Consider the following 288,358-nt stretch of genomic DNA (forward strand, 5'->3'; position numbering starts at 1 on the left):
GTGAGGGTCCCTCTAATCTGCAAAGGATGAAAGCTCCCACTTCTCCAGCATTCCAGATTTCTGTGCGTTGTTCAGTTCCAGTTTTTAATCTGCAATGCTTTTTGGATAAGAAAGCAAATCAGTCTCCACTGTGAGGACCCTTATCTATTAATTAATTTTGCCCTGTCTGCTCCTAGGAGAAGACATTTCTCATGCCAAGCCAAGGGAAGCTGATGCAGAATTGCAGCACCACGAGCAGCAGGAGCAGGATAAACACAAAGTGCCTGCTCAGACAGCAGAGAGCGAGAGCTGCCACAGTCCCAGAGCAGGGTCACCAGCTGGAAAAACACCCAGCAAAGTTTCTTATTGTAATATTTTAGCTGATACAAGGACTGTTCCTTTGGAAGTTGTTTTATATTCTATTCATTCCTCTGAGAGCTGAGCAAACATGGACTGAAAAAATGACTGACTGAAGAGAAGGATTTTTTCATCCTGATCAGCTTGGGCTCTGATTTTGTCTGGCTTTACAGACTTAGGGATAAGATAGTTGCTGCTTGTAGATGCATTTGATCTCTCAGTGCCAGGAGGACATGCTGCCATTCTGATAAGGAAAAGTAACACTGAGTTGTTTCTCCATTCTCAGAACACAAATCTGGTTCTGCAAGCAGTTTGCCAGATGTGATATCAATCAGCACAGCCTCTTCACTAATCCCCAGTCAAGGGCCAGGACAAGGGTAATGGAAGAGATCCTTTGTGAGAGGCTCAATATTTCCTTGTGCACCGAGTCAGGGAAAATCTCTGTGGTTCAGAAGCAGCATTGGCTGACCAGAACCATGAGGCAGCCTTTTGGGTTGAAGGCCTCAAGAACTGGGACTTCCCAAACCTTTTTAGATCTGACTGAATTAGAAACTTGGCCTGAAAAAAAAATATTTTGTGCTGGTTGACTTAAAAACCCCCAACAAACAAAAAACCCCACACAAGAAAAGAAATTATTCCCATCATTACAGAAAGTTAAACTCTGCACATCCCACAACTCTTCACAGCCCAAAACTCAGTGCAAGTTCTGATATTAGGCTTCCTCCACATCCCCAACTGGCAGGCAGCACCATATTTAAAAAGGAAAATGTGGAAGGTTGGCTGTGCTTCTCAGAGCCTGTCCTTGCACAAAGGCTCTTGTGAGCTCAATGTGGCTGCACAGGGGTGACATCTGTCCTGCAGCTGGCACAGCTGGCACAAACCCAGTGCCAACCTGATCTGTTTCAGACCTGTGTTGCCAGTGTGTGACTCAGAGTCAGAGCTCCACAGAGCAAAACAGCTTTTTTTGGTGTCCTGCCTCGTTGGGAACTGGCCGAGAGAAGCTGCTCCTGTGGCAAAATCCTGGCTTGTTGAAAGAAAAGCACATTATGAAAGTGCCTGTTTTGAAGAAATAAGATAACTTTCAGTTCTGAGCTTCTTGGAAATTAACACAACATTTTTTTCTTCAGGAAAAAAACAAGTATTTTCTTGGGGTTTAATACTTGCACTTTGTATGAATGTGTATGCAGTGCACAATGTACAAAAATGTTGTCCAATTTCAAGGACAGGTTTCTTTCTTGATTGAAACACAATGTTTCAATGGCCTGAAAATCAATCTCAAGTATTTTAACTTACAGCAAAAGAAAAAATCTGAACACAAAAAGTCATGTGACAGTTTCATGGAAAACAGAAATTCTGATTTCAGTTTAGACAGCTCTGCATTGGCTACTTTGAGTTTCAGAGCTAATGGATAAAGGCATAGCAAGAATTTTCCTGGAAATCCTCGCAATTTCAGTGTGTTGGGGGAAAATTCTTATTCTTTATGTTCAGCCCTTTTTTTGCCTGTGTCTGGGCTTGGGGAGTGAAGCAGAGCTACTTTAAGGATGCCACTGAAAATCAGGGGAGGGAAGAAATGCTGCAAGGCTTGTAGTGGGCGTGTGGAGGGAGGGGGGATTTTAAACAGGATTTAATGGAGCTGGGAGCTGGGTTATTTAAAACTGATGCAAAGATCCTTTGTATTGACAATTCACTGTATGAGCCATAAACTCTTCACTCTGTGCCTATAAAAGATGAAAGGACCAATTACTTATTGAGGCATTAAACACCCAGGGGACAAAGATGCCTGTCTAGCAATAGTAAACATATTGACTGAAACCCATTTGAATTTCAAATTGCCAAATGTCCCGATTTTTTAAAAGCTTCCTATGATAACCAAGGTCTGGGAAGTCAATTGAAACTTAATTTTCCTGGATATCTCATGGGGAGAAAGTACATGAATCTGGACAGATTCAATTATTTAATTTTAATGAAAAAATAGATAGCTGCTTTATAATTTTCTTATAGAGCCGTAGATGGGAACTCAGCTCCTTTTTCTAAGATGTTATCCTAGGATAAATTACAACAGTGGTTTGGCAAACACAGCTTGCCAAGAGGTTTGTGTACAAGGGTTTTCTGCTTCTTCTTGTCCTTAGATTTTCTTTTTCCCCTCCACCTGGGACCAGGACTCTCTGATATGCCAACCCAGTCCCGAGGAGCATTTCCTCCCTGCCCAGGGACAGCACAGGTGGAATTTATGAAGCATTGACCTGTTGGAGGATGCTGAACATCCCCACCCTGCACAAGGACACATTTCCTGTCTCCTCTATTGGAAAGACTCTCACGAAACCAATCATCCCAGGTCAGTGCTGCTGGTGAGATATCCTGTGGCTGCCGCAGGACAAAGTCAGCCCTGACAGCAAATGTGGGAAAACATCTCCTGGAATCCCCCCACCCTCTGATGCCCCTGGGACCGGCCATGATCATCAGCTTGATGGACTTGCCATCAGCCACTTGCCAGGAGGCAGCTGGGCAGAGCTCATCCAATTAAAAGTTACAGCTAACTCCCCCTGCCTTGCGCTGCTCTCACCACATTCATTAGCAGAACAGCTCATTGTATTTAATTGCCATTACTCTGAATACCAGTGGAGTTAATTACTTGCTCTGTATGGGCAGCACTGCCTGAAACGTTGACTCCACATAAACCCATTAAAACAATTAGTGCAGTGTAATTGTGGGTATTTACTGGTGGATTCATTTTCCTTTTGTTTTTACTGTAATGTCATACACAGAGCAAAGGTCCACAGCAGCAGCAGGGCTATTATCAAAAACTCAGAGGAGTTTATCCTCCTCTTTAAATGCTCTGCACACATGGAGGGAGCATCCCTAATCACAGCAGCTGTGTGTGTGTAGTGCTGGGCAGCAGAGACACCACTGCACCCCTGTCCTTGACCCTGGCATAAAAAGGCTTTTATCAGATGCAGCCAACAGGAGCACACTCAGTACTCCTGCCTGAGCAAAACTCGTGTTTGTTGTTGCTTTTCTTGCAGCAGAACCTCATTACAGGAGGATGAGTGGCTGCATCCTCTTGTAGGAAGAGATTCCATCTCCCCTCCTTTGTTTGGGGTGGTTTCTGTTGGGATTCCCATCATGCAGTCATTTTTATGTATTCCATTTTCTCCCTGTCTTGGTGTACAATCATAAATGAAGGCAAGCATTTATCACCAGAGCAGCTTTAAATAACAAATGCTTGATGAATTTACTCTCAGCTGGCCGGAAGCAATACTGTGATTGCAGCATTTTATAATCATCAAGACTTGTTTCTCTAAGCTGAATTAATTTGCATGGACAATGTGTTATTAACAAAGTTGCTGGTAACTGGTGTGTACAAGCAAACTGTGGGAGAGGATTCTTCCTGCCTGTGCTTTCCTTGGGCAAACTTCACATTGTGAGGTGTTTTAGATGGATGGGTGGAGAATTGTACCCAAGGCAAAGGTTTGAAGTGAGAGCAAGGATTCTGACTCCATGTGGATCCTGCAGAGCCAGGCCCTGTCTGTGGCCATACAGGACATTCCCATGTTACCGTCACACTTCTCTCCAGCCAAGGTCTTACAGGACAATAAATCCAGCACTAGGGCTTGTAATGCCAAGTCAAAAATACAGAGAGAAACATTTTTCTTGCAAGACTGTTCAAAAATTCTTGGTGTACCAACACATCAGGTATCACCTGCCCTTCTTCATGCAGCCAGAATAAACCAATTGATGCTCTAGGTGATGTCTGGGGATAAATTGACTGGAGTAAACTCCCTGTTTACACTTCTCTAAACCTAGTATTTACACTTAGGTGGGCTGGTAGTTCATGGATCTGGAAGGATGTTCCAGATAATTGCTTCAGTGATATGTGATATGTGGCCAGCATTTGGCTTCTTCTTATGATGGTGGAAGGTTTCTCCATCATGTCTGGGGGTGGATTTTTGTGCCTCCAGCAGAAGCTTCAGCTGCTCCTTCCCATGAAGGTTCTTAAATGCTTCTCACAATTATTTTAAGTGGAGGGCACTGTTTACACTTCCCAGCCTCAATGAGGTTTCTGTGGCTCATTGTGGTATTTATTGCTGTATTAATCGCTCCTGCACTAAAGCTGGTGGTGGTGTGCAAAATGCTAATGATGGATCCTAATGACTGTGCACCTCCCTCTCCTCCTCTGGTCTGTGCTTTATTGATGTATTCATTAAACTGTCTGAGCAGCAAGGCTGGATGCACATACCAAAATATTTCCTTTTCATCAGAGAAAAAGACAGACCCTGAGAGAAATTGGTGGTTGGAAGATGCCAGACAGTTCCCTCTGAAGGATGAATAAAGGCACTGTGAATAATCATGTGAAAACTGCCAGTCACAGTGAGAGGCTGTGCGTCACAGAGGGAGGGACGTGGTGCTAGGATGTTAAAGGGCAATTTTTGCATTTTTGAGAAACTTGACTGGAAATGGGTCCTGATCTTTTAGGGATGCTGAGAGATAATTATATGGACATGGATCATGCTGTGTTTGAGGGAAGATGCATAAGAAAAAATCTAGTGGTTAGGTGTTTCTGTGTGATTGTGAAGGACTGAACACACATTGAATTGAGCTTATGATCCTGGAGTGTCCCTTAAGAGAGTCCCCACTTTGCTTCAGGATGGAGATAACTGGCAATATCAGCTTTTATTATTTATTTTTATTTATTTCCTTGAGTATGTTGAGAGGGAGGTGATGAGGAGAGGCTGTGGGCAGCTTTGGGTGCATCCCTGTCATTTGGTGGAGTTTTCCATCAAGAGGCATTTCAGAGCTCCTTACAATGGAAATACCATAACCTCCACATGCCAAAGGAGAAACCAAGGCACAGAGGTGTTCAGGAGATGAGAAAAGGGCTAGGTGTCCCAAAACTTCAGTATTTTGTCAACTACCTTCAGTGTTGACTTTAAACTGTGTCTTGCTGTTATTTGTCCTGCTGTTATTCCATTTTTCTTTCTTCATTCCAGGGAGCACAGGGAGAAGGCAGGGATGCCACACCATCTTTGTCAGTGTCATAAAACACACACTTATAGAACAACATCTCTAACATTATAAAATAATATCAAATATTATATAAAATACTGTTACAAAATAACAGCATTTTTTCAATTCCTAATCTGAGTTTATGCCAGAGCTCCGTAGCAATAATTGATTAGGTTTCAATTTATGCTCAGAATGGTAACTGACATGGTTGCAAATGTGTTCATTGATATCTAATTTGGTGTGGCTAATTTCCTCAATGCCAGCTAAATGCCTGGGTATTTCTTATCACATTAAGGTATTATCTGAATCTTGTTGCACATTTGTTCAGTGCTTCTGTAGCCACAACTTAATTACATGGTAACTGAGTTTACACCCTGGCATGGCAGGATTGCTCCTCAGATGGTTTCCTCTGATAAACAATAGATAATTGCCATACTCCTACTTTAATTAATGTGAATTATAAGATTATTTGAATGGTCTTGGGTCCAGCCTTGGTAGGACACAGATCACATCTCCAGTCATGCTGAGCTCCCACAGCACCCACTGAATTTTTCAGAGCAGGTTTTCACCCAGCTCCACAGAAATTAGGACTTTTGCATAGGAAAATGCTGTCCCTCAGTGTGAGGGAATGACACACACACAACAATATTTAAAATTTTGCTCCTTTGGCAAGAATTGCAAACCCCCACCCCTCAGAGGCCGTGCAATGCAATCTTGCACTGTGTGACCTACTTGAAACAAGTGGGAGTCAATATCTATTAACTTGCCTCTGTTCTGTAAGTCAATACCTTGTCTTTAAAGCAGTTGTTTCCCTCTCCCTGCTGCACAGAGGGAAAAGGGAATTTTCTCACCTCTATCCCTCAATGCTTTTTCCCATTAATGCACCAAGGGAGTGGTGGCTCCCAAAACCACCCAGGAAAGGCAGAGAAGCAGGAAGGGATGTGGAGGATCCCCTGTGGGTGAGAAAATCTGGTTTTCTGTGCCAGGATTCAGCTCTAGGTGTGTGGCACACCTTTGTGAGCAGAGTGGAGGGAATGCTCATGGAGTGGGAAATGCTGGGGAAAAAACAGGAGTGATCCTTCAGGAAACCTAAATAACAATTTGTGACTCAAGTGAAATGCTCTCATTAGACCCTCTGGAGGAAAATTTGGCATTTTCTGTGCCACCTGCAATATTAAAAGAAAATGCTGCTGACTTCTGCATTGTCTCCTGAAAGGCACAGGGCTGACAGAAATGTAATTAAATTACCTGCTGCATTCATCTGTTGTCATAGCAGCCCTCACAATGAATATAACAATAATTTCATCTGTAGCTTAGCTTGATGCAGTTTTGCCTACAGCAGCCAGAAGACACTTTGCTATTCCACATCTGACAGAGTTCAAGGGTTTCCATTTAAGTTCCACCAACAAAGGTCTGCAGTGGGGTAAAATCACAGATGGAGCCTTTGCTGCACTGCTCCATCATCAGCCAGCACCCACAACCTGTGGGTGATCTCATGGGACCCAGGAGCTCAGATTAGATGTTTTTATTTTCTTTTAGCCTTAAAAATCTCAGAATCACTGCCTCAATTTATAGGCACATAACAGAAGCACAGTGAAGTGTTCTTCCCATTGATTAAGCCCACCAGAAGCTCTGGCTGTGCTCTAAACACACACACATCCATAATTTCCCTGGGGCTGTGTTGCAGGCTGGATATGTGGAGCCCAGAGAGGACACAGCAGTTTTGGCACTGATGTAGGGCACAGCAGACAGGGTAGAATTAATCTTTTCCTTATTTTTAACTTGCCAAGGAGGATGTTTTCAACTGAGGCATTATTGATGGACCCAGGTGGCTCCAGGCACCTCCTGGCTCTCCTCTGCTGAATGTGGGCTGAGCTCCTGGCTCAGCTCAGTGCCCTGCAGGGCAGTGATCCTGATCCCCATCCTGTGCTGAGGCTGAGGGACAGCAAACTGTCCAAAGGCTAAAGGACTGAATTATCCCAAACACCTGGAGAATGTCTAATACATAAAGGTAGATCATCCATTACGTCCAAGAAAAGGTAACAGGATACTCCTAATTTCCATGGCTTATCCTTCTTTGGATATGGAGGAGCTTGTCATTGATTTATCACTCTAAGAAATTTCAGAAAACCTTGCTTTACTTGCTGATATTCAATTTTCTTTCATTTTTGCTTCTATTTGTCTACTACTTTCTTCTAGGAATGCCTGCCATTTACTACCTTTCTCAATTAAGCAGTCCCACAATTCAGTTATGTAGCAATAATATTTCAAGAGAACAATTAAAAACAAGCCAAGAGTAGAAGAATATGATAAATGAGACACACAGCATCTGCAACAAATATGTGGCTCCACCCAATATACCTGGGAAATATCTGCTTCTTTTTGCTTCTATCCATTCCATTCCTGTTTGGGGAGGTTTAGGCAGCCAGGGTTCATCCTGCAATGACTTGTTTTTATCTCTCATATTCAGGAAGGTACAAGTTGAGGGGTTTTAAATGCCAGGTGAAGAAAGGGTGACTTGTGCATGGCCAAGATAAGCTGATGTGTGAGCTGAGGCTTGCCTGGTGTGTGGAATATTCCTCCTTCAGGCAAGCTCTGCTCAGAGCTGGGGAGTTTCCTCTCTCTCCAGCAACCTTGCCAGGCTGAGCAGTGCTAAAAGGAGTTGTTGCAAATTGCTTCTGTGTTGGCATTTTACTTTTCCCTGTGTGAATAGCACAGCCACATGCACAGTGCCTCATCTCTGATGCTCCCACATGCTTTAGCCAGGTGCATAAATGACATTTATTCCTCTTTTCCAGATGAGGTAAGAGGGATGGCAGCAGCAGGAGAGCAAAGTGTCACTCAGCAAGAGGGAGATGTGCCTTTGCCATGCTGGATGATGCCAAGCAGAACTGTCTGAGATTTTGGTAAGGATCAAATAAATATCAAAGGCAGGTCTTGCTGAGGGGCCAGCAGTCAGTGCCTGCAGTGCAGGGCTGTGAAACTCAGCCCCTGGTACTTGGCTCCAAGCTCTGGAGTGAAAGGATTTGCTCTGAGTTGCAATGCAGGGCTGGAAACTCTGAAAAAATATCAATGGGCTCAGCCACCATGGCCAGGCTCACCTCCAGATGACTGAATTTCCTGTGATCCACATGTTCTTTTGGAAAAGTTCCAGTTTATCCTTTGGAGAATATTACAGCTTGAAATCAATTAAATCTGCCTGAAATCACCCCCCTGAGAGGCAGCAGCAGCAGGTTTGTCCCACAGCTCTCAGCTTTGTTCTCCCTGGGCTACAACCACGGTGCCTTTGAGCATCACCCTGCTACAGGAACGTGGGGAAAGGATGGAACCAGCTTCCCACATCTCCTCCCCAGTCCCAGGAATCCTTGGCTGATGGGTTTGTAACCTGTTTGGGAGCACTGGAAATGCTCCATGTTTCAGGATTCCACGAGGGATGCTGCTGCGGAAAATCAAGAGCTGAGGAAGGATTGAATGGCACCAGTATTTCTGATCTGACACAAAAACGAGGTCAGCTGTGAAGGAGTAAATTAAAGACGGTTTGAAAGATCCAGCAGTAAATATGCTGAAGGTCATGGGACATCACAAGTTAATAAACTCAACTGGATAATTTAATTCAGCACAGAGAAGCCGTCTGTGTGCACTGAATAGAAGGTAAGAGTTTGACACGACGAGATGGAAAAGCTTTGTTATCCTCTTGTCTTGCCAGGATTTGCTTCAATTACACCAAAGAATGTTACTTCATTCTTGCCCTAATAACACTGTAGAGGAAATTAAATTACTCATATATAACAAAAGTGAACTGATTTTGACATCTCTTCTAGGCAAACCTCCTGCTGTATTAGCTCCCAAGCACATTCTCCCTCACTTAAGGTCTCATGCATATTTATGATTATCACTCATAGTAAATATAAGCACTTTGTGAGAACACAAATTAACTGCAGGATGTAATGGAGGTTGCCAAGGGTGGTTTTTATTGTTGACTGTGACATGAAGTCTGCAATATGGGCACTGTAATGGATGGATTGTGAGGCATGGAGAAATAATCCCATCACAGAGGGCTCTGAAATCAGAAACCACAACAGCAAAACCAGTGCCACTCCAACCTCAGGCTGGTTTTACTGTGTTTTATTTAATTTTATTTTAAAAGGAGCTCTGGTTTAGCTTGAAATCTTTTCTTTTTCTTTTTATAACTCATCAATTAGTGAAAATAATTAAAGGTTGTAGAGCTAAGAATGAATTCATTTCATTTTTAAGGCTGACAGACCTTAGCCTTTGGTTTTAGCTGGATTAATAATGGTGGGTTGTCTCTGTTGCAATGGCTCTTTCTTAGCGTTTGATTGCTTTTTCATTACATTAGCTAGCTAGCTTTTGGAAAGATTTTATACAGTAAATTTAGCCTCTAGAAATAAACCTCACAACCTTTTAACTAAGGTTGAACCCTGCAAGGCAGAGCCCATTGCATCAGTGATGGCTCTTGCAGGCCTTCATTAGGAGGAAGCTGGCACATCCTGAAAAATACAGCATTTAAAAAACAATGGAGGCTTATTTTAAAATAACATTATTTCTCCCAGCCCATTCCAACATTATTTCTCCCATTCTCTCATTCCAAATGTGGCTCTCAGCCTTTGCTCCCCTCAGAAAAGCAGCCTCTGTCTGACCTTTAACTGGAACCTGCCAAGGGCTCTGCCAGGAGTGGGTTCAGTCTGGAGGTGAATGCAAGTATCATTATAGACATGGTTTATATTTATATAAATAAATATTATATATAATATATCTCATATATATATATAATATATAATATATAATATATAATATATAATATATAATATATAATATATAATATATAATATATAATATATAATATATAACATATTATATATTATATATTATAAATTATATATACATGTTGTATACATGTTATACATATGTGTGTGAATATAATATAATATAATAGTGTATTATATATATAATTATTATTATATATTATATATCTTGTATACATGTTATACATATATGTGTGTATATATATTATATATATAATATTATATATTATGTATATTATATATATTATATATATTATTATTTTATATATATTGTATGTGTTGTATACATGTTATACTTTTTTTTTTTTTAATATATATATATCTATCTCCCATAATCTGATATCCTGACAGTGAGAGCCTTTTTTAAGGTGGACACTCCTGCAGTTTTTTCCATAACTTCTGTCTGGAGACTCAGGTTCTTCCTGTGAAGTGGAGGTGGAGTTTTAAGGGGCATTCCTGGCTTTTTGTTTTAAGCTCATCGCACAGGTCAGGGCAAGGATCCCCAGGGGCAGCAGAGCCTGCAGCTGGGTGCTCATCCCAGGGAGAAACCCTCCTCATGCTGCCTCCAAATAAAAATTCCAAATGCCCACAGTTATATTAGGCAGATACAAAAAAAAAAAAAAAATTAAATACAGGGACTAATAGAGAGTGGAATTTCTTCTTAATTTACCCACCATCACTTTTGTTTCTGAAGCAAAATGAGGCTGGCACGGAGACGATGGGAAACACAGCACTGAAATGACACTTACAGCATCCCAAAGGACCATTGAAAGCAACAAAAAAAAATGTGATGTCCTTAAAGACTGCAGATGGTTTCTTCAAGGTGAATAATTTTATTGTTTATTGCCTGCTCTGTGTACTGCAAGGAATGACATTTAAGAAACTGCTCAAAGATGTTGTTTCAAGGCACAAAGCAAACATTTAGGAGCCAAATTATCCATACCAGTGACTGTGTCATCTCCAGAGCTTGGGGCTTGGCTCAGAGGCACATAATGGATTTGGGACAGTGAACTCTTAGAAAGCATGGAATGCAGGTCAGATTTGTGTTTCTGCAAAAATATAAACATTTGGAACTGGAGTGCTTTTACATGGCATGTGAAAATACACCCTGTGAGGGGAAAAGTGCTCTTATAAAAGCAGGTGATATTAGGAAGCTTTTATTATACAACTTTTTCAATTTTCAGGAGAATTAAATACCATTCACAAGCTCTCCTTTTCCAAGATATTTCAAAGCTTCCAGATCTGACCAAAAAGGAGATTATATAGTTCAGTCATATTTGGAAAGTGTCCTTAAACCCTTTGTAAGCTTGTGTTCAAAATTTCATCAGCAGTAAAAATTTAAATACATTCTATTTGGCCAAAAATTCCACTTCATTTTCAGGCTTGGATTGTTTGGGATTTTTTTCATTTTTCCTCTTCATATTCATATTCTCCCTTCAACTCCTGTCCCAACAGATATCTGTCACTTTTCCAGGGGATATTAACACCAAATAGAAATTCAGGTGTGACCTTTTCCACAGGTAAAAAATGAATTGCTCATTAGTGCAAACTGGTTGGAGACTGCACCTCTCTGGTGCTCACTCCAAAGCTTTCTGCTGCCATGGCTCTGACCATTTGTTCTGATTCCTTCAGATTTGAAGCCTCTAAAGCAAGAATATGTTTTGTGAGGGAAAAAAAGAAAAACACACTCTCTGAAGGCAGAAGAAAGAAAATATCTGTTTATAACCCTTTGGTTTGGCTTAGGGGGTTTTTTCTTCTTTTTTGTTTTTTTTTTTTTTTTTATTTTTTCAGTTACTTGTGGAAGGATGGTGAAAAGGTCACAGCAGAATTACAGGAGAAAGGTGTCCATAGATCAGCTGTGCAAGCTGCTTTCAAAGCAACTTTTTGGGACAAAAGGATAAAACATAATCAAAGCAACAACTTTCCTTTTCTTTTACCTGAAAGGCCATGTAAAATTTGATATTTTAGAAGGATTGAGGGAGAGGCAGGCCCCTGGAGCAAGCAGAGCATCACTGGTCAGCCTCCTGTGAGAGCTCCAGACTCCTCACCCATGGGGAAGGAGAGCTGCACCTTGGGACACACAGTGTGGTCTTTGTTACATTTGGGTTTTTTTATTAATTTCTATCTGTCTTTTTTGTTTTTCCAACACAAAAAGAGAGCTTCTCTTGCAGCTGAAAGCCTGGGCAAATAAATATCCACGTGCTCAGAGAAATCTGTGAGTTGTTAAATGAAGCGGCAGCAGCAGGAAGGCAGAGAAGGCAGCAAGGCAAAGTGGATTTGGGGGTGTTACTTTGATTTTTATTCTCAGTGCAGGCCTGGGGTAGGGGATTGGCAGCTGGGAATGACTCAAGCAGAAGCCAGCTCTGTTCAGCTTGCTGGTGAAAATTAGTTGGGGAAACACTGTTAAATCCAATAAGCAGACACATGAAACTAAACCAGAAGCATCTCACCACAAGAGTTATGTGCAAATTAAAAGACAGTGAAGAGAGGGAACTTCAGGCTCAAAGTCAAGAGCATCATCAGGAATGGGTGGATTTCCAGAGCCAGGAGCACTGGGTTCCTGATGTCAGAGGAGGCTTGGAACTCCCTTCAGATCAAATATTATCCTGCCCTGGAACTCAGCAGAGTGTAGAGAGTGTCAACAAACCTGCCAGGACACATCTGATTACAGAGTTTTTGGGTTGTTTTTACTTTAATGTAAATTTCATGGCTTTAGCAGTGAGCAAGAAAGGAGCTGGGATCAGTGGTTGGAAATATTAAAATGTCAGAGAGAAAACTCCTTTCACACAATAAGGAGCTGTTCCAAGTAGGACTTGTAGGATAATGAAGGATAAGAAGATTTTGGGTTGTGAGTCTGGCTGCTGTGATTTAACAGGCTGCAGAAAAGGTAGCCATGGAAAACAGAGAAATCCCACTGGATTATTGTGGAATAATGTGATGTTCTCCCTTCTCCCATCTCTCTCCTGCACTTGAAATCCCAAGGGGAAGGAGGGCAGCAGCTTTCCTTCATGGAAATCTTTCAGATTTAGGTGCTGGTCCTTAGCAGAGCTGTAAGGCAGAACTGCCTTCACCTGAGCATGGGCAGCATGGAAAAGCACACCTTGCCTTTACCTTCTTTGAACCATTAAAGCCATTTCCCTAATTGATTTACAGCTGTTGTAATGTGGTAGCTTTAGCACTGTGAATGAAGATTCCATATGATTAGATAAGCAGTTTAGAAGCTCAGAGAGCTGAATTAATTGTGAGCATTTATTAATTGTGCTCACTCATTTATCTTTGTGCTTTACTTGTGATACAGTCTCTGAAACCTTAATAAAACTGAGTCACAAAGAAAAGCTCATTAGTTGAGGGAAAAAAAAGGTTTTTTGCTGTTAATGAGTTCAGTTTGTGTGGCCCTGCACAAAGGGGTCTTGCTGTCCCCTGGTGTGGGGCAAGGACCTGACTGCAGGGCTGAGGAGCATTGTCCCCTCGCTGGATCACCTCAGAGAGAATCACAGGCACACCTGGATGGTTTGAACTGGCAGTTTGAATCATTAAAACTGATAAATTTCTTTCATAAAGTCTCAAAACTCTAAAAACCACCAGTCTAAGTAGAATCATGGTGATCTGCTTTCAAATCCAAGGCTAAATCTTCATGTCTTCCCTCTGTTTGAAGGAAAGGGTGAAGGTTTGTGCTTTGGTCTCTTCCCCTGGCTGATAAGAGATCACACTGAACTGCAGAGAAGGTTTCAGCCTTGTGTATACATATTTTTAAAGAAGTGGCAAATTAAAAGTAATGACTCAGGCATTTTGTGTTTGCTCTTTCTCCTGGCCATGATAAATCTTTACACAGAACTGCTGAAAGTATTAAATCACTCCAGAGCAGCTTGTCCTTGTTCCTCACTGCGGAGACAATAGGATTTTAATAAACAATATCTTTGATTAGGTTCAGCAGGAAAGCCAAGGATAACCAGGTATTTGTATCTGTCAGGGATTCAGCAAGAATCCTTGTAATTCACCTTGACTGCAAAAGCTCTTGCAGCCACATGCAGGATTTGATAATAGGTGTTGGGTGTTGGGGAGAGGAGGATTCTCAAATCCAGGGATACACCAAGTACAGCAGCACCATCCCCTTTGGAGGAAAAAATTCTCTCTTAAATACAATGCTTGTGCCTGGGTAGAGAATATGATGATAATAAATGCTTATTGTGATAAATGGAGTCGTGTTCCTCAAAGAAGCAGCAAATCACAAAAAAAAAAAAAAAAAATAGCCAAGGAAAATGAGGCTGAACTGGCTTGATGAACAGTAATGATATATAGCCACCAACACAGATTTGCAAAATACACTTTGACTTAATTTTAGAGTTGCCTAATATTCTTGTGATAGCTGTAATAGGCTCCAAGACAGACTTTACACTGCTTTAAACATGTTGTTATTTATGTTCCAGCCCCAGTGAAAAGGGATGCAATATGTGGCCAGTACTTAAAATGAAAGAAATGCCCAAAATGAAAGTGGGCAAAGAAAACTGAGAGCTTTTGCTTCAGAATAATGACAGTCCCAATGGGATCATTAATTTCCCTTAGAGCAGCTTGTTATTTTTCAAAGATATTATACTTATGCAGATTTAACTGTAGGAACATCATATTGTTGTAATTTCTCCAGTGTGATGCAGCTCTAATTACTCACAGCTCAGAGCATGAAAAGGAAATGAAAGATGAGCAGCAAGTTAATTTTTATTTTAAAAACAAAGATAAGTTTTAAAGAGTAAAATTAGACCATTGTGTATCAGACTGGGAGCATGGATACATTTAATGGAAAGAGGAGCTGCAGTAATTGTGGATTTTCCCAGGAGGGTTTTGCCAGAGGTGAGCCTGGAAGGAGCTCGAGGTTATTTCCAGCAGGATGGAGGCAGCACACCCTGAAGAACACCCAGCAGGGGCAGGAGCTGCAGCTCTGTGCTCTGTCACCTGTTTCTCTGGATTCGCCCTTCATCTGCTGCACACATGAGCTCTGACAAACCTTCCCCACAGCTGAGGATGCCGTGGTGCCCTTGGGGTGTCTGGCTGCTGCATCACAGGTGCTCCCAGGGCACATCTCCCAGCAGCAGCCCCAGGGGCACAGGCTGCTCCTTCTCTCTCCTGCCTCTGCTTTGTGGCTGGGGCTCATGCTCTGCCCTTTCAGCCACCCAGTCGTGTTCCCAGGCTAGGAAAGACATTTTCTGCCTCATCCTTCCTTGCCTTTCCAAGGCTGCATGCAGTGTTGGTCCCTGCAGACGTTCAAAGCTCCTGATCCCTCTGAGGGTTGGAGCAAAATGCTCAGAGCAAACAAACTCTGAGAGCTTCAACACACCTGGAGAACAAAAGCTCCTGATGTAGCAGCAAGGAGCAGAGATCTGAGCAGCTGCAAACACCTCCTGCTCCTGAATTCTGAATTCTGAGTTTGTGGGGATTCACTACTATGTCCACCTTATTTTTTGCTTCTGTAAGCGAAGTCCCTTTCTGTAAATGACCCTTTGTTATTGCACAGTGAGGTTCAGGCAGGCAGCTCAGTGCCATGCAGGGCTGGCAGTGCAGCTGGCACAGCAGATGCTCTGGTGGTTGCTGTGGTCACTGGGATGCTGTGAGCCAAAAACAGCCCCAGCACACGTCAGCAAAACCCCAGGGGAGCAAAGGATGCCCTGCCCTGCCAGCTGAGCAGGATCAAGCCTCAGATTAAACTGAAATAAACAAATAAGCAAACACTTTTAAAAGGAGCTAGAGCACAAACACTTTTAGAAGGAGCTAGAGTACACAGGGTGCCTGTGGGCAAGGATGATGCAGCAGAGTGATCACACAGGGGCACGCTGGCACAAATAAAAGCTGTGGCTTTGCCCTTCCCTTCCCTCCCAGCTTTCAAATCAGCCTGGACATCTCCTTTCCAGCTAGAGGGGTACTCAGCACAGGGGCCAGGGTGCTTCAGTGGCCCTGGAGGGATGGGCAGGCTCTGGTTTGTCCCTGGCTCCTGCAGAGCCCCTGACAATGTGACCTGGTCCCTCAGCACCCTCAGCACAACCCTGCCCATCCACAGCTGTGCCAGGACACCTCTGTGAGGAGGGAAAAAACCCATCAAAAATCAAACAACAACAGGCAAGCTGATTGTTCCCTCCAAACTGTTTGGAGGAACGTGCTCAGGCACAGGGAGGTGCCAGGTGCTCACGCTGGCAGCACCTGGACCAAGTGCAGGGCGTGAAATGGGGCACATCCCCAGCAGGGACAGGAATTGAACAGAAACTGAGCGCCACGGTTCCATTCTCACCCAACAACGGCCAGAACAAAGGCAGGGAAAGGAATTCCTTGGCTCAGTTGTCATGACAATGCTCTCGGAAAATCTCTGCCACAGGAGCAGCCCTCGCTGCCTGTGTGGCTGCTGCTCTCCCCTTTAGTGCAGCTCTGGCTCCCAGAGCAGCTCCAGGATGGAGCAATCACATCATGGGCTGCATGTGCAGCCAGCAGACACCAACAGTGCAGCTCACAATGCATTGCTGTAATTAGCTTGTGAAATGAGCACTGCATGGGGAGCTCCTCAGGCCATGGCATTACTGAGAGAATGGGATAATTGCAGTAGTGGTTGCATTGTATTTCTTTTTTATTCACGATTTTCATGGCTTATAATCTTGTTAAATAGTGGCAAGTACAAATGTTCGTAGCAGAAAAATTAAGTGCAGATGCTACTGCCGTGTTAAAAATAAAAAAAAGAAAGAAAAAAGCAACAACAAAACCCAAATATGCTATTTTTTTTTCTGTTAGTTCTACTTCTATGGCGGTCTTTGGACTCACACTCCTAGGATAAAAATGCAGCATTTCAATGGAAAATGATCTTTGATCAGAATAAGATGACAATTTTGCTCTTATTCTTAATATATATTATGCTATTATATTAATATTTATATATTATTTGCTGCTTAGCTCTAATCACAGTTCTGCTATCTCTGAAGTTTGCCTTTTGCAGCTTTCCCAAAACCTCCTGATTTTGTAGATTCCCACACACATCCTGGGCACTGACTGGGAGCTCAGGAGGGCACAGCTGCATTAAATGTTCCTGTTTTAGCCCAAGCATGAGCTGGCCCAGGGCAGCACCACTGACATTGAAAGGACAAAATTCATTAAATGAGCCTCTTGCCATCCTCCAGTCCTTGCTGAGGTGACCCAAGGCCACCTGTGCCAGCTCATTTGTCCCCAGAGTGGTGCAATGTGACCCACAAGGGGTGGTGGGGAGAGCAGATTCCTGCAAGGCTGCAATTTGCTGGCCATCAAATAGGTGTGGACGGCTTGGCAGGTCCAAAATTACAGTGCAAGTAGGAGTACAGGGGAAATTATTATTGTCAGGATTTTATGGAGAAAATAACCATGTAGAATGTATTTTAAGGTGGTAGTTTAGACAGGAGCATGATAGCATCATAAAGCATAAGAGGAAAACTTGAGGCATTTAAAAAATCAGAGGAAAAACGAGAGTGAATTACTACTGCCTCTTCTTTCCTAGTTATTTGTTGTCTTAAATGATATGTGTGTGCCTGAGAGTGCATTTTTAAATATATTTCCTTTTTTTCTCTTCAGGTAGGTTTTACAAATGGAAGAGCTCACAGTGCTGCTGTATTAAGGAGTAAAAATAAAAATCTGTGAGTCTTTACAAGTGCCAGCCAGAGAGAACAGGTAAGTGACTGCATCCCTCCAGAAGATGAAGGATGCCATCAGACCATGTGCAGCCACCAGAGCCAGCAAACTCCCTCTGAAAGCTCCCACCCTTCCTCTGAGAGCCCTGCCAGAGCAGGCACACACCCTTATAAGTAGCTTTGATTTATGATGGGACCTTCTCAGTGCTCCTTTGTGCCTCAGCTCTGCCTCTGGAGTGAGGGGCAGGTCCAGGTTAGAGATGCAGGGAGGTCAGGATGCACCAAGATGGTTCTGGTGCTTCTGTGGAGCAGCCCAGATCCTGAGGGATTTATGGAGCCAGAGCCTGAAGTTCACCTTAAATTGCACTGCACAAGGAGTTCCTACACAGCGGGACAGGCAGGGCTGTGAGATGTTCACCCACCAGCATTGCAGTGTGTGCTCCCCAGAGCCAGCATGGGTGACACTCCACGCGTCCTCCATTTGTCACAAATGAATGTCACAAACAAATGTCCTTCAGGGAGGAACTGAATGTCAGCATTTCCTGAGCCTTGTTAGCCAGACCCACACCGTGCTATGGATCTCTAGAGGGAAGCAGGAGGTCTGAGTGCATGGAGAGAGGCAGTGGGATGGGAAACACCTCATCTTCCCCAGGTGGAAGAACAGCTTTTTTGGGAGCTGTTTGTTAGCTGAGCTCTCAGCTCTGCCTACTGGCCTATCACTGAAAGCTTGTGCCTGATAAAAGAAGGCATGGATGAAAGGCTAAAATGTATTTAGGCAACTTTCTAGGAAGGATTTTCTCTCTTTTTCAAAAGTACAGTCAGGATCTGCTCTGTTTTGAGACTACCCCAACATTTTCACTGCAAATCACCAAGTGGGAAGCCAATGGATGAAGTGTGTGGTTGACACAGAGAGGCACAAAGTGATCTCACCCTCGGGGGAACTCCCACAGCTTCCCAAGTTATCATTCCCAAATTCCAACTTTGTAACTTTTGGAAGTTTTGGATGACAAAACACTGCCTCCCAGTGCAGGATAGGGGGACAAGGCAGAGCTGGGCATCTCCCAGGGCTGAGATCTGTCCCTTGTGGATGAGCTGGCTGTGCAGAATGCTCTGCTTGCACCCATGTCCCAGCAGGCTGTGGCTGAATGAGTGGCTGTGTCAGGGTGTGGGCAGCCAAAGCCTCAGAGGGTGAAGCTGGAAAGGCTGGGAAGCCCCCAAATCCAGCTCACCATCCTCTTCCTCTGCCTCCTGGAACATCCACTGCCCATGGGCTCTATCAAACCCTGAGCAGCTTTCACCACCCAGTCCCTTTCAGACCCACAAACTGCACTGACACTCTGTGGGCTGGCTGTGGCACGTGTCACACATCAATAAATACAGCAGAGCTCACTGCAGGCACAGTCTGAGAGCATTTCAAAATCTAGGCATTTCTAGGTGTACGTGAAAAACAGTTCCTCCCCAGTGAACAGTGTCGCAGGTGGTGCAAACCAGCCTGGATGCTGATTGCAGTGGGGCAATGCAGGTTTCTGCAATTTAAAGCTCTGTCCCAGAGCATTTAGAAGGTGGGACTCCCTTCATGCCACTCCCAAGGTGTCTTCATGTCCCAGCTAGGAAATTGTCAGCCAGGAGTGTGAGTTACTTCAACAGCTACATCACTTCAGACAAAACCCAGCCATCTGCTCTACCCTCTAATTACAAATGCAGAAAACATAATTCACAACCAAATCACATATAAAAAGGCAAGAAAATGAGCAATTAAAATGCACATTCTGCCAGGCAAATCAAGCTTCCCTTCCCAGCCAGGCTGTACCACTGCTGCTCTGGCCTGTCGCAGGCAGGGTCAGGATTAGTCCTGGATCACTGGAGAGCCTGGTCCTGCTGCTCTGTCTGATAGCAGCCCCCAGCATCCTCCCAGCATCCTCCCAGCAGCCTCCCAGCAGCCTCCCAGCCTTCATCCCCTCTTCTACCAGGGACTCTCTCCAGCCCCAGCCTGCTGCTCTGCTCACCAGTGTCTTGCCCACCCTCAGGATCACTTTTTCCAAGGGAGCAATTTATCTTTCCAATATGCAGACAGATCTTTGTTGTTCCCCACTCCCTGCCTCTCTTCTGGAGTGCTCCTGGCTCACAGGTGGACACAAACTGGAGGGAATAAGCAGGGATGGATGGTGCTGTGTTTGCCAGCAAGCACCCCAGGCTGAATCCATCAGTGGCTGCACTCAGTGAAGTTATCATCCCCTCTGGAGTGTGCATTAACATTCCAGCATCATTTATACTCTACAAGTAATTCAAGCCCACAGGGGCAATCTCTTGCATGTTCAAAATTCAAAGTGTCCTTCTGTAACACCAGCTGGCTCAGAAGGACTGAAATGCATCTCTGAGGGTCCTTGGGGAGGGATGTTCCACTGGGGAGGAGGATTTGACCTGGCCCCCACATGCCTGACTGGGAGGCTGGATGACAAATAGGTCTGTCTGTCAGTCTGTCCATCACTGATGGACATCACTGCCAGCTCTGTGTGTGGGAGATGGGGCAGAAGGGACTCAGCAGCCTCAGATTCAGCACCAGCAGAGCCCTGTGACCTCCCTCTGCTTCACAGCTACACTGAAATCAGGATTGCAGGGGTCCCACACTGAATCAAGACAACCAAAGAGCTCCTAGCAGGGTTGAGGATTTTGTCCTTCCCCTTTGCTTAGCAGCCCCTGTGCTGAGTCAGTACCAATCCCCTATAACTTCTTATTTTCAAATATTTGGATATTTAAAAGTCAAACAAAAGACATGCAACAAGTTATAAATTCAACGGAGATTTTTTTAGGTGCCAAACTGCAGCTGAACTGTAGTTATGGTTATTATACCTAAACAGACATAAAGCTATAATGTGAATCAACACATTTTATCACAGTCATTCACTGAACACTGAGTCCATGCAGCTCAGCTATTGCCTTTCTACAGCCCTGGAAGATTTACCCTAGTTTCAGATTAATCTGGAACTTTATTATGTAGTTATTTTAATCTCACTTCATTTCATCACTGCTTGGAGTCCTATTATCAGAGTAAGATCCTGTTAAGATACAGCAATGATGAATGGTGTTAGAACCAGCTGAAACAGAAACAGAATCCAAATCTGTTTTGCTATATGCAGTTAAAAAAAATATCAAGAGAGCCTTCATGATGCATTATAGAGGGATAAAGGGGTTCCTACACAACCAGCAGCTCTGGGGACAGAGGTTTCCTGCGTGATTGCACCGAGTCCTTTGTCTTGCCATGAGGTTTTTGGAGCACACCCTTTTTGGGATGAAGATACTGCTGTTGAAGGGAGCTCTGAGAACAAGCCTGGTGCTTGGGGCTGCAGCCTTTGCCCTGTCAGGGTGCTGCTCAGACATTCCCTGGCGGGTGCTTTGCAGCCCCGTTCCTCAGGAAGGAAACCAGGGGAGTGTTAAAGACAGTCAAGTGCTCTAAAGCACAAATTTACATTTTATCTGCCAAGATACTTAAAGCATATAAATAGCTAAATGCTACCCTGAAACAGAATATTTTCCTAAACTGGGACTGAACGTTTTTAGGACATGGTTAAAGGATGAAAGGCCACATGAGGATATTTGGGAAGAGGCAGGGAATGCTGTTCCCCCAGCAGAGCAGTGCCAGCCAGTACTGAACATTGCCAGGTATGCTCATCCCAAAAAGGGTGTGCTCATCCCAAAAAGGGTGTGCTCATTCCAAAAAGGGTGTGCTCATCCCAAAAGGGTGCGTTCATCCCAAAAATGGTGCGCTTATCCCAAAAGCATGTGCTCATCCCAAAGAGGGTATGCCCATCTCCTCCCCGCACTCCGCAGCACCTGCTGGGACACCCTGAGCCGGCCCCAGCGAGGGGTCACAGTCACACACCCAGCCCCGAGGGCGATGCCCGGCCCGGGAGCTGCAGAAGGGACCGGTTCGGGTGCGGGGGAGCAGCCTCAGCACGGGCAGAGCCCCGCGCAGCGCAGCGGGCACCGCCGCCCGGTCTGCACCGTCCTCTAGCGGCCACCGGGCAGGGGGAGCCCTTCCCTTCCCTTCCCTTCCCTTCCCTTCCCTTCCCTTCCCTTCCCTTCCCTTCCCTTCCCTTCCCTTCCCTTCCCTTCCCTTCCCTTCCCTTCCCTCCCCTCCCCGGTGAGGTGGCACTGCCACCCCTGCGGGGACACTGCTGCTGTCACACTGGGCTGTCTCCCTCTTGGAAACTGCAGCTCCCGGCCATCAAACCTCAGTTTCCAGCACCACACCACCTGGGATCTCCCACCTCCAGCCGAAATGACTGAAATGTAAATCCTGACACTGCCAGCGTGCAGGAAACTGATGTAGGAAAAGGGATGTGATGATTCATTTGTTTTGTATCTACGAGCCCAACGCTCTTCCCCCAAGAGCAGCCCGAGAATGCACCTTGCCACCCACCTCAGTATTTGATAAAAGTTACAGGAGCAGCTGTGATGGATGCTCCTCCTCACACAGCGCTCCAGCCGCTCTCTGGATAACGTGTGGTGTTATTGAGGCATCAATTATCTTCAGCACGAACACAGCTCCATTAGCAGGCCTGCAGCCTGCTCCTTTTGATAAGGTTCACTCTGTGCATTTATCAACAAAATGGGGATAACCAGCAGGACACGGAATCTGCAGCTTTTAACTCTGTTAGGACAGAGATGACGTTCACATCCCTGCATGCACCATCAAGCAGAGCATCCTGTCTGCTGGGGTTTATTCCTCTGCAAGAGGAAGGCAGTTTCACTCTGATTTTATCTCTTTTGGCTCTACTCACATGCTCCAGAACTCTCTTTTTAGAGGTGCAAGTATGGCCCAGGGACAGGGCAAAGAAACTGCAGAAAAGCAATTCTTTTTAGTAATAGATCTCAAACTTTCTTCATAAACTACACAAAGATAGACTCTTGGCTTATTAATAGCAGTAAATCTCCAAGTCCAATAGGCTTCAGTTAATGAATATTGATTATGATAGTGCTGGAAAAAGCCAGTGTCAGTGGAACTGAGATCCTGTAGCCCTTTTTGCCTGAGCAGGGCTGTAAATTAATTGAGAGCTTGTTTTTCAAAATTAGGTAGAGGAAAACACAGGGGTTACGGCTGCACTGTAGCTCTCACTATCTCAGGGATATGAAACCACCTTAATGCTAATAGCAGCACTCATTTACAGATGTAAATTTGCACTTCCCTCTATCTCCCAATTAATATCTTAAAAGTAAGAATCTAAGCTGATTAACACAAACATTGTGGCCACCTCAACCTTTGACTCCCCAGATAAATCACATCATGCTCTTGCTGAGCAGCTCTATTTTGCAGCCAGGCTGGGATGCTTTTGAATGGAAGCTCAGGAAAATAAACCAAGGGCAGTCCATTGAGTCAGAGACCTTATTGTTACCCTCTGGTGGGGGACCAGGGCAGTGATGGGTGGGGAGGCTGCAGGGTTATGTCAATGTTTTCATAAAACTATGTTTTATGCTCATTGAAATAGCCCAACAATAACAAAAACCCCCAGAACAGCCCTCTCCCCCCTCCCCACATCTGATAAAAACCAAATAATAACAGGAGTGACTTATGCACTCGCTGCCTGGTACTTCAATCTGGCCTTCCAGTTAATACACCCCATGATTAAAGCATCTATAATCTACAGTCTGTGGAGACCTGGAGAGCAGGAGCAGCAGCAGGTGTGCAGCCTGATAAGGCTTGCTCACTCTGTGCAGATGAAACTTTCAATATTTATAACTGCTGATTTTTTTCCTAGATGCCTCCTATTTGAGGGGAAAGGGGTGAAAGTTGAAAGATAAAACCTTGATGAAAGACCAGGTGGAATGTTTTTCCAAGTACAGGGAGGGGCTTAAAGGTATCTGCACCTAAGAGGTGGTTTAAAAATGCAGCTCAGGTAAGAGCAGCATCAGAGCTGGGGAAGTTTGAGGAAGACCTTCAAGGCTTGTCTCAAGTGCACCCAGGCTTTCAGCTGTAAGCTCCTCTGAGCTGTCTGTGGTTTGATTGCCTGCACCAAGCACAGTGGGACTGTGCTGGTGCTGCCGGGCATCATCACAAAATAATTAAGTCACCCCAGGTCAGCTGCAGATACTTCAAGTACAGCACTAACAGCATTTCCAGCTCAGCACTGAATGTGCTGAGGAATCTGGAAACACCCTGTGTCAGCCTGAGCCTCTGCCAGCAGGAGCTGCCACGGGCACCACACACTCCCAGCACACTGGGAATGCCCTGGAAAACATGAACTGCATCCTGCTCCAATGCAGGCACTGCTCACTGCAGGGTGGCATCCACAGCTGGTGGAACACTGGACATGCTGGTGCCTTTGCAGTCCTCCTCCTGGAAAACACAGGGATTTCCATTTCCTTTTTTCCATTTCCTTTCCATGGCATCCTTTTTCCTGGTGCTTGGAAAATGCTTTAGGCTGTGGCCATTTGGTCTCAGACACAAGGCAGCAGAGGGCCACCCCACAAGGCAGGAGCTGCTGCTTTCCAACATCCCCCACCAAATCCATCTGCCTCTCGAGCAGGGTGTCCCTGTTGGTGCCAGGAGAACCCAGAAGGACAGACAGGCACACAGGTCACACAGCCCTGAGGACAATGCTTACCCTCTGTCCATGCAGAAGAACACAAGCAAACTCCCTCATTTTCAGCACTTTGAGATGAGGGTTTGCCCCATGCCCATGTGGTTTAATATTTGTGCTTTCAAAAAGAGCCCAACACTCCTGAGTGTCAATATAATCACAGAAGTGAATGACACTGCTCACCAGCAATTACACACAGACATAATTCAGCTATAACCTGAATAAAATAAAACCATCAGAGAAAGCCATTTTACACAGACATTCATCCTTTCAAATATGGTCATTAATTCCATCTGAGATGATACACTGCCCTCTTTCAAAGTGAGCCATGTGGTTCTCATTGCTACAGCCGAGCACCTCAAGGTGTTTACCAAACACAGACAGACAAAAAAACCCCATGACAAAGGGAGATACATCTTAGAGATGAAATGCAAGGCTTGGGTGAACCTGAACTGAGGTCCCTCAAGTTGAAAGTTCCATCTCAACCATTCTGCCTTCCTACCTCAGATACCACAAGTCAAAGAAAGAAGAAAAGCAGGCTGGCCAGGGAGGAGGCATTGCCCTTTCACCAGAGAACAAAGAAGGAGACTTCCAAAGAAAAAGAGGAGAAATACCAATCCTCAGAAACACCCCATCTGAATTCAAAAGCATCAGAAAGGAAAAAAAAAAAAAAAGATGTAGAGCTCTACACTGTGAGGACACGTCCACTGTTTGGAAAGCATGAAAAAACTGGATGAAGAAAATGTAACACTTCAGTGTCTCCAAGACAGCTGCAGTTTTCCTTGACTTAACCAGACTTGGCTGCCAGAAATTGGATTTTTTGGCCTCTGCTTTCTTGATTGTAATTTACTCTTCCACAAAATATGATTTCAAATTATGCAAGCAGAGTTTAAATCTAAGGAGGTAACATTAAGTTGTTGAAAGTGAGTTTTAAAAAAGTCCTGAGTTCATTTGTGAAGTTAATAATGAGTTTATCTCAAAACCTTGGGGGGAAACCCCATCAAATGGAATTTGTGCATGACTTCTGCAAGTATATGAAAAATTACCAAAAGCATCCAGTAGCGGTGGAATTAAAAAGTTATTAGCCCCTGGATACACTCTGGCCAGAGCTCCTAAAACACATGCTGCAAGCAAAACCACAGCAAGCTGCTTATCATTCCGAAGCAAAACTCAAGGATTAGCCTCCCACTGCACATCAGCTGGCCTCCCTGCTACAGCAGGCACCAGGATTATGCTCACTTCCAAAGCTCATGAGCATTTGGAATCCAGCAACCTCAGTGCATGAGATGGGTGTAGAGGAAGGAACACCAGCAACATTTCCTAGATGGATTTACTGAGCACCTTCTGAGCTGTCAGACAAACCAGTTTCAATGCCTTGAACGTGGGAGTGATGAGTACAGGAATATAAACATCCCTCTCAAGATGAGCTTAAAAATGCATATAAAAATATAATTATAATACATCAGGTGTTTACACTTATGTATTGAAGACATTTATTACAAACAGGCTGTCAGCTCTCATATAAAAGTAAAACATGTGAAAAATAAGAGCAGTCAGAGAATGCAATTCCCCTCAGTCCCATGGAACAGCAGTGAGGTGTCTGTTGATGCAGCCCCTGGTCACAGCCAGCCCCAGCAGCTCTGGGGGAAGGACTGGGATCCCAGCCATGAACAAGCCCAGAAATCCTTGCTCTGAGGAGAAATCCCTTCCAAATACCAGGTGGCAGTCTGCAAGTGTGAGAAACACAGCAAAGTCCATCCAGGAGCAGGAAGAAGGCTGCAGCTCTCCTCACAGAGAAGGGCTGCAGAGCACAGGGGAGCTTTCTGTGTGTCCCTAAGATCCAGCTGCTGACAGATGTGTTTTGGTAAGAGATGGCATCAGTCTAAACTGAAGTGCTCTGCAAAAATATCATTCTTCTTCCCAAACAAACCTCGTACAGGCTCAAACTCCAGGGGCACATCAACAGCCTTTTTCTTTACTTCTTTATCAAAAAGCTACAAAATAAAAACCAGAAAATATTGTCAAAATTCAGCACAGGCTCTTCACCCCAATAACACTGCACACTCTAAAGTCTTAAAACATCCAGCAAATAAACACTTCAAAGAAAAAAGCCAACCCTGTCAGCACTGTTGCTCATGCTGTTATTCAACAGACCATTTTCCTGGTTTGCCCTGGTAACCAAGTCAGTGTAGCTCCCTCCCCAGCAGCAAGGCAGATAACAGGACATGGCTGCTGCATGCAGAACCTCCTTTCCTCTGGTTCCAGTCATTCACAAAGGCACAGCAGCATTACCTCAGCAGCTGAGAGCTCCAGGAGCCCTGATATGTCATCCTCCATTTCAGACAGGGACTGGTTCAGGACAGCAGCTGCCTTGGCCACATCTGGGTGATAATGGCTCTGGAGAGACTGGAAAAGCAAAATAAATGGGACATTATCTAAAAGTACAGGGTAACACACATCCATCTGCACTGCCCATTTGTGGGTCAGATCTCCAGTGACCACCAAATTCCATGAGATCCAAGTTTGCTGCACCATGCTACTACAAAGTTTCGAGAAATCCTCATTTCAGGCATCTTTCAAAAATGTCAAAGGCTCCTCTCACATGGTCACATCCAGCTCAAGATAAATTCATCTATAGGCCATGCTTGCACTGCATGACCCAATTCTGCCACCTCACAGTGCCCTCATGCCACACCAAAGCTCCAGCTCTCCAAGATTCCAGCTCCTGCACATCACTCCTGCTACAGCCCCCTACACAAACCCCTCATCCATTTCTAGAGGATAACCTGGCTCGACTCAATTCACTTCCATCATGCTCACCAAGTTCCTCTCTCCCCTCCAGAGCCTGGTCCATTTGCAGTTATTTAGTCTGTTTCAGCAAGTTCAAATGTGAGCTCACAAAGCCACCCACTAATTAGCACATACATCTCTCCAGTGTATGGAATCCTTTGCTAGGATAGAAAATTATGCAGAGTAAAAGAATTCATCTCATTTGCAAGATAAACGTCAAGCAGGTTCTTGTGAGAGGGGCTGTCCACTGCCAACACATGTCAAGGAAGCAGCAAGGGTGGAAGAGACCCATACCAGAGCAGATGCTCATTTTGGGATGACATACCTGAATCTCCCACACAGAGCTCTGCAAAGCCCTGCTTTCAGATGGCTCCTCCTCCTCCATAACATATGGATCTTCTGACATATCTAAGGAAACAGGAGATACACAGCTAACACCCCCTGTGTGATGCACATAAACCCAAAGGGAACACAACCCCAGAGCGGTGCTGCAGCCAGAGTTGCTCCTTCCCAAGTCATTTATGGTTCCAGGGACCATAAATCCCAGCATGACCCAAGAGTCACTGCTGGCAGCACTACAGAACCATATTACTTTTAAAGAGCAGAGCAAGTAGAGCACTTGCAACAGCTTTGAGTTTAACAGCAGGAGCCTGCTGACCTTCCACAAACCCAAGGGACAGGACAAAGGCATCCTTCCAAACATCAGAACTGCCATCTCCCCTTTTCCTCCACAGGTATGCTCCTCTTTATGCTGCCTTAAAGGCATAAAACAAGCCCCCCCTTACCTGCTGGCCCTGCTGGCCTGTGCAGCAGCACCTTGCAGGCGGGGTGCCTGCGGAACAGGTTGCAGATGAAGGGCAGGATCATGAGCAGAGCCTCGGGAGGAGCCGTGAGCGCCAGCCGCGCCAGCCGCTTGATGAACGCTGCCACCAGGTAGGCTGGCAGGTGCCTGGGGACAGGGGACAGCAGGGGACAGCCTGTCAGAGCCCTGGCAGGACAGCCAGCAGCCTCAGCCACCCCAACAGCACGGCATGGGGCTCGTCAGGCTGCTCTGGCTGTGGAGTAAAGAGAAGCTTTAGGAATTGGGGTGTTTGTGAGGGTCCCCAGGATGAGGTGAGAGATGAGAATGTGACTCCAAGTTCTCAGAAGGCTGATTTATTAATACACCATATTCTACCATACTATATGATATTCTACCATATATATTATATTATATTATATTATATTATATTATATTATATTATATTATATTATATTATATTATATTATATTATATTATATTATATTATATTATATTATATTATATTATATCACACTATACTATATTATATCATATTATATTATATCATAACATGTTATATTACATTACACTATACTACATAATATCATGTTTTATTACATTACACTATACTACATTATATCATATTATATTACATTACACTATACTACATAATATCATATTATATTACATTACACTATACTACATTATATCATATTATATTACATTACACTATACTACATAATATCATATTATATTACATTACACTATACTACATTATATCATATTATATTACATTACACTATACTACATAATACCATATTATATTACATTACACTATACTACATAATATCATATTACATTACACTATACTACATTATACCATATTATATTACATTACACTATACTACATAGTATTATATTATATTATATTATATTATATTATATTATATTATATTATATTATATTATATTATATTATATTATATTATATTATATTATATTATATTATATTATATTATATTATACTATACTAAAACTACACTAAAGAAAGAGAAAGGATCCTCAGGAGGCTTAACAAGAATGAACAATTAAAACTCGTGACTGACTCAGAGAGTGACACAGCTGGCTGTGATTAGTCATTAATTAAAACAATTCACATGTTTGGATAAACAATCTCCAGGCTACATTCCAGAGCAGCACAACATGGAGAAGCTGAGGGTTCTCATCTCCCCAGGAGAAGAATCTGGGGCAAAGGGGATTTTTCAGAGAATATCACAGTGACAAGGAATCTCAAGTTTAAGCAGCAATGTGTTGTGTGCTGGCTGGAACAAATTTTGGGGGAATTTACATTCAGGGCATGAAATATCTCAGATCACTGTGAGAGTCAATCCTGACACGTGGCACCACTGCCAAGCACAGCCCCTGTACACCGACACTGTCATGGCAAACTTTATTCAGTCCTTTCATAAACTGAGTGCTTGGCCAGGGAACCTTAATTATATTCTTCTTATGTCATTTTGTGGGTTTAATTAATACACAGGCCATGATGTTAAATTTACATAACATTTCCAAGCACTGCAGCTGTTAATGGGAACATAAAGCTCCCATGTAGTGCAAATGTGCAGCATAATGCTTTTTTTTAAATGGTAAAAATGCAAATTTCTAACAGCAACCACAACATTTAAGCCCCTTCTTCACATCAGAAGATGAAAATGACAATTTTCAGTCACTCAGGCCTCACTACACCTGCAAGGCTCAACAAAGTTACCCACAGGTCTTGTCACTCTGTCCAAAGTACACCAGGACTACAAGGGGGTTGGATATGAAGTGCCTGGTGCTGTGCTGCTCTTGGTTTATTTTATAACATATGACAGCAACTATATGACCAGCTGCCTATCCAGCTTCTTTCCTGTGTACAATGAACTGACAACATCAAGACAGGCTGTCAAACACTTCACATTTCAGTGCTTTATGTCTGCAAAAAGCCATCCATTTATCAACAGCTTTGTAATCTATAAAAACCCAGCAAATTTTACTTTTCCATTTTCACAAAGACAAGACAGAAAATTCATCACTTTCACCCAAAGTGGAACAGAGATCAAAAACACATCCATAAGCACTTGCAGCTCAAACTCTGATAACTAACTGCAATTCTTCCTTTCTGAAAATCTATGGCTGTGAGGCAAATCTTCAAAAATAGCACAGGAAATGTTACACAAGACTACAATAATAGTCTCAGATTCAGTTTTCTCCATACAAAATGTATCTAATCCAGCAGGAACACTGAATACATTAAAATCCAGACATGTGGGAGACTGCTCAGGAACAGAAAAGCAGGGGGAAAATATGTGAGCACACATAATAAAGATGCTACTTACAATGAAGACAAAAAGAGATCAGTCAGGTGGAAAAAGCGAGCTCGGTACTTCACGTGATAGATGGAAGGGTCTAACAGGCTGTACAGCTTCTTGTAAAAGTCAGGGTACTCCCTGTTGAAAAAAAGGAAAAATACAACATCCATTAGAGGTGTACAGTGGGGCTGTGTCTAAATGTCTTTGTGCTTTCATTAAGAGCATCCCAGCCCACTGCTGGGCTCTGTTTAGCTCTCCTAGGCTTCCCTCTACAGTCACCACCTGAAAACAAACTGCAAGGTGAATTTATGGCTCTTGCAGTGCTCAGCCACCTTCAGGGTGTGAAGCCATGACCAGTGACTGCAAATGGTAGAGGATGCAGTGAAAGGGACACCAAAGACCATGGCTTCACTCTGTAATCAGATCAATGGAAATTGATTTTTAAGTGCTGAGCAACCACAGCCTAGAGAACAGACTATTTAGGTTCAGTTGTAAAAGAAATCAGACAGCCAAAAAAGCTCAGCATCCAAACAGCCTGAACCTCTTGTGCAGTTTGGCTTTCTCATGGGGAATTTCAAAGCCTGAAGGTGTGGTGAATCCATTTCAGTTCCTCTTACATAAAGACATAAATGCAAAAACCTATGTTCCTTTAAACAATATACTCTTTTTACTTACAGATTATGCTGATGAATCAAAATAAACAACCCATTTAGGGCTAGAAGACTGATTGCTCCACCTGTAAGAAAACAGGCAGATATCAACACAATAAAAATAACTAGGAAAAAAAAATCTTTACCTTTTTTCTATAATACAATCTTCCCAGAAGGAAAGCAAAACTGAATAGCTGAAATCAGCGCCAGTGTGATGGCTGAAAGGTGGAACAATTTCTTCTGCACCCCTCCAGACTCCCAAGTTTCTTACAAAGATTAAGCTGTAGTTTAGTTGAACAAATGTTCAACAACTGAGACACAAAAATGTGCTGCTTTAATTCCTCAACAAAGTCACACTGGGGAGGCAAAGGTCTGCTCAGAAAGGACATTTCTGCAGCAATCTGTGGATCCTGTGTTTGGATCAGCAGCACTGGCTGAACTCTGTATTTAAAACAAATCACTCCAGTATTCTACGCTTCCCCAAAGCCTTAAAAATTATTTTCCTTACACACAAGGAGCAATGACATTGACAAACACAGGGTAAAATCATCTCACTTTCAGGGACAATGGAGTTGACCCTAGTTCCTTAGCTCCATCCAAGCCAAAAGTACATCTCTTCCATCACCCAGGGTGTGGTGCTGCATCCAGCAGAGCTTCCAAGTCCATCTGTGCCATGCTGGAGGTGCCACAGAGGATAAAATGCTGTTCTCACTCACCTATGCCATAGGCCACTGTCAAGAAATCCATCATGAGAGTGGGCTCGTTCATGTAAGGCAGGACAGAGTCGTGCAGAATGACAAGAACCTTTTTGTAAAGGCCAGGGGGCAGCTGTGAAGGACAAAACAACACAGAGAAATAAACGCTGCAGGGAGAACTCAGTCAGCAGCAGCAACCTGTGGCTCAAAAAGGCAATGCACAAGCAGAAGGGAATGTGACAGGAAAATAGAGAACAGCAGGAAAATACAGCTTGCAGCAGCAGTTCCCAAATGGGAGAGTTTACAGGTGACACCAAGGAAGTTCATTCAAGAAGCAGGTGCTCATAGCTAAGTGTCATCACTCACGTGGGGAAAACCACCAGGAAAAAGGCTGGGAAAGTTTCAGCTTGTGAGCAGAGATTGTTATGCTGCAGATCACCCTTATGGGCAGAGATGTTTAAGGTAGGGAAAAAAGGCTGAGGGTAAGGAGAAAAGCAGACAATATATGAGGTCACGTTTCTTGGCTGAGTGATCCCACAGAAATGGTCACTGGGCTGTTCCCACCCAACACCCAAAACATCCTGGGGTCCCACCAGCAGCTTCCTGCAAGGCTGGACACAGCTGCTAAGGATCAGCAATCCTTAAATTAAAGAGCAATGACGATCAGAGGCAGAAATAACACTCACCTTGTGCTTCAAAAAAGTCAGCCACATTTTTTGAAACACCTGCCTGTGTGCCTTAAAACAGAATTGCAAACAGTGAGTTAAACACGCTGGTACAGATAATGCTCTATTTTAAGCAGACAAAATTTCAATTCTAATGCACCAAATGAACAGTTACCTGCAGCTTTGAAAATTTCAACTCCTCACGGTTATCTAAGAAGAAAGAGAAACCAGATGTTGAACTTTAAATGGCTATTTAAAAAATTAAGATGAACCTTTTTAACTTAGCTCTCCGATGCTCTAAAAACTTGGGCTGAAGTACCTAATTTGATACAAGGCCATAACAGACCTCCCTGTAGACTGAGGAATGTGGATTTTTAAGACTGTTTAGAATCACAGTGATCAAAGACGCAGAAATTCTTCATCAGCAAACAATAATAAAGTCTTTACACACTAGAAATCTTAACCTGATTTTCCTTTTCACACACAGTTTATCATGCAGAGTTCACTAACCTTGCTTGACCATAAATTTCACCATCTCAGACTCTTTGTTGGGCATGTTAATGGGTGAGATGAGGGAAAACACATTCTGCTGGTAAAAAGGCAGTGGCCTCTGAGGAAAAAAGGAAAAAACAAATATGAAGCAAGTTCCACATCAGAGAGCAAGATGCTGGGCTTCAATAGTGCCCTGTTTCCAAGTACTGAATATATTTAGGAAAGAGAAAGAGAAAAGGATGACTAAAAACTACATCAATAAACTACACACTGGTATATTCTCTGTTGCAGGTCAGAAAACTATCTCTGCACTAATTCTGGCTTAACAAAACTGGTGGAGCCAATGAAGGAAACAGGTTCTTCCTCTGCAGCAGAGCACACAGAATTAAAAGTTCTCTGTGTCACCCAAGCTGTGAAGATTTGGGTAAAACAGAAGCTAGAGCTTCGACCAGAAAGAACAGTATGTGTCTTGAGTAAAGCCAGTCTTGGCATACTGATGTATATAAGAAAAAAAAATCAATGCCTCAGTGGGCACACTCATTTCTCTGCCTTCCAAATATTTCCATATATTACTAACTCCTCCCTGCTTCACACACAAGATTCACAACCCAGAGCAGCTCATCCAGAGCCACCTGAGCAGTAACAATTTGTTACCTCCTTTGTCTTTTGCATGACCTGCCCGATGCTGGCAGTGACAGCCTTCATGACAAAGTAGCGAACATCATCGTACTCCAGGTACTCCTGGAAGCGGGAGATCAGCAGGGAGGCATCCTCGGTGGTGGGGAGCAAACCATCAACAACCACCTAACAAGGGGTTTGGAAAGGAAAGCAACAAGTCAGACACTCACAGCACTGGAGCACAGAGTGGGAGGCTGAGGGCACATGAGTTTGTGTGCCATCAGGTCACTGTCAGGAGGGACTTTTCAGGTCTGCAGCTTACCTTGAGAAGGTCACATGGAAAAGTTAAAGTTCCTTTCCACTCTATTTTGATCAGTGGATACTGTGCCTCCAATTCTACAAACTTCATGAGTGTGCAGAGTGCCTGCTCCTTAAACAAAAAAAAAGAAAGCAACGTCACAAAAAAAACCCCACAAAACACTTAAACAAGAACAGGGGTCAAACCCAAAGGAGGTACCTTCAAGAGGAGGAAGAATGAAATGAGATATTATTTCCTGAGAAAGCTGCACACTTGCTGCTGGTGAGCAGAGGTGAAGCAGAGCATCAGTGCTGTTTTACAGCCCTGCCTGCCCTCCCACACTGAAACACCGGGCAAGAGCCTCAAGGGATCCCCTGAACCCCCCGTGGGTCCGCAGCGAGCTCAGGACCCACCTTGACCTGGAAGGCTTCGTGCCCCATGAGCTCTCCCAGGCAGCCCACGCAGTCCCTGTAGCGGTGTCGCATCCATATCCTGTACTTGTCCTGGGCGCTGTAGCTCTCTGTGAGGGACAGACAGACACACAGACACAGGCTGGGCTGTAGCTCTCTGTGAGGGACAGACAGACACACAGACACAGGCTGGGCTGTAGCTCGCTGTGAGGGACAGACAGACACACAGACACAGGCTGGGCTGTAGCTCGCTGTGAGGGACAGACAGACACACAGACACAGGCTGGGCTGTAGCTCTCTGTGAGGGACAGACAGACACAGGCTGGGCTGTAGCTCTCTGTGAGGGACAGACAGACACACAGACACAGGCTCGGCTGTAGCTCTCTGTGAGGGACAGACAGACACACAGACACAGGCTGGGCTGTAGCTCTCTGTGAGGGACAGACAGACACAGGCTGGGCTGTAGCTCTCTGTGAGGGACAGACAGACACACAGACACAGGCTCGGCTGTAGCTCTCTGTGAGGGACAGACAGACACACAGACACAGGCTGGGCTGTAGCTCGCTGTGAGGGACAGACACACAGACACAGGCTGGGCTCGAGCCGGGCCGCGCCTGTCCCGGGCAGCGCCGCGGGCCCCGCTCCTTGCTCACCGCCCAGAGGCGCGTCCTGCTCGGGCAGCGGCCCCACGAACAGCTCCCCTCGCTCCAGCAGCGCCCCGAAGAGCCGGCCGCAGATCCTGGCGGCGCTCACGATGTCCTCCGGCTCCTCCTGGCCCTGGGGAACAGCGTGTTAGAGCGGCGGCCCGGCAGCCCGCTCCCCTGGCCCGGCATAGCCCGGCCCGGCCCGGCCACGCTGCCCTCCCTCTCCCTCAGCCCGTTCCCCCGGCCCGGCTCGACCCGGCCCGCACCGCCAGCGGCTCCAGGAGCTCGAAGACGCGGTTGGCGCTGGAGCGGCTGCCCAGCACGGCCTCCAGGCAGGCGGCGAGCGCGGCCTCCCGCGCCATGCTCGCAGCGGAGGAGGGAGGAGGAGCCGCGGCCGCTCCGCCTGCAGGCGGGGCCGGTATCGGGATGGGGATCGGTCCCTCCCGCCACCCACACCGCCCCTCCCGGTACAGAAGGCAGGGCGAGGCGGCGGTATAAAAATGTACACTTTATTACACCTTCAGGTAGGATACAGCACTATTCCTTATCATCCTACTGGGGCGAGTACAAATGTTCATCACTTATGTACAGGCTGACTTCCTAACACACTCCTGGGAGAAAGACACACCGAAAGGAAGAAAAAAATAATTAGAAGGAAAAAAAAGTAATGGTGACTTTTTATCTTCATCAACTGACCTAAACAAGAAACAATCGCCTCTTTAGACACCAAATCAGACCAGCACAACGACGTAGCCAACAGCTCTCCCACTGCTGGAACTGTTCCCCCCCACCCCGACCTTCATGCACATCATAAAAGCTAAACACTTAAAAGTAAAACTGGGGCTACCTAAGCAATATTTCTGGATGAGCAAGGCTATACTGTACACAGTGTCACTATCCATCACGACTGCATCTGCTTTGCAATTTAACCTACTCTGCTGTCAGCAGTGCCAGCTCCCTGGCTGGCAGGGAAGTTTAGGGGATGGCACACGCCAGGGGTTAGCAGGGTCAGGGGAATACTACTGCATGCAAAAACAGCTTTAAAAAAACCCTAAATGCCCTTGTATTTGTACACCTGAGGGTCCAAGAAAAAAAGTATGCAGGACAAAAGAGGTATAAATTAAAAAAATCAGGAACGCTGCCTGAACCAATGTTAACTTTGTGATCTGAACAGAATTGACTGTACCTATCCCAACTAACACAGAGGAGCTGGCTGAGAATTCTTTCTTGTTTAAGCCACGTGGATTGCCAGGTACCAACAAGTGTGGACATACAGAGGTAAAAACAAAATATATGCTTTCCTTGCCATTAAATAGGCTCCTTTCCTAAAAGAGTAAAAAGATCACAGAATGAAAAAATAATTTTAAAACCATCTCAGAAAAGGAATGTTGTAATTTTGTCTGGATTTTACACATTGCGCAGTTTTATGGCCAAAGTAAAATAAATCCCTTCAAGCCACCATGGGCTTTTTGATTCCTCACTCAGTGCTGTTTGCAAATTCTGTTATTCATTGTATGCAAGAAAAGTAAAGAAACCCCCCACAGTTCTATGCAGCTTTTTGCTTTTTTTTTTTTCTCCATAACAATAAGGCAAACTGATTCGGAGGAAGAGGCCACGCTCTAGTCACATCCAAAATACCCACCTGAAGATACATTCATTGTTAGCTTTAGTAAAAGAATAGTACAAAAGTTAGATCTTACTCTTTACACAGTTGAAGAATTAAGTCTTAGATTTAATTTCACTATTCTCCCCTTCCCCCAGCCCTCCCCACCCCCTAAGCTGAAAGCCGTGTAAAAAGTACTGAACATTTAAACATGTTGCAAGAGCAGAATGAAACTGAGAGATTCGATTTTATCAGCTGGAGATTTTTTGTGACAGAAGTCCCATGAGAAACAGCTATGGATCATCTGTTTAGCTGCATCTACTGAACAATTCTTTTACAAAAAAAGAAAATGGGCTACACTTTAATACACATTTACTATCAACACAGTATTTACGCAGCTCATGCCTAAAATATCCATTATTTTAAAGTGAAATACGAGAATGAGCACACAGGTTGGGTGATTCAGTAAACTGTACACAAAAACTACTAACAAACATTTTAAAAGACTTACAAAAATGGAGAATGAAACCTTTTTTTTTTCCTTTTTAATTACATATACTTACAGGTTTTCACATTTATTGGCTAAACTTTGCAGGGAGCACTTCAAGCCTGTGTTAGATCTTCCAGGGGTGTTTACCACAGGGAAGAACACCACAGAGCTTTTGTACAGATGAGTAATACTGTGCAGTATCAGGTACACCTGGTTTTTGTGTGGCTTCACTGTGGGTACTGAGCACACACTGAACTACAGCAAGGAGCTGCACATGCCCACAGGCAGGTGTGGTATTTTAACACAGATGGATTTTACTGACATTCATGGCAGATCACCATTTCACTTTTGAGAAGCTGGGCAGAATTTCAACCTAAGTAATGCTTGCTTTATGTGGTTTAAATGAGCACAGAGAACACAGAGGCAGAATGCATCTTGTACAGAGTTTGAGTGCTAAACAGTTGCTAATACACTGAAGTTACACGTGAGTTTTCATGTTTAAATGTTCACCAGCAAGAAACCTTCTGCTACAAAAAAAAAAAAAAATAGAGGTGTTTTATCTTCATTTGGATGTTTGGAGTAGCTTCTCACTTGTCTCAGCAAACACAAAATCCTGTGTTTCTCTGTTATTGCAATAGTTCAGCTTGGTTTAGTAGGTGCCTTTAATCTGACAGTCGGTGTCCTCATCTGTACTTTTGCTTGCTGACTCTGGGCTTCAGGTGTTGCTGGTGTCTGGGCTGGGTTCTGTACACCTGGAGCCTGAACCTGGGGAGAGGCTGTGGTCACAACCTGCTGCTGGATCAGCTTCTGCTGCACCACCTGAGCAGTGGCAGTGGTGGCAGGGATCACCTGAACCTGCTGCTGTCCTGCTGTCGTCTGAGAAAGGGTCACGGTTTGGGGCTGAGCTTGTACCTGCACAGCAGGAGGAAAAGACAATTACAAAATGGTTCAGCATTAAACTGAGAAGCCCTTACATTTCTGCTCTACAGAAGGAGTCCTGCTTCCTTAGGTATTTGCTCTCTTAACTGACAAACATCTCAGACAATGATTCTGGGAACAGAGGCTCTGTGGTTTCACTGACAAACCACCACTCTGTCACATTTTCTAGAGCCTTATAAATCAGAACTAGGAGCCAAAGTGCCTGTAACTCTGGTCTCCGCAGTGCAAATCCAAGGACATGCCCTCAGAGACATTCAGAAGGCAGATGAAAGGTATAGAAACCCTACTAGATATGTAGGAAAATTCCTGTACTGCAGAAGTGAAGGAGCAGGGAAAAGAACAGAGGGACAGCCAGAGGACCCAAGAGGTTCAAATGCTGACTCTGCACCCATATTGTGACAATAAATACAGCCACTGAGGCTGCCCAGCAGTCTCTCCCATTTCCCTTTCAGACTACAGCTGCCAGTCTCTATTGCCAATTTATGGCAGAATAGTTTGAACTCCATCCAGATATCTAATTTTCATAGCTCTACCCAGAGCAAGGGAGAAAAAAAAAATCAACATCTCCTTGTTGAGAGGACAAGGTAATGAAAACTGAGCAGCTTCAGCTGCCTTTGTCAGGTGCAGAAGCCAAACAAAGCTACAAGGACTTCTGCAGAGGAAAAATTAACTCTTGAATGATCCAAAAGGATTTCAGTGGGAAGCACTAAAAATGCAGATAAAAAGAATGCCACATACACATAAAGACCATAGTTTAAAAAATACTTATCATGGCCTAAGCCTACTGCCACTGAAGTCACTGGTGTACATGGGAGGGAAATTATTTCTCTTTTTGCCACAGACACCAAGTCACAGAGTTATGCCACCATTGATGACTTCTGAAAATGATTTAGGAGCTCTTCCTGACTACAGAGGGCAACTCAAGTTGTGTTGACTGATGAGGTTTCCACCTCCTGCTGTCCACTTTGCCCTTGAAGCATTCACATCTGAGGTGGTTATCAGACAGCTCACACCATTTGGAGATAAACAGTCACAGATTTAATTCTGCACTGAAACACTGCACTGTGAACTGTGGCAGATTAAGAACTGACTGGCCCAGATTTTTGTGCACCAAAGGCAAGAACTCCATCCACCCTCCAAAGCTCAATCATTCCTGCCAATCAACTGCCTAAGTTAGGCCTGTTGCTAATGATCTGGATGACATTGTTCTGAACAGTGATAATTAAACTGCCTGGTCCTTAGGGGAGGGGAACCAAACCACCTGAGCTTCTCCTGCCCAAGCCCTGTCTGTTACCAGCACAGATTTGAAACAGCCACCACACCATTCTGCCTTCTACAGAGCACTTGGCACAGCTCTGTGAGCTGAAACAAAACAACCTGTAACCTTCAATTTGTCCTAATTTTTGTGAAAAAAGCTCAGATGGTGCTCATTAGTTCAATTATTTGCTATACTGACTATACATCACCAGAAGCCAATTTTTAAACATCTTTTCAGCTCTAGAAAACACTTTTAAAAATCTGTTTTTCAGTTTATCTACAGTGATGAACAAACATTGCTACATCTATGAAAGTTTTAGACCAGAGAATAAACCTCAGCTGATTCACTATTCAAGATTTATTTTTATAGAAAGGCACTTGCTATATCCTTCAAAAATACTACCTATGCCACACATAAGGTGAAAAACACACACATTCCAAAAAAATGAGCTTTTGTAAAGATCACATTTCTAGTGCTATATTTGAAAGAGCAAAACCTACCTGTTGGGAAACTGAAACCATCTGCTGAATGTTGGCAACAGTAGCCTGTTGCTGGACCACTTGTGGGAGTTTTGCAACCTGTAGTGATATGAGATAAAAAAAGATTGGATCAAAATAAAAAGCTGCTGATAGCAGCAAAACACCCAGGCCTGTTCACACTAAGTTGCAGCTTGGCATTTTCAGTGAGGTTGAATGTTTATGAAACAGTTTAGATCTGTGAAAATAACTTAGCTAGGGGAGGAAGACAAATATTTTCATTTTTAACTACAACAGAGTAATTTCATCCCAACTACCTATAAAACTGAAGGAAGCACATGAGTTCTAACAGGTTCATTATCTGGGAGATACTTTTGAAAGAGTAAGGCTTCCCATTCCTAACCTCCTTCTTTTTTCCTTGGTAAGGCTGATCCAGTTATGCAGAAAAGAGAGTATGTGAGTTGTCACATACTCTTGGCTGCCAGAGATTAGGCTGTGATGCAACACCAGAAACAGGAAAACCTCTGGCTGAATTTTCCTTAGTAAACACAGTATGGAATCCCTTGCCTAATAAAAAGGAGTGACTAAATTATTTTATTTCAAAGACAAACTTGCAGCTCACAGTTGCTCTGACTCGCTGTAAGGCCACACATGCAGCACCACTGAAATTTATTAAAAAGTCAATTTAAATGAACATGTGACTAGAATTAAAATGAGTGAGTGCTGAATTCTACCTCACCTGTTGTCTTTACAATTCTCCAGTCCCAGTACAGTTTAAAGGTGTAAACCTGTGTTACCTGTACCTGAATCTGGGCCTGCACTTGCTGGGTTCCACCTGGTTTCTGGCTTTGGGAAATTGGAGTTGTTAAGAACTGGGTTTTAATGGCAGGCTGTGTAGCATAAGTTACTTTTTGCTGCTGTGAAGTCTGCTGTTGGGTCTGGACCGTGACCTGCTGAGCATTTATCTGCACAAGAGAAAAAAAGGCATCAATGACTACAAAAGGCAAGTGTATTTTAAAGAACAGCTATGTGGGGGAAAAGAGACTAATTACATTTAATTATTGAAAAAAAAGCAATTCAAAAAATGAGCACTAGATGAATGCCTTCATGCATTTACACAAGTATTCAGAATTAAAGTATTTAAAGAAAAGTTTCTCTCTTATACACAACACTCACACAACAATACAATTACTAAAAACTACCAATCAACCACTTTACAGAAAAAATTAAGCACCTGAGAACCTGTTCTCTCTACATACACCTAAGATTCACCCCTAGAAATCCTGACTGACTCTCTAGGGGTGTCCTGGTCACCCAGAACCACTGCACTAGTTAATAGAGAACAGACAATGGTACCTTTTGCTGCACAGTAGCTTGTCCCTGTGCAACCTGGGGCTGGATGGCTTTCTGCTGCTGTGCTGCTTGGTGGTGCTTGAGTTTCAGCAGCTGCTGGACATGCAGTGGCTGTGCAACTACTGTCTGGCCTCCTGAAAATTACAGAAATAATTAGAACTGTAAGAGTCTTCAGTTTATTGCTTTGTACCAGTAATCACAGTCTGCACACACAGATTCTGCTTTTACAGACTTGTACATTTGCACAGGTTTGAGCAGTAACAACCCACTGATTTTAGTGGAAATAAAACATGATTTTAATAGTGGAGAAAATTTCTTCTCCAAGGGCATGAGTAAGCTAATTTATTGTTCCAACAACAATTTTCCTATAAGAAAAAAAACTGTCTATACTATAGGAGACTGGTATATAATTATATACATATATATGCTTGGTATATAATTGTATTATATATAATTTAAATACAATTCTTCCTATATCCAACTTGCTTCACATACCTGCTGCTTTCTGTGGCTGCCCAATGGCAACACTAATGCCTGCCACAGTCACAGGGAGTGTGGTGACTCCTGCAGATGACACAACAGCAGCTGGAACAGACACCACTGGAGGCTTTGCCAGAGCAACCTGGGCTGCTTGTGGAGTCTGGGCCTGGATCTGTCCTTGTGCTTGGAGCTGGGAAGCAGGAACACGAGTCTAAGCAGTAAGGAATGAAGATTATTGTACCAGCACAGAAAGATTTGCTGCATATAACAGGTGATTATAAAGTGATAGCTGTAAATGTAATGGCTCCTGTACAGTGACACAATTCAGAAATGGTATCAATGGGTAAATAAATACAATGTAAAGGTACTTATGGTACATCTGTTCCTTCTGCAGTGCCAGAGCAATGCAAAGGGCACTTGTGAGTGAATGAGCAGTGCCCAGCTCATTTAAACCAGCCAAGAGTGAGATGTTTGGGACAGTTTTTGCCAAGTCAAAGGCAACTCACCAGGCGTGCCACTTGCAGGTTGGTGACCGTGGTGCCCGTGAGGACAGCGCCAGGACGAGGGGCTGTCACAGCAGTGAGCTGCTGGGTTTGCTGCTGCTGCTGCACTTGCACTTGTGCTGTTTGCTGCTGTGCCCCTTGCTGGGTCTGCTGGGCTGCCTGCTGCTGGGGGAGCTGCAGCTTCTGCTTCTGCAACTTGAGCAGCTGCTCCTGCAAAATTCAAACACCTCCATCATTTCCAATAGTTTACATCACAGGAGAAAAATGGAGATGAATCCAAAGCTTAAAAGGAGAAACATTCTGTACCAGACTAGAGCTAAGATCAAGTATCTAAAATGTAACTCTTTTACACAATGGCTTCCACTGAGCAGCACTAAGTGCTTTCCATCCTGCCCTACTCTACTATTGCAAGTGCTGTCAAGACTCATTGCCTGCATGAAATTTTAGTAGGATGAAATTTAAGAGGCAAATACATGTCACTGTAGCCCAAGAAAACAGAACACAACACACACTGCTAAGGAAGCTTACAGTAATGAGAGAAATGTGCTACATTACTTCATGAGTAGTTCCTCACCTGTGACAGCTTCCCTACAGTTTTTATTTGAGCTGGAGACTGGGCTTGTGCCTGAGCCTGGATCTGTGGGACCTGCACCTGAGCAGCCTGCTGCTGCTGCTGCCTCAGCAGCTGGAAGTGAGCAGGGGTGATGGTTTTGCCTGATAGCTGGACTGTTGGTGTAGCTGTGAATAAAGAAAAAACAAAACATTATGACAAATACGTTTTAACATTCAGTTTCACTCATGAATTTCACCTGAGAAGTCAAGCTGTTAAATGCTTATTTTTCTGTTCCTGCACACTTTGTGGATTTACTACATGTAAGAAGACATTATCAGGAGCATGATGTAAAAGCAGAGTACATCATAAAATAGAAGGGCCTTTCTTCACAATGGTTTTTAGTCAAGACAGTCAATTCTAGTATTTTACTGCTAGATTTTTAATAATATTTTTAAATCACAATGCCTAGGGGCCAAGCTCTCTATTACCATACTTTATCCAGAAATACTGGAGATAAATGTCATCTGAGCACCAACAATAAAGGAAGTTAAAAATCACAGCCCTGTTTCATTGTGTCCCAGACTTCCAATATTGTGGGGCTGTGGTGGTGGATCTACAGGGATTCTGGGAGCCTTTGTGCACTACTGGAAGAAGTCCCTGAACACAGGATTGCTGCCACATTTCTCTTCACAGAGAAAAGCACAATTCTTCCCAAGAATATTTCTGTGTTTCTCTGAGGTTCAGAGAACGATCAAAACAATTCTTATCTCATTTGCTGTGCCTGTGTTGTGCCAAAGTAGAATGCAATGTGGAGATTGTTCACCCAGAGTGATGGTGTTTTGTTTCCTTGGCCTATCGGGTGTGTGTGTTGGGACTGTAGGCTCACAGTCACGAGATGTTGTGCAGTGGAGTGCAGCTGAGTGCTGGGCAGATTCAGTTTAGATGTAATGTAATATAGAATAAAGTAGTACAATAGTACAATACAAAATAGTACAATAAAGTCATTAATTAGCCTTCTGATAAGGAGGAGTCAGATGCATCATTCTCTCCCCCTCGTCAGGGGCAAAACTATCCGCTATACAGGATCATTATATCCGCTATACAGGATCCTTACCTGGTGTCACCTGGGTCACCAAGGACCTTGTCTGGGTCTGCACAGGGGTGAGGTTGGTGGTGACCACGGCTGAGGCTGTCACCGACGTGACGGCGCGCACGCCCTGCGTGGAGGCGATGGTCACCAGCTCGGTGGAGGCTGCGGGCGCCGCGGCCGCGCGGGGCTGGCTGTGAACCACCTGGGCAGTGGCCGTGCCTCCCGAGGTCTGCAAGGGAACACAGCTTTACTGCTCCCCTCCCAGCCTCACGTCCCCCTTCTGCAATGGAATATCCTTCCAGGCAATTTTAAAAGCAAAAGCTCCAAATCTGTCTAACACATCTGTTTGGATGAATCTTAAAATCAGCATGTGGTTAAATCTTTTTCCAACAGGCTGATCACCTGTTGGAAAAAGACTTAACCAAACCCTGATCACCAAACCCTTCACTCCATTACAGACACTTGATTTTAGTACCTTTCAATATTTTGCTTTATCTTCCATAGTCTTAAACCATTAACCTAATAGTAAAGATCATAATTAATAAAGCACAAAACAATTACAGGCTGAAAATGTTAATGACATAATACATTGCTTTTAGCAGCATTTTCCTATAAATTATTTTTAACAGTATTAAACATTCTTTTCTGATACGCCATTCCAGTGTGTTCTGATGTTTGGTAAGAGAGAGAGGTTTGATAAAGAACCCCAAGATGCACATGACATTTGCAAGAAGCAGAAATTCCGGAAACATGGGAAACTAAAGCAATGCTGATAAAACATGGAACCCAGTGTGTCCAGGGACACAACTAGTGACAGGATCTACTCACAGTCAGGGTCCCAGGTATAACAGGTGAGGCCAGACGTTTATTGATGGGCTGGAAGGTGGCAGCAGGGACCCCAGCAACAGTGTTCACAATCACATTTCCACTCACTGTAGCTGAAAGCAAGCCAGGATTAAATGTGAGATTCTGAGAGTGAAAATCCCAATGTCCATCACTTCCTAGGCCCAGTTATAAAGTCTCCTTACCAGTCTGGATGCTCGTCCCCGTCACTGCTGTTTTGATGGTGCCTGCCTAATTAGAAAACAATTAAGGTAACATTTAAAAAAAACAATAGAAGAAAACTGAGCATTGCTTAACACAGTGCTGTATTCCAGAAGTGACAAAATAACAAAAAATAAATGGAACGCACAGATTTCTGCACTTGTTCATAGACACTACAGATCACAGCAACTAACGCATACATAAATCAGGATTCTGCCTCACAATGAGCAGCTGTAGACCAGCCATGTGTGTGGTAAACCCTGGTCACTGGACATCCCTGTTAGCAGAGGAAGGGAGCAATACCTTGGACAGCCACTCACACAGGAACATCACTGAGCACTTCATACACAGCAATGCTTGTGGGTCAAAACACATCCTCTGTGTCTTTCTGCAAAAGCTGTGGTACTCCTGCTCTGCAGCAAGCAAAATAAATCCACCATAGCCAGCACACATTACTAGGTAAACTGAACTGGCTCTAAATACAAAAGCCACAGACCAGTCATCAGACTCATTCAGACTCTAGATTTTGGGAAGACATGAAAACTTTGCACAAATTTGCAGTAAAAACACCATGGTATTTCCTGTAGGATGCATCATTTCATTTGTCTTGCAAAGGTTAATGAATCTTTGGATTTTAAGCTCTAACTGAATCATTCTTACAGCTACATTCTCTTTTATTCTCTGTATTCTGCAAGCTCTCTGTACAAATACATCTCGTTGACCATGAGCATCTATTCACTCAGACTTCATTAAATAGAAGTCTAAAGTGAAAAAGGAAAAACCATCTTTTCATGGTGTTTTTCCATCTCAGAATGCCAAGATCTGTTGCTACAACAGTACAAATAGTCATAATAAATAGGGAACCAGAAGACACCCAGAATAAACAGGAAAAACAAACAAGAAAAAATATCTTTGATCTCACTATACTGACCTAAAATTCTCTTCCCAGAGAAAACAGGACACAAATACAGCACACACAGAAGAACTGAAGTTACGACACCAGAGGCACCGAGCTCTCCCTTTCTTACCAATACTGCTGTGTTGGCCACAGTAGTGACTGCAGTCTGCACCACTGCCTGTGGCTGCTGAACTACCTGTGCTTGTGCCTGTGCCTGTGCCTGTGGCTGGGCCTGCTGCACGGGGGGCTGCTGGGGGGGCTGCTGGCCCGCCTGGGGCTGCTGGGGCTGGGGGCCCGTCTGCTGCTGGGCCCTCTGCTGCTCCGCCAGCGCCTGCAAGGAAAGGGGCACCTTCAGTCGTCAAGCATGGAACAAGCAAGATGTGGTTTTTTGAAACAAAACAAAACAAACAAGACAAAACATCGTTATTTCTATCCACAAAACTCCTTTAATTCCAGCCAGAGACAGCTCACAAAGCTGCCCTCACTTTTTAAGTCCAAGTTACACAACATGACTCATTTCAAACTACAAGGTGTACTCATGGTTTTGTGGCTTAGAACACAGCACAACAAGCAACTTATCATCCACAAGCAAGGACAAGTAGTTCTTTCTGAATAATAAAAGAAATGAGGCTACAGAATGGTCAAGAATTAAATAACATTTTTAAATGTTTTAGCATCTTTTGCAAAAATATGCTCCTCATTGTTTAAGGGGTCTGAGAATGACAAGAAGGACAAGGAAAGGCCCCGCTTTGGGCCTTGGTTATCTAAACCCCTGTACATGAACAGTGTGCAGCTGCTCATAACATCCACTGTAGTGCCAAACTTCCCCCAGGAGGTAGCTTTGCTTGTACCTCATCTGCTGCCTAATTTTTTAGTTACTGCAGCCATTTGTGCACAGAGATGGGTCCATACCTTTTTCTCTTTGGCAATGCGCTCTGCTCGGAGGGACGCGACTTGAATCGGAGGGAGGGGCTTATCATAGTTGATTCCACTAGAAACAACAATTAGACAAAACACACAATATTTAGAAATAACTGAAACCTTTAAAAAAGAAAGAAAAAGGAGCATTTTTATGCAATTTATTACTCCTTCAAGATAGGCAGTGCTCACCTTTCAGCAAGCACTGATGCATGCTTTGGATTCTTCTGGAAAGGATTCATGCCAAGTCTGAAATGGAGAAAAACTGTATCACTGGACAGAAAAACTTTAAAAACAATATTTCATTTCATGTATTTTAGCATGGAACACTGCACTTTTGGTGAAGTTTCCATGATATTCCAGCCAGCACTGGAGCCTGCATACAGACAGATATTTAACAAAGACTCAGAGTAAATACTAAATAAATAAAGAAAAACTGCAGGAAGATACATATGAAAAAATGTACTACTGAACAGTATAGTCAGTAAATTGTCTATAGTTCAAGCAAATTGATAGATATAAAGTAGATTTAAAAAATTCCAACTGAATGCAGCTCTGCTCTTGATGACAAAGAGCAAATCCCTGCAGTGAGACCCAAACACATGAAATATGGAAGTGTTTCCATTAACACAGAACACATAGAGAGAGATCAAGAACAGAGAAACAGAGTGCAGAATAACTCTGGGCTTTGAGAGCCATTCAAAACACATTTTCCAGGAGATCTGTGGTGACAGGAGATCAAATGATCCCAGGTAAACTTACAGAGGTTTGATAGGTGGACTTCTTTTCCCTGCAATCATTTTCATCATCTCAAAATGATTAGTATAAAGCTGTGTGTGGGTTGCACCCTCATCTTGAGCATAGATCTGATTGGTACGAAGTGGGCGACTGTTTTTAGTCTAAAAAAAAGAAAACAAACCAACTTTCAATTGCAAACTCACTCAACAGGGCATTTTTGTCTATGTTTAAACACAAGGCGCGCTCGTAGATTATTTAAAAACACTCTCCAACAAATCTATCACAGACTGGTTCCTGCCTCGTGTCACTGATAACTTACTGTCACACAAAACTCTATGGGAAATGTATAAAGAAAGAGCAAAATAAGGAGCAGTTCTCACGGTCACACTGGCATCAGCACTTGGGGACATACAAAATGGCAAACTCTAATTTGAGAAAGAATCTTTGCTTTAGTTTAGATTTTGCAAGTTTAATTCATTACCCAAACCAAGAGCCCATTAGTTTATAGTTATGCATAGCGCACACGTAAGGAAATAAAACAAAACCATCACTGCACTGCTCTCCCAACAAAGCTAGGTTAACATCCACACACCATGCCAGTCTAACATTTGGCTTCTCCTAAGCAGAAACTGCCAGTCAGGGACAAACCTCCTTAGCAGTCAGAGAATGGGACTACAGCCAGAAGTTCTGGATTCTCCACCCAACTCTGTCACTAAATTGCTGTGTGGTTTGGAAGAAGGTGTTCACAGTCATGGAATTTGTTTTTGTTTCTGTAGCATCCTATCATCCTCATTTACTAAAACGTGTTTCAGGCATCAAATTCACTACGTATTTGTAATCCACTTAGACTCTAGCATGAAGTTCATTCTTACAGATCTTAAATACCATCAGGATAAGATACATGGTGGAAAAATGCCAACTACAGTTTAAGTGAAATCACAAACTTCTTGCATGATCTAAAATTTATCTATCAAATCCAAAAGCTGAAGTCTGGTGTCAATCCACTGTATCAACAAAGAAAAGAAAAATAAATTTGGAATTTTAATTGATGTTTCAGAACTCAAGTAACACTCAACATGGATCTCAATGAATTATCTGCCCACCTCCATTGCTGCTAAATACCACAGTGTCTAGATTTGATTTTGAAAGAATACCAATGCACACCTTATAAATACTTTTTGTCTTCTTTTTAGGATTAGCTTCGTACATTAGCTGTAAAATAAGAAGGAAAGTTAGATGATCTTTTGTGGAAGATTTTGTTCAGGTGCTTTTTCTTTTCAAAGAAATCACATAAAATAAGTGGAAATCCTGATGAGAATAATTTAAAAAAGATCTTTTAAAAGTTATTTATTTACACTGTTGAAACGTTTAACAAAAAACAAGTGTTTATGGAGTTAAGGAAAAAAAACTCTACAACTTAAGGTAAAAAAAGGACGCATCGTTGCAGGTGCGCTCACCTTTCCTTCCTCCCTCGGGATTATGACATTCTCGTAGCGGTTGCGGCACTGCTTGGGCGAGCGATAGACTCTGCTGCAGGAGTTAACAACATCACTGACCAGGTCCCAGTTGGGAGTGTGTGCTGGTGACACAACAGCAAGGTTTAAAGGAAGCTCCAGCAGCTGCTTCACTGCCTGCAACACAGAAAGGCACAAATGCATAAGGTGACAAATCATTGCCATCTTCCAAACCTTCCCTTACCTCCCTGTGCTCACACACAGTTACCACAGTGGGACAGCTCAGGGCTAAGGCTCTGTGTTCAGCTACAGTCACAGAGAATAAACAGGCATAAGGTGCCTTAATGCTGACTGATGTGCAGGGAAACAGTTGGAGATTGGTATGAGAGGGAAAAGGTGTCATCATCATATTTTCTTAAAAGTCTTTGCCCAGGATTCTTCTCCTGGGAAGCTGAGAAGCCTCAGAGAAAAAGGAAAACAATATCATCTCATTTGCTTCTCCTATGTTTTGCTGCTTTGGAATTCAGTTGGAGATTGTTTATCCAACATGTGAATTGGTTTGACTTAATGAAAAACCACAGTCAAGTTGTGTCAGGACTCTGGAAGGAGTCACAAGTTTTTCTCTATTCTTTAGTATAGTTTAGTATAGTACTCTTTTATACAATATAGTAACATAAAATAATAAATTAGCCTTCTAAGAACATGGAGTCAGATTGATCATTCCTCCCTTTGACAGGGGTCTCTGAAAATACCACAACAGGGAGCTGTTATTCAAATGCTGCTCCCCCCTCAAAGGTGGGAAGAACCTTAGCTTCATTATCCAGTGTCCAGCCAGCACAACTAATCTGAATAATAGTAAGTGCTTTCTAAAACAACAATAGAGCTTAATCATACATTTTGTACTTTAGCCTTTAATTTCTCCTTAGAGGAGCACAAATGACAGGCAAGCTGTTCCAAGTTATGACAGCAAATTGCCACTAAGAATTAGAAATAACCTTGAAGAGATAAGTGCAGAAATAAAAACATAATGACAGCAGAAGCTGCAGGTATCATCTGACCTGCAGAAGGGCCCAGTCTTCACTGATCAACCACTCTGGATTATCCTGTCCAGCCTCAGTAGCTGGTTTGACAAGAGTTGGCAAAGGCTTTGCAAACTGTGTCTGTTGTTTCAACAAGATGTTCTTCTTTTGCTCTTTGCCCTCCCGGCGCATTTTCAACATTCCTGGAGTCGCTCGATCAAAGAGTGAACGAGGTGGGATAACTGTCTCCCCATGACGCTGCTTCTTCTTTCTACCTGCTGCTAAGACAAAACATAAAACATTATTGGCAGATACTGTCAGTCTTGGATTCCTCTGCCTACAGCTGCAAAATGCTCATACATGTACAGAGTATTCCCCACTGCATCTGAAAAGCACAGCCAGGAACTAAACAGAGCCTGTTATAAAGTAAGACCAGCCCTGTTCTAACTGACAAAGTAGACTATCTGCTGTCTAAAACTGTCCTTTAAAGAATATCTTTATGTCTAAAGAGAAGACACACCATAAGAACTGGGACTGGGCCTTCCAGTCATTCCACTGCTTCAAGGCCATGGTGGGACAAGAATTTTCATCCCTTCAAACATGCAGATTTGATCTTTACAGGACCAGACTCCAACACAGATGCTTGAATTCATTAAACATAGAAACATGGGTGTTTCAATGCATTCTGAACATACAGGAGGCATGAAAACCCCACTGATTTTTTGAACTTTCAGCAATAAATCCCAGAACAGTTTGCACTCACCAGAGGGATCTGTTTTGTGTCGTTTACGCTCCTTCCTGACATAAACTGGAGGCAATTTTGACTCTGGAATAGGGGTGGTATCATACATCAGGCACATAACAGAATCTATGTAGATATCATTGTCATCCTGAGGTGGAGTAGGAGGAGTCCAGAGCTGCACAGAATAAAGTCTGTAATTACTGCAATGTTAACTCTCCACTGACCTTATTGTTTCATAAAATAAAAAAGCTGTTTAGGCTGCCTGGTGTTACTTTTACTTACTGGCATAATTTCAGTTTGTCCATCTGGACCTTCATAGACATATTCCTAGACACAAAAAGAGAACATAATTCAAATGATCCAACTGAAACCTGAAGGGTAAAGGTATTTTTAGACTAACTGTTAAGAAATAACTTTTTAGAAAAAACAAGACTAATCAGCAATTACTTTGTTGTATGCATCCTCCCGAGTGTAGGTGAGAAGCTCCTCTTCATCCTCCCAAAGCATTTTTTGCTCTCTTTCCTTTAACTCCTTCATATGCTGGACTTCCCAGGCTCTCTTTGCAGTTTTCAGTTCCATCTAGATTAAAGTCAGACTGCTTAGAAACTTTATACAGTAAAACACCAGATTAGAAATCATCAATTTGTAATTTTATGGATAAATGCCTTGAACTTTGACATTTTCAGATACAAGAATTTTATAGGAATTTCTGAACAGATACTTTCCCAGCCATTTTTAAGATATTTATTGGTCTTTGTGGAGGGTTTTAAAATCATCAATATAAAGCAATCAAAGAAATTCAGTTAAACAATGAAGACAATCAGAACACAGGCTCACTAAAACTAATGAAACTTTTTCCCCTGCTATCAATGGAGTACAACAAATATTTGCTGAGCCTGGCTGAAAGCAATTCCCATTTTATAAAAAAGAAATTAAGAACTGACACCTGCTTAAACCACAGAATCCCAAAATAATGAGGTCTCCGTAAGACATTACGCTGTTCATAAGGTATAGCAAGAAAAGATCACAGAAGTGCCTACAATATATTTCACATCATTGGAGAAACTTCCATTTCATAATGAAAATATAATAAGTGTTGTTCTGTGACAGAATAACATGGCAAAGAAAGATTTGTTTTACCTCACTCAACCGTGGCTCATTGTCATCAACTGAACCGTGGAAGAGCTCCAGATAATTCAAAGCATACTTCTCAATTGGAGTCAGCTGAGGGAAGTATCAAAGGGAAAAAATGTTACTTTGAGGATAATAAAAGAAACATTACATGAAGTATCAAAGCTTTCCTTCAAACTCATCTTATCACTCTAAAGCAGTGGGAGATCTCCCTTCCTTTTAATGGGAGAAACAACAAAGTTGCTTTAAGGTCAGACTGCAAAGAAATTGAAACATTTGAACTAAACATTACATTCAAGGGAAGTCACGGTACCTGATCCACAACAGCAACTAACTCCTGCAGCTGTGAGGGCTCTTCATTGTATTTTGTCTCACAGAGCTCTGAGATTAAAGGTTCAATGCTTGACTCAGATCCTGTTTCTTGTATGTGATCATTTGACTCCTCATCCTCCCGTTCAATGCTGTTGAGGGCCTTTCAGAGAGATATATTTTAAAAATAATTAAGACTTCAAAAATATGGAAAGGAACTCCATAAGGAGTCACTGAAATGCAACACAAATTTCTGGAGTCTCTGCTGCAGCAACAGAAAGAGTCCCATAAATTATAAAACTCAGCTTTGGGCTTTTGGAAGTTTTGTCACAAGGCAAATTACAAAAGAGCATAAAACTATGAGAAAAAGAGACTGACAGAATTTACCCCCAAAAAATGGGGTTAGTCTAAGCTGTTTAATACTAATGCTGCACAGCTGTATTTTTAATGTGTGTGGTAATCATTACCTCTATGAATGGTCTTGCAACTTTAGGTGAAATATTTTCTGCTGGAGACGGCTCTTGAGAAAGTACTACAAATTCTTCTGCTTTCACTCTAAATCCAGAATCCTCCATAGGAGAATGAACCTCAAACAATTCCTGAATTGTTTGCTAGGTAAATAGAAAGAAAAAAGAGAAATACATTCAGTTTTTGGGAGCATACTATTTTTTTTCTATATCAGGAGTGGCAGCCAGGATAGCCTGGCTTCACCAGTGCAGTCACTGTCTCATCTGTTTTCAGAGCAGCAATTCAGAGACTATCTCTCTAAATAGCCACATTTATTAAACTTATTTCACATTTTTAAAGCTGTTGAGACCTTCACCCTTACAAGCTCTGCAAAATTTTGCAGCAGGGTGAAGAAACCACAATATATTAAGTCATGGGTGATGTCTGTGCATCACTATGCAAATAACAGAACAAAACAGATGGACAATATTTGAAAGAATGTGGCCCCAACACACAGTTCAAGCAATAATGAAATCCAATATGCCTTCTTATTAATTCTAGTCCAGACAGATTTCTACTAAACTGCCATTAAACACTCCAACACGGCTGCTTGAATTTATTAAACACTGCAACATGGGTGTTTCAATGCATTCTGAATATTAACTTACCTGTGTTAAAAAGGCCATTGAATAGTCATTTCCCTGAGCAGCCACTTCTCTGATCAAGTCTTTTGTGCCATTTTTCAAAAGTTTCTCTTCCACAGAATTACCACTGACAAGCCTAAAAAAATGGAAAAAACAATAGAAATCTGGTAAGTCATTTCCAAACCAGCTTTCAGAAATAAAAAGACAAACTGTCCTTAGAGAATACCACTAAATGTTTAAAATGTGGTAGTATCTGGGAGTTCTTTTAATTATGTTCCAGGCCCAGAAAAAAACACAATACCACCTTTACTTTAGAGTTTTCTTTTAATAATTTATGTAATTAAAAAAAAAAAGAAAATCAATAATGAAAAGGATCTCTTCAAATATTCCATGTAGACTAACACACAAAACTCATGCAGGTATGATTAATTTACTACATTTGGTGTTAAACCCCCCCCACTTTTTCATAGAATACTCTGGCATTTTTTTATTGAAGGGAAGTGGTTTTCAGCACTGTTTCCACTTTATTCCAGATCATCCAGGGCAGCACCCTCTGAACTAACCTCACATTAAAACATGTTAAAGAGCAGATGTTGACTGTCACCATCACCTGTATATATGGATATCTTTACATCTCCCAATTCTGTCACACCACTCCTGAGCTTTTGCATCCATCACTGGGTTCAGATCATTGTCATAGAACACAACAGTGTCTGCCTCGACAAGATTGACTCCTGTGGAACGGCTGTGAGAGGAGAGGATGGCACAGAAAATGCGCTTGTCTCTGTTGAAAATCTTCATCAGCTCCTACATAAACAGAATAAAAGCAAGGACTAAATAAACATCAAAATAAAATATCAAACCAAATTCACTATAGCTTAATAAATAATGGGATAAAAAGGTTTCAAGTGCTTCAAACTGAATACAAAACAAGGAAAATTTCCTTTCTCTGCTGTAGTGTATAAAAGCCTGGGCAGCACTTATTGCTGTACCAGTGGGCAGCTGGTAGGGCACACTTACCTGACGTTGTTCCTGGTTGGCATATTCATCAATCCTCACAAAGGTGAGGAAATGGAAATTCAGGAACAACTCCAGTATGTCCAGCATCAGAATCATCTGTGACAAAATCAGCACACGACGCCCTTCAGATTTCAACTTCTGAAGCAACACAGCAAGAGCTTCTAATTTTCCTATAATTCAAACAGAAAAACCAATAATGGTTTTATATACAAATTCCATTCATGTCATAGAGGAAATGACTGAAATCTTGTCAGCAAATGTCCTTTACCTGAGTCGTACTGCACCAGCCGGAGGTCAGGGAACTGCAGCAAGTGAGGAGTCGTCAGCTGCTGCAACTGATGCAAGTGTGGAGCTGCCTTCTGCCTCAGGCTGTGCTTAAGGAGTTTCAGTCTGTGACTGTATGAAGGGGGAGGATTTGCTACATAGAAACATGGGGGAGCAGCAACTGCAGCTGGCAACACGAAGAGAGCCCTGTGAAAAGCATCAAAACAAGGCAATATTGATTTAAAAAGCTACACACAAAATGATCAGCAATAATCATAGACACAGCAATGAAAGTCAGGCTTGGCTAAACCAGCTTCTGCCTGCATCTCTGGGTCTTAATTCTTGTTAGTTGGGTCTAAGTGGTACCTATTCAAATAAATCCAAAAGCATAAGAATTAAAGTCTAAGTGAGCTGAACTTGGGCTTGAAATTAGGAAAGGGGCACTGAAAACATTTATAAAGATCCAAAGGAAACAGGAAGTGACTTATTTTTACTTCCATGCTGCACATCATCTACTGCTAAATAAACCAGTCTAAACCAAATAAGCTCATCAACAGAAACAAGGTTTTAATCCTTTTTGAAAAGTGTTTTAGAAACTAGATGTGTGTAGAGGCTTGTTAGGCAGGGTCACACATTACCTGTCAACAAGATCCCTTAGAGATTCCTGTTGCTGAACCAACCCCAGGATCATTTCCCTCAAGGGGTTACTTGGGCCTCCGCAGGCACTTGAGGAAAGGCAGCAGTTGACAAAGCCAGCCCACCTCCAGCTGTTGGCCTGACTGGAAGGCAGCTGGGAGGCCTTGGTGTCCCCAGCCAGGGAGCAAGCCCTCAGCACGTCCCGGCCGTACACCGGCGCCCGCGAGCAGCGGCGCTCGTTGCCCGAGAAGATCCGGTCCAGGCGCTCCTTCAAGAGCCGGTTCTTCTCCTCAAACGTCTCCTTGGCCAAGAGAAGGGGAATGAAAACCACATCTGCTGCTCATCACAGTAATAATACATGAGGGATTTGAGGTTCTTTAGAATCTATTTGAGTTTCTTTAGAAACTATCAGGATCAGAGTACAGATCCTAGAGTAGAATTACTACTTAGACCAAAATACCTTCCAGATAAAATCTGAAGACTACAGCTGAATTCAGTTCCTATTAAAGAGTCAATTCTACCTTAGCTTAGTATCTTCTTGCTTTTTAAAGGTGTATTTTCATAGCTTTTGATATATTCTTGATGTTTCCCTGCACTTGGTAAGTTGCTTGAGTATCTTATCCAAAATCCTGTCAAGATTAGAAATCTATAAAAATTTTCCCAGTTGCGTTCAAAACACAAAAAACTCACATTTCTTTATTTATGCATTACTACATATTAAAATCCATTACAGTTACAAGAATCTGTATATCACAGCACAAGAAAGCTGTCAACTGCCTCTGATTATTTTATCTACATCTGATTATTTTATCTATGGATTACAAATGTGTCAGATCTGTCAACCTGAAAGATGGACAGAAGTTGGGATATTTACCTACTCTATAATCAAAGCCCCTAATTAATTCCAGCTCTGCAAATTATAGCTTTCAACTATTACACAGACTTACTGATTCTGAAAAGTGGTGTTTCCAAAAGAAAATAAAAATTGAGTACCTGTGACTGTCCATGCAAAGGTGCTGGTTTTAACACTGCTCCCATGTCACCAGATGGCAAGTTAGTAACTGCAGCTCTACCTGGAATACAAACTGAGGATAAACCTTGTGTTTATATATTTATTAATCTGAAAATTGGTCTCTTTATTATTTTCAGTAAGTAGAAATTTCATAGCTGTAACACATCATTGCTGCAGACAAATTTTTAGTCTAAATGTCCATTGAGTATTGCAAATTTGTACTTTGTTATACATCAAATCTCTGACAGATATTCACATGAACTGTTTGCACAAAAATCCAAGATAGATCAATGGAATTTTATTTTGCTTTGTACAAAGCAAAGTGCTGTGCTCCATTCGTACTTTATTCAAAATGTCATGCATAGTGCAACACACATTGACATTCAGAAAATGTTAATATGAACACAATAGAAAATAGAAAATGTTCTAATTCAGAAAAAGATTGTTTTAACTTATCTTGAGCAAATCATCTAAGATTTTTCAGAAAACACATTTGAGTGTATCTACAAATTGGTGAAAACATATGATGGAATCTCAGTAGCATTCTTGTGATTTCAATTATTAGCAGATGTTTACCCAGACAGTTAACTACACTGTAAGAGCATCACACCATTTTGAAGGAATGGTTTTTTATATCCCAAGAAAATTACAGCAGATGGCCATTTTCAGGGAATGAACTCCCAGTGTTGTATTATCTTCATTTAATAATCTGTTTTGTTGTAAATGCATAAATTTCTCCATTATTTCTGTCAACATCTTGGTTGTGTTTTTAAGCAAGGAACTGATCACATTTACAGCAAGGCACCAAATACCTAAGCAACATTTGCAGAGAAAAATGGAAAACTGTGGCTTGATCAGCTAGAAAAGTGAAAGAAATTAGATAAAAGCAAAATCAATGTGGAAAAATGGAGACAATTACTGGACATTTTCTGCCAGTATAAAAAATTTTGTCCCTTGATTTTTCCTTGCAAAAATTAACAAAGTATTTCAAATTTACTTCTTCCCAAAAAAAATTTGACCACAGGTGAAACTGGTAAAAAAAAATCTATAATTAAGTTACATGCTCTCCTAAGTTTGTACTAAAAGTTTTCTTAAAACTTCAGCACACATGAAATACAAACTGCAAAGATTTCCCTCATAGTTTACCCACTTCTGAGCTCAACTTAGAGAATTACAATTTGCAACAATTTGGAGTTATATATGAATGTGATTTTAGCAATTAAATATTTAGACAGAGACATTTCTTCAGGCTGGAGAACCCACCTTGCTGTGTGACTGCAGTGGAAGCTGGGCCACCTGCCTGGTGCTGGTTTCCTAAAGCATTCAGGGCATTCTGCACAGTTCCTGCTTGGGAAACTGTCTGCATGACCACAGGGCCCTGAGGCCTCAGGTACTGCTGCCCAGGGGCTGACACAATCTGAAGGACACTTCCTGCAGGGGAGGATTTTAACACACATTAGGGTGGAAAAGAATTTGTGTTCTCTAGCAAAATCTATTAGTGTTACAAGCTGATAATTACTGTTTCAAATTCTACCAGACACGTTCATTACACCAATCTGCCAAAAAGGAGGGAAACACCCAAGTATTCATAGCTGAAGAGGAATTTCATGTCATAGGGGTATCATTCTAATCTAGGTATTTATATAGAATTTGGACAAAATCCAGTCAAACAGAAAGTCTTCATTTAACATTCCCTCTACTTAGTTGGCCACGGAGAATGAAGATATGCCAGTTCTCCTACATTTGGCAATACACATCACCAGCAAGGGAGATTTGAGAACAAAACACAGTGTAGGTAGAGCACTCAGACAAGGGCAAAAAATTCAGAAGAATGCCAATCTTGAAGGATTATTTACACAATTTCAGAATACACCAAGAATGTTCTCAGTTTTTCTGCTTCTGCTCAGCAGGGAGTTTTTATGAAATAATGCCTCACCTTACTTTAGCTGCACTGCTTGGGTGTGGAAACAAAGGAAATAACATTTTTCACATACAATACAGAAAAAGAAACTAACCATGTCTTTCATTTGACAGGCATCTACTTTTCAAACCAGAGCTACCTTGGCTCACAGAAAATAGGAAGAGCAAGACAATACAAGCACTGGGGATGGAAAAACCTCCAGCAACAAGGAACATGGTGCCCATATCAAAACATGAGCATTGTGAATAATGGAAAATTTCCTTTGTTGAAGTAAGTACCTTGTAGCTGCAGGGGCTGCCCTGCAGTGAGCTGGCGGAGTTGGCTGTGTGACAAGGTGAACTTGTTCCCTTGGAACTGCAGAGTCACTGGGGTCTCTGGCTGAGCAATCCTGCCTTGTGCTCCTGCTATAGAAGCCAGCTGGGCTATTTTTACTACCTCACCACCTGTTAAGGAGGGAAACAGGCATTAAAAAATCAAAGTGGGAGGCGAGCTGTTCAATATTCACAATTCTATATTTTGGTTAGTAAACTGGTGCTGAAGCGCCTTCCATGCATAATTATACTTAGTGCATCAAAAGTGTCATATAAAAGTTAAGCAGGTATTGCTTTCTATATTTGTTGGACAAACTGGAAAGAAGCTGATTGTTTAAAGGGTAAGAACATCAACATTTTAGAAATTACCACTTTCATTAGCAAAAAAGTTAAGAGCTACCTGAAAACTCATGTGACACTTTGTAACAGAACAAGTATAGACATTAAAGTCATTTTCACTGCCTTTTCAAGAGCATGAAGGAAAGTTTAAGGAAGAAATGAAAATATTCCTATGTGTGGCACATTAAATACACATTCGAAATTTGCTGATGAAACATGATTTATTTTAAGCAATCTGCATTTAGACAAACCAAAAAGCTTTGACGTGGCAAGGACCAAGCTTTTTGTGATTTAAATGCAGAAAGGTTAGAGGAATTTCAGCATTAAGTTTTAGGACATTGAGAAAATATTGGTGTGAAAATTCAGCTTTTGTAAAGGCAGTGCATTACCCCAGAGATAAAATTAATACATCAGTGCTCAGTACTCTCTACACATGCTAATAGGCAGTGCACATACAACCTTAAAGCAAAGCCTCATCACTTTTCTCTGCCTAACAGTGGCGACGCTCCTCTCCGCCAGAGAGGCCTTTAGCAGATGGATTAGTGTTTAACATGAAAGGAATAATTAGGAGAGAGCTAAAACATTTGGTCTGAAGGAAGTCTTGCCAGCAGAAGAAACATGCAGAAATAGGAGATTAAGTTGACACCGCTAATGTATGTCCACAGCAATTCTATTGTTTCTTATCCAATTTTCGATTTTCCTTGGTCATAAGCAACGTACTGAGCAAGGCTAATCAGAAGAGTGAAAAAAAAACAACGATTCTGTACACATCTTAGGGTGCCTAGTAACTTAACCTCATTGTAGTACAAAGGTGGGAGAAACCTTGAAAGGGGAGGCCACTTACTAGGCAACCGTGCCTGGGCCTGAGAGGTCAGTACGAGCCTCTGAGGCAGCACACTCTGTTGGATGGTGTGCGGGGGGGGCTGTGGCTGTGGCTGTGCCTGCGGCTGGCCCGGCTGCGGGGCCGGCGCCGCGCTCTGGCCCCGCGGTTTCACAGGGTTGGCTGCGCTAGTTGCTGTGGTGAAGGTCGCTGCGGGCTGGTGTCTTGGAGCACTGGTGGAAGCCTGAGTTGTCTGAAACTGTGCTGCTGCAGCTGCAATCAATAAGGGTTGTTTGTGCAAGCTGTTAGAGGTTTTAACTCCGCTCTTTTAAACAACCTGCATTAAAAAGAAACCTTCCGACAGGATAATCAAACGGCTACAAGAACGGCTTTGTCCTTACACACCGGGATTTCTAGCCACACCTCTTACTCCATCCTAGTTTTACAACATTATCTATTTGGAAAGCATTGTTTAAAGGCTAAATAAATACAGAGAAGCACTGTACATTCCCATATTTGACAGAACATTACATGTCTTCGGGGTTTAAATATCAACTGTGGCATATTTACTCCATAAGCTAACAGGTTACACAAAGCTTAGTTTTGCATTATACTGGCAGATCATACTGGAGAAACTAGTGGGGAATTTTACTGGCAATTAGTCTCTTGGTATATTTAAGCCATTAGTATTCTAGACCAATAAGCTTGAGGGAAAAGGAGCTCTATTAAACACACTAACTTGTATCTGTCTACACTGAGGTGCAGGTGACCAGGGTGGCACTGAGTGCCTTACCTTGATTTGAAGACACCGTGGCTATGGGGGATCTGCCTCGAACCTGTCCCTGCTGAGTCACTGTTGCCGTGGTCACCGTGCGCTGCACTTGAGTGCTTGGGAAAACCACTGTCCTGCCCTCGGGCTTCTGACCATACTGCACGGGCTGGAACAACCTGGCAAGAGCAGGAAAAGTCAAACTCCACAGGAAGATCATAGTTTGGCCTTTAGAGGTAAACTCTGTCACCCCAGGAACACAGAAACTGATCATGTCAGATGCTGATCTTCCTGCAGGTGGCTGAAGCTGGCAAGACTCATCACTTCACAAGCTTCCTAAGTGAACACTGTAGAAAGTGATTTTGCCAAATCCAAGGAAAAAAACTTTCATTGCCATATACCCAGTTTAAAGCAGGATGCTTCAGAATTACAGGAAACATCTTAAAGAGGCTAGGTCAATACCTGGGAAAAGATATATCTGAAGATATCTGAAAAAAAAGGCTCCCATATAATGTACAAAGAGACATCAGCATGCTGCAGGTCATCAGGCAGCTCTCTTGTGTTAGTTCTACATTACTTTGAGAACACTACTTCACTAGAAGAAAAATACTTTAGAAAAATGTACTGCTATAGAACTTCATATGTCTCTGCCATAACAGTGAGAGCACAGCTGACACTGCAGGCCCAAATTAGACTTGAATTATCCTCATGCTAATTCAGCAAAACAACATTCAATTGCCATAAACAATGTCCAAGAACAAAGTTCATCTGCTGCTGAAGTAAGGACTATGGGAAATCCATCAACAAACTTCAAATGGAATTGCATGCCTCAAAGAACAGCATTCTTATTTTCAAAGGTAAACACAAAAGATAAGAATTAAATGCAAAGGTAAGCCTGAGGTTTTGTGTGAATCCCATTAACAGAGATGCAGAGAGAGCTCAGTGAAGACTGCAGCAGAAGCACCTTTTGCTGCTGTGATTCTAGCTTAGGAGGAGTGTAGGTGTACACACCTGCTTGGTTTGAGCTTCACTGGGTTGGGCCTCGCTGGTGGTGGAGGGGAGCTGTAGATTTCTTCAATCAACTTTCTAGTAACCTTCTGTTTTGGCAACATTTGTGCTTCATAATGAGTCATTTTGTCTTCCATTCCAATGAGATCAAAAAGTGACAGGTCCGATTCCTAGGGATTTCAGAAAATGAATTGTTTTATGTGATGACCTGAACAGTTAAGTCTTCATAACATTCAATGCTGAATTCAATTTCTATATATTTACTTTTTAACTTGAAATAAATGGTGTAAATTTAAGAAATAAACTATTAATTATTAGCCAAAACTGTCCAGAAACCTTGGAAATAAATCTTAAACTGACAGTCCCATTTTAAGTATTAGAAGAAAAAGAATTGAAATCATTAGCCAGTTAAGGAAATTAAAACAAAACACATTTAACAATTCTTCACATATCATAGTTTCCAAAGAATTAAATAGAACTCTTTGAAGGTTAACTCTCAAGCTTAAATGCCGAACTATAATTCAGGAGTAGAAAAATATGAAGGATGGAAATAAAATTAAACAAAAAAAGTCAGCTGTTCCATTACTCATACTTCTTTTGTATTTTCAGGTCAGGGAGTGGGATCACTTGTTTAACAATGACATAAATAGTGGTACTTCAAATGGATTGACAGGAGGGTACTAATTTAGTCATAGTAAGAGAATGTTTACTGTTTTGTGAAAAAGAATGTCTTGCTTTCCTTCAGTGAGTAAAAGCAAAAAGAAAATTGCAGAATGCCATAAATAAACACAGGGCTACCCAGAGTGACTTCAGTGTTGGAAAATTCCTGCAAACATGAGCATGATAAAAGCAAGGGTAATTTCTCTTTGACCCAGTAGTTCGTGAAAAATTACTGTTTACACACCACTTGAAAAGTTCATACCACTACAACAAAAAAAGAGATGCAGCAAGAACTCACTTAGTAGCCACAGTTATGGAAGAGTGAATTCCTTCTATTTACAAACTTCTTTTGTTATCACATATAACAAAACAACAGTAAGTACTAAAATTCTGCCAGGGTGCTAGGAGAGGGAAAAAACCTTCACTTTTCTACTGACCTTCCAAATATCCCTTTCCAGGGCTCGCAGCACCAGAGAGGCTGTTCTGTACTCCAGGGTTTCTGATACATAAGAGGAGCTGGAGAGCCGGGGGTTTATCAGATCAGGGTGGTTACAGATCCTCTGCAGCTGCATCAGGACATGCAGGACACTGATGAAGTGCCCACTTTTGAGGGCTTCCTGGGTTCTACCAAATAAATTATACAGAAAGACATTGATTTATGTGCAGCTTTCGTGGAGGTGTCCCTAAATCAGCAAGGTGAGAATGGGCAATGCAGTATGTTATACAGAAGTCTTAAAACAAGTTTAGATTTCACCAAGGTCTTCTGCAGTATTCTAAGCAGCACTGTACCAAAAGTAAATTTGGAAAAGTGAAACTTAAAGACCCAGGGCTGCCTTACAATCAAATAGAACCTATCCAGCCCCCCATCCTCTCCCTGTTTTGTTTCTGTTTCATCCCTGCACCTATCAATTACCACTGGCAGGGAGGCAGTGAGGAAAAACTCTGGGCTTTAAAAAAATGAAGAACCATTCATTAGAGATAAATGTTATAACAACACAGCAGAAGACCTGACCATCATAACTGGATTCTTAGGTTCCAGAGATAAATGCACATTTATCACATCAGCATAAAATATCACAAAATTACACCACCTGCTGTAACTCTAGTCTATAATGCAATCACATTTTATTCACAGGTCATAATGCAAAATTTCAGAGAAGCACTAAAACACTTCCCCACATGACAATCATTTCTTTCCTTGCTTAAGCACTAAAAGTGACAGCATTTTTTTTTTCTGTCCCAAGCCCTTACCCTGGTTGCAGTATGACATCCTCATACATGGCTTTTTGTCGACTGGACAGACGGCACTTGAGCACGTGCTCGTACTTCTTTGTGAGCTGCTTCTCAACATCCCTCTTTGATCTCCTCAAAATAAATGGCTGAATCATCTGAAACATTGCAGAATTGACAGGAAAAAAATTCTCACTTCAAAGACTTTACAACAGGAAGCTAAACTTATTCACACCTAACAGATTTGATGTGATAAATTGCATATGCTATATATAATCATTCTGCTATGCACACAGTTGTATAGACATTAATTTGCTCTTTAATTTCTGCACACCATGCTTCAAAATCTGAGCTTTGTATTATTTTTAAAAGAAATCTCCACATTCTCCTGGTAGCAGAACCCTCTGCTTTCAGCAGGATTCTCTGTTTCAACTAAACTAAATGTTAAGAAAAGACACAAATTCTGATCTGGGCCACATATTTTTATTCCCCCTCTCCTTAACAGCATTACTCCTTTAGTAAGACATATGAGGAAAAATTCCAACATACTCTGTGCAACCTGATGACCAGTTTATGGCAGTAATCCTGGTTTTCCTCATTAGGTGCTTTTACTGGAAAATCCAGGTAAGGTCTGGAAATTCCCGGAATCAAAAAATGCACCATGGTCCACAGCTCCATCAGTGTGTTATGCAAAGGAGTGTCTATCAGAAGTAAACGATGCTGGCTGTGAATAAAAGAAGATTTTTAATTGACTGATTATTGTGCCTTTATGTTTGTCAGATATACAGAAGAATTATGTAGATATAACAAAATTAAACCCAAGATAAAGTATCTTTTCAATCTTGAATATATCACCAAATAGCTTCTTCATTGCAGAGTATCAGAACATACAAGGGAATCTGCTTGGGAGCACAGAATGCCAGCAAAGAAGAATTACAGGGATATGATAGTGGAAACAAAAAGATCTCAAGCATTTCTCTGAATCCTGACTGTTTCAAATAAAAGCACTTCTCTATAGGAAGTGCTCAGGAATTCAGGTAGACTAAGTCAAGAGGGTTTTTTTAATCAAGTTTTCTGTTAAGAAGAGAACTGTGTGACATGAAAAGAGAAAAACTCACTGCCAGCAGGAAATCAATTCTCTGCTCTGTACCTGCGGAGATTGAAAAGTGCCTCCCAGTGTTTCTCAGTCATATTCTTGATTTGCTGCATCTCATCTACTATTAAATATTTCCATCTCATTTTCATGAATGCTGTGTGGCCTTTGAACAGCTGCTTGTAGGAAGTGATGCACACATTGAAGCTGTTGGGTTCTGTCCATTCCTATGGAAAAGGAAAGAAAGGATGAGACAGAAAAGTTAAGGCAGAACTCTCAAATATCTTACAACCAGCTACTTCTTCATTAGAAAAGACATATAAGACAGATATACACAGGCTAAATGTACAGGCAACAGTGTAAGAGTTGCAAAATACAGCACCTGTCTTTTTGCCCTAAGTTCTCTTTGGCTCCCAAAGTAGAGAAGTATTTTCAAGCCTGGGCACCAGCGTTTCAATTCCAGCTCCCACTTCAGTATGTTACAGCTCCGGACAACAACAAGGTGAGGACCCCAGTTCCCTACAGAAGGGGAAACACAGCAGTTAACACTGGAAAGAGACTCCTTACAAGGCATGTGGCTCATATTCTCCCTTGATTTTTTAAGTGCATTGCATTAAATTAATCATTAAAAGTGAGATCAAATAACAACAAACAGAGGCATTTTAATTACTAATCTACCCCTAGTCATTAAACCATTTGTAAGGTTTTTCTCTACTAGTATGAATTTAAAAGAATTCAGAAGAATCTCTAGAGGGTAACAGATTGATCAGACACTATACTTGACTAGATAACACTATGTTTTATCTAGTCAAGTATAGTGTCTTACTTATGTCACAAAATATCAGAAAGTTATTCTGACACAATCTTACTCCTATCATTAACTAAAGCCTGGTATGGTTCAGTAGGGAAAAAAAAGTGACCCTCGTCTACAATTCACAAAGATAACGTGGCCTAGTACCTGTCTAAAACTGTTAGCCAAAAGAACTTACCTTCATTACAAGCCAAATGGGCAAAAAAGGCAATAATTTGCACTGTTTTTCCAAGCCCTGCCTCATCTGCCAGGATGCCATTGAGATTCTTCCTGTACAGCTTTGCCAGCCAATCCAGCCCAATCTTCTGATATTCTCTGAGAGACCCATACAGCAGTGATGGAGTGTTGTATTTTACCTGTAATGTGAATAATTTGATATTCTTTCCTGAGTTAAATTTGCAGAGCATGGCATAAAGCATAAACATTCAAAAAAGTTAACTCAAAAAAAAAAAAAGGAATTTCTTGCTAAAAGCTACAAAAAAATGAAGAAAAAAGCATTCTTTATGTAAACATCAGCACATAGAAAATAGGGATTCTTACTGCTGTTGTTATCCTGGAGCTGCCTTTAGGTAACAACATCTCTGCTGCAGCAGCCACTTCTGCTATGTCTCTCATGTTCTTCTTGGGAGGACTTGACCTGTCCATGACCTTGTACTGATCAATGGTGAGAAGGGAGTCTATGAGGACAATTTCTTTCTGGGGACTTTCCCTATCAGACATGTGGTCTTCCATTTCTAGGAGAGAGAGAAAAATTACAGTGGTATCTAAAATATACTTCAGTAGCAGTTACACAAAGGAATTGAGATAACCAGGATTCAGACACAGGTCTAAAGGAGGCAGCCAACTTTTAAAAGTATTTCTGTGATTTTCAAGCTAGTTCAGGTAAAATGCAAATAGCCTAAGCTCAGGTTCATGTACATGTTGTGGATATTCACACTAGCTAGGCTAACATGGTATAATTATAGCTACCTATGAAGCCTGCTCTTTAATTCAGTGCAGAGAGGTTTTTCTATGGCTCAGTACTGTACTTGAAAATCTCACACATCTTCACTTTAGGACAGGCAAATACTGCCCTCTTTTCACAAACTGAGAAATTTTAAATGTGATTCACTCAAGATGTGCTTTCTCCTAGAACAAAATGTCTTTTCACAGAGTCCTGAAGAGTCAAGAAACTTATTTCACCTTGTAAATCAGCACAACTACTTCTAAAGATAGAGTAATTTACCTTCCTCACTGCTCTCCTCTTCACTGTCAGGCTTTGGCTGGGGCCAGTGAAAATTTTCTGCAAAGGCACCTTCATACATCTTTACCAAATCTTCCAGAGGCAATTCAGCTGAAGGTTATTAAAGGATGGAAGTTTTAAAAATACCAAAACTTGGAACAATAGATACTATTAATTATAATCTCATTACATTCTTCACAATTGCATAAAGCCAGTTTTCTAATCAGAAGTTAACTTCAGAGGTAATTATTAAGTGAATGATGGCAGTATTTATTTAATAACCTTGATTACAGAGAATATTTGGCACTACACCAAGCAGTTTGCTCTCATACTCTGCTTTTTACTGCATTACAAACAAACCCTACAACCTTCAGTAAATCCCCAGCTGGGAAGGTAGGGACATCAAATGCAGTTTGACAATGCAACACTTCAGAAGTTTCAAATCTGAGCTGTAACTCCAGGATCCCTTGTCTGAGCTGCTAAAGCAGGATGTACATACTGGCAGTGGCCAATCAATCAGCAAATATTCTCATTAGGAACCTGGCTGACTGGCCAAGGGTTATAATCCCTCCAACTGGCCAGTTCAGTGCAGCCACTAAGCTGCCAAACAGAGCAAACACACAGACCTGGAAATGGCATTTTCATCACCAGGCACGCTCAGCCTCATGGGCAGCCTGCCTCTGAAAATCTGCTTTTACCAGGCTAAGTGACACATCTCTGTGGGCTACTTTGCACACATCAAGCTCAGCACAGCAATCACATTGCTAATGAGAGAGAGCTGCTAGCCAGGGCACTGTCCCTAAAAGCACCTTATATTCAAATATTTATAACCTCCCTTCAAGATCAGCACTTAAGTGCCACTTTGGAGCTACCAAGTCAGTCAAAAACCCTTCTGGGATACTCAAGCCAGTTGATAAAGTGTCCATGTTCAATCTGATCCAGCCCTGGTGTTAAGTGTTCATCATGCACTCCTAGAACTTGGGCTGAGAGTCTTGGTGTAAGGTTTTAATGCAGTGCTTCACTAGAGAACTGCTTTTGCTCCAGCCACCCTGTGTGATAACCAGGACTGCTTTATAAAGTGCAGATCATCACTCCATAAACTGCTGCAGCTTTCCAAACAGAAAAAACTAAACACAGACTACACAGGACTGAACATCTGAATGCAGTCTCCCTCCTCTAATCCTCTTTACAAATATAACAAGTGCTGTGTGTTTCCAGCTGTTGTTTCAGAGCCCAGCCCAGAGAAGAACCAAGCCACGTGCCTACCTTCTTTGGCTAGATTAGACAACTCAGTTTGATGGTTTATGTTTCCCTCTTTAGCTTCTTGCTCTTCAATTGTTTCTTCTTCATCTTCAACTGCAAGAAAACAAATGCAAATCTTGGGTAAATAATGCAATAATTCAGGAGGCTTGTAATTCTAGTCCCCTGAAGTGAATGAGCACAGAATATTCTAAGTCTGCAGAATAATTTAAGCCTGCAGGATTTAAAAAGAATTAAATATGTATGGAAAACAAGATAATCTGAAAGCAACTATATGCAGTATTTGAAAGGTAAATGAACAGGAGAGAAGCACTTCTGCCTCAGGACAGAAAGCATTTAAGTGTTGATTGACATTGTTCCCCACAGGTTCTTCTGAGGCTTTGAACAGGAGAGTTCCTTTGTCAGGGACATGACAGAGTGGTCACCAACAAGAAAGGACCCAAAGCAGATGGGTATTTCAGTCTAAAATCCTCAAAAGAGCTTCAAGACCATTAGTAAGGCCTGACAAATGAAGTAATGAGGACAGAAAGAATTAAAATCCATCAATAATGACAGCAGTATCATTTCAAGGAAAATGTTGTTTTCAGATTTTCACTAGAGCTCTTTTAGGGATAATTTACTATTTAACTGACTGTCTAATGTCTCTAAGAAAAAGATGAAGGTTGATATTTGGTTCATGAAGAGCACTGCACCCACACAGTAACAGACTGAAAACCTGTGGGTTTAATATTCAACTTATGTACTATGCTATGAATGCAAATTTTTGGGAAATTACTTACCCTCCTCATCAGTCAAAGATGTGCTTGCCTTTCTTTTCCTTCCAGATGATGAACCCCCCTAGCATTAAATAATTGTAATATTTTAAATCAGAGAAAACAAAAGATAAGCAGAGGGCTTTGTTTTTTAAAAATAACAAAACATGCCTTGCAGTCCCAAAAGCATTTGCTGATAGACATTTAACACCTATTAGCACTTCCCTGGTCATGCCAAACCAGAAATTCTAATTCTGAATTGATGGGAGTGTGCAGTCTGCCACTTGCACTGCTCATGGGTCAAATTATTCAGGTCCAGCTGTGGTACAAAACTTTTAGCCAGACTGGCTCAAGGACTAAATGTTTTCACTCGTCAATAAAAAAGAGATATGCACAGGCCTGTAATTGTCTCAGCTGTCCAGTGCACTCTGTAGAATTGTTTAGCCTGTGCCAATTAACTCTCACAGCCAGTGCTGGGCCTCAGTTTGGCTGATAACACATGCTAAGGCTTGTTCCTAGCAGGAAATTCAGATGCAGGCACTCTGCTTGGTAGAGGGGGAGTATTCCAGCACACGGGCATCAGCTGTGCCTCAACAGATGGCTCAGGGCCTCAGATCCCTCGTCCATTTTTTTCCAATTGCACAGACACAGCCAAGGAGTCCTTAGCACACATTTTATCCAGGGAAAAAGATATCCAAGTTTCATTCAGTTTGATCCATTCTGTACCATACACCTTCATCTCTCAGCAGATAAATCTCTGCTGAACATCTGAAAATACATTTCATGCCCCACCAAGTCTACCCCTGGCTACTGTAAATGAACCTCCTGCCCAAGTCTGGCAATTAATTTGTAGTTTTTTGGTCTTCCATCTCAGAATGAATGATTCACAGCCACTAAGGATATGTGCCAACCACAATCCCCTTCCTAACCAGAAAAGCAAAATTATACTTGTGTTTGTGACTGAATGTTCATTTGTAAGTAACTATAGTGAAATCTTCTTATCATCACCATATATTTTTAAAAAATCACCTTTATCAAAACTCTTTCACATATGTAGTCACATTTAAACCAATTTGATGGCTTTTTCAAAAAACAAAAACTTACCATTTCACTTTCTTTTTCCAAATAAAGGTCTTCCTTTGCATCCTTACCTGGAAAATTATTACACTTGATGTATGTATTCATCATCTAGCAATTTTACACTTCTCACATGAACTTTTAAATGTATTCAAAGGAAAACACAAGAAGTATTAACAAAATCTAACACAAAACCATAAAAACCCATAAATCATTATTCAGATCTATTCACAACCCATTATTAGCAACTCACAATTTTACCACTGAGATTAACCTGCACTGAGTGAAATTATATAAAACAGTATCATCAGAATTCAGACTATATTTCTTATGAAATGGAATGCAATTACCTTTCCTTGAAAATCTCTTTAAATTCAAAGCTTTTTTCCTTTTCTCTTGAAATTCAATTTGCAGTTTAATTTCAACAACCTGAAATGTAAAGCAAGTCTAATAAATCACTTTTATTTTACAAATAAACTCCTGAAGATGAAAAAACCACCACAAATTGCACAAGTCTAAGTGAGTGGGTACTTTACCTGCTCAATGTTAGACCAGAAATACTCTATTTCTCTAGCAATGGATGCTGCAATCCTCCTCAGTTTGTTCTGTTCCTCCCTTTTAGCTCGCTCTTCGTTAAGTTTCTTTTCTTCATGGTAACGAGCCACAGTTCTTACCATCTAAAATACCATGAAATACTGAATTAGGTTACCTCAAAATACATTTCATTGCATTTCTTAAGATTATAGTGGTTATCAGCAGCCAGATGTTGACCATAGCTTTACACACATAGCACTTACCTCCAGTATTTCTAATTCTTACCATGCCAATAAAGCAACAGACATGAAATTCAAAGGAAAAAAAATGCAACTATAACTAAGCAATCAGGTAAGAAACTCTTAATTCACTCTCTGAATACGAAAATTAGAAAAAAATTCCACTGAAATTAGCAGCAAACACACAAAAGAAAAGTTTTTTTTTCAGACAGCACATATGAAGTCACAGAAATCACACCACAAAATGTCAGAGACCAAAGCTAAAATGAGTTCAAAAAGAGTGTACATACATGAGTGAAAGATCAGTCAATGGCTGCTAAGACTGACTTGATTGCAACCTTTAGCTCAGGAGGTCCCTAAAACATTGACTTCCAGAAGTTTGAAGCAAAGTGCCAGGGGAAGGATCATTTCACATTTGCCCTTCCTGTTTCTCCTATTCTTAAAAACCTACCATTGGCCACAAATGGAAATCCAGATTTAAATTATATTCAAAATGCAGATATTTATTGTACAAAACAATACACTTATTTCAATACTTTGCTTCTGAGTTTCCATCATTTCAGAATATACAATAGAAAACAACATGGCAATTTAAACTAATGACCTTCAGTTGCTCTGTTCATTACCCTAAACTGGCCATAAATGTATCAAAAAAAAAAAAGATGCAACACTGCTGGTATCCATAGAAAACCTTTGCTTATTGTAAATTAACAGATTTTAAATATTTCATCTCACACCACAGAAATTTTCATTGCACTACTGCATTCCTGCTCTGCTGCTCTCTCCTCCTGTGGAAACACTTCTCTACCATGTTTCCACTATTGTCTTTACTCTTATTTTTCTGGGAGATTGAGAAAAAATAACTAGACAGACAACCACATCCAGTGGAAGCTATTTACAAAATTCTGTATTTACTCTTTATTGGCTGGAAATAACTCATTTGTGAGACAGGCATGACAGCTCCAGTTTTTATTTAACTATAACCCAGTAGGCTCCTAAAAAAGCTATTTGATCTCCAGAGGAATAAAATCCACAAACTGTTATTTGCATCCACAATGTGTACAATTATCTTGTCTGTCTCAGGTGCCATATGCAAAACTGACAACAAAACTTCTCATTTGAGGTAAAAGTTAGTGCCTCATCTTTCTTTTGCTTCTACCTGTAGCAAAAAATACCTCAATAGCTTTGCTACCAAACTGAGTGATGTAAACACTTATTGCTCTGAGTTATAAAATGGTTCTAATGTACCTTCTTAGCAGTTGCCATCTTCCACTTTCTCTCCTGGGCAAAATCAGTTGCCATCCACTGCATTTCTTCCAGCAAATAATCCCAGTGGGATTTTGGTCTTGGAGCCTCTTGGAGTTTAGGCAGTCGCCTGGGGGACCATAAACCTTCCTTTCTCAGTTCTGCTATCCGCTGGTGGATTTGATTTTCCTTAAAAAGAAGTACACAGACTTACAATGAAGCTGCAGAATGCACCTGAAGTCATAGAATCAGAGAAAAATAGTAATTCTCCCACTATATGAAATTAATTGACAGGAAAATAAAAGTGTAAAAGCATCACACAGAATATATCTTACCAGCTTGACTTGCTCAGCCAGCTTGTCTTGAGAGTTTTCCTGTGGCAACACCGCTGCATTCTGAGCTGGACTTTGTGTTTTAGGTGCTGCTGCTGCTACTGCTAAGCCAGGAGGCTTGGATGCAATAGGAGACAGGGACTTGGTGGTGGCTGGAGAGGTCCTGTTTGTTTGCACTGGGTATGGAGAAGGTGGTGCTGTGCCTGGGATCGCTGCTGGGGCGATGGATGAGGTAGGTGGCAGTGGATTTGCTGCAAGACGCTGAGAACTCTGAGCAGGATCTGCAGATGGCCGTGTCAGAGTCACAGTCTGCCCAAGAAACACACTGGTTACTGATGAGTGAGGATTCAATACTTAATCTACACTAGAGCAGAACATAATGGAGACTTTAACTTAGTAACAAATGTGCACCTGCGTCGCAAAACAACGCAAAACAAACGACACAAGGCAAAAAAGGAGCATTTATTTCTGGACTTTGATATTTATAGAATTCTAAAAGTGACCATGGATTGGAGGATGAAATTGCTACTTCTCCAACCACACTGGCCAAACTAACAGTTTATCAATTTTCTCTTCCTCCAGAAAGGAATGCAAATCAATCATTATTTACATGAAAAGTGCGTGAGAAACTGTATTACAAAAATGTAAACATCAGAAGGCTTAGAAGAACTTTGGAAGAACAAAGCGACACACCTGCATTTCTACAAGAAAAGGATTTAATTGTCCAGTGGAATTAAGAGATGAAGATAGCATTCTAAGGTTTTACTGGCCATGGAAACAAACCCATCCATGTTCACCCCCATACCTGCTGCTGTATGGCAGCTTGTGGCTGTGACACTTGGCCAGGCGCCTGTCCCTGCACGTGGATGGCCGGTGGCACCTGCTGCTGCAGCGGCGCTGGAAGCGGGGCGGCCGTCAGGGGCACGCTCTGGGGCTGGATCTTCACCTGGATCTGGGGCTGGGCTGGAGGCTCCACCAGCTGGGGCTGCTGCTGCTGCTGCTGCGGGAGCTGCAGGGCGGCGGGCAGTGACGCCACGGGGACGCTGGCGGGCTGCAGGCGCGCGGGCAGCTGCGGCGGCGGCGTGTGCAGGCTGGCCGCGTTCTGCACCGGGGGGCCCTTGGAGGGGTCGTACTGCTGCTGGCTCTGCTTCTGCCCCGTCAGCTGCACCGTCTGCGGCGTGGGAGGCATCCCTCCTGCAGGGCAACAGGAAACACGTGCAGGTGAGGTTAAAACATTCAAATGCCCGATGGTCTCTGTGGATTTAAGGAGGAAATCGACTGCGAATAGAGTGGTTTTGTTACTTACTTTGCCACAAGACACCATCACTTGAAAATACCACATCACAATCACAAAATAAATCACCATTACAATAAACAACGAAGTACTTCATGCACAGGACTGTAACTAAAATTTGGAGCACAGCAACTAAAAAAGAGCATGTCATTATAGGTCTTCTAAATTTCGTATACTCAAAAAAAAAAAGGAGTGGTGAACTAATGGAGTTTAACCTAAAATACCAGCATGAAGTCTAAACACTACTTAGTCTTTCTAAGAACACATTCACTCTAACACATATTCTAAAGCTTGGCATGACTAATGAATAAAAATTTGTCGTGATGTTCCAATTAGATGGTTTCCTTGTCATAAATCATTGGTTCAGTTCCAGAATTCTCAGACTGGCCATTTTGCATCAGCACCTGTGACGTATTTCCATGCCCACATGCACCTTTGGAGCCCGTCACTCAGCTCCTTAAACGAACCAGGCATTGCATACCAAGTATTAATTTACATGGAGAAGTGTGTGGTGGGACTAGGATCTTGGCAGGCCAGAAGCCAAAGTTTCTAGTTCCATCACCAACATCTCCTTGTGAAATTAATGTGCAGCTGGCATGTGGTGACACAGTACCTTGTGCCGTTGGCATTAGCTGTTGAAGAGGAACTCCTGAAGCCACACCCGGGTGCTGAAAAACCATCCCATGACGGCCCACTTCAATTCGTGGTCTCTTAGACGAATCTGTGATATTCAAATTCCATTTATGGCATGGTATAATGGAATGGGTTCAGTTTTACAAAGCAAACTACTACACATGACTCCACCGTCAGCTCCGAAAGCTACAACTACTGTACATGTGTAGCATTGATGAAGAACATGCTCCAGGGCCAGAGTCCCTCTGACTTCAAGTTGGCCATCTCCAATCTTCTCAGCCAGAATAATCAACCTAACCATGTCTCCATGCCTGCCAAATCCAGGCCTATCTACTGGGAGTGGAGTGCACTCTTCCCACAGCACCAGTCACACAGTAGATAGTCCTAAGGATCTGATGATTCCCAAGGTGAGGCAAAAATGTGTTTTTGAACAGTGGGCTCCGATCACTGTGTGGAAAAAAAAAGAGGATGGAAGTGGAATTGTGCCTGTGGAACATACCTGCTGGTGCAAGGGCCTGCTGCTGTCTCTTAAAAGCTTCAATCTCTATGGTGCTCACAGTCCCCGTCACCGGAGTCCCTGTATGCGTTTGCTACACGGAAAAGAAAACAAATCACAGAGGTTCAATCTGCAGATGGTCTGACACCAGGAGAGAATTTATAAGCAGATCTAAGGAGGCCAGCACAGAAAAAGTCCTTCAGAACAGCTGTACAACAAAGGAAACAAGACTCATTCATTATCTGCTATGACGTTTTAGTTATCCACAATGCACAAACATTCTTTGTTGAGTTTTAATTTTACAGTGATTAGGTTGTTTATATATAATGACACCTACATTTTGTTAAGTGATACCAAATTCAGGAAAATGGGATATGTTAAAAAACAAACTTGCCCAGTATTTTTTAGTTTGTTTGGTTTTTTTTAATTAATGGAAATTTTCTTTAGTGTATCATATCCGTGTAAAACATCAGTAACACAAATTCATCCTTGTCCTGAAAATAGTTAATTTGAGTCTCCAGCTCTCTCAGGATAGAGCTTTGTGAGAGTTGCCATTGAAATATTTCAGGAAAAAGCTAGGAAGATGGAATAATGAACTCAGCCAAGGTACACAAGTTCCAGTTCCAGTTTTCCAGATGCTGGACTTGTACCTGTTTGCACAGCTGGCAAAATGGGTCTCATGAATAAACTCAGTGAGGAGAAACAATATTGCCCTAAGGCTAAGGTGACATCAGAGCTCACCAGAAATTACTATCCATTTTGTCTGAGGATAAACAGCACACAAACTATGAATTAACAGGCCTGGAAGAGTTCTGTTGATATTGAGATGCAAAAGGAATCACTGGGCTCTGATTCAGCAAGCTGGAATTTAGCTTCAGTAAGATTACACAGTGCATTCAAACTTTATTTTTAAATCACTACATTTAATATCAACAATGATGGCAAGAACCTGTCCCAGAGAATCCTTTCAGCATCAAGCACAGGTGACAGGCTCACATACAGGATTACTGAAGCAAACAAATTTGGGTATATGACAATTTTAATGCTCTTTGGGCCCTCAGTATACTGCAAGTATTTATTAATGTCCATCAGTGTCTGTGCAAGTCCAATTCCTTTCAGTGAGTTTCCAAGTAATTTTTAAATTCTCCTCGGTATTTGGTTATGCTGTACCAAATATTTTACTGTGAAACTTAATATGAGAAAAATAAGGGCTATCCCAAAAACTGTCATAAGAGATTCCATCAGAAAATACAAAGACAGACTATGTATGGCAGTCTCTGCATCCTGGGAAATGAATTAATTTAGCACTCTAGTTCTCAAAGTGTACTTTTCTAAGGGTGAGAGCCTTAAACATGTTGAGGTGTAGTAAGGGTTTGCAAATGTTGTGAAATTTTTTGATGACAACACAAAAGGCAGTAATTTCCCTTTTTTTTTTTTTTTTACTTTATTCACATGTATTTTCTCCTCTGATTTTTACCAAAATTTTACCAATTTAAATTAAACCCACAGAGGTAAACACCAATCTGTATTGAAATAAATCCCAGCAGTGACATCCTGCATCTCCAGTGCTTCACTGCATGCTGTTAATAATCACAGCCAACATCACCTACAATGACTGGGCTTCAAATACTCCTTTTTGAGCTGAATATATCTCATGCCCCTCAGGCTCAATCAATAGCTGTGAATTAATAATACTTTATCTCCTTGCTGCTCTGAGGGCACTTGCAGCCACTTCATACAGATACAGCCTTAAGATGTAAATTCTGGTTTTAAATGTCTCTGACTCATATTCACAGTTCACTGCCATTTCACACCCAATAGCGATTAAGTTTTCAAATATTTGTGTTGTCACAAGGTAGACATGCAGCATATTTCAGGTCCAACAGCCAGTGTCTGGCAGAGCATCACAGACCTGGGCATTCACAGAATTTTCAAAATAAGCAACAAGAATTGATTATTTAAATGCTACTAAATTGACTAACAAATTCAGTTTATGTCCCATTTGTCTCAGATGCTGCTAGGACATCAGTTTGAGAAATTTTATTCTTCAAACTCCACATTAAATGCCATTTATTTCACCTGCTCTCTCCCTCTGGATGACTGCATACTCACAGTTTCAGGCTGTATCTCCACTTTAGGATTTTTGACTGACATTTTCTTAAGAAGAATATGCCTCCCAGCTGTCTGCATTATCACCATGTAATTTAGGCCAGACTCTTCAGAGAGCAGACATGTTATGTTTTCATAAATTGCAGTCACATACCAATAATATTAGACTAAAACTGTCCCAACTTTAATTAAAATAATGTAGCTGTCCCGAGGTCATGATTATGCAGCATGCACACAATAATCACTCTGAGCACTGCCCTTCTGCACTGGGATTTGAATGGTGATGCTGATTGGGACACATTATTTCTCCATAAATAGTTGCAAAGAGCAAGACTGATGGAAAGAAATGCAACTTTCTGTTAGCAGTTTGTGCTGAAAGGTCAGTACCACACAGAGTTTTGTGCATTTTTAGCATGAACCAGTTTCCCTGAAACTGCATGGTACAATACCTTCAGAAGCATCACCACTGCTGCAGCTACAGCTTGGTGGTAACCCTAATCACACCATAAATAACCTGATATAATATTAGGCATTTTAAACAGCTTAAATGAAGCCTGACCACCTAAGGAGGCTTCCAGGACATATCAGTACTGGCCCTAAGAGCTCTCAGTGCAATCCCCTTTGCTGCACAACTCCTTTGTACAATATCACAGGAACATCCCGTTTGTTCCACACAGGAACACAACCCATCCTGTATTTCATTTCACTTTCCATTTCCACAGGCCACATAAAGGCAGCGCAGCTGCTGTGGTACAGCAGAGTCATTCACCCTGCCACACCTGCCAAGCATATCATTGAGCTAAAAGGTAAATATTTTAGTTGCAGATGGAATTAGGGCATATTACTTCTCAGGGTATATATGTAGTGATGTCTGGGTAACAGAGTTGAAGGCCGCTGCATAAAACCACACTGAACTGAAAAGCTGTATCATCAGTATGCCACAAACATTTTAACTGATTATCACATTTATTTCTTGGCTTTCTCCAGCATTCCTCATGAAATAAGAAAAAAAAATTTGTTAAAAATTACTTTTATAATAAAAATTAGCACTTCTGTTTCTTCTTTCCAACATTTATGGCAGAGCTAATGGAAAGCAGTTAATTATTTAAAACAAATTGTGCCAGAGGATTAGTACTGTTGTTTAACACATTTCAAGGAAGGCAAATCCAAAACCTTCTGTAGCCACACTCAAAACCTTTAATACATAAGGGGAAGAAAAAAAAAGAAAAGAATTTTAGAAGAAATCCACAATTACAATGCCACAGACAAAGAATCCATATCATCACTACGCAGAATGCACAAATGAACCAAATGCATTAGGGATACAAAGACAAACAAACCAAAGTGAAAACATTCAAGCTGAAAGTTAATGCAATAAGCCAGCAACCTGGAGACAAAGCTTTAACTTCCTCAAGGCTTCAGTTATACTGATGCATTTGAAGACTGCAGAGGTTTTTTGGTTTTGTTTAGATGATAAGGGATGGGCTCTTGGGAAAATTCTAATTCATCTAAGAAATATCAAATCTGAATGAAGAAAAAAAATCTGGGATGAAACTACATTTTAGAACCATTGAAAAGTACCTGAAATGGTTGCTGCTGGGATGAAAAAGCAGCAGAAACATTTGGAGGAAGCTGGGTTGCTATAGCGACAGGAGTACCAGTCTGCCCATCCTTTCCTGTCACAACCTTTACCTGAGAGAAATATTTTGGGAAAAAAAAAAAGAAGGGAGAATCATTTTCTTTTTAGAAGTTTTTCTTTTTTTAAAATGTTTCAACACACTCCTTTGGTACTGATGGCACCTCACTGAAGAGGGGATAATAACTAAACCACCACCAGTACAGCTTGTTTTGAGCACAGCCCATTTTTAGAGTTCTGTCTTACTTTTAATAGCAGAACAGAGCACAGCCTTGACTGTTTATTGTGACTCTTTATTGTGACTTCTGTCACTGGAAACGTTTTCTTAAATCCAGTTAACATAAAAGTGTGCTTTAAACTGAATGATTGCTGCTGCTAACAGACAACAAATTAGCATGACAGACAGTTTGAACGTAAGAGAGCTTCAACATTTATTTAAGCAATGAGCACAGCCACCATTCACTCTCCCCTCCAATTCCCAAAGAAATCAACCTTCCAGGCAGGGGATGAAGCGCGTTGCTTTAGCAGAAAGTGATAGAGGGGAGGGGGAAATAAAACAGAACACGACAACAAAATACAAAGAAAGAACATACTCAAAAGGTGTCCTAATCTTTCAGAAGGATTCATCGCTTGAAAACACATAAAGACTTCAGCTGTTGCACTTGGCAAAATTCTCCAGCAGTTACAGGGACAAGAAGCTTCCACAAACAAAAGAGGATCCACCACGAGAAGGCAGCGAAGTACAGCAAATTCTCAACCCAAAACACCACGGGGCAGAGACTGAACTCTAAATTTAAAGTGTACAGCACCACTGACTTGAAGGAACCTGTACCATTTACACCCACTAAAGATCCCTCAAAGTGTGCAGATGGTAGTTAAAAATACCTGGTTATTTCAGCTGACAAACACGCAACCCAACAAGAACACCTAAACAATTTGACAAAACACAAACCAGGTGAAAAAAAAATACTGAATATCCATTGTCAATAAATTACAGTAACAGGCTAGCTTTTATGTTACTATATAAAGTAATGATTCCTTCAAAATTGTCTGTAACTGTCACAAGCAGAAATATATTCTACCTAATTAAGAAGCTTATACAACAAAGTGCTGAACAAATTAAACTTCAGCCATTATTCTGTTAAAATTTCCTACTAATTCCAACTGAAGGTATGATTGCTAATGATTCATACCTAAGAGCCATTAAATTTGAGAGAAGGCACTCATTTCCAAAGGGTATACAAAGCAACACAAGGTTCTTTACATAATATTAGTTCCTCTACAACTGGCAGCTACATAATTCACAAATTTTAGAAGATATTTATGAGTGCCAAGTGGTGCAGGGGCATCAGTTCTATCTACCCTGCTGCAACCACTTGCCAAGTTGGCTTGTGGGCAGGCTCTGCACCAGACCAGTGCTCCAGCACCCACAGATGGGTACAAAAGCGCAGGAAAAGCTGCACAGCACCTGTTTGTGGCAAGCTTCTTTCAAGTTCTTTGCCATCAATAAGCAGTGAATTCAAGTTAGTGATTTAAACCTTTGCATAAGTAACAAAGTGAACTTGTCAATGTCCAGTCTGTAAGGGCTGGTTGTAAATCCTTTAAACAGCAGCTCACACACAGAGCTCCAGGACACTCTGAATAATGCAATATATGACTGTGGACCCTTACACATGTTCTCCCTCACTAATTAGATTAATTCACATTTTTTGTTGGCTGCAGCAACACTGAACTTCAATAACATCTATGATTAGAACTCACATGAGTCAGGTTAACCTCTTGTAATGCTTTTGCTCATTCTTTTTTGGTTTGTCCAAGTCTAGCTAAGTGAAATTCAAACTATGATTACTAGTCATAACCATTCCGAGAGCTTAAAACCATTTCCACACTTCTACCATCTTTATTTGTGTGCAGCTAGGACAGTTAAAGCTCCCTCTCTATGCTTTTATTTTCAATCCAAAAATCTAACAGCACACTCAAACCAACCCATTGAATCACACTACCCAGCAGAATTGCATTCTTTCAGGCCAACTATTTTATTAAAAACTGCCAGACTTCACCAAGCAAAAATGACTTTTCGTGTCCTGTCCCATTCTTTAATATTTCACAATCCCAGTGCTACAACTTCATCTATGATTTTATTCCAACGAAGTTTCTTACCTCATCATTGATGACTTCAGATTGTTCTTCCTCTTCTTCCTCCTCCAGATCCAAGTCATTTTGCCTCAGGTATGCTTGCAGAGGAACACAATGCTTCTTCTTAAAAGCTAAAAAGTCCATCATATTCCCTTGAAGATGTTGCAGGAAAAACAGTTCAATCAAACACTCCTTAAAAGTTTCCTTAAGAATTTCCATCTGCTTGTGGTGATGATCCAAACATAGCTTTCTCATTTGAGCAGTTTCTTGGTTGGCAGGAGGAATCTCCTCCAACTTTTTGGGCTGTTTTTTCACTGCTGTGCTAGCTGTAGGAGTGAGAGGAAGACTCGACAGCCCCTGTGGCACGGTGGCCCGTGAAGGACTCGTGGGAGGAGGAGGTGATGTCATTCCAAACGCGCTCGGTCCTCCAACTCCTGCTATCAACCCACCAGAAGTCCTGTCAAATCCAATGGGTCTACTCAGCTGCTGCCCTTGAAGCACTTGCTGCTGCTGCTGCATTAGCTGCCCCTGGATAATATTGCTGATTTGGGGTGGCAAGCTGGTTGTCGTGATGTGGCCTGGGCTGGTCAAGGATTGCATGTTTGCCCCGCTGGCCACGGGGCTCTGAGGGCCGAGGTGGTGGATGGTGCCCCCGGACTGCGAGTGCGGCTGCGAGAGCCGGCGCTCCCTCACGGTGCCGGGCGGGCCGGACGATGGCAGCTGCACTTGGGCAGCAGCTCCTTGAGCAATCTGTGCTATCCCCGGTCCTTCCTGGTACACAAAGTGGCCGCCGTTGGAAGGGCTCAGGCTGATCTGCCTCACCAGCACGCTGGCATCAACAAAGCCTCTGGTGGGGCTCTGGCTGCACATGCCCAGGCCGGGCCCGGGGGTGCCCGCGCGGACGTTGGGCAGCGCCTGCACCGGCACCGGGTTGGGCTGGGTGGGGCTCTGCGACTGCACCTGCTGGGGCAGCGGAGAGGTGACCTGGATGTACGAGGGGGAGCCATGCTCGAAGCGCCTCTGCTGGGGGCTGAACTGAAAGCTGGGGGACGTGGGGTTTGGCAGCGGCAGCGGGGTGAGCGTGATCTGCTGGTTGCCCGAGGCCACCGGGCCCACGTTCTGCAGGGTGATGTTCACGTTCTGCCCGGCCACGGGGCTCCGGCTCATGATGAACTGCTGGATCTGGTAACTGGGCGACTGCGGCGCCGAGGGGCTCGCGGAGGGAGCGAAGGAGGCAGCGGGGGACTGGGGTAGATTCGCCTGTTGCTCTTCTCCCTCGCTGCCCGTGAAGGACCTGGATCTCTGCAGCTGGCGCTGGGCATTCTGAGGGCCATTGCCATGGTGCATTCTCACTGATCTAAGGTTTTACAGTGTCGTCTAAAGAAATACACAAAAACAGACATTCAGGGAATGTAAAAACTCTTCTGCAACTGAAACTATATAGTTACAACTAGAAAGATTAGTTACAGTAAGAACTCTGTTATCCTGGTTTTGCAGTTACTTAAAATGTTTCAAATTATCCAAAACCCTCAGCACAACCAAATCTCAATTAAATGCCTCATTAATTTCTCTAGCTAATACTACTATTGAATAGTCTTACAAATGTTGTGTTCCCTTGGCTAGGCAGAATGACTTCAAATAATAACAAAAAGAAAAAGAACGAACAGGACTTTTTCTCTTGCTGTGGAACTTCAAGAAACAATAGTCTCCAGCATCAAAGGCATCTACTCTTTTTTCATCTTCATTATTACCAATGTTTCAGTGTTTTAAACTCTTAATGCGAAGTTATCGTAAATTTAATTGCTAAAATGTATAGTCCATTGTTTCAACAGCAACTAAAACTAAGAAAATGGACAGACTATTCAACTTTATTGTTCTAGCTACTGAAGCCAAGTCATCTAAATGTATGTAAAACTACTGTACTTGATCCTTAACGTTGCTTTTTTGTCCTTCAGAACACAACAAGAGATGAAAATTAACCAAATCTGCATTTCATTTCAAATGCTGTTTATTGGGTCAAGCTACCCAGAAATACCAAAATGTCTGTAATTGAAATACAAAACCAGAACGAACAAAAATTCCAATGACTTGCACTGACAGGTAGATTCAGGACTGGGAGTCACACAGAAATAGCATCAAGAGAAAACGAAACCTGATGGGTTTTTTTTTCCCTTTCAAAATCTCTCCCCTCTTTTGAAAGCAACACTTTCACTTTTAGCACTTCAGGCCAAACACACACAAACATGCTGCCACTCCTTTGTGCTCCTAACTCCAAGTCGGTCGCAGGCGGCAGCAGGCAGCAGCACCCCGGCACGGCAGCGCTGCTGGGATGCAGCCGCCGGCTCTCCCGCCGCCCAGGCACGGAGCACATCACAGCCAGCGCTGCCCTGCCCTGCGCTGCCTGCAGCCATCCGCCCAAGCCCTGCGGATGGAGATTCCCTTCCTTGCCCCGGGAGAGAGGCGGCTGTCCGGGAAGGTGGAGCAAAGCAGCGCTGTCACAGGCGTGCCAGCAGCGACAGAGGACCGAGAGCCCGGGACCTCCCGTGCCGGGGGTACCGCGGAGCGCAGCGGGCACAGCGGCTCCTCCGGCCGCGTTCGCCTCTCCCGCACCGGGGCTCGACTGCCCCGCACCGGGGTTCACCCGCCGGGTCTCGATAGCCCTGCACCGGGGTTCACCCGCCGGGTCTCAGCTTTCCGCACCGGGGTTCACCCGGCGGGTCTCGACCGTCCCGCACCGCGGCTCACCCGGCGAGTCTCAGCTTTCCGCACCGGGTCTCGGCTCTCCCACTCTCCGGAGCTCCAACCTGAGCGAACGAGCTCCGTAGAGCGGGAAGAGGAAAAAGCCGCACTCCTTACAGGCCGCTTTTCTAAAAGATTTAACAATACTGCAATTCTTCGAGGTATTGTGGTTATTTCACAGCGCCCATACGAAATCATTAAGATTCAAAAGATATCACCAGTAACAAGGTCTTATTATTTTAATTACCCGCACCTCACTAACACTTACGGCCGCAGTGAAAACACTTAATTAATTACAGGCCGATAAGGGAGGTCCCGAAGCAGGGATCGCCTTTTGTGCGCGAGCAGCGCGCCGGGCCCGCCCGACCGGGGGCGAAGCCCGGCCCCGCCGCCGCCGCTCCGCGGGAGCTCCCCCCGCCCGGGGCTCCTCCGCCGGGGCCGCGCTCCCCCGGCCCGGCCCGGCCCGGCCCTGCCCGCCCCGCGTCCCCCGCCCCGCGCCGGGCGGGCCCGTCTCTCCGCGGCCTCCCCCGGTGCGGCGGCGGGGCCGGCGGGGGCCGTTCGGGGCGGAGCGGGGCGCGCAGCCGGGCCCGGGCGGGCCCCGCGGGCCGCACTTACCGCGGGCGCCGCGGGTTCCATTCGCTGCGGGCAGGAAGCGCGGGCGGGGGCGCCGCTACCAGCGCCGGCAGGAGACAAACCGCGTCCCGCCGCGCCTGCGCCGCCACCCGCGGGCCGCGCCGCGCCTGCGCCAGCCCCGCGCCTGCGCGCTCCGCGGAGCGGGCCCTGTCGCGATAGGAACGGGCTCGGCGACAGCGCTGATAAATGATATTTATTGTAGCACCGAGCAAAGGGCAGTTTCTGTCCGCGCACGGAGCGGGGCTGTCGCTACTCTTCAATACACAGTGTGAAAAGGCGCACTTGCAGCTGGCGGGGCTTGAGTCCCCAGGGCAGGAGAGGCTGGGAGCGCCCGGAGCGGGGCCGGCCGGGGAACGACGGAGATGAAGCGGCTGGAGCATCTCCGACGGGAAAAGGCTGAGGGAGCTGGAGCTGCTCAGCCTCGAGCTGACAGGGAACCCCATCCATCCCCGTCTGTCAGGGTATGCAGAGAGCTCGGAGCACGGCCGGCTCTGCTCGGTGGTGCCAGGTGACACAACGCGCACTCACTGATGCTCAGGAGGGTCCGCCCGGACATGAGGAAGGACGTGGGTACATCAGATGGAGCCGCACTTCAGGCTTTTCTTTACATCAAAACAAGCACAGATTTGATTCTTGGACAGTAAACGCTATTTTACCTTAAGGCTAAAGATTATCACAGAGCCTTTGATAAGAAAAGATCCCCGTGAAATACGTTCATGTTTAAGAGAAAAAACAAATTCACCAATCAGGCCACCAGTGATTTACTATTAAATCTGAGGAAAATATTGACAGTAAAAGTAAACTTAGAGAAATCTAGTTGAGGAACTTTTTTTTCTAGTCATTGTCATCAACTCAAAGCGATTTATACAGATTTGAATACACTCAGAATTCTGGTGGTTTGCACAGGCTTGTCTAACACAAAGAGGATGACCACCTACATTCTGGAATAAATACAAAGTGAAGGCTTAGGTACCAAAAATACCTAATCAAAAGTGCCCACTCTCAAAATTCATAGTTATCAATAGTCTTGAGTGAAGACAATTCATATCCTACCACTTAAAATAAACGTCTCCTCTCCCTTATTTTTAACATTCTGGTAGTGCAAAATGATACATCCAAGGTCATATTATCATAACATTGGGGAAATTCATATTCCTAAGTGCATGGAAATGTAATAAATATAACCTATATTAGTCATACTGTTAGGAAAAGGTATTTACTAGCATTTGTTTGTATACCAAGCTATACAAAATTCTAAAATCTAGTTATGGTTTTGCTTAGTCAAAACTCTCATAGTACTCTTAACAGCAATAAGGAATTAAAAGGAAAAAAAAATCAACAAAAAGACCCCAAAACCCCCCAAGTCCTCACAATGCAAAGCGAGTTTCAACTTAAACTCTCCTTTCCCTCTGGACCTGCAATGGTTTTTATGTAACAATTTTGGTGTTGCTTTGGGGAGTGATAAACATTGTTGCAAGAGTTAACCACACCACTGATAGGATCCAAGACCTTTAAGAAAAAATGCAAAAATTCTTTAGTCATCCTAAAATCAAGTTTAGAAAAGTCAGACTACAGATGTATTTGACACATTTTGCTGCAGATGTTGCTTTTGATTGATTAAAACAATGTCAATAAAAGGGTAACATTATCATTGGAACAAGCAAATCTTTATTACAATGTATCAATATCAATATTATCAATATTTATTAGATATTGTTACCTTCTGATTTTCTATATGAGCTGACAGTTCTGGATTTCTACTCAATTTAACTGTGAACACACATCACTGGTTCCCAATCAAGCCTAGAAATAAAGAAACCACTACCTTTTTAAAATTCTGTCTCAGATCTAGTAAAACACTTATTTTTTTATGTATCATCAAATAACTGCTCACATTCTTAATGTTACAGTACCTGGGATAAAAAGTGAACAATCCCCTCCCTGAGCAGCCAGTTGTTGAATCATGTTTAATAGTTTTTGCAACAGCCTCTCTTCAATAGAATTACCTGCAAACCTGTAAAACAAAGAACCCATTACACCCCTTGTGCTCTCAGCACATCCTTCCAAGGCAAGAAACATTTGAGAGAAGCTTTCAAATCCATCTACACACACAGCATCTCATCACTGCATCTGAAACTCAATGATAATCAAGAATGGCATTTTTTGTTTATCAAGGGCTGAAAACACCCACATTTATTTTAGCTGTCCCAACACAGAAGTCCAGATGGTTTGTTAGATGAAAGTGGGAGAGAAAGGCAGGAGCAGCAGTGTGGGAAGGTCAGGATTTTCATTTTCCCCCTAGTCTGAAGGGAAGGGGTATGATAAAAATTTTGAAGGCACCTTGAAAGATCAAGTTACTTAAACTACAAGGGTGACCTCAACCAAAAAATCCTAGTTTCTTCCCAAATAATCTTCTCTTTACTTTTGATTTTAAAACACTGATTTCTTAGCATGAAACTCACCTGTATGTGTGGGTATCTCTGCCTCTTGCTGTTTTGTCACACCATACCATCTCTGTGTCCATCAGCGTCACAGAAGACAAGAGGAATCACATCTGTGTGACTGACACCTGTGCAGGGAGTGTGGGAAGACAGGACAGCACAGAAGGATCACTTGTCTTGGTTGAAGCTTTTTATGAATTCCTAAAATGGGGAAACAAGCAATTTAATTACAAATTGACATTAATATAGGATAAATCTCTAAACAAACTTTTTTTAAGAGAATGAGAAGATTGGAAAAATTGCTTTCTTATTACTTCCCCAACCTACATTAAGTGTGCAAACATTTCAAGTTATCTGACTGCCATATTACAGATCTACACAGCTCATAATTAATCTATCATTAAAACTATTAATTTATGGTGCAGTCAGCCATATAAAACCTAAAGATCTATTACAAGTAATCACATCATGGCCTATGACTAAGCACACCTGACTGAGTTGTTATTCCTGCACATACTCCATCATTTTTCTTGTCTGTGACTAAATCAAATCCTTTCTGTTGTGCTCCCTTGTGTTGCTTTAAGGCAAAGTATTCTTTTATGTTTTATACTGCATCTAACAGAAAGCATAATGATGCAGTTTGGAATAAAAAGTAAGAAAAAACTTCAATATATTGGTAATGTTTGCTCAAATTGTAGGCCCCAGAGGATACAGAGAATCTTACTGGGGAGGGAAAGGAGCATACTTTCAATTTATCCTCAGGCAATGCCAGGGCACTCTACAAAATAAAAGCCCCTGGAGTAAGGCTGAGGAACTGCAAACATAAAAACACCAACTACACTTAAAGTACTAACAATGTAAATAGCTACAGATAATGAAAGCAAAAGCAAATTAATCAAATGGCTATTGTGCAAAAAACCATCTGCATTTGAAGCACAAATTGCTCATAAAGGTAGGATAACTAGTGGCATACTCCTTGGCAACACCCTAGATGCCTCATCAAATGACATACTTCATGTATAATTACATATTTGAGCTACAGCTACATACATAATTTGCTTCAATAAATAAGGAAATTATGTAAATGAATCTTGCAAATGTCTTAGACTTCCCTTTAGCACTCTCCCTCCCACCATGAGCATCAACTCACTATGAGCTTGAGGAAGAGATCCTCTTACCAGATAATGCCAGCTGTGAGCACCACTCTCACTCACATGGGGAAATGGAAATTCAGGGAAAGCTCCAGGATGTTGAGCATTGCAATGATCTGTGTCAAAACCAGCACCTTCTGTCCCTTCTGCTTTCAGCTGCCAAAGCAGGACAGAGCTCCCAGCTTGCCTGGTTATGAGTGAGAAGCTGAGGGTTCTGCAGGTGACACTCATAGTCAGAGACAGCCCCTGCACACAGGTGTGAGCAGTGGTGGGTGTTCAACACCTGAATCACCAACACCTGAATCACCAACACCTGAATCACCAACACCTGAATCACCAACACCTGAATCACCAACACCTGAATCACCAACACCTGAATCATCAACACCTGAATCACCAACACCTGAATCACCAATACCTGCATCACCAATTCCTGCACCACCTCTGCTCCTCCAGACTGAACTGCAGGGGTTGCATTCCATGGGTCCATATGTAAGGAGGATTTGCTCCATACAAACAAGGAGGAGCAACAGCTCCAGCTGGGAACACACATAGGTCTCTATAAAACAAATCAAAACTTTGTTATACTCATTTTTAACTGCTTGGGATATTAATTACTCAAACCAGTAATATTTGCAAAGAAGCACAAAGCACCTGGATAAGGGTAATACAAAGTAAATCAGGACATGTAGGTAAAAGCTGACATCAAGTAAGTGAAAAAAAAAAGGGAAGAGGAAATTACCACTATCCATAAAATTACAAAGAGAAGCTAATTACAACTCCCACTTCTTTTTTCTTTTTTTTTTTTTTTTGTCAGCATTAACACAACAAGTACAAGATATGTCAAAATAAAGCAGAATTGTTATATAACTAATAACAGTTGCCATGGAACTATGGAGAGTTTCAGATCCTAGAATGATCCAAAATTTTACATCTGAGATGCAAATAGGTTCAGCATAGAGGAATGCAGCCTGCAAAAAGGATAAAACAAGGCAGTCTATTTATCATTTTATAGTTATTCACATAAATACCCTGTTCTGGAGGGTAGCACACACCCAAATCTGTGCAAGGACTGCACATGGACTTGTATCAATTACCTGGTGGTGGTGGTGGTAGTAGTAGTAGTAATAATAATAGTAATAATAGTAGTAGCAGTAGTAGTAGTAGTAGTAATAATAATAATAATAATAATAATAATAATAATAATAATAATAATAATAATAATAATAGTAAATAATCCTTCAGGGCAATCTGCTGCTGTTTCAGTGTCAGAATGAGTTCCTGCAATGGATCCTTTCAGCCTCTGAGGTGCTGGAGCATGGAAGGCAATTTGCAAAGCCAGCCCAGCACCACTTGTTAATCCTGGCACAACAATGCTGAGAGATTTTTCTTTCCCTGATCCAAGGGCAAGTTTCCAACAGGTCTCTGCCATACAGGGGGGTTCTGGAACAATGACACTCATTCCAGAAGTATATTTTGTCCAGGTATTCCTTCAGTTGTCTCTTTCTTCTGGAATACCTTTTAAATTCAAAATTCTTCTCTGAATCTATTGTGACCAGATAAAGCTTATGCAAAAAACAAACTTGAAAATAAGGATAATTCAGCTCATGCAAGAGTTCTATGAATGGAGAACAGAGCAGGAGAAAAGCTGACACTTGTGATACATGGACAAATGTTAGCTTTGGTATTGCAATGAAAAATAAATCTGCTTTTCTAGTTTATGCCTACTGGCAAAAATATTATTTTTAGTCAGTAATCTGAGCTGAAAGAGGTACCCAGCTGAAGAGCATATGGCAGGAGGGATTCTGCTTCTCTCAACACACAGAAGAAACACACTGTACTGTAAAATTCAGGTACACCAAATGCTCTGGTCTCTGAAGGATTACAGGAAGGGGCATGACAGAATTCCCATATTCCTTAGCCATCTTTGGAGTCTGGAGACAGGAAGAGAACCCCCAAAAGATGCTAATTAGGGTCAAACTTCTTAATGGAGCAGAGCTTTAACTATGGGTATGGTTTCAAAAGCACTGCAGTTTTAAGAGCTGATTTCACAATAACTGGTCTGTGTATGCTATTTCCAGGGAAGCAAAGATGTCTAACCAGAAAAAGAATGAGTTCTTCTTCTGTTTTACATACATACTTCAGCTGTCACTCCCAAGTCCTTACCTTCATTAACTGCCAATGCTCTCCTCTGGCAGAGCAGCCTCAGAACACGAGGGACACCCTCCTTGTCACCTGTCACAGCCACGTGTCACACAGGCTGTCTTGGGCTTCACTGACCATTCTCATACCAGGCTAATTTACTGTAAGATTTAACCCTACATTGCTCTACAGCAAAATTACATTTGCTCCAAGACTCAAAACTGAACCCTCCTAACTTTCTTCTGAGGGAAGACTCAGATACACAACTCAAATAAGCTCAAAATTTAACTGAGCATTTTTTTTCTCCCTCTGTCCTTCCCTCCCTCTCTCCCCCCTCCATAAAAAAATCTTTAAGTGTTTTGAAAGTACATCTGAAAATTAACTAGAAGGAGATTTAATTATTCTGCTTAGGAAACTACTCCATAAGTAATTTTCAGTGTTTGATCAACACCACAAGTGACTTCAACTCTGGCCAGAAAGACCAAAACTGAGCTTTCATAAATGAAAACAACTATTAAACAGTAAAATCACTCTGCTTTCCTTCAGAAGACTTTAAAGGCATAAAGTCTTTAGTAGTGATCAGTTTGGAAACAGAAGATAAAAAAAATAAACAAATAATTCTGAATGAACCCTCTCAGCCCTCACAAATATTACTCTTTTTCATCTGTTACTTTAAAAAAATCAATAAAAAATAAATCAATCATTTGAACACTGCATACCTGTTTGGTTGGAGCTTCACTGGCTCAAGTCTGGGTGCTGAAGGGGAGCAGGAGATCTCTTCCATAAACTTTCCAGTTACCTTCAGTTTTGGCAGCATTTGTGCTTCATAGCAAGTGATTTGGTTTTCCATTCCAATCACATCAAATAGAGACCAGTCTGTGTGCTTAAATTACAGTAAAAGAAAAAAACCTCACAAAATAAAGAAATATTTTATTACTCTTCAGCTGCAGTTTAAGAAAATAATAGTAATAGAGTGCAGTATGTGAGAATGATGAAAAAGCTCCCAGCTGATGGCAGAATTAAAGTGGAACTGAAGAGCCACGTGTCATGTGACACTGCAGAGCAGCTGCTGTTACTTTAAAAGGTTCCAAAAGCCCACACCATGGAAATAGAGCATTGTGCTCATGTTACCAGGAGTCACAAACAGGGCAGCACCCTCTAATGACAAACTCTGCAGTTCATTCACTGCTTGTAATTAAAACATTTGTCTTTATAGAACGGGCATTCCAGACCCCCTTGACACATTAATCCTAAAATAAAACCATAAAATATTTTAACTTTTTACTCAATTCTATCTAAAAAGTACATTTCTAAAGAAAGAAAATAATTACAACCCCTTAAGGAGTACTGTTTAAAGTTTACAAAAGTGGAGAGGCAACCCCAAACTATCTATCCCAGATCCCCAGTGATCACATCCTAACCATGTAAATGCTGCCTATTATTTATTTAAAATATCATATTCACATTATTCTCTTGGTTGTTATCATCTTTTATCTTCTTTCTTGAAAAAAATCTGTTGCCATCCACTGCACTTCCTCCAAAAGAGAAATCATGGTGTGATTTGTGCTGTGGGGCCTCATGGAGTTTGGGCAGAGGTTTCAGAGATCAAAAACTTTCTTTCCTCAGTGCTGCTGTCCGCTGCAGAATTTCATTTTCCTTCAAGTAAACATAAGTAAAGTAAATAAAATAAAGTTAAAAAAAAATAGTAAAAAAAATAAATTAAACTTATGTATCCTACTGCACAACACAAAACCAAGACAGACACGGTGAAAAATGTTAAAATGTTACATGGATAATCAATAGAAATAATTATTCACTCCTTGGAAACATTCCATGGTGTTTGAAGTTGCACTTTATTAAAATATAATGAAAAATGCATTTTGTGCAGCTTTTTGTAAAGTTTCTGAGGGACTTTGTGAGGCAGAGGTTAGATGAGAAGTCAGTAGAGAATCTTGGGATGCAGAGCTACTCAATCTTGAGAACTTTTGGTTTTCCTCCTAAAATATGGTACCCCTAGATCTCCTCAGAAGTGCTGGCTGATTCAGTGAGAACTTTCACAGAATTTAAATATTCTGCCAGATGGCAGATGGACAAAATTCCCTAAAAAATTCATATAAAAACACATTTAGTTCCTGGCATTTTTATTAACACATGTAAGTATCCTGCAACTGCTGGCAAGTCAGCACAAGCAGCACGAATTGTCATTGTCATCCCCCCTCCCCCCTTATTTTAAAATTATGCATAAAAATTTAAAATAATGGATTCTGTTTAATTAAAACTCCTTCTAAGGCTTCATTACAGGAATAAATGCTACTTCCCTAGAGAATGTGTCTGATTCCTTCTCACCCCTTTCCTTTATTCAAGAACAATCATGTATATCTGCAGCACTAATTAAAACCAAATGAGAGGCACAGGTATCCACTGAGCATTCTAAATTTAAATGAATACAAAATCTTTTTGTAAAGATTCATACCCAGCTTAAATATACCACAGCTGTCTGAAGAAAATTATCAGGCCTGGCAAAGTTATCTGCAAAAAATACTGGAATTATTTACTCCTTACTCCCTGGAGTGATAAATTCTGCCATCCACAAAGTCTCCACACAAAACACCAAGTCAGCACTCCCCATACAAGATAATACACAAATGTTGTATTTATAAATGTTGTATAATATACAAATATACCTTTTGCTGTGAGAGAACTGGAGCTGGGAACACAAGCACACGGTTCTTATCCCATCCTGCTGGTTGTACCTGCTGGGGCAGAGCTGGGTTCCTGCTGTGTAAGGAATTGAGCAGATTTGACAAATTTGGTCCATTTTGCTGTTGGTTTTCCTCCTGGATGATCTGCTGAGCCACTTGAGGGACAGGAGGCACTCCACCTGCAGAGCGACTGTTAAAAATTGCAATTTCAGTCAAGAAAATAGTGAAATGACAAAGAGAACCAAATAAAGTGGCAACACAACCTGTTACAAAGCTGGGGAAATCAGCTTTCCACCACACCCCAACAGACCTGCCTGCCTGGAAGCTCTGAGGTGTGACTCAAGCAGCAAGTCAGTCTAGGATGCACTTACCCACTGCTGAAGCTGACAAGATCTGTGCTAACAACACCCTGCAGAGAGATGACAGCTACACAACCAATCTCTACCAGGGTATCAAATGACCAAAAGGGAAAAATTTCATGCAACAACAGTAATTAAGGAAAGCAACAAATTGGGCTCAGAGGGTACAAATTTAAACCCAATGCATGGAAAATGAGACGTGCAGCACTTGCTAGGATCTCTAAGATTTTCTCCAGAGGGTTTTTAAAATGTGTAACAATTGGTATTGGATATAATGTTACAATTACAGAAAATCTCATTAAAGCAGTTATCTTTAATTACAAAACTTAAAACTTACACTTAATCTTCAATCATTAATAAAAGCACTAGATGTAACAGCATTATTTTAAAGTTCATGACTTTTTTTTAATTGCTGTCAGAACTAATTAAGAGTCTCTCTGTGAACTACTATTTTGGAACTGAAATAAAGTTAGCCTAATAAAGTATGTCCTTATCAATAAAATGGTGCATTGGACTACCACTTCCAAAGCTCTATCCATTTCTATATCTTTATTTAAATTTTACAATCACTTTATTTTGCTACAAAATGGGGGTTATGGTTGCAGAATTGCTTCCTGCTCATCTGTAAAGGGAGTTGATCTCAATGGACACTGACCTTCTAACCCAAATTAACCATTTGAATTCTTCATGGTCCCAGTAGATTTATCCAGTTGCTGCAGCTCATTCTGAGTCTGGACTGGGTATGTTTGTACTCTGAAGGTGCAGGATGGCCAAATTTCAGCTGTCTCCAGCCCAGGGACACACGGGCTGCAGTCAGGGAGAGAGGTCGGTGCTGTGACACGCACGGGAGGCGACGGCAGCTGTGACAGGAGTAAGCTGCCTGGTGTCACCGCTGCCAGTTCCAGAGCAGCGGGGCGGGATGGGCCGGGCTGTAAAGGCCGTTCCAGCCCGGTGCGCGGGGTGCCGGCGCTGCTCCGGAACGGAGTCGGCGCTGACACAGGGCTCGGCAGTGCCCCGCTCCCCCGCACCGGCACCAGCCTCCGCCAGCGACGGCTGTGCCCTGTCCCCGCACTGCCCTGTGCCACCCCCGCACAGCCTGAGCCGCTCCACACGCCATGTACTACCCCGTATACCCTGTGACATCCCGCACACCCTGCACCGGCCCCGCTCCGCACGCCATGGATTACCCCCGTTATCCCTGTGACATCCCGCACACCCTGCACCGGCCCCGCACATTCTGAGCCGCTCCGCACGCCATGTACTACCCCCGTATACCCCTGTGACATCCCGCACACCCCGTACAGCCTGACCCGCTCTGCACACCCCGCACCGCTCCGCACGCCATGTAGTACCCCCTACCAGCCCCGTGACATCCCGCGGCTTCCCCCACGCCCCGCACCGCCCTCGCACAGCCTGACCCGCTCCGCACGCCATGTACTACCCCGTATATCTCCGTGACACCCCGCACAGCCTGACCCGCTCCGCACGCCATGTACTACCCCGTATATCTCCGTGACATCCCGCACAGCCTGACCCGCTCCGCACGCCATGTACCACCCCCGTATATCTCCGTGACATCCCGCACCGCTCCCGCACAGCCTGACCCGCACCGCGCTCCCCTCACGCCCCGAGCCAGCCGCGCTCTCCCGCAGCGCCCCCTCACTGCCGCCCCTCGCCCCGCCCACAGCTGGCCCCGCCCCTCGAGGCGATACCATCGGCCTCCCATCGCGGGGGGATCCAGGCGCTCCCACCCGCACAGAGGGGGAGCCACGACCCTGAAGTATTTTTTATTTTTATTATTATTATTATTGTAATTCATGTTTTTTTTTCTCTCTCCAAATAGATTTTCTCTTTGATTTCAACTGTGGTACACATCACAGCTTTGGAGCCTTTATTATAAGCAGATAAAGGTAATTTTTTTTTTCAGATAGAAAGGTATGGAGAAATGAAGCTCTGGATGGAGGATAATGCACAGTAGGTCAATATTAGGGAGCAGCAAGGGTTGTAATGAAAATCCAGGCAAAAACTCTCTCCAGGGCACTTCTACACAGTTGGTCTTATAAAATCAAGCAAGGCCTTCATGATGAAATAAAAAGTTCTAAAGAAAATCCAGAAAATGAACATGGGAATCCTTTTTTAAAGGATAGCTGTGCCACAAAAAAATTCCCCAAAGTTCCTACCAACCCAAAAAAATCCGTGGAAAACCAAAAGAGTATTTCCAGAAGGAACCATAAAAATAAAGACTTCAGCAAAACACCACTAAATGTGGGGACAAAGAGTTGACTCCTCATTTTCAGTAAGTCCCATATTAAAAAGCAAGTCTCCATAGAGACTCAGCAAGAGAAATGTATCAAGTACTTGTACCAATATCCAAATTCTGGGAGTCTTGTTCCAGCCCTTCAATGGTGTTCTGCAGGTTAGTAAGGCAGGAGGGTGTCATTTCTTCTGCTACCTCCACAGAGCTGGAAACAAGAACCAGAAGTTAAACCACTGATGGGGAAAAGGAGCAGGAACTCCAGGGTAGGCAATTCTGAAAACACAGAAAAATGAACTTGATTCCCAGAGGACGGCAGTGCTCTGACATGTGCCTCCCACATCACTGCAGACATTCCCTGTTCTGAGGAGCTTGATGGGATTGAAGAGTTCACAAAACCAGGCCTGAATAAAGCCCAGGGAATTCAGCACCATTTCTGTCCCACAAGCCAAGTCAATTCAACTCTGCATCCTGCAGATGGCTCAAGAGGATTTTGGGGTTACACCTCAGCCAGCAAAGGCCCAACCACACCTGGAGCTGTGGATTTATACCCTAGAACCTACCCAAGCACCAGGGCAATGCTGGGAGGATGGCAGTCCCACAGAACAGGTCTCATCTTGGAATATATGGCTCAGTTCACATTCCAAACTGAAGCCCTCCCACTGAGTAAGGAATCATTTCTTTTAGACCTACAAAGCTCTCAAAAACACAGAAATTTGTTTCAAAACCAAAACAGTTCACAGCAGTCAGCATGATGAGTTTCTAATCCATATTCTGAGTTGGAAGGGACCCACTAGGATCACCAAATCCAACTCTTAAGTGAATGGCCCAAAAAGGGATTGAATCCACAACCCTGGCATCTTTAGCACCACACTGTAACTGAGTTAATCTCAGGGTCATGATGTTATTCCATAGGAAAACCATGGATGACATGAAAAATAAAAGCTTAGAGATTCAGTTTAAGTAAAGGTAAATTATTTTTAAAAAATCAAAAGCTCATGAAGTCGTAACTTCATAGTAAAAAAGAGTATATTAAAATGATTTGCCCCATCTTTACGTAGAGATTATACATATTTAAAATACTATTTTCCAGGTAAACATAATAAAAACGTTATTCAAATAGCAATTAAGATATCCTGCATTTCAAGATTATTTTTAGAAAGCTGATTTCCCACTACACTGTTTTCAAGTATATCAGTCAGGTGAACCAGTCAGTGGTATAAAAAGCTTCTGGTTTTTCTGCTGCACTGTCTTCCCCAGCCAGTTTCTCCTGGGCATCCAGTTCTCATTCTGCAAGCACACCAGCTCCTGTTTCACTGGATTCTTGGATTTGGAAAGGCCACTTTTTTGTAGACAAAGGGAACTGCAAGCAGCAAGGGTCCCAGGTGCTGCTGGCTCAGTCAGAATCATCACCACAACCATCGCTGCCTTCGGCATCGCTGCTCTTCTGCAAAGCAAAACACAAAATGCTTTGTCAGGGCTGCACTCACACCACAACTGACCTGAGGCACAGATACTGACTTCAAACTTCTCCATAAGTGTAAAAAAACAGTCCTGGGTCTCAACTTCATACTGTAATAAACACCTCTGGTGGTAAAGAGGCTTCTTGGAGTGAAAAACGTACTTGGGATTACAATTAGCAGAGAGGAAATTTCTTCTTTTTACAACATTTACAACTCCTTAATTATTCCTGCAGTATGTGGGAAATTTAAAGGTGGGGTAGTAACATGAAATGGTGATATTTAAAATAAATGCAGGTGAGACAAGTTAAATGCTTTTTTATGCAAGTCCCTCAAAAGCTGAGTTTGTTACATGGTCTAAAGCCAGATTTGAGAATTCTGTCTGCTGCAGAGAATTTATATCCAACCTGTATTGCAGAATAAGCCAGGGCTCACTAATACTTCTTTGAAAGTGAAGTCAATTACACAGAGTAGTACCAAGGAAAAACTACAAATATTAGAAACTTACAAGCAGACTGAAGTCAGAGTTCTTCTCTTACTCCATCAGGAGTAAGGCAATATGGTGCAATTAATTTGGGGGGTTTATGTATTTTTTTGAAGCAAGTATTTTAACTGATATCAAAGTATTTTTATAAAGAGAAGCTACCATAGTATACATCTATAGTTCTATACATCTATAATATTTGTCTGTCTGTAGTTACCCTTTTTTACCCCTCACCACCACTTGCTGAAAGCACCAAATCCCACAAATTTAACACTGGCTATTTAATATCCTACTACAAAACAAATTCCAAGTCACTCACACAGTTGACTTCATACCAGCAAGCACAGCTCACTGAAGTGCAAACAGCCTGCACAATCTCAGCAGAGTCTGTCACATCATGCCTTATTTATCCTTCCCAGACAGCTTGTGCTCACTGTGATGCCAAACCCAAACTTGGTTGGGTCTATCAGCAGGGAGCAGAGCCTGCCTCCCTCCAGGAATACATCTGGGATTGGGAACCTCACCAGGTAAAGGACTCTGAGCCACACAGTCTCTGTGGGTCCCATTTAAACAAACCAAAGTGGCTTTTGCTGTGCCCTCCTGTGACAAACATCCCTCTCATATACCCAGAATTCAGAAAAAAATTACCACAAGTACAAAAATAACCCTGAGAAATGCATGGTGTCTTGCTTGTGCTATTCAACAAGGCTGTAAGTTTTATATCATCCCTAAAATGGCAGAGACATAATTTTTCTCCATGTCTCCATCTCCAACATTTTCCATTTGCTACACAAAATAAAGCTGATTTTAAGGACTCTGTTAAATGAAAAAAGGCCATTATTTTCTTCTGAGTTGCACTACACAGAAGTTTTAGCCCTGCCCATCATTCATTCTTCAAGGACTTGCCAGCCTTTAACTGAAATTTCCTTTTTGGCAAAAATGCATTCTCACAGCTCACAGGAGTTCCTGTTGGCACAAATGTATTCTCACCTCACAGCTCACAGGAGTTCCTGTTGGCACAAATCCAATTTCACAATATCCCAGTTACTTAGAAGTTGTTCTGACAGCCTATTTTGAGCTCATAGCAGATTAATTTAAAAGAGTTGGCCCTAAATTTCCCTGATCCCAAACCTTATCTGGTAACAAAATGAGAATTAGTCCAAAATCAGAGAATACAAAAAGCCAGCAGGTTTTTAAAGCAAAATTGTCAACCTGAAACCTAGATTCTCAAACACTTCCACAACAGCAAAGGCTGGCAATGTGTCCACAATTTCTGTTGCCAGTTTATGATGATGCAAATTTCTTGTGCTTAAAGCTTTCCTTCCTCCCTCCTCAACTACTGCCTGTAAAACCCTGCAAAAACAATGCTCTGTACAGTTCATACAGTTCATTCACTATCATCAAGTGCACAAAGACAGAAAAGATTATTGACATTTCACACTCCAGATGACTGTCATTTCCACAGCATTTCATGGAAAACAAAATTGGTACAAAGGGAAGAGATGTTTCAGCTTGACAGCTTCCATTTGTAAAATAATGGCTTCAGTCATTACCTTTGGATTTTTGTTGTTAGTTTGCACCTCAACAGCAGAGGAGTTGAAGTCGTGAATGGGGAGGGTTTTTAGCCAGTTTGCCATGGATTTCTCCTCCTTTTCTGTGTTGATAATGGTAGGGTAGATGTGCTGCTCCTTGAAAACAGCAATCTTCTCCTCCTCCTCTGTCCACTCCAGCGGCTCATGCAGCCCATCATTCCCAAAACGCCTGTTGTATTTCTCAAAGTGTACTTTCTCCAAAACCAGCCCAAGTCCTGGGGCTTTGGGGACATCAACCTTCTCCTCTCCCCAGCTTCTCTCCATGATGGACTCAGCAGCATAACCCTTCACAATTGCTATCACCAGCCCAATCATCTTCCTGATCTGGTGCATCATGAAACTCTGACCCTTCACTTGGATCACTGCAAACTCCATGTTTTCCCTGACAAAGGGCTCTCCACAGTACATCTCCATGATGTACCTCTTGGCACTGGGGTCCCTGGGGCCCTTCTGTGATGTGAAGTTGTGGAAGTTGTGTGTCCCTTTGTAGCAGCCCAGCAGCTGATTGACCCTTTCCAGGGTCTCTCTGTCCAGCCTATAAAGCTCCTCCTGCACTTCATGGTCCTTATGGGCAAAGGCAAACGTGGGCAGCATGTAAGAGTAGGTTCTGGCATCACATTTGTTCTTGGAGTTGAATCCCCCAGTGACTCTCTTCAGGCCTGGAATTAAAAGTGACATTAGGTTTTTGAAGCAGCAGGTTACAGATTGATTGTGATCTCACTCCTACCAACAAGAATAATTGTAAGCAAAAAATTTTTAAGCAAGATTTGTTCAAAATGAACCCCGATTTCAAGCTAATAGAAGCATGTTAAAACTAAACCGATATAAGTAAAATTACAGAGACCTTCTGCAGGAGAAGGTTTTTCTTGAAAACATTTTCTCTGCCCAAGCTTTTCTTGAAAACATTTTCTCTGCCCATTTCAGTGTTCTTACCCAGAATCCTGATGTGAGAAGGAAGATGATTATTGATCTTTTCTAAGATGTCATCTATTAGCCTGACCTTCAGTGACACAATCTGTCCAGCTGCAGACACACCCTGTAAAAGCCACAAAACCCCACATAACTATGTACTTTGGAAGCTCTAACACTCGCAGAATTGAAATAACTGAATAACAAGTTTATTTGCTTGTACTTTAATTTAATAGAGGAGGACAAAAGGAGAAGTTTCAAGGAAGATTCACTTGCTGCTGGACAATGCCTGAGCAGTCCATCCCAGCAGCAGAGCTGTGCAAACCCCAGGGCTCAGGAGAGCCCAGCCCTGCCCAACCTGCCTTATCTGTGCGAGCACAGCGCTGGAAGGACATCTTCTTCATGTCCTCCCCGTGGTTCTCTGGGATGCATCCTGACTGGACAAGGGCACAGACCAGGTCATCTTCTATTGTCTTGAACTGTGAAGATCCCACGTTTCTCTGAGAGGTTAGATGCAGTAAAAATAAGAAATAGAACAATACCGGGATAAATGAAGACGGGAATTTTGTTAATCAAACGTTGTGAAATTATTTAAAAGTCTTCCCTTTGCAGCCTTAAGAGCCTTTCTCTAACAAACCTAACTGTATTTGGCCAGTTTTAATAATAACACCATTCTGATTTAGGTGTTACTCATGCAAATAAGGACTCATTTCTAATTTCACTGTGCAACACTCCTGGAGGTTCTTGGTGATTCCTGAATACTGTCCCAGTGCCTGCAAGCCAACAGCTGCTGCTCCAAACCCAGCCTCTACATATTTTTCTTGCAGAAATTAGATTGGGTTCTTTTGCTCACTTCACCTGATGTGCCTGCAAGCATGATATTTACTGCTGGTGAAAAGAACCTCCCTTGTTGTGTAAGCATGAAAGGCTCCCTTCCCTGTCTGTGTGCAAGATTGTCAGTTATCCCCTGGAGCCTCTGAAGTATTCTTTAAGCGTATGGAGCTTGCAGTACGTGGAGAGGAGCAGCAGATGGAGCAGCCAGCTCAGTGCCTCAGACCACCCTGCACAGGCACGTCTGGTGCTATGACAAAGCACTGTCCCTACAATCATCAGAGATGCATCACTGACCTTGTAAAATTAAGTTATTACTAAACCATTTGAAGCCATTCACACACTGTTCCCGTCCAGGTTTTTAACACTGCAAATGCTCAACTGTTTCCCTACCCAGGCACTCTGACTAAACCTAACAGACTCCAAAACAAAAAATAAGCTGGAGATGCTGCTTCGCCAAACCACATACTTGCATGCCATGGTAGCCTTTCCCTGAATATGCCATCAACAGCACAATCTTCCTTTTGGGTAACTTCTTATTCTGATCCTCTGTATCTTCCTCATCCGCATCACTCTTCAACTTTTTGCTCGGATGCCCATTTTCTTCCACTCTTTGAACCACCTCGCTGCTGCTGTTGAGTCTCTTTGTCTGGCTGGCAACAGCTGTTATCAAATCCTCAGCCATCGTAAGAACCTGCAGGGGAAACAACCGCAGATGGGACGAGCGTGAGCGGCACGGAACTCGGGCAGAAAGCGACAGCACACGAACAAGCCTGAGGCAGGAAGGGCGAGCACCCCTGTTCCCCCCTGGGCCGTGCCACCATTCCCCGGAGGAGGCAGGCAGGGCCTGCGCTGCCCGGACACCCGGCCGACCCCGGCGATGGCCCCGCCCGGTCTGACCCGTTCCCACAGCGGGGCAGGGCAGGGCCCGGCAGTACCCACGCTGCGCTGCTGCCGCCACCACGGCCCGGCGCACGGCGCGCTCCCCGGGGCGGAGAAGCCGCAGCTCACGACCCGGAGCCCCCACCGCAGCATGGCCCCGGAGCCGCCGGGCGGGAGAGGCCGCGCCCGCCGCCCTCAGCCCCGCGCCCGCCGCCGCCGCCACTTACGCGGGCGCTGCGCAGCGACGGCGCCGCGCCGGGCGCGCACGTGCGCGGTACGGCGGCCGCGCGGGGACACGGCGGGGCGGGCTGAGGGGAAGCGCCGTGAGGGCAGCGGGGCGGGCTGAGGGAGGCGCCATCCGTAAAGCGAACTGAGCCCTTCCCGGAGCTCCCTCTCCGTGTAAAGCCAGCCCTGCTCCCGGGTTCCCAGCCTGAGAGCCCGCCGTGCTCCAGTGCTGGCGGTGACCAGGGTCTGGGTATTGCCCTGCTCAGCCCCACCTCCTGCACGCCTCAAAATTGTAATATTGTTAAATAAATAAAAAGTAGGGGAAAAGGCAAACTAACATTCCAGTGGTACGTGGTGGCTTTGTAAGAAAAGCAGCCCATTTTTCCTTATCCATGGGGAAACGGGCGCTGGCAGCGCTGCAGTCCCGGTGAGGCGAGGACAAGGGGAGGGAATGGCTCACAAGGCACACAGGAGTGCAGTAACAGCTCACGGTTCCTTTCCCAGAGCAATGGCACATTGATGACATCCCTCTTTCCACACACCTCCTCTGTTAAACATGAGTACCTCTGGCTCCACTTCCCCTCAGGTGCCCCTCCATGGGCACCTCTGGCTCCATTTCCCCTCAGGTTTTCCTCCAGGCAGTTTGCTCAGGCAATCCTTGTGCTCATGTTTTGTGCAGCAAGTTTTATCTGCAGTGATGCACTTCATGGGGGAGCTGAGCTCAACAGGTGCCCTTACCAGGCCACAGCATGGCCCTCCCAAAAAGCCAAATGCACCTGGAATAGTTTTTTGTTCCAGTGCTCTGTAGGACAGAGCTACCCATGGGTTCCCTGGCATGTTGTGAGATTGTTGTATTTCCATTTATCCAATCAGACGGAACATGGAAATGTTGACACTTCCAAGCAGGTCAGATTATCACAGGCCTGTTGTTTCAGCTAATAAGGGGAAGAAATGCAGCACATCCTTTTCCGAACTCACACTTCTGAGTTATTTCAGGAGCGGGATGGAGCAAAGGGAAGATTTATCACAGGGTCCCAGCTGCACTTTGCTTAGAGAAGTGATAAAAGATGGCCTGTCACAGTGCAGTGCTGCTGCCAAGGGAAACAGGAATACAAATTCCTCTATCACTGCAATCAGAGTGTCTGAATCTCTTTTTGCCTCATTTCCTTAGGAAGTGGATCTTATGCAATTGTCTGTCCACCGCATCCCTTCCTCCTCCTTCCCTGCCCTGATTTCTGAGTTTGGCTCATTTAGGTAAATGTGTGAGGGACAAGGCGCCAGTCAATATGGAAAACAGTGATGGGATAGGAGAAAGACTTGCATGGATACCCCATGAGGGAAAAAGCTTTGGTATCCCAGCTCCTTACCCCTTCTAAGAGCAGCCAAGAAGCTTCAAAACAGGCAGCACAAGCTGTGCTCTTGACCTCTCATAGCACACACTACCTCTTCCTTTTTTAAACTTATCTACTTTATCTTGAAACACGCATGTATAATTTATCTATTTTATTTTGCTATAGGGGAAATCGAGGTCACTCGACAGAGCTGGAAGAGTCAGAGCCTCAGGAGCCCCGAGTTCGCTCGGCACTGAAATCAGCACTGCCAGAGCTCTCCAGGTGCCAACCACCTGAGGCCTCATAGACACCTGGCCTTTGTCGAGCAGGCTGCAGAATGGCTGCAGAATGGCTGCAGAACGGGGTTTTAGCCTGCTTTTTGAGGTAGATCATTTCATTCTCCCAACCTCGTCAGCGCCGCTCCTCGCCCCACACTGCGCGGGGAGCCGCCTGCAGATGGGGCTCTGGCAACGCGCACCGCCACCTCCCCGTGTCCCTTGTCCTGGGGACAGCCACAGCCCTGGACACACAGGGACCCCTGCCAGGCAGCCACCTCTGGCACTGCTCCCCCTGCTCCCGCCCAGGGACACTGCGGGCTGTGCCCTCCGGCTGGCAGAGCACAGCCCATGGCCCCACTGCAGCTGCTGTCCCCTCCCTGAGCAGCTTGTTCTGCTCTGCTGTGCCAATGGCACCTTCCATTGCCAGGACAGAGCATCCTCCTCATCTTCCTCCCCAAGCCCTGCTTTGAAAAAGGAGTATTTATTTCAAGAGGATTTGCTTTCAATTCACAAAGAAATAAAATTTCTTTTAAATCAATAAAAAAATTCTCCAGAGAAACCTTGTGTTATGAAAGATGCTTCATTCCAATTCTTTTCTGTTAAAGGAAAGGAAGAACCTGCTAAACTGATGTTAACTTTAAGGGCTTTGCTGCACAGCACTGGAAGTTCAGGAGATAGCAAATGTTGTAGTTAAAAGCCATTTACATCCATGCTGGGAACTGATGACATGCTGAACTCAAAGAGCACCTTATTCTGCTCCTCCCCAGCAGTTTTATATTGGGCATTTGCTGGAAACATGAAGAAAAATTGTGCACATTTGGGAATTCAGTTACTCTCTACCCATGGTAAGAGGAAACCTGTGTTTGACATGTGCTTCAGCCCCTTCTTAGAAATACACTATTTAACATGTTTTGTAAAAGCATTCAAATCCCTTGCCAGGTTTCATCTCCCAGGAGAGGGGGTGGTTCTGACTCTATTGTCCCTAAAAAGGCTGTTTTTAGAAAGAAATATCCCAGGGAAGTTTACATCTCTGCACTACGTGCCGTTCCTCACCCAGGGAATGGCACCCATGCTTAGTGCTACATTTATGGAAATAAATCTAAATAAATCCAACTGCTAGCATTTCTCTCGAGAGCACGAGGTCCTGCCCTGCAGAGCTATGCCAGGGTATTGTATCCCTGCACAGAACCCTTCCCCTCCTGGAGTGTGAGGTGACCAGGCACAGGGGGCCACTGCAGAGAAGCCAACATCAAGTTAAACACCAGAGAGCTCAAACATGCTGTGAAGGAGTTAACTCCTGGTGAAATAAAGCTTTAAAAGAGCTGGAAGCAGAATAATTGATCTTTGTATGGCCTTGGTTCAACACCCACCCACCCACCCGTTTCTGCTTCCTTGATGTCACTGTCACTTCTGATCTTTCAGAGTTGAATGAGTGTGTTTTTGCTGACGTACTTACCAACAACTAAATATAAAATACAGGAACAAAGCCAAATGCCCTGGAAGAATTGCTGGGGTTTGTTTTCCCCTAGAATCAACAGCAGCATGACGTCACAGTCAACATCCAGAAAGTTGTGCAATTTCCACTGGTGCTTTTGAACTGTCCAGGTCCCATGGTTCAGTGCTTTTAGAAGAGAGTGTGTATTTCTGTTGTTGAAGTTTTCCCAGCTAGCACTTTCCCCCTCTGCTCTGCTGCCTGTGAAAGAGTGCAATGGATTCAGCAGAGTTCTCTATCTGCACAGGCATGTGACACACAGTGGTCCATCTTTCATTTGGCTACAGTGTTTTCACCTTTGAAATTCTTAATGGGCAGCTTCAAAAGAAACCCCCCTCCCTTACCCTCAGCATCAGAAACTTTTTCATGTATGTATTATGTACTACTATCCCATGCTGCAGGGAACAAACATACACAAGGGTTTTCTGCAAAAGGGAAAAAATGTTAAAAAAAAAAAAAAAACAAAAAAAAAACCACTGCAAATTCTCAAAACACAAAGACCCAAGTGTGCTGAGCAGAAAAAAGAAACAGCAGCATTTGTAATTACTCAGTTCTGAGCAGCTTTCCAAGGGCTGCCGTGGGGTCTTGCCCAGGTTGTGCCAGCACATTTTCAGCACACAAATGCAGTTTCTCAGAGTTGTCCCCAGCACTGACGGTGCTGCAGCCCTGCAGGGAGAAAGGATCCACTGTCCCTGCATGTGAGCCAGCATCAACAAGAGCCCAGCATTTCTAGGCAGAGCTGTTCTCACAGAGCAATTCCCTGGGGTGGGAAAAGCAGGGACCAGAAACAGAGGTTATAAACAGGACAGAGCAAGAAAAAAACCAATTCCAGCTCATGATGATGATTTTGAAATAAGATTTTTTTCTTACAAAACCACAACATTGTGGGCTGATGCTGCATCACACAGGGCCTGGTGGGCAGGACTTTCCCCATGATGCTCGTGGGCAACAAAAACACATGGAGTTCAGCAAGTGGAGTTTTGGGAAATGTTTGGTGCAATTATGGTATTTGGCTTCTGAAAGTTTACAGCTGTGTGGCTGAAATTTCTGCAAGAATGGAAGGACTGGACTAATTAATTCAGCACCTCTCCCACATCCCAGATGCAGGGCTTAGCTTTTCCTCCTAGAGTGTTCCAATCCAGACAGAATAGGGAAGTTCTGCACTGAAGTCAGGACCAACACTCAGCATCTTCACTGTCCCTTTTGCCATGTTCAGTGACCTGTGGCAAAGCTATGTGGGCAAGAGAATTCTAAGCCATGTGCCTGCTCTGTTCAAAAACCAAATTGCAATGCATACAAACACAGCAGAGATATATTTAATGTAAATTTAAAATACCCAAATGTTATCATGATATCACACTTCAAGTCTCTTTTTTGTTCAGCAACAAGCTTGCTGATTCTGACAGTATAATCCTACAAATACTGAAATATGGATGGAATTTAAGCATCCAACTGGCTGGGAAGGGCTGGGGCTCTGCTATCAACTTGTGACAGTTCCTAAGCACTGCAGGAGGAGAGGACAGGTAACATGGAAGAGAAACCAGGAACTGCAGCTCCCACTCAGCAACTGGCTTCAACTTTCTCAAATTCACAGGCTTCATGGGAATTCAGGCAAGGTGGCTTTTCTGCCCCAAGCTTCACCTGCTGTGATAAGGGGACAGAAAACACCCCTTTTTTACCCAAAAGTTGAGGCAGGTAGAACCACACACATTATAAATGCTTTCACTCAGATACCACATGAACAGGATCATAAATGACTGAAAACAGGTCACTAACAATTTCAAATCAATTTTATTGTCTTAAATCGGTGTTGTACAATTTAAAGCCAAAAAAAAAAAAAGTCACACAAAACACAAATAAAAAATGTTGACAAAGTATCAAGCATTACCTTATAAAGAACATCATCATACGCTCTCACAAACCTGAAGGTACGTGTAATCAGACTGAGGTTTCTTGAAATCTATTAAAGACGCCTGACACAAACGCTGCAACAGCAACAAAGCCATGACAATAGCAGGTGGACTACACTAGCAACTTCAGCAATGGTTGGGGGTTGGTTTTTGGGGTGCTTTCTTTCTTTTTTTTTTTTCTTCTTTTTTTGCATACCTTATTGTCTACAAAGCAATAAATATTTTTCACCAAAAAAGTTGGTTTCACGCTACATGCAGTTAGATAAAAAAGAAAGTCACCAAAGTGATGGCAAAATAAATCACCTTTATTTTTTTTTCCTCCCCTACTTTTGGGGTTATTTTGTGTGGATTTTTTGTTGGTTTTTTGTTGGTTTTTTTTTTCTTTTTTTTTTTTTAATTCAAGCACAGTGGCTAAGTTTCAAGTATTGAGAGAAAAAAAAACATATATATACACGTTTGTGTTTGTGTGTGTATCTCTACCCATGCACACACATACACACACACACAGCCTTGCATGTATATACACAAACACATACATATATATCAGTTGTAGGTCTGTAAACCACAATTTTTAATTTTTTTTTTTTTGGAGCAATATATACTTGTATACATTGAATGTGGACAATTTTGATACATTCAAGTAATGAAGTACAGCTGGAAGGTTAGTGCTGAGCTTGCCACACACACAGCTCACTGGGGCAGCAGATGTGGGTCCGGGCTGGGCCTCTCCTGGGGGCTGTGCCCGAGCTCTGGGGTGCAGGGCTGGGTATTGCAGAGTCAGTCCTGGCTGGTACTCCTGTGCTGCAGTGTAGCCCTTTGCACAGCTGGCCAAAGCCTTTCTGCAGTCTGGGGCTCCTCGGCATTGCTGTCCACAACAGGCTGGGGAGGTTGGTTGTTTCTGTCTTTTTGTTTCTCCTTTGTTTCCCAGGCACAAGCACAAATGGCCACAGAAGCAGCAAACTGTGAGCCAAATACTGAAGCATTTGTGAAAGCTACACTTAAGCTTCCCTGGTTGGGGCAGTTGGAAATATTTTTAAATTTCTTTATTGGCACTTCTGCTCTGTGAACAGAAACACCCATGTTGCCAAATGCAGTGCCAGCTCCAAAGCCCATGGAGTTGCTCCTGAAACTCTTGTAAAGAATCACACTGAATGTGCCAATCTTGAGAGGAAAAAAAAGCAATGAGGACTTAACCACCATGTGCAAAACATTTTTAGATCCCCAAAAACTAAGCCTGAGGTTTCGAGTTGCTTTCAAAGATGCTTTTCTGCCCAGCTCTACCACAACACTGCCACGACTCTGGAACTCACACTCATCTCTCACAGACAGATGGAAGGCAGGCAGCTCCCCTCTCACACACATGCTCACAGCACCCCAAGCCTCACCCAGAACTCCAGCCACACACACCCACAGTCGCATTAGGCTGCAGAGTCTCCTTGAAAGAAATGCTGAACATAAAACTGAACGGGATTTCTTTATAAAAAAAAAAAAAAACAAACAAAAAAACCCAAAAACCCAACAAACAAAAACAAAGCAGCAAGTAACACTTCTTTAAAAATGCGTTTCCAAGTGTGTGGGATCCTAACGCCTGTTCTTCAGCTCTTAAAAAGCATGGAGCTTTGTAATGACTGTCCTTAAAAGAACATTTAAATAAAAAACAAACCTTGGTACTGCCAGACTGCAAGTCAGCTTTGCCTGGTGTGGAGGAGGAACAGCACAGACTCTGCAGTGCTCTTTGCCTCACACTCACGAGATACAGTACAGTTAAATACGTACAGTTACACACAAACCATATCAATATCAATATATATTCACTCTCAGGAATACATATTAATATACGCACACACGTAGTGCAATAAAACAACCAGGAAGCAAGGAAAGGAATAAAAAGAACAGCATTCCTAACAGTCGTGATGTTCCTGGGTTGTTGTGTGATGCAAAGTCAACTTCTCAAAGTTCCCATAGTGTGTAAAGTGCTCCTTTGATTCACAAAGCTAGTGTTTTCAGTTTGGGGGGCTCCAGGGAAGGGGTTATTGAGCCAACAGCTGAAAGCAGGACAGTGCCAGTGCTTCCTCAGGTAGGAACGTGCTGACAGGAGAGCTCAACAGCCACGAGTCTTTCACATTGATCCCTCTGAGCCGGGGGACCAAGGGAGGAACGGATTCATTTTGGCTTCTTACAAACACAGGAGTGTGACCCTTTCTGCTGCCCTCCTGTTTCCTGCACAGCCCCTTTCCCTGTGTTGTTTGCCCATCCAGGCAGGCAGACAGGGAGCCCACACAGCAGCCATGAGATTTCCAAGCTTCCCAGCAGCCACACATCCTCTGCCTCACTCAGCGAGTCTGTTGAGGTGGGAGCTACTTCACAACGCCAACTCCCTCCTCTCCAAGCACTCCAAGGCATAAACACAAGGAGAAAGGACAAAGGAGAGAGTGGAGGGGAGCCTTTGTTGTTGCCAGGGAGCTTGAAGATGCCTGGCTCTCAGCTGGGAAGGGGAAAGTACACAGACTGGCCTTTATGTCTGAATGACACACTCGGACATCAACTGAAGCCAGCAGTTTCAGCACATCCATTGCCTGCAATGGACACAGCACTGGAATACCCTGTTCTTAAGCAAGAGGGATAGGCAGCAGTCTTATCCTTCAAAGTGCTGGGAAGAAGCAGATTTCTTTCCTTCACCCCCTCTGACAACGAGGGAGACCTTTCCACATCAGCTATGTCTTCACCAGGCCTTTGGGCAGGGAAATATTTGTGCTTGCTGCAGTCACACGTCCCCACAAAGGAATCTGAGTCTGTGGAACAACTTCCCAAAATGTCCAAAACCAGAACAGTGAGCAGTCCATCCTCCAGGTGTCCTACTGCCAGAGTGGTTTCCCACCACAGCACAGGCTGCTGGGGACAAAGCAATCAGCTGGGGTGAGGCGTGTGAAGGACAACACCACTGGAGTCAGGCACAGAACCCCGACAGCAGAGCTGACAGCCTGCGCTCGATGCACAGCTTACCTGGGGAAAGAACAGCACAAGCAATCAGCTTCTCATTTTCCTGCCAATGTAAAGACCACCACTGGAGACTGAACAAAAAAGGGAAAACAGCAGAATTTCAACAAATCTAAGCAGAACTTTGAGAATCATCACCAGGTACTGATGAGGCCAGTGAAGACCTGACCAGAAACACCCTGGGAAGGGACAGCCAAGCTCCAACAGATGATGGTTATCCCCAATCCCCTCTTCCCACCACCTGCAGTGGGAGGTGACAGAGGTGATTAAACCCCAGCATAAGGGCAGGGAAAGTGTGCTCAGAGCAGTGAGTCAGTCCCTTCCCCTCCAGATGGAGTAACAGCCCTCAGGGGACAAGGACAGCACTGGAGAGGGGACAGCCTGGAGCAGCAGACTGCCTGGGAGAGGAGGCCCAAGGACAGCACAAAGGTCAGAGCTCAGCTTTCACTGCTACAGCAAGCACCTGCTGATGAGGAGAGTTTGTGTCTCAGGGCTGGGGAACCAGGCAGGTGGGCAGTCCTGGTTCAGAGATGTGCTGGAAGGAGCCCCTGCTGTGCTGAGCAGCCACCTCTGCCTTGCAGCCACTGCAGGCTCACGTTCACAAGTGCTCTGTGCAGAGGGATGGTTCTGGCTGGAGACCAACCCCAGGCCCCTGCTGCTGCCAAACCACTTCCTTCAGAGAGTTCTTTCACACATCCAAAGTTCCAACAAAGTGCTGGCTACTGCTCTGCATGGGAAGCTCTCAAAATGTGGCTCAGAACAGGGACCTGCATTTCTATCAGCTTCTCTGTTGGAAAAGCAGGAGGCCAGGCTGTGAGGAGCTGTAACAAGCCAAGAGATCTCTGCTATGTCCACCAAGATGTGGCCAAAGGAAAAAAAAATGGTGCTGGAAGCTGAAATTTCCGATCCATGCACCTAAATCCATGCACCTAAAAAGTCCACATGTTCTAGTTGAGGAAACAGCAAAAAGTCGCCTAATACTCACATTTACTGATGTTTTCTATGTCTCCCTGTTCAGTGATGATGTTCAGGAGCCCCTCCATTAGCAGCAGAGCCTTGTGGTACCTCTGTGCACAGTCCTCTCTGTGGTGGAACATCTCATCCAGGGCTGCAGACTGCACCTAAGGGCAACAACCCAGTGCCAAGAGCTCATTCCCAGAGCAGACCCAGCTTTCCCAGTCCCTCAGCTGCATGGACAACCCCCTTGCCCAGCCTCCAGATGGAGCATCATGAGAGGAACCAGCTGCTAAGGCCACCAGCAGGAACCACAAATGCCCAACACTGCTCTGTGCTATCCCCAGTCTCTGGAAATGTGGGTTTTTACCATTTGCACAGCATAGCTGAAGATGAGCTTCTCTGCAGTGATGCTGTTGATCCGATCCATGAGCTTCTGTTTGTCCAAGAAGAACCTCTGCAGTCTCATGTTGAGGCAGTGACAGGAGGATACACTGGATTTGTAAAGCTCATTTAGCTTCTTCACAACTACAGTAAAAGAAAGAAATACTTTAGAAAGAAATGGTTTTTACTCACAATTCTCCCTGTGCCTCCCAATTCCCACGTGCAGGACCCCAAAGGATTAACCTGCAGACAACAGGGTTCTGTTAAAGCCAAGAGACTGGCAGGAAATCCCTGCACCAAGAGGGCTTTTTCCCTTTCCACTGTCACCTTCACCACTTATAAACCTGCACATGGCAACTCCTACACAAGTGTGGTTCACCTGAGGCTGGGTGTATTTTTGTTTCCCCCAGCAGCCACAGGCAGGAGCACTTTGCTCTGCACAGGATGTGTCACACACCAGCAGCAGAGCCAGAGCTTCTGCTGCTCCATGGGTGCTGTGAGGGGTGCATGGCTCACACGTGGGAGCTCCTGGAGTGTGGATCAGCAGCACTGGCTAAGCAAGGGAATCTCTGCTGTCCCACTGAGGAAGGACACAGGTGGCTGTGAAGGGCCACCTCCTCTCCTGAAGCACAGCAGCTCATGCAGGCAGGTTAAGGAATAGGGAATCAGGAATCAGATATGGCTCTGAGTGATTAAATAACAATCCACAACTGCAAGGGATGCCACAGGCTGAGTCTCCCTAGCTACATGGCTGGATCTACACAGAGTACTGAACACAAACTCCCACCAACATCTGATGAGTACTAACTCCTACACACACATTTGAAAATCCCCATGCTGTATGAAACAAAGACAAGCCAGCCTTGCCCAATTCCCACACACTGAAGGAGAAACAACACTACAAATCTAGAAGCTGCAATCTGCTCTGAAAAGAAGTGATTTATTTGGGTTATGACAACTTTTCTGTTAGCCTGAACTTGTGGAAGATGTGTAGCTAAATCTGGTGTGTATTGCTCCACACTGCCTGCTACAACATATGTGTGCAATTCATATTTAACTTCCATTTTTTACAGCCCATCCCAAGGCAGCACTTTGCAAAGGCAAAGCTCTCAGGGTAGGTGGCTGGTGGGTCAAGTATTTCAAGTACTTCCAAAAGTTCCCTCAGTAATATTACAATGGGAGTTCAAAAATTATTTTTTTCTTATCACTGACTCACAGCCAGCTCTCACCACAGCCAATCAGATGCAAATGTAAAGCTGCAACACCAGTGAAGAAGTGACTCTGGCATTACCAGTACTCCACTTCCTGTGTTTTTGTTTCACTTGAAAAATCATCACTGCCAGGACAAGTCCCTATTTGCTGAGTAAGCACTTCCTAGGACATGCACTGTGTAATTAAGCTGGGCTTACATCAAGTACACATCAGCACCTAAGACAGAGATATTCAAGGAATCAGATAAGATGCATCCCCCCTTACAATTAGTGCTGAAGAGTCTCACAGGAGCATGACAATAGCTCTGAGCCATAAGGTCAGTGTGAAGAGAGGAACATTCTCATGTGAATAAAGATCCAGCTGCACAAGGGGACAATCACAAATGAGCTCCCACCACCCTGGTAGGGTTCACACTCACTTCACCCCCTCCATACTGTCTGTGACACTTTTATAAGTGCCATTCCAGGTGAGTCTTTTGCCCCATGAGAGCAGCAGCCCCTTACCTTGCTTGACGGTGGAGGAGAGGCAGAGCTTGCCAGCTTTGATCTGCTCTATGGCCATCTGCAGCCCCGAGGACAGAAGTTCTGCCACTTTCAGGTACAGCACGAGCTGCTCTGCATAGCTGCAAGGAAAGCAGACAGAGCAGTGTGACAGCAGCTCTGTGTCCCCAAGGACTGCGGGCACATGAGGATGTGTGGGGCGGGAGGCAGAACCCCTGGGAGAGGAGCAGCTCTGCCAGTCCTTACCTCCACTCCCGGCTCAGGAGGCTGATCTGGTCGGCCACCACGCTCTCCTGGAGCTGGTACTCAGATGCCACCGAGCTGCCCATGTCACTGGAGCTGCCCTTGAGAGCAGCGATCTCCATCACGTAGTGCACGAAGGCCAGCGTGAAGCGCAGGCTGCGCAGGATGTCCGTGTGCTCCTGCTGTTGGAGGGATGCCAGGGGGGTTACAGGCAACCTGAGCTCACCTGAGCTGTGCCAGCAACCCACTCCAGCTACAGAAACAACACCTCACCCCCAGAGCCCCTTGCAGCTCTGCTCTGGGCCAAGCTCAGCCTGGAGCCTGCACCGGTTCCTCTTGCACAGTAGCAGCAGCAAACAACTGTCCCAGGCTAGAAACTTCTAGACAGCTCCCTGGAGAAGCTGGTGAGGCTTACTCTAAAATTACAAGCTCCCATCCCAAGGAGCATCCCAGCTCTGTGGGATTTTCAGAAGTCAGCCAGGAAGGGGGAGAGACCATCTGCACCATAAGCCTGGCTCTTGTTCCCACTACAGCAATGCCAATGTGGATTTCATGGGAGTGAAAACCTCCTACACCATATAAAACTGCCAGTGAAGTGTCTCCAACCCTACATCCCAGCCTTCATCCCTTCCCAGCTCAGTGCAGCGAGCCTTGGGTGAGGTTCTTTGAGGAGACAGCAAGGACAACCTTCTATCTGCAACTCCTGCCCAGCTGGTGAGGGAAGTGCTCACACCAAGAGCTGTGGTCATTTCAGAGCAGTTTTTCCTCTGCTGTTACAGATCAAAGGGGATTATCCCATTTCTGGGAAGCTGCATGCTTAAGTCACTGCAACCAGTTCTGGGAAGTTAGTATTTGTGGAAAATCTGAATGCCTGTGGGTCTGCAAAGTGAATTGCTGCCTGGGTCAGATGCCAACTTCATTGTTTACTCTCTGTTGAGAAGTGGGTAACCTGGTCTTCAAAGAGTAACTGGCTCAGTTCTCTCAAAGGGGGTAAGGATGTTTCCTACATGAATTTACCAGGAAGTCGTCATGTTCAAGATCTGAGAGCTGCTTTCTTTCCTTCACTGGCTCAGGCACTGGGCTGCTCAGGCAGCTCTGACTATCTGGAACATGAATCTTTCCCTCCCACCACCTTGCTACCTGGACAGTCCAGTATGGTGAGGAAGTGTTATCTCCATCTTCCTCAATTTTCTTTAAAAGCACAGGAGGAACTTGAAGATTAAGAAATTATCAAGTCACACAAGAAGTTTGTGGCAGAGCAGGAAACTGCTGAGATCTTGCAGGTTCACACTCTTATCTCTAAACCACAGGCAGTCCTTCCTCTGCCTACAGTCAGCTTCTGTTAACTGTGCTGGCATTTATGGCCTCATTTGCCATCAGAAGTCTTCTGTAGCCATCTCTGTATTGTGTTTTAGAGCACTGCAAAAGAAACTAAGCCCCAGCCTCCAGTATGCCTTGTCTGCACCTAAAGACACTTTCACAAAAGACAGAAGAACCACCCATCCAAATGCAACAGTGCTGCTCAAGATAAACAAGGGCACTAAACAGTGAGACTTCAGTGCCCTGAAAGATGAGCAGAAAGCAGAAAATCCGCCAGGTATGCATTCTAGCCAACTCTACAGAGCACAAAAGGGTCTTGAAATCTGTTGCAAAGGTTTTGTGACATGCAAACAGATTACTGTGCTCAGCAGAAACAACAACTGAAGCCAAATGAGTCATTACAGGCAGAGAAGCTGAGTGCTATTCCAAGATCAACTGATACTTCCTTAGGACACTTCTCTTCAGACCAGCATCTGAAGTAGTGGCAGCTGGCAGGGCCCCAAACTTCTGTCACCTCACCCAGGTAGGATGCTCAGTTCAACTGACTGCCATTGTGATCACATCATGGCTGGAAGCCTTTGCCCTGTGGCTTCACAGGTAATGAAGCCAACAAATGCAATCCAATGCAGAACTGACAGAAAAAATGAGCTCAACAAAATCTGAAGCAGAAGAGCAAACCCACATCCTTAAAACAATGTGTGCATATCTCTCTTGGTATCTTGGGGTTTTCAGCAACACCAGCAAGTGTCAGACACAAAGAGCCTTCTCCAGTCCCAGACAGCCCAAGGAGGTATCACAAGCAGAGCCAAAAGCGTGACTGAATCTGCCTCCCACCTCCAGTGCAAATGGGCAGCCTGACCTACATTTCAAATATATCCCAGCTATAACAGCATTTGCTCTGCCTCAGCCTGCAGAGAAGGGGAGCCTGGCAGCCTTTCAGCTCCACAATCTGGTTCAGCTCTTCTGGTGCAGAACACAGTGTACCCCCCTCCCCCAGCAGGAACAGAAGTGTCAGGTTTACTTTGTTTGCAGATCCTTTCAGCAGAGACCAGATCACTGCTGACTCCCCAGGTGCAGCAGGCAGGCACCTGACACACCGAGCTACTCATGTTCTCAGTCAGCCAGGACTAATGCTGAGCCTTGGAAAACAGGAGAGCCCCAGAGCAGGCAGGTTGGCTTCAGAGGCCCTTAATACAAAACTGGATAACTGATCTTCCAAGCTGCAATTTCAGCTTTGGGGAACGGGGAATTTTAACCCCACTCACAGGCTGTTACATGGACTAAAGGGCTTGGTGCTAAATATACCCTGAGCTTTCTGAACATTTCACTGGCCTTGCTCTCTTGGAACTTGCTGTATTGTTTGCTCCACCTCTGGAAGCAATGCATGGATTTAATAAAAGCTTTACTTTTATTCCCCTGTCCTTTGCCCCTGGGATATACCACACCCACCTCCATGAGGGTCTCTTCAGGCAGCTCTGGTGCCTCAAATGTGACAGCACCTTCCAGGTTGGCAGTGATGGGATCAGCAAAAGTGTACCGGAGACTCGAGGGGCCCTCCAGGGCCTCCCCAGCAGCTCCCACTGCCAAGTGCCTCCCACTGAAGGAGCCTCCAGAACTGAGAGAGCTGGAAGAGCCCACTGTGAAGAAAAACAGACAAAGGAATTAACTGGAGGTATTAACAGCAGGTCAGGCAGACATTCCTCATGCAGAAGAGAGAATTCTGTAGGATTCAGGATCGTGGATCTGACAGGAGCCAGCAAGAGGTTCTTGTGAGGAAGATGCAAGGACTCTGGATGCAGAACAACCACTCCCCACTCAGTGACTCAGACCAGCTGACAAGCTCAGGCAGATTTAAGAATGATGATCATTTACAGAGACAATTCAGAAGAAATTCTTTACCCTTTTTTTGGCTAAACCCTTTTTTTGAATCCTGCCACAATATCTTGGGCTGATCTTTATCATACACAGTCAAAGCCAACTTCCCCACCATGGAGCAGCACAGTTTGAACCCTGGCTCCCTGCCTTTTTGCTATTACTGTCACTGAATGAGCACTCTGATAAGTGATGGCTCTAGAACATTCTGTATGCAAGCCAGGAGAGTTTTCCATTAATGCCCTGCACTTTTGTTTTCCCCTCTTTATAAATAAGAGGCTGGGCAGAGAATGAGTGACCAGCTGAGTCAAGACCCTAACCCCAGGGTTCTGGAGACCCTATAGATGTGGTGTCCATCAGACAATTCCTCACCATCAGCTTTTCCCCTTCTTGACCACTGAATTCACCCTAGGAGCACAAAGGATATTTTGTCTCACAATGCTTTCATCACTTCCAGAGGCTTTCCCACCCCTGGCACACTGCCACAGAGGAAAACCCTCTGTCTGATGGGGGATGCCAATGCCAGCTCCAACAATCTGCTAATTCTACCCAGGTGGTATTCTCCATTCTCACTGGTCCTTTGGAGGAAGATGTTTCTCTTCTAACTACAGGTTTAATTCACTGCCCTACCCTGCCTTCTAAGGGTTCAGCAATATAATAATGCAGAACTGATCTGCAGAGAGACACAGCCTCTTTTCCTCCCAAAAGCTCTTTCCATGTTGGCAGCAATGCTTCAAAGCCAAGAGGATCATCAAAGACAGTCAGAGTATTTCCAGGTCCCTCAGAGACAAGAGAAGAAAGGACCTACAACATCACATTCTGGGTGCCCTGTAATTCCAAGAGGCTGTTTGCAGAAATTGTTGGGATGATTCACAAAAAGGCTCTGCCTTTAGTACTGTCCTTACTCATGGCTTGTGCAAGCACTTGGGGTGAAAAGTTTCAGCTTTCAAGTCTCCCCTTTCCACCATTAACTGTGTGCATTAACTATAACATGAGGAGTTCCTGCACAGGTCTAATAAACAAAGCTTGTCCTGCAGCATTGCTTTGGTCACCCTGACCTGACACTCTGTGTGTGCTGCAGGTTCACTTTCAAACTCCTATTCCAGCCCTCCCATCTGACACCCCTGAGCACCTGAGGATCAACCTGCTAAAATCTGGTGCTTGGATCTGCTTCCAGATTGCTATTATCCCTGAAAAGCAACACAGGAACTCTGAATCCTCCATCACATTGCAACAGGAACTGGAGGCTGTAGCCAGGACAGTAACCCCACTGTGCTACAGGCCCCTCACACAGTTTTTAAGAGTCCTAAAGCTCACTCTCCAAAGAAATAAGACAAAGAAAGAATTGTGGTTCCAATCTGCCAGGCAATCAAAGACATGAGTGGTTTTAGTTAGGATGGAAATGCAAGCTATACACAGGAACCAAGCCCACATGTACCCCATCCCAGTCAAGCAGCTTGTTCATGGTCACATCCAAACTTTCCCTGCAGTAATTGAGGACAACAGAGTCAAGTACATTCAGATGAGGAACAGGCAATACAAAAAACCAGACAAGCCAAATATGCAAATCAAAATGTGCCCAAACATTTTCTTAAACTGAACAGAGACTCCAGCTCCCAGACACTATCCCAAAAGGGCCAATCCCCACAGCCTCAGCTGCTGGCTGGTGAGGCAATAGCACTGGTGCCTTCCAAGGAGCATCTGCCAAGCAGGAGTGCATCTCCCCATCTTGTCCTAAGCAGCTCAGAGCATAAATAACACCTTTGAACAGTTTTGCACACAGAACCCTCCTGGCCCTTTCCCAACAGTCCTTGTGCACTGAAATTTCTGGGCACAGATAGTCACACTCATCTTTTATAGCTCATCCAAAACCCACAGAGAGAACAGTCAGAACACAACACAATCTTTACATTTGTTCACCTCTCAGCAACAGTGGTTCTGTGAACAGCTGCAGCATTACTCCTGAAGCAGAGAGCAATGAAGTAAAAGTTTGCCTGTCTCTTACAATACTGGAAAACCACTCTGGCACTAATGCCAGTGCAAACAGCAGCAACAACTGGGGTTGGCAGGAGCCAGCACTAGAACCTCAAAGGTGCTGGGACCAGCTGAGCTCTTACAGATTGCTCTGAGCAGCCTTCTGCCATCACCAGTGCCCTGCAGCAAGGAGCACAGCACATCTCTCTGCCCGCAGGCATTCCCACTGGAACAGGCAGGTAGGTATCGGCCCTTTACCTGAAAACATCCTGGTCCTCGTGGTCTGTGGGGGGGTTGTTCCACTGGGAGGGGATCCGACAGTAAAAATCACTGGGGATGGGCTGGCAGAGCCCCCAGCCCGGGCACCAGAGTGCAGGGTCCCTCCGTAAGCACCTGAGGGAGCTGGGGAGACAGTTGAAAGGTGCAGACCGGCATTACAGGAAGGTTACTCAGAGCACCGTGCGTTCCTGTTCGGGTGCGTTCCTGCCGACTCTCCTGGCACACAGCGGGCACCAGCACGGGCACTGGGGCACCCCCAGCACCACGGGGCAGTGCCAGCCGCGGCTGCAGCTGCTCTCCCTCCTCGCTGCCTGCCTGCACGCCCAGAACACCCACCCTGCAGAGCCATTCACACCGAGCCGCCTGGCACCGAGCCACCGCTGCCACAGGTTATCACACTCACAAGGGGCCACAAGAGGAAGCCCTGCCTACAAAAATCACACCACTAGGCAGCAGATACACAGCACACACAGCCCACAGAGCAGGGGAAAGCAAACACCACTGCACTGCTCACACACGGCGCGTCCCCAGCCAAGAGCCACCGGCAGAGCAGCCTCCCAAAGCAGGAGGGGTGCAGGCAAACCCAGCCCAGGACATCCTGCCAGACCTGCCCGGCCTCCCCACCTACCTGCAATCTCCATTGGCTTCTCGTTGTTCAGGCTGTCGCTGCTGCCAGCTTCTGAGATCTGTGCCCCAAAGGCTGCCTTGAGGAGCAGGTCAGTGAGCCTGCCCGTGCTCAGAGATCTAAAAAGAGTACAGACAATGTGATGCTGGAAGTCAACAGGTGCAAGGTGCCAGCTAACTTCACTTCTTTGTGCTATTCCTGCTCCACAGCCACTTAACACTACACAGCAAACAGTCTGGAGTTGAAAAAACCACTCTTTCAACAGAGCCTCTGAAGCACCTCCTGCTACTTGTAGAAAGCACAAAACTATCAAGACTAAGTGCAGTAATGCAAGTCCTTACTATGTTAATACAGCACAATTTGTTTTTGTTGAAAAGAATGAAAATTAGTATCAGAGGACTCTTCCAGAACACTGGGGAAAGCTGCAGTGTGTGCAGAGAGGGATGTAAGAAAAACTTCACAGCAGCACCTGAGTGACTTTCTATCCTGCAATGCTCATGACAGCCAGCACGTGGCTTTCCAACAGATCTCTCTTCTGAAGATCTGTGCCACTGTTTGATGGAGGAGACACCCAGAACAGCTTCTCCTCCATGACAGGCCCCACAGAGAGCAATTGCTTGTCTGGAAACAAAGTCCTGCATCCTCACTTGATCAAACTCTGCACACTAAACATGGTGCGAAGCTGAAGACAATCTTTAATTTTAAAAAATACAGGCCATGGTCTGTCCCTTTAGAAGAAGACTTAAAATCTGCACCATACCTGTTTTCAATCCAAAGGGGCTAGCAAATAACTACACAATGTTTACAGATGCCTCATTACAACTTCAGCATCAGCTGGGGTTGGAAATTTGCCCCATCTGTCGCGCACTGAGGAGTGAAGCACCACTGTATGAAGCAGAGAGCAGCTCACCTGCCCTTGATCTCTTCCACAGGCCTCAACCCCAGCCCAGTTTGCTGGCAGTGGAAATGACCCATCTCCTTCAGATCTGGCAAGGTCTTGTTCCGGGTTGGAGTCATCATGACCCCCTGGTGGGCCAGCAGGGTGAGGAGATTCTGGGAACTTGGGGTTTTGGGAAACTCAAATGGGGACACAGCCTAAGAAGAATAAAAAGAACAGAGATAAATGATATATAAAATGAAGGAGGAAGGCTCCTCTTGGTCCCCATTTGTTTATCAAAATTAAAATTTTTAACAACTTGCCTGAAATAAGAGTAGAAATCCCACCCTGAACAGTTACTTGTCCCTAATCCCAGAAAGGCTAAAATGAAAGGACGACAAACTGCTGAGAATTTTGCAAGCAGAGGAAATGCTGTCGCAGTGCCTGCTCCCCATGTGGCACAGGGCTGTCACTGCTGGGGATTCCTGCTGGACACACACTTGTGTCACAGCTGGGTCACTGTGTCCCCACCAGCCATTCACTCTGGCCATTGGGGCAGCTCCTTCCCCTGCCTGCTCCAAGCCTGGCTCTGCTGAGCTGCTGAGTGCTGCTGCCCAGGGGAAGCAGGGCACCACCCCATTTCACACAGATCACTGCACAGCCCTCACAAGTGCTGATAAATCCAGGTCAGAGTTATCTGCTCCTGCAGCAGCTCATCCCCAGATCACCCAGAAGACCAAGCTGTGAGAGGCTCAAGAGCAGACTGCTGGCACACCTTTGTAGGGGAGCCCATGATTGTTGGCAAAGGGCTTCTCTGCATGAACTCGGAGAGCTTGGGTGAGGAGCGGAGCTGCCGGCAGTGCTGCAGGCCGTGGATCTGCAGAGGCTGGCTGACCGGGGTGTGCCCAAAGTGAGCAACAAGAGGGTCAGAGTGCTGCTTGGTTATCTTCTGCCTGCAGGAATGCAAATCTGACAGGTTGGGAGCACTGTGGAGCCGGGAGCCCATCCCTCGAGGAGACTGTTCGGGTGCCAAGGAACCTGGAGGGCACAGAGTGACAAACTACATCACTGCCTGCTCCTAACACAGACACAGCCTGGTCTCAGGATCTACACTCAAACAGATCAAAACCTTCTAGGGCTAAGCATGGTACTGAGCAGAGCCACAGCTCTGCCAGGCCTGGTCATTTTTGAGTCTGTGGGAAGATGAAATATGAACAACAGGGAAATAAAAGTGCAGCTTCTTTCTTTCATTGCCATTCAGAGACACAAACTTTGACTGTCAGAGCTCAGCAGCAAGGAAACTACACATTAAACAGGCCTCTTGGCAGAGGAGGCGTTAGAGGTTTTGAGATGTTTTCCCTTCACTCAATCCATTGGCTTCCAAGTCCCAAATTTGAGCTTTTGTGACCCTCAGTCTGTCAGCGCTGGAAGATGCTGGCTGACAGGATGTGAATGGAACAACCCCAGGTCCCACCAGCACACAGAGATCCTGGCTGGCCTAACATCCAGAGAAGCTGCTGAAGCACCCAACCCAACCTAGAATGCCCTGAGAATACAGTTCTGGGTTATCCATGGCAATAAGGAAGGAAGGCAAGGACCGACGCACCGGCAGCAGGAACTCGGCTTCTCACTTCTGCTCCAAGAGAAGATGGGATAACAGTCTGGCTGGGCTGCTCTGGGATTGTTCCAACTGTGAGGGAATTAAATAGAAAAGAAATTAATTCAGTATTAAGTTTTTATAGGCAAGAACAGCACTATGCACCACCTGTTCATAGAAAGATGCCAGTTATCTCTTTCATCTTCTCAGTCCTAGCTGTGTGGTGAAAAGATCATCAACTCCTGTAAAAGGAGGTTAAAAAAAACTCTGCCTGGTATTAGTTCAGCAAGTTTTAGCCTAGCTTTGCAGTGCTATTAGTTCAGAGGAATGGAATATGAATATTCCGTATTTCCCCATAAGCAGAGACTAATAAATAGAGGATCAAAGACACCAGGGATATAGAACAGCTCATTAAATCAGCCTGTTCTTTTACAGAAAATAGGAAATTGCATCCATTGCACATTGGGGTTTCTCTTGTCCCTTTCCACTCGAATTGCTTGTCAGCATCTAGATCAGGCTACCAGATATTCAGCCAAAACTTTTCAGTCTGGAAGTTCAAGCCCTTTCAAAGCTGGTCAGAAGTTTGCTTTGACAATAATTGGCTTACATTTGTTCTCACCCCAACCCGAGCCAGTAAAAAGATACTTTGCACTTACAGATGCCCTCTTTTGAGGGCAGCAAAATGTTTGATGCAGGCACCAAAGCAAAGCTTGCCTCTCCTGGGGCTAACAGGTATTTTTCTCTCCATTTTATTGAGGTCAAAACACTTGTCAAATCATCTGTGGAGAAGAACCACAGGGGAACACAACAATCTGAACTCTCCACTACCTGGCAGCTACAGGTGGTCAAAACCCCCCTCTTTACAGGAAAGAGGCAAATGATTTTATTGGGACAGCATTGTGCCAGCTGCCATCTTACCTTGTGGTGATGGCATAAAGGGCTTGGCACCACCAAAGGAGAGCTTTTTGGTGCTGGGCATGGATCCATGCTCTCCAGGATAAGGAGGGGAAGCACCAGTTTTGGGAAAGCCAAGAGGACTCGTACTGCTGGACCTCCGCACCGTACCAGACCTTAGAGGAGACAAGAGCAGCACATGGGTCACTCCAGAGGCCAGGCAGAGGAGGAAGGAGAACAGCATCACACAACACACACACAGTTACTCCCACAAAAGCAGAGCTTCATGACTGTTTATCCTGGATCAAAATCCCACTGCTCTAGGACTACACCAAAATAGATTAAGGTGATAATCCTTGTTCAAAAGACTGTCAATTCAAATAAATTAAAAGAACAATCCAGGTTAGCTTAGCTGTAAATAGGACAGTAATTTTTCAGAGACATCTCAGATGCTTGCAGTATCTACATCAATCCTGAACAAGACAGTTCCTATCTTGCCACGTCCAAGATGTTGATTGTAGGCAGTGTCTCCACAATGCCCTGAGAGGGCTTTATTCAAGTGTCTCCTGTGCTGAGCCCCTTGCCCTTCAGTCAGAGCAGCCTTCAGGCTGAAAGCTCTGTGCTCAGTGCTGAGGTAAAGTGTGCCAAGGCACTGCTCTCCAGCAGAGCCTGGACTCCAGTCACGGGCTACAGAGCAAAACACAACACAAGTGTGCGCTGTCAGATCTGAAACACTTCACAGCTACCCAGAGGAATTTGGGGTTTTGGGCTGGACAGTCAGTACTGCCTGCCTAAACACCTTCAACTCGTTGTAAAGGCCCAACTTAGGGAGTTAAAATTAATTTGTAAAGCCCACACATGCAGGAACCTTGAGTATTAGCCAGTGCTAAAATGAAACAGAAGAGGAAACTAGTGGGAAAGTGAGTACATCCACACAATCAGTCTGGAGAGAGACAGGATTACTGCATATCAATTAATTATTTCTCAATATGTTAATCTTTTCACCATCACTAAGAACACACAACCTAAATTGCAATGCCATTCTGTCTCTGCAGGCTCCTTCACCAAGATTCCCATTTCACTTCTCTGTATGAGAACAGTCTTTTCATCAAGTCCTTCATTCTATTCTCAATTTTAAAACATTTTTTCTCTTGTTACAAGAACATTAGTCTCAACCAGTAGGTGTTTTCTGGACAGGAATCAATGCTGAAAAAAACCCTCCTTGCTTGAGCCCCTGAAAGATGCTGTCAGTGAGGTATCCTGCCTCCTCTGCCAGGGATGCTGCATTTAACTGCCCTCATGTATCTGAACAGAAGGAACAAAGGATGTGGGTTTCAGCAGTGCCAGGACTGGCAGAACCATCCTGATGAACTGTCAGTCAATCTAATCAACAACACTTCTAGGTGTATATTTCACTTCATGCCACAATTCAGAAAATAAATACATTTTGAAAAATACATCTATTTCAGTAGTTGAGATAGCTGAGTAGCTGATCTGCCAACCCCCCTGCCCCTACTCAATGTGTTACCACATTCTGCACCCAAGTAAATCCATGCTATAATCACATGCTTGGAAAAAAGGAAATACTTGAAAATTTTAACCTAAAAATCACTTCTCTTCAGGTTGCTCCAGATTCAGAGGCTAATGTTCATCAAGTGCCTGGCCCTGAAGCAAAATGAATTTCCAAAGAGAAAGGTAAGAAGATACCTGGATATTCAGTGGCAGAAAGCATTGCCCTGCCATGTTTTTAATTTTCCAGACCATAAGCCATGCAGAAGGCTGAAATTTATCTATCAGGAGCTTGTAGAAGAAAACCACCAGGTGATGTGGCCAGAGGCACACACACCTCACCAGCACCTCAGCAAGCCACACATCTGTGCACAACCACAGCTGTCACACAGCAGCCAGCCAGGTGACAGGGGGACATTTCTCAGCCACCAGAGTGCACGTCAAGGTTCGCCATCAAATGACACAGCAAACACTACTCAGCACTCAGCACCAATGGCCTGTTTGATCCACCTGATGGAAAAGTGGCATCACAAAATGCCTGGTGGAGTTTTCTCCTGCCATTCCTGAAGGGTGTCTCCTGAACCTGCTGATTAGAGGAAGTGATGGCCAGAGATAAGTATGGCTTCCTGGGGCAGAAAAACATGACGCCAGAGCTGCTGAGAAGATGCTAAAAGCAGCCTGTGAGTCACCCTGATGGGGCCATTCCTCGAGTTCCTGTGCAGGGACATGCCACTCTCAGCATTGCACAGAGCTGACTAAAAGGAGCAGAACATGGCACTTTGCTCCCTGGCTGTGGGCTGTGAGCCTCAGCTCTGGGGCTGGCACAGCACCTTCTCCAGAGCTCTCTCTTGATACCTCACAGGGATAATCAAGACTCTTGTGAGGTTCAAAACCAAGTGTCCACAAGTTTTGCTGTCAAAAACATAAGGCACCTAGGAAACAGGACAGTTTACCACAAAACCTGCCACACACTTAAAAAAGTTAACATAAAGCAGTATTAAAGTTACAGTGGCACAGACCAAGCCTTCTGCTAATCCCTATCCTTGATCAGTATCAGCATTTCGTGTCTCTGCTTCTGGGTCCCCCTCAAATAAGCCTCATCCTGAATTAGGCTGGCTGAAGCCAAACTTAGGCTGATGTAGGTATTACCCTACTTTCGAAATCTAAACTTTAACTAATCCAGACACCAACACAACTCATCCTAGAAAGGACATGACACCTCCTAGACACTTCTATTTGAGTGCCCCTGTTGCACAAGCTCCTTAAGATCCTGTGTTGGTCTCTTTCCCATTAGTCCATGACCTGGGCTGCTGCTGCCAGCCAACAATCACATGTGAGAAGAGACAGAAGCCCTGCATGTCTTGGATGTACCAGGCATGACCTCTGCACTCAGGTCAGCTGTCTGCTGCAGACTTGGCAGCAGGGTCTTCCTGACAGCCTTCAGAAAACATGCTCTGCCTCACGGGCTTAAATTGCTCATGATTTACTCAGTCCTGGCTGCACAACCACATTAAAATGCAACTCGTGCACAACACATCATCTATGGCATGACTGGCTACAGGAACCAATTAAGGTGAAGTCAGGTAGGTTCTGTAGCCCCATCCATTTTAGTTGTTTATCTCAAATTTTCCTTTTATAAAGGCATCTGCCAGATGGATGGGTCTCACTGCCTGGACACTTGGACACCCAATCCATAGCTGGCATGGGAAAAGCTGTCAGACTCAAAGTGGCTCAGCCTTCACTCTGAGCTGACAGGAGCTTTCTTATATAAAAGTACACAGGCAAAATTGACAGTGCTAACAAATCAACACCACCACAAAAAACACCCCAAAACACCCCTATGGTGAGGAATGTTTGAAGGAGCTGGGGTTGTTTAGCCTGGAGAAGAGGAGGCTTAGAGGTGACCTTATTGCTCTCTACAATTCCTGAAGGGAGGCTGCAGACAGGTGGGGGTCGGTCTCTGACAGAACCAGAGGAGACAGTCTCAAGGTACATCAGGGAAGGTACAGGTTGGATATTAGGAAGAAATTTTTCACCAAAAGAATAATAAAGTACTGGAATGCTCTTCCCAGGGAGGTGGCAGAATCACCATCTCCGGATGTGTTTAAAAAAAGACTGGACAAGGCACTTGGTGCTATAATCTAGTTGAGGTGTTAGGGCATGATCTTAGAGGTCTCTTCCAACCTCATCATTCTGTGACTCTGTGAGGGGGAGAGCCCAGCATACAGGGATATTCACAGAGGTACAGAAAGCACAGTGCAAAGCAGTTTGTGTCCAGAGCCCCTGGTCCCAGCCCCAGCACTTACCGGGGAGAGGAGTAAGGGTTGGGGGACTGCAGGTTCTGCTCGATGCGCCGGTAGTTGTGGATCTGCGTGGGGACAGGGATGGGCACAGAGTGGCCGTACTTGCTGCTGGAGAACTGCCCAGGCCGCCTGTGGGAAGGAGACACACAGAGACAACCTCCTGTAAGGGCTGGGCCTTCCACCAGCTAATTGGAGATTTTATCTTGGTGAAGCAACTGCAGGCAGGGAGCGTCCCCCGGGCTGCTCTGGGGCTGTGGGTTTGCAGCAGGAGGTGGTTCAAAGTCATATCAAAGGGAAATGGCACCACACACCTCCTGAAAACAGGCACCTTTCCTCCAGCACCATTCCCACCCACAGCCTGATGTTCAAGCCTCACCCAAGCACACCACTCCCTCCAGGAAAACCAGAGCCCTGCTATTTCAGGCCATGGCTGGCCCAGTTTCCAAGAGCTCAAATCCACAGCCAAGCAGACAGGGCTGAGCAGGGGCTAAACATCCCTGGCTCCCAAAGGACACCAGCACAGCCTGTGCTGACAAGAGCTGCCTGTGCCTGACTCATGCACAGGCAGTGCTGCAGCCCCGTGGAAGCCTCACACCACGAGGGGAATGCAGAGCTGTAGATCAGAATATTGGCAAGTTAAATGCAGGGTGGAGAAGGCACCTCAGGAGAAAATAAATCTGAGGGACAGGAGCTGGTATCTCTATACCCATCAAGGGCAAGATGGAATACCACACACACAACATGGGACAAGTCCATTCTGCAAGTTTCAGGCTCATTCCATCCAAGCAGGTGAATTGGCTCATGTCTGATTCCTGTACCCCCAGGTTACTCTTGGCCTGTCCACCAGGTCACACACAAACCATGCTGTACAAAACCCATGCAAATACCACATTTAACTAAGTAGCTGCCTAAAGTCTTTTCCCAAAGGCCCCAGAATTCCAGGATTAATTGCCATGGCAAAGCTATTTACAACTGCCAACACCAATTGCAGGGATGTTGGACAATTACAGAAAGATCTTATTGGTAATGAAGGTAAGGTAATTCTGCAGTCTCCCTCGTTGTCAAGCAAGGAACACACCTGGGTCTGCCCCTGACAAGATGGAAGCATCACTCCTTGAGGTCTAGCACTTGGAATGGAAATATTTTACATTACATGAAAGGATATACTTAATTCAGCAAGAACACACGTGTATTCAGGGGAAGAAAAAAGGGTTTGTGACTTATTTGGTAGTTCAAAGTATCCCATTATTAGAATTTCTGTTTTGAGGAAGGTCATAGCATTCTGTGGTTTATGGTGACAGCACTGAACAAAGGTGAACTGCAGTAAAGTGTCTGCAGATCTCTACACAGTGCATGTGAAGACACTTCTCAATCACAGGAGAGCCAAATAACTGGAAGAGATCTTTCCTCAAGGTTGAATGATCAAATTATTCTGATCTTTTCATTCCTCTCTCAACTTTTTAAAGGCAGCATGGATGCCTTGATTCTTCACTGACACACACACAAAAAAAGGCATTCAAGGTTTCCAGTAGCTCAGCAAAAAGGTGAGGCTTTGATGTGTCTGCCTTCCATGAGTATAAAACATGGTATTGTGACAGACATAAAACAAAGCTTTAGCAAGAAATCTGAAGGTTCATGTAAAACCTTGTGCTCACTTTGAACATGCATTTCAAATGCTATCTTTTCTATCTGGTCAAAATTTTTTATCAGAAAAATTCTTGGGTAAAAGGATTCTCCCTCTCCCCAAGAGTTATATCAAATCCTTATTTCCTTCACATGGTGCAAGTTGCAAAGGAAATTATCCAGATGAGGTGACATACATTAAACCTGCTAAATGGCCTCAAGCCCTAAAGAATGCAATTGACCATAAACCTGCAAAGCCCAAGAGATAAAGCTGGGACAGGGACTTTAACTACTAGGCAGTAATTAAAAGCTCTTTGAAAATGGTATTAAATCTAGTGCTGTGGGGTACATGCAAGGAATTACCTTTCATTAGACTTACTAAGCATCTTCAAGGAAGTGTTAAAAAAAAATAATTTAAAAAAAAAGGGATCAATTATTGGCATGTTTTAATTCTGCCCAGTTCTTAATCTCTTAATTAAGAGAAGGAGAGTTGTCAGTGTACCATGACATCCTGTGGAAAACCCACTGCTGGCCGCTCTGAGACAGCCCTTGCTTTCTGTCCCAGATGGACTGCAGCCAGCACTGCTTGCTAGCCTGGAGCCACACAGGGAAGGGAGAATGCTGCTTCCAAGTGAGCAGGCAGAGGGACAACCAGGAGTGCTCTGCACCAGTGGAGCCAAGTGCTGAACCAACGGGTCTGGTGCCATCTGCAGGGAAGGGCACTGAAACCCAGCGAGGGCACAGCTGGGTGGCACCAGCCCTGAGCACTTCCAGGGGACAGAGCAAAGAGCAAGCTTTGTCCTCTGGACTCAGAGTGCTCCAATCTTTCGTTACTGATGCCTTACCCCCATCCCAACCAGCACAGAAAGGAGCTTTTCAGTTACTTCAAGGCAGACAGAAAAGTGGGAAGTAGCACTAGAGAGTTTGGCATCTGCTCCACAGAAGCTGCTGGGAAGGAGCAGGAAAGACAGTGAGAGTGGAAACATGTTTAGATCAAAGCCTCTGGCACTGACTGGCACCCTGGGGTCCACTAGAAAACAAAGAGGCCAGTCTGGTGAACAGTGAGAAGTGGGCAGCATTTGTGGTCAACTTCCCTGAATTTCTCCTCACTGGTGCCCAGAAGCAAGGCCAAATCCTTTAATAGAGACTGATCCCCAGAATGCAAAGGAATCAGTTGAGGAGTAAGCTGTTAAAAAGCTTAGCAGGCCATGGCATAAGAAGCCTCATGCAATTAAACTCCACACTGTGGTACACGCTTGCCAATTAATCTGATCACGTCAGCCAGGCTCTGAGCTATATTATTCTCTGTTAAATTTGTATGCTTTGAGGCTATGTTTTGTCATTTTCTGGGCTCTGTTCATGACAAATGTGTTCAACACAAAGCCTGGAACTGTATTTTCTTCTTAGAAAAGATTTTAGGGTCATCCATCTCCCAGTGTGAAATCCCCTTAAGCCATCCTCCCCCGACAGGTGCCATATTGACAGAACAGAAGATGAAAGCTGTCCTGCTTCCCCAGCAGGCAAGAACAAGATGGGAAGCAACACAAACAGTTCCCTGCAAGCTAAGCACATACCCTAAAGCTTCAGGGCCCAGAGTCAAGGGGATCACCTTCCAAAGACCATTAACACCTTCAGAACACAAAAGTGTCTGGCCCCTCTGGGCAGCTGGTACTGTTACGTGTGGGCAGCTGTCACCTACAACACTTCTAAAGGCCAAAACTGAGTTTAGAGCAACTGGTTTAGTTGGAATGAACCCCATGACCATGCCTGTTTGCACATGCTCCTCCTACTCCTGCATCCCCCATTAGTAAACAAGGTCCAGTATCAGCATTACTTTTTTCTAGAGCCACAGCACAAGGAGCTTTTCAACAAGCCAAAACCAACTAAGCAGGCCCTCATCTGTTCTTCAAGAGCAAGGGGAGATGAGCAACACTCCCCCACATTTGTCCAGTAAATTAGAATTAGAAACAAGGGTCTTTAGCTGGAATTCTGCCCACCTCTGAGGGCTGGGCACTGGGGGAACGTGCCAGCAGAGAACATTTACCTTCTGCTGAGAACAATCGCTGCCCCTCAGGGAACAGAGGTAATTCCAGCTCTCCTGTGCTCCCTCCTAGCCCCTCCTGAGAGCCAGAAGAGGGAGAGACAGGCTCAGTAGTTGGGACTGATCATTGCCCAAGTTTCTCCTGGGTGTTTCTTGTTACCCATTAATTAAGAGGAGAGATGTGGATCTTGCCCAGCACACCAACAGCAATAAAATCCCCCCTGGAAGTCAATGGGAGTTGGATTATTCAGTGTTGCACAGACACCACCAAACAGTTTTTCTTACCCAGATGGGCTTGGAGAACTGCTGTAAGGGGGTGATGGAGATGGTGTCCTCCCCTGGCTTTCCAAGCCTGCTGAAGTCACCAGGGAACTCCTGAGGGAAACAGAAAGAACTCAGCTGCCAGAGCCTGGGAACCAGCCCTGTTTACCTCCCACAAAGCACAGCAGCAGAGCTGAGTCTGCCCAGCACCTCCTCAGTGGGAGCTCTGGGCACTGTCACCCTGCTCCCACCACAACTGAAAATGGTCAGAACCAGGCAGGTGACACACATACCTGAGAAAAAGGCTGATAACTCAGGAACATCTTCCCTCCCATCCACCAGAACCCCACAGTCCCAAACACCCAGCAGGCTCCATGGTTGGACAATTTCAGCTCCTGGTGATCTTACCCACTGTACATCAGGCTGTCCTGGATTGGTTTCCCTCCTGCAGCCTCAGCAGCTAAATCACCTGAGGAACAAGGAAGTGCAGAAAGAGATTAATTAAAGATAATTTTCTTAAAAACCTTTATACATTCATAGCAATTGAGATTTTGTGTAGAATTTCCTGCTCCTCCAAGCCCTGCTGAGCTGTTCCTCAAGTCAGTGTTTTGCAAACCACACGTGGGCTGAAGCCGGAGTTCATGGTGGATGCTGCTAATCCTTACACCCTGAACTTTTGGAAAATTTTGTTGAAAGCAAGTCCTCTTGGAAGGGGGCTTGACAATCCTGACAATCATTTGAGGCAACAGGTCCAAGTCATGGCTGCTGTGTACAAGTGGTACAAGAGCTCTGGAACATCCCTGTCCTCCCTGGCAAAAATCCAGGGCAGCCAGATGAGCTGGCAGCTGGATACACAACAAACATCTGAACTGGGAACATGACCAGCACCAGGCAAGTGTGTACTGGTCCCACCACTGATTCCAGGGAAAACACAAGCTCCTCCTTATCCTAAGTACAGCAGAGATCTTCCAGAGATTACTCTACCCCTCCAAATTCCTGTTTTAACACAAGTGGTGCAACTGTCAAAGGAGGAATCTCAGCATTTATCACCAAGCTCCAACTCAGCAAAGCATCACACACGTGGGCAAGGTTGAACAATGTTCCTCTGCTGGTTAAGTAAGGATTTGTGCATGGACATACTTGGGCATGTGGCTGAACTGAGGCCTGGTTCTATGTACATCTGTATTTGCAAGCAAGTCCTATCAAAGTATAAACACATAAAGGTCATAAAATGAAATTTAGAGCACTTGAAGAAAAAACAACATATTTTAGTTTTTCTCAGGGATTTTTGTAAAATCCAGCTTGCTGGCTGAAATCCTGTCTTGGACTGTGATGGTGAGTGAAACTGAAGACAGGATAACAAGGTAAAAGCTTCTGTGAGAGAGACTTTTCCCTGTGAGCCTATTTATCTTCTTTTCCAGTTGGATTTCCAGGTTCAATCTCTTATTGAGGTCCTCAAGTAATCTTTACTCTCAAATCCTGTCTTTAAAGGTAATTACAAAACATCCTATGAAACTAGCCAGTGAGGCAGATCCCTCTGCCAGCTTGAAAACAAAACCACTCCTACTATTCAGTCCAAACAGACAAGTTCAACCACCCTTTCAACTTTTCAACATCTATCCTTACCATCCACATCCCCTCTGCTCAGAACATCTGCATTTTCAGAAACCCCCTTACTTGAGAACTGTGCAGGGACCATGACAAAGTCATCTGTGTCACAGGAGGAATTCTTGCTGCTGCTCCCTGCAGAGTCCTTGGATCCGTGCAGGAACCCGGGCGAGTCCTGGGTGGGAGACGCCAGTGCCTTCTCCTGCAGCTGCTGCTGCATCTCTCCAAGGGACTGCTAGTTCAGGGAGAAAACAAACACTGCCCTCAGCACAGCCACTTCATCATTCTGCTCCATCCTTTAAACTGAGCTCTGCAAGGCTACAAACAACACTGTGCTGATAAACCAGGGCTGATGGTTTGCCAGAAGCAGCTGTTCAGACTGCTGGAAAGGAACAGCCTTTCATGTCCCTGTCAGAACAGTGCATCTTTTGTTACACAAAACATACTTCCACTGTGTCTGATGCTCCACAGATAGGAAAAATGCACTCAAAGTATTGCATCCCTCTGCTGAGGTTTTCTGGATCAATCACACATTTTCTACCAACTCACTTTAGTATGGCTGGGAACACCAGAGGAGCTTTCAGAGATACTTTTGGTTGTTCTTTAGGGTTATTTTTTTCTGTTTTGTTCTTAAACACAGAACCATCTGGTCTCTGTTTGTGCTTTTGCAGCACTTGGTAACATGGAGATAAGTGTTCCTGAACTTCCAAGACCACCCTGTTTTTGCTGTAGTGCTGCTAAGGAGCTAAAGAAAGGCCCAAAAGAGATTAAACTTCCAGCAGATAAACAGCTCACAGCTGTCAGAGGCAGGACAGTCCCTAAAAAGTCCCATTTTCCTGCTTCCTTCAGCTGAATGATGAACAGCCCCACAATCCCCTCCCACTGCAGACAGATGGAGGAGGCTGCATGGTTTAAGAAAGCTTTAAGGCAGCTGAACTGCCCACAGAGCAGATCACAATCTTTATCCTGATGCACTTCCAGGCTGAGAAAGACTTGAAGCAGCTTTCACTTGGGCCTCATTAAGACCCTGCTCACCCTGCAGAGGCTCCTGCTGCAGCAGTGGGGATTCCCTCTCTCTGCACACACAGGGAGAAGGAATTCTCCAGCTGTCCAAGTTGTCTCTTTTCCACCCAACCTGCAAACTCTGCCCTGCAGATGTGGCATTTTTCCCAGACTGAGCCAGCACACTCCATCAGCAAAACCCCCAAGCAGAGCAGAAGAGGTGCAGTAAATCTCTAACATGGGACCCCCTCCCAGTCTGGCAGTGATTCTGTACCACCCTTAAGCTGCCCAGACCAGGAAAGCTCAGGAGAGCGAGTCTGCTTTTCACAGCATCTGCTCATTCCTGGAGTCTCATGGCCAGGAGGGATCAGCCAACACCCTCCACTCCAGGCTGCAGGGAGGAAGCTCTCAGGGACACAATCATGAAACATTCAGAGGGGAGCAGATCTGTCTTCTCTGTCCAGCTCACCTACAACAACTTCTGCTGGTCCCCCTCAGTCTTTCCCATACCAAATTGAGATACTTTGGCCCAGAGAAACTCAGAGAACAGAGCAAAAAACCAGTCATGCCAGGGAAGAAAAAGTCCCAGCCTTCTCCCTTCCCTTACCAATCACACCAGCAGCATTCCTGAGCTCAAAGTCAAAGGCAGCTTTCACCAAGAGCCTTCAAAAACAACCTTTCAGTCCAGTGAGCTGCAGGAATGTCACTTCACTGGTCACTTAAACACTGTGCCCTCCAGAAAAGTTTTCACCATTTGGGGCAACCAGAGAGAAAAGCAATCAGTTCAGATCATCTTTCATGAGACCACTGGACTGTGGCAGGTCTGGTGTGAGCAAACAGCTTTGCTGAATGTCCCTCTGTGGTGCCTGGGCATGCTGGTCAGAAGGAGGTGGATACACTCTGCTAGAACACACAGAATGTGCAGCCAAGGAAGCAGAGCTACACCCTGAATTAGCAACTGGTTTGGGTTCCAAGGAGCTTTTCCATCTCTGCCAAGACAAACCAGTGCTACTCATACCAACTTCTTTCATAATGGCTTCTCATCCAACAGGCAATGGCACACTGAAACATGTCTTGGGCAGAGTAAGCCAACCTTCAGGAAAACCCTAAACTGGAGAGAACACTGCACCAAGCCCAGCCAGAGCTACAGTGCTCAGTGACTAAAGCAGAGACACTCATTTCAAACACACAAGCATGAAAACCATTGACACACACAGTGCTGCCTCTGAGCTGTACTTACAGGAGGTGATGCCAGGTGGGAAGTGGATGAGCTGCTGGAGGAACTACCAGAGCCAGAACTGGGGTAAGAAGGCATTGGCACGGAAGCAGCTAAAACCAGCAAAAGACAAAACCAAAATAAGTGGTTAAACCAAGATCAAGCAATAAGAAAAAGTCTTCTTCATCTTTTCCCATCAGATTTATCTCATGCACCATCATGTGTCTCAAGTATCATATGTGGTCAATTAAAGGAGAACAAAAGAAAATCAGCATTCTGTTCAGTTATGTGATTCACAGGCATCCACTCCTCTGTGCACACCCTCACAGGGCTGAGAACTCCTGACCAAGATGAGATGCCCACTCAATCACTGACCTACCCAAGCAGCAAGATGGTTTTTGCCCTAAAGAGCCTCCAAAGCATCTTTGCAAATGCAGGGAAAGAGAAAAGTGAACGGAGTTGCTCATGTCTGGGGCAGAAGCCAGGAGCTAGACCATACCCTGACAGATTCTTCCTCATGAGACCTCAGGGCTTGGCACACATACATCAAATATTGGGAGGTGAGTGCCAAGTTAAACACATGCCTACTCAAAGCCTGTGTGTTTGCTGTCCAAACAGCCACTCGGGCATCCCAGGCCATGTGCTCTGAGCAAAATCCCAAAAGCCAACAAAAAACCTTCCAGGGGCTTTCCTCCAGGAAATAGTGCATTGCTTCCTACAGCTCAACTTGGTCACTTCTGCAAGTTAAACGTGTTTTGGTTATTGAGTATCTTTGTACAGAAATTGTTTCCATGGCATAGGCCATCCCTGCACCTCTCCCTTTTATGTTTTATTGCTCAGTATAGGAACTGCCAATTTTATTCACTTCTTTGTTGCACTGGCCTTTGTAACCCTCACAAGGCCTAAAGCTTACATTGAAAGGCCTGGTTAGCAATGACCTTCAGGCAGAAAAGATGATTAAGGCATCAGAGGAGAAAGGAATATTTAACTCCAATAACTTATGCAAGTGAGGTTCAGTAAATAACAGAAGAGCTCAGCTCAGCCAAGCAGGGAGACAGTCAGAGGTAACAATGGCTCTTCAAAGGACTTTGAAGCAGTTAGTGGTTCAAATTCCCCAGTTCACATGCACAAGACTGAACAGCACAGAAGAGCCCAAAATCTCCACTTCAAGGCAGCCTGAAGTCAGATTTTACACTGGAACCATTTTGGTATTTGAATGACTTAAGACAGAGATCAGAGACAATGCTTAATTGAGGAGAGGAACACTTTGCTGCTCTTCCATTAAGCTGGCAGAGAATTAGCACCTTCTATCAAATTTCTGCCTTTACAGTACCTGTGCTAATGACTCCATAGCTAATACAAGGCAGATTAATAACACCTAGAAGAGGAATGCTTCTGTCTGAAGTAAAACTACCTCTGTCATTAATCCCATTACATACTACAAAGTACTTTCTCTGTTCAACAGGCTAGAAAAATAAAAGTCCATTTCTCTGCAATTAACTGTTGAAACAGTGTTCTAATGATAAAAGAATGGGAAAATATGCCTTTTATTAAAAGGCTTTAGGAAATCTTTCCATGCAGCCTATCAAAGAAGGTTAAAGGATGACTGGACCAGAGTCTTTTATCACAAAGAGAGCAATCACTGAGACACTGAATTCCTCAGCCTGAGAGAGATGTAACAAGATCCAACAGCAAGAAAGAGAAGCCAAAGCAGTGTAGATGCAAAAAATATATTTTAATATAAGTAACTGAGCACTTTAACAGTTTAAGCAGGGTCACAGTGATCTCCTCCAGCCTTTGCCAACATTAACAAGAAGGAACCCACAGTGGGAAGGCAGCAGGGGGCTGGACACACTTTTTAGCTTCTGCATCTATTCTGCACCAAATGTAGTGCCCTTGGTGGGCTGTGCTGCTGTGACACACTGCCCTGGCTCCTGTACAGCAGCAGGGATGGAGGCATCCCAAGGATGGCTGTTCTGGGAGGTCAGGGGCTCGGCATGGAGAGCCGCTCTGTCCACAGCCAGCACAGCTGCCTTCCCTCCCCACACTCAGAGAACACACACAGAGCCCTGAGAACCTGCCTGTGAAATGAAGAGCTCTGTCTTGCCTCCATCACACTGCTTTTGATCTCCACAGTCCTCCCACAGAGCCTGCAGAGCAATCCCCAGGACCTTCCCTAAAGATTTAATACTAGAAAGGAGGGGAAAAAGGGCCTCCCTCCCTATTTATCCTGCCAGCTGCTACAGAACAAATCACCCATGCACACACAGCCCTTCCTGGTATGGAAGGGTGCTTTTAAAAAAAGATAAGTGAATTTTCTACTGTATGCACACATGCTTGATGCAAGACTTGCATCACCATTCATTTTTCCTGGAATTAGCATTTTTGTTAGAGTCATTCCAATTCTCTCACAAGGTCCCCTCCAGCCTATTTTGGTTCTGTGATTATTGATTTAAACCTGGCTAGAATTGAGACATTTCTATTTTTGACTATTTGCTTCAGATAGCTTTTCATTAATCAGGAGGGAAGACAAGCTGGCAGACTTTGCCATTATCTGAAACTCAAACTCAGCAGCATGAAGCACTCCTTTAGATACAGCCTCTATTAATCATTCTTATTTAAATCCCTTTGAACTCCCCAAATTCACACTGTAATGCTGTGCGCTCCAACTCAGAAGGTCCTGACAGTCCAAACAGACTTTGATGCATGCAGAACCACGAGGTTTGGCTCTGACAAACCCTCTCTGACTTCCACATCCCTGCTGGGGCAATTTTTGGTGTCAGCCATGTAGGCCAGCTTGAAAGAACGACGCCTGCTTCCATCTCCTCCACACACCCAGGCACTCCCAGCTCAAAATTAAAAAGGGTGCAAACACTTGGCCCATCATGTTTGCAGTTGAGTCTGAATGTGGGGAATGTTAACATGAATTGTAGGCTCCCACCCAAATCCAGAAATTGCCGGATTGTAATTGTAATGTAAATAAGTCTGTTTTCATAATTGTCCTCTCCAACTTGCTCCAGCAGCAAAACAGTCATCCTGCACATTGTGTAACCAATGCCAACTGGTTTCAAAATGGGGGAGCTGGGAGCCATAAAGGCAAGCCTGTGCTCCAGCTGTATGGATCCTGATGCTGGATCCTATATTTGTAAAAATAACTTCTGACACATCATCCTACCAGGGGCTCAGCTGTCCTAAAAATATCCAACCCTCAAGTTTTATGGAAAAGCTTTATTTGGAATCTGAGTTCTACATACACTGGAGAGATGCACTTTCCTGATTATCCTGATTCAATTAAAACCACTCATCAAAAAGTTCTTTAATTGCAATCTCTGACAAGGCAATAAAGTTTGAGTGCAAACTCTGAAAGGACTTGTCCAAATAAGCTGCTTTTTAGAGTTTAAAAGTCTGCAGCATTAAAATCTTTTATATGCAAAAGTCATGGGGATTTTTTGCTGGTTTTCACCTCAGTATTTGATGTACAAGAAGATTAAAAAGATGGCAAGAGTCAAGCTAAGTCTGACAGGAATTTCAGAGAGTGAAGCACCCATGCACTTCTGAACCATAACCGCTCACCTTTCCTGCTCTCTAAATTCAGAGTCAAGGAGGGAGCAGCTCCTCATTCATTAAAGGCAGGAGCAGAAAAACCTCCAAAATATTCTGCACGGGTACCAATTACAAAGTGTTTACTGAGAGAAGACTTGCACAAGCATCTAATTATGGTTTCTGATGTGTTATTACTGTAACACACAGCCCCATACCATATGCTGATCAGACCTGGCTGCAGACAGACGACAGTCTGACTAGACACAGCATTTTAAAACTTTTATTAATAAATTTTTACACAGCTAAAGTACATGCTTAGTCACAGGTACAAAACCCACAATAAAAAATTAATTATAAATAAACAAACAAACAAAAAATAAAGTACAGCATCTTAGTTAACAAAGGCCAAGGGCCCCGAACCCAGTCTCCAGGGAGGGACATGAAAACAACCATCCCTCAAAACAGCAGGGAAGAAGAGGTGCTTGTCAGAAATGTGTTATTGAAAGACTTCTTAAAAGAAATGTTGATTTTGCTGAAGCATCTCAAAAACCATGCAAATGTATTTCAACAAGGGGGATCCCCCCTGCCTTAGCAGCTTCAAAATTGTCCACCTGCAGAATGATCTACATTGGAGGACTCAGTTTTCCAGAATTCCAAAGTTCCATTATATTTAAAGAAACTCAGATGTGGATGACTTAGTGGTAGCTAATGAGCAGCTCTCAAGGAGAGCAAGAATACAAAGTTCCCTGCTCAGCTCTCCACTGCAGGCATGGTGTTCAGGCTGAGCAGGACCATCATGGTTCAGATGCAGCTCTTCTTCTCTTTGCTATTTCCTTCGCTCGTGATGCTGAGCCATATGTTGAGATGAAGAAGCCCAGCAAGGTTTTTGACTCACCTTAGCTCTGCACACAGACTGAGGCAGGCACCCCCTGAGAAGTGCAGCCCTGCCAAGACATTCAGCTGCAGCTGTGCCAGGGTCAAGCCCACTGCCATGCCAGACAGCATTCCATAAATACCAGGTGAGTTCTTCTTATGGAGATCGCCACAACCCAGCCTTTGCTGATACACTGGCTCTTCTCCCTCCCATCAGAAATCAAGAAGACCACAGGCAGCCTTTCTTCTCCAGGCTCTTCAGCACAGGTCAGAGGGGCTCTGATCCACCACTGGCATCTGGCAGGAGCAGAGACCTCAGAGCACACTACCAGAACTCTCTCCTGCACTAGCAGATTTCTGTGCACCACAGCTTGAACATCTCCAGCAATGGGTTGATTTTTCTCCCACATCTTCAGAACCAGTAGCAGTCTCTCCTGCCTGGAGAGGGCTCCAGTCTGTGGATGTATGTCTGGAGGCGAGGATCAGCAGGGTGACAGAGAGGTCTGGCGTTTGCACAGGCCTTACCTGCCTGTAAAGGTGCTTTTTTTCTTGGTCCTTGACCCCACACCATTAACCTTGGTGCAGCAGGTGGCAAAGGCTGAGCTACATTCTCCTGCTCATAACGGCACCTCTGGTTCTTACACAGCAGCTGTGCACAAGCTGGAAACCGAGGCCAAGTCAGGAGAACCCTCTCCTGTTTTTCTGGGGTTTTCTGCTCCCCTGGCCAGTGAAGCAGGGGGATGGCTGGAGGTAGGAGATGAGCTGGTGGGCATGCAAGAACATCCTGAGGGGGAGATCTTCTGCCCACAGGGGGATCAGACTCCAAAGGGCTTTTCCCACGCAGGACAGCAGGAGCCTGGAGCTGGGCTGGCTCAGGAGCAGCCCTGTAGGGCCAGAGTCCTCTCCTGCCCTGTTTCCCAGGGCTGGCCCCACACCCTGCTGGCACGGGGGGGCTCAGGGCCCTGGCTGCTTTGAAAGCTCCCCTAAACCAGAAGCGCCTTTTCTTGCCCGCAGGACGATCACCTGAGTGCACAGGTAAAACCTCATCAGGGACAACTCAGAACTGCTGCTCTGGCAGCAGGAAAGCAAGAGAGGGTCAGGAGTGATGTGGATATCAGACAAGATGTGTCTATGCATGGTACACATCCAAGAGGGAAACTGGGTCTGTGCTGGAAATGGTTCCTCCAAGACTTGGCACTGGACACCCCAAATTAGCCACTGATGAAGATTCTTGGTGCTATATTTACTCAGGAGATCAAATGTCCAGGAGAATCCCTCCAGAGAAGACAACCACGCACAATTGCACTAACCCAAGTCTCCTGGCCAGAGGACTATGATGCCCCATGCACTAGAAGCAATTCTGAATTGTTTCCCACCAAAAATAAACCTCTGAACCACAATATGTGTGGCTGCAACTTCTCCAAAAGTTTTGGATCAAAAGGAGAAAGAGAGAACTTGCGTTGGAAATCTTTGTTTTGGAGGGAGAGAGACCTTGCAATGGAAATCTTTGTTTTGGCCAGCTCCCACAGAGCAATAAATGTAACCTTTCTAAAACAAGATGTATCAAGAACTTTGATGTAAATGATGAAACAAGATTTGGTAGCCACAAAATTTGGCTTTTGCACAGCCAGCCTGGCAAGCAGGGCCAGGAGTGCCAATTTCCACCATTCTCCAGCCTGAATGGTGCTAAGGTGAGGATGAATAGCAAGACCATGAGACAAAACCCTGTGTACCTACCAGCACTTCCCACAAAGCAGCTGAATACATTTCAAAACTACATTTGCTTCCACTTTAGGTTTCTAAATATCTTACAATTCACCCCTTTGAAGATAACTCAGTAAAATTAAATACATTTTGATGGTAAAATCTGGATATGACACAGTAATAAACACTGAATCCCTGCCTAAATAACTAAGGAAACACAAAGCACTCTTTTTCTTTCCTTTTGAATTAACAGCAAAGGAAGTCAGGCCATGGTTCAGAAACAGTTGTAATCAAAAATGCAATACTTACATTTTTTCATAGAGGCACTTGCATCCAAGAATGGGTGATGGAAAAATTCATCTGAAAAAAATTAAGAACAATGACTCAGTGAAAGAAAATGCCTGTAAGAAGTTTACAAAGCAGATAAAACACAGGAAGTGATTGTTATAGAGTGATTTTTCCATGCAACAATGGAAGCTGACTGACTATGGCTGCATATAGAAGTGGTCAAGACAACAGGCTGGAGACTGGATGCAGGACCTGCTCATGAAATAAGGATGGGAAATTAATTGGATCCCTGGCTAATCAGGATGGTGAATCACCCTAAATGTAGGGATCCAGGGGAGCTGCATTTATCACACTGCACTGCCACTCACTCCAGGGAATAGGAGTGATGGACAAAAGGACTTCCAACTGAGTGATGTTACATGACAGAGACACAAACCCACCATGCACTGAGGGCAGAAATGCATTTTTAATGGGCCAGCCCAGAACCACAGCCCAGAACTCCCTCCCTTTCACATCAAACACAACTGCTGCTTCTTCCCCTCATTATGGGAATTCATTCTACAGATCCAGGCCAAGAAAAGCTTCTGTCCTGGCTTGCTGAACACTCTCTGCATGCTTGCCTGTCCTCACAAGTAGCCACTTCTCCCAGTTCCTTCATCTCTGATTCACTGCAGCTCTGTGCCAGAGCCCTCTCCTATCACAATCAGCAGCTCAGACTTTTGGGAGTGTCAGCCATGGATCAACACTGATTACTGAGCTCCAGCTTCTTTCCCAGAATGGATTTCCTGTTGCAACACCCAAGGTTTACAAACTTCTTCTGTAAACAGCTCCTCTTTGGGGACTGAGCTTTCCAGAACGCAGTCACTGGGCTTTTTGTTTGTCTGCTTTTTAACTTTAAATAATCCCTCTCCTCCCCACTGCTGTGCCAGGGTCCTGCAGCAGAGTGCAGTGAGGTCTGGAGCTCAGCCCAAGGCAAGGAATGGAAATCTTTGGCAGGGAAAGCTGGCATCTCACAGATTAGATCTGTTGTGCATGGAGAACATCCCCATCCTGTGGGAGCTGCTCAGCTGCTGGGGTTTCCTGCTTCTTTTTCAGCCTGCTGCAGGAGAGGAGGGTACCATCCCTCAGCCAAGCTGACTCAACTGAGGGGGTGGAAATGATGATTTCTTTCACTTTTCCCCCACTCCTCGCTCCAAACTGCTTATTAGCTGTGCTTGCAAAGCAAAATTCAAACAACCCAGCTTGTAATCATCAGCAGGAAACTTGCAACTTGAAACCCTCCTGGTTTTCCTTTAGATAATCTTGAGATTGCAGAGAGCATCAGTTCCTGGCAGAAGAGCAGCTGGGACACACAACAAGTATATGAAGTTTCAAGCTGGTGAGTTGCTGTTGTGTGACCCAGCTGAGCTCTGTGGAGGTCACTGTGACATCTCCAGGCTGAGGGTCCCAGGGAACCAGGAACAGCAGGAAACCCTCTCCTCTGGGGACATGCCAATTTACTGATAAAAATGTAATTACGGACAGGAAAAAGCTCAATACTGCAAGATGTGCTGTAACTGTTGTCCAGAGTGATATCAAAAGCTCCCATCTCAAGTTTCCAAGTATTAGACATGGACTCATGCACTTTACTCCCAAGAGGTACAAAACCAGCTCATATGGCCTAAAATGCTTTGCCAGACAATTTCTGACAGCAGGGAATCCAGAACCTCAAAGACACCTTCTTTTGAAATGCACAGCAGCAGGAGAGGAGAGGTAGAGATCCACAGCCCAGATTAAAGATCTGCAGGGAATAACCCTGCCAGGTGATTCTGTCCAAGCCAGTCTGTCAGGAGCTTCAACAACTCTTCAAAAGCTCATTCTCTCATTTCTACACTCCAGTAACCAGCCCTTGGCATTCGTCACTGGATAACCATGATCAACCTGAGCTAATCCACAGTTGCTTATCCAGTTGACCATCCCCAGAAAGGCTTTCCTGCTATCTCTAATCTAAAAGAATAACAGAGGGTGCAAAACAATTCCTCTTCATCACCTAGCATGTGCTGCCCAGGAGGAAACAACCTTCCTGAGCAGATAAGCAAACAAAAACCCAACAGAAAACCAACCCTCACATCCCAGAAATATCAAACTATTTTACCCAAGTCTGACTAAAAAGGAGCATCCTGAACACACACAGGATGTGTTTGCCTTTAGATGACCTGGTCTTTCAGTGATCCAAGGAAAGGCTCCACCTCTGCCTGCTTTCCTCTAGGGCATGGCTTTCCTTGGAGGTTCTTCAGACCTTTGAGCTCAGCTAAAACACATCTGGAAGATGCTGCCAAGTCAGAACCACTGGGCTCACAATAAATTATCTCAGTTTGGAAGGAATTAACAAAAAAGGGGAAATCCTCATGTCAGCCAAGTCAGGAGACTGAGATAAAGGCTTGGAGAGCTGGAGCCCTGAGAAGGACCAAGGCTTCCTTCCACAGAAACTGGAGAAGGAGGGGAGGGTCTGCAAGCAGCTACAACTCCTGGCTCAGATTATCACAGAAACCCTCAGAAGGAGAGGGTAGTGACTGGATTGCTCAGTAAATGAGTGCAGCTTGCAGCTCTGGGAAGAAACTGTGACAGAAAAGCACAGATACACAAGACACATTTCACCTAGTAGCACACTTAACCACAGCTCAGAGAGATGATAAAAGCAGAAGCCAGGACAGGGAATACAAGTAACAAACATGCTGAAAGCGTGCCAAGTCTCCCTGGTTTACAAAATTATACTGAAATCAGCACTGACTTTCCAGCACATAAACTAAAACCCCCAAGATCATGCAACCCTCCAGGCACAGGTGAAATCCAGGTGCTTGGATGCTTCTCCTAGCACCAGCCAAAAGCAGAGAGGCTTGTGCAGAGCCAGAAGAACAGAGAGAGCAGCAGAGCTCCAGGTGGGAGGAGGCCTTACCAAAGTCCATGCGGTCCTTATGGTTACGCTGCAGGAGGCCCAGCAGGAGCTGCCTCAGGTGGCTTGATGTCTCCCTGGGGATGCTAGGATGGAAAACAAAAGCAAAATAAGACACTGGCAGTCTATTTAAACTGCTTTTACATATTCAGAAAGGCAACTGGCAGATGCAAACTCACTCCATGCCTGCTGGGCCAGGAACACCAGGAGCTCACTGGAGGGAGGCTGATCACAAATGTCTTTATTTTGAGTTTCACTCCCTACTGCCATGGGGCAGGCTACAGCTCATTTTGCTTCACTGGCCTCTCCCATGAGCACCTGCAGATCCTTCCCTTCACAGTGTCATCCCTCTGGTGCTCAGCTGAGCCCATTCCACTTGCAGTATTTCACACATAATAAATAAAATCACTCCTACTTGCTTTAAAGGGAATAAGATCACTAGAACAAAGCACTTTCCAAGGGGAAGCTTCCAATTAAGACACTGGTGGTGAAATGCATCACCAATTAGTACTATTTTATTAAGGCATTTATTTTTCAGTGCAACCTTTATCTATGTGGTTCCTGGATATACAGCACAGATTAATCAAAGGCCACTAAGATGTGAGCAACTGCCACCTCAGCAAGCTAAAATCTGTGCAGTTATTACATCACTTTTCAGCATAGTTAGGAAGAAAATATTCTTTTCAACAGCCTTTGAAACACAAAAGAGCTGGTAAAGCACTGTGCTCTCCCTCACCCCACAAGCAGATGGGGGAGAGGCCAGGGCAGCTCTTCATAACCTCTACAGATTGAAAAATGCAGGGAATAAATGAATGGATTAAGGCAAGGAAAGCAGAGTTCAGCTCTTGCATAAGTGGATTCAGCTCTGCTGACTCCCCTGCATGCCCAGAAGTGCTCAGGGGGCTTTGGGCTGGGGCAGAGCTCTCCCAGAGAGGCGTGGGTGGCTGCAGCTCCTCTCAGCATTAACTCTGTTTATCATGGCTGTTCCCAGCATGGCCCCCACGCTCTGCCAGGCTTCCCCTCTGCCCATGCTGGGTCAGCTGAGGTAATGACATGTGTGCCCAGCACTGTAATTTTAGCTCTCAGTGGCTCTGCACGTGGCTCTGGCATCAGCCACTGCCCTGAGGCCAAGCCTGACCAATGCTGGGAGAAAAAACCCTTCCTTTATCATCCCCACCAACATCCCCTACCACAGACAGGGGTAAAACAGCAGCTCAAAAATAGTGAGGGGGAAAAAAAGGGAGCTAGCTAGCAGTACCAAACTGTTCACAGAAACAGGAGATGGCAGGCAAGGTATGTGTATACACACTTCAGTACCACCCAGTTATTTCTCTGTGAAGCCCTAGGCCTTGCTGGGGCAGGAATTTGAAGCCAAGATCAGAGAATGATGGCAAGCATCCCTCATCCTTGTTTGTACTGGAGGAGCTGCTTTTCCATCCTGATGCTAGAATGGTTTGTGCAGCATCTCAGGCTGACACAGGACTCTGAAGGGATGCAGTCAGACTGAGCCTCAGGTTGAGCCTCCCATCAAAAGAGGGGTCCCTTGGAAGCACACTGTGTAATGGAATAACCCAAAGACACCCCAGCAAGCAGCCTCCTGAAAAATGCATTAGTGCTGGAGTCCTGCAGCCCTGCAGTGTTTTCATCATCATTTATTTATCTGTGACACGTAAAGCTCTCATTCAAAATGAGTCCATTTCCCTGATATGACTTTAACCTTGGTTTTAAAGGCAAGAAACAGGTACATCAACCCATGGACTTCAGATGGCACAACACAGATGAAGAGGGTGCAGATCAACAGCCTTTTGTCTCCTCTTACCTCTCATGTCCAAAGCATCAAGCTTTGCCACCCTTCAGTAATATTTTCTAGGACTATCTTCTAAACATGAGCACAAATCTGCCTCCTTGCCCCCACAACCTGGATGCACTTTGCCATGCAAACCAGCACAATGAATGTTAATTGTTTAGATCAGCACTATTAAAATTGTGAGGCCTTTGGGCTTCTGCTGCCATGGGCTCCCCAGAATGCTCAGAACAGCATCTCCTCACCTGGAGCAGCAGCAGTGCAGCCAGGGACAGCTTCCCCACTCCATTCCCAAGCCAAAACACCTTCCCTGGCCATGGCAAGGAAGTGTGTGCCAGCCTGCATAGCCCCAAGGAAAATGAAACCAAATCCTGGCACTGCTGCAGTCTGAGAAGGAGGTCTCTGGAGTAGTTTTGTGTTTCATCCTCTGCTGGCAGGGCACTCAAGGAGTTTATTCATGTTTACTCAGGAATAGCACAGATTGCAGCCCATGCTAAAGAGACAAACTGACTCTGGAAAGATGAAATTGCCATTTACACAAAGGACAGCTCAGATCTGACTTCCACAGTGAGGAAAACAATCACCTTGGATCTGAATTTTGGAAGCATTTGGCAGTTCAAAAGTGCAGATAAGTGAAAATGGCAAATGCAGACTGTGAAGGACTCAAAGGACTAATCCCTTCAAGAACAGACATGCTCTCCTCTTACAGCTGAGTTCAGTTTTCCCCCTCCCTGCACCATGAGCCAAACAACAGCAGGGCAGTGGGATCAACACAAGAAAACTTCTTAGTTTTATGGATTAATTTCTCATTTAGTAAGAGAGGCTACCTCAAAGGTGAGCAGCCATGTTTTGGGTTGTGCAGGAAAAACAGGAGCTCTGCTTTCTGCTCACACAGACTGGCTCCTACTATGCAGTCACATTTTTGCTTTAAATTATTTGGTTTTAGGTGTTTTACTCCATCACACCCTCTGGTTCAGTCCAGGTCCTCCAGAGGTAACCCTGGTAGAAATTTGTGCCTTCTCCCCAAATCAAAAAAGGAAGTAATCAAAGGGAAAATAGCTGCATATCACAAGATATGCAGGTAATAATTGATAAGAGCTCCAGCTTCTTGACAGTTCCTTCCAGTTATCTCTTGGAGCTGTCTGAACTGATAAGGGAAAAGAAAAATCCATATACAGCAACTCAATGACCTTCCTCCATACATGGCTGCATTAGCAGCTCTGCCAACTGGGAGATAACTTCTGGTTAAAAAAGGCCATCCAGATTTTAGATACACAATATGGAACTTCAGCCCTGTCTCTGTACCAGGCTGAGGTTTTCAGAGCCAGCATAAGCTTCTGCTTTCAGAGCTCAGAAATGAAAAGGAAAGACCACAGCAACAAAACCAAAATACCCTGACAAATCACAGCAGAGAGGTAACACACACCCTGCTGGGATGAGAGCAGCTCTCTTCCCCCTGGAAACTGCAGCAGTGTCCATTTCCAGGGAGGTGATAGTGTTTCCCCCAAGAGCAGGATGGACACAAGCAGTTGCTGCCCTGACACGTGAGAAATGGGAATGTGATCCTCAGTCAGGTGTGGCAGGTTCCAGCAGAGCTGCAGCCTGGCTGCTCACACCACCCCAGACCTGCCTTGAGTCCCTCCCAAGGCTCTCAGCCTCAGGGCAGCCACGTGTGCAGCAGGACCTCCAGCTGGCTCTTAGAATCACCCATAGCCCTGAACTTTTGCAGAGTAGGAGAACAATGTCTGCTCTCCTACAGAACACCCCAGCCCTGGCTGTCTGCTGCTGTCTGACTTTCCCTGGGCCCCATCACTGCTGGGCTCAGGAATGGGGAAAGGCAGGAGGCCAAATACTTCAGTCACCTCCCCAAGTGACAAGCCAGGAGCATGCAAGGACAGGTGTAAACACAGAGTAAACAAGTGCCTATAAACATTGATACTGGAAAAATTCTTACTTGGGCATCAGCATCTTGTTTTTCTCATAGAAGAGGCGGAGATCCTGTGGGCTGCTGGCCTGTGGGGGAGAAAGAAACCAGCACATGAAGCAGTTGACAATGAAGGAAAGGGATTAGCATCTTTATTTCACTGCAGCTCTGAAGAGCAGAGGCTCTTTTTAATTGCTGGACCAGCAGAGACAATGCAGCTTGCTTTGGACTGAAAAGGCAGCCCTGTGCTGCAGTGAAAATACAATATTCCAACCTGCTGCCCTTTTGTCCCTGACCCGGTTCTGTCCTGCTCTGCCCTTCCACAGGCTGAGCTTCACTGCAGTGGGCTCTGATGCTCAGGTTTGAGCTGCCCTAATAGCCTCACCCAGGAGGCAAAATAATTGTAGACGTGAGGAGCCCCAAATGATGAATGGCAGCTCCTGCTGAGAACATGGATTAATGCTGCAGGGCATTTAGAAAAGGGGCAGGGAGCTTGTTGATGGGCAAGGGATCTGTGAAGAGCCCAGGAACATGCAGAAACAACTGAATTAGGATTTTCTACTTCAGTTCCAGGAAGCCAGAAGGTCTCAAGCCACAGCACTATTTTATTTGTGCAGTAATAAACACAACTGTGGGGGATGTTGATGACAAGATTCCAAATTCTGAGAGATGGGATTAAAAAAAAAAAAAAAAAAAAAGGTGGGGGCCAGGCACAAGAGGTTTACAGCTGAGGTTAAAAATAAAATCACCAGTAGACAAGCACAGACACATAAAAATCCCCTAATATAAATTCTCCACTTGTTTTCATGCAATGAATAATACAGGCCAGTAAATTAACCCTAGAGTCTCAAGCTTCTCTGCTTAGGCAAAGTTGCTTTATTAAAGGCAGAGGAGGCTGGCTGGCACACACAGACATGAAGGCATATAAACAGGGCAGGAAGATCAGAGGGATTCATCTGCAATCAATTATTAGTGCAGCAGAGTGTGTAGGAAAGTGTGAATGAGGAGGCAACAGGCAGCTTCTCCTGATGTTCAGGGCAGGCTCAAAAACCCCTTGAGCCTTCCACCTACTTCTATTTCTAAGTTAGAAGCATTTAAGGTCAATTAAGATGCTTAAAATGGCAAATCAGACAGGCCAATCTGCAGATGGCCATCAGAATACCACTAACATGGTATGGCTGGAAAAGCAGCCACATAAGATGCTGTTTCAACACCACCTACTCCCTCTGGCTGAAGATGAAAATTAAGGATAACTGAGAGCTCAGTAAAAAAACCTCAAAAGAAACCAAAGGTAGTCTCAAAGCTGATAGTATCAACACACTTGTGTAGTATTCATCAGGGCAGTGTTTTTTATACAGCCTTACCAACAGAAGCTGCACCAAAAGAACATCAAAATTAAAGCAGAGAACCTTGTTACACAGATGCCAAACTGCATCATAATTTCCAGCTGCTGCCACTCAATTTGATTCAGGAAAAGTCCATTTTACACCTTCCCCTGGCAGATCCTGGAATGTAATTAGATTAATATTTGGCAAACTTTAGGGAGGCAAGCATACACACTGCACCAAATATCCTGGCCACACTGCCCAGAGTGATGACAAATATTCCTGACACAAAATAAAAGGAGGAGCAGAACTCTAGCCCAGGGAGGGAAGGGCTCATTCACTTCAGAGAGATACAAGCCTTGGCTGTTTGCTCTGGTCATTTCCTGTTGCAACAGCTCGATTGTTTCACAAATACAATGAAGCTCTGATCTACTTCAAACACTGTTTTGTCAGAAGTTTTCCTGGCAATAAAGAGAGAGTATATTTAAAGCAGCACATATATGCAGACCAGTTCATTAGAGAGGTTTTTAAGCAATGGATTGGACAGAAACAAAGTTCTCAATGAACTTTTCTTCCTCTTTGTACAAATTCAAGAGATGTGCCTGTAGGGATGCTGTTCCTGTCTCAGTAGCAGCCTCACTTGCTCTGCAGAGACCTTGCCAGGCTCCTCCTCATCCAGAGCACCCTCCCTCCCTGAGCCTGTGACTCAAGGCTGGTCCCAGGGCAGATACCAGGGGAAGGGAGTCATTCCAGTGAGTGCCCAGCACAGCCAGCCATGGATCACCATTAATTTGGTAAAACCACCTGCAGCTCCATGTAACTTCATTATTAATTGACTGAGTCACACAGTTCTGCTCCCAGTAACCTCACCACTGCTCTCTTGCTGTCATACAATTCATAAAGCACTAGGACTCTCAGCCACTTTCATCAACTCTCTTTCAATAAATAGTGCTTCTCTTAGAATCATGGAAAAAAAAAACCAACTCAAGTTTGTAATACAGTAAAAATGTCACTTGAATTCCCTCATCTAGGAAGCTAAGACCTTAAACTGGAATCTGCCTTCCAGGCAGATACACCCTGCCCAAGAAAAACACCAGAAGCATGAAACAACCACACCATTCAAGGTACAGAGAGCCAACTTCCACCTGTGGGCCAGCACCCATCTATCAGAACCAGGGATGCAGAACAGCTCAGCTTTCCCTAGGGCCAGGAGGGCACCCCAGCAGGTCAGCCCACACCCTCAGTCCCCCTCTCATGCCACCAGGAGCAGCTGCATTTTGGTTTTGTCTCCCCTTTCTATATATAGAGGCAATTGGGCAGATTCAATCCCGCCACTCTGTTGCTTTGTCCTGAGCAGCAGTGGAAATATGTTGAGCCAACAAAGGCATTCAGCAGAACCCTGCCAAATCCCCTTCAGTGCTGGCTGCTGGCAGTGAATTGCATGTGAAAAGCAGGCAGGGTGGTGCTTCCAAAAGCACTCAGCAGTGGATTTGTCATGCTTGGGCCACGGCTGGATGCAAAAGCCCAGAGAGAAGAGGGCCAGAGACTTTCACACCTTCCCTGTCTATCCAACACTCCACAGCAGGTACTGCCCTGCTCTTTGAATCCTTGCCTTGGGGATTTAGAGGTGAAGAAAGGGTTATGTTAGAAAGAAAAAATAAGTAAGCAATGTTGTTTTTAGCTCAGCAGCTCTAGGGAAAAGCTTGAAAACCTACTGAGAATGTTTTCTGATATTTTAAGACTCTCACAACTAAGTGGCTGGCATTCAGAGGACTTGAAAGGACCAGAAACAAGCAAACAAAAAAAAAAAAAAAAACCAACAACCCCTGAACCTATTCCTTTAGCAGTGCATGGATTTCTCTCTACTGCCAACAGAGCAGGGTAAGACCCACAAACACTGGTCCCAAAGGCAGTGGTCCATTGACTACAGCAACAAGTCACTCATTGCACACAGTCTCAGCAGAATCACCCACCAGTTCCAGGAATCCCTGTCCCCATGAACACAGGGCACTCCAAAGGAACAGAGCTGGGAACAGAAGAGCAAGCTGCCTAACAAATATACCAGGGGTTCAAATTCTTGGCATAAAATCCAGCCTTTCCTGGTGTTCCTCAAGGCCATTTCACAACATAGCAGTTGCTGTAAGTGATACATAATCCCAGCACTTATGCAGACAGAATTAAAGCAGTGAACTTGGTACACCAGACTTAGAAATTAATTTTTCACCTAACAGCTAGCTGGGATGAGAACACAAACAGGCAGGTTAACTCTTTCAGAGCTGCAGAAAAAACTTGCATTAATTTTCTTGTCAACTCCCTACTCTTCGTCTCACTCTGCCCCATACCCAGGGCACCATGTCCATAGAAAGCTCCAGATTCCTGCAAGGGCTCAGACAAGCAGGTTTCAGGGTGTTTAGCAGGATCTGATGTCCCAGTGCCAGCTCTGACACAACCTGCACGTGCTCAGTGGGGTGTCTGCTTACCAAGATTTAAAAGGGGTCACACAACAGAAGCCACCAGAAATATCAGTGGGATTCCTCCCACACAGGGGACAAAAAAAAAAAAAAAAGAAAGAGGAGATTGAGGTCATTTAACTAATCATATTCAAAACACCATCTGACAAGCACTAGATTGGTTTTGGATTGTTTTAGACCTTGTGTAAATCTTTCTTCTCTTGGCTCCAGCTTTGCTTCTGGTTGTCACTTGTTTACACAGCCAGCACCACCCCACAGTGGGAATGGGGTCCCAAACTTTTCAGCTCAAGTATGGACAAGAATAAACCACTACACTCCCAAGGCACTTCCCAGGTCTAGTCAGCAGGAAATGCACTGTTCAAGTCCTGCCCTCAGTGACAGAAATGCAGAGATGTGAGTGCAGACCACTTATTAGGCAAGGCAAATTAACAATTCCACATTAATACAGAGCTCAGCAAATCTGTTTATAGGGATTATGAATCCCATTAATCTCATCCCTATGGCAGTCTCACTGTTTTGTTTATGGCCATGTTTAATACAAAAAGCTCCTTAAGAAAGCTTCACCAGCCATCCTACCAACTGTTCACATCTGAGCATCAGCAGCTTCTTTCTCCTCTGTGTGCAGTGAGGCATGGAAGGGACAGGAATGGCTCTGGGAAATTGCCTTGGGTGACCCAGCTATAGTTAAAATTAACTCTGAGACAGCCAGAAATCACATTCATGCACATGCACATCTCTGGCTTGATTTACAAGCACTTTCAGGATTGACAGCTGCCTCAGCCTTTCCACACATTTGATCTTTTTTCCATCAAACCCATTTCCCCGAAGCCCTACTTTATTTTTAGGCAGCTCATTCCTCCTCACTGCAGATAACACTGGAGTCCTTTTTGTTTGCATCCTCCTGAAGGTGCCTCCTTGGCTCAGGCAGTGGCACCCAAACTCAGAATGTTTCATGAGCTCCAGATTCCCGTGGGAATCTCAGCGAGGCAGAGAAGAGGGGCTGTCTTTGCCAGCCTGGGAGAGAAGGCACAGTGAGGATTCAGCCTGAAGAGATTCACTCAGAAATCCAGTTCCTGGCTTCCCTGTGCAGCTGGGTCTGCTGGTGGCACTATGTGGAATCTGCCTGTTTCCTTCCCACCCACTGGTAATCCTCCCAAAAACTCAATCACCTGGTACTCAATCACCTCTGTCCCCTACCCATCTCTTCTCCTAGAAGCTCATTCCTGCCCATGGCATTAAATCTGTTCCCTACCCCTTTTTTCTCCTAAAAGCCCTTTAACCACCAGCTTCTTGCCCACTCAGTGCCCATCAGCAAATTCTTACAACACAGCCATGCCAACAAAGACAGAAAGCCAGTTAACCTTTAACCAGCTCCCCCTGGACAGGCTTCCTTCACCTGCACCTCAATCTGAAAGGCAATTTGTGACATGCATGGCCAAAACAAATAGAAGGGGCACAAAGAACCATCTGGGCTGAGCTCCTCTCTCTCCCTGATCAAACACATCCACAGCTGCTACTGCAGTCACAAACAGGGCCTGGCATTTTGTTTCCAAATACAACCTCCAAAAGAGGAAAGGGTGTGGGGAAAACTGAAATAGAGAAACCAGTAACCCCCATTCCCAGCCCAACAGATGTTTATGGACAGAGTTATCCAATGAGGCAAGCACAAACCAGGTCAGGAACTGCTGGGCAGGGACTGAAGTGTCCCTTCACTGCCCACTCCAAGGCAGGGCATTGCCATGCCTCAATCAAAGAACCCCTATGATAAAGCCACCACATTAAACAGTAATTAAATCATTAGAATGAGTAGGTATCAAAGTGCCTTTAATAACTAAAAGGCACCAAGGTACAAGGGAGAATTTGTGCCATGCTCTCTATGCATGCAGTCAAAGCTTGCTTTCTCCTCCCCTCCATTTTCTTCTTAACACACAAATATTTATTTTCTTTCATCCTAACAGTCCTTTTCTCCTATCAAACAAAGGTATCAACACTGATGACAAGTGGATGCAGCCATTAAACAGAAGCCATTCAGAAGTTTCAGTGCATTTTGCAGGGGTTTATAAAAAAAGTAACATGCAAAGGAAATGAAGTCTTGCTCTAAATACAGAGGAAGCTGGTGGACAGAATACAAAGCATTGGAGTGGAAGATTCTCATAGCAGCAGGGAAAAAATTACCCTGAAGGAAAAAAGTGTTCTTGGCTTTAGACAAAACCAAAACATACCATTAGTTTACTCCTGTATTTGCCCACTCTTTCCTGCAACAGACTCAGAACTCACTTTATCCTCCCTGATGATGTAACTGCATAAACATTCCAGGTCTTGTGTGAAACCCTAAAGAGCTGTGGAACTGAAGCTCATAAAGTCCTTCACTTCATAAAATTTGCCTTATTACTTGAGCATAAATTTCCCTCTGACTTTCTTTTGTGCTATTCATTTTTATTTCCTTTTTATTCATTTCTGGGGGTTTGCTGGGGATTTTTCCCATTTTGTTTTGTTAGGGAATCAGGATAAAGGGATGTCAGGCCATAAGAAGAGAGGACCAGAAAGCAAGGGGGAAAAATCTGACAAACACAATACTTTGAAAGAGTAATTTCAAGGGAGAGTCTGCTGATCTCATTCAGAGATGGAAGAAGTAAAGCAGCACAGAGTGTGGCTAACAAAAAAAATACACTGAGTCTATATGAATTCCACCTATGGGTGATGAAAAATATGTGAAGGAATTCTGAAGCAACAGGAGTAAGGTAAATCAGAGAATGTTGTTCACAAAGTATATGCTGCAGCTCAACCAGAAGTTATGGCATTAAGTACAGGGTGGAGCTTTACAGGGCTGTGTTATATTTGGAGGGGTTTGGATCTGATGAACATAAACATTTCAGGCTGGAAGAGACTGCTGTGAGATGACAGATAAGAACCTTTTGATATTATCCTACTTAACTGCTCTGAAAACCAAGTTGATTTAGCTGCAATACACAACTTACCACCAAATCATCCTGAACATTAACTTGCAATTACAATCTTTCCTATAGTCCTATATCCAACAGAATTATAATTATATATGATACACTGACTACAGTTGTAAATAGAAACTGATTTTCTAAGTGTAGGCCTAAAAAACCCTCACTGCTTTAACTGATTCATGGTAATTTTCTCAAAAAGTGACCCTTCTTAAGATCCTAGAACTGGGAAATACATTTTAATGAGAGACAGCCCAGAGAAGAGTCATATTCTAGTAACACAACCAGAATTACAACACATAAAGCACAACACTGTCAAGGTGTTAGCCAGACCTTCATGGGGCTGGATCTATAGGAGTTGATATTAGAGGTGACAGAAGCCTTAGAGTAACCTGATTAGCAGGAAAAAATAAGAGATTAAAAAAGCAGGAGAGAGTCATAAACATCAAACTTAAGCAACTTACCTGGAAGGGAGCCTTTCCTGTGAGACACTGATAAATGATGGTTCCTATACTCCAGAGGTCAGCTTTGGCATCATAGTGCTGGGACATAATGACTTCTGGTGCCTTTTGGGGGAGAGAAGAGAAATTTCTTTTATAAGAGGAAGCAGTTTTAGTGGTTTGTTGGTTTTTTTTTAGCAACTCCAAGAGATAAGTCACCATCACGCTATAAAACCTCTTGAGCTAGATTCCCCAATAACCATGGAAGATTTACTCTCAATAAGACTGTAACACTATATTGAATGGGCCACTTCCCTATTTAAGTGGGGAAAGCACAGACTTTCATTCAGAAGACAAAAATACATCCTAATATTGTGTATTTTGGGCAAACTCAGTACTTCCCCTTCTCCCAGTGTACCAGAAGAAACCCCACTGAAATCACAAACAGATCTTCTCAACCAAAGCAAGGAGAAAGATCCAGAGCAGCAAAGGCTCCCACTGCACAGGTGAACTCCAGCCTCCATCCTGAGCTGCACCACTTGGGCACTTCCCTCATTTAGCCCAAGATGGCAGCACATTAATTCAGCTGCAGGGCCTGGTGCCAAGGTCACAGTTTGGGTTCAAAGGCAGCGTTCCAGTCCAACAGCTTGAGCCCTGCTGTGCCTCAGACTCTGGTTTCTAATCCCACATTGTGCCCTCAGCTGCTCCCTCCCAAAGCTGGAGACAGTGCAAGCCCCCAGAGCCCCTGGCTCAGCAGGCAGAGCCTCAGGAGCAGCAGCAGAGGAGGGACAGGAGGCCAGGCTGGCTAATCCCTCGTGTTTATAACCACAGATTTCATTGCACTGCTGCCAGCATGGAACAGGATCAATTTTTTAGCTCTGTTATTAGTAAAGGCCACATGTAATGGAAAAAAAAAAAAAAGGCAACAAGTAAATTGTGGAGAGGAGCTTGGTCTGTTCCTAAGGGAAGGAGGCATGACACCAAAAAAAGCCAAAGCAGCAGGACAAGAACTGCACAAGGAGGTTTCAAGTCTTGCCATGGCATGGATCATACTGGGGTTCAGACAGAAAGCTCCTTTTGGTAGGGGTAAAATACCTTTCTGTTATTTTAAAAGAGCAAAATAAAATAAAGTAGCAATAGGCTGTGAGCTAAAGCAGGGAATAAAGTCCTGCCTTGCCAGCAGATGTTCCCAGGGCTCCTGCACAAGACCTACAACAGCAGGAGGGAAAGACTTCAAAATCCTCCCTAAATCCCAACTGAACCCTTCCCATCTTCCTTCAAGCCCATCAATAAACAGAGAACAATATGAAACATTGACATTTCTTGTTAACATCCAGTGTTGTTTAAAATAAAAATAAAAAACAAACAGAAAAAAACCATCATCACTAGTTTCCTCCAGCCCTTTCAGAAAATAAGCTGGGTGTTTTCAATTACTTCCACAAGGGACTCTGAAAGAAAAAGTATCACTAAAAATAGACAACTCAGGAAACTCTCACAGGAGAAGAGAGTTACATCATCTTCACATATAGCATAGCTCAAATAAACATCAGGCTTCAAATAAGGGAGAGAGAGGAAGTGTGTTTTGCTTCAGGTAGTTCTGTGGAGCAGACTACCAGATGCACTAGGCCTGTGCAGTGCAGCACAATCCAGCCTAACCCTGCCCAAAGACCACAGACAAAAAACTTAGGAGTGGATTAGACAGTGTTTGAAATGAGGTGCCTTTTACCCCAGGGCACCTGTAAAAACTTCAACCTAAATTGACTCACATCATCTTTTTACTTTGAGCTCAGACACCCACGTCCCCAGGAACTATTACAAGTCTGGTTATGACATTTTTATTTCTGTCTGGTTTTCTCATTTTTCCTTTCAGTGACTTGATGTGACACCGAGACCTTGACTGCTGCCATGAGCACAAATAAGAGATCACCTCATCACAACCTGATCCCAGAGTGGGAAGTACAAAGAGGGTAAAGGGATCAGTTTGGTTTCTTACACACATCAGTTTCACAGTCTAAGCAGCCATCCTGAAAGCATGGTTTATCCACATCTCACCTGGAAGTTACAGGACAGCACAGGCACCTGCTGTCTGACACTACCAGCAGCCAGAACTTCAGGACTGTGCTGGTTTCAGGCAAATAAACAAAATTTCACCTTTGGGGAAAAGTCTAGATAAAAGCAAAGCCTTGCTTTTGGGGAGCAAAGCAGGAGCAACACAGAAAATCCTCTAGAAAAGTCACACTTACCATGTACATGGGTGAGCCACACAGTGTTGCTGCCATCATGTTGTTCTGCAGGTACCGGGCAAACCCAAAGTCAGCTGCAAGGAGAAACAGAGGTGGGTCAGGAGCAGACACCAGCTCTGGAGAGCCTGCACCTTCTCCAGTTCATTCTTCCTACTCTACCTTCACTTCCCATCAACCTTTGCAACCTATATCCTATCTTGGTAAGACTTTGACAGCTGTTCTTGAGCAGGAGCATCCTTGTGCGAGTTATTAATGCACAGTACAGACACTACAAAAGGACAGAGCCAGTCCCAAGAGTGCTCAGATGAACAAACTCCCATCCCTCTTTCAGGGATCAGAACCCATTTGCCTGCACTCTGAAATGTCAGCTGGGAAGGCTCTCCTGACTTGAGTGAGAATGTGCCAGTTCAGAACCAGCCAGTTCATCTGCTGCTGTCTCTGCCTTTCATTGGGGAACTGAAAGTTGCCTTCTATTAAAAAGGCTGCAATGTGAAACATCCCAGAGGAACCACTACTCACCACTACCCACATTTCTAGACCAGCCCTACCAAAATGAGTCTTGTTCTGTTCCTTTAGAAGAGTACCAACTGTGCTAACCCCAGCACTAGGCCAGATAACTGAGCCATAGTTCACTTAGCAAGTAGAAGAGCCAGGAACAAGGAATACCAAGAGGAATTACCTCTGCAGGTTACTGGGCATCTGATCATATGACACTGAGATGTTCTCTCAAGGTTACCAGATATTTCAAGCTAGGACATTGACACAGCTGTTTACACTGTCATCTGTCACTACTGAACTGGTACAGCCAGGTTCTCCCTGGACCATGCACTCCTCAGGGAGCACAAGGAGGGTTGCAGGTTACATCACACCCAGAGCAGTTGTGCCCACAGCCCTCCTGCCTGTTTGCAGCTCCCAATCCATTCCTTACAGATATTAACTCTGCTTGACAGAAAAAACAAAAAACCAAAACCAACCAACAAAACCAAAAAAACACCACATCAAAATGCTTCAGCTGAACAAGCAGCAACATTTCAAACTTTTCCACTGGAAATGGTTTCCGAGCTGAAGGAAAGCACTAACACTTTCTCCACAGCACAGGGTTAAGCTGAGGAACACTTCTACCTAATTTTTACCTAATTGGTGTCAGCTTCAGCTCTGAGTTGTAATGTAACCAAAAGCCCACATGTGAGGGTGATGTCATCTTATTTTTGAGGGACTGCAGGGAATATGTGTGCTCTGTAACTGGATTTCTGGAGCACTCATCCCAGCTACTGGTGCATCTGTGCCACTTGCCTGATGTGCAGAATGGGAATTTCTTCAAGATGCAGCTGAGAAGCCTGTCTCTGGTTCAGACTGAGAAAACTCCCACTTTTGGGTCTGCCTGACAACCCACTCTGAGGCCAGTCAGGAGAGCACCTAGTACCAGGTCTTCAGACAACAACATTTAACCTCAACACTGTGAGAAGCTGAAGACAAAAGTCACAACTTCTGCTCATTTTCTGATAAGCCTGGAGATTACAAGCCAATTAGGGCAGGCTGGTGTTTGTTTTTACTGAGGGTGGCACCACTGAACTGAGAGCAGAGCAAGGCCTGCCCAATTCCTTTGTGTCAAATCTGTGTCCTGGCAGAGCAGAAAGCTTTTGCTCCTACTGCTTGCAGGCAGCTGAAGGCTGCATTTACCAGAGGAGCTAAGAACGAGAAACATTAGGGTGTTTTTAAAGTGGAGAAAAGCTTTTCTCCTCCTAGACAGCTCTCCAAAGTAAAATGGAGGTTTCCATGTGTCCATCACCAAACTCCCAAGTGCTCAGGGTGACACTGTAGCGGTGCCTTACCGATCTTTATGCGAATGTTGTTGGGATTTGATTTCCTGCCCCCAGCATAGGAAAGGAGAATATTCTGGGGCTTCAGGTCCCGATGGATGATGCCCTTGCTGTGCAGCATTTTCATGGCACCTGCTATCTGCTGGAGGAAGAGCCTGATGGTGTCTTCACTGAGTGTCCGCATAGCTGGCAAGGAGGAAAGAAAAACAACCACAGATGAAAAACTCACAGTGCCAGTTCTCTGAGGAGCCCAGAGGGCAGAGTCTCACAGCAATTAACTCTAATTTGTCATTTTATTCCCACCTATGATGTCTTTTCCCCACACACCATTTCTGAATGATTCCTACAGGCAACAAGGGAGAGCATTTGCATTCCCAGCTTATTCTGTGGTCAAGGCTGTTTTCAGCCCTGAGTCCCTCACGGTGAACTCGGGCCAGCCCTGGGTGCTGAATCTGGGTTATTAACGTGTCCAAAAGTGGCATCTGGTGAGGTTTAGAGCTTCCCTCAGCAAGGCAGATCCAGGCAAGCACCAGGCAGGGCTGTGGCTGCCTGGGATTATGGTCAGCAGCAGCTGGATACCCAAGGTCAGAGCTTTATCACATAGACCAGGTCTAAATGTGGAGCTCAGAGGAAAGGCAATTAGGATCAGGATTTATACCTGCAAGAGTCATTGAGGCCCATGCTGGACCTGGGAAGGGTTGATAGGTTAAATTCACAGTAGGTTAGGGCACATGGCCAGCAGGGATCTGTACCTTTAGGGTATGAATCCAAATCTAGGCCTAACCCTTGTGCATCATCACCTCACCAAACCAGAATTCTAATCCCAAACCCCGTGTTTGGGTGAACCACAGTTCAGAACTTGACAAAAGACCTTACCAAATGACCCCTGCAAACCATCACCTGCCACCCTCCACCCACAGATACAGCAAGAGTATCTCAAAATGTTTTCACAAGCCAAGTTTTTTAAAAGAACGTATTAGTGATCAAAATCTGCAAATAAAGCAGCTCTGGAGCGGCCTCTCTGGAGATACAGCCTTTCCAGGGACCATGGTGTGAAAACAAACATTGAAGGGATTAAAATAATTTTCAACTGGCTCTTCTAATCAGAGCAGTGCAACATCAGCTCTCGTTATTTTAAGAACTACACGTATGAAACTCTTGCCAGAGCTGGGAACAGCCTGCTGAACAAACCCCAGGATCAACAGTGCTACCAGCCTGCCTCCTTCTCAGTCACTGAGCAAGTCAGGCTTCAAGGAAGCACCATTCCAGTTGAATAAAATTATTTCTTTTGTAAAAAGTCCTGTAAATTACTTGGGACTTCATTATAGCTCTTCCAGCTGTTCTCTAGTAAGACATTAAAACAGGCTGGCAGGAGCTTCAAAACATCACCCTAGCCAGTCAGCTAGAAGGGAGGAATCCTTATGAAAACACAGCTGAGGCTGCACACAGCTTTAACACAACACAGGAAATGAAAAATCTAACTTGTAAAATACATGGATGGGAAGCAGCAAGGGACACAGATAAGTTAAGCAGCGCTTAGAATAGAAAATAAGCTCCCACCACTCCCAAGGCTCACTGGTCTGGGAGGCACAAGCACAGCTAAAGTGTCACCATGGCTATCAGGTGGTCCTGGCCTCCAACACGTGAGAGCAGTGCACATGTACACGGAGTTTCTGTCCCCTCACTGAGCCTTCTCCCCATGAACTGGCACTCAGCTGCAGTTCACGAGACTCCTCTTCAGAGGGGAGATTCTGTGAAGGGATTTTAAGGATACCAAGAGGCAGCTCAGATGCAAGTCTTCAAAACACACCTGCATCTTCTGAAGAAAGCACTGCCTCATCTTTAACAAAGCTCTCCCCAACCTCCTCCTGAATTATCACAGTGTACTCAGTCCCATACCATTTTCTGTCCATTAAAAGTCCAGCATCTCTTAGCTGTGCTAAATATTCCCTCCAACAAAAGAGCTCTGTAGTATTTCTGCAACTTGTACTCAAGGAAATCTATACAGGAATGGTTAAAACACCATCTTTCAACAAAACAGCAGGAATTCAAAAGTTGTATTTTCCCAATTCAGCTCAGGCCCAGGAAAGGACAGGCTGATCACCCTCCTCCAAACATGAAGCAAGACTTGAAACCTGATAATTGTTATTATTAAGGCAGCAGGCAATTACCAGCTCCTGGCTGAACACACTCAGCCTCTAGCAGAGGAGCTGTGGAGAGCCTCGTCCTGACCTGCAGTCCCAGGAGCAGCCACAGCTCTGAGGTGTTCCCTGTCCTGCAGATAATTTGGGGGCTATAGGGCAAACACAGCACCAGCCACAGCCCTCAGCAAACCAGCTGAGCCTCCCTGATGGCAACTCTGACTCTTCATAATACTGAAAACAACCACATTGCTAACAAGATCACAAAAATTCATCAATAGAAAACAGTGTTTCTAAACTACCTGTTCCCGCAGAATTTAAGCATTTCCACCTCAAAGAAGTCCATAGAAAGTTCTCAGCCCTGCAAAAGAATTGTTTTCCTGGCACACAGAATCTAAACTGGTGTCTTGGGCCTGTGCAGACATAGTCCCACAGTGCAACTGCAGTGGCAGAGTGGAGCTACCATTGCAGGGCTGCAAAATCAGCCAGAGAAATCCGCTGGATCCTCTGGCAGCATTCAATCTCACAAATCCAGGCAGGACTGGGAAATTGAGGCTCTGTCCTCAGGAACAGAAAAGGGACAGTCAGTTCCTTGGAGACAGCAGGGGCAATACCCTTTTACCTCTCCCCATTAACAAACAGGCTGTAACACTGGAAAACAAAACTCCTTATCTCTCATCCTCAGCCCATCAGTCTACTGTGTGACAGCAGCAATCTGCAACTGAAGGACAGAAACATAAATACAACTGACATTTCCAATGACTTCAGGATACTGGGCCTGCAAAAGTTCTCCCAGACCAGCTACCAACAGCAGAGGGAATGAGAAGATACAAAAAACTCATTCAATTTAGGTGCCATAAAAAAAAAAAAAAAAAAGCTCAAGAAAACCTCAAAACAGTGGAGAACAAAACATTGTCTTCCTTTGCTACATCTCAAACAGGGAACTTGTTAAGTCTGTCCCTGTAAAAAGGGGATATTCTCATCTTCACCAGAAAACTGCTGGAAAAATATAATCCTGCATTAAAGTCTGGGCATCCCTGTGGATGTCTGTGGTGAGCAACACATTCTTGCAGAGGATGCTGTTTCACAAGCCCTACTCTGCCATTACTGGGAAGCAATAATATCCCTGTGTTTATTTTCATGGGCTCCACTTCAGTGATGAGGCACTCTTACTGCCTTGGGCTGCTCAGGTCAGTAGATCAGAGAAAATATTTACTCTGGGTCACTCTGGGGCCCACATACCTCGAGCTCTGAAGGCAGAGAAAAAGGATGAAGCCACCTAAGAAGTGCCCTGGTCAGCCTGTTCTGAGACGTTCAGAAGTGCAGTAAACAGCCCCTGTCAGCTGATCAGGAGATGTACTGCAGGGCACCCACTGACGTTGGGTTACACCATCATTTTGGAACAGTTATTTAGGAAAAAGAACATCTCCTCTTACCCACAGGTGTCACAAGTATCTCTAACATGGGCCCAATCCAAGTCACACTGAAGTCTGAGAGCAAGCTGACTTGTTTGGGGCCTGGCTTTGAACCTATCCCATCTACCCATGGTCAGTGACACAGATTCACACTCTTGTGACTCTTCTGTACAAGCCAGAACACTTATTCCAGATATGTCTGTGGTGGGACTAGACCTTCTTAATTAACTGGCTGTAGAGGGAGAAAAGCTACAGAGCAATGTTCCACACCGCTGGTTTGCAACAGGGTCCCTGCACTACTTGGGATGGACTAGAAAGATCAAACTCCCAGCATGGTCAAACCAAGAAATTCCCTGTTATGGTATGAAAGCAGCAGCTTTAAGAAACATCACAAATATGTTCTTATGAGTGTCCACAGCCTGTGCCAATGCCAACTCACAGAAATTAAGGAATTTCAGCCCAGCTGCTCCTGAGTACCTGAGGACACAATCCCAGATATTCCTGTACAGAGCTGGTCACTGCTGGAACACCTCCCCCAGCTCCAGCACACACCTGCCACTCTCAGCTCAATACACAATGCCCTCCACTGAAAGCAACTTCTAGACATCTCCCAGAAGGGAAATTGCATTGGCCTCTCAAGGACACCACCACAGCAGAGCCGACAGAGCCTTGGGCTGTACCAGAGATGGATGGGGCTGCCCAACACCATAAAATCCAGCCAGACACACACAGTGCACTCCAACGTGCACCTGTGCACGTCCTCCAGTCATGAAGACAAGGAGAATGAGAGTGCCTTTGGATTCAGCATGGAATTACCACATTGCCTAATGCCTGTAATTAGAGGGCAGAATGGATCTGGAAGCTTACAAGCAACTCATTCAATGAGAACCAGGGGATTTGCATGTGCTGCTTGCTTAAGTGTTACAGGAACTACCAACCAGCACAAACGTCTGAGGAGCCAGTGGGAAAGTAGATGTTGCAATTAAACACCATCACACAATTATCAGAATAACTGAAGCAGCACAATAACTACTCAGTAGAGATGAGCCTCCTGAGTACCAGTCAAATACTGAAGAAATCTAAACTTTCCAAGATGATTTTCAGTGAAAAAACCACTCCTGTCAAAAGAACCCTGAGTTCTTTTGCAGAAGCTGGAAGCCTGCAGAAGCTGGAAGAGGAGATACCCCAGAGGAGCATGTGGTGAGATGGAGAAATCTGACTTTTATCTAGGCTCTGGGATCTGGCATTGATGGGAGTAACTAAACCTTCTTGCTGCAGTCCCTTCCTGACTCCTCCCTTGGAAATTGGTGCCTGCTGGGTTCTCTTCACTGGCAACCAGCACACAAGTGTTAAGAGTTAAAACAAAACTAAGCACTCAGTCACAGTGTTCCCAGTCACAACAATCTTTACAGTTGCCAAACCAAAATATTTTATTGGTAAAAACAGAGCTAAAGGTTAACTTTCTCACGTGAACTCAGGCAAAGAAATATCAAGTTTTGCACCAGGTAACACTCAAACAAACCAAACTGCGGTAAAGCTGAATTTTATTTGGAAAATACAATTCATTGTCACTGTCTCAAACTAGCCACCAGCTTCCTGAGTAATTTCAATTGATAGGCCAGGAAGTGAGCTGTATTAACGGCCTAACTAACTGCATGCTTCACTTTTTTCTTGAGGGTTTTTTTTTGCGGGGGAGGAGGGTGGCAGAAGGGAAAACAACAATGTACACACAGAAGTAGTGGTACAGAGCAGATGATTTCCTGTAAATCCTTGTTTCTGTCATTTGTTTATATAATTTCTTGTTTGCACACACGTTTTGCCAGTAAGCGTGCACAGCCCACTGCTTTAAGATCAAGGTTCACTTCATGTGCATGAAAGCTAAAAAATTTAGCTTTCAAAGCCCATGCACTAGCAAAACTGAAGTTTTGCTATTTTTTAAAAGCATTTGCTTTATGAAATTTGCATTTGCAATCAGAAAGAACAAGAAGGTACCAAATACAAAACCATCCTCCACAGGTGTCCATAAGACCATTCTGCCACCACTAAAGATCTAAAAAGAGCACAGCAATACCCAACAGATGCAAAACATATCTAAGACAAAACACACTAAACCTGGATTTTAAAAAACAAATGCCTGTCACTTCTATCTCACCCACGCTTTAAACAAACAAAACACATGAAAGACAGAATATTCTCTTTCCTTCAAGTACTAAACTCTTTCTGAAAATTCAAGTCCACAAATATAATTCATTACCCTGCAGGAAAAGTGTGGCATGCTAGCATCAAGCCCCAAATTATTATTCTAGGGACACCAGCACTAGCTGTAGGGCAAATGTAAATTTATCTTTTAATCCTTCAATTTTTGCCATTTCCAGGCATCACATACCTCAATAAGGACCTGAAGTATTATCCAGCTGACTAGCTTTTAATTTGAACAATGTGAACAAACTTTGTTTAACCATGACCTAGAGCCACACATGAAATGAGATTAAAGTTGTCTCTTCACATTTAGTAATCTTCTAGTTAACATGCAAAACAACCAGAAAGCTACTTTAGGGAAAAAACAAAGTCATGGGAAAAAAATAAATAAAAGGGCTGTATCTGAGTGCAGCCAAGTATATTGTTAAACATTTTATCCTCCTACCTGTTCTAGGTACTGAGGTGCAAAGTGATTTTCACAAACCAGGGTCCTGTCCCTGGGCTGCACTGAAAAATACCTTGAGGGGTTGCCTGAGTCCCAGCAGTACAGCTGGATGACCTGCAAAGCATTTCCCTTGATGGCAAAGACACCCCTGAGTCTCACCAAAAGGTTCTTCAAGGCACCATGGTCCCAGATACTTGTGCTATACTCTCCAGAAGACCCCAAAATTAATGGGGTCACCCTCCCAGCACTACTGGCTACACCACAGCCATCCTCAATATGCTGAAACAGGAAATATGTTCTGCCCTAGATGTGGGGACACCTTAGAGAACATACTCCTGGGATCTTATTTTAATCCAACACTACTGCAAGGCTTCAGTGTAAACAGCTTTTTTCCAGTCACTAAGAAAAGAAACTGTGTCCCTAGTAGTGTTGGAATATGTTTAACCTGTAAGGCCATTGCAACTAAAATATATAACTACTGACAACAGTCACTACTGACCTACATAGAAAGGACTACAAGACCAGCTTTTATTGTCATGGTTTCTCAGTTTTCCAAAGATTATGAAGGGTGACCCCCCCAGAGGATATTCTCCATCCTGCTGTACTTACTGTGAAGGTAGTCTGCCAGGTCACCACCATTACAGTACTGCAAACAGAACAGAAAACTCAGTTAACACAGGGCAAATCAAAGATTAACAAGAAAAACAGTAAACTTCAGTAGAGTGGCAGGTTTATCACAATATTTAAACAAAAATAAGCACACATGTTAAAATACTATCCAGAAGTTGGCAGGGGAAAACCCCATTCCTCTGGGTTCCTCTCCTATTTCTCCTAAATATTATGTTGCATGATGATACACCAGCATCACCAGCATCATCCATGTTCAAGGCCTTCAGACAGAAAGGTAGAACCAGAACAAAGCAGAGGGGTCAGCACTGGAGACAGCAGCAGAAAACTGTTTGAGGAAGGCCTGGGAGTGGACACAGCTGAACACTCAAACTCCTCACATCAATGTTCCACATCATTAGGAAAAGTCAACAAGACCTCCAAGTGAGAACTGCAGAGCAAGGGAAACATTCAGCGGCTCTGCAGGTAATCTGTGTCCAGAACATTCTCTCTGGTGGATGCCTGATCATACCCTTCTAACCCCTAAAACTCAGTGTCTGCTTAAGCCTGTGCCTGCAGGACCTTCTGAGAGCAGCAAGATGGAAAATCCCCTGGCTGCTCTCTGCACCCACACTCTCCAAGGCCTGAGCTGCAGATTAGATTAACAAAGCCTCACAGGTGAGGCTGCCAGCAGGAAGCACCACTTGTGAAACATGCTGATCTGCTTAAAATGGGTTTAAAATATTCAAAAAGAGAAAGAGGGAGGGAAAGGAGGTTAAAAAAACCAACACACTCACCTCCATAACCAAGTAGACAGAGTTTGCCAGTTCCTGGGGAAATAGAAAATGGAAAATTAAGGGATTTATGCGCTGAAATATTTCAGACATTTAATTGCTGTATTACCTTTTAAAAAGATAATCTGTTCTCTGCTATGAGTCAGACTGAAGAAAGGGTGAAAATATTATAGGTTAATTCCTGGAAGACTGCTTGCTTTGAAAATGCCAGGTATTTAAGCATATTATTGATTTGTGAGAGTGCATCTGTTTAACCGAGCTGATCTTCTGTATTGTGGCTTGGGTCTCCATGTCCTTTCAGGCTCCAGGGATTAACAGTGGCACGCAACACAGATGCTGGCACACTGCTATCTTAGAGCCTTAATCATTTCCACATTTAACTTGGCCCTTTTTAGCAGCTGTGCCCACATGAGCAGGGCTAGGCTGAACAGAAAGATAAGAGCAGCACAACTTTGGGACCTGCAATTCAACCCCGTGGCTGAAAAGTGCCCAAGTGACACCTTCCATTAGAGGGCAAAATGAAAGATCTCAGACAAGAAAAGTAACATTTGCCAACCATATTTTCTACATGCCTTAACAGTGCCATTATGAGGTGGTTAAAGCTTTCTGGATTGTAACAGGGGTCAACACCGGCCAAATCCAGGCCAAATCCTCATCTTCCTAAGTTCACTACAGGTGCTGCACTGTGATGCTCTTATCATCCTGGGAGTTCACCTCCTGCCTTGGCTGACCTCCCCCCAGCCCCAGGGAAACATCCATATATCCATGGCACAAGCACAGGAGAGTGCAGAGATGTGTCCCACAAAAATACAGCCCCACAAAGTCCCAGCAGGAGCCTTGGTGGCTGTGCAGCACATGGTGACACCAGTGCCAACCTGGCACGTGTCCAGCAGAGCCACCAAAGCACTGCCAAAGAACAGACATGAAAACAGCCAAATATTTCAGCCCTGGGTAGACCCAGAAGGCCAAACAACTAAATCCTGTTGATGAAACAGAAATCAGACAGGAGTAGACCAACTATATAAAATCTGTAAGCAAGAAGTCAGTCCTACAGCTTATAAACCAGAAGTCACTTCTAAACTCAAGGCCCAGCTGGGGACACTCACAGACAGCAACTGTGTGGGTGAGTGGAGAAGTCCTGAAAGCAGAGGCAGAGCACGAGATTCCACTTCCAGGGCAGCATCACTTTATTCACAGGCTGTTTAGATACCAGTGTACAGGATTTCTCTTCTGACCCAAACCATTTCAAAACCTCCAGCATCCACTCTAGAACTCTCTTTAGTTTCCAAGCATTCTCCACTGTCTGCTCTCATCCCTTTCACCCTGGTCAGTCCACAGAACTCTGCCTCCCATCAAGCTGTACCAAATTCCCTGCCTTTGTCAATGCCTGGAGTCCTCAGCACCTCTTGCTTTCTCTTCTATCCTTTCAACCTCACCACGTGAAACCTGGGTTTCCAGATGTTTGCTGAAGACTGGTTGGAGGAAGAGGAGGAAGATGAAGTATCTGAGATTTGAGACAGCCACAGCTGCAGGGGAACAGGGCACCTTCCCTGGAGGGGCTCAAGCATCCACCACAGCCCAGAGCCACCCTCTGTTCTTACAGCTGTTCTCACTACCAAACTCTGCTGAGCTTTTAGAAGTCCCCTTGTTTGTTGAAAAGGCAATTTTCTGTGATACTTCAAGAAAGTGTTTGCTGCACTTCCCTGCATGACAAACACTTCTTTCAACAGGCTTTGTTTTTCAACCTCTGCATTTGAAAGCAGCACACATTAAGTCATCCAATTTCATACACACATTGATGAAGTGGGAAACCAGTCTGTGGCTAAAAGCACCAGCCCAGGGAAGCTGTGCAAGAAGAAAACCCCAAGCACCATCACAGGCTTTGCACATGGCAAAGCACTGAGGGAGAATTCTCAGGAGCATTCAAAGCCCACCAGCTCCTGCTGTCCTAGGCAAGAAGAGCAGAAAGCCAAGGTTGATAAAAACACCCAGGACTTTCACTGCTACAGGAACTGCAGCCCCAGATGTACCAGGAGATAGGAGACACACCAGAAGTGCAATGCAGCTGCTGGGGAACTCGCTGCAGGGCAGCTGCTGGGCACACAGGAAATGTCTGAAGTGGTTTTTGCCCAGACCAGGTTCATCACTGCCACAAAAACAGGTTTCATAGACACTTCTAGGCTGAATGTGCTGTGATCACTGCAGCCCAGTAACTCTGCACTTTAATATGCATAGTGCCAGCAGGGTTTGGGGAAGCTCAGTGTATTATTACCTATATAGGAAATGAAGAGGAACCAGAGCTTACACAAACCAACTCAGAAGATATTTGTAATAACTTATTAGCCAACAGCTAATGCACACTCTGCAGTATGGTTGTTTTTCCACTCTACATTATTTAAAGACTTTGCAAACAAACATCACCAAGGAAGTCATTGATTTTTGGCAGCCAGTGTGTGCAGGGACCAGGGTTAAACAAGGACCAGCACTGGCAAGGGAGATGCTCTGCTTGACTTTCCCAACAACAACACGACCTTGGTGGTTGGTGGTTTTATCTCTTGACTCTGTGCTGGTGTGATAAGAGGGCAATGCCTGAAAGGCTTTGAGGAGAGAAGCTGGTGGCTCTCCCAACCATCACTGGCAATAGCAACCTCTGAAAATCCAACCTCACCAGGCAGAGCTGGCCACAACACCTAGCAAGGGCATTTTCAGATCACAGCTGCCTGTAGCAAGGCAACAAACACATGTGCAGCTTCAGCATTTCAAGATCCACTTACAAGAAAGATCTGTAAAATTTTGCCAACAAAACGAAACATTTATTTCAAGAAGGGTTCCAGAAACAAACTAGTGTTTGGGAAAAGCCAGCAGAGCTTACTGTGGTTAAAATAGACTCAGCTGTCTGAAGAGACTTCTGGTTTCTCAAACAGGCTGATGGACTTCTCTCAAGCTGATTCAGCAGCAGAAACTACTTCTCGTCCATTTTTATCCTTCCACTATATTTATGATTTTTTCATTAACAAAACAAGGGAAAAAATACTGCAAGCCAAATTCTGCAAGCTACCAGTTTCTCTGAAAACCAAAGCAAAATGCCCAACCCACTCATTTCCACATCAAGAAAAGTATTACAGTTTGCTCTATTTTTGCAGAGGCTTATTTTCAAGAAGTGTTACAGATCATTTCCTCTGGACCTCTTATTCACATGTGCCAGTCTGTACAGCCAAGCCTAATCCTGTCACTAAACAAGCTCAATGGAGACAACAGCACAGACACAACCCCTAACTTTTCCTGTCATCACAAAGGGCAGCAGTACCCTGACCATGCCCCACAATGGCAGCAAAACGCCTCTGCCAAAGGCATTAAGCTGATAATTAATCAGTCTGGAGCATTGCCTGCCTTGTTCTTGCAGCAGAGGCCCCAGTGATGAAGTTACAATTTAATTGAGTGTAAAAATAGGCAACAGCCTCTGCTGTCTACAAATAACACACATCTGCTGATGGAGGACAAAGAAATGAAGAAACCTTATTTAGCAATACACCATAAATCACCCCAAGACTGTGCTCTGTTAGAATTCCTCACTGTGACACCAGGAGACGTGGTGTTATGGACAGTAAGACCCAACAGTCCTGTCTCCCTTTAAATCTTCTCTCCACCCATACTGGAAGGTGGCATGATCCTCTTCTTGGAAAGAGTGTGTTTAGGTGTGTCCAAAGGGAAATGTCTGGGTGTACCCACAGTTAGTCATCCTCCTACCACAGCTTAAAAAGTCTCAGAGAGGAATTTTCCTTAGAAAAATCCTCCTCTGCACTCTACCCCTGAACTCAGCCTGCCACCAAGTTTAGAAAGATGCTCAGGAACGGCAAAAAGTGGAAATTTGATTACACAACACTCCAAGATTCTCTCAGCAGCGCAGTGTTCTCACCCTTCTGTGTGAGACCAGTGCTGTAGTACACTCTGGGGGAAAACCAGCTAAGAATGACTCCTACCTCACACAAGACCTCTTTTCTAGGACAACTGGGAAGAACACTGAAGATGAAGGCAGCTCCAGAGTTACACCCATGTGCTGAGCACTGTGGGGCTGGAAAGGCTCCTGTTGCCTACACCAGAGGAGCCATAAGCACTCAAGACTTGTTTTACCACTCTCTGGGTGTTTGCTGGCATCCCTGTGATGGCAGAGGGTTTGTGCCTCTCAGCAGATATCTCCCACAAGCTGCTCAACACCACCTCTCCAACAGCACCCAGAGATGCTGCCAAGCAAAGATAATTTTGCTGCACATGGATCTCTCTAAGCAGGGCCAGGAACTTCACCAACACAACAGAAGCACAACATAAAGCTGAGGGTCTGACAGTGGAAGATAACATCAACTGAAAGCTAAGCTTTTCCATTTCTTTTTTGTTACTTCCCCTTCTCACTGCAGCAGAACCACTGTGTATCACATCCTCCTGTTTTGCCAGCAGGATCTCATGGAGCCAATACCTTTCTGACCTGTGGTCTCCAGTTTTTGCTTTCTGACAGTGGCACTGGAGTCAAACACAGTCCAAACAAACACAACTTTGCTTTACAGAAGCCAATTCTTAGGCCAATGGCATCTGGAAAATCCCTAGCTCAGGCAGGGGCTCCCAAACTGACTGGGCTTGGGAAAAACAAACCTGCTGTTCTAAAGAGAGGAAAACAACTTTGCAAAAAGTAAAATCTCTTAGAACTGTTTCACTTTGGCTCACAGCTTGGCTTGAGCAGGCTAGCCTCTGAAAAGGGAAAGGAAAACTGTCATGATAAGCAAGGATTATCTTCTGATGCATCTATTGGAACAAAGCAAGATAAGGGACAATAGCAACATCAATCAGCAGTGTGGGAGAACCTATCATTGCTCGTCCTTTGGAAAACTGATCTAAAGCAAATAGAAGATATTCACATGGCTTTTGACCCCAAGTGAAAAGAAAAACAGGTCTCAGAGCCTTCTGTTCTCTGGCCCTGGTCATCCTCCTCACTCCTCCTGAACATCATCAATAAGGAACTCAAGAACATTCTGAGCAGGCTTCCAATTCAGGAGACAATTAACTCAGATGAAGAAAGGCAAAACCTACTGCAAGTGACTGGAAAGTGTTATTTCCAGAGTCAGCAGATCTGTGACTTACCAAAATAATGAGGGCTTCTAATTTCTTAATGTAGATCCCATGGAGTAAGCACCAGAAACAAGACCGGGCAAGGCCCACCATGTTCTATCCACAATTGGCCCACAGTTAGCCACTGACTGCATTCTTCTTCCTTCTGACCTGTCAGCTTGCTCTAGGACATGGAGCAAGCAGAAGGGAGGCCCTGCAGCACAAAAATGGTTGCTGGGTGGCCTTGCAGCAGGGCAGATTTTTGTAGAACTGGAAGAACAGTGATGCCAAGGGTCAGCACTGCCCCATTCCAGGCACTACTGTACTCTCCACTGCAGAACAGATGAGCTGTTTCAGGACAGGTTGTACCTCAGGGCAGATTAAAAACAGCAGGAAAACCATTCTCTGGTACTACACAGGCTTCAGGAAGGGAGGGAGACTATTTCCCATCCCCCTGGCAACAGTTCTAAAGTCTGCTTGCATGACATTAGAAAACAAACAGGACAACGTCATGTCCGTGGAGCTGCTCTTTCCCAGGCAGCTCATACCACCACAGCCAGAGGGGATCACTGCTGGAGAGGCAGCTCAGCCTTCAGGAGACCTGAACAAACTTCACCATCCCTCCCACTGGACATGAGCTCCCAACAGGCTCCTTCAGCCCAGCCCCACCTTTGCCCCCAGCCGGTCACAGCCCTGCTGCTGGGCTTCCCCAATCCACTGCTGGGCTCAAACAGAGCACTGAGACCCAGCACATTGCAGAGAGCTCAGACAGAAAAACCTGCCTCTCCTCCTGTGGGGCCTCTGCAGGGCAGCACACTGCAGCAAAGCCACGGCTGCAGCCAGCACCGAGCCCAAGCACAGAAACCGAAGCATGGGATGCAGAATGGGCTACAGAAACAAAGAGCTGGGTTTCACAGCCACAGAGCTGCCAGGCAAGACCAAGAACACCCACATCAGAGCAAATTAACCTGTGCTGCTGGAGCCCTGAGAAGCAATCCCTTCTTACAGCAGTCACGTTGCTCTGGGGGTAACACTGCAGCTCCTACAGCACCCGAGCCCCCCATGCACTGCCCAAAATCCACTGAATGCAGGCTGCAACAGAGAATGTAGGAAAAAAAAAGAACAGCAGAATCCTGAAAAGTTTGGACTTTCTGACATGGGGTGGAAGTAGTTACCCCTTTGCCAACAGGCAGAATATCTAGAAGCTTTTTCAAACAAAAGCAAGCTCCTATGCAAATAGCAATGCATTATATTAATGCTATCAAGAGAGGAAACTACAGAATTCTAAAAACAATGAGAAAAAAAAAATCAAAACCCAATTGGTTTGTCTGTATTTATTCCTCATCTCCTTCTTGTATCACAGCCATACCATAAACTGAACATTTAAGGTTGAATTCCCCATTACCTTAAGCTCAGTCACATGTATTGGAATTAAATCCTTGCATACCTTAAAGTTGCATTTTATGAGCCTGCCAAGTGAGCAGGGTTAGTGGGGGAGAGCTAAGAGTTGAGGATATTTCAGTTTTAATCACACTCATTGAGACACATCAATTGATTGAGATATGTGCAAATACAAGCAAAGTAACTCAGTCACAAGGTTTGATTTTAGTTTAATGTAGTTTAGTTTTTGATTAATATAGTCTCCCTGATAAAGTTGGAAATTGCCTGTTTTTTAATGGTATATACCAAACACAATCTGATACTCTGAAAGAGTTGTTTTGGTTTGGGTTTTTCTGGTGTGCTTGTTTTGTTTTTTTTTAAAGCAACTCTGAAAATTAGAGTTTTGACCTCCTAGGGTTTTCTATGGCACCTGCATGAGTGACTGGCCTTGGCAAGTCTCTTTCCCATCCATTTATTTCATAGTTCATTCATCAGATTTAAGAAAGCAAGCATACTTGCTACCATAAAGGTGTGGAAACAAGGGGTATAAATAAAAGAGCATGAATTTTCTTTCAAATAAGAACTGCCTTAATTTAAGAAGGGAAAAAATCCAGTTACTGGAAGCCAGAGAAACACAAGATCAAATCTGCACTATTTAAAAAAACAGAGAAATGAGCACTTTTGAACATGTTTAGTATGCTGGCTGTGATTGCCAACCAAATGAAAAGAGCATCCAATGCAAACGGAGAGGGTGTGTGCAGGGTGAGGTGACACAGCACCCAAGGGACACGCAGAGCCCACCCCACAGCCCCCCAGCCCTGCCTGAGGTCCCTGGGGTCCCCATCACACCAGCAGCTCCCACACCCTGAGCCACCAATGCACTCAGGGCTGGCTGGGAGTCTCCCCCTTCCTGGAGGTTTTTAAGATGCTTTGCTAAATGGGATCTCCAATGACTTAAAAATTATGCATCTTTCATTCCCCCCCCCACTGGAAGCACAGTCTGGTTGATCCCTACTATGCCAGCTCAGCTGACCTAATTCCTCCTGTTATTCTGATGCTAGGAGACAAGCCAGGTGCTCCTGCAGCCAGACTGAACATTATTGCCCTGAGCAACCAGTGATGCACAATTTGGTTCATTTCTATCACCCCCCCCTTGAAACAACCTTGCTTAGTAAACAGATGCAGCTCTGAGATCCTCACTCTGCATTTTGACAGCATCTCTTGTGTTTATGGTAGTATTAAAGGTCTGCACATGATAAAGCAGGAGACAATGCACAATTAAAGGGCCTCTTTGCTATACAATAAGCACAGCAGAGGTTCCAAAGCTGTCTGTGGGCAGGGCTCGTCCCTGCATTCTGCTGTGAACATTTGTTATTACATTTCTCAGACAGGAAACCTAACATCTGAAGACAATTAAGATGCTTTCTCTTAATCAAAGTATGTTTAGGTCTGCACCTGAGAAACTGCCTTGGAAGATCACATCATTCATGTTCGTTTTCCACCAAATGTGCCATTTGCTACTGCTATGTGAACATAAGTAACAGCAGGGGGAAAAAAACCACCACCCAGACAACAAAAAACATCAAGCAAAACCATGTATACTTATTCTGAAAGCAAAACCAAAGCAAAAAATCTCTCGCTGCCTTTGCAAAGACCACCCTGTGCTCAGCTCCTCATTCCCACAGGGTCTCACTTCTGGCATGGAGGCAGTTTGCCTCAGGGAAGACCCACATCCACTTCTCTGGGAGTTCTTCCAAGGCAAACCAGAGCCATCCAGTCTGCATTCCTACCACCAGTGCCAACCCTCTGTTTGCTGGTCTGTGCAGAGCTTTTCAGCTGGTATCCACAGGTGGGAAGGCTGGAGGAGAGGGGAGGACACACCAAAGTGAATTGTACCCTCCATTCTCTATACAAGAATGAGCACTAAGATGAGCTTTTGAGACACACAGGTTTATTGCAGTTTCACAGCTTAGTGGCAAGTTCAGTCTAGTCACAAAGCTAAATCTTTCAATTAGGCTTTGCTTTGAGCCTATAAATATTTGAAATAAATTCAAATAATGTTTTTCCACCTGAATTGAATCCCACCAGCCATTGATAAGAAGACACTTCTTCGCACCCATCATCCAAATCTTCACCTCTTGCTTTGCTCACTCCAAATGTGTTCAGTCATCACAAGGATTTATACAGAGGAAATTTTCATGATGGAAACACTGGTGGAGCCTCAAGAGCAGCAGCACAAACAGCAGCCACCAGAGCTTTGCTATCAAGCTGTGAACACAACAGCCTTCCAGTTTCCTATTACTGCTGGGGAACATTCCTTAATCTGTCATTACAGGCTGAGTAATGCTACCTTCCACAGGAGCTTTGGAGACCATTAACCACCACGTTGCTGGCTCTTCCATGACACCTTAATCATGTGAGAGGAACACAGGTGTGTGCTTTACACACAGCATGAGTAAAACAGTGACCATAATTTCAGAAATGTGGCAAGACAACTCCCTCTAAAAAAAGCCCATGACTGAGGTCTATATTTAGTGGTCAGCATTAGCTGGATGTTTCTGTGACCTGCACAGTGGGATACTTGGCTGGGGAAGCCAGCATCAAATCAAAGTTCAACACTACAGAACTCTCAGCTCTCTGCAAACATGGCCATTCTGGTCCACTAAATTCCCAAGCATTTCCCTACAAAATAACAGGCAGAGGGTGGCTGTGTTTTCATCCTTTCCTCTTTAGCTCTAAATTAAGCCAGATTCAATCTTCAGTAAGAGTGATTCCCTTCAACAGATGCGAGGATGCTGACGGAGCAGGACAGCAGACACCCCATTCTTGTCTGCAGCACAAACAGAGAGAGGATTGCTTGGCACTTCAGAGAGCTGCACTTTACACCCACTCACCAGGCAAGCTGCCAGCTTCGCTAGGGGATGGAATTAAAACAGGGTTTAAGCAGGCAGCCTGACCTCAGGAGAGCAATCTCCCAGACACAGAGTGCCTCTTCAGTCATCCCAAGTGCCTCAGTGGAGCCCTGTCTCCAGAGACAGAGCACGTAAACAGCAGTGCCTGAGGAACAGAAGGTCCTGCGTGAGGTGGCACGAGAGGTGGCCAGGCATGGGGTGACACTGCAGCAGCACTGATTCACCCAGCCCCACGCTCATCAGAGCACTGCTGCAGCAGAGGTGGCGGTGCTGGAGGGCACACAGAAGGACACTGCTGTCCACAGGGCTCCTGGGGGACAGCAGGAGGCACGTACACAAGATGCAGAGCAGCATCTAAAGGCTCTGTGTCAGAAACAGGGTGATGGTGCAGCCAGCACAGCACATCACAGCCCAGCAGCCACGGCTCTATTGATCACAAGGACTTTCTACACAGCAGCAACACAAGGCTGTCATTATCTGGCTCTCAAGACCAGCCCAGGGTGACTGACCACTAACCTGAGAAGCATTTGTTCTGCCACCCATGCCTTAATCCATGTGCACAAGAAAAATCTGCACTGCAAGGACTCTGTGTTCTTTGTCTCCAGGTGATACAGTCATCGCTGCAGAAATATTTTTGGTGAGTCTGTACCAGGTGACTGACTAAAGCATTTGTCTCAGCTCATCCCAAACTGGTGAGTATAATAAATCAACCTGTTACCAAAGTGTAGAAAGCAGACCCTCAGGTAACAAAGGCTGAGCCAGAAACGTCACAGCACAGTGTCTAATGTGCCTTTAACAGCTGTGTTACTGCAACCAGAACATCCCACCCATGCAGAAATTGGGGGAAAAAGCCTAACACAAAAACCACCTGATATCCACTCAAGCACAGTCACAGCTAGGCTGCTTTAAGAAGCAAGTTCAGCTCACAGTGCACAACTAGGGAAAATCTGTCAATAAAATAATCCTTCTTATTTCATGCAGGAAAATGTTTCTAATATCCAAAGCATGACATGTCCAGATTCAGAAGATTTTCTGCCCTACCACCCACACAGCCACATATGAAACCTTCAGCTGACACCTATTCAACCTGGGGCAGCTGGCACAGAACAGGGAGGGAAAGACACCCAGAATCTCCCACTGCCCAAAGATCTCAGCTATGTATGCAGGAACTTCTGCCTAGTGCTGGAAGGAATTTTCTGGCACACAGTGCTCCCAGGATCTGACAAGTCCAAAGGTTCCCTTCCTACCATTCAATCTCCTCAGCTCACCAAGTGGTCTCTGACCACAGATTTAATGTCCTGAGACACACAGGAAACCAAAGCAAGCCCCACACACCAGCCCACATGTGCTAAGCTTCCCCTGTCCATGAACATGAAGAGCTGAGCTGATCCTCAGACTCATGGAGACCAGTTTTCCAAGAAACTTCATTTCCATACCAAGACCTCCTTTGGCAGAAACCATCATTTGTTGTTACTAATTTGCACTTTAAGGAACAAGGATTTGGCTGTTGTCAGAGTAAAAGGATTTCTGGTAGCCAGATGTGCCTCTGGAGCACTCTGTCCTCTTTGCTGCAGACTGGGGACCCCAGCCAGCCAGCTGAGGGGTCAGGTAGTGCTCAGCAGCAACTAAGACACCCCACACAGGCTGTAACACAGCTTTTACTGTCTGCCAAACACCTCCTGTGCCTAGGAAAAACCCACAGCACAACTCCACACTGACACTAAATAGACAGCACTTGTAGAAATGTGGTACAATAAGATTTATCCTCTTTTTGAGCAAGGGTTCTTGCATTAGGCTCCTAAACTATTAACATCACCTCTCATTAATATGAGAGTACATAATAATGGGAATATGCATATTTCATTTTGTGAGCCAGTCTCATGTCCTGATGCTGTACTAAGGACTCCAGCAAGGGGATCCAGAAAAGTCCAGTCACTGCACTTTTATGGATTAAACATTAATCAGAATCATTTATTCCTAGGAAGTTTCTTATTTTGTCATTATTTATGAACCAATATCACAAAGATATGTGAAATGAGAAGGAACACAGCAATTTCCCCAGATTTGAAGGATGAATTCAGGGTGCCAGGGTGAGAGCTGCTTGTCAGTACGAAATGTACTCTGGAGCAAATCTAGCCTTACATCAAAAATCTCATGTACTGAGAGGTCTGGCTAACATGAGTTTTTAACCAGGAAAATGCAAATGAAAGCATCATTGGGTGTAATCACTCGCTTACAGCCACTGTGGTTTTGGTAACCATTTCCTTGTGTGCAAGAAACACACGAGTAAAAGTCAGAGTCACTGTTGACAGGCAGTGCAGAGGAAGGGAGGACACAAAATGCAATGACAGACAAAGCTACAGGGCAACAATAAGTTTCACAGGAAGTATTTTTTTTCCCTCTTGCTCTATGTTGTAATACAAGAATAAACATCTTCTATTTTAGAAAGCCTACAAGTAAGGATTCAATTAACTGCAAATGTGGTATTTTTGAGGATAAATACAATAAATTCATATGCAGCTATGAATGAAGCTCCTGATCTGGTATCAGGGGAGCAATGTGAGTAGAAGTCTTTTCCACAAAGTAAGGAAAGGTGGGCAGAAGCCAGCCTTCCACAGACCTGCACTTTTACCTTTACAGATAATTTACTCTCACACAACCCCTAAGCAGACACAGAGCAAGGCCAAGCATGCAGACACACTAAACACACAACATATGTGGGTTAACTGCAACAGACTGTCTGGTAATAGATCACCTCAAACCAGAGGAGAGTCCACACCCAATGCCCCCTGAATAATCTCATTTTCTCTGAGAAATCAAATTACCCAGGTCATACAAGGACTCTAAGACAAAGCTGGTAACTAAGCACAAACCTGGGCATGCCTTGAGCCCTGGACCGTTCTTAAGTTCGTGTTTTGTGGTATCTTACACAGCTTCTTCCTAAAATCTCACCAGACTACACCGCTGAACACAGAATATGATAAAGCTCATCACAAAAGGAGAAAAACACATTCCTATAAATGCAACAGCAATAAAACTGCTCCTTTTGCAGAAAACATCTTTGAGTCGCTTCCTACTCAGCAGCAGGGAGAGGAATCTAACAAAAGTGTTGAAAGATCTCAGTAAGCATAAATGCTTGATGCAAATGCCAACTATGGAGTGCAGGAGCAGCCAGTCACTCTCTCAAGTGAAAAGTTATTAAGCAAATTAGGAAGGTACATACAGAGCATGAAAAAAAAGCAAAAAAATAAAAACCCAAAAAACCACCCAAACCATGAGATCTAATGCTCCAAGCAAGCTGTGCCAGGAGCATTAGAAGGAAGGAAGCTTTCCCAGCTACTCTGCAGCGCTCATCAGCCCAAAGGCTGCTCTGCCAGATCAGCTGAGCAGCAGAGCACGGCTCTCCAGGGAGATTTCCCAGCAGCAATTCTGCTCTCCAGGGCAGCCCTGCAGGGCCCCCTGCTCCAGCAGGGAGGGATCCGGGGCTGTGGCTGTGGCACACCGGGTGACAGACACCGGCGGACTACAGCACCCAGCAGGCACCGCCGGCCGGGCGGGCTCGCACCGCCGGGGCTGACGCGGAGCCACCGGAGCCAATCCACGGCACACGGAGGAAATGTCAACAAACACGGCGGCCTGCGGGACGCGTGATACCGGCCACAGGGCAGGACACGGCCGATAAGCCCCGCCAGGGCCGGCCGGGGGTGGGCGCACAGCGCTCACCCACCCTGCATCACAGCCCTTCATCCTCCAGCACAGCCCCTCATCCTCCAGCACCGCCTTTCCATCCCGCAGCTATTTTTTTAAAAAGCATTCACACGAACGGCGAAGAAAACTTGCCCTGTTACCAAGCAAGATTTAACAAATAATCAAGAAGGAAAAAAATAAATTTAAAACTTGATGGTTCGCGTTTAGCAGCAGATCAGTTTTAGCCCCTCTAGATTAGATCTTCGGGGCTGGCTTTGAAGGAAAAATGTCTGCTGCAATTTTTAACACTTAGTGACGACCACAAGGACAACAGAAAAAATGCAAATTAAAATCCTCTGGAGCTAAGACAATCATATGCTACAAAGTCATGCTTGCACTATTTTTGCGTGGTCTAGGAAATAGAAGTTTTCTCAGGGAGTGTATCCAGACCAGAGAAATAAAATAAAGAAGTGGGCATGCCAAAAATAACTACTAATTTTATTTCTAACATTTTGAGAACTTAAAAGCTTCCAGCACAGACATTCACCACACTGCATTTCACTGTGTAACATCCTGGAGCAGAAGCTCCCACCTCAACTCCCAACTGCACATGAGTTGTCTGGTCCAGCCAACAGCTAACACATGATCTGCTGTGTTTGTTTATCTTTCCATAACTTATCAGAAGGCTTTCTCTTCCCCCCCCCCCTTCCCCCACGCCGAGTACACATCAGATTACAAACACTTGCTAAAAAGTGAAATTTCACAAACTCCATTCAGCTTTTCCCGAATTTAGAATGCTTTGACATAATTGATTGTATTTACCTGGAAGTCATACAAGGCAACAATGTTTTCATGTTTCAATTCCTAGAAAAAGTAAAAAGAAAAACAAACCATAAGCTAGGAGCAAAAAAAAGGGCATATTGAATAAAGACTGAAGAAAAGAAGTCAGGCTGCCTTTACCTTAAGAATTTTTATTTCCTTGCCTAGCAGTGTTTGTGATTTTGCAAGGTTCTTCTTGTTAATACATTTCACAGCTACTTCCAGCTCAGGTTTCTGAAACAGTACATAAATAACACAAACAAATGTAAATTTCACCATTCATTCATGTTAGGATAAGCAGCCTCTTAACAGATTACAAATCCTACTGAAAGAAGTGTCTTGCAGCACCGGTAAAGGCCTCTCACTTCACATCCTAATGCCTTCTCCTTACTTGTTCAGACTTGTCCTTTCCAGAATTATGCTTGTCAGCCCAAGGAGAAAAGCCCAAGGTTTAGGGTTTTGTTACTACTTCATACAATGATTATCCTCTTATTTAATCACTAGAAATAAATGCACTGTGGGAGCCGTGGCTTATCCCAAGCACTAATGATGGAAAATCCACTGCCGGATTGGTTTCCTTTTATTTACCAGTATGAGATTTCTCCTCCTCCTCCTTGAAAAATTAAGTGGAGAAGGAGAAGACTTCACAGACACACACACACAAAAATCCCAAACAAACTAAAGAGTTCCTTTCATAGATAGTGTGTAGGGATTTTTTTCTCCCTTGTTTTGGAGGTGGGGACGGGTTTTGAGTGGCTCTGGGAGGCAGCTGACGGCCTCCCAGCCCCAAGGGGAAGCCACCTGCCCGGCTCCTGCCGGGACACACACCTGCTTGGAAGAAACTCCAAGGAGAACAATAAATAAATAAAAATAAGCACCCCAAGCCCGGGGTGATGCCCAGGCTGGCAAGCGCCGCCGCTTGCGGCGGGGATGCGGCGACCGGGGCGCGCTGCCCCCAGCTCGGCCCAGAGCAGGAAATAAATAAATAAATGAAAAGCAGAAGCGGGGAGGGTGGAAATAAAAAGCAGGGATTCTCACTTCTTTGTGCCTGCCTTTGAAGACGACGGCGAAGGCTCCGTGCCCGATCAGGTCCTTCCTGCTGAACTCAAACTTTCCCACCGTCTCCATGGCGCTGCGCCGGGGGGTCCCGGGGGCCGGCGGCGAGGCTGCGGCCGGGACGGCTTCAGAGCTGCAAAGGGACGAGGAGGAGGAGGAGGATGGCGGTGATGAAGGAGCTGCCTTTAAAGAAAATTAAACCTCTCCCAATCCAAACGCGACGGGGGTACCCCCCGCCACCGCCCCCCTCGGAGCGGTCGGGAGCCGGAGCAGCCCCGCTCCCGCCGGCCCCGGCAGCTCCGCTCCGCGCTGCGCTGCCCACCTCGCCCTCGTCCATGGGCTGCCTCTTCCTGCCGAGCGGCCGGGAGCCGGGCATTGTCAGCGGCCGGGGCGAAGCTGGCTCCTCAGCAGCGGGCCTCCCCCATCTCCTCCTCGGGCCGGGCCGGCGCGGCTCCTCGGGCCCCGCTTCAGGCGGGGCTCCCCATGCCGAGCCCCGGCCCCCCCGCCGGCAGGCGCGGCTTCGCCGAGAGTCCACCTTAAGCGCGATCCACCTTAACGCCCGGTCCGCCTCACGGCAGCGTTCCACCTTAAGCTGGATCCACCTTAAGGGCCGCCCGCGCCCCCGGCTGTGAGCGCTGGCGGGGCCGGGGTCGCGGGGCCGGGGTCGCTCCGCGGGAGCCGCCGCTCGCTCGGCCGGGCCCGGACAAAGCTGTGCGGAGCGGAGCGGGAGCGCCGGGCGGCGCAGGCGCGGTGTGCGGCGGGGGAGGCGGCGGACAGGCAGGCGGGCAGAGCGGCGGCGGCGGCGGCACCTGAGGCGGAGCGGCCGGGCCCGGCACATTTAAAGGCGCCGCCTGCCGCCCGCCTGAGTCAGCGCCGCGCTGCCGCGGCCCCCGCGCCGCCGGCCCGGGAGGGCTCCTGGCAGCCACCCGGCCTTTGGGGGGTGACACAACCATGGGATGTTCTGAGTTGGGAGAGACACACAACGATGTTGAAGTGCGGCTCCTGGTCCTGCACAGCAGAGTCCCAAGAATCCCACCGCGTGCCTGAGAGCGTTGTCCAAACGGTTTTTGAGCTCTATCAGGCTCGGTGGTCACCACTTCTCCAGGCAGCCTGTTCCAGTGCCCAGCCACCTTTTAGCAAAGAACCTTTTCCCAATATCCATCCTGAACCTCCCCCGACACAGCTTCAGGCCATCCCCTGGGGTTCTGTCACTGTCACCGCAGATCGGTGCCTGCCCTTTCACTTCCCTTCCCAACCCCACAGTTGTACACCACAATAAGGTCTCCTGTCCGTCTCCTCCAGGCTGAACAGACCAACTGATGTTTCAAACAATTAAACAAATGTGACTGGTTGGGTGAAGTTCACCCCAGGAGCAGTAAAGTGTCCAGGAGGAGCTGGTCCCAGCATCCCCAGCACCCCTTCCTCTCTCCCAGCATAGCCCACCTCCTCCTCCACAGGCTCTGGCTCTTTTCCACTCGCTCCCGTGCCAGGGCTCCACGGTTCCTCCGTGGGGAACCAGCCAGGCCTCCAGAAGTTCCCCAGAGTGCCTCCATGGAGCTCTCCTCTGACGGACTCTTCTTGATATCCTGCTCCAGAGCTCGGCATGGAATCTCTGTTGTGATAAGAAACCTTTCCTGGCTGCAGCCTGGTGTGTGGTTTGGCCATCCCATCTCTTGCTGTGCAGTGACCCACAAGCTCTGCCCTGTGGGTGTGTGCTCACAGGTCATTCCCTCCGTGGCAGGAACCTCTGACGGGTTTGCCCCATCCTCTGCTCCAGGCTGCCCAAATCCACCAGCCCTGGCAGCACCCACACCGCTTGCGCACTCGCTCCTGTTTGTTCGCTTCTCACAACGTCAAATCCCAACCGCAGGGAAAACAACGCTGCTCATGGGCAGCACCGCTGCTCGCACGCTCTGCCTGAAGTTTGTTTTTTACCCAACTGTATTGACCCGGCTATCGACCTGTGCCAGCGCCGCAGTTCCAAACACGCAGTGCCAGGGTGATGCCAGCGGCTCTGCAGACACCCAGCACACAGGGTGCTGGTGTTGTGACTGGGTGTTGGGTGGCTGCACTTATCGCCATTCTCGGCACAAATCGGGCACAAACAGCACTTCACAGCGTCAGGATATGTTATCTGCACAAAGGCAGTGGCTGTCTGATATGCTATCTGGCCCATAGGCTGTTGTCCTTGGTTCCCACATAACTGATGTTCAGGTACCTTCACCTTCCTCCACTTCAAATTTTAGCGGGAAAATGACAGTGTGTACTAAGAAGTGCCTGGCTGGTAGGGATTGGCATGTCAAATTCCAGCAGTGTAGTGCTCGTCGGGAACTGTGAAAGTGACAAGGAAATTCTTCAATGGGAATCTGAAAACTGTCTCTGTTGCAGTAGCCCTTAAACCAAAACAATAGCACCTTATTAATTTCAGCAGAAATTCATTTTAGAACTCTTTTTAAAAAAACATACAATATATTTAGCTGTTTGTTTTCTTTCACACTTTTGTATCATCCACATCTACAATTTCAGGCCTTGGTCAATGATCATAAGGGGTTAATTTAAAAACGAACACAGAAACCAGTAAAAATGTCAAACATCATCAAAAGATAGTACTTGGCAAATGCCAGACTTGGGAATTAATTTTACCCCTTGTTAAAAGCCACTGTCTCTAATGCAGAAGGTAACAGTTGAAATAGTTTAGGGCAGGAAGTGAAGAAAATGTTTTGAAACTACTTAGATGATTTCTAAGCAGGCAAAATCTTGTATCTGCCATGGCTGGAAAGCAGCCAGAGCACTCTGGTTAGCAAGTGCACTCTTGCAAGAGCTGTGGTAAAAAATCTGCAGTACCCACAGGTGTTTCTGCTTTTCCTTCCCCAGCTCAGCAAAGACGTTCAGTCCTGGGTGAAGGAGGAAGTTGATATGACTGCTGTTCAATTAGAGGCCAAAATATCCCACTGATGAATGTCCTTTGTTCTGTACAGAGCGTGCTTATTTGTTCCTTCACATGCTGCTGGTAGTAAAAAAAAAAAAAGTTAAATGTAAGTTAGATTTGACTAAACGTGGGTCCTAAGGCAGCTCTTTGCATGCAGCTGTTTACAGAGCCAGGTGGCAAAGCCAACCTCCTCTCTGCTGACATTCTGCTTTTGTTTTAGGCAAATTTGTTTTGTTTTTAAGCAGGCTCACTGGGTAGCTTTCTAATGAGCAAAAGGACTTCAAGACAGCAGAATAAAAGTCTGTACTAGGATCAGGACCAAGTAGTACTGGATGCCATGGGCACACGAGGCATCACATGCACTTTGAATGATCAGTTTAACATTTGTAGCAATTAAACATCTTTGAATTGTGTGTCTTCCAAAAAAATAGCTCGGTGAAAGTATTTTGAACTCCTACAAAAATTTAGAATCTTCCCCCAGGACCACTAATAAAATGTAATGCCCCTTGACAGCAAATATGGGTTTGAGATGTTTGAAGTGCACTCTGCAGACACATTTGTTCATTTTGGAACAAAGAGGGCTGAAAAGCTTTTTAATTAAATGTAGGATTCTTCAATTATTTTTTTTCCTGTGGTCTGCTGATTAAAAGCTTGTGTTGTATCAATTCTTCCCTGATGTCCAGAATTCAGTGAGAGTATGTTTAGGCCAACATCCAACACATGCAAATTCTGTTCTCCTCCCACAGTCTCCCATTTGCTAATCATGAAAGCACTACTGCCAGCACGTATTCAACTACTTCCTCAGATGGAGGCATTAATCTTTGAGGGGACAGAGTAAAGAGTTCAATTTACTAATGCAAAACATCAGCGGGGGAAGATCCACTGCTGAGATTTACAATGGGTCGAGAATAATATAAGCATACAATACACCCACTGTGGGAAGCCTTGGAATATTGTCTTGAAAGTCTCTTTTTAATTTGATGCAATTTTATTCTTTTTTTTTCTAATTTAAATGTAAAGGAAAGCGATGGTCAAGTGATATCCTGATGACTCAAGTAATGCTCTTTTCCAATACCATGTTTTAATCAGGAGTCATAAATATGGCTCTTTCTACCTCCTGTAATCCAAGAGTGCCATCCTTACCTCTTGGCACAGTGTAATTATCTCTGAGCTAGGGAATTGGTTAAAGCTACAGAAGTGTGAGAGAATTATGTAAGCAAACTCAGAGTATAGATTTTTCATAAAGACAGGAAATTTCCGTCTTTTCATAATGCTTTTCTAGACAATTCCATCTTCTTCATACGAGCACTTCTGTTGGCCAGACAGCCATCTTTCCTAAGATCTTATCTTTGCTTTTCTAGTTCAGCAGCTCCAGCCTGGTGTTCCCTTCAGTGCCCAGTGAGAGATCAGAAGCTTCCCAGCAGGCACCCATGAAGCTGAACCACTGAAAGGCATGGGGCAATCCTTGCCCAGAGACCATCACAAAGAACAAGTGATTTCCCTTGCTGTGTGTCTCTGTTTTGAACTCAGATTTCTGCTCAATACAATCTCCAAGGCCTTCCTGTTTAATCTTTTCATTACAGCAACTGCCCCAGGGACACAAGCACTGAGGGACAGGACAGCAAATCAATATTTCTGGAGGAAGTGCTGGATTATGAGGCTTGGGCATGAGCAAGATGTGATTGAACGTGTTACTGCACATAGGCTGAGCTTCATAATTGGTCCCACATCTCCTCTTTGTGTGAAATGAGCACTGAAGCCTGAAGATGAGCTTTAATATGTGCTATAGCTCAGTTGTAGGTGTGCTGCTGCTGGGTAATTATTTTCTTCACAGAAATGTGTGCTTGAAACTGGATACTTCACAGCCAAAGAAAATGGACAGAGTAGCACAGGAGGAAAGATCAGAGTTTGAGTTTCAGAGTACCTCTGGATGAAAAGCAGACTCTGTATTCATGTGGATTCAAAACCTGATGCAAATTTAGACACGTTGAGGCAGTTACACATCCGCTTTCCACAAACATCCCAGTGGCTGAGCATAATCACCAGTATCTGGGCAGAGCCAACACTAACCTGAAAGCTGGAATTTTTGCCAGGTTCATCAGGAAGGAGTGAAGGTACTGAATATGCAGTGCTTGGCTAAAGATCAGTTTGGTGGAAGAAATATGTGGAAGGTCTACAAATATCTGTAAATTGTAAAGGTAAATATTAGCCTGGCATTAATGAATGGAAGAAGGGAAGCTACAGGCTGAATTTAATGGAAAATTAAAATTATGTTGTTTAATCATACTGGTTTGTGATGTCTGCTAGTAGGCTGGATTCTGGCTCAGTTACAGTAAGGATAAAACAGAGATTACAGTCCAACAGCACCAAATTCACCAGGATAAGCAAGTTTTGAACACTGCCTTGTTGTGTTGCATTCCTACAGAGGCTGAAGGAGTAGATTAATCTGGAGCTCTGAAAACATCTGCAGATTTACAGCAGCAGTAGAAGTTGTGTCAAGAGTGTTGTTCATACCTCACCAGGGACCTGCAAAAACATAATTCCAGCTCTGGTAAAATGCTTTTGTTTTAGGAAAGGAGAGATCCTCCACTTAGACCATCAGCTCTTGATCACTGAAATGAGACACTGAATTAAGTGATGGAGTCTGCAATCTGCACCCTGACTTTCACAGCCAGCTCCCTGCATCGCACACAGAGCAGAGTTTAAAACATTTAGGTGACAATCAAACATGGGATAGCACTGGTGGGATGTCTGAATATTTGAAGTACTAGAGCATTGAGGTTATTCAAATACCTGCTGGAGCAGTGTGGCACTTAGCACGGCACACAGGAGAGGGAGAGTTGCTTTCCATGTGCTCCCATAGTCCTGTCATTTTACATTCTGGGTTTATTTATGCTGTGAGCCACTCTATTGATTAATAGTGCTGAGAGATTTAACTAGCCACTGAATTATCCTGGCAGACCAGGTCTGAGATGTTTTATTACCCCCCTCCTTGCACATACACACCAGCTTACTGAACAGACATTGTGAATTATTGAAGGTGGCATTTTCATGTACTCAGCAAGGTGCTCTGGCAATGGCCTTCCTGGGTTCCCATGGCATTTTGGTATCAAATGCATTTCAGCTACTGGAAGAGGGCTCTGGGCACTAAAGGCTGTGCTCAGTGTTCAAATCTGTTAGTGCTCACATCAAGGATCATTACCTAACCTGCCTGCCAAGCAGCTGATTATATTAAAATGAAGTTTGCCAATAAATAAGAGTCTGCAAATCCACCCAGAGCAGTCTGTTTTCAGGCTAATTGGAAGCTATTTTTTGCCAGAACAAGTACTGCTTGTCCATAAATCAGCAGGTTTCATTGTGCAGTTCCTTACAAGATGTTGTCTCTGTCCTGGTTGGGAACAGACCCACTCCCACCACCCTCAGTTTCCCCCACAGCCACACACACACTTTGGTGTGTGCCATCCATGGGGTCCCTCATGTCAGTCTGGTTTGTTCAGGGTGGGATATGGGCCTCACTTTAGCCTGGGCTCTGGGATCCCCTCCAGTGTCCATTCAAGTCAGCAGGATCCTCTGCAGCAGCTCCAGCACCAGCCCCTGCTTTCCTGGCCTCTGCATGACTAATACAGGGGAAGCCTCCAGGTTTAAGGACCCTCTCTTTTCTCTAGCAGAGAGCTGAAATTCATGGTCAGAAAGAGCCCTTCAGCCCAATGAAGTCTTTCCAAAGCAATCCAGGTGGACAGTGAAATCACATTTTTCACTTTTGGCATCCCAATCCCTCTCAAAAGCAGCCTTGAGACAAAAATCACCAATGAAATCTACAATATTACAGGACTGCAGTGAGTTCCCAGAGAAACCTGCATCTGTCCTGTTATGAATCAGAGGCCTGGTTGCTTCTCCTTCTCTAAGAGGTGCCCATTTAAGAGCAGGTTTAACCCCCTTTCACTGCTGGCTTACAGCAAAGAGCCACAGAAGAATGCAGGCTTATAGAACAGTCATTTCTTCCTCTCTGTCATGAACCTGGGAGGTCAAGGACATGCACCAGTTTAAAAATAGGATTGTCAGGCATTTTCTTTGCAGCTGAGCTCCTTCTGGGGTTTGGTGCATGAGCACTGCTGCCCCAGGAGAAGGGAGGCACAGCCAGGAGCACTGCCCCTCATGGGACCAGCTCATTTGTGATTCCTAACTGCTTCCAGCAAGCTTCCAGCTTTGCCTTGGGAAGGGATTGTTAATAAACTGTTCTCTTTATGACTAACTGGCTCGGGGGTGTCTCTGTTTTCAAGCAGACCAGTAGCACATACAATTTTCAGTAGGCATTGTTCCAGCCAGGGCCTTACTCATGCAGTGTAAAGCTGGGCAGAAATGATAGCTTCCTTTATTTACAGATGTGTCAGTAACAGCAAGGAATGGCCACAGGAGATAGGACCAGCCATAAGAAGCTCCACCAGTGATGAAGGAGATCTCTGCCCCTGCTGATGGGCTCAGGAGGGGAGCAGGCTGCCCAGATCATTGCTAGAGCTCCCTGGGACAGGTTGGGCAAACACCTGGCAGGAGTGACACAGCCAAGGACAAACTGTGTCCTTGGATAAGCAAATTGTGTCATGCCCAGCTCTGTCCCCTGTTCTGTGGTTTGTTTTCAGTGGTTTGGTTTTGGACAGAGGCTGAAAGTTTCCCTAAAAGCCCAGGGTGAGGGCTCCAAAAACAGGCCTTGAAGGTTATCATGCTACTACCACTCCAATGGATACACAGAAAGATCACTTGAAAAAAGACAAACTTGGGTTCTTCCTCTAGACCTGTTATCAGTTTTGTCAACTGACAAGGACAGGCTGCTCCCAGCAATGCGAAAGGCAGCACAGAAGCTCCCTGCAGAGGCTGGGCACTGCTGGGGGCAGCAGCTGGGATCTGTACCCGTGTTGCAGCACTCCAAAGCAATGATTCCTTGTCTTTGTGTATTTCTAGGAAACCAGAGAGACCATTCTCTCACATGAAGAGCCATTAGTGGCATGCAAGAAAAGCTCTCAGTGGATCACGAGAAAGATTTATTTTGTATTTAGTGCTTTCAAACACATTTTTTAAAAAATTTAAAATACTTTCTATTAAAAAAACAACTGCTCTGCTAAGACATCATACCCACCCATACCTATACTCCAGCACTTATAGCCTCACTGCAAAGGAAGACCTAAGGACAAGGTGATAAATTATCTGTAATCTGATATCTGATTTTTTTTTCTCTGTGTGTTTTTCTGGACTGAGCTCTCTGGTCCACAAATTCACAGAGCAATTTCCCAGAAATGCAGTTTAGCTGAAGCACTTGCCTGGGACTGAAGGTCTCTAGCCTGACGAATTAGAAATGCATTTCTGAGAAGTATTTAGGTATTTCAGTCCCCTAGATTGCTGTCTCTCCCTTTACCTTATCTGTGTGAATGACAAGGCCTTAAGAGACCTAATTTCTCATCATTATTTCTGTACTACTTTGATTTTTGTAGCACTAATGCAGTAATGGCTATTCCAAATTAAAGATCAGAAATGTACAAAGTTCAGCATTTGTCATTTGTCCTTTGTCAAATGATACAAGACATCATCACTAATAAAGCAAATATCTGAATAAAAACAAGAGGAAAAAGCCTGACCCCCTTTTTTTAATTCTTTGTCCATTACCAATGCTCTTCCCAGAGCTGGGTACAAATAATGAGAATTGTTCTGCTAACAAGCCAGGTTAGCACTAATATTTCCTAGTTGAGGATTTTGGGTTTATTGATGCTCTGCAGTGTTGCAGGATGAATTTGTGATGTCCATCTGAAAGGCACTTGAAAAGGCACTTGACCAGGCAGCACCAGGCAGCAGGATCATCCAGGACTGTGCTGGCTGTGGTGCTTTCCCATGAGTCATGAATTCATAGTCAAATATTCCATGACTCATGGATTAACCTAACAAAACCCAGAGGGAAGAAAAGTTATTGGGTTATTGGTTGACAAGAGCCTTTTAAAATTAACATGGCATAATAAGCAGGATGCCAACATCCTCTGACTCGTGAGAAACTTGTCAGGAAGAGTTTTATGCACTCACCTATTACCAAGGGACCTCAGCTGGGCTTATGTAATTAGGATGGGACACTTTTTGCAGCTTCAAGGCTTGAATAGCAACATTGGTATAATCTGGTTACAGAAAGCAGAGCCACATGCAGCAAGCTATTAATACCACTTGTATTTAATTGCAGTTCCCTTCCATTCTAGTGCAAATAAACAAAATCAGACAAATAGATGGAAACCAGAATGGAGCCATAAATGAACCACAAGATAAAATATGGTAAACAAGGTTATCTATCTCCTTTTCTGCAAAAAGGTTATGAACTTGTTTAATGCTATAAAAAGAGTGGTCTGACCCCACAGACAGGGCATGGAAGAGAGGTTTTGAACACATTTCCCAAGTCCTGAGTGCATTTGTGCTCCCTGCTTTGCAATAAATTTCCTGGGAAGCTCTGGGCACCTCTTCATTAGCAGCAACATAATGAGAATTAGGTCATGCACAGACTTCTCTAACCCCTGTATAGCTCTGTCCCTCTGTAAAATAAGGTGAGTGGAATTGCAGAGTAAAGAAATACAATCAATATTGTGGGGCCAGTGGTCAGCTGCAGTAACAGAGGCCATAGGAAAGCCTGGGATCATGCTGGTCAAAGGTATAAATTTCTGAGGAACACACAGGAACTGGTATTGGAAAGCTTGTCCACTGTGGGACTTACAGGAGATAGAAAATGCCCCACAATTTTAATGTGGCATTCAGTCTCAGCCTGATCCTTTCCATATCCAGGACCCTAAAGGCCTGTTTGTGTTCTCTTGTGTAGACATAATATTACAGACCTAAGCCTGGGGAGCAATGTAATACATTTTCCATTCAAAGCATAACAGTCAGTTTGGTTTAGATAAGATATTGTATCATTTCACCAATACTGACTGTGTGTTTAAGATTTTCTCCTTCAGAAGCTATATATGATGAATAAAGAGGGAAAACCAAAAAGCAAAAGAATAGAGTTGAAATGGCAGCTAGGGGTAGGAGAGGAACACTGGAAATAGTTGTTTTAAGAAAACTTGGGGGTTTTTTGTAGATATTATCCAGTGGCTCAAAAGACTAGGCTTTGAGCTTGGCACAACTTGCTTTAGATTTCAGATTTTACACTGAGAATCAGATATTTCTGTCAACAGTCCTAATTTTTTTAAACTAATATATCTTTCATTAAAAACTCCCAAGTGCTTCATCATCCTCAGGCTGTATGTTTTCAGAACTTACTCTGCCATTCTCAATTTACTGTAGCACCCATATGGGAGCTTGGGGCCTCCCTCAGCCAGATGAAACAATTCTAATTACACTGACTTGAGCCAGCAGAGGAGCTGGCTAATGCCAGCCAACATACTTAGGAGGAGAATCAACTTGAAAGACATGTGTAACATCAATTTAATGTGTCACAGGACATGAAATTGAGGCCATGATAAAGCAGTGAGCTGCTGATAGCTGTGTGAGCACAGCCTGCTGTGTAAAGCACACAAGAGCTGTCCCCTGTGACTGTGACACAGACAAAGCCACTGGACAAGGGTAGGGACAGCCATAGCAAGGTGCACACTCATTCCCTGTCACACCTGCATGTCCAATCTGTCATCCCAGGGGAGGGACAGCTGGCAGGAACAGGCCTTGGGAGATGGGAGGTGTAGTTTTTCTGACAGTGAGCTTCAGAGGAAGGTTTCTCACATTTAAACAGGATGTCCCAAGAGCACTTAAAGAAATACTTATAAAAAGAGAAAATATACCAGAAACAATGGAAACACAAACACTGCCAGGCACTGCAAGTCAGCTCTGTCACTGAGGATGAGAACTGCCACCCACAGACCCACCCACATGGAGCCAACCTGCCTAATTTGATCAGAGAAATTCCTGTGGCTGGATTCCTTTAGTAGGACTATGCACAAATGGGTCCTGGAGCAAATGATACCATTTTAACAACATAAGTGTGCTCTTATCTGAATCACAGAGGGTCTGCTGTTACACAGCAAATCAAGTGTGCCCTGTGTCATCATTTGGCCAGCTCCCTGTGACCCAGGAGGCACAGCTGCCTGCATCACCCAGGACATGGCCATGGACATGTGAGGGCATCACTGCAGTACAAGTTCCTGAGCATCCCAGCTGGCAGCTCCTGAGCACCACACCACACCCCAGGTTTCAGTTTCTTTATAGACAAACTCCTTCAGCTGCTCAGAACAGACCTGACAGACCTGATATTTGTTTCCATACAAATGCTCCTCACTGGTGTGCCACAGGTTGCAAGTGGGAATGAAGAACCACTGGTGGTGGGCAAGCCTGCCAGAATCCCCGCCTGATGGCATATCAGATGAGAGGGGAGATGAAAAATTTCAGGAGAACATAAGTCATGAAAACATGTTTCAGTTTCACAATGAGCAATGATTTCAGGCACTGTTAAACCTATTCTGTAGCTACATAAAGTGGCCAGCTTATACTGGTCACTTATACATTGCTGGTTTACATACCATCTGCTTTTTTTTTCTTTTCATTATCCAAAAAGAAAACAAACTCAAGGCCTCTTTGCTGTTAACTCTCTAATTTCATTAAAGAGTAATACCCCTTATCATGTACTTGGCTGTAACAGGTTTGTATTTTCCAGAAAATTTCCAACAGAATTCCTTGGACTAATTCCAAGAACTGTTATCAATCAACTGGTTTTAAATAGTGATGCACACATAGCCTTGGTGAAGGGTTTGAGACCTAAATTTCATTTATCTTGAAAAATAAATATGTTTGGCAAAATTCTCTCCTTGTGCCCTTGACCTCTCCCAACTGCCAGTAATGAAGACTCAAGGGCAGGAAAGGATTTATCCCTCTGCCACCCTCTCCTCAAAGGTGTCAGTCAGTGAAGGTTGGGGTCAGGCTGTGGTAATAAATTGAATTTAGCAGTTTTAATGTGGACCATATAGATTCTATCCACCTTCTACTCTCTGCCTGGAACATCCACAAAGTTTATTACACCCAGGTAGGTGTAACTCTCAAGTGCCAGCCTGAGCCCAGGAGCAAAACAGGATAGAGCACTTGGTGAAGCAGGCTGCTGGGAGGTTCCTCAGCTCTTATGTGATCTCAGAAGTGACCTCAGAAGGAAGGAGCTTAAAGAGTCTGCCAAAATGGATCCTTGTAGGAAACAGCAGCTGAAGCAGAATCAAACAGTGCTGCTTTTCTCTGCTATGTGTAATGAATAGGATAAAAAAGGAAGCCATAAAGATTTCTGACATGATCCTTTTCTGATATTAGGTTTTTTCTGAAGGTCCTGTCACTTTTGATAGCTTTTCAGTTGCCCAAAGGAGATGTGATTTAACTTGATGTTATAATATTAGTACTGTCTGCTGTGTAAAATGAAACACTAAAGATATCATCCAAAGAGAAGGTAATTATAGGGAGTATTTATGTTTGAAGAGTCAATCCTTAAGGTTTCAGGGCTAATTAATTCCTGATAAGAAACTTCTGAGTGAGAAAACTCATGGTGGCACCAGCAGGGAACACCAAATTTACTTGAGAGAGCAAGCAGAATTTGTCTGGCATGTTGGTATGTGAAATCCCACAAGGCTGGATTATGCCTTTCCTTCCTTTTTCCCAAATTTTGAACAGGCCCAGTAACACCAGACCAGCTTGAGTCCTGAGCTAGCTCACACCTGGAGCTGTGTCACCATTCTCCTCCTGGATTTACCAAGCACTGAAGCCCAGCATCTTCCCAGAAGCAGAGATCTGAAGTTCAGGAACTAATTTGTTAGCAAACACCTTCATACCCTTGGTCAGCTCAGACAAAAAGGGTTCAGTCCCAAGGAAACTCAGGCCTCCACATGGATTTAAGCTTGGAACTTTGCAGAGGAAAGCAGCTTTGAAATATTTGTGTGCAGACTGTCAGCTTGTGTCCCAGGCTCTGGGACAGAAATCACCAGCAGAGCTCCCTGAGTGAAAATTCTGTTCTGCATGCACACAGAGACCAGGCACTTCTCATCTGACACAGGAAAGGTCTGGTGATTTTTCTCAAGGTTTTTTTTTTTTTGTGGTTGGTTTGTTTGTGGGTTTTTGTTTTGGGTTTTGGTGGGGTTTTTTTTAAAGGCCATATTTCAATCACACTCAGTCATTTTCCCTCCAGTTAAAACCCAGCTGTTAATTGTAGGTGTTTCATCTTGGTGAGGCTGTGAAGCTGGTGCCAGAACAGTGGAAATCCCACACAGCACACAAAGTCTTTGCTGCAGTCTGTCATTTATTGCCTGAATGGAAAGAGTAACAACCCAATACAAATATTTGGACTTCTCTTTGTTCCTGGCAGGGCTCTTGAAGCACACACACACGATTGCCTTTGGTTTTGTGAGGATGGGAGAAGCAAAAGAGAGACAGAGGCTGGGAATGAGCCAAATCAGCACAGGAGAGAGGCAGAGGCTGCTCCAGGGCTGTGCCCAGGTGTGCAGGGCTGGAGCACCAGCACAGGGTTTTATCACAGCAGGATGAGTGGATTCCTGGAGCCTTATCAGGGTGTGCATCAAGGATGGCTGTTGATTATGGAGAACAGCACAGAGCAGAATCTCCCACGGGTAAATCCTCTGTCTGTGGGGCTGTGAGCAGAACTGAACCAAACACCAAAGGACAGAGATCTTTTGCTCCAGATGTGAGCACAAATCCAGTTCTGGACCTTCTTCAAAACTGCTCCAGCCTTGTTACACCCCACTTGACCAGAGCAAACCCTTAACCAGATAAACAGCACCTTCAAAACAACAGCATTTTCCTGTCCTTATCTCAGAGCAAGGGCAGGAGCACTGGAAAGCTCAGCAATTCTGGCTGCACAACCACACAGGTATGATGTCCTACCACTCTCACATCTGCTGCAAGCCCAAATACACAGCTGTGGTAGGGCCAGCTTGTCTTTGGAAGCAGTTTCAGAGTGCTCACCTCATGTTTGGTGCTCTGGAGACTCGTGCAAGGTGCTGCCCCACCCTCAGAAAGAACAGGAGCAGGAGATCAGAGCCCTCCACTGCCCGCAGAGCAGGAGGCCGTGAGCAGCCCTGGTTTCACTGATAACAGCAGCACAATTTACACAGCCCGTGGAAAAACAAATGGCCTCTTGGTTGATATCCCTGATTCCTTGGCTCATGGCCCAAGGAGGGAAGCTTGGGAGCACTGAGGAAAGAATTCAGAAGACAGGCCTTGAGTCAAACACGCACCAGAGAAGTTTGTGACCTGTACTTGCACCAGGACTGAACTGAGGAGCTCCTGGGAGGGCCCTGCCTCCCCAGCTGGCTGCTGCTCCATTTTCCCTCCTGGTGCTGATTTCACCAGCCATCACAAGGGGCTGCTTGTCTCCAGTTTGGAATATGAGTCCCTAGTGACATAACTTGTAATCCATATAAAAAGCAAGATTAGAATGAGAATATTAACTTCTAATATTTCTCCTACTGTTCACCCTGCCCTAATCCAGCATGGTTTGCCAAATACTAAATACTAACTACTGCATCAGGCCTTTCTTCTGACATTAAAAGGAATTGAATCTGCTCTGCAGTCATGGCTTTAAGAAATAAGAAGTGAAGGAAAAAGTCCAATAGCAACACTCTCTTTGCTGCTCTGTGCATAGCAGTGGGCTCAACCAGACACAGCAGCTACACAAACTGTTCTGCTGCAGTGCTGGGAACACCCAAAATATCTGTCTTCAGAAGTTCAGTGCTATGTTGGGTATTCCTGATCCATGTTAGAATTATTCCTTAACATTTACCATAGCTCTTCACATCCCTCTGTGCCAGCATGCCTCAGAGCTGGGTTCAGGCAAGGTGACTGCAGGCAGAGAACAATGCAGCACTTTCCCTCTGCAATCTTGCACTGGGGCTCAGCCCCGGAGCTCCCCTGGGCACACCTGCCTGGCCCAGCCCAAACAAACCTGAGACAGTGAGGGCAGGAGCACTCTGACTCTGCCTGGCAGTGCAGCCTGCTGGCAGCTCTGTGCTCGCTCACCCTCAGAGACACACACAGGAAGGTGGGGAGCAGAAGGGAAGTAAACTCAACACTGGTTTTGCAAGGCCCAGGACAGCATTAGAGCCCTTCCCATGCTTTGAGAGCAGAGCAGCAGGGATGCTTTTCAGAGCTGGTAAAGCAGCCCCTGCAGGTGTTGGTCAAGCCCCTTTCTCTTGGCAGCCTCCTGTAGGGACCAAAGGAAACAGGAATTGCTGAAGGATCAGCAATCTCTTGGCAAGCACTTCCCAAGTCAGCCTGTACCAGACACTCATGGAAGGAGAGGCGTTCCCTGAAAGGCTTTGCCCAGGACCTGCAGAGGTGCCAGCTCACCCAACTGCAGCCACCCCATCCTGCCCATGCCAAGGGCTCTGGCAGGAGAGGGCAAAGCACAAAGCTCTGCACCAGCTCCCAGCAGGGTGGACAGCAGCAAGTAAACAGACAGATGGCCTTTGGCAGCATGTTAGGAAGCATTTCAGCTTCCTAACGAGAAACAGCTCCTGCTGTGGGCGCTGGAGCAGCACTGGCACCATCCCCCTGTGCACCAGGCAGCGACACCAGCTCTGCTGCACATCTCAGCAGGGCAGTGACAGATGAGGTGCTGTGACAGAGCCCAAGTTCTTCCATCACGTCACTGCTACCTTGTGTGACCCAGGGGTAGCAATAACAGCCAGGCTCCACTCCATCATCCTGCCAGAATGAAACTATTTAGAGACAGCTTCCAAGGGCAGCCATGAGCTTGCTTCCCTGGCAGGCTCACTGGGCCAAGAGCTTTGAGAGGTAGGGCCCATCTATACCCCTGAAGGGGGTGAAGGCCAGTAGGGACATGACTTCCTTCATTCCTATAAATGCAGGAGGTGCCAAATGTTTGGAATGTGCTTTGCAGAGCAGAATTAGCATGGGTCCTGCAAAGCTCTACTCGCCCGAGCACGGATTTTGCTTAGAGGGTTTCTAATCTCACCTGTTTATCCTGGGTGTGCATGATAATGAAGGTGCTCCAGAGCCAAGAGAGATGAAGGAAGTGCATTCCTGATGAGCTGCTCCCTCTCTTCCAGCAGAGGACTCAACAGCCTACACAAGGCCTTCTTTTTTGTGAGGGTTGGGGCTAGGCTTAGGCTTGAGAGACTCCAAGAGCCTAGAGCTCCAGGAAAGCCATGCCATGGCCGTCCCAGCATTGCTGCTCCTCCATCTTTCTGATCTGAACCAGCAGCACTGGTGATGGGCTGACTCTGAGCACAGTCTCTGGGCTGAGGAGAGACTGCTGTGAGTGTTTGTTTGAGCAATCCAGAGAACATGGAGCTGGGGATTCCAGGCAATAACAGACCAATGCCTTAGGTCTGTTGAGTTTGTGCCTGTGAGAACTGGGACTCATGCTGGAAAGGAACTGTTGGGAGCAAAGGATGGAGTAATTCTGCTCTCTGTGCAGTGAAGGACTGAGGAGCAGTGAAGGAGCAGAGAAAGGGAATATTTATAAACAATATGAATATTTCACCCAAACTGGGGGTGAGCAGTGATGTCCATGTTGTCCTACAGAACTGCTTCAGTTATGGGTCAGAGAGAGAAGGGAAACTGCTTTTTATTTTCTTGCCATTTTTTCCAGACAGAAGTGGGACATCATCTTGCCCTTCTCCAAAGCTCTCCAGGCACATGGGAGTAGCTCAGTGCCGGCCCAGTTCTCTGAGAGATAACAACATTTGAGAGATTTGAGATAAGTGTTACTAACAACTCTGTTGTCTCTTGATTGCAAAGATTCAGTCCTACAGACCCAGACTGATGAGACAAAAAGGGAATTTCTCCATATGGGTTTATCCAAAGAAACACTTTCAGCTCCCTTGCTTTCAGAGCCCAGCTCCAGCCTGCAGTTCCTTGTTCCTGTGCATGTTGATGGTTTGCAGTCACTGTGCACGAATATCCCTTGCAAGGGCTCATTTCTGCTCTGCAGTAGCGCTGTGAGTCACCAGGTGCCACCAGCGAGTCATCTCAGCCTCTGCTCATGTGCCCGCCGCTCGGATTCCACCCACAAAATTCAATATATCCGAGGTTTGCTCCCAGACAAAAGCTGCCAGGACAGAGAGGATTTGGAGACTTCAGCTCCCCAGGACAGCCTGTCACCTGCACCTGAGGCACTGGGGCTACGTGCTTTCCTTCCTGTGTCATTCTCTGCCTGGATCCCATTGCTGGAATTTCAATTCCACCTCCAAAATTGCATATATGCAAGGACTGCTCCCACACGAGAGACGTGGTGCTGGGGAACAGGCAGAAGTGCTCTGAAATGGAGGGAAACCCTCTGATTTAAGCCCTTAAAATGATGAAAAAGGGTGAGTTTCCTTCAATTTAACCCCTTAAAATTAGGGAAGAGGAGGGGTCTGCCTTCACTTAATTCAGCCCTCATGCTGTCACATCCAGTGCAGTAAGCATGCTTCCTCTAGATCTCCTTATCTTCTGAACTGAACTGTACTGTCAGCATGTACTCTTTATCATTCTTCTAAGTGATAACAGGTTTTAGTTCCTCCAGCAAAATTAAAGCATAGAACTTTTGCCAATGACCCCGTGGCCTTGAGCTTTGAAGCAGAAATGCTTGTAAAACAATAAACATCTACCTCCCTTTCAGAAAAACCTGACTGTTAATGTGAAGGAGTTGCAGTGGCTATCTCCCCTTCAATCTTTTCCTTGATTGGAGATGACCTCTGAAATGGAGCATTTCATTCAGTTTGTTTTGCTTCAGTAATTTACAACAAACCTTTGAACAGAGAGAATCTTGTTTATTTCTGGACACCCGTTTCCACTAAAGGCTTTTCCCAGACTAGCACAAAGACTACCACAATCAGCCATCCTGAATCATCTGGACAAAATATGAAATTCATTGGCTTAGACGTTTCTTTCTTCATTCTTTCCACCCTCACTGCTCTTTGGAATGCAGGTAAGTGATTTTCAAACATTTTGCTGCTTTTAACTGCAAATTTTTTTGACTTCTCTACTTCAGAATACACTTACTTTGGTAAGAAATTGTGGATACCGTTTTTACAAGCTAAAGTAAAGGCACACAGGCCAGCTTTTACCTGCATAGTTTCATTTTCAATCCCTTCCTCTGTAATTTCCAGCAGTTCAGTGGATCTCTTCTGTAAGTAAACAGACAATCTTGAGAATGCAGTAAATATATTTAAAGACAGAGAAAAACTTTCCAGCTTCCCATATTGGACAAGTGCTTTTACTTCTCTTCTTTGCATTTTCCTGTGCTTGTTCTTCACCACCCTGCCTTTCTTTTCGCTCGTGTCCTCCCAAATAATCAATCCTCCCATAGTTACTTTTTCATAATTGGCTCCAATTTTGTAAGAACCATGTCCAAATTTAGAATTTCTGATACTTACCTAGATCATCTCAGCATTGCATGGTATTCTTGATATAGCTCCCAAACACTGTTATCCTTGCAAGATTCCACTTCCCAAAAGGTCCTCAGTGCTCCCAGCTGTCTCTGCAGCTTATTCATCTCACTTAACTCCCCCTGAACTTTGTGAAATCCAGCTATTTTTTACAGTGCTGCTGTAATGCCTGTCTTCTTCTCACTGTTTTATTTGTTGAGTGGTCTTCCATGTGATGTCCAGTGATTACTGACAGTCTGTAAGCCACAAGCCTCCTCACCTCTCTGTGTATCTGCCGTGTTAAGGCCTGACTCAAATCAAATGCACAAAACAAAGACATTTCAATTTCTCTTAATAAACTTGTGTTGGAGCCCATTTCATTGCTGATTTTAACTTTCCAAGAGCATTGGCTTTCTGTTCTTAATGATTCCCATGTAGGGTTGATGGTGGGGTTCTGGTACATTTAAGAATTATCCTTAAAAAATAAGTGTAATTGGTGATACTCACTGAGGGGCTGCTCTGGAGATTTATCTGTCTATTACATGCAAAAATACCCATGGAATTAATGAAATTATGTACTCTCTGGGAGGTAAATAAGTGTATTTTGCTATTCAAAATGGAGCAACCTTAATGTGCAGGTGATTACAACCTTCACCTAAATACATTCCTAAACTAAAATAACCAGCCTATTTTATTTACTTACAGCAGTCTTTTGGATGATGTACTTGTGCTTTTGAGAACATCTAGAAGAGTTCAATAACATTCCTGACTCTTTTTTTCTTCCTTTAACAAGGAGCTGAAGACTCTTGTGCACAGAGATGTGGGGAGCTGCTTGGTACCTGTTCTTGCCAGGTGACATGCCAGTCCTTGGGGACATGCTGTCCTGATTATAAAGAATTTTGTCTTCAAATTTCTCCATACTCAGGATCTCTTTTGGGAGGCAAAGACTTTGTGATTAACAACACAGCTTTTGATCCCTCTTCTAAGCTAAAATGCAGGTGGGCCATGATTTTATATTCCTCTGCCAAAGGGAAGCAAAACTTAAAATCTCACTCTCCAGCAATAAGCAATTGCCACAAAACAAGACAAGTCTATACAGGAGTGAAAACTTTGTAAAGTTGTTAAAATCCTGAAATGTACAAAAGTTCTTCTCAATCTCACCCTCAAGGATACTTGTGGACTGTATTTCTACACAGGACTGTTTCTTTTAGGTGGAGTTATTGTGTGGTACAATCATAACTCTGCTCATTCTTGGAAGAGTTTCCTTTCAGGGCACTTGTCAATATTTCTTTAGCATTTCCCTTTGTGGGAAAAAAAGTATTTATTTCTTAATCTGAACTAGAAAACAGCAAGACAGAGATGTAGGTAGGACACCTGATGTTTTTCCTGTAAGAGAAAGCTGTGGATCCTAAATGTGTCAGCCTGTATCACACTTAGGTGCATGTGGCACGTGCAATACATACAGTACACTGAATTTTGATGACCCAGATGTTGTGCTATTATTTCCACAGAAGGTTCTGAGTGAGATTTTGGAGTCCTTCCCATCTGGGTAGCAGTACCTGAAAAAGTTTTCAATTCTTTATTTGGAAAACCTTTGACCAAGGCATTCACTCTGTAGAACACAACTGTGCACTTCGAAGTACCTGCAGAGTTACATAATTATAGCCAAGGCAAATTCCAGTGCAGAAAAGCAAAGGTCCTATTTCCTGGCAGGCCCCAGCTCCCTCTGATACTTGGAATAGATATTCAGTCCCCATATATCAGTCTTGAAAACTCACAGGTGGGGTTAATCCCCAGGACTCTGGGCAAGAGCCCTAACTGGAATCAAATGGTTAAATAACAAGTGGTGCCTTCTGAGTTAACCTTTGCAACAGAAATGCTGCAACAGCATGAAATTCCTTTTGTTGCCCTCACAGGACTTACCAGGGAAAAAAAAAAACAAATCAGAAATTTGCAATAACTGCATCATGGTCATTGTTAGCCACCCTGTAATCTTACTAATGCTATAACGTTATTTTCCTCTTCCTGTTGCCCCTTTGTTGCAAATTTACCATATCTCCCTCCCCCAGAAATTAGATAGTAAATTGAAGGTTTGTAGATTGCTGTATGTTTGTGCAGTTCACAGCAGAATTCATATTGACACAATGAGCAGATTTTTCCAGTTTATATTCCCTGCTACGAGCAAGACAGCCCCAGACTTGAAATGATCCCCTCATGACACAAGGTTGCTTGTTGAAGAATATTCAGAATTCTCCTTCTATCTATGGTGACATTAAAAAGTGTTTTCAACATCTACAGGTTCAAGAAGGAAATCACAACCAGTGGCTATATTGACAAGGATGGAAAAGCCCACTGCATCTCCCCATTGCTTTATGAGACTGGTTTCATCCCTTTTGAAGTTTCTACAGATTCTGGGTCAACGTTTCCCTACTCTGGAACTTGGTTATCAGGTTACTTATATCTACAGCATTCCTTTTCTTGCTATATTCTTCCACCATGCATGCAAGATTATAGAAGTCTTTTCCTTTAGTTAAGTTTTATTCTTCCTTAACAGGCCTCAGAAAAGAAAGTCTCACTAGCCTCATATTAATTCATCTTTTGAGAGATGAACTTTCACAGCAATTGAGTAGCAGCAGCAGCATTAACTGATAAAAAGTCCTGCTTTAAAATGAGATTGACCAAAACTGTTCCCACCTCATCCCTACTTCTATCCCTTTTTGTCCCCTCTTCAAATAATTGCATTGTGGTGTTGTAATCTAAGGACTGCAAGTATTAGTAAGGGTTGCATTCTATCAGCTTCAGCTTATTCTTTTCATGTCATGCATCCTGTGTTGTGTAAAACATACCTAGGGGAAATCCCGCTAAATCTTAAATAATAGAGTAGCACTTTTTCAGGACTATGCAAAGCCAAAATGTCATTAGCCCTCTTTTTCTGCTCTGCAATGCAGTACATCACAGCAAAGTTTCAGATGGAGAAAAATGCACTTTGGTAAATGAGACAAAATGGCAATACTATGGCACCTCCAACACTGGTGGAAACTTAACTCTTACCTGGACACACCAGACACTTGAAACAACTCATGTCAACATAGAAGTCTGGGGATACCAGGAAACAGGTAAAGTGACCCTTTTCCTACAAGCATTTATCACACACAGAACTCTTGTGCAGAGCTCTGCACAGCTTGTGGTCACTTTCACTGCAACCTGCAAGTGTAAATAACTGATTACAATAATGTCAGCTTTTCCTCTTCATTTATATATGGGTGGAGACATCTCATTTCAATCTTGTGGCTATTGCTCTTTTCCAGCATCCAAAACCTTTTTCCTCCTCTCTCTGACAGGTGACAGTTATTCAGAAAACTGGAGGGCTGAATGGAAATACCTTTATACTTTGGCAAGAGAAACCCCCAATACAGGGAAATATTCTTTCCTTCCTGTACCTGCTGAGGGAAATTACAGTACATGGGACTATGGAATTTTGAGAATTACACCCAGCAACTATTTTGATGGGCAGAGGCAAGTGAATATAATAATAATAATAATAATAATAATAATAATAATAATAATAATAATAATAATAATAATAATAATAATAATAATAATAGCTACCTTATAAGCGGTTGTCTCCTTTGGCATTCAAAACTGAGACTCAGGCTCCATTTCCTGGGAAAAAATGGGGAGAAAACTGGAAGGTCAAAAGTGAGAAAAACTCATGGGTTAACATACAGACAGTTTACTAAGGGAAGAGGAGCATGGAGGAAGAATTATGAAGTCTCCCATGAGCAGACTGATGCACAGTTAGTCACCCAGTAAGGGCTGCTTTGGAAAAACACCCCTGCAGTTTTATTAATGGAGCTGCTGGTCTAGGGCATGGAATATCCCTTTGGTCAGCTTGGGTTGGCTGTCACAGCTGTGCTCCCTCCTGGCCTTCTCCCTGGGGCCAGCACGAGACACAGAGAAGACCTTGACACTGTGCCAGCAGGAGATAAGCACTGGTTTATCAGTGTTATCAGCACTGTCTTGGTCACAGATCTAAAATGTGGCTGCTATGAAGAAAATTACTCCAGCCAAACCCATGCTCTCAGCAGAGCAGGATCTGCTGATTCTTTTGTTTTGTCACAACTGTGGAGGAGTCCCTAATTGTGGGACTCAATCCCTGCAGCCACAGCTCTTCCTCTTCTATTTTGTATTCAGGTTTTTGCATTCCTTCAAATTTTATGGCCATTTTCTTTTCTTTCATTGCATATTTCCCCATGATTTTTGGTGAACTACCTTTGTAAGTGCTCCATGGTTATTCCTTCATAATTCTTCCATATCCGCAGGTTTGATGTAGATGGTGTGGACTGTGAGTACATAAATGCCACCTCTTCAGTGTTACAACATATTGCTAATATGTCAGAACATTTTTGAACATAGAAGGATAACCTTTTCCCCTTCTAGAGGGCTTTTTATTACACTTTGTAGAGATTTTTTTTTTCCATGGGGGAAAAGCAGAGTGGCTTTGGAACATTTCAAGGATTCTGAATGATTTCTGTAGCCATTAGTTCTGATATTAATGCTGTTGTTATGTTTTGTTAAAGAATCCAGATATTCTTCATTCTGGCCTAAATGAAATTGCAGTGTCAAAAGGCATGAATACAAAACCTTCCTCTAAAAGGATCTATGTAAGCCAGAATCATGATTACTAAAATGTATTCTGATTATTGCATACTTGCTGCATGCTGTCCTGCCACCTTCTGAATTTGGAAAATGTTGATGTGCCATAACTTTTTGAAGGAAAAAGAAAGCAGTGGGCTTTGCAATGAAATAACTTGAAAGTCAAAAGATGCTTTTAATTATAATTAGCAATTGAGCCACAGTGCTACTGTCAAAATAATGCTTGTTCAGCTATCAGATCTATTTTTTGTTTCTCTTTTTTACCAGCAATATTCCATCAATCTGGAGCCCAGACCATGCATTGGCTTGGCACCTTGAGAAAGACTTCAGAAATGACCCAAATACATGGGCAACTGCAAAATGTATGGAATGGGACAGAAAGGAAGAGTTGCTTCCAAACTTCAAGGAAGAAATTATAGACTGCCCTTGCACCTTGGCACAGGCAAGAGCTGACACTGGCAGGTTCCATGTAAGTTATTAACTGATCCCTCTGGCTTATTACAATTCCAGGTGGAAGTTTTAGGAGTGCCAAACTCCACACACACACCCCTGTTCCCTCTCTAAACATCATTGCAAGGACATTAAATTACATATAAATTTGCCCAAGTAGAATATCAAATGGCAGAGGTAAATACAGCTTATCTAGGCAGTATGAATAGAAGTGCCTATAGAATAGGAGATGGAAATGACACTCAAACAGGGAACTAAAACAGGAGTTCCAACGGCAGACTGAAAACACTCTGTGGAGCTGGGAGCAGGGATGGCTTCTTCAAGATCCTACAAGATCACAGTCTGTGTTTGAAGATGATATCCCATGCTGTGACAAAATATTTCTGCCTAGTTTTTCATACTTTGCTGCAAACCCTTCTGCCATGTACATCAGAGCTCTAATCCATTATTTCCTTTATCCTGCTTCCTTCTTCCTCTCAGCTTCACTGTTATCAAGGAACTGACAAAAGCTAAGAAATCAATTGCCATTCAGTCTACACTTTCACTTACACTGCTGATCTGAGGACCAGATGAGAGTGACTTCCTCTCCTATTTATGACACCAAATAGTGGCATGTGTGGCATGTGTTTATGCATTTAAAAAAAAAGTTTAGGTAAATATTGTTACTATTCTGGTTATGAAGCTCCAAACATGACGTGTAAAAGCTTGTGAAGATAAAGAATAGATCTACTGCCTCTGTGTAAGAACACAGGATAAACATTTACTCTGTGTCTGTGTTTGTTGTACACTTACAGTTGAATTCCCATCTGGCTGCCTTTGTCTTCAAGGTCTGTTGTAACAGACTGCAAAATGTTCAGGTCAGACACGTGCTCCAGACACTTGAGTATAAAATTCACCATTTTTCCTATCATTCCATGCTGTTCAACACGACCTTAACCAGTTCATGTCAACTTTACACACCTGTCAGATACAAAAGGTGGGAACTGAATGTAAGAACAGAAAGGACAATGAGGCAAGAAGCCCATTAAGTGTGAACATTGATCTTTTTCAGACAGATTATGGCTGTGATATTGAAAAGGGGAGTGTGTGTACTTATCATCCTGGTGCTGTGCATTGTGTAAGAGCCATTCAAGCCAGGTAAAGAACTTCTTTTAAACCACATTTTTTTGGTTAATCCTTTCATCTCAGAGACAGCAGCATCACAGAGGTCAGGGGTGAAGTCTAACTGGATATCAGATAAAGCTTGGCAAACAAAATATTTGGCTGTATCCATAAAAAGTCAGTAAGCAACCCCTAAATAGAAACGAACCCCGCAGAGGTAAATGATGATTTTCCTGCTGCTTTTCTCAATCAGTCCCCGGTATGGGGCTGGACAGCAGTGCTGCTATGACTCCACGGGAACCCAAATCCTCACATACGACTCCACCGGAGGCAGCACACCTGATCGAGGACACGACTGGGGCTCACCGCCTTTCTTGAAGCCTCCCCGGATACCTGGCTTTTCCCACTGGCTTTATGATGTTATCAGCTTCTATTACTGCTGCCTGTGGTCTGAGAATTGTGACTTCTATATGAAAAGGCGGCCCTCTAGTGACTGCAGGACGTACCGCCCTCCCCGAGCTGGTAAGGGCTCCAGATTTCCTTATGGAGTGTAGATTTTTCATAGTGTTGGCTCCTAGAATATTTGTATATGTGCATATATGAGTTGACAATGGTGAGGGTATAATGTCCTGTGGAAGAATTCCATGGAAAGTTTCTCTTGATATATCACTTACAAAAATCTGTGTGTTTTTTAATTGTGCTGCAAGATTTTCTGTTGTTGAGCATCTCACTCATCCCTGGAACCTAAATAGCCAAAGCACAGTAGTCAATGCCCACAACTTTATATCATCAGTGTGGACTTCTTCAGAAAAAAAGGTGGTTAGAGGTGGTTAATGACAGGTAGGAAGCAGCTAGAAAAGCTGTCATGGTGAGAAACATTCATATCAAATAAGAAAGTTTTACAATTTACAAGATGTCTGGTTTTCTCCTGCTTGCTTTTAAATCAGTCTTCAAGTCTTGCCATATCTCTGTTGCTACCACATTTTGCCTTCTATGCTGCTGAGATGCTTTGGTGTCCAGCAGGACTTGGCCTCCCATAGAGAAGCACCAAGAGGCAGCAGTTTGCATCAGGAAAAAAGGAGAAAACTGTAGAGGACATTGCACTAGGTAGTTAGGGGTCATGAATGAGTGGTCTGGCTGCTTAAAGAAACCCCATCAAAAGTATTGGCAGAAGTAGAGTTTGAATTTGTGAAAATACAACTTTACAACTTGATGGCAAGGCTCATTGTATTAGTTACTATACAGATTAAAGCATACAAAAGAAGATAAATTAGTAGGAACTTGCAGCAATTTACATGGAAGTTGGAAATGCAAAAGGGGATTAAGGGTGCAAAGGATATGGATGCAAAGATAAAGCAATAGCTCTGTATTCATGTCCAAATCTCCCCATATATTGCATGTGACTTCTCTTTCCTTTCTCATGAACTTGAGGAGTAACAGGTTGTGATTTTTGCTTGATCTTAATTCTCTTTTTGTTTTTAAAAATAGCATCTGCTTTTGGGGATCCTCATTTCTTTACATTTGATGGTCTGAACTTCACCTTCAATGGCCTAGGAGAATACACATTGGTAGAGTCTGATCTCACATCCCTGAGAGTGCAAGGGAGGACACAGCAGGCACACTTTCCCAATGGTAAGAGAGGAAGTAGAGCTTCTGAACTTGTGAGATTTGCAGAACTGAGATTTGATATTTGCTTGATTTGCACTTAGCATCAATCCTCCTGCCATCTCTAGTCTTCTTTTTTGGCCATTTGTGAATAGTCACCATTCTGAAGATAATCAGAAAGCAGACAACATCTTCAGGAAAAGCTTCCCAATCAAAGTTTAATTGCTAGGTTTTTTATTGGGTGTGATTAATGGAAGTGTAAAGTTTTCTACTGTGTTTAAGAGCTCCAAAAAATTCTTATTTCTCTCCATGCCCATTCTCATCAATAAGGAAACAAAAGGCCAGTTCTAGAAATCAGGCAATGCCAGCTGATGCATTTTGATAGTATTTTTTTCCATTTGGAAGGAACTGGGGCTCCGGGGACAGGCCTGTCTGCAGTGGCCATGCAGGAGAACAACACTGATGTGGTTGAAGTGCGCTACTCTGAGGATCTGCACCTGGAGGTCCTCCTGAACCAGAGGGTTCTCAACTTCTCTGAGCAAACTTGGATGGACTTGAAAGGTTAGTTACACATATCAGCCTTGTAAGCAATTCCATTCTGATGGAGCCCATGGATAGTTAAAGGTGTCTCTAGGTGCATGCATTTCAACTCTTTTTTCAGCATCCTTTTGTCAAGTGTTTTAGGTGGCTTCAGTGTCCATGGTTTCTATGTCCTCTTTCAGTTGTTTGTAGTGTGAAGGTGTAGCTTCCCTTTAAATGCTTCTCAGAGTGCAGCTCAGAGTGGAAGGGAGGAAAAGCTGTATGAAAAAAATGGTTAAAACTGATGATTTAAACTGATGCTAAAACACAGCATTTTTTTGACTGTGGATAATCAGCTGTTTTCTCTTCCTCTCATGGTTATAGGTCTCTTTCTCTATTCTACACCTGATCAGAACATCACAGTGATGTTCTCTTCTGGGTCTGGAGTGGAAATAAGGGGAAATGGAGGATTTCTGACCCTGACAGTTCTGCTCCCAGAGAAGTTTATGAATCACACACGGGGTCTCTTTGGAGTAATGAATGACAATCTACAGGATGACTACACCTTCAAGAACAAAACCACCATGTCAGTTCATGCGAGTCCCCAGCAGGTGTTTGAGTTTGGAGCTAGCTGTAAGTAATTTCTGTGGTCTGTTATTACATTTTCTTTACAAATTTAAGACAGATTATGATTTAAGGACTAGGAAATAAAGTCTGTGCCAAGCAACCAGTACTGGGGGAAGAGAAGGGAGTAAGAGAAATATGCCCTCCTCTACCCACCTAGGGAGTGAAAACAGAGCCATGGTGGAGGACTTTTGTTCCTATGTCTCTTCCAGCTCCAGCTACATTTCTGTAGATAAACACTTGGATTAATAGCAGAAGGTGGTCTATGTTGGCAATGTTATGGATGAAGTTATGGATGAATCTCTTTCTGTCTCTGTCTCCCAAGGGGCAATTGAAAATGGAACTTCTCTCTTTACTTACGACTCGGAGCTCTTACTGGACAGTTTCTTTTATGGGGACAAGCACAATGCCTCCTTCCTGCCCGTGTTCTCCCCTCATGAGGACCCTGCTGATCCCCTGCTAGAAGAGATGGTCTCACACTGTGGCTCTGACCCATTCTGCAGATTTGATGTCCTGACAACAAGAAACCTTCAAGTGGGAAGTTCCACAAGGCTTTCCCATCAGAATCACAAGCTGCTGGTAGAACATCTAGAGCCAGGTGATACAACGTTCCACAAAACATCATTACAGAATAACAGGATATTCTGAGTTGGAAGGGACCCTCTGGGATCATCAAGTCCAAATCTTAAGTGAACAGCCCATAGGGAGCAGCACTATAGATATTTCTACTGGGCATCTAAAGAGTTAACACTGTTTGAGGAGGCTTTGCTTAACTGTAGGTTCATGTACCTATAAATAATCTGATTTTAGGGAATCATCTTTGTACCAGGAAATCTCTGTACTGATAGAATACTTAGGCAAACTCAAAATAAATTTCTTTCCATTTCTTCCACTATAACACCACAGTGTAGAAAGTTTATCTTCATTTTATATGCATTAAGCTGTCTTCCTTGGACTTAAAAATAAATTTTAAAAGTAGCAGGAAGTATTGTCTTTCAGATAGTTTAAAAATCTTTGTTTTTCCATGAGTTGCCACTAAAATTCTGTTTGAATCATTTTAATGGAGATTTGCTGGTCTAAGTCCTAAATACTCTAACCAGATATGTTTCTTTTATTAGTGATCTCTTGTGGCTGGCTGGATCAACCAACCAATGGAAGAAAGAATAGTACCAACTACCTGCTGGGCTCAACCATCAATTTCACCTGCAGTGAGGGCTATGAACTCACAGGAGGGTCACAGGAGAGAACCTGCCAAGAGTCAGGAACCTGGTCAGGGGACACACCCCAGTGCAGCCAAGAAACAGGTCTGTTGCCTTTTAGATATCACATATTGTCACTAAAAAATCATTATCAAGGACAAGGCAACCTCAGAATACCATGATGGCCCTTGACAAAAGCAACTTCTCTTACTTGGTAAAACATTGGACATGAGATATCTGAATTTCTAGAAAGACTATTATTCAAATCTATTTAACAGGTGACTTAGGGTGGTTTTGTGTGTTTTGGAGGAGATATTAAAGTTTTTGTTTTATCAATGGGTACAGGTACCTGAAGGCTGGGTGAACAGAGGATGGAGCCAGGATTTTTTCAGTGGTGCTCAGGGACAAGAGCAGAGGCCACAGGCATGCTCTGAAGCACAGAAGCTTACCTCTGAACATCAGAAAACCCATTTTACTGTGATTGTGACTGAGCACTGGCACAGCGAAGTTTGAATATCTCCCTCCCTAGAGATATTCAAAAGTTATCAGGTCATGGTCCTGGACAACTCACTCTGTGTGGTCCTGCTTGAACAGGGGAGTTGGACAAAATGACCTCCAGAGTTCCCATCCCACCTCAGCTGTTCTGTGATTCTGTGATTTGAGAGCAGACACAGCCCACACTTGTTGAACTCTTTCACTTTTTCTTTCTAAAATATTATCTTATCTCAAAACATAATTCTATTATTCTGTAGCAGTAAAAGTATTGTGAATGATGCAATAGTATTTAGTATAAATAACACAGATTTATTCCCCCTCTTGTGTCACTACTAATAGATAATCAGTTAGTCTGGGATTGTTGGATTTAGTAGCAGTTTAGTAGCATAGGCTGTCTCTATGATTTACAGAAAATGGCCCAAAATTTTCTTTTTATTCATTCACCACATACACTCCAAATGTCCTCAAGATGGCAATATTTCAAAGCACCAGGGTGGTGCAAGGCCAGATGGCATGTTGAAGCACTTTCAATGCTGAGTTAATAGCTCCCAAAAGCACTCATCAAATAATTCATACTAACATATTCTCCATTCTAAGACCCTTCCAAAGAAATGTGGGAAGTGCATTTCACATCAGCAACGAATTCCTGTCATGCTGGCACATTTCATCAGCCTCTGCTGCCTGTACCAATTGCTTGTACATTTCCAGTGCAGTTCTCAACTTAGTAATATTTGTAAGATGAACTGCAGTGAGTTTGGGCAGCAGAAAAATTCACAAAGGCCAGATCTTAAATAGGCAATGGCAAAACTTTCTGCCAAGCTGAAAGCTAAGAATATTTTTCCACTGCTGCCATCAACCACATACATACTGGATAAGAGCCAGTCAGTCTCAATAAGCAAAACAGATGCTGACATTTACACTAGCAAAAGGGGGACAGAAAGGCAGCCCTGTGAGATCAGAGGAAAGGAGCTGGAAGATATGCAGGGATTGATTGCATTCAGGATGATGGAGATGTGACACAGCTTTGTGGATAAGCAAACAAAACCCACAATGTTTTCCAATGCTTTCCTGGAAGGTGACAAAGAAAAACAAGGTGTGAAAGAATTTTATTGATCTGATTGCAACAAAGATCTTCCTTACTATTTGATATTTTTTGCTCTAGTTAATTTGCAATGTGAACCAAAATTGATGGTTTTTATTAGCTGCAGGAAGTTGGAGTATGGCAATGCTGCCCACAGCAGCAGGATGCTGACAACACCAACAACTGAGCAACACAATATAAAATACAAATTTGTCTATTCTTTTTTTCTTACTGCTATGCCCTACTAGTGGCATTTATAGCTAGCCTTGCTTCTCCTTCTTCCATAAGGTGCTCTGCTAGATGTCAGTGATTGTTTGTGAAGGCTATTCTATTGACAGGCCCAGGTCTCTACAGAGAAGAGAGACAATACAGTTCAAAGTTCCTTTCACTAATATCTAAACTTCTCATATTTTTATAGCATGGACAGCTAGTACTTGCTTTCCAGTAAATACATTTCTGCCCCTGGCCCAAGACACAGCTGAAATCCAATGCCAGTTTTCCTTGTCTTACTTCTCTACTTGGCTATTTTCTCCATCCCCCAAGCCTTAACTTCTCCAGAACAGAAAAGGTCCTTGTGTTGTCATAAGCTATTGTTCCCGAGGTCAGTTTTCTCTATTGTTTTCCTCCTTACACAGCAGCATGCTGCTGTTTCACCAAACATCCATTTTATCAAGTCCTGTGACAAAGACCTCCTTGACACCAGGAAAATGCTGACAAAATTAATGGACAGCCCTTCCCAGTTTCTGGGTGCCTGAATTGGTGATCACTGACCTAGCCACTGTGATCAGCAGTCACTTTTTTACTTTGAAAGTGAACTATTAAACACACACTTTGTCAAGTTATTTCTTTCATGCTGCTCAGGAGCACAGGGCCCAGCCCTCTGTAATTCTAAGATTACAGATTATTTCTTTACAGTTCTGTGTCCATGACACTGCAGTTTTGTGGCACATCAGGTTCAAGCTCTGTCTTGCAAATCATCAAGGTTTTTTAATTGCTATATGCCTTTTCAAAAGGGAATATTTAAAATAAAGACATGGGAACCAGGAAAATTGGATAGGAAAAGAGGTGGAAACAAGAAAATGTAATGCCAGTTATTTTACAAAATCCATTTTGGTATTTTGAAATTTCAAATACAAATGATGTTGTTGGGCCTGCATATTGTTGTTTTTGAGTTTTGCTTCCTTGGATTAAAGTTTCCATGGAAATCCTCTGCTAATAATTATTTTGCTATGCTTCTAATTACAATCCCACTGCAAGTCTTGCCAGTACCACAGCAAGCTCTCTTCACAGAATATCACAAAGAGGAAGAACAAAGAAGCCATCCAGCAAAAGCAAAAAGGAGATTCTAGTAAAATGAGATGTAACATCCAGCTAAAAATCATAAGATAGTGGCAGCATATGTACATAGAGTCTTTTTGAGACAGACAATATGGTGATATTAAGGGCAATCTAGTTTTGTTTGTCTTTTGGGTTACATTCTCCTTTCCCCCCCTCCTCCTCTATTCACTTTCAGATTTCCTTTTCCAGTCTCAGGCTCTGTGTAAATGCTGTTCATTTTGAAAAGCTGTCAGAAATCTCATTAGTCTTCTGTGTTTTTTTCAAACACAAAGATTTCACAACAGAGGCAAATCACTACTGGACTAACTACTTCAGCCAGTGGTGGGTTCTCATCACTTGGCAGGGACTGGTGCCTCCCTGTGAAGGATGTGTAACCACAAACATTAAGCCTTGTTAAGAAGTTACTGGATGATGGATCAACGCTTGTGAAACAGTTTATGCATCCCATTTCTTTCCTTAAACTTCACTGTGAACCAAATCAGCAGCTGAATAATCTGTTCTAGGATCACAGAAGTGTCTGTTATGCCATCACTGTGTGCTAGGCTGTGGGTTGGGCAGGTGTGACAAAGTGATGGAAGGAAGGGCTGACAGAAATGCAGCCCTGATGTATTGAGGCTCAGATACAAAATGCAGGAATCATTGTTTCTCCCAGACACTTCACTCCACATGCTGCATCTCTTAACTTTTACAAATATTCTTATATGGTAATCTGCCACTGCTTAGTAGAATAAGAAAACAAAATTATAGTTTTTATTCAACATTTGTTTCATATCTGGTTTCTTTCTCTCTTTCAGGTATCCTTGTTAGGCAGTCACAGAATCAAGCAGATACTTTTTTTGTTTTAGTGTGTTCAAACTCTCTGATGTAGCTCAATGTACCCACATCAGAGCGGTCACTTCCCTTTTATGTAGATTATTAAGCAGCAAAGGTAGTTTCAAAATTTAATGCCAAAATAGGGACAATATTTAAAGTAATCAAACCATATGGAATAAAGATTGAAAACTATTTCAGTTGGGATTGACAGTTCCACATCAATATTGCACATTCAAAATGTTGACGACGTATTAACCACTAGCCACCCTTTGTGTTACAAAGCTTTTGCAGCCACCTGCCCTAACAGTTAAATGGAGAAATTCTGTGAGTTCCTAATCTTTACCAGTTTCAGAGAATCTGAAAGGGTAAAGGGTTGGAAGGGACCTCTGGACATCATTCAGTCCAATTCCACTGCCAGGAGAGGCAGTTCCACAAAAAAAGAGAAGAGAAAAATTAACACTACATGTACAATTTCAAAAATTGTCATGCAATTGCATTCAAACAGATATGAAGAAATGTATATCAAAGTCTTCATGGGGTTTTTTTGTGGTTGGTCTCTGTTTTTCAGCTATCAAACAAGTAATTGTTATTGGCACTGTCTTTGGATTAGTTGGCCTTGCAGTCCTGGGACGTCTGGGTTATTTATGCACAAAGAAGAGGTAAGCCTTGACTGAACTAAAAACAGAAATGAACCTCCTAAAGAAATAGCAACTGCTATGACTTTTTAAACAATAATTTAGTAATGACCACTGGCAACAAACTGCCAGTGGGCTACAGGTAAAAAAAAAGTGCAACTGATGTATAAACACTTAACTGTGTGTGAAACTGACTAGTGGAGAAAGAGGGCAGAGTAGTGAATGAAAATGGTTTTGCTGGGAATACTGGTGGGCTGAAATGGAGATATGGTTGATTTTCTGAACTTCGTTAGCAACTATTACAAATTTTTAATCCTTCTCTGTTCCAGTGTTCACAAGTAATAGAATGCCAGCTAAAATGGAATCAAAATTGAGTGAACGGAAACAAAATGAGGTTCCAGCCCTTGGAAAGAAGACTGTATGTGTGAGGAAGAACTACATACTTCTGAACCTGTCACAAAAAAGAAAAAAAAAAGCACAGTGCCAAGCTAACAGAACACTGATATTGTTTTTCAGTATTTCATCACTTAAAAATGCTACATTCACAATGAATTCAGCTCAAAGAAATAAGAATGTGGCATATTATGCTGTGATATTAAAATTTATGGGTAAATCCATGCTACTATATGAAGACCATTTTTTCCTTTCTATATGTGTCACAAAGGCCAAAAGAAATGTAAGCATATTTTCCCCCTTAAAAATCAACTTTATATGGCAGGAAGTTTCTGTGTGCTAAAAGTGAGATGCATCCACACTGTGTATTGATACAATAGTTAAGGCCTACAAACTGTATTTTGATTGTTCCCCTACAGAATAGCAAATTGTTCTCTGCCTGTATGGGTTGCTATTTGATTACACAGCAGTGTTGTAAAGGGGGTACAAGGATGTACCTTGTACAAAGGATGTTTGCCCTATTTCTGTATCTGACAAAGCAACTTTTTAAATGCTTTTTAAACTGGTCGGGGTGGGGGGGGGGGGGTTTCATATTGGTTGGTTCTTAGCAAAGCTGTTCTACCATTACTAAAATGTCTTGCAGACTGGGTAAAGACTTTGTAAAAGTTTAGACGATTGCTTGAGATTACCACCTTGACACTTTGTCCTTTGGGATCTTCACGTAGATGAAAACAAACAAACAAAAACTCAAACCAAACAAACCACAAACCCTATCTTTCTGCACGTGCATTTTCAGAAAGCAACGATGCTCCTTTCGGCTGGGAGCTGCTGGCTGCTGTGATTTTTGTCGCTCGGGGTGTGTGTTGTGCTGTAAGCGTGGGTGTCCCCTCACGTCCCCATGTCCGCGCCCGCCCGCCAATGCCCCGGGTCCCTGGGCGTGGTGGGCTCCTGTGGCTGTGTGTTCCTGTCTGTGTGGCTGTCTGTGCGGCTGTGTTCCTGTTTGTGTGTCTGTCTGTGTTCCTGTCCGTGCGGTTGTCCCTGCCACCCGCGGCCGGGACAACCCGGCCTCAGCTCCGCCCGCCTCGGGACGCGGCCTGCGGGGGACACGGCGGCTCTGCCTTTTCACTTTTAGAACGACGCCCCAAATGGCAGCGTGCGGTGCTGGCACCTCGCCGCCCGCGTCCCTCAGAAAGTTTGCAGCGTTCTCTCCCTGTGCCGTGTCCGTCTATGCCTTTGCGGCTTCAGGAGAGGCGAGCCGGGCTGCACCTGCGCTCGCCCATCGGCTCCGACACCCTCAGGGGGAGCCCAGCGGGGCAGGGGCAGCGCCAGCCCCCGGGGCTGACGGGCTCTTGCCCGACCTCTTCCGCGGGACACTTGGGAGTGACGAGAGCAAGGCTTGGACGCTGCTGGGATGGAGGAGTCTGTGTGTTTGTGTGTGTGTTTGTAGTGAGGCGTCCCGGCTAGCGAGGAGGGCTCCGCGGGGCCAAAGCGCTGCCCCGGGGCGAACGGCACCAGCCCGAACGTGTCGGTGTCAGAAGTGGAAGCGGCAGCCCTGCGGTCCCGCGCCGCAGCAGGTTGGGATGTCGGTCTCTATCCTTTCCTGTCACATGGCTGGTAATAGGATCCCTCATCTGCCACTCGGCACCTCGCCGGGGCGCACTTACAGGACACATGCTGTAGGGCCTCCGCTTCCCGCACTTTGCGCTCTTCCCGGCCGCCTGCCACCCCCGGAGAGCCGGGGCTGCCGCCTGCGAGCGCGGCGCGGCCCGGCGGCCGCTGCCTATGGAGCCTCCCGCCCTCGCCGCCGTCCTGGCCTTCTCCGGGCTGGCGCTGAGCTGCTGCCGAGAGCCCGTCCTGTCCGGTGAGTGCCGCTCCGCGGGGAGCTGGGAGGGGGGCGCGATCGGGGCTGCTCCCCGAGCTCCCGGCCGGGCTGAGCGGTGAGGGAGCGGGGCAGCCTCTCCCCGAGCTCCGCAGAGCCGCAGCCCCCCGCGGAAGGGCTCTGCCGGCCGGCAGCGCCTCTTGGAGGTCTTGACGACGTCCCTTCCTGCTCGGCTGAGCCGTGCCGGGCGTGCGAGCGCCCAGCGGGTGTTTCTGCCGGGAGTCCCGGGCTGTTTGAGGCTCTCCCCGTGCTTGCGGAACTGGGAGCTCGGGATCTCCTATGAAAGCGTGATGTGAGAGAAAGAAGAGCTGCACGTTTCTCTATAAAAGTGGTTCGATCTGCGGAATGGAGGCATTTAAAGGGAGAGGGGCGTGCGGTTGTTTGTGTCACTGGGGAAAAGCTGGGGCAGCAGAGCCGGAGCTGGAAGGGTGAGCATCCCGCCGGTCCGCAGCGTGCTGCCCCAGCTCCCGGCCAAGCCTGGGCTCCTCTCACCATTTAGAAGCCTGCGGCTTCGCTTCCTAAGGTGATTTTTCACTTAAAATTTCTCAGCAGTCTTTTGTCCTCTTTTTAGTTGTTACTAATGATTTCAAGTACTGTAGTTCTCCTCTGGTAAACATTGGCCATGCTTTGCAAGATCAGAAGTGGCAGTTCCAGATGGTCACAGCCATCAGATGTGTGGTCCTTCTGGATACGTTTTGTGTATTCTTGATTGCTGTCTCTTCTTACAAAGTAGAATTTGCTCTCTTTCTTTTTGAACACATACTTGCTCATCAAGTTTTTGTAGATGCAACTAATTAGATACGGAAAATACTTGCATAGCGATTTTCAGGGAATAAGAAAACTTTTACAAAAAAGAGTTCTGGTAAATTTTAGTTCTTCTCAGAAGTAAAACACGAGAGTATTTTCAGATAAGCATTTAGAGAGCTGCCTAGACAGGACCATGTCTAAGAGTCTTTTCCCAGTGCCATTAGGACGTGCTTGGTGCACTCAGTGGATGCTCCTTCCTTTGCTTGGCTTGAAGAATGTTTGCTTGTAAGGTTTCTGAACAGAACACTCCATGTGTAGCCATGTCTCTCACAGAGGGCTGTGTGACAGCCAGTGGAGGATATAGCCCAGTGTGAATGTTTGGCTGCTAAAGAGGACAGAAATGCGTGAGCACAAGCAGCTGGGGCAGGGGGAGGAGGGAAGGGTATATGATGCCTCCAAAAGAAAGTGCAGCAAAGGAGAATGGATCTAGAAAGCACTGCCACCCATGTGTCTTCTGCTCAAGAACCTGGAAACAGTGCGAATACAGCAACTTGTAATTTGCATGTCAAGTACAGGATCTGCAGAGTTCCTGATCTGCACAAGCTACACATAAGGGTCTTCATCTTGACCCTGAATCCCACAGAACTGAAACGGGATCAGCTCTGTCAGGTTGCACTTGAAACTAGCAGAATTCTGAAATGACAAACATTGCTATTGCTTTTGGAAGGCAGTTTGTTGAATGGTATGTTTTTAAATGCCTATTCCTTGTTTTGGTTTTTTAATGTGTGTCCTTATAAGCTTATTGTAAAGTGCAGTCAAAATAAAAACTGTGTCACCATCACTTGCTAAGATAGGAGAAAAACTTCAGGAATTACTATATGAGAAATTACTCCAGTTGTCAGAAATGAAAGTGAATAAACAACCATTTTTGCACATAGTATTATGGTACTTTCCACATAACGTTTCTGCTTTGCCATGCAATGTTCAACAGTTTCTATTAACTCAAACACTGACATTTCTGCATTCAAACCTTGGCATTTGTGCATTCAAACATCACCCATACAGAATTTCTCAAGTGGATCAGAAATAAGAAGTGTGTGGATAGATTACCTACCATTAAAGCACTGTTTGAATTTGGTGAGTTTTGTGTTACAATGCCAAAAAATGGAAATGCTTTCAGCAAATGTTAGTTTTGGTGAACAAATGTTATTTTATGTACTCAGTGCAATAAGTTGTAATTTCTACTTTCTGTATTTATACCATTCATTTAATTTCCCCATCAGAAATGTATGTGATTATCAATCTATTTTTCCTTTCTCTGTTTTCTTTCCATTTAGCAATACTGAGTCACCCTGTCCTTGGTTTTTTTCCCAGCTGAGTCTTTCCTTTGAGCTGTTATTCCAGCCTTCTCTTACAAACCTGGTATCTCTTGCCATCTAATTCTCTCTAAGCCTTGGTGATTCAGAGAAGCAGTTCTACTTGATATGCCATAGACAAGCCTCATAAAAATACTTTAAAAAGCAATTTTTTTCTCTTTCTAACTATGCAGATAGGGGATGAAATAGTCAGACATTTCAGCATATCATGCTTGTACATGCATAGAGCATAACTCAAAATCCAGAGTTATGTGAATAGATTTAAGCAGGACAGAGCCAAAGAAGTAGGAGGGAGTCAGGGATTACTTGCTGCCAGCTGCAAAATTTTCATTTTTGTTATATCACACCATAATGGTTGTGCAACTGACCACTCCCTTCATCCACACAGTGGCTATGGCCCATCCTGATCAAATTGCCAAAGGGATTCAGCCCTGCCACACTTGACAAGGGAACAACAGTTTGAAAACTTCACAAAGAAAGAAAACAAATGGGTGTATTAAGGAACAGAAATTCTTACGGGGTCACATCACACATTCTTACTTCCATCACACATTCTTACTTCCAGTGATAAAGAATCACAAGGCAAGCAAGTGTGTTTGCATCTTGTGGCTGAGGACCAGCCAGCAGCTGCAAAGCTCTGGCTAATATAGCATGTTTGTATTGTGCAAATAAAAAGACAAAAGGGACAGAATGCACTTAGAAATAATGGGAGCTGTCTCTTGTGCTCATAACCTAACTCATCTGCTTCCAACATATTCCAGAAAAGGTCTGGCCAGACAGATTTTTATTTTTTTTTTCCAAATAAAAAGTGATGAAAAGTGATTAGCTTGACAATTAGAGTCAAAATTTCACAAGGATAGCAAGTTCACATGTATGACAGCTCACACACTGCCAGGGAACACAAGTATCAGCTCTGCATGTCTGTACATTTCCAGGAATGTGCATTTTTACAAGACAGATGCTTCAGTCAAGGTTTGAGCAAATCTCAGGTGGCATAATTCAAGTATAATCAGTTATTCACTGTGGCTACTTTCTGGCTTGGACCAATGCTAATTAGGTCTCTAATTCTGACTAGCAAAAATGATTGCATTTGAGGACTTTCAAAAATTAAACATGTATGTGTGTGTGTTTGCATGGATATGTAGAATGAGCAGATACAATTCTTAAACTACATGTGGAGTGCCTCCACATTGTAAAGGAAAAAATGATCAGCTAATCAAGTGCCCTCATAGCATCACATCAAAATTTAACTGTCTGATTTAAGAAATGGGGAGTTGTTTCTAGGAATTTGGAAAATTGCTATTTTAAACAAAGATAATTCTTTCATGATGGTTATTCTTTAGCTTGTATCAACTGTTCTATTGTGGGAGGTTCTTACTGTTACAGCACAGGCACAGAAGCCTGACAGTTTTGATGAGTGGTTGTATTATATTAGTATGAATTGGAATAGAAAAGTATTGAAATGCAAAAATAGTACACTATTTTTTTTATTTGGGTAGATCTAAATTAGCCTTATACTCCCAAAAGCATTTATTTTGCATCATAATACGGAATGAGATTTTCTTTTCCTGACCACTCTTATGATAGTATGCAAATTAACTTTTAGTTCAGTCGATAAAACTGCATCTTCAAAGAAAACCATTGCAATGCTAAAAATATTTTTAATAATGACCACAGAAGCCATATTTGTGTCTTTCATCTCCTGAAGCTTCTTCTGGTTTTAATCAGTGTTCCCACATGAAGAACTGTGGCAACCTATGATAATAGAATCCCTATTCACATCTCTAGGGAAACAGCAATGTTCTCATTTGAAGAAGGTGATGTGGTGTTCTGCCCCTTCCACCCGTGGGCCCCTGCCTCTGTCACTGCCGGGGTATCTTGGCATCACTTAAGTGGTTTCTGTCCTTTCCTCTGCGCATTACTTTCTCATTGAAGTGTTTCTGCTGTCTAATTATACCCTTTCAATCAAATTAGAGACTGCAGCATCTGGTTAGTGCCTGTAACTGTTGCCATCTGCACCTAGATACAGTGCTTCCATTTAAGGAGGAGTGCTTAAATTGCAATCTCCAGCAAGAACTAGAACGGTTTAGATAGAGTGGAAATGACTTAAAATTATTCTTGGAATACTCTGCAAGCACATGCATCAGGCAACCCGCACTGAGTCACTATCGGACCTGGCACCCTTGGTTTCATACCCTTATATTCTGCTTAAGTATTTTTCTGACTTCTCTAAAAGGCTGTAGGAAAAACAAGTGAAAACTGAGCAGGCAGTTATACCACGTAAATTCAAGGAACCTTTAATTTTTGGTCCAACCTTACATTTAATTACAATGCTGTAATGAAACCCAAGATTTAAATAGTACCCACTTTCATTTATTTTTCATTAATCTGCAGATCTTTAAAAGAAAACCTTGCTTATTGTTGGGCAGTAGGTGATAGGATAATTTCTGGCTTGGGTAGGCTAGTTTCAGGTTGATAATTGTTGTCAGTCTCTCTGGACACTGCTCAATGCTCCAAGCAGCTTTGAAAACATTAAGCAAACAAAGTGGTTTGGTTTGTTTTTTTTCCTCTCCAGTGGAATAGGAAGAAGTTTGTCATTCTGAATTTTCAGTCTCAAAAGCTATGTACAGGCCTCAAACTTGGAAAGTACTCTAAGAAGTCATTTAAACCAATCCTGAAACCTCCATCCCTTCAGCCTGCAATTTGTAGTGTCTCTAGATAGATGTCTTTGAGAAAATCATTGGAAGCCAGTGCAGACTCTGAAATGCCAGTGATTTATCATCAATAAAACATCAGGCTGTTATAGTCTGCACTACCTTAATTTTTCAAATGATCCTGAAGTGGCGCCCATGTGGAGTGCAGGCAGCCATGCAGTCCCAAAGTAACAAAGGAAAATGATCATTGTAAGGTCCCTACATTGAAGAAGAAACCGACACAGATGGAAAGAATTTCTACAACAGCTGCTGTTTGATCTTCCAAATGTTGATCTGGCTCTAATAAAACTAATTGTGAACCTGTATCACACACTGAGTATTCACTTACAGTGGACAACATCCCTAGTCTTGTTTTCTGCCTTTTTGTTCTGGCAGTTGTCACTCAGTACATGCTTACCTAGCCTCAGCATTCATTTTAAAAGTTACTTGCTGTCAACCATGGCACCTGATATGTGGAAAACTAAACAGCCCTGACAACAAAGTGCTGTCCTCTTTTCTCATCAAGGCTCATGAACATTAGCCTGAACAGCATCTGTTGGGACCTTTTGTGACTAGAACCACTGCAAAGGTTCTCTGATTAATTATCTCTGATTAATTCTTACAGATTAATTTACAGACATCCCCATGACACGGCAGAAGCAGCAGGGTCATTAGGCAGTTAATTGAGTGAAATCATCATGGACACTGATTCTAATCACAGATTTAACATAAGCCTCTACATCAAACTATGTCTGAAACCCAGCTGACTAAGATCTTAGAAGTATGAGGTCACACACTTCTAGATTTGAGTGGTCACAGCTTTCTTCATGTCCTGCCTGAAACCCTATTGTTTTAGTAGAGGTTTATAGCTGACAGGATGATCTGAGCCTTGCGTGCCTGAACAAAATCCATGTGGCAAATCTATCAAGCACAGTGGCAACCCGATGCCTTCTTGGGGGCTGTGGTGTGCCCAAGGTGTCTGTCCTTGCCACTGGGAGAGGATTTGAATACAGTGCAAGTTCTGCCACAGTTTACCATAATCTTACAAAATTTACAGGAATAAGGCTTGCTGAAATTCACAGAACCAGTATGAATTTTCTTGAGGCACAGTTCTGATGGTACATTCCAAGTGAGAGGCTTCATACCCTAAAATGTCATGGGAGTATCACTCAACCTAAGGGTGCCACAACACAGAGGTGGTTGTTACTGGTTGATTTAATATTTTCCCCCTCCCTTTTGCATAATCTACCAAAGAGAAATCAGGTGATTTGAATAAACTGAAAAGTTTTACCACCAGCATTCAGTCCAGTCTTTTCTGACTGTTTAGTTTAGATTACCTCATCTGAATTAGTTTTGTGCAGACAAATCCAGGTGACCTTTTTTTTAAGCTCATCTTTTCACAGAATTATTGCACCAGTGGTACAAGACAAGAAGTAGGGTGGAGGTTCTAACCTCCTGTTCTCCAGAATCTCTTAGGGCTTGGATTTGAAATAGAGAGGACAGCGGCCTTTCTGCAGACAAAACATGCACCTTCAGCACTTTGAGAGTATTAATTTCATGGTGAAATCACTAAGGTAGTGTCTTGGCTGTCACGCAGCAAAATATGATGAAATCACTGTGTGTGACAAATAGAAGAATTTTTTAGTTGCTGCCAAGTAGTGCTTACTCTAAATCAAGGACTTCTCAGTTTCCCATGCTTAGCCAGTGAGCTCAAGAAGCCAGGAGGGAGCATAGCAAGGACAACTGACCTGATTTTTTGAAATGCCAATATTTATTTGAAAATATTGCTCTCCCATGCTATGGCAAAATCGTTATTAATCCTTAAGAAAATCCAAATTCCCTGTAACCCAAAAGGTTTCGTATTTCATTTGATAACAGCTGCTAAATTCCATGACTTAAAGTTTTCATTTCAGTGTTTCAGGGATAATCAATGATTTTGCATGGTATCTCACTGCCTCCCCTTTCCCCATCCACATCTAAGCCAGAGAAGCTTTGTTACTCAGCTGGAACATATGCACCAAATCTCTTGATAGCACAAAGGAACACAGGAGGCACTGATACAGCTACCTATTGTCTGGGGAACAAAAACTGCAGTTAAGAGGAATGAAGAGAGATAGGTAGGCTAGATAGGTAGGCTCTGACTCTACCTTTTCTTAAAGTGCAGTGAAGTTTGAAGAAAATCAGTTAAAAAAAGCTGACATGAAAATGTAAGTCAGTACTGCAAGTTAAAGCATGGGCCAGTCTTAGCAGATTCTAAAATGGACTGAAGCTAACTTGAGTTTAGTTTGTGTGCCAGACTAAATTCAGGTATTGTAGCATTCCTTACATTTCTGAGTAGATGGAAGTACATATTGCTTTTCATTTAGGAGTGAGAAGTGAAAAAAAAATAAAAGCACAAAGCTAATGTAGATATCTTTTCTGGATGTGCTTATCACTTCTCACAGATCCTTTTTTCTGCTTATTATTTTGTTTATATTTTGATTACATTTTTCTGTCTTTTCTGCTAAAATTCATCAGCTTATATTTTTCAGCTGTAACCTACAAAAGCTTTTATATTATCTGCAAAGCAAAAGAGGTATTGAAGAAAGATGCAACACAGTCATGACCTTAAAGTGGGGTTTTTTCATGTTTACACAAATATCTGTGGTGGCCTGAATGCTGGAAACTCAGATTTGCATTTTTAAGCAAATGTCTGCAGCCCACCTGTTTTGCTAAGGCAGGTAAATTACAGCAAGGACGAGTATTGACCTGAAGCTTGTTTTTGTTAAATTATACACTTTCTGTCCACAGATGATAGCAGAATATATTAATGGCTGTGCAGACACCTCTTCTATGTGCCTTCAGCAACAAAGTTTCGTTTAATAGAAATCCAAACTTGCCTAGGCATGAAGATGCACAGTGAAAGCACAAAACCATTGTCTTTCATCTGCTGTGTAATAGAACTCTGAAATAATTATTATAATTGTACCATTCTGATATTCGTGAGCCCAGACTAAACTAATTTCAGAGGCATGGTTTTAATATTCCATTTTTCCTTCTTCTACAGTAGTTCTAAATACAAAAACAGTATACTGTTAATATCAGGATTAAAATGTGGGTGGGTTTTTTTTCCTCTTCCAACTGCAGCCACACAGGTCTTTCTAGACTTGTTTTGTAAGTTAGATTTCATGAGGGACACCTGAGATCAGCACATACTTCAGAGCACTCTCCCACTCCCTCAGGGCAGTAGAACATCTCTGCAGCTGCAATATGGTTTCTACAGAGAACACTATCAGATGAAACAGGAGGTTTCACACCCTATAGTTAGCAGAAAGTTAATTTTCAATGAATTTCCCCAGTAATGCTGTCCAGTACAAAGAAATGTTTACAACAGTTTTAATTCTGTCCCAGACTGTTATGTTTTAATCCTATTCTTACAGAAATGCAAGGATGATAAATGTAGCAACTATTAGTTATAAGCAGGATGGACTTATTTATGGTAAACTAATTATAATTATTCTTCCTGGGAGCTAATCACAGAATGGCTGAGATGAAAGTGACCTCTGGAGGTCACATTGTCCAAGTGCTGTGCTCAAGCACAGTCACCCAAAGCAGGTTGCCCAGGACCACGTCCAGGTGGCTTTGGAATATCTCCAAGGATGGAGATTCTACAGCCTCCCTGGGCAACTTGTTCCCATGCTCTGCCACACTCACATTGCATAATTTAATCACAAATGCTTGGCAATTTCAGCAAAAGTAGAATTGTTCATTCATTTGGATGTTTATTTCATCAGAAGATGTCCAGTGAACATGTCCATGGCAGGGGGGTTGGAATTGGATGATCTTTAATGTCCCTTTCAACCTGAACCACTCCACAATTCTGTGATTAACAAGGCCCAGCAAAGCCAGGCAGCAGGACATTTGTAGTTCAGCTGAGAAGGGGCTAAGGTATTTAGTGAAATCATTCTCTACTTTGGTTTCTAACTTGCTGAGTATTAGGAGGCTAGGAAAATAAATGTAAGTGGGAGAAAATATGAGCGAGGCAGAAGAATACTGACCCATACTTTTTAATCTGAAAGCATAAATGCTTTAGTAGCAAATCACAGTATTGTGATCATACTCTGCTGAAGGAGGTCCCTTTCTAGGCAACTCAATCCATAAGAATTTTTCTAAATCAGAATGCAAATGTTGGTAAGATCCGTGCTTACAAAGTCTTTCACTATGTAAAGTACAGATAGTCACAACTTTAGCTGAAGTGGCATGAGATTTTGGTTAATATGCTGATGAGTGGCAGACTGATAATTTCATATGTTTTCACTTTTGGAAAATTAACAGGAGTCATCCTAATGAGTAAAACACAAGGAAATGTAAAAGTATAAAAGTATTATGCATATTCAGAAAATGCATGTTAATTGTGTAAACCTCTCATCAGACCTTTCTTATACATTGTTTAATAAAAGTAATGACAGCATAATCTCTTGAATAGAGGTTTGACTGAGAAAGCTTAAATCCTAGCCAGCATCTTTAGCTGCCTAAACAATGCAGGAAGCATGGTCTGTTGGATATGGGGTGGAGGGTGAGGACAGAACAAACACTAAACCTACACACATTCTTTCTTTTCCATTTCTCTTTCTTGCCAGAATGCTACACAGCCAACGGGGCTGACTACCGTGGCACTCAGAACCAGACCTCCCAGTATGCAGGGAAACCTTGTCTTTATTGGAATGAGACCTTTGAGCATCCTTACAATACTGTGAAATATCCCAATGGGGAGGGAGGGCTTGGAGAGCACAACTACTGCAGGTAAGAAATATCCCATTGCTTTAACATTGCCTCAACACCCAGTGTTACTGTAAGCAGTTGACAGAAAATTGGGAAATGTCCTTTTACACAGCTGAAGAATATCAGAACCATGGGTATCTAACACTTTTTGGTTTACCCTGTTATCAGTACCCTGAATCTATCAGCACAATTACCAGCATAATTTTTTCAACCCAGCTCCCACACTTTTTCAGTACAGTCTCTATCATGTCCAATTTATAAGGTGGCACAATGGAGAAAGACTATAGATTACTTAAATGAAAAGGTGGAGATAAAAAAAAGATAATCCAAATTAGAAGGACACAGTGCAGTGAGTGTCTGCAGGAGTCTGGATGGTTTTTGTCCTCACACACAAGCCTGGTTCTGTTACACTTCCCAAGTTTTGTGTTAATGAAAGTCATGTAGTCACTAAAACTTCTAATTGAGTGATTTAGAGTTATTTGAATTCAGAAGCCCATCTGTCAGGGGTTACAATACCAGATTAAATCATGGATTAAGTGCATTAAAACATGCACTTTCCTTGCCTTCTAGAGAAAGTTCCCCATAGCTATGGATAGAACTTAGAACAAAACTTAAATAAGAACTTCAGAATTTAGGAGGCAAATCAGAACTTAAGTTCAGAGATGTTTAGGCACTGTTGGCTTTTTTTCAGCTGTCTCAGTAGGCATAGTAATACAGAGCTGTGAAAAATACAGTGGCCACTGAATTCACTTTGATACTAGTAGCAGAATCAAGAATGTAATTTTGATTGTTGCTGTGTGGCAATATTCTAGACAGGCTGTAGCTACAGGATCTTACTCTTGGCAGTCATTTCTGGCTAATATTTTGGTTAGTACAAAGCAAAACATGTACAAGCTGAGCAAAAACATGCATGAGAAACTGGATGTTTATCCAGATATTCAAAAAACACTTACTTGAGACTTGCTTTACTTAGCAAATGAGAACTTGGTAAATGCTACAGGAGCAAGAAGCCTATAATCTGACATGTAAACCTGAGAAATTACTTAATTACAAAAAAGAGCTTTTTTTACCTGAGTCTGCTAAGTATTAGATTATCCTCATTTTTTTTCCTTATGCTGTTCCACTTGACCTAGGGATATTCTCACAGGTTTATGGAATGACAGTCCTAACTAATGGATGACTTTTAACTTCACATTCTCTTGAAAGAAAGTTTGGAAAGTCACTAGGAGTGCCAGAATATATGTATAGCAAATGTTGCTGAGGCCTGTGATACAGCTGGTTTAGCTCTTTCTCTGACATTCATCTGCTTGATGACAATGGACAAGTGGATTTTCCCTTTTCTCAGGCAGCACATACCTCACAAGGCTTTTTTAAGGCATAGTACATGGCCTTGATATTTGATTTTGGGGACAACATTTGAATAATCAAATTTTACACTTGAATATTAATCAGAAGCATGTTGGCTCTCCATGGGTGGTCCTTACTTGGAACACTTTGTTTACTGCAAGACACCCTGTTAAGATGGAAATGCCTCACTCACTTCAACCATAACAAAATTATGAGGACTGAAATTTTGGGAGATTAAAAGACAGAGAGTTGTTTTCTAACTGCCATGCACTTCTGAAGATGAAGACAAAGATTTCTAAAGACATTCATCACGCTTTTCTCCAATTTCCTCACATTTTTAAGGCATTTCTATGCAGAGTGCCATTCTCATGATTGAATTCCTGACATACGGTTTCTGTCACGAAGATGTAACAGCAAAAATTCCTGTAACTCTGGCAACAAGGGGAAATGGGTTAGTTCAAGTACAAGCTTCACTTGGTTTTAGTCTTCTACTTTTTTTAGCTACTGGAGGCTCTTGCATTGCACCTAAATTCCTAGCATAGCTAGTCTTAGACTTTCCTGGTGCACTGCCTCTACTAATCTGTTTGAAAGCCTAACTAGCAACATTTTAGGTATCTAAACTGCACTCATCTCACCAGTTGTTTCCAGCAGTCTGCTATTTGACCAAAAAACATCCACAGAATTTCTAAAATTGGATCTCCCACAAAAGAGTTGTTAATAGGCATAAATGACAACATACAGCTGGACTGGCACTTCAGTACGGCTGTGTCATTTATAGAATTCATGCCAAAGCACATGATAAAAAGATTGCAACTGGTGCTAGTTAAAAGAAAGTCATATTTTAACCTGACTGTCCAAAATAAGAAATTATTTTCTTAAATAGATCTTTGCAATGTGAGTAGCCTTTCACAGTGTAGATAGAAAAAACTTTAAATAACCTAGTGACTAATTAGTTATGCATTTGTAAGTGGTGCGACACAATAGCAAATAATTATAAAAATAGTGATCATCATCATCATGGACACATAAGGAATTAACCATCAATATAAAGAGATCACTGGAATGGATTTAGTTAGTCTTATTGAAAGGGAAGAAAAAAAAAAAATAATCAATCTTTTCCAGAAGCCTTTATCACCTAAGTGTTTTTATCACCATACACACAGAAAGTTGGAGTCTTTTGTACCAAGGCAGAAAATCAGTTTATGAGTCTATGGAACCTGTACACAGGATGTGGGACAGCAAATCTTCCTCTCTGTCAGTACTGACCAGAAACAGCTCTGCACCTTTTAACCTTAGAGTAAAACAAAGCTACATTTTAGACATTACTAGCATTACAGTATTCATCAAGCATAAGATAACCAAAGCTATCTGAATATTCTGGTAATGCAAAACTTTGCATTTTTTGGTAGGTACTAGAGCAAAAATAGTAATGCCATTGAAGGTTAATAAGATTGACCTTTTTTTGTGTGATTTTAGGAAAAAGAAAGATAAATTTCAATGACTGTTTCTCTCTTTCAGAAACCCTGATGGGGATGTCAGCCCATGGTGCTATATTGCAGAACATGAAGATGGAATATACTGGAAGTACTGTGAGATCCCATCCTGCCGAAGTAAGAGCACCCTGCAGAATTTTTAGGCCTCCATCTCAGCTGAGCAGAGATTGGCAGTTCCACAACAGTGGGTAGTGATTTCCAAACACAAATTAGGATAAGGCAAAACAGCTTCTTTTCATTTGCAGACTAAGCTGTATTTAAAAATTTAAAGGTTTCTTAGAGTTAATGACAAGCTTACTGAATTTTTCCTCCACTGTTATCCTTTTCATCTTACCTCAGAATTACTGGATTATATTATTTACAAACAATACTGTATGACAGGGAATCACACAAAACTTGTGAAGTACTGCTAGTTCTTTGAATCCATAGATAATTATTTTAAGCCTAGAGGCCAAAAAAAGAAAGTTTTTACAAGGTATATATGTGTACATTCATTGCAATTAGTTTATGAAATAAATTACATTAGTTCAATGTGTATAGAGCATCATACACAGAACTGCTTGGAGGAAACATGAAAATATGAGGGGACACAGTGAAAAGGTGTCTGTGTGCTATATGGGAGCTCTGGAGTAGAATTCTGTCTCTGGCAGGTGCAGATAGTTAACATTGCTGTGAAACCACAACTTGGACTTAGTTTGATTTTTTTTAAAATCAGATCACTTACAAGCTACTCACATGAAGCTTCTTTCCAGAATTGAATTTTTTTAATGTATTCTACTTTTTACCATGTCCACAATGTCATGATTTGTTTTTCTTCCAAAATTCTCTTTCCCAAATCACATTGTTTAAAATATGCCCAAATACTAAGAAGATATTCTAGTCTTGCATGTTACCAAGCTACCATGGCTACACATTTTAATAAGTCTAATCATTAATGACTTCACTTGCTTTCCTAACTTCTTTTGTGCAAGCACCCTCTGTTTCTGAGGCATAACTTAGGTCTTCACTGCTAAGCAGAGCAGGTGCCCATATGTGGACACACATTTGATTAGAAGTAATATATTTCTTACTTGAAGTTAAGAAAACAAAGCCAGACAAGAAAACCAGAGCTAAAGTGATTTTTTTTTTACTTTGCTCAAAGCTTTGTTGTTTTGGAGTTTTTATGAATGTGAATGACTCACATCTTCATGCTAGGCCAACAAATACATGAGTGTGACCTTAAGACAGATGGCTTTTACCTAGACTTAAATACAGATTAAGGAGTCTAATTTAAATAACACAAAATCATTCAACACTCTGATATTCATTGTTCAGAGGACATCTTACTTATTTTATTAATATATAAGGTATGATTTAAGAAACTTGACCCTCCTAATTAAGAAATTTAACTTGGTCTAAAATGAAAGAATTTGCATTTTCTTTAAAGACCACAGATGTTAACAAATTATCTGGATATGGCACCAGGAAAAAAGCTGAAAGACAAATTCTCTCCACTCCATTTGTTCCACACAAAGGATCCTTTTAAAACCAGCCTTGCTCATTTTCTCTGTGGTGGGGAGCAGAGGATTTAAACTTGGACACTTACTTGCACAGATAATCCAGACTTACATTTACAAAATGTCCTTTTGACCAGTAGCAGCTGCTTCAAGCATTGCACTGAAACTCGATACTAGAAAAAGGAATTGCAGCAATTTAGAGCAAACTGTACATTGCAAGCCCATCCAAATCTTAATACAAACCTCATGGTTTATGAAGCTGTGTAAAAAAATCTTTTATTCTTCACAAGACTTTCTGTTTTCAGTAAGCATGATGCTAAGTCATAGGACCATCAAAACTATCTTGTGAAGTCTACAAATGAAATGCAAAGTCAGTTTTTGAATGCAAAACTTTACTTTTTTGATGGGGCAAGAAAGAAATTGTTTTAAAAAAACCTATTTGAAACTTTTTAGAGAAAAATTTCTTATATAAGCTTCTTTTCCTTTATGATATTTACTACTAGAAAATTATCTGGAACATAAGTTGCCTATTAACTGTGCCCACATAATACCATGGCAGTGCCAACAACATGAAGCATCTTGATTGCCTAGAGAGATTTGCATGCAATGATTCATCTGAACAATAATTAAGAATCTACAGTTAAGAATTTTTCATTATGGTGATGAATTCACATGATTCTCTCATGTGTCTCATTCCCTAATATTTACACATAACACTACATGCTTCAGTCAGAAATGTGTTCTGACAATCTGCATGGGTAATGTACAGAATTTAGCAGCGTTAGATGAAGATGGATGAGCACAATCACAGAAGACAGTGGTGGTTACTCCAGGAGGAGCTTTGTCTTCCCTTTTCTTCCTCGCTCCTTTTTCATGTCTGCTAAGCAGACTAGGATGGACAGAAACAAAATAAAAGGCAAGGCTGCAGCTCTGAGTGCTGAGAGAACATGTGCATCTCACATGGAACATTCAGACCTGAATGCTTCAGATGGTTTGTTTGCAGTGCTGCAGCTATTCCTGACTTTTTTGGTCTTCTTCTTAATGAGGTTAGGTTTAAGTTCAAAGGAAATAACAACTTACACTTCCAAAATGTGAAAGAAAGAAAGTCTTGCTATACCACTTAACTACATCTTTATGTTTATGACTCACATGACTCTCTCCTCATAAACAGATTTCATTACTGGAATCATATTTCCAGTGTGCATGTATGTAATGCAATAAATTTGACTGAAATATGGAGGAGGTGTTAAATGGCAGGGCCAGGTAAGTGACACAGATCTGTATGGAACACAGGAACAAGGACAGCTCAAACACTTTGTGCATGTGCAAAAAGCTGGGAGGCTCTTCAAAGACAGCTACATGAGCGTAGCTGGAACATGGTTTTGAGCTCAAAAGGATTAATCCCGTATTTTAATACATTGAATATGTGCCTCAACATGTAAAATGCAGAAACTGTGGTGTTAGCCAAGAACTCATTAAGTCAAATGCTGCTTAAAAGAAAAATAATATGCTTGTGCAAAAAAAGGTGACCTTTTAAGCAGAAGAGGACAAATAGATACAAATGGGTGAAGACAACGTAATAGTGAAACATCACTGGTGAGCATGAACAGTAATTGCAGAACACTGACTACCTCACTTTTTTGCCAAGTTTCTTCAGCAGGCTAAATATTAAGAGCAAAGAATGTTAAAATACTGCTGGGATACCAGAGACTTATTAGCCTTAGGATGTACGCTTGATTTAGTTAAAAAATTTAAGAAGTTTTCAAATTACTCAGGTTTCTTTGCATACTGAAGTACTAATCCTCTGGAGCCAAGGTTGAAAGGTCTCACTAATAAAGCTACTTTAAAAAAGAAAAAAAAAATTAAATTCCCAGGTCTCTTAGGAAATGAGCTAGGTTAGATAACTAGGAAGCTTTTTCAGGGCTGTGAAATCATGCACAATACAAAAAAGAATGAGCTCTCTCATGAGTTATCTGCCCAGCTGTACTCAGCTGGGGTGGGGCTGCAAGTGGGGATTTCCAAAGGTATGTTAAATCAGGCTGTAACTTGAAGTCTCAGTACTTATATGAATGTTGCTGCAGGGCATATCAAAGCCATAACTCCATGCAAGTATTTATAATTGAAATTGTATTCTTAGAGAACAAAATTAATTTCTGAACAGTATTTCAAGCAACGTTATGTCATTATTTATAATAAGTTTACTGGGTACTCTAATAGCCAATGACTGCATAAATAAAACACTCACACAGGTCTCTGAGCACATCATGTCAAACAGAGCTGTGGCAGTTAGGTGGACAAAAAGAATCCATGTCCATCTGGCACAAGAATAAAACTTAACATGGAGCTAGTAACAGATTTAATTTCAAGCATGTGAATAGATATGACAAGTGGGCATGGGATAATTTTCTGCCATTATCCCAGCACTGTATTGTACTCCACATCCTCTCCACGGGGTGGTCATGGCTAAATTCCAGTGCTTTGATGAAAAGTGCAAAACCAAAAAAAAAAAACAGAGCACTGAAGGGAGAAAACTCTGATCTCCCATAGTGACCAAGGAGCCTTGAAACAACATATTAATGTAAATAGATGGGTTGTTTTCTTAAAGTAATATTGCTCATTTTTAATCTCTTTGTATGATGCTTCAGATTCATATCAGAATTCAAGTTTTAAATATTAGGAAATTCCCCTATATTAGTCCCTCCCACAAAACTTGCCAAACTCCATTCTAAAACTGTTTAGGTTCCCTCCCTCAAATATCCTGTTTTGAAAACTTCCAGAATGTCACGTTTGGAAGGTCAGACAGAAATCAAACAGTTTAATTTACATTTTCAGAATATGCATGCCAGTAGTAAAAAAAAAACCCAAAAAACAAACCACCAACCCCCCTGAACCCACTTAATGCCTTGAGTTTTTAAACTGCCTCTTTCAGGAAAAATGAACAAAGTATTTATCTTGTATATTTCACTGCAGCTTACTGAAACCAGCTAGACAGTCTTACAGGTATATTGCTGAGATGATATGATACTCTTTTTGTCCCATCACTCATCCCTGGGTGTGTTTGGAAAATATGACAAGAATCATGCAGAGCATGAGTAACAAGGAGTAATAAAGAGTTCCCATAGGGCAACATAGAGAACATAGAGAGAGCTGCTCGGTGACCAGGTAATGCATGACGTGGTCTGGGCTGTGTACAGGCACTCTAGAATGACTGTTTTGTGTCCCTCTTGCCAGTGCCAGGGAATCTGGGCTGTTACAAGGACCATGGGGAGCCACCACCCCTGACTGGCACCAGCGAGACCTCCAACAAGCTCACCATCCAGACGTGCATCAGCTCCTGCCGCAGCCAGCAGTTCAAGGTGATTTCCTTCACATCCATTTACAAAATGCTTTCAAAGACAAAAATGGCAACATGCCTAGAGGTCTCTGTTGTATTTCTCCTCTTCCCCATTTTTTTTTTAACCTTTGGGAGGTCTTCCCAAAGGTGAAAGGTTGGACTTCCACCCCGCTGATCAAGCCCTCTCTCTGCATCCAGAGGAATCTGGACAAATGGCTAATGAATAACACCAGGGGAAAATGTGGTTGCTGACTGCCATTATGTCAGGGTGCCCTCCATTCCATCTTTCCCCCAGTCTTAAGTAGCATCCTGACAGCCCAAACAAAAACAGCCTGTGGTGGTTCCTCTGAGTAATCATACTTCTCTAAAACACACATTTTCTGCTGCCAGCTTTCTTGCTCAGACAACCTCCCGCTGTCAATCCTTCAAATGCTATTCCTCCCTTCCTTATGCATCTTTGTTGTCAAAGTTTGCAGGCATGGAATCAGGTTATGCTTGCTTCTGTGGAAATAATCCTGACTACTGGAGATACGGGGAGGCAGCCAGCACGGAATGCAACAGTGTTTGCTTTGGAGACCACACTCAGCCCTGCGGTGGGGATGGCAGAGTCATTCTCTTTGACAGTAAGTATTGAAGCAGGCTGAGCTTTTCCCAAAGGAGAGGCCTCACATGTTCAGCAAATTAGGGAAAAGGCTCAAAACAAAGAGAACTGTTGCACAGCAAACAGCAAAACACCTCCATTCGGTATAAATGAAAGCTGCTTTCCATTTCTGCCTAAAATTCTCATCCATTAATAATGTGAAATAGCTCTTCCAAGAAATTGTGCTTACTCATCCTCCAGAGGTTCTTTCAGTTTCCTCACAAGTGGTACTAAGTCAGCCGTCAGAAACTCCCTTAGCATTGATCTTCATAGAGAGTAAAAATTTGTATGTGCACGTATGGATATGCAATGTCAGTTGGTGGCATTTGAGTTCTCTCTGGATTCACTGGAGTTTAAGTTTTCAATTTCCTACAGCTGTGAAGGAATGCCAGTCATTAAGCAGTGAGAGTTAATAGTCACTAATCCACTTTCCTGCCTGCCTGGTTTAGAGTAGAAGCCCCTGAATCAGTGATTTATCTTTCATCCCATTTCTGCAGGGATGCAGGAGAGGGTACCTGGTTACACACAGGGACAAAGGAAAGTTGCAGTGTTCAAGACTGATGCATAGGTCAGAGTAATGAGGCATAAGAATTCCAAGAAAAGGCAACAAAAGCTGTGCTGAGGAAGGGAAAGAGCAGCTGCAGAGAGTGCATCCTGCTGGCCTAGCCAGCCTGTACCTTCAAGTCACATTTAAGTATTAGAATCTACAGGGTGCTAAAGCTTTGCAAAATTAATGTATTACTTCTTTTTTTCTTTCTTTCTTCCCATTTTCCTCCTTTTCTCTTCTTTTCACAGCCCTTATTGGTGCCTGTGGAGGGAATTACACTTCTGCTACAGCTGTGATCTATTCCCCAGATTTTCCTGACACATATGGCACAGGCAAAGTCTGTTATTGGACCATACAAGTTCCAGGAGCATCCCAAATCCACTTCACCTTTGTCCTTTTTGAAATCAAAGATGCTACAGATATGGTGGAATTGCTGGATGGTTACACCTACCACGTTCTGGCTCGTTTCAATGGCAAGAACAAGCCTCCTCACACCTTTAACATCTCTTTGGATTTTGTCATTCTGTACTTTTTCTCAGATGACATCAATCAAGCCCAGGGATTTGCTATCAGGTATAGAGGTAAGAGGTTACCTTTGCTGTTTCTACCTTTCAGTGAAGCATTTAATTCCCACAGGAGATTTCTCAAGTGGCAATTAAAGAATAAATATTTCAGCTCTTATCTAACAGGTGTTTCATCTCTCTTGTTGCCACTACTCACTGGGTGAAAATTTCACCAAAATTTCTCTCAGTTTAGAACATTCCAGTCAGCTACATCATAAATAGAAAAATACAGGTTTTCAAAACCTGCACTTTGCTATTTATTTCATAATTTTAAAATTCAATTCTATACCTTCATGTTAAAACAGATTGAAAAATGACAAAGGAAAACGAAACAAGCAATAATCCATCTGCACGTTAGTTTATCTTGGCTCCTCCCAACAGTTTCTCCCTCTCCATCATGAGAAAATGTCCTTGAGTCGTACCTACTGTTATGATGAACAGCCAGCTTCCAGAAAAATTCTGAGAACCCCAGCCTGATGAAGTACAGGCTTTTTTAGGAATCAGATATGATTTGATTATTTGAGTTCTCTTATGTAAACCAGAGAGCAGCATGTCTGCTTATAAGCACAAAATAAAGTCCAATTACACCTGTTAAGAGATTGTTTATTATTGTAATCACCCTCCTGTGTTTTCAGCTGTGAAGGACAATGTGCACCAAAACAAGATCCCAGTGAATCACACCCTTCCAGAGAGGACAAATGAGCAAGCAAATCTCAGCATCAATGCAGCCCGGTCATCAAAGATACTCTATGTCATCACAACCAGCCCAAGCCATCCAACCAGCTCCATGCCTGGTAATGACACAATAAAATGTGGAAATGGGAAAAAAACATTTTGCCAAAGTAAAATCTGGAGTCACTACTTCCTCTGCTGCCTCCTCCATGTTAGCAGATGCACTGTGCACCTTACTAAAAAATGAATTTTCATTCTGCCTAATTAGCACTAACTGGGATTCTCTCATTACATTTCAAAACACTTCTCAGCCTCAGTCAGAAATAGTGTGAAGATGGTGAGTTCTTGAGAATGAAAGCATCTCAAAATACATGAGTCAGAGCAGCCTCCTTACTGCAGTCAGCTTGAGTGACCTGCATGCACAGAAGGGCACAAGTTGCTGAAAACAGAGCAAACTTTACTCGTAGAGTCTAGAACAGCTTGAATGCTGGTTGCATCCCTGTTACCCCAATTAACAAAAGCCTCATCAACAATACAAAGGGGACTAGACAAGGTAATGGGTGTAGGGGAGGGCTCCCTGAGAACTGTCATGTGTTTAGAACTCAGCTTCAGGACATCACTGAATTCAGGAAATTACCGAGCTGTGAATGATTGAAGGCTGGAAATGCACTCTTGGTGAATATCACTATTATTCTCTGTTGTTAAATCGCTCTTTTATGTATCATTGGAGCTGGGGCCTCAATTCCACAGTCCTGGAGCTGCATCCCAAACCTGGAACAGGAGCTGCACACCCAAACCAGCCAAGGTGCAGAACCTGCCCAGGAATAGTCTGGGACCAGCCCCAGCCTAATGCTGACTTACCACAGTTACACCTAAGCTGCCTTAGTGTGAAACTGCCCAGGAACACCAACAGAAACTGCACCCTTGGGTTTTATACAGTTCCAAAAATACTGATCAAATCATCATGTACAGGCAGTGCTTTGAGGAAGGGGCAGTGGGTGGAAGGGAACTTCTGCTTCCTTTCCTAGATAATTTTACTAGCATATGCTTTGAATTTTGCCAGCTTTCAGTTTTACTGGGAGGAGTTCTGCAAGGGAAAAAAGCAGTTCTGACTGAAAGTTGTATGGTTTGTGCCAAGTCTGCAGAAACTACTTGCAGGTTTAAGGCATTGTCAAATTCCAGATTTGAATAAAGGATCACAAAGCTGTTTGTTCCTTTCATGCAATATTCTTACTGTAAAAACTGTAAATAAATGAACGTACTGAGAGTTCTCCCTGTTCTCTTTTGCAGAATGGACAATATACAGCCTCACAGCACTGCTCATCCTAAGTGCTACAGCCATAATTGCAAAGATACTTCTGCATGTTACCATGAGGTGAGTGTGCAGCAAAACCAACCTCAGAGAACCAAGATCTCAGCTCTGAACCAAACCTGGGGCTCCCCTCTGCCTTCCAATTGTCAGATTGGCCCTATTCCAAATCAAGTTAGTTATTACATATTTGTATTCTCATAGAAGATCCTAAATTTTTTAACTTTCCAGCCTGTTAGGATAGTATTTGCTACTAGACTATCTCTTCTGCTCTTGATTTGACAAGATTTGTACTTTAGGAGGAAGGAGGAAAATGCTATCAGACATCCAGGTTTGGTGAGAAGAGGTCAAATTGTGATAATGCTTTGCAGGGAAAAAAAACTAAAACCTCTACACTCCTACCAAGTAAATTTTGGGTCCTCTAGATGGACACTCACTGAAATAAATGATGGGTGAGTTATCAACAAATCAAAATGTTGACTATTGTATTTACATAGCACAAACATGCTTAAAAATATACAAGGAAATTAATTTGCATTAATAGCAACTATAATAATAACAACAACTCCAGTCTGTAGAGCCCTCTTAGCTTAATGTCAGTGCTGTCAAAAGGATACTTAATTTTTCATTTGATCAAGCCAACCAAGAAACATTCCAAAAACATGCATTTTGCACAGCAGGTAGAAAGAAGTGTCACAGATGCAGTGTGAGCACTCCCAGTGCAGACACATTGATAACCACAGCTACCCAAGCACTTCACACAAGAGTGAATTCACTCTTGTTCCCTAGGTCCCACCAGATTCCAGCTGCAGCTGAGACAGAGGATTGCAGTGATGTCACTACTGCTGGTGAGATCTGGAGCATATTTTACCAACCATCCACATCAATTTCCATCTTCAAGAAAAAGCTTCGAAATCAGCAAGATGATTGCAACCCACTGGTGGGAGACTGAGCTGACTTATCTTGCAAGAATTGATTTCCTTAAAATCCAGGTGACTTGAGATTAATCTTCCTTTTTTTCCTCCCAACCTCATACCTGTTTTCCAAAAAGTCCATTTCCAAAGGCCTTTGAGTGACTTTGCCTCTCTGCTGTTCTCTTGGATCTAGCAGTGACAACAGATTTAATTGCAGCAATAATTCTGAAATACCTGGTGCTCCTCAAGTCTGTAGTGCTGTTAATTACTGCCTTTAAAACATTGCACTTAAAGTAGATGTAAAAACTTGTAAAATTCAACATGTCCTGTACCCCTGCCCAAGGTAACTGAAGGGGTTTTTACAGGTTGAGGATTTCTTGTGTCCCCCTTGCCTGTGCCACTGTATTAGATCAGGCTATTGAGTCCTCTTATTCTCAAGCTGAAGACAGAGGTGGGTACTGCTAACCTGTTCAGCAAACAGAGCTTATTTGCCTTGATGTAAACACATCTCAATGGTATTGTACAGGAGAATGGGAATCAAAGACTGGAAAAATGATCAGCCTGGTTGCTCAGTGCTGTGCTCTTTCTGCATGTTCTGTTTCTGTGTCTGCAAGCAGAGATGCAGACATAAAAAAATCAAATTCAGGATGCCTCTATAACAAGATTCAGCTACAAATATTCATTTTGGTTGACTAGAGCTCACCAGGTCAAGGCCTGCAGGAGCATTGAAGCCTTTTAAATGACTCTGTCTGACCCATCATTCACTGATGTTTATGATAATTTTGTTCATATTCACAGTGATCCTTTAAAAAATTAATTATACTCCAGCCTGAGAGCCAGGATTCATCCTGGATATAAGCTTAGGGCTTCTTAAAGGATTGTCCAAAGATAATCCACTGAATTTTTATCAGTGAGGCTGACTAACCAATTTTTGCTCTGAAGTCACATGCATTGATCTCAGCAGCCCAAACATTTTACAAAGTTGTAGACTCAGATGACCAGCTCCCCTGGGCCAGGCTGTGCAGCTGAGCATGCACAGAACAGCTGCCTGGACACTCACCTGGGAGGAGAAGTGTCTCCTTGCCTGCAGCACTAAAACTGAGCTGAATTTTTAAGGTAATTGCCTTACTTGTCAAAGAACTGAAACATCAGTGGGGTTCTGATCTGTGAACTATTTTCTTTGATTGCAACAGACAGCATTAACTGTTTCTGCTCTTCGGTGGACTGGCTGTCCATCCACAACACTCAGATTTCTCATCCCACCACCACAAGTGGGAAACAAGTGATTCCAAGGGATCAGCAGTGAATCTTTCAGCCTCATCAAGTTCAGACCAGCAAGATATTTAGGAAAAACTGTCAATGCAAATGTCAGATAAATTGACTAGAAAAGTTTACAGTGGGCAGCTCCTTAAACTCAGAGAAGGTTCACTGAGAACCATTAAACTACACCAATTCTGGTTAAGTTTGAATGTATACAAACAGTCTGCATATACCAGATGTGCAGTCAGAGAACATCTATTAAGTGCACTTACAAAAGGTAATTAAGAATAGTAAAAAAATTGTCACCGAGTTTAAATTCATTCCAGAATCTGTCCTTATGTTTTTTTTAACATATAACTCCCTCCTTTTTGTGAGAACTACAGATTTCACTGAAAAATCAGGGCATCAAACAATTAAGCAGATTTCACTTAAGCACAAGTGAAATCTTGTGCCTTACCACTGCAGATCTGGTCTTTCACCTGAACTGAATTCAATCCAGCTTGATTTATGCACCACAGATGAGTGCTAGAGACAGCTGAACAACATCACAATGCATGCTTAAAAGAAGCCAGACTTTACTAAGCCAGCAATTATGGAATTGTTTATATAAAAAATGGAACAGCATGGGAACATCTAGTACTTTCTTGCATGAGCTGCTGGAAAGAATACAGGAAAATATAATTACAGTATTAGCTAAAATGAAGACAGGACAAGTTGTAAAAGCTGTGCTGGTTCTCTCTGACGTGTCACCACGCTGGACCAAAAACCATTGTCTGTTTCAGACCCAACACAAGTTCTGAAATTGCCTTTTTTAAAGGTAAGGTTTTGCATCATGCTGTGTGGAAAAGAGTTCACCTCAGAGATTCAGAGCAAAACAAAGCAGGTTGGTTCCTAAGCATCCTTAATTTGGAGCACTAACAGGAAACCAGGCAGGGAGAATCACAGTGTGCTGCCAGATCCTCAGGAGCTGTTACAGGCACACAGTGCTTATCACAAAGTGATGAAGCTTTGCTTGCCTTATCAAAGGCAAGTTAAACATTTTGTCAGAGAGACTTTAATAAAGCAGTTACCTAATGGTGATAAACTGAAAAAACATCAGGAACACCCAGTGACTGATGTACACCTACTGCAGAAAGAAAAAATACAGAATGCTACACTTCTCTTCATTAGTGAAGAATTTAATTTCACTATAATATTAGAGAAAATATTACAAATAGCAACAAAGACTGACACTACTAATGCAAAATCTACAGAATTTAAGAAATGAGATTTTTGCATTGCTCCCTTAGCTCCTCAAATATTTTTTAAATAAAATTGTATTTCATGGGACTTTCATGGGGAGCATTAATCAAATTTATGTACTAAGTCCCATAAAACCAGCACTTACAGCAGATTAACTGGTCATGGCAACAATAAACAGGACTAGCATTAGACAGTGCATGGGTAATTCACTGATAAAAACAAAGAAGAAATTATGTTCCCCCACACAGAATTTTTCAGATTGGCTGATTCTAGATCCTGCTAGTGCTAGCAAACAGAGCAATGGATGGAAATTCATGGACAGGGTCCCTTAAATAGCACTTATTACTTTCCAGGGCTGAGGCCATGAAGAGCAGGTAGATCTCCAGTGTGGATTTTTCCAAATGGGGTAGGGTCACTCACACTGCTAGTGCAGACACTTCAGGGTGTGGTGATTTATGGCCAAGAGATGTGGTAGCCATGAACACAGCAGGTTCTGATCTTTGCTGTAAGGGTTTGGGGAAGAAAGAAGCAAAAAGTGTGACCATGCACAAGTGTTGTAATCCCACAAAGGAAATGCCCCTGCTGCACAGGCAGCTGAGAGCTGACACCTCAGCAGGGTGGTGTCTGCCCCACGTTCTCCAGCAAACTGAGAATACTGCAGAAGAATTTGTTTGGAATTGCATTGAACAGCCTAGCAGTCCCCTCAGGAGGCTGGGCAGGCTGCAAAGGTGACACTGGTACAATGTCAGAAGCAATGTCAAAATCCCAATGAGGAGCTGCCTCCTCCTCCACAGGGATTTCAGCTCCTGCTCTGGCCCACTGCTCACTCTCGTGTTGGTGTGACCAGCTGTGTAGCGGTGCAATAAACTGATCAGGTCAAAAACTGCCATGGCTTTTTCTTCCCTGAGCTCCTTTTCTCAGAGCTGAGCTCTCTGCCCTTGCCCCTGGCTGGTGGCACAGGGAGATGAGCTCAGAGCCCCCCGAGTGCACACTGGGCAGACAATGAGCCATGGGGCAAGGGCAGATGTGTGCCCCAGGGACAATGAGCACTTCTGCTGGAGCTCCACAGCCACGGGTGAACCTGCTGCCTTCACCCTGCACCCAGCTACAGCTCCCTCCCCTGTGTGTGCACCTCAGGTGGAAAGCAGCCAGCTAGACAAGTGCCTTCTCCTTCAAAATCTGCATTTTAAACTAGTTTAGTTTATTGACTACATGATTTTATATGTATTTTTATCTTAATATTGTTATGTTGTGGGAAAATAGAGACTTTGTTATGTAAAAATGTGTGATGTGTTATCATAGTAATATATATATTTGTATATGTATAGGAAATGCATTATTTAATACAGCATATTATGCTTCTATCTTGCTAACATTTTATAGGAAGAAAAGATGTTAGTTTACACTCTGGGAAAAATAAATTTTCTATACACTGTAACCATAGGGAAAAAATCAAAACTACTTCTTTGGTGTATATGATAGAAAGACATTGAGAATAGGGGAACTCAGCCTCAGTTTTGTGACAGAATAGATGCTGATAAAACAATTGCTGTAAGAAACATTTTCCTCCTTTGAATCTCACTTCTAGCCTGTAATTGTATTAGGCTGTTCATAAGATTCTGCAAATTCATGTGCATACACTCTCTGGATGATTTTTACCATCAAACACGTAATCTGCTTTTGCAATCAAGCATCAACATAATCTTTAGGACTTGTTTCTGCCAGATTTTCTACAGCCAGGATAATGCTGAGGAAGTTTATCACATTGCTCATGTAGAAATCCAGTGAGATTGCAGAATTAAAGTCTGTGTATTCCAATCTCCCAGCAATAATATAAATAGGAGATTTTTATGGATAGTCCTGGAAACTGCACTGAATCTGCAGCCTGGATGACTACAGGTCAAACACATCAGCAGACACATGGCTGCCACTGAATGAGCATAAATAGCCATTCCACTTTCATCTTCTGCTTAATAAGCCCTCTCAGGCAGTGGGAAGGAACAGAGTTTTCTAGTGCACCACTTTGCCTAAAGGAAGGGTGAACTACAAAAACAACTCCTGACAAAAACTCGTCCAACTGGTTCTTACTGCCCTGCAGCAGTATTTCACAATCTTCAATAAAATACAGTTCACTGATAGTTTCACCCGAATATTGTTCTGGACACTAATGAACAATTCTGCTACCTTGAGAGTGAAAAATACAATTGCCTTCAGACCATACAATTTTTTTTTAACAACACATCCCCACAGGACACACATTTCACGCCACTCAGACTTTCCCAGATTTACTGAGCACCTGTGCTTTGGGATGAAATCTGGCATCATGAACTTCAGACTAAAGACATTTTGCTCCAAATCCAAAAGCTATCACATGAACCACATAAGGCTGTCAAGAAACCAGAATAAATCAAATTTGAGGTGACTTGCTGCTGAAGTATGCACTGTGTTTGTAACTGTTCACCCTGCATTCAGCAAATGGTTGTAAATAATAATTATGAAAAAATAAATACAGTGTATTTGTGCAGGAGGAGTTCGGTTAGGATGACTAAAGTGTATACAAGCATGAAATAAAGGAGGCAGAAACTGCTGCAGTTCACCAGCAGATTACGAGAGCACTGCCTGCTGTACATGTTAGAAGAGAGTAATTAGAGCTGAGAATGATTACTTTACATATGAAGTATGATACTGCTCTGAGACACAATCTCTGAGGTAACAGCAAATAGAAAGTATTCAGTTTATGTGTTTTCAAACTCTTAAAAACTGTATAAATTCGTTCAGGGTTTGCTTTGCAATTGCAGCACTGTGTAATGCTGTTTCCACTTTCTTGCAAGATTCATCTTTTCTCTAATTAGTTCCTCCTGGCCAAAATAATGCTGCATTTTAAGAAACCTTCAGCAACCTTTTATGTAAACAAGTGACAAATACCAAAACTGCCTCCTTTTCATGAAAACTCACTTTTCTTTTAGAAACACAATTGTCACAGGGGACTGGTCTCCCCTTACACAGAGGAGGTTACTCTGCTCTCCTTTCTTGCCATTCTGGTTATGGGACTCTGGCACTTTGGTTCTTTCTGGGAACTGTTCCCTTCTGTTTTCTTGCTTGTTTCCTAAGCAGCAGTTTCATTCCCCACGAGGGAAATGTGTTCTTTATTCTGAAAGAGACACTTTTCTAAGAAGCATTTAAGTCACAGGAGCAGGGTGCTTTCACTGCAAGATAAAATATCTGGTTTCAGGTCTGCCATTGTCTCCCTGGCCAGAGAATTAGGCCAGGCTGGCTCCACAGGGTATGGACATGGCCACCCTTTTAAGGGCATTTTTCTCTTGACTCTACCCAAGCAACAACAAACGTCACCTAACAGCTGCCATAGGATTTGACAGATGCACACGATATTGCAGATAGTGTTACACGAACACCAAGTGTTACAGTAATGTACAATCCACTAAGAATAATCTGCTGCTACTTATCAAGGTTCTGTGGAGGCTCATGGTATCACATTTTGTCACAAATTTGTTCCTTAAGCATTGAACCTGAAAAGTAAAAAGAACCTCCCCCCCTTGCCAAGTATCCAAATGTTCGTTGTGAACAGACAATATTTACATTTAGTCATTTTTAAAAAGCCACAACAAAGACCAGACAGAATTTCACACAGAGGTAGCACCACACACAAGTTCAGCCCTGCTGTTTCATGCAGACAGAACATGGGCTCACTCGTTATTCTGTGGGACAGTCACAATACAGAGTGTCACCATCCAACTTCAGAAGGCTTTCAGCATTTGCCCATACAGAGTAACACCTTACCTCATCAGAAGGCTTCAGGCATCTGCCCATACAGAATAAAATCCTGAAACTACAGAAGGCTTCAGGCATCTGCCCATGCAGAGTAACATCCTGTCCTTTCAGAAGGCTGCAGGCATCTGCCCTTCTGGTTCTTCAGCCCAACCTTTTATCCCCTCCTGTTGATGCACTGCACCTGTGTGCCCCTAATTGTTCATGCACTGCACCTGCATGCCCTCATGTTGATGCATGGCACCTGTGTGCCCTCATGTTGATGCATGGCACCTGTGTGCCCTCATGCTGATGCATGGCACCTGTGTGCCCTCATGCTGATGCATGGCACCTGTGTGCCCTCATGCTGATGCATGGCACCTGTGTGCCCCTCATGCTGATGCAGTGCCCCTGTGTGCCCTCTGTTCCCTTTGGTGGTTGCTCAGTGCCCCTGGCACTCCATGGCTCGTTGTTTCAATGCTGCTCACCTGCTCCTCACAGCTGTGCCCATTGGGGATGGGGCTCAGCCACAGCCCCGCTCCCAATGACCCCAGACTGTGTCCCTACAGGGCACTGAGGGTGGTGGCATGTCCTGCTCCTAAAAGCACAACCACCTGGCAGTTTTCTTCAGAGCAGGGAACAAGAAAACAGAACACCAGCAGTAGGAATCAGGGGGGTGGAGGGAGGGAAAGGAGATGCAGGTGTGATCTGTTAACATATGAGTTACCAGCCACCCACACAGGGGGCTTTATGCTATTTGTAAAATCAAGTGGTTTGTGAACTAATTTGAACTAAAGGCATATCTGTAGTCACTGGCAATTGCCCAGACTCTGCTCACTGAGCAAAAAAAGGGGCACATATTTGAATTGGGAAGCACCTGCTCCTGTTGCCCTTCCACTGCTGTGCCTGTCTCCCACACAGAGCAGGGTTTTCCATCACACCTGAGATCAGGATGGGAACTGGTCCTCGTGCTGTGAAGGGTCCCCTACAAAACAATACTCCTGAGCAGTCTGTCATGCCAAATGGAGTTATCACACATGAAACAAGGAGGGTTGGAGAGCAGTAAAGCTCATTTCTTGGCTGAATGCTGAGGTGACTGAGTTACAGTGCATTTGAACATGGATGAGAGATGGGGAAGGTCCAGGGGATTACCAGGTGGAAATCTCTGGGAGAAGGAAGAAGCTGGAGAATCCTGGATAAGGCTCTGTGAGTGTCTCACTGGATGGGAAATGAATAACACATGCAGGTGAACTGTTGACACAGTAACACACATAAACACACATGTACATACACACACACAGAGCCACACAGCCCAGGCTCCCCTCTTCTGGAGTCTGCATAAATATCTCTGATGAAATTGTGCTCTCTGCTGCCAAAACAAACACCACAATATTGATTTCCACTAAAGCAGGACCAGTGATTCCATGATGCAGGGCAAGCACCTGGATCTTGGCTATTCAAGCCATGATTTACCCAGCTGTGCCCACCTGTATCATGCTCTCTCAAAACAATTTTATTTCAGGGCAATAAATTACAATAAATTACTTTTATCTGAAATTACAACAGAGTTCAGTTCCCCTGCAATGAGGAACAGGCAGGTTCCAAACATTAATGAGGATTTCTTTTAGCAGATGTGGAACTTCCCTGTGCCTGGGGGGCTCAGGGGCTTGTGTGACCCCTACCCCACACTGCCCCCCAGTAACTGGATGCTGTGTAAAGGCATATACATATCCAGCTGTCTGGTGTTTAAAAAAAAAAGGGAAAAACATTGTTTATTAGAGTTCATCCCAGAATATCTAGGACTGTACTTTGAGAACAGTTATCTATGTCCTTTCCCCCAAAGCAAGAAGGACAACTCCCACATGTATATGCAATAAAACTGTATTTTTTGTGTGGTTTTGCCTTTTTTTTTCTTTTAATACAGACATTTGTACACTTTCTTACAAAACTGCAAGTAACTACACTTCTCTTAAATCATTTTTGGTCGGCAAGTACTGTAAAATCTTTGTGTGCAATTATCATGTATTTACAGGGCCTCGTGTTAGTGATTTTCAGTGATTATTACAATAATGTCACACACTCTCAACATAAGACATGGCTTAAGATAAATATATTAGTAAATAAATATTCTGAGAACATATTTCCATACATGAAATGTGCTGCTATACATATACAGAATATATACAAGATGCTTTCTAGCTTTTAAAACATTTTTAAAAATGGTAATGAAGGAGAAAGAGCCCTTTGACCATATTACAAATCTTTACAGCAAATTTTATACAAAACAATTTTAAGTGCTATAAGACAATTTTAATTAAAAACATTTTAAATAGTGCCTCATGAGCCAAACACAACGACAACTGTTCATGTAAGTAGTAGAAAGGCATTTTGTTATAAAAACCATCTATCATGGCCAGCTAGCCTGTGAGTCTGCACTGGACAGAGTTTTATGTTAAGTGGCAGAGCCAGCACAGAAGGCAGGTGTTGGTGTCTGTGGTGTGGCCTGCAGAGATTTGTACCAGCAGAGATTTCCACAATGTGTGGGACCAGCACATCTGGGATCACCAGGAGCCAGAATATTCAAATCTTTGTAAGAAACACTCTTACCACAATATGCTGTTTTAGTTACAGAGTACAATGTATCCTAGGTGGCCTTTACAGTGCCTCACAAAACACCAAGAAGAATAACCAAGCTAGTGTACCATAGCTTCTAAAATGCATTTCTTTTTTAGTGGAGGAAGGAGAGGGTAAGACTTAAAAATTAAAAAAAAAAAAAATTCCAAAAATGACAAACCCCTAGAGTTTGTTCTCCCAACACATACCACTTACTTCAGTCATTCAGAGAATGAATAAGTTTTTAATAAGCTTTATACACAGAAAATGTGTTTATTGAAATTTTTCTTTTCATCTTATACCCAGATATTGCCTTGTATTAATTCTCTGAACAGCTGAATTTTGGTGCTTGTTGACTGAAAAGATTAAATATGAATTCCTTTAGGTGGAACTTTTTTCCTAACTTACTGGGTATGAAAGCAAAAGGAAATAGATGAATGTATTTGTTATTTCTTAGATATCTGTTTCCTTCTTTTAAAATAGTTCATTTGGGACTACAGAGAATACAAATTAGCTTTGCTGGTCTCACAACCAGCCCAGTGCTGTCAAGGACATTGCTTTGGCAGAATATGAAGTGTACATCTCTATTTCTTGTCTTTGAGTATCTCCAAAGTGTACTGAACTTAGGACAAATCTTTTCAGAAGACTGGCACTGTGGGCATTAAATACTTAGTTTCCCTTTAGAAGAATTCCTGCTGTGAATACACCACAGGATGACACTGTGTCCTCAGGCACATGCAGCATGACAGGCAATTTCACCCATGCTATGGTAGCCTCTTACTCAGAAGCTGCTGTTTCCACAGGAAACAATTGCTATCAGAAGTGACGACATGAATTATCTCATGATAACAAACATCCCCACTAGGACAAGAACAAGGACAAAAGGATGTGCCCAGGCTAATGGGGTACAGAGAGCACTCTGTACACAAGACAGAAATGAAGCACAACCGGCTGGGCCCAAGAAACCTTTAAAACAGATCAATCTATGGAAGCTACATCAACCACAGCAAAGAAGAAAACAATGATCAAACCAAGTCCCTCACTTTGCCACACACACAGAAGGTGACAAGCACTGCTTCCCTTAGGCATGCTTGCAGCCTGGAAGGAAACAAGAAACCCTGTTTCCAAAATGAGCCAGCAAAGCTGTGAGCACACTGCAAGCTCTGCTTTCCTGCACATGCCAGCATTCCTCACAGCTGTAACAGGGGCTACAGGTGCCTGAAAAACTTCCTATGGAAGGAAAAGTTCATTACCTACAAAGGTAATACCCTTTCTAAGCACTTTGTTCGAGCATCTGCTTGAGGGAGAGGTCCCCAGCATTCTTCACTGGTCAGAAGATACAATGAGGTCCACGGTTTAAATACAGAAGTAAGGATGAGAACAATCTGAGCTCTCAGTTTCCTTACCCCCACTCTGTTGAAACTAATCCTAAAGGCAGGACACCTTCCTAGGCAAACCATCAGAGCAGCATGAAAGGGGGGAGAAGGGAAGAAGAGAAAGGAGACAGTCCAATGCTTCACACCTCCCTCAAAATCACTCACATAACTTGCTGGCTGCTAGGATTTGCTACTGGGATCAGTCAGTATCTGAGCATCCATTCAGCAGCTGTATCCCTCTGGATTACTATATTTCAAGGTGCTATCTGGTTTCTAAGGCAGGTGTAGCCCTGAGCTTATCAAAGGCTGGACTCCTTCAAGCAGGAGATAACAGCATCTACACATAGCCTGGCTTATTTAACACACTGTGTTACCTCTCAGCAAGAGGTCACTTCTAAAAAGAAAATATAAATAACACTTTGTCATTAATATAGAAATGGCACTAGAGCTCAGAAATGCTCCACACCATGTCCCACATGGGCTTTGCACACAAATCAAGGCCTGAAGTTTCAGGCAGGAGGGACAAAGGAGACAATCAAACTGATGTGAACACAGAGGAAGTAGGGGAGGGACTTCTCCACATTACCACTTTTGTGTGTTTGTCAAAGCTTAAAAAAATTAAGTCCATGAGAATTTGGAGTCTCTGATCAGCTCCGCTTCTCCATCTGGGATCTTCTGGGCAGGTCTAGTCACTGATTTGGCTTCTCTCCAGGGGATGAGATCCAGCACCTGAAGGACAAAGAAAACTAAGGAACATTGCACGTAGAATATTGCACACAGTTGGGGCCCCAAACAAGCCCCTCAGTGAGTGGAGTTTCACAGAGCCAGGATGCTCAGAGGGCTGCAGCACCTGGAGTGCAGGGGCTGAGGGATCTGGGCTGTCCAGCCTGCAGCAAAGGCATCCCCAGCAATGCCTGCATGGAGGCTGTCCCAGATGAAAGCACAGTCCTCACACACATTCTGAACAACAGGTGAGGAAGTTGAAGTGTGAGATGTTCACACTGGATATAAGGAAAACCTTTTGACCACAATGGCAGTCAAGCACAGGAGCCCAGAAGGGGACTGCACTCTGTGTCCCCTGAGGTTTATCCAGCCTGACTGGATACATTTGGTCTGACAAGCTTGGTCTGGTCTCAGAGCTGGCTCTGCTTTGAGCAGGGGGTTGGACTAGATGATGGCCTAAGGTCCATTCCCAACTAGGGTACCTTGTGATACAATGAACACCCTTTAAAATAACCCTGGCAAGGCAGGTAAGAAATATTCCCCTCTTTCTGTGAGTGGCTTTTTTTTTTCCCCCTTGTCCATGTCCACAGCAGAGACTTACCCACATATTCTTCTATGGCAATTCCAAGATTTTCACCTTTCAAAAAAAAAAACCCTTCAGCTTGTCTGCCATCTCTCACGGTGGCATTGCCTGCTTAGGCAACTCACCACAGCTGCCATGACCAGCACAGGGTCCCTTGCTGTGGGAACTCTAATGGGGCCCTCTCCCCACAAAGGATGAGCATGAAAGCTTTTATAGGGTTAATTAGTAAGTTATCATCTTCTCCTCCTCTGGCTTTACCAAATGAACACAGGTAACCAGGGAATAATACTCTGGGGCAAATGGTTAGTCAATAACCTGCTCCTATGTGAAGGATGGAGTAACTTCTATGGCTGCAGGTACCTAGGCAGGGGGCAGCATTTCATACACTAAGAAAGGTAGCAAGTAATCAAAAAAAAGCACATATGTTACCTGTGGCCTTTGTGGTCATCATAAGCTTCTGGGAGTTCAGAGTGGGACTGGGAAAGGGCATTCCAGTTTCCTCCTCCTGAGAGTAGTTCTGCTGCAGGAATGACGTTGCCTCATAGCACACCTCCCTCTCCACCTGTACCTCTCCAACACCTTGACAGTGCAGGTAAGTGTCTAGCTCAGGTGTTCCATCCCAGGAGCTGCAGCCTCCTATGTGGGTCCCTTGGTGCTCTGGTGGTAGGATCAGCTCACAGTCTCTGTCTTCAGGAATGATGGGAATGCGTTGACCCAGATCACATACACCCTTACAGCAGTTTGGCAAGGTGTCATCAGGAAGCGTGTACTGCACATTCACTGCATAGTCTTCTGTATAGCAGCCACCACCTCCACTGCCACTGGTGCTACTACAGGCTACCTGCTTCTCTTCATAGAAGCAGCAGGGCAACCCCTCATATTTTACCCCATCTGTCCTATGTAAGTGGTCTGAGTTAATACTGTACAAGCCTGGGGTGTTCCCTGACTGTGGTTCCATTCCTTGGCCACACGCCCCCCACAGTGGGGAGCTAAGGAAGAGGGCACCACAGTCAGCTGTGCCACTGCTGGGCTCCAGGGCAGAGTGCTGGAATTCAAAGCAGCACGCGCACGCCTGCTCCGAAACCGACCCCGCCACCTCTGGATTCTTCCAGTTCCTTTTAACATCCAAGGCAGCACCAGCAGCGGCCTCAGGTCCTCCCTCTGAGGTAGTGCCATTTGGATCCCTGTGCTCTAGTGAGGAATTACTGCTATAGTTCATATCCATGCTGCAATTAGACAGTTGGTCCCCTGAGGAAGAAGCTGGCACGGGCCTGCAGTCAGCACCCACCAGGCCGTGAGTGTGAGCTGGGAGCTCGTCCTGGTGGGGGCCCTCCAAGAGCACAATCGCCCCCCTGCTGGCAGCACCAACCTCGGGCACCCGGCAGGGGCTCCTGCTGCGGTACACGTAGGGGTCATAGTCACTGCTCAGAGAGCTGCGGAACGTGGAGCAGCTCCCATAAACCCCCTGGTTGCTGACCTCAGTGCAGTCAACCATGGAATCGCTGGAGGAGCAATGGCACTGACCAGAGCTGCTGCTGCTGCTGTCACTGCCAGGGCAGTCGGCCAAGTACCCGCTGCACACCGAGCGGTGGCCGTGGTAGCAGCTGAAGCTGGAGGTGCTGCCGCTCTCCAAGCGGGACGAGGGCATCACGTGTACCACAGGAGGGAAGAGCACGCTGCTGCCAGGCTGAAAGGCACGGGAAGGACCCTTGGAGGCAATGCCAGCTGGAAGCTGTCCATCTTGCTCAGGGTAGCTAAGGCCTTGGAAGTAGTAGTGCTGATACATGGTCTCGTATCGGGAAAAGCACGCCGCTTTGGAAAAGTTGCGTCCGCCAAACTTGGGCCTGCGGAAGTTGTGAGCCGGAGAGTAAGCCCTGTGCTCCAGGCTGCAGCGATGGGTGTTTAAAGCGTGGTCCAAGTGAATAGGCTGATAACTGCGGATGTAGGCTGGGGAAGGGGCTTGGTAGAGGCTCTGTTCCCCGTGTCTCTCCACTGTCAGCAGGGTGATGGGGTTCCCGTGGGGGTCCATGCTGGTCCGGGTGGGATACGCTGTGATCTGGCTGGCCCTGTGCACTCGGCCCGGGTAGTGCACGGGCAGAATCACCCTCTGCTGCCTGCTGCGGGCTGCATTGATGGATTCCAGACAGATTGGGGCTGCATTCCCCTTCTTCTGTTCTGAATGAGAGAAAGGAGAATGGAGAAGTAGAACTAGAAGGGAATAAAATTACTTTATGAAAGAAGCATATTTTGTTTTCCATGTCATTACATTATGCACCAGTTTTTTTACACGGAAGGAAATAAAAGCAAAACAAAAGTCAAAAGCATGTCTGGAAAACTCTGAAACACCCAAATGTATTTGCTTAAAAAGCAAAAGAAGTGAATTTATTTCAGATACTGTTCTCTTTTGCTAACATGTTGCAGAGGCTGAGAGAGGCTGGAAGTCATTGCTCAAATTTTCACTTAACGCATTTTTGCATAAATGTGCAGCGCCAGAAAACTTTCTTAAGACAGAGGAAATGAAAGCAGGAAGAGGGCAAGTAAGGGAAACCACATTCCAAGTTACAACACCATGGAAAAATAAAAGCCCATACATTGTTTTCTTTGTAATTCCCAAGGGAAAACATATCCCTTTTCCCCATGCGTCCTTGCACTCAGGGCTGCACAACACAACACTGCCCTCAGCTGGGCATCATCCCCAGCCCAAGGTTATGCCAGGGGCACTCAGCTGCTCTGGCTATGTCACAATAAGGACTGAGAGCTCCACGGAGATTCACAAACAGGGACACTTTTTATTTTATCCTTTCAGCTTGAAATAAACAAGACACCAGAGCATGCAGAGTGCAGCACTTACCTATGATGTTATGGCGGCAGTGAGGGCAGGTGTGGTGCTGCAGCAGCCAAGGATCCACACATTTCTTGTGGAATCTGTGAGTGCAGGGAATGACACGCAGTTCCTACAGGAACACATGAAGCACCATGAAAATCTACTTCTTCCTGACAAGGGAATTTTTCACAGCTTGTTCCTAGTTTTTTTCAACCTGGCTATTAAATGGAGCAGTTTCTAGTCTTGAAGTGCTAAGAAGGAAAAAAATGGCATCAAGACAGCCAAGAGCACAACAGGTAGTGCTCAGGTGTCTCTAAAAGAACAGTCTGCAGGCACCTTAAGATTCCATGCAGATACAGGACATTTCTTCAGGACACTTTTTTAGTAGGTCCCTATGACCCAACAGCTTTAAGAAGGCCATCATAAAAGTTTTCTTTAATATATTCAATGAACTTAAAAAACAGAAATCAAGAGTAATGATGTACCCTTCCTACAATTATTCACAATGGAAAACACTCAGGTAAAAGCAAAACCAACTCAGTGTATATGAAACTTTTTCCTTTGCCCGTCTTATCCTTCAGCTATGACCTGTTTACAGGATTTCCTGAGCCTGATGGATATCTCAGAAATCTGTAACAAATCTTTCTTCCAAGTACTGCTTATGTCTCCCCATGAGCTCAGGTTTTCAATTTCTAACATGCTTTGGCAAGGAGTTCCATGGGGCTACTACCTCCTGGTGGAGAAACACCACACAACTTTATTCCCCTGTATTCCCCTGTCCCCAAGCAATCTGGGTCTAAAGAGTCCTTGCCCACTCAATCATTTGGGGGTTTTTACAGGAACCATTCAAAATGTTTGACCATTTTGTGACTACCCTTTCCTGAAGCACCTTCCTTTCCATTCAGTATCTTTTGTGAGTTGAGGTCAGAAGTACACAGGACTCAATGTGAGAACATGACTAAACTTACACTGTGGTGCAATTTTGTTTTCTGTTCAGCTCTCTAGACTTTTCCATCTTATTTCTAGAATCTGATTTACCATTCTAACTGCCACAAAGCAGATAAACTGCCACCAATTTGCTTTCACAAAGCTATCTAAAGCATCAAGATCTTGTTCCTGAATAGCAATGCTCAGCTCCCAACCCATCCCTGATATATGTGAAGCTCTTCCCTGTGTCTGTCATTTCAAGCTGAAGTTCATGTCTGAATTTCCTCTGCAGTCAGTTTGTACAGCCCTTTTGAAGTCCTTGTCTACCTTCATCCTTGCTACTCTGAATAATTTCCCACCAACTAATTCCATTAAACTTTCTATTTGCACTTTGCAACACTCAAATATGCAGCTGCTATTTTCTATTGCCTTAAAAGTTATGACTCTTTTATGATAAAATAAAATGTCTTCACATAATCTTTCTAGTGGAAGTTGATAGCCATGAATATTGACTGCCTCTATTTTATGTTAAGGAGCCAATTTTCTATTTCATCCTTTTGTTGCTTCCTTGGGTTCCATGATGGACACCAAGCCCTGACATCAATACAGTGATTGTAACTGAGGAGTCAAAAAACTGTTCCTGAATGTTTTGACCTCTCTTCCTTCTCCTCCTCTGGTTTCCCAGCAGTGCTGTGTAATTGACATTTTTAAGACAGGGTGCCATCAAATCTTAAAAAAGCAAAACCCTAAGGATACTCCTTACCTCCAGCATAGCTTGCACACATCATCACCTCAGTGCATGTCAAAAACACCCAGAGAACCAACTGCTGAGACAACCCTGCCTTCTTTGTGACTTGTTCTTCAGAAATGCAAGAACAGTGAAGGTACCAACTTGCAAATGGAATCTCTCACCTCTCCCTCTGCAGCATGGGTAATTCAGAGCTGCAGGATGCAGCTGAGGCCACGCTGGCTGCTCAGTGTGATCAAACTGAGAAGTGGCACCACCTCAGCACAGAATGTCCCCAACAGCCAGCCACGTACCACAGTGCTAAAACCACCTACATTCCCAGCCCATGGTGAAGAAACCTTCCATCCTTTACCTCCCCATCAATGTACTTCTCCAAGCAGATGGCACAGTCAGAGGTGGAGCTGCTACTGAGTGTATCCAGTGCTCCACAGTTACTTTCTCGGTGTCCCTTACTTTTGGACTTAAACTTCCTGGTCTCCATTTTCTCCAGTGCTTGCACTGCAAGCCTGTTCATGGAATTCTACATGAGAAGAAACAAAACAAAAAAAAAAAAAAAAGAAAAGAAAAAAGAAAAAAAAAAGCCAATGCTGCTGTGTAAGGGACTAGAGTGTAATAGCAGAGAAACACCACCATAACATACCTTACAGATCATGTCAGGCCCAAGGGATGTATAATTTATTAAATTAAACAGAGAGAAGGCTAAGTAGAATTCAGATCAGAAGCCTCATGGAAAAAAATGTATGCCACATGCAGAAGTGAGGATGATAAACTACTCTGAATTAGAACTGGATGAAGGTGCTGACAAATGGGATAATACACTGCAACTGCCCAACTGATAGGCAGCAACTATTCAAGCCAACATATAAAACTTGGCCAGGAACTTTTTTTTTTTATATCAGTATTGATTGTAATGCCCCAATATGCTGTTACCATCATATTACCTGGAGCAATACTTGAGAAAGGGATTAAAATGAAATATTACAGTGAGCTGTATCATTTCCTCCAGGACAAACTCTAATTATGTCACCTGGAATTTCTCCTAACCAAACTTTTTACCTTGAAAACCCCTCACATTTCAGTAAATGTTATCCTATTGAAAAGATTTGTGATTTATTTTCAATCCTCTCCACAATACAGCAGCAAGAGTCTGGACTCATTTAGAAGTATATCAGTGCTACTGATAACCTGTGAGCAACCAGAAATGTTCTTTCTTCCCAGGGCCTAACTGGACTGCTTCTGCACTGTTTTCATTCCAGGATTTAACTGAACAAACATCATGGGTCAATGTAAATCTCCTTTAAAGATATTTCCAAGTTCTTCCAAAGGCCTACACACATGGATAAAACCACAGAGCCACCAAGATGGTTACTGTAAGTCAGTGGCCTGCACTTCCAAAAGTTGCAAAGCACATTTTAGGACAAAGTAAGAGAAGCTAACTTTCAGCATTTGGAGAATTCCCACTACTGCTCTTACCTGACTGCGTCGCTGTTTCAGTTTGATCTTGACAAGGAGAATGAGGCAAACCAGAGACACAACCACAAAGAAGGCCAGGAAAATTCCCATGTCAAAGTATTCTGTGGGTTGCTTAAAAATTAAAACAAAGGTATTATTACTCCTTCCTTCAGATCATACTCAAAGCTGTTGTTTCTAATTTCTCAGGGGCCACTGCTGAATGGCAGAAGTCAGGGTACACATTGTTCTGTTCATTAACTGGGATTCTCTGAGACAAAACCTGCGTTTTGTGTGCCACTGCAAGTGAACAGAATACACAGAATGCCAAGCATGACATGGCAGGTTTACAATCTCTGAACTGCAAAATCCAGGTTTTTTAACCGAGTGCATCACACCAAAACTAATTTTTACAGCTTATTGAGTGGCTCATGCATGTAAGTGACTGAAAAAATCAACATCTGATTTTTCAAAAAATGGCCCACTTCTCAAATACATCTCTCAACAGAAGGATTCCATTAAAACAAAAAAAAACCAAAGTGATAATTGGGACATTGATGACCTTCAGTTTTGTTCTTCTGTAAACTATATGCAGAGAGTGTTAGGGAAAAAAAATCTAGAAAAACTATTTTATATTACAATTACAAATATCAGATAATCTCATAGTTAATCAGATAATCTCAAATTTAATCCATGTTTAAAATACTACACAGAATTATTAGTTAAGACAGGGCAAATTGCCTTACAAAACTCCTGAACCATCAGGAGTGTGCAATAATTAAAAAAAGGAAAACTTCTACTGTGTGAATTTTTTGGCCACTTCTATACTCAAAACTATCCTTCTGAAAGACAGCAGATGCCACATTGTGGATTCTATACTTACACCAGGTCCAGCTGCTTGCCCACAGTGCTCAGTTCATTTAGGTCAACAGAATTTCACATTTATTAATGCACACAGGGAGCACCAGAACATCTTCTCACCAGTGCAGGGAGCAAGCCCTGCCTGCAGTGACAGCAGCACTGATACCCAGAGAAAGGATGTGAAAGTCTCACCCGTGGGGGGCGATGCTGAATCCTGGCCCGTGCCACTTTCTGCTTGTTTACAATGTTCATCAGCTTGACAGCATCAGCACCTTTCACATACACCACTGGTCTCTTCAGAGGGTCCTCTGAGCCCTGGTTCAGCTAGAACAAAAAAAAAAAAAAAAAAAAAATTAAAATAGTCTTCTCAAAAGGCATGTTTCACGAAAACCACCTTCCTTCTGGACAATGCAGAGAATGGTTAAGGAGTATGAATGTGGAATTGATTTCAAGCACTTTTGTTCTCTTCTAGCACAGACCATTAAACCTGACTTATGCTGCCTTTTTTTATGATTATTTATGATTTTTTTTAAGATTAAGGACAAGCAAATGCTATTTCTGAACAGCCTCTTTAACTTAGCTGCATCATGTATCAGTGCATTAATACTGTAATGCCAAACCTCACAATGAAGAAGAATAAAAATCTGCACATTCAAAAGAATTGTCCCTGCTACATTTTATCAATCTTTCAATTTCAACATTATTCACACAGAAATTTCTTCAGCTTTCTGAACAATCTCATATCAGAGTCCTGTCTTTCAGGCTCTTTGTACCTAGCCAAGTTAATTTAGTAATTTCTGATGTTTAACTCTACAAACTCATTCAAAATTACTTGAGTTCTAGCAATGATGAGACTTACTGATTGCAGGATGGGGGGCCTCAAAGACTAAAACATTTGAGCAGACCACATAATTCACCCTGAAACTTCCTCCAGGTCCAGCTATGTTTTGTCAAGAAGGCCAAATGATAGAATCAGAAAATAATGTGTGTGGGAAGATATGTCATGAGCCCTCGTGGTCAAGGCAGGGTCAACTATGACACCAAATCAGGCTGCTCACAGCTTTATGCAGTCAGATGTTGAAAACCTTCAAGTGTGGAGAATGTGCAACTTCTCTGGCCAACAAATGCAGAACAACAATCTGCTAAATTATACACCAGAGAGAGTTATAACTACACAAGAGAATTGTTCTGTTAACCAGCACCAACACAATAAATTCATATAGCTTATTCTGACTGATGAGCAAAATATGAGTGCAGAGGATAGAAAACAAGCAATGCACTGACCAGCAGATGGAAATGGTACAGGGGAAAGGAATGAGATGACAGGAATGGGAGCAAACAGAACAAGAATATCTTATGGCTGAGATTAACATGTCTGCATTGTTGATAGATACCTGTTAGTTCTGGCTAAACCATGTAGAAATTACCAGCTGACTGCTCCATCATCCTGATTAAAGGACTCTACTTAAACTGACCAGACGATGATAATAGATTTCATTGAGACTTTTTAAAATTGATTCTTCCTAGAATTTGACAGATTTTCTGAGAACACTGATCAAACTGCTTTTAAGGCAGGTGTCTCATGATGAGCTAAATACTAGCTGCAGCATCCAGGGATCCTATGTGTCCACAAGCCTTGCTGGCCTGGGGCCAAATCCAGTCACTGTCCTTCCATTCCCAGACACTCTCTCTCATGGTTTCTTGCTCAAGAGAGAATTCTCCCAGTTCCTCAGTCATTTTTGCACATTGTCAGACTCTTGCTAACCATGCTGCTCTGGGTGCTGTTACTCCTCTTCAAATATGCAAAAGTAAAAATAAGAAACAAGTCAGACTTCAGAGGACATTTTTAAAAAGTTTCATTCTTAATTTACAGTAGAAGATACTCAGATCAATGGGAATAAAACCCATTTAGGCAAAGTCCTTTTATTTGGCATTTACCAAATTATCTGAGGACAATTCTTCTGGTCAGGCCTGCCTCCAATTTCTGTTCACTGACTGGCAGGAGGGACTGCCTTTCATAATACTCCACTCCTCCTTTTCAAAGCAATCTCCCTTATTTGTTCTATGCTTGGTAACAAACATACATGAGAAAACTTCCTAAACAGCTCCCCTCAGTGTCTTAGGATATTTCCTTTTGAACCAAAGACAGTCCAGATTACCTCATGTCAGTTTTCCCTGCATGTTATCTGTCATTGTTTTCCACAATTCCATTATGAGTGCCAAAATGGTATTTATTTTAAAGACCAATTACTTAGCACCCAAATGTCAAAGGTTCTGAAGACTTTAGATGAGAATCAGAATCCACTAAAAACAAGCATCCAGAGCAGCATGAGAACAGAGCCAATGCAGTAACTGTAACTTTTAGAGTATGAAAGCTACATCCAGTCATCCCTCTCCTGTTTGTTTCCACAGGCTGCTGCTCTTTCATCTAACAGAGCCTACTCACTGTGTCAGCTACTGCTCCAAGCCACTAACCTTCTTCCATTTTACTGGAACACCCAAAATATTCAAACATCCACTAGATTGGGTTCCCAGCTCTTGAGGACAGATGCACCCAGTTTATTATTTATAATCAAGCAAGGAAAGCTTTTGTTGTTAGAGGGAAAAGAGCAAGAGACAGTAACTCAGCTTCCCAAGTCCAGAGCAGGGTGGCTGAAAGTAACCAGAAGCTGTAACACAGAGTTAAAAAAACAGAAAATGACAGATCTTTGTAAGGAGATTTTTTTTTTTTCCTGCATAGAAAAGGGGAAAAAAAATATCCCTGTGAATATTTTCAAGATCAAGGCTGCAACTTTGATGCATATGCAGGCCACAGTACTCAAAGCATCCATTGCACAGGATCTTCTGCATTCCTTTGTCCAACAGATTTCAGAATTAAAGACAGCTTCTTTAATGCAAACATTGATGATCTCCTTTTCCCCCAAGAAATACAAGCTGCACTCAAAAACCTTCAGCTCCACTTGTTTCTGCTGTAACAGAAACAGCAGTTTTGTTTCAAGACAAAACAGAACCAAACCAAATGCAGACTATTTTTGTGCTTATGTTTCTTCACTGAAATAACCCAAAATTAGCTGAAGTATGCTAAAGCCTTTCATAGGGCTATTACCTCACCCACTTCAAATAAAAAGACCAAAGTTATAACAAGACTTGGAAAAAGAAGAAAAACCCTGCTTGTCCACAAAATACATAGGCAGAAATCATCAGCTGTAAATGAGAAAGAAATGGTTATAATCTTTAAAAAGAAACTTGTTTAGAATCAGGTTTGAAAGTTGTTTCACAATCTCAAAAATAGCAGCTGTTCAACAACACTATTGATCACAGGCTGGATAGGCCAAACATCCTGTGTTTTGTACACAGAGCTGGGCAAAGAAAACCTCCTTGATTAGATAATGGGCCACAAAAAAATTCCCTCCATCTTCTTTCAAAACCGTAATCCCAGACCTGGATTCTGGATTCTAGCAGATGCTAGAAGAAAAATCTAACTCCCCAAAGTTTTCCCTTTCTGCCAGGTGCTCCCAACAGCTGTGTTGCCTCCTGCCTGGCATTGCTCATACCTGATCAATGGCATCTGGGTTTTCAGAAACATCAAAGATGACCGCGGTGGCTCCTCGCTGTACTGCTCGCTTTGCCTGCAATAACAAAGACAGCATCCTCAGTCCCACCCCAAAAGATAACTTCTTAACTCCAAAATTACTCCCTCTCCTCACCTCCAGATAGAAAACTTAACATTTTGTGTTTTTGTGCAGTTAAAACAAATGACAGGACAATTACAAACAGGAGTTCCTGAACCAGCATGGAATGTAGTTAAACTTCACTACAGCTTCTAAAGTGTCTCTGCTCCTTCCTTCTCAAACTCCTCTTTCAACAACCTTTTAAAGGGATTCAAATGAGATTTAGACCCTCTAAAGACTTTAAGTAGAAGAATTTTTTAAAATTATATTATTTTCCCTCCATTTTACTTGCAAGTGTCATTAAAAATCAATTTCCCTATGACTTGGAGTGGAGGCAAGCTCACTAGTGTAGAAAATTAAGGTGGACAGGATTCTTTACACCTTTTCAGTGTCATTCTCACAAACTAGGATATCACAATTTCAAAGTGTGCCTCAGAGAATACTGCTTTTTCTGACCATCAGAGGTCAGAACTGTTGCAAAAGTTTCTTATGCTGATCAGAGCTATGTAAGTGCACAGCTTTTCTTCAAATACAGTCCAAACCTGGAGTTACCAACTGCACAGAGAAGGCATTAGAAGATATCAAAATCCTCTGGGATAGACAAAACAAGGCTAACACAGGGGTTTTATCCTGCTTCTGCCACTGTGTCTCTGTATGTACTGTTCAAACGTTGCTCAATGGCTCCACAAAGCAGACATTCCCAGGAACTTTTCAAAATCCTATTGCCTTTATGGACACAGAATATAAGAAATTATTTCTCAAAGCAATGAGAGCTATCACCACCACAGTACTAAACAAGAAGGCACTGGCCCTCCACAGAGACTACCAGAACCTGAACTTATATTGAGATATAAGAAAAATCAATAAAATAAATTATGAAACATTACTCAGCAGTTTCCTGGAAAAACGTTGACCAATACAGAGAACTTGGTTTGAATACATAGATGTCACTTGCTTTGCTCTATCCTTGTATTTTATTTTAAATCAAAAAGGCCCATCAGACAGCAAGCACAAGAGGGAAACCAACTCCCAAATTAGAGCTTTTTCTCAGCCCACCAGGTATTTGTCCCCTTTGAAGTCGGCACACCTGGTTAATGACTAAGAACTGCTGGGGAGGAAGAGTTAAAAGGAATCCACCACCCATTCTCCCTTGCAGCAGCCCTGAGGTGAGGCTCATGCAGGTTTCCCTAGAAGCACCCCTTACAGACACGCACGGCTTATTGAACTGCTCAGGCTATATAGACTGTTTCTTCAGGATGATCAGTCAACAAGCAGGGCCCCTTGATCTCTGAAGAGATTTTTCAAGAGATTTTGCAGATCAGCGCTGATAAAAAGTCCTTAGTTGGGTGCATACAATGAACGAGCAGCAAGTTTCCACCAGCAGGTGCTAAGAAAGGAAAAGCACCGAGTAAAAAAAAATCACGCTGCGGTGTTTAATGGCAAATGGGGGTGATCTGTGTGGCCATCATGCCAAGTGTGGGGCTCGCTTCACTCGTTTCACTGCGACCAAGCCGGGCCCGTTTCCCCGCGCCCTGCGAGGCTCCGGCCGGCTTGCCCCGCTCGCCTGGCCCGCGGCCCTGAGGGCCCAGCGCCCCCCTGCGGCCGCAGCGCCCCCGCGCCGGAAGCGCTGCCTGTCCCCGGCCATGGAGGGGAGAGGAAGGGGCCGGGGCCGCGGGGAAACGCGGGGTTTATTCCTTGCTGGGGTTTAAATCCTGATACCCAGGGAAAGGCGCTGCTGCCTGGAAGTTCGCTCCAGCCAAACCTCCTCTGCCGGAGGCGCTGAGCACTCCTGCACAAGGCGCTAAAGAGGCACGGCCCGCAGCGGGAGCTGGGCCCAGCCCTCTCCGGCGGGCTCGAGGGCCGCCTGACGGGCCAGGTTCCGCTGGCCAGAGATCAGAGCGCGGCTGCCTCCGCCTCCCCCGCCTCCAGCTCGGCCGTAAAACCGGGCACTGCGGAGAGAGGACAGCAGGGCGAGCGGCGGGGAGCGCCTCTGCCCGCTGGGCATTGCCCTCCTGCCCTCAGCCCCAGGTGGCGGCCGGAGCGCACCTGTGACCGGGGCTCCGGGGTAACCTGAAACGCCTGCGGGCACCGCCAGCCCTTCTGCATCCCAGAAAATGCCTTTGAAAGTACCCTGTCCACCAAAACGTCTTTGAAAATACCCTCCCTGTCCAGCTGTGACCGGGGCTCCCGGCAACCTGAAACACCTGCGGGCACTGCCGGTCCTTCTGCGTCCCCGAAAATGCTGCAGGATGGTTAAAGTCAAAATGTCTTTGAAAATACCCTGTCCACTCCTCAGTAATCAGGGCAGCTCAAAATAACACAGCAATGTTTAAGTCCCACTTAAAATAATGCCAGTCTGTAATAGGCACGTGATTTTTTTTCTTTTTGGGCTAGCCAGCATTTAGACTCCCTTAAATCATTTTTCTAAGCAAAGTGACCAAACTTACATCAAAAATAAACACAAGCTGGATTAGAGGGAAAAATAAGCTCATACTTTTACATTTTTAATACTCGTGGCAAACAATCAGACATTTCCACAATTCAATTCCCATTAATTTGCCAGGCCTATTTCTTTGTGTGATTGTCTTCTGTGGCTTAAAACAAATGACTATCACGATGTATCAGTATTCTTCCCCTTTCTTAAAGACTAATAGAAAACAAACAAAAAAAAGGTAATTGCACTTCTCATAATTCAAGTGATCACTTTGTTCATAGCGACAACAACCTCCCAGTCCATGTCTGTATTCAGAGTTCTGAGTTTATGCTACTACAGAACAATGGACGTTACCAATAAAATGCACATTAAATACTGTCTCAGATTAAAATCTGGCAGAATTTACTAGACCTTGTAATCTAGGTAAGATAAGAGGATTTGCATGTGACAGAAGCACAAGAAAAATACCTCTCCACATCTCCAGGCCTGAGGAATTTTAAGTTATTACCTCAAAGAACACCAGAAAGATTTTAAGAGCTTTGCATTACCTCCCTGTGGGCCAGGCAAATACAATAAGGAAGTAACAACTTCCTTGATGAGGCAAACTTTCAACCCAAGGGACCAGATAATTATTAAACAGGTGCACTGTTCCTCTCGTTCACTCAAGTCAGGTAGGACAGCAACAATCAAACAGTAAAGTTCAGCTCCTTCCTGACACCTTGAAGGACTTTGCATGCTTGCACGAATGAACATGGCACTCATCTCCTCCCCTCTGCTTTCTAGTATGGTTTTATTCCAGTTATTGTTTCAGTTAGAATGCAACAGTGGAGAAACCATCATAATAAGGTTCCCCTCTAAGAGAAAAATCATACCAACATCAGCAGTCTTTATTCATTACATTTACTTCTTTGCCAGAGTTAGAATTCCCTGACAATATCCAGGAGGATTTGCACCTGAGGACATGACACTTTAATCTAATGGATTTCAGAGAGTGAATAAATTACAGATGAGAGAAAGACCGAGGCTCAAACTATAGGTGTAGAGATCAAAGTTCATTAAGCATGGCAAGCTCTGCCATTTACATCAACATAGTAATGCATTACACATCTATTAAGAGAATACCTTTTGCTGAAAATGGCTATTGGCAGAGCCAGATCACTACATATAAATAAACTTTTTTAAATTAACATCCTGGATAATACTGATGGACTGAAGGGAGAAAAGTATGTTTTAAAAGCACTGGCTGCCTGTATAAGGCACAGACATATCCTGGTGATATAAAATGATGTTCTCACAGATATTTTTACATTATAAACTACCTATCCCTCTTCCTGGATTTGTTCACCCAACTCTAGGTATTATTTTCTTGGAACTTAGTACACTCTAGTTAACAAATATTAATTATAATTATGGTATGTGCTACATGAGCAGGTTGATTTATTCCCTGGGTTAAGAAACTGACAAAGCTGGGGAAGAGGAGGTTGGGCAATGGTTTAAGGAATAATCAGTACAAATGCCAGTAAACTCCTTTGAGCAAACTATTCCATTGGGTGTCAGCATTATTAGCTGGTCCTCCAAAATGAGGACACAGTACAGAGAACAGTCCTATGGATCCCAAAAGCAAAATGTTGCTAGAACTAAGGGAAACAACACAGCTCCAACAGGTGTAACAACAGCTTTTTCCAACTGCCATTCCTTTTTTCAGTACATTTTGGTTTCTGGGGCAGAAAATATGGTATTACTCTAAATCAGTGCAGAGTCTGTTGAACACAGTAGTCAATAAAATTGATTTGTATGTCCTCATTCAACTGACCCAGCCTGAATTTTCTCTGTCAGTTTTTGAAGGTTTTTTCCCCTTCAGTTTCTCTATGAAATAATAATTATTGAGCTTGAGGCATATTTTCTGGATATTCCCAGCCCATGAGATCCAACAGTCTGTGTCAGATCTCTCTACATGGTGGAGTCAGTGTCATTGATCTGACAAAAGAGTTGGATTATGCAAGCAGTATTAAGTGGAACATTTTTCATAGCTGATTCTATCATCAGCTGTCTTCTGGTGCTTTGAAATAAGAGAAGTCAGCCTCTCACCCAGTGTATGGTAACACAGGAGCAGCACTCAGTGACATGCAACTTGCAAACTCTGTGACTCCAAGGAACAAGATTTTCAATGAAAAGGTGCAGTTTCTTGTTTTACTGCTCTGAAAAAGCAGTTCAAGGATTTCAATTATTTTGACTGCTAGGGAATACAGCTGAAAGAATAAGGTTTCCATCTCAACATTTCACCAAAATAAATGATGAATGTAGCTACTCGGTGGTTTTAGTCTTCTCTAGATCAGATTCTAAAGTAACAAAAGTCTATTCCAATATCAATTGATTTGTACCTGTTTTCCCCATATCAAATGACACCACAAAGACATAGACAATATTACTGAGATACGATACAGAATATGCTGTACCAGATTCTAGAATATTGGCTTTTCTAGTAGAGGTTTGCTGTAGTCGTGTGGTTAAACTATGACACTTCTGCAGATTTGTCTTCACTTGATTTTTATTTTTTTTTCTTTAATATTAGCAGAGGACAACTTTGGTGCTGAAACAAGCATTAGGAGCCTACTTTATCAGGGTTTAAATTTCTGCAGCTTTGAGAAAACCTCAGTTAAGTCTGGACAAACCCAGGAAGTCCTAATGATGAGGAGACAACTGGTTCTTACATAAATGCATGATGTATCTGCAGGCTGTGACAAGGAGATATTGCCACTGCCACTTTGCCACTCCAGTCAGCTGAAATGTATTCTGACCCTGATGCTCTCAAAGCCCTAAACTTCTCCAGGAGAGAGGAATACCTTAAAAAACCCTATTAAAACAAGCAGTGGGTATGAACTGCACCCCCATTCTGTGGATGGCAGTACTAGATTTTCAGAAATGGCATCACATGAAGCTAGGCAATAACATCCAAACCTGCTCATCATTAAGAACCCTACATAAAACCCACAGCACTGTGCAAATACACCTTTTCTTTGCAACTGTGAAAATGCAAAAATCTGTTTCTCTCAGAGCAACACAGAATACAAACAACATCTGAACAATCCAGGCCTCTCTCTTTTCTCCCCCCACACTGCTATCAGGCTCAATCAATCACAAAAAATACCTTGTCCCTTGAACACTGGAGCTAGCAAGCCAGGCCACAGGCCAATTCTGCAGGGCAGAGGAGGAAGGAGAGAAGGACAGCCATCTACTTTGCAAACAGCACAAGTTACAAATTAACCAACTGATGCTTCAGACCTGTTAATGTACAATTCCCTGGTAATTCCAGAAACTCAGTTAAGCCAAGCATAAACAGGATGCCATTTCAAACCTTTTCTGAGATAATGAAACTGCTGTGTGAATATTTCTGTCTGAAAACAGAGGCAGAGTATCAAAACAAGACAGTCAAATCCCCATGTATCACACCAGCATAAAACTCCTTCCTGACTGGAATACTCCAATTCTCTGGCACCTCGAGGTATGTTTTATACACATGTCCTACATTACACAGCATTACAACAGTTGCTTACCAATTAAGAAGTATAGAAAGTGTGAAGCTGCATTTTAAAATTTAAAAGCATAATCACAAAACCAATGTACATTTTGGTAAATAAAAAAAGGAACCTTAAAAAGCCACGTACTTGCAGTTTTAAATAAACTATCACCTCATACCATATATAATCACATCAATTATATATATATACACACCAGTGTGATTCATACCACTCAGTACTGAGAGGCTCTCAGATGGTTAAAATGAAGAACAAGAAAACTAAAGTGTCTCTCTTTTCTGGGGTTAGGGAGAAACGCTGTTATCAGTTCTGAGTCTAGACCGAGTAAACCAGTAAGAAAAGGAGATTTCTTTAATCCTGAACACAGCAAAGCCTGCTGGCTGCACATCTCTTAAGATCCATTTCAGAGTCATGGGACTCAGTCCCAAAGGCTGAGCTCTGCTATCACCAGGCTGCAGCCCAGCAGCCTTGTTGCTATGACAAGGCACAGAGAGAAGGGTGAGCACTGGCAGAGATCAAAGGAGGGGATGGGGTCTTGAACTAGATTACATATTCACAGAGAACCTAGCACACTCAGCAAGAACTGGGTGGCTGCATTCACAATTGATGGTTAACCCTTCAAGCTTTTCCCAGAACTTCTATATGCAGTTACCTTTGAAATATAATGGTCACAAGATGAGGATATTTTAGGAATTATGTACTAAGCATGTACTATATCATAAGCTATAAAATACCACTACAGCAAATTCAGATAATTCTTAACCTTTTCACTGAGGGTGTACTGAAAGTAGATGGATAAAAACAACAAACTAGATCTAAGATAATTATGTAAACATACATGCAAGCATGTTGTGGTGCTGAGAGAATAAAAAACAAGAGATATAAGGAAGCATTGGAGGAGTTATTCAAGGAGTAAATTAAAGAAACTGTTAATGCAGACCACTACAAAAAGGCATCCCTGCAGTACCCAAGCTGTTCAAAAAGAATGTGCAGAAGCTCCTCCGATAGGCATGTGCTCTAATTTAGAATTAGAAACTGCTATTTATGTACATCAAAAGGGAAAACAAGGAATTATAAGAATTGTCTTGTATTTAGAATGAGAAGTGGCAAAACTTTTTAAAATTGTTAATAAGAATTCCCTCTAACCTCAGTCAGTGTAATGGGGAATGCTCAGTATCCTCTGTCTTGCTTAGCTCACCCTCAGGAAGCTGACCTTCATCAATAGGTTGGTATCTACTGTGAACAAGGACATTTTAGAGATAACACAATAATCTGAGATGATGAAACAATAAATCCATATCTCAGTAGTGACAGAAAATGCAGTGCTCTTGGCAGGATTATTAAATGCCTGCATGCAATCCCTAACAGTATGTTCAGATAGACATGATATACACCAAGGTGAGTTGAGAAGAAGCAAAGGTATTTTCACTTCCACACATATCAAAGTGCTGCAGTCCATTGCCCTGGAGGTTCTGTCCTCTTTGGCAGGGATGAGCTTCTATATCCAAGACCACAGAAAGGCATGTAAGCCCTACTGAAGTACTTCAATCTTTCTGAATGGACAAAAAAATCATGTGGGATGCCCTTGGAATCCAGTAGGATTCTGTGAGATCCTCCCTCTCTACTACTAGATTCAGCTTGGGTAATAAATTCAATAAAAATAATAATAAATTCAGTAATAATATTCAGTAATAAATTCAGTAAAAATCTGTATGGTGAGCCAGTATTCCAGTTTAGCTAGCAACTTTCCACGTTCATGGCTGGCTAATACAGGATGATATGGCCCTTCTTCCAGTTATCCTTGGATTTGGATTAGTTTAGCTTCAAGGTCCCAGACTGTGGTGGGCCCTTGTAGTTAGTTTGTTGACTCTGTAAAAAAAAAAAATTAAAAATGAAAAAAAAAAAGATAAAAAGAAAGGGAAAACAAAAATGAAAAAGGTGGAAGATTTTTGTTACAAAGGGAAACTGGAAACTTCTCTCCACGCAAGCAGAGACATGGCTGTATTGCAGAGGCCTCGGGGCAAGGATTAAAGAAAAACAAAATAGAAACCCTTCCATCTCTAATTAGGGTCTTCATTTGCCAAAGAGCCATTCCACAGCGGGAGGAATTACATTCAAGCCGTTGCTTGGATAACGTCTCCCAGCAGGTTGGCTCCTCAGAACAGGCTACTCTGAGCCAACAATTTCTGGTTACTTGGAGGCAAGCAGCCTGCATATTGTTTTAACTGGCCTGGCTTTTACAGCCAGTTTTGCTGAAGAACAATCTTCTATTCAGAATGCAGAGATAAAAGCTTCACTTGTTTTGAATTTGTCGCCAGTTTCTTTATCCCTTTCTTTTTTTAAACATGGGAATTATAGGTTCTGGAGATTGCATTATTTCCCTTGTAGACTTCAATGTTTTTCTCCCTCTAGCCACTTGATTCTTCGCCAGTGAAGGCTGCTGTCTGGAGTCCAGCCATTCATCAGCCCCTACCTCATCATTAACACTGTGGTGCTGGCGGTCACAGCTCATTGCTGGCGACAGGAAATCCTAACTTGCAAGAGGTTAACCACAGCCCATAAACAGTCAGACTGGTTCATTAGACCCTTACACTCAGCTGAAGCGACCCTCTGGGAGTTTCAACACCATCCATGGACCTCAATCTATGGATTCTGTGCTCTTTGCAAATGCTTCCTCCCCCCCATATCCATTTAAAAGCTCACTATTTGCATCCTCAGGGCTAAGGTCCATCTTCCTATCCCAAAGGAACCAAGTTATTTGAGCATTTTGAAAAATTACATGTCTGTTCTCTTGGCTTACCAATTGAACAAACCACCAGTGGGCCAAGAATGGAGAAATCAATGCACTAGAATACATACATTCTTGTGATATTTTTAGTAGTCTCCATGAGAGTTTTATATCCCTACTGAACAGTTCTAAGGCCACAGCAATGTAAATACTAATAATGTATAATTAATCTGTATAACCTAATTTATGTCACAAGTATGTCCAACTCAAATGTTCAAAAACTAACCTGCTAGAATTTTAAGTAGCTCAGTCAGTACTCCCTATACTGACTAAAAAGCACTTCCTCCTCATTTTGTGTTCACAGTATGATCACTTGTTTCATTTGGAGTCATTTCCTTGAACTCAGTACAAATGTTAAATCATCATGTTATCCAAAACCGCACCTCTAGATATCACCTGGTCATCAAAAAGATAAAAAGTTTAGAGCAGAAAAACATGTTCTGGCAAATTATCTCAAAGCAGTAGGATATGAAGCACAATTTGTGTAATTTTTTTTTCTCTTTCCTTCCTTTCAGTCTTGTGAAAATCATTGCAAAACATTCCCACTTTATGTCTGTGATTTTTCAGGACCCAGCTTTTTACCACTGTCAGTTGTATCTGCCCAATTTTTATTCTGAATATTGGAGTCCCTCTGATGCAGCTCTGGTTACATTCCGAAGTTCTCCAATTTCTTTCAAAGCCTTCTGTCTCCCAGTGCACCAAAATTAGGCATGTCACTCATCTGTGAAGTCCTAAATAATTCCATTCCCTGTCTCCATATCTGCTCCTTATTTTCTTCACTTTCTGGTCCATTTATCTGATTCTGCTTGCCAGGCTTCTTTTGTGCTCATTTCTGTACTCCAACTCAGCAGCACTTACTTGCTCTCTCACTTTTCTGTTTCAAACTCTTGCCACTATGCATTTCTCCTGTTGGAGAAACAGGTAGATTGTGCATGTAAAACAAAAACAACTCTCAATGTTTGAAAGGCTTCCAAGGCACACAGAATAATGAGGGTCCAGAAAGTTAAAAGACATGAAGCATTTATATATTATTATGATGATGATTTGTAAGTACAGCATGCCTTAAATAATTGTGCCTCACTCTTTACTCAGCCCTTTGACTTCCATTAGTTTCACTGGGAGGTCTGACTGAGCTGAACTCCAGTAACACATGTAATGCAACAACAGCTGCTTCTTTAGCTTAAGGGAGAGGCAGCTGTGCCCCACAGTTGGTTAGAAAGGAGTGAAGATGGTGCTGGGGACTGCTAAGGACTCAACTCTAAAAGTGGACTTTTATTTAAAGTAATCAATCCAACAATGGCAGATCTCAGGAGTGCCCAGAGGGAGAAACACGAGAGAGGGCTTTGTTCATGAATAGCTGATGCTTTTCCTAACTGTGCAGGCAACATGGAAAGAAAGTTTGTCAAATAATACAGTAGCAGATTGCTGGCACCAATGGAAAGAGCTCAGCACTAGCCATGAATGAAAACCTGACAGAGCCACTTCTTCTGAACTGCATAACCTGATTCAGCCCTTGTTTGGCCCTTCCTTTGAGCTCTCTCCTCTTTGGCTTTGATCCAGTTCTTTTCTTTCCTTCTGCATCTTTCACCATACAATCCATGCACAAACCTTTCCTCTCCCCACATTTCAGCTGGCTTGCCTGTCAGTTCTGTTTCCTGTGCTCAACCTCTCCCTTCTCTCCTCAAAGGGACTGCAGAAATTACAGTGGAAAGCAGAGATGGAAGGAGAGGATTTAAAGAGGGAATACGTGAGAAAGGAACTTATAAACTCAAGAATTCAGTTCCAATGATGACACTGCTGTTTCGTGCAGTGGCCACATGCTCTAACACTCTTAGATGCAGCCTTTCTTCCTTTTTTCTTTCCCATTCAAACCCCCTTCTTCATCTGTTAAAATAGCCTTGTTGCTGGAGTATGGCCTGTGGGGGGTGAATAGGCAAGGAGATGGGAAGCAGAAATACACGGAGCTTTTGGCAGAAAAAGCTCATTTTTTTTCTTCTTCTTCTTGTCTTTTTCTGTGTGCCATTAAGAAAAGCCATATTCTTCCTGAAAAAACATGTATCATCCCCTCTTCTGATCTCATCTAGGCTGGAGTTTTGTTAGAACTCTAGCAATCACTGTGTCTATATGGTGCAGAGGTCTGATCACACTGCCAGCACTGGGGAAGTAAGAAAAATTAATGTCAAAACGTAAATGACATCAAAACTACTTCACAAATAACAGTATCACTTCAGATATCATTTTAAAATATGTTTTATGGTTGTTTAAAATGGGTTTTAACATTTCAGGTGTCCTGGAGATTATAAATGATGCTGAAGAGGGGAATAACAAGAAACAATCATTATGATATTACACTATTTGTGATGTTCTTTGGTGCTTTGGGAAAATTATAATTTTCTCTTTCTCAATACATTCTTTAGAACAAACACAGTAAGGACAAACACAAACATGGCAGGGATTACAATTATATATACACCATGTTTTTTTCACAGTAAACCCTAATTTTAGGTAATGCTAAGACACCAAACCTTGGAAATAAAAAAATTTAATGTGAAGTAAATGAAGACCCCTAAAGAACATGACTGATTCAGAAGGTCTGAATCCTTAACACTAGCCAGGATGCTATTTTTCCCCATTAAAACTCATATTCCTTTTTCACTACAGAACAATGGGGCTGACAAAAACAATAGGTTTTGTTTTGATCAGGGTTCTGGCATGCTTGACATTGCAATATAGATCTGACAGCTGGTCCACAGCCAGAGGAGTCTGGTCTCATTGAAAAAGCTTTCTTCTACTTCATAACAACTTCCTTCTTAACACAGAATGTCTGGGAGTTCAAAACAACCAATATTAAGTTTATACTGCCAAAAAAACATTCCTCAGTCTGTAGTCTGACACATTTATGCCCACACAGCCATCACAACACGTAGGCCCTATCTCCTCTTGTTCCTACCTCCTCTGGACTCTACACTGTCAGCACAAACCTTCAGGTGAAATAAATAAACCAACCAGCTTAAAAATCACTCATACTATTACTTTTCATCCAGATCAATGACATTTTGCCACTAATTTTTGAGACTACTGCCTCAAAAAGAATTACAGATGCTTTTTGGATGCTGTTTGCAAAGAAGAAACACAGACTAACAAACAGAAGGTAGAAAAGGTCTCCAAATTGTGGAATAGATACCATGAAAAGGATGTCAACTACTTCAATGGATAGAAGAAGTTTTCCTGAAGTGACAGTATTTCCTCCTGCATGCAGCAAGGACTCAGCACAGGGTGCCTTATGCAGCTGTCACTACCAGTTGAAAGTATCTGAACAAGCAAACTTTTGGAAACACTGACCAATGGTTTCAGGCATGTCTCATTAATTTTAGATCTTAATCTACGGCATAGTTCAGTCCTAATTTCTGAACAAGTTTAGCACAGAAGAGTGTTTGCGTAAATTAAATATTCATTTCTACAGGAAATTATCCAAACTGTATATAAAACTATTAATTACAAAGAAACAAAAAGTATACTTATACTGTCAGCAACCAACCTGAGCATATAACTGATTGCTTAATTTAGGCTATTAATACAAAGGTGTAAGTTGCTTTTGTTTAATTTGCCTTTTTTATTAGTTTTAGTAACTCTGAAAGAAAAAGATTAAAATGGACTCCTCACAGGCCTTCTTGTTTCTCAAGTCTTAGAACAGATCTCTCTTTATTCAGGAACTAAACTACCAACACAGCCCCATAAATTCTCATTTGATTACCTTATAGGAATTTTTATACTTAAACTAAGCTGTTAGACAAAAGGTTAGGAATCACAGTTCAACTGTTAGTGCATTTTCAAGTAATGATGATTTTTGCCCCAGCCTAACTAATGTAATAATAATGATGACATGGTAAAACATGAGATTTTTCTAGTTAGTACTTGTGTAAATTTTTGTAAATAAGCTCTTAGAAAAGAGGTGAATGGATATTGGAAGCACTGGCAGGAATTTCCTCATATTACAGATTTCTTTCATCTGAAGAAAACAGGAAGCTGTAGTAGCAGGAACATCCTGTCTTTGTTAGGTTATACTCAGATGCACATCCTCAAATACATATATCCTATTCATACAGGAGAAGAGCAGTCCCTGGAAGAGAAAGAAGAACTAAACCCTTTCTTGTGGACTTTAAATCCAGCAGAAAGGGAAGAAGTGCTACTTTTAAACTAATCTTCAGCATTTTCTCACTATTCTGTACTAAAATAAAAAACAATGGTATTGCTGAATTGTATTAAATCTGTCAAGACAGTGAAATTTGCTTTGAAAATTACTGGGGTGGGGAAGAACAGGAGTCTGCATATTGGAGAGTGCAGGTGCAGTGGATCACAGAATCCCAGCGTGGTCTGGGCTGGAGGGGACCCCAAAGAACACCCAGCTCCAACTGGCCAGCCCTGCCAGGATGCTGCAGCAGGCAGTCAGCATTGCAGGCAACCCTGCTTCTCCCTTCCTCCAGCACAGGGCCACTGCTGGAGCAGTGAAGGAGCCTCATTGTGCTGTGAGCAGAGGGAAGGCAGGAATTCCAGGAGGGGAAAGGTTCCCTTTGAAGCACATGGCACCAAGAGCTTCCCAGTGACCATGGCAACAGCTCAGTGGGTTCCCAGCCTGAGAACCAAGTTACTACAGCCATGCCTCAAAAACAAAAAAAAGTCTGAAAGGAGGAGAGAGGGGGAGGTGGGGCTGGGGGTGTGGGGGAGAGAAGCTGAAGCAAAATTAGCCTGGCAGAAACTGAGCGGCTCCCTGGTAGGCAAATCCAGCCAATAATGCTGCTCGGGTTCACGGGGTTTCCTTTTCATTTCCAAAAGCTTTCTTCTTCCTCTGTCATTCCCCTTCTAGCCCTATTCAGGAGCTCATAAGATCAGTAAAACCCAGGCCTTTGCTTTGCCTGCATGCAGCATGGCCTCAAACAGGGCTGCACTGTGATCAAAGGTAATGGTAAAACACAGCTGCCACACACACTCCTTGCTTCAACCAAGGCCCAGTTTCCACAGGCACTCTCAACAGCAGAGACATTTTTTAAAACACTTTCATTTCCATTACATCATACAAGCAATGACTAAGAAGGATGAGCAATATCAAAATCAATATTAATTACAAATCAATATGAAAATTACAAAATCAATATGAAAATGGACACATTAAATTCTGGATAGCTCCCTGTGGATAAACAACTAGAACAGAACTTCTAAAAAGATAGGCCAAAGTTTTACTTTAAAAAATCCAAACAAACAAAAATACCACCTCTAAATCAAAACAGACCTCAACAACCAAAGCCAACAGTAAGAATAAAGCCATACAATTTTTTTTACCAGATTCATGTGTCATACAACTTACTTCTACAACTTTTAACTAGTCTACATTCTGCTTCACCATATTCCAAACTTTCAACAATATCACCTCTATGATGCCCTACCTTGGGGGCAAGTTAAATCAAACTTAATGAGGAACAAACTGTAGGTTTGCACTTCTGGATTTCTTCCTCCTTTTCTATATGGAAAAAAAAATCCAACTCCTTTCCCTGTTCAAGACCAGCCCTCCCCCATTTTCCTTTCTTTTACTTCCCCTACTCCTTTCCTTTTTCCTTTTCCTTCTCTTTTTTCTCCTCTCCCTCCCTCCTTTCCTCTCCTCTCTCTCTCCCATTCCTTTCCCTTTCACATTTTCTTTTAAGTCAGCTGCCAAATCCTAAAAATAACCAGAAGACACACATACACATGCAGCAGGTTTGATATTTACCCAGGCAAAACAGTTTACAGGCCACACTGAATGCTCACATAGCAATTTGTGTATCAAACTGCATGGAAACTGAACATTTCAGAGACCCAGACAATCACAGCACAACTTATTCTCTCTGCTAAGGTAACCAGGGTGGATTAACTGATAGATCTGAAAGAAGCTCAGGGCTGATGCTCCTGCTGCTATCTGCACTCAACAATATTCCAAGAATTCTGAGAGTCCTTCTAAATCAGGACATAGCTTGAGCAGAGTGAGAACTGAGCAGAAGGGTTGCTAGCAATAGATGGAGAGGAGAAACTACAGCAGAGAGCATGAAATAGGGAAGAAATATTTCAGGAAGAGAAGAACAAGTAGAAAAAATCCAGAACAATGAAATGCAGTGCAGTATTGACTAGAAGCTTGGCCAGACTTTTTTCACCTGTTGAAATTGCTACACATAAACTGGCACATTTGGAACTCTCTGCCCTAATTCTCTGGACACACCCTATGTCACATCACCATCATTATTCATCAAAGCAGATGCTACAGAGCTCCTGAAGCAAAGCCAGAGTCTGCTGCTCAGCAGGCCAAGCTTTAGGAAGCAAACATCAGCAAATACTGAGCTGATCTTATTCTGGAGATGGGTGTGGCTTTGGGGACACGGGGAGTACAGAGGACATGGTGGGATTTGGGCACATAGCAGTGGGCCAGGTATAGAATTTTAACCTTTTTTTTTTTTTGTGCAGGGTACCTATGTTTTAACTTTCTTTGTCCATTTTTTACATCTATTTCATCATCTAATTTTCAAGAGCCTGACAGATGGGACTGACCAGACTTTCCTGAAATGGCTTGCCTCAAGATTCAACTTATTCCTGGAGTTTGCTTATGGATCAATATGCATCTTTCAGGACTGAATCTTCTCTAATTCCCATCCTTACAAGACCTCATCCTCAGATTATCTTTCTAAGAACAAAGAAGCAACACCTAGAATTTCTGTGAAACAATTTTCCAAGTTAGAACAAAAGCTGTACTATGCTGAAATTCAATAGAAAGGGAAGCCACTTCTTAAAGAGATGTTTTCCCCCATATACTAAAAATTAAACCTACAGCAACTTTTAGACAAGAAGATGGCTTCCCATGTCCTTGGAAGTGAAGTTTTTAGAAGTTCTGTTTATAAATTTACAGAGTCAAGTTTTACACAAAAGAAATGCCAACCTGCAGTTTTATTTTCTGCTTGATCCACTGCTAACCTGAAGTCACCAACACAATCCTACCAAGTTCAGGCAGCTGGATTTTAGCATGAATCCCTGTAATGCAGTTGTTTTCAACTACTCAGTTACTGGTAGAACTTGTGGCCTATGCTCTTTCACACACTTTCAAACCCTCTAGACTTCAAATGCCAACATATAATAACATCAATACTCAAAAATTCTAAGGCATAAACAAAAGAAGGTCACCTTTCTCCTTTCTTTTTTTAACATATCAGTAATGGCATATTAGTGACTTCACCCCATAAAACAAAGAGAAATTTTTGCACTTAAATTAAGATTCCAGAGGCCCCATTCCATAGCAAGATTTCAGGATGATGACAATTTTGATTTTTTTTGACCAGTACAATAAGATTCACTATTTATTAGTTATCTATCCTGCAATGAAAGTGAATAAATCTTTCTATGTTTGAAAGCTTCTCTTTCCTCAAAAAGAGGAAATGAATGTATGTATTCTCAGAAAATTGTGCCTAAGGAAAATGATTTAATTTTGACTGCTTTGACCAAGTAAGAATTACAGTTGCAGTTCACCCTTTCTACTCCAATACTGATTCTGCTAAAAAGCCATTTTTTGCTTTCATCTTTCTTAGGTTGCTACAGAACTCAAAAAGGGAATGCTCAGCTCCCCATCACCATCTCTATCAGCTGAGTAAGGACAGCATCTTTCCCTGAAGTACCTAGAGTGAAAACAGGAATATTTTGTGGAGTAAGGGGATTTTCCCTGAGTTTATTTCTTGCTGATTTTTCTCAGAAAGGAACTAATCCTTCCAAGAAACATTTACATGCAGCCCCAAACTATTCCCTTACCTTTCCTAAGACAGTGAGGCATGGCTTAGGCTCCAACTCTGGCTGTTCCAATTTCACCACTCCTACCCAGCCATATTCATACAGGTCTTCCTCATCATTGCTATTACACAGTCCAAGTGGATGCATCTGAAACAGAATCAAAAAGAAACTTTTAGCCAATCATTAGAATTCAAAACCATACAGACATAAAAAATAAAAATAATAATAAATAACAGATTAAAGTATATTTAAGTTAAGATACACCAGAAAAACTGAAAGGTAAGGTTGCATATATGAAGAATTCAGATATGTAAGCTGTCATCTTGCTTATAAAAAATCATCTAAAAATCACATTTAATTGTTAGCCTAAGTCCTTTGCTCAGATATAAAATTCTTAACTACAAAGCCTCCCCTAGGTATTGCAAACCACCTTTCCTTGCAAACAGACAGAAATAATACAAACTGCTTGGCAGAGTCCCTTATAAAAGCTTTACACATCATTAAGATCCAGACCCCATGTTTCAGAGCCATTATCACCTTTTTTTTTTTAAATAATTGCACAGTATTAAAAGGCTGTCATCCTTTGAAACAAGCCTGTCATGTAAGCCAAAGTAAGATACAAGGAACTTCCTAACCATTGTGAAGCATTCTCTATTGTTTTCTGAACCCAAATGATGTGGGGGGTAAGGCTATCATGAAGTGAGAAACTTCAGTCTCCTTTCAGACATTTGTGTTTCTTACTCTAGGCAACAATATGTCTTTGTTTTAACTTCAAATATTTAATCTGTTCCTCCTCCTTCCAACACTTGGTGTAGTTACTCTAATTACAGCAGTTACTCTAATTTTATTATGGCAAGGAGTTTCCTACACATCGTTTTTCTTTCCCAAATTTGCTGTCTTTCCTTAGGATAATATCTTTGTGTATAAACTAGAGTGTCACATATCTCACTTCTTATACTGTATACTGTCTTCTCCTTGTTCTCTTTTTCCTTGGATGTTTCACAGACCCTTGCCTGTTTCCCAGGCTTTAACATATATCCACATCTCTGTGCAAAAAAAGTCTGTACTTCATCCAGTTTAGTGTCTTTCCTTAAATCTCAACTTTATCAAACTAACTGAAGAAAACCAGGAACTGATACCAACACTATGACAACTCTGCTTTCTGGTAGCTGATTATAATAGGAGGAGATTATAGTGCTCAATAATTTACATATATATACCCCTCACTAATCCATGCAAAGCAGCACCATGTAATGGCCCCTAATCCTACCATCACTTCTGCATCACCAGCTTGTCGTTTTGTCCTTTTCTCCTTTTCTCCCATGTCTTGTACCCTGACTTCCATTTTGCAAGTGATACAATACATGGAGTGCTATTTATATTATCTTGTGGGGCCCTAACTTTCTGAATAACTTGGGTGATTACTGTAAAATATGGGAAACATGACAGTGAACTGACACAATACAGGGATTTTCCTACCACAAGTTATTTTTCAAGATTCATCACCAAAACACTCCAAGAAAAAAAAAACAAGTCACACTGTACTAGGTAGGCTCTTAATTTAACTTTTCTCCTTTTCTTTTTTTCCTAAATGAGTTATTATGACACACTGCTGAGCTGTCTACCACCTCACATGGATGAACAATTTAACTTAGTGCAAAAAGCTTGAGGGAAGTACTATCACTGGCAGATGAACCACTCCCTAAGCTCAGTATGTGATGGATAAACTCTTCAGCACAGACACAAAAACAGAGGATAGAGTCAGGCAGAATGTTCTCTCCTAAACTGCCAGAGCAGATATACCAACATAATCAACCCACAAAGAGTCCATGGGATCCTTCAAGCAAACACAAAGCTTTAATCAATATTAAGCATCTAAAGAAACAGAGAACCATTTCCTTGATGTAATTCCCTTGACATAGGGTATATCAACGGAGCTTTGAAACCATAACCCATATCTAAGAAGTTTCTAGTTCAAAATCATTGAAATATGCTGGGGCACTTTGCACATGCCTGAAAGGGTAAAACTGAAACCTGCTTTTATCCAAGGTTACAAAATCTGTATACATTGCAGAAGGTCTAAAATAACTTTATAAAGAGCTGCAGCAATTTTATGTGGGTTAGTGTTACAGGGCAGACAAACATTAAACCAACAGATCAAGAATACTTTGCTCTGTAACTCTATCACCTAAAAAGTCCTGATGATTAAAAGAGAACTTTCACCCTTTTGCCCTTTTTTTTATGTCTGCCAGGATAAGGCATTATAGTATTACAAAATGCTGTATGAACAGCTCAGAAGAACTTTCTACACACTGTCTCATGTATAGAAAAGCTTTGGTCTTTTTTTCCCCAACCACAGAATAAATAACAGCTCTACCCACTTTAGTCCAGAAAAAAAGGACTAAAGAAGGTAGAAGGCCAAAAGAACAGAAAATTCTTTCCATTGCCACTTTCCTCAGGAATACTGTTATTCTGTACCAGCTTCCAAGTGTGAATGACCCTCTGGATCAGACTCACCAAGCACACTCTGCAGTTTTGTCCCTGGAAATCAGTATAAACCTGAAAGAGCTTCCTCTCTTCCTTTTACAAACATGCATTAAAGACTCAGAAAAACCCCAGAATCAGCACCAAGGCCAATAAGACATGGGCTTCAATGACAGAAAACTTTCTGTCCAGAAGAGCACTCCAGCCCTCCAAGCCACAAGCAGTTGGTAGATTCTGCTTGGATACCACAAGCTTACATTGTAGTGATCTCTGTAGATCATGACAGATAAAATATACTGTAATTTTCCAAACCAGAGATATCAACTAGAAGTGCAACAAGAGCATGTGAATTTAAGAATTCAAGATGAAATACTGGTGTTACTTCTGATTAGGTGCCCACATGGAATGAAACACCATTCACTGGGGCTGATGGTGACAGGACTCATCCAGTGCAAGTGTATGCCATGTTCTCATGGTTTCCTGTCACAACACAAGTGAATTAACTACTGAATCACAGAACACAAAAAAAGTAAGGCTAAATGAAAACATTTATCAGGCCCAGGGAGGATCCAGGGTGTTTCTCCATCACAGACATCTTTTACTTTAAACACACAAAACAAAAGAGATAATGGACAACCTACAATGGCAACAATAAAACTAATTATTTTCTGTGAGGTAGAAAATTATCAGTAAAAAGCAAATTCAAAACACTACAGTGCACGAGCCTCTAAAAAGGAGCAGGACTATTCAGTCTTTTGGTGAAGACTTAAACTCTTTATTGCTGTACAGCCTGAAACAACAGACACTCCATATAGCTTTCCCACCTGGAATGCACTTGGCATGGATTCATCTCTGTCCACATGAATTCACATTCCTTCACTAGACAGGCTTTTGAAATAAAATTTATGGGGTTTTGCAGTGCTCAAAAGAAAACATAAAAAAAAACTCAACCTGAATAGGAGCTCCATCATCAGGGAGAGCTTTCTCCTAAACCAGGTGTAGCCTCTGGTAGCTGAAATGAAGAGATTCCTTTCCTGGCTTAGCCCAGGTGGATGGGAGCAGAGCCTGGTAACTCAGTTCAGACTTCAGACACTTTTGGTTACCCAGCCCCTCAGTGTCCTGCCACCACTTCCAGCTCTTGGTCTTGTTTCCTTCCTCCAATTCCCTTTCCCAGGGAAGCTTCTTCTAAAGGAAGGATCCAAAGTCTGAAGTGTATCAAGGCTCAAGTGAAATTAAGGCAACCAAACAATGTGTTTTACAGGAAGCACAAAAACCATTAGTACACCTCTGCTGGGAGCTCTGTAGTAAGCAGCTCCCCTGTCAAACCAGACATATTAAACACAAAAATTGGACTGAGTGTACATGCTTTATCCAAAATGCAGTAAGCCACCAAACAGATTCTGAGCAAATAACAACTTCATTCACCATAAAATACTAGAGGTTGCAGAATGTCTGATTCAGAGACAATCCAGTATTTTGGTGCTAGACTCACCAGAAGTTGGATGAAATAGATATAGGTAAGAAAGGGCACAATCACAAATACAGAAATATTCCTTGGAGATGCAAAGAATTGGGAAACCATTAGGAGCTCAAACTGGCAAGAGATGTCAAGACTAACAAGTATATTAACAGCAAGAAGAATTGCAAACAATAAATGCCTGCTATTGAATGGGGTTGGCACAAAGCAGTAACAAAGCAAGCAACCCACAGCTGTAAGGAGGATGGAGTTAGGAATCACCCATGCAAACCTGGCATAAGGTGTCCAAGGAATCAGAGGATGCCTCCAGATATCTAATTAGAGCTGGCTGCTGTAATTGCAATATCAAGCTCTATTATTTTTCACAGGTCATGGAGACTGGGGGGAAAACCCCTGATGCCAGGTAAAGAATGCCACACTCATCTGCAAAATCCAAGAAGATCTGGGAAACCTATCTCCATTTACTCTTCTGTATTGGCACAGCAAGCTGTTACCAAAACCTGATTTAAGGTTCTTGACTGCAATATTCCAACCCAGCATTACTAAGACTCCACCAGAAAGAAAAGGATAAATCCTTAACTCCACTGTGTCACTGCTGTTTGAAAAAGGCTTCAGTAAAATGTGCCATTCCACATAAGCAATCCAAAACTGTACAAATAGGGGGAGGAATTTTTTAAGAACTAAAGAACAGGGTTTCTTTTAAGAAAAGTTAGGCATTGCTATTGTTTCTGCAGCCTCATGATAAAACATGAGGGCTTTTTATGCTGGCTGCAGATGGAACACAGCAGCCTTTTTGGAAAAGGTGAAAGCCAGAAGCATTTCCCCATCCCTCTGCAGCTTTGCCACGCAGAGAAGAATGTTTATTCCCCAGCACAAGTAGAAAACTCCATTAAAATATGGTTTCTTTTCCCTTTCAGGCATATTTTTTTCTGTTTTCAAGAAGTACATCCTGCAAAAAACCCAAACTGCCACAAAATGTAACATGATAGGACCTGGGCATTTCAGCAGGGCGCTTTTCTTGGCTATCAGTTGTGCCCATGCTGTCCAAGGCAGTGGTCAGCACTGAACCCACAAGTGGCTTCCACTCAACTTTCTCTACAGCAAGAGCATCAGGCATTCCTGAAATCCTCTCACAGTCCACTTACTCCAGGAAGCATGCCAAAAGGGATGATGAGAAATCCAGTCTGCTGTAATTGAATGTAAAACCAGAGATTCTCAGTTGAGCACATCCACCGTGCAGGAGAGGCCAGGCAGATTCTACAGTGCAGACTGGCCAGTGCTGCACAAAGCCCACCAGATCCTGTGAAAAGGAGCAGTAAGTTTTGAAGAGCAGCCAAAGGAGGTTTTGTTAACTAGGGAACCAGATCTTAGCACTGATCTAGTTCATCAGCAAACTCAATTCACCTGTGCCATGGTCCAGCTTCAAATCCCTCAGGAGAGGAGGAGAACTGCCTGAAAGACATTGCCAGGCATCTCCTGCTAGGACTGCCCCAGCTCAGAGACACCACAGATACCGACAATATGTGCACAGTAACACATGTTTACAAACCTGAACTCAGCACATTTGCTCCAGATTTGCTGCACAAGCAGGGATTGTACTGCCCAAGCTTTGCAGCTGAGCAATCTATTGCAACAAGGCAGCTGGACACTAATTATTCCAAACACTGCAAAGGAAGCTCCTGGTCCATTCAAACAGAAAACTTCCTTTAAAGCATCTCAAAAAACAAAACTCCCGTGAAAAGATGCACATACTACACACAATTTGAATTTCTTCTCTCAGAAATTTAAGTGCTTTGATTACACTGAGTTCTCCTACCATAGTGTTGACAGACCAAGGGAGAACAAAGCCATATTTACACTTGTGGTTTCCCCCCCACTCACTTTAAATTGGTGGAAAGATGCTGGCAAAAAGTGAAGGCATAATGTCACTAAGGATGGGACAAACTAGAGAGAAAATTTGGAATAAAATGATACCTTCATAAATTACTTTCAGCAGAAGAAGGCCAGTAGCTACATGGTAAAACAAAAGAATTTCTGGCTCTATAACAAACAAGACAGACCCCAAAACACACTAATTACCAAAACTTTAGACATAATCATAACTGGCTGGGAAAAGCAGGAAAATCTCACATCTCAATAAAAACTGCATTTGTCCCATAGCACTCAAGCCAAGACTTATAACTGAAAATATTAGGTCACTGCCATATAATCTCCTTGGCTTTAACTAAAGGCCTGATAGGAAGTTACCAACACTTTGCAACTAAGTTTTCTAGCAGAAAATGGAGTAGGAAGTATGAAAACAACCTGACAAAGACTGTACAACATAATGGGATTTGTTCAACCTTAGGGAGTGTTTGGGTCCCAGAAAGAATGAATACAACTATTCAACAACAGAACCCAAACAAACAACAACAAAACCAAACAAAACACTAAACCCCAAACAAACAAGCTACCAAACCCAGCTGATGGAAGCTGTTCATACAAGGAACCCTAAAAGAAATTTCCCTTTGCATTCCCTTGCCAAAGGCACACAAGATGCACACTTAGGAAGTTTGGCTGGGATGAAAATTCCAAGACTTTTAGGAGGGAATCAGAAGACAACACACACACGTGCACATACCAGAAAAGGTAGGATTTCATTTTACAAAATCACACAGCTCTGAAAAGTCTCAAAACCATTTATATGTCAATTGTATTTTAGCAAGTAAGTTTAACAGATTGGCAAATCTGATGCTGACCCAAAATTTCACAGTTCTGTGAGACTCCAGACCAGCAGTGACTATTCTTTGCAGGTGCACACTGATTTCAGACATCCAAACTCACTGCAGTTCATTTTTCTGACACCTGAACTGGTCTAGATCCTGGCTTTCCAGGCAGTCCTGGATGTAGTAAGAGGTGACCTCTTACTACATCAAGAGAAGATTTTATTTTGTGTATTTTGCAATAAGCTACCAACAAGCAGAGCTGGTTTGCTTGCATTCAGAGAGCTTGTGGGGAGCTTTGCTAGACAGAGAAGGGTAGAGAAGGAGAGAAAGAGAAGTTAAAAATAACACAAATTATTTCTGTGGCATCATTTGGGTTAGAAAGTGAAGATCCAATTACACAGCAGTATAAGGATATACTAATTACATCTGCAGCTCACAGATCCCTCCACACCCTATTCTTCTAATTTTGGGTGGAATGCTGCACTGAGGCATTCCAGCTTCATACACAGGTACATCCAGATTATTTTCTGCATGTTGGCTGTAAAATACCCTCAAACATATAGTAATCCTGCCTTTATTCATCAATATTCCACATCCCTCAAACATAAATTACTCCTGCCTTTATTCATCAGTATTCCACAATGTCAACTACCACTCTGCTGCCCTTGCCACACTTCGATGAAGATTAATTTCATCATTGAGAAAATTTGAAAGAGGAGATGGTAGAATTTGTAAAAGTGTGTAAACACAGTTACTTACAATGCTCTGTCCTAAATAACCTCACCTGTTCACCTTTCACCATAGTGAAAATTGGATGCTTGATCCCCTATAATACCAAACTTCTTCCCCTACAGCTACTGCCCCTATGAGACCCTCATGAAGGATATTCTCAGTATTTGGCAAAATCTCATTGTTTGGATTTCCAGAAGTAGTGTCCATGGAAAATGTGACCCAGGCACAGAGCTCTGGAGCATCCCTTGCCATCTCACACCACAGCCTTCATTAACAAGGTGTTTATACTGTCCTGTCCCCAAGAGGAAACATTCATTGGGGTGAGAGGGAGGGAAGAGGGACAGAGAACATGCACACAGAGAAAGGCTGCACCATAACTAAGAACAATATTGTACTTAAAAAGAGGGATGGGGGAAGGGAACTAATGTGAGTAGATTGTTACAGAAGAACATAAAAGTCCTTACCACAACACTAATCAAACTTCCTTTGTCCTATATACACATACCAAGCAGGAACTCTGTATTTCTGCCAGAAACCATTTTCCATATGCATGACAATATTTTATCTATATAGAGAGGTAAAAGCCACAGAGAGGGAAAAAAAAAAAAAAAAAAGGTGAGAATACAGAAAGAAATGAGGCTTAAAATGCACAACAGTCCATTCCATCCCCCTTCCCCTCACGCCAACCTCTCATCTATAATCCAACACAAGAGAGACAACAGGCAAACAGCAAGAGGTCATCTTCAAAGGGCTGGTTGCCAAGGGAGGCCAGTGGAAAGAGCGAAGGCATGTCCTCATCAAAGTCCAGCAGCTGTGGGAGAGCCACAGAGGTGCAGCTTCCCCTGGGGCTGCAGGGAAATTCAGAGATGGAGGATAAAGCTGGAGCTGGCAGGGTAAAGTGGGCAGCTTTGCACTTTGCTGCAGGGGAAGCACAAAAGAGAAGGGTTAGGATATTTTAATCCTTCTCTCCACCCATTTTTGCACTCCAGATACTTGAACTGCTGTTTAAACTCGTCAAGATACGTAGTGTGAAATATGCTGCACTAGGCACAAGGCAGCAGCAAGGATCAGTTTTCTACTCAGTTCAAAATTTAAATTTTGTCTCAGTGACTGTGCTTAGAAGAGGGATGGAAAAGGTACAGCAGATAATGCACAGACAACTGTAGTTTCATTACTGCTCACAGAAAACATAAATACATCTTCACAGCTGGAGCCTGGGAGGCAGTCACACAATAAACACTGCCTGCAAACTCTACCCAACAATATATGTGCTATTTTTCTAGGAGACACTGTGGAATAACAAATAACAGACTCCTAGCTATCTGCAATATTTGCATAAAAATTAGAAGGCAATATAAGAGCAATCCCAGACTCTGCTTTTCAGAATTCTCATAACTTTTTGAGGCATTTTTATAAAATATGCACATTATGACCAAATGTAAAATTAAGCCCCTAGCCCTCAAATACAGGAAAAGCAGCTGCAAATGCAAGAAGTGAAATCTAACAGATGAAGTAAAATCTGAATGCAAAGAGGACAAAATTGCTGTATTATGGACAAAAAAAATTTAAAAATCAAGAAATAATTAAAATTTTAACTTTGCAGTTCTATTTTAGAAAACTCATTTTTCCCTGATAGAACCAGCACTTTATTCTAATTTTCTCTTACGTGTCTTAATTAGCTGACAGAGCTTAAAAACAGTTGTTGAATTATCAAGTAATGGTAGGATAGAAATAATTTCATTATATTTACCTCCCACATCATGGCCAGTATCTTCCCCAAAAGAGACAAAGAAAGGGAGCAGCTGGCATCTGCTAAGGATGAACAGACACAATTCTTGAGCGTGTGTTTTGGAGCATGAAGTTTCAGTTGCTGTCAGCACAGTGGCAGCCTGAGTGCTAATTCAAATGGCACCAAAGCTACATGGTTTGAACAAATCCTCTGCGTTGCAGTACAAAAAAAAGCTGACTGCAAGAAAGGTTTTAATATTTAGAAAATTCTTGATCGCTACTCTTGACTGCAATCAGTCTGGAAGTACCATCAGGGAAGGAAAAGACAGATACAGTCAGCTTTAGTCAGGATGAAAAATAAGTTTTCTCAAGGCTGAAATGTAATAGTTCACAGCCTAAAGATCAACTCTGTTTCTCAGTTTAGTATGGGAACTGATTTTTGAATATTTACATCCACACTCTTTTGAGATTCTATGAACCTCATGATCTCTGGCCAATAGAAAAGTCCCTTCAGCCTCTGCTGCACAAGACGCTCTTTAAAGTTTTTGAACATGATGAAAACTGAACAGCCTAACCTAGAACACTGATTTTGTGTCTTTCAGAGTGATGTGAGAGACAAACAACTCCCCATCTCAGAGATGTGCTCCCAGCTCAGTGCTGGCATAAGGATTTCCCAGCTCCCAGAGCTCACAGCACACCCCGAGGCACAGCCCCAGCAGAGGTGGGATTCCAGCTGTGCCTGCTCTCACTGCCCAGACCAGACTTTCCAGCACCCACTCTTCTTCTCCACACTCTCCCTCCCACACTGCATTATTTCTAAGGAATTGTATTTATTCCTCTGTCTTGATATAAAAGTACCTGTAGTGCGTGCTCTGTTCAGTCTTTCCTCATTCCTCTGCCGTAAAACACCCAGTTCTGGCCCAGTCTCCTGCAAATCCCTCCACACATCTCTCTCCAGACATCAGAAGAAGAAAAATACTGGGATCAGCTATGGGTATTATGGGTCTTCATTACTTCTTTGCTATGCTGGTATTAGTTAGACTATTTAGGACACCTCCCCTTACCTCTTACGTTTGCACAGATTTCTGTGCAGCTTTAACCTTCAAGATTTCTAAATTTATAAATAGCTGACTTGAGGATAACCATCATATTCTTGTGTTGAATTTTGTCATAAATTACAAAGCACTCTCAAGGTCTCTACATTTAACTGCAGCTTACACTGCAACAACCAAAAGATCTTCCAGGAAAATCCTTGTGACAGTTTACAATCTGAAGGTAGTGTTAGTCTTAAACTGTTTCTCAAAGTTTGCCTTTTTAGTCAGGTTCTTTACCTTTTATAAGCCATTCTGGACCAATACACAAACCAGTAAAGTTTATAGAATTCTGTTTCCAACTCCAGCTGTCACAAGCCTTCTCATATCCCTGTTTCCCCACTTTGTGCTCCAAGCTTTCCTCTCCGAAACTTATCTTTTGAACTTCCCTTCATCTGATAACCTAGATTACTTCAATGGATTTGTACTCAGCTTATGGCTTCTGCCCATGTGAAAACATTTTAATGTGCTAGGTAACTTTTAGAGGGAAAGGACCCAAAAGGGAAAGCAGAGGTCTCCAAATTGGTACTGTTGGCTTCCAAAGTGTCTCCTCTTTCTCCAGCATCAAGTTCTCAAGAAATCACTTCCACAGCACCCTTCATGCTCCGCAAAATCTGGCAAAATCCAAACATCACACCTTGCTAATGCCCTTCTTTGTCAGCTCAAATCAGCACAATCTCTCTGACCTATATCCTGTGGAAATAAGGTGAAGCCAAAGTCTCTTCTGTGGCTGCACAAGATGAGGCTCTAGAACAGGATGTAACAAGAGAACACAATCTCCTTTACTGGAAGGTGGGATGCCCCTGCCCAGAGAGGAACTTTAAAAGAAGTACAGGCCTGTATGTAAATCAGGTGCCAAGAGTTATTCCTGAAAACATAATATTGGGGTTTCTCCATAAAAGAAAAATACCTGCTGCACTGGGTTCTCCATTTCAGGCAAAGCAATGAGTAATGCACTGTTCCAACACTTTCCATTACAAGAATTCCGTGCACATTGCAATCTTTCGTGTTGGCAGACAGAAAGCACTCAAATCCACTGGGGAAAAAACGCCCTTCTTAAAAACTACCACCTGATGGCAGCCTGTGGCTTCGCTCCTATTGTTCCAAGTGGCAACTGGCAACCATTTTGAGTGAGATTAGCTCTACCCTGAGTCACCACTGAAGAATGCTCTGTACTAGAGAGAAGGACTTGAAAATAAAAAGCTATGCTTAATTCTAACGTAGCACGTCGCTGAACTAGTCCCTGCAAACATTTCACACGCTGTGAAATCCATCCTCCCTCTTTCAAGCCTAATTTGTTTTGTTTTGCACAGGAAATAACCAACACAAATGTAACACAGGCTCCACAACTCAGTCCAGTGCACAATTCATGCAGATCAAAAGCTGACTTGATGGCCAGTTTCACTCCCTGCTCACAGCCTCTGCTTTGACATCCTGAACCAGAATCAGAACTATTCTGCACTCAACTAATTATCACTTCTTTGCTCTTTTTCATTTATCAAAGGCACTTGGCAGGAACTTGGTGCCTGGAGGATTCAATTAATGTTATTTAAAGTCAAATGAACAATAATGGAAGTTTCTGGAATTCTGGAGACCCAATGCACTCCCTTTTCATTACAAGAGGTTTATTACAAGAGTAAAATTAAATTCCACTTTGAATAAAAATCTACAAAAAGTGATCTGTTTTACAGAACAGTGAACCAAAACAGGTTTTCTCAGCTTTTTCTGAGAAATATTAATGTATATACTTATCATATTACAGCACCCTATGTATGGGTGGAAAAAAACAGGTACCAGAAGTCTCTAAGTTAGATTTTTACCATAATTAGAATAATTAAAATAATGAGCCCAATTCAACCTTAAATTTCAGATGCTTGTGCTGTATTTCAGGATACATCAGAAGTTCTTCCTCCTTTTCCCATCTTTTTCCAGATGATTCCTCCTTCATACAGTCACTAATCTATTCCCTCAATTCTCCTCTCTTCCTGACCAGCCCTTCACCACTTCACTCCCACCCCACGCTGCCCCCATTTTTCTCATCCAGCTCCTCCAGCCCTCATACAGCCCATGCCAATAAATCCAGTCAAGCCCATTGGCTTGGGTGTAGTGCTGTGTATCTCCTGCTGGCACACCCCAACACTGAGGTATGCCTCACTGATTGGGAAATTAATGCTGTAAATGCACTCCAAAAACACAGCAGTGAGGGCTGAATGAGTTCTGGCTGCAGGACATTCCCCTCACATGTCAGGAAGTTTGGACAGGGCAGGGAATGAGGTAAGATACTATGAGAAAAGAATATACAGTGTTGTGGTTAAGGCAGCTGAATGCTTCCCAACAGATGGGATTGCTTCCTCTGCCACAGGATTCCTGTGCAATGTTGGGCAAGTCAAAAGCAGCCATGCAGGGTGTGCCCAAAAATCCAACCAGCACTGTAACCTATCCCCAACAGTTGCTAACTGCAGAAATTCGGAGAATATGAAAAGCAGAGAAAATAAGGAATGATTATGCTTGAGATACAGCCTCTTCATTATGGCTATCCATGATTAAGACCTCCAGAACTGATATTTCACCCAAAATACTGTGTTTAAGTAAGCAAATCATCTATGTTCCATGTTTTTATCTAATTCCTTTGGAATGACATACATACTTATGGCTTTTACACCATCCTACAGCACGAAGCACAACCTACTGTTTTTAAAATGTACTTTGTTTGCTTTACAGTAAAGCTGTTTTGTGAATTTCACTGAGACTGCTCTGGTAATCATATTGCAAGGACCAACCAATCATTGTTCCTTAATCACTGTCTTGGCATCAGACTACTCCAAGCCTCTTGTCAACAGCCTCTTTTCCAAACTGGTAAAATTCAGGTCTCTTGCAAT

At 43.4% G+C, this 288,358-nt stretch overlaps 7 protein-coding genes and 1 non-coding gene across 33 annotated transcripts in view; 2 read left to right on the top strand and 6 right to left on the bottom strand.

Annotated features, from left to right (window-relative positions):
- Nucleotides 1–25,838: 25,838 nt before the first annotated feature.
- On the bottom strand, nt 25,839–35,141 carry NOC4L (nucleolar complex associated 4 homolog). The gene is made up of 15 exons (XM_063173064.1): nt 35,029–35,141; nt 34,772–34,895; nt 34,122–34,228; nt 33,733–33,840; nt 33,447–33,596; nt 32,811–32,910; nt 32,476–32,510; nt 32,322–32,372; nt 31,657–31,768; nt 30,966–31,026; nt 30,318–30,428; nt 27,945–28,108; nt 27,485–27,567; nt 26,662–26,775; nt 25,839–26,363 (listed from the first exon to the last, which is right to left on the bottom strand). The coding sequence occupies exons 1-15, from the start codon at nt 35,122–35,124 to the stop codon at nt 26,247–26,249; spliced, it is 1,533 nt and encodes a 510-aa protein (XP_063029134.1). The 5' UTR covers nt 35,125–35,141; the 3' UTR covers nt 25,839–26,246.
- Nucleotides 35,142–35,250: 109 nt separating this feature from the next.
- Nucleotides 35,251–93,510, bottom strand: EP400 (E1A binding protein p400). 23 transcript variants are annotated; one of them, XM_063173556.1, is made up of 61 exons: nt 93,435–93,510; nt 92,533–92,684; nt 91,501–91,708; nt 90,281–90,472; nt 89,536–89,725; nt 85,545–87,233; nt 84,996–85,096; nt 84,803–84,885; nt 79,735–81,087; nt 73,833–73,923; nt 73,314–73,421; nt 72,212–72,600; nt 71,410–71,715; nt 71,078–71,263; nt 69,593–69,733; nt 69,407–69,485; nt 69,084–69,130; nt 68,007–68,064; nt 67,234–67,323; nt 65,971–66,078; nt 65,286–65,479; nt 64,924–65,101; nt 64,317–64,453; nt 63,992–64,161; nt 63,391–63,565; nt 62,863–62,999; nt 62,049–62,235; nt 60,955–61,121; nt 59,968–60,122; nt 59,199–59,447; nt 57,983–58,147; nt 57,047–57,214; nt 55,765–55,856; nt 54,774–55,072; nt 54,140–54,342; nt 53,872–54,041; nt 53,462–53,658; nt 52,876–52,987; nt 52,228–52,371; nt 51,765–51,923; nt 51,461–51,544; nt 50,768–50,899; nt 50,603–50,647; nt 50,342–50,495; nt 49,618–49,856; nt 48,563–48,736; nt 48,270–48,317; nt 47,130–47,266; nt 46,560–46,616; nt 46,362–46,440; nt 45,580–45,780; nt 44,536–44,581; nt 44,336–44,445; nt 43,532–43,736; nt 42,439–42,602; nt 41,868–42,074; nt 41,377–41,572; nt 40,885–41,015; nt 40,326–40,493; nt 39,553–39,630; nt 35,251–37,767 (listed from the first exon to the last, which is right to left on the bottom strand). In XM_063173556.1, the coding sequence occupies exons 9-61, from the start codon at nt 81,055–81,057 to the stop codon at nt 37,495–37,497; spliced, it is 9,312 nt and encodes a 3,103-aa protein (XP_063029626.1). In that variant the 5' UTR covers nt 81,058–81,087; nt 84,803–84,885; nt 84,996–85,096; nt 85,545–87,233; nt 89,536–89,725; nt 90,281–90,472; nt 91,501–91,708; nt 92,533–92,684; nt 93,435–93,510; the 3' UTR covers nt 35,251–37,494. The 23 variants fall into 23 exon arrangements, with proteins under 23 accessions (XP_063029626.1, XP_063029641.1, XP_063029629.1 ...); XM_063173571.1 differs by lacking the exon at nt 93,435–93,510 and having other exon boundaries at nt 35,251–37,620; nt 37,705–37,767; nt 92,533–93,158; XM_063173559.1 differs by lacking the exon at nt 93,435–93,510 and having other exon boundaries at nt 85,545–85,724; nt 87,093–87,233; nt 92,533–93,157.
- Nucleotides 86,202–86,338, bottom strand: LOC134427597 (small nucleolar RNA SNORA49). The gene has a single exon (XR_010030204.1). It is a non-coding gene; the product is annotated as a small nucleolar RNA SNORA49 (small nucleolar RNA).
- A 235-nt stretch (nt 93,511–93,745) lies between the features above and the next one.
- Nucleotides 93,746–100,561, bottom strand: PUS1 (pseudouridine synthase 1). The gene is made up of 6 exons (XM_063173094.1): nt 100,517–100,561; nt 99,877–100,101; nt 98,939–99,076; nt 98,601–98,703; nt 97,629–98,326; nt 93,746–95,578 (listed from the first exon to the last, which is right to left on the bottom strand). Exons 2-6 carry the CDS (start codon nt 100,090–100,092, stop codon nt 95,528–95,530), a joined length of 1,206 nt encoding a protein of 401 aa, XP_063029164.1. The 5' UTR covers nt 100,093–100,101; nt 100,517–100,561; the 3' UTR covers nt 93,746–95,527.
- Nucleotides 100,562–105,387: 4,826 nt separating this feature from the next.
- ULK1 (unc-51 like autophagy activating kinase 1) lies at nt 105,388–180,127 on the bottom strand. Of its 3 annotated transcripts, none has more exons than XM_063173581.1 (29): nt 180,011–180,127; nt 179,671–179,821; nt 178,774–178,866; nt 178,636–178,677; nt 164,741–164,773; nt 163,947–163,983; nt 157,150–157,323; nt 155,318–155,391; nt 153,099–153,200; nt 145,915–145,973; nt 142,160–142,242; nt 139,246–139,296; nt 132,841–132,929; nt 130,668–130,830; nt 129,399–129,459; nt 129,015–129,104; nt 125,069–125,194; nt 121,278–121,429; nt 120,369–120,452; nt 119,538–119,800; nt 118,796–118,980; nt 117,889–118,004; nt 117,240–117,383; nt 114,585–114,772; nt 111,819–111,997; nt 111,576–111,694; nt 109,847–110,004; nt 109,508–109,643; nt 105,388–108,528 (listed from the first exon to the last, which is right to left on the bottom strand). In XM_063173581.1, exons 2-29 carry the CDS (start codon nt 179,758–179,760, stop codon nt 108,473–108,475), a joined length of 3,147 nt encoding a protein of 1,048 aa, XP_063029651.1. In that variant the 5' UTR covers nt 179,761–179,821; nt 180,011–180,127; the 3' UTR covers nt 105,388–108,472. The 3 variants fall into 3 exon arrangements, with proteins under 3 accessions (XP_063029651.1, XP_063029650.1, XP_063029652.1); XM_063173580.1 differs by having other exon boundaries at nt 130,668–130,833; nt 180,011–180,124; XM_063173582.1 differs by lacking the exon at nt 117,240–117,383 and having other exon boundaries at nt 130,668–130,833.
- A 17,159-nt stretch (nt 180,128–197,286) lies between these two features.
- SUSD2 (sushi domain containing 2) lies at nt 197,287–213,121 on the top strand. Its single transcript, XM_063172744.1, has 15 exons — nt 197,287–197,549; nt 198,782–198,986; nt 200,287–200,438; nt 200,937–201,104; nt 201,330–201,504; nt 202,912–203,113; nt 204,146–204,231; nt 204,449–204,717; nt 205,684–205,827; nt 206,206–206,361; nt 206,704–206,952; nt 207,269–207,541; nt 208,062–208,247; nt 212,438–212,528; nt 212,834–213,121. The coding sequence occupies exons 1-15, from the start codon at nt 197,483–197,485 to the stop codon at nt 212,844–212,846; spliced, it is 2,436 nt and encodes an 811-aa protein (XP_063028814.1). The 5' UTR covers nt 197,287–197,482; the 3' UTR covers nt 212,847–213,121.
- Nucleotides 213,122–214,648: 1,527 nt separating this feature from the next.
- Nucleotides 214,649–241,694, top strand: KREMEN1 (kringle containing transmembrane protein 1). The gene is made up of 9 exons (XM_063172745.1): nt 214,649–214,758; nt 224,212–224,374; nt 227,219–227,310; nt 231,921–232,045; nt 232,493–232,646; nt 233,459–233,791; nt 234,409–234,567; nt 235,736–235,820; nt 236,544–241,694. The coding sequence occupies exons 1-9, from the start codon at nt 214,680–214,682 to the stop codon at nt 236,704–236,706; spliced, it is 1,353 nt and encodes a 450-aa protein (XP_063028815.1). The 5' UTR covers nt 214,649–214,679; the 3' UTR covers nt 236,707–241,694.
- A 3,106-nt stretch (nt 241,695–244,800) lies between these two features.
- ZNRF3 (zinc and ring finger 3) overlaps nt 244,801–288,358 on the bottom strand; it is a 65,944-nt gene continuing 22,386 nt past the window's right edge. For both annotated transcript variants that reach the window (XM_063172742.1, XM_063172743.1), the window contains exons 2-9: nt 275,284–275,409; nt 258,594–258,668; nt 255,232–255,363; nt 254,203–254,313; nt 253,082–253,249; nt 251,082–251,184; nt 248,660–250,405; nt 244,801–247,653 (exon numbers count right to left, since the gene is read on the bottom strand). In XM_063172742.1, the coding sequence (XP_063028812.1) occupies nt 247,610–247,653; nt 248,660–250,405; nt 251,082–251,184; nt 253,082–253,249; nt 254,203–254,313; nt 255,232–255,363; nt 258,594–258,668; nt 275,284–275,409 (2,505 nt within the window). In that variant the 3' untranslated portion in view covers nt 244,801–247,609. The remainder of the gene's footprint in view (nt 247,654–248,659; nt 250,406–251,081; nt 251,185–253,081; nt 253,250–254,202; nt 254,314–255,231; nt 255,364–258,593; nt 258,669–275,283; nt 275,410–288,358) is intronic.

Source organism: Melospiza melodia, chromosome 20, assembly GCF_035770615.1.
Source record: "Melospiza melodia melodia isolate bMelMel2 chromosome 20, bMelMel2.pri, whole genome shotgun sequence".
Lineage (NCBI taxonomy): Eukaryota > Metazoa > Chordata > Aves > Passeriformes > Passerellidae > Melospiza > Melospiza melodia.

Bases quoted from the DNA above. Each gene is read 5' to 3' on its own strand.
- PUS1 (XM_063173094.1), bottom strand. From the start codon at position 100,092: ATGGCTGAGGATTTGATAACAGCTGTTGCCAGCCAGACAAAGAGACTC. The intron at 99,077-99,876 runs GTATGTGGTTTG...CTAACCTCTCAG, and splicing joins AAGGCTACCATGGCATGCAA to AGAAACGTGGGATCTTCACA. The intron at 98,327-98,600 runs GTAAGAACACTG...TTTTAATTCCAG, and splicing joins TTCTCACATCAGGATTCTGG to GCCTGAAGAGAGTCACTGGG.
- SUSD2 (XM_063172744.1), top strand. From the start codon at position 197,483: ATGAAATTCATTGGCTTAGACGTTTCTTTCTTCATTCTTTCCACCCTC. The intron at 198,987-200,286 runs GTGGGCCATGAT...CAACATCTACAG, and splicing joins TCTTCTAAGCTAAAATGCAG to GTTCAAGAAGGAAATCACAA. The intron at 201,505-202,911 runs GCAAGTGAATAT...CTTTTTTACCAG, and splicing joins AACTATTTTGATGGGCAGAG to CAATATTCCATCAATCTGGA.
- EP400 (XM_063173556.1), bottom strand. From the start codon at position 81,057: ATGCACCATGGCAATGGCCCTCAGAATGCCCAGCGCCAGCTGCAGAGA. The intron at 69,486-69,592 runs GTAAAGTACCCA...TTTACATTTCAG, and splicing joins TCTGGTCTAACATTGAGCAG to GTTGTTGAAATTAAACTGCA. The intron at 42,075-42,438 runs GTGAGGAACTAC...TGAATTTTGCAG, and splicing joins CTGTAGGGAAGCTGTCACAG to GAGCAGCTGCTCAAGTTGCA.
- KREMEN1 (XM_063172745.1), top strand. From the start codon at position 214,680: ATGGAGCCTCCCGCCCTCGCCGCCGTCCTGGCCTTCTCCGGGCTGGCG. The intron at 233,792-234,408 runs GTAAGAGGTTAC...CTGTGTTTTCAG, and splicing joins ATTTGCTATCAGGTATAGAG to CTGTGAAGGACAATGTGCAC. The intron at 235,821-236,543 runs GTGAGTGTGCAG...CTTGTTCCCTAG, and splicing joins CTTCTGCATGTTACCATGAG to GTCCCACCAGATTCCAGCTG.
- NOC4L (XM_063173064.1), bottom strand. From the start codon at position 35,124: ATGGCGCGGGAGGCCGCGCTCGCCGCCTGCCTGGAGGCCGTGCTGGGC. The intron at 31,027-31,656 runs GTGAGTGAGAAC...GTTTTCTTACAG, and splicing joins GACAGTGGCCTATGGCATAG to GTGGAGCAATCAGTCTTCTA. The intron at 30,429-30,965 runs GTAAGTAAAAAG...TTTTTTCAACAG, and splicing joins TTGATTCATCAGCATAATCT to GGAGTACCCTGACTTTTACA.
- ULK1 (XM_063173580.1), bottom strand. From the start codon at position 179,760: ATGGAGACGGTGGGAAAGTTTGAGTTCAGCAGGAAGGACCTGATCGGG. The intron at 120,453-121,277 runs GTAAGATGGCAG...ATTCCCTCACAG, and splicing joins CTTTATGCCATCACCACAAG to TTGGAACAATCCCAGAGCAG. The intron at 108,529-109,507 runs GTGAGTATTAGG...TTCTTTCCCCAG, and splicing joins CATAGAAAACATCAGTAAAT to GTAAGCTGTGCATCGAGCGC.